Here is a 287463-nt window from a genome sequence, read left to right as displayed (position 1 = left end):
TAATAAATATGAACAAATTGTGTAAAAATTCAATTCCAGGCACTTTATGAGTTTTTATTGCTTTGGCTAGATCCTCATTTTGGCTTGCACATTCATCAAAATGTCAAGTATAAATTAATGCTGTATTTGTGCCTGATAATAGTTGTATAGAGTTTCCTTGCCTTTTCATTATTATCTACCTTCCAAGGACACCCATGGTAGTTAAATAATTTTCATGTACCCGAAGCGCTCCTGTTTGCCCTTCATCAATAATATTAATGTCTTGATTAGGCCTAAAGTGATAATTGACCAAATTGGGTAAATTGAAAAGGTACACTTTATTTAACATCAATGTCAACAGGGTTTGGAGGTTTTCACTGAATTGCATATTGGAGGTTTTCATCTCAAGTCTTGGTCTGGAGATAAGACTACCCCCAAAACTTTAATTGGTTGGCTCAATGTGGAGGGTGGGTGCTCTAATGGTTACGATGATGATATTTGACCAGGATTAGTTTGTCCCTACCTGAAACTCTAACCTTCTTCTCTTACCTTAACCCTCACCTACCTATCCCAAAATAAAAACCCTACTGTAAATGTTTGAAATAGAAAATTGAATTTGTTGACAAGAAACGGACAATTTGTTGACTGATCCATGACAAGAAAGGCTAAGCTGTGCCCAGCATGGTTGCACAAAGGAATATAGCAACCTCATTTTTCCTACACTTTCTGTCAATTGGTCGGGACAATACCCTTCGGTGACTCCTTCCACTCCTCTTTCCTGACACCCTCGCTCCTCCCGTTGTCCGTTGCTGCTCTCAGTGCTGCGGTTGAGCCTGATGTATATTGACGGGCCATCAGACCTCCACCGTGTGTGTTTCATGTACAGTAGACAGGTCAGCTACAGCTAGGACCACATGTCAGTTCAGAGCCCAGGGAGACCCTGTCCAGGCTTTACACTCTCTACCTCTTTATCTCTACACTTTGTATATCTATACTCTCTGTATGTACCCTTTATCTCTCTTTCTCCTCTCTACAGTACAATCTATCTTCCTCCCCTCTACACTCTTTCGCCTCCTCTACACTTTCTCTTCCTCCTCAATACACTCCCTTTCTCATCCTCTACGTTGTCTCCTCATCTCTCTTGTTAGTCCTGGTCTCTACTCTAATTCTCCTCCTTTATTTTCTCATTCTCCTCCTCTCTTTACACTCTGTCTTTCTCCTCATCTCCCTCTACACTCCAACTCTCCCTACTCTGGCCAATCTCTTATTACATTGTCTACTCTTTCCTCTCTCTCGCTCTAAATTCTCCAATCTCAATTTTCACTTCAATATCAATATTAACTTAATGAGCTTTCTTTATTGCAAACATTTCTTCACATTGCCAAAGCAAGTTAAAAAAGAAAAAGAAACATATAATACACAACAGTATTACTGAAAACTGAAAATGTGAACAGGCTCTCCTCTGTCCATACACTATCTTTCCTCTTCTTTATCTATCCCTCTGTCAACATTTCCAGGTACTTCAGTGATGCTGCTGTGCCATTTCTCCCTTCCACATCACCATTCTCCCTCTCACACCTCCATACCCTTCTTCTTGTCTAGCTTTCTAGGGACCGTGGTGAGACCATTCTGTCGCTCTGTGCTTTCCAGGCCCCTTTTTATGAAGATTCATAAGTCTACTGTATCCAATCAGATCTCAGATTTATTGTATGATCAGATGATCTATTCACAATGCCTAATGATAGTTTTGGTTATATTAGGCTGTATTCTGTGGGCCTCAGAAGATTGGCCTGGCAACAGAAATTAAGTGCATTAACTTGGGACACAAATTGTTTACTTGCAGCTGGAATTAACATCATTAAAAACATGTAAACTTTTCCAGTAAACACTAACAGAGACACTTAGTTCCTCAAGGAGAGTCTCTCTCTTCTTAATAAACCCCTACTCATTGTTTGTGTTCAACCATGATTTCCCCTGGTTTGCTGACAGTTATTTGGTCTGCTTTCCACAGAACTCTCTGAGCTCCTAATTTTGTATTTTGTATTCTCTTTTTCTGTTCTTTAGTACTGCTAAATGTTAAGGAGAAAAGTTAAAGCATCTGACCGGTTACTGAAAGGTTGCAAGATCAAAAGTAAACAAATTGTTTTTCTGTCCATAAGCAAGGCAGGTAAACATCAACGGCCCCAGGTCATTGTTGTAAACGAGGATGTGTTCTCAGTCAACTTTCCTGTTAAGTTAAAGAAACATCTCAGTTTAGCAGCATAACAAATATAAGCGAAGAACTTTCTATTTTATTTAAAACTAAACAGAAAAATGCTTTTAAAACGCTTCTATGTGATTCAACTACTGAGGGCCTGTTTTGCTTTCGGTCTGTGGCAGCAAGGGGAGCACAGAAAGGTAAGCCCATGACAGAATACCCATGACCTTACATTCTGCACCGTTGGCAGATTTCCCTCCTGCATGCCACGCAAGACAATTTACCTCCTCCGTGGCGGGGGCTGCCATCGCCTGGGTGATTGACGAACCAGCTGCGGCCGCTGTGCATTTTAACGAGTGTGCCAGACATGCACAAAGCAATTTCAGCATTGGGAGGTTTAACTTATCTCCACCTTACAGTACGCGGTTCTGAAATGCCGGAGAATGGAGGGGCACGGGGGAAGGCTCTCGTCCTTTCATCCACCCAGGGACAACCTTTTGAGACCATCTTATGGCATATTCCTAAAAAGCACTACACAGACGGCACATGGTGTTTAAATGAGTGTGTGTATTTACTGTTTGTGTGTGTGTGTGTGTGTGTGTGTGAGGAGGGAGGGGTTGTATTGCCATTTATTTGTACAGTTTTTTAAACCTCTTTAAAAGTATAACCATTATTGAGAGAATTCCAGTGCTCTGGCTTCTCTCTGATTGGAGCAATAACAACTGATCCCCTGATACCTTGGTCCCCCTTATCATTCTACTGTTACATATGTCCCAGTTTTCCCATAGGATTTCAATGCCATCCATTAGGTGAACTGAAAGGAACAGCAGGAGAAAGGTGTGAACCAGCCAACCCATAAACGTTGTCACCTCTCGGCAGAGTTTCCTAAATCTACGAACGGAGAATGCCAACGTTCTATCTGGAGGTTGGGGCGCGACGTGGTTAGAACATCACCGATGAAGACAGTTAACCACCCTGACAGGTTAGCAACAATACAAGCAATTTAGAAGACACCGCGGCAATCGTCTGTCTGCTGGAGAGCTCTGTTGGGTCTACATCATCTGCGGTGCACCCCAACATTAATCTCACTCCCTGACATGCTCATTGTTCTCCTCTCTCGTGCTTGGTGTAACATGCAACCCAAGGGAACCGCGCTCACAGACTCATTTATCAAACACCTAGTTGTCTCATGAAACAAAGGGATATAGCCCTGTGCCTGGACAGGCTTATGCAAATGGGAACATTCTGGTGAGCGCTCTTGTGTTACAGCCATTAACATGGTAGTAACATAGATGAATTAGCTAACGATAGTTGAATACAGTAGCTTGCAAGTTTATCTGTTGACCGTTCATTTCACCAGCTAGCTAGCAATTTTTTTTTTGACAATGTTAATTCTTGCATGCCACTTAAAGGCTTGTCATCCACTGTAAGATGACGGAATAGCAGAAATACTCAGCCAAAAATAATGTTGTTTGGAATTACAGGTTCCCTGTTATTACATCAATACATTAAGTTCAAAGAATTGAAACCGATAGTTGGGGTTATTTAACTCCAGTTTAATAAGTGGAGCAAAGCCCCATCGAGTAGTCCTGCTCCTGTTGGTTTATCCCTGCTGCGTATGTGCTGCTCAGCTGGGAGCTGTGAGGGCCTATTGGAGACGAGGACCTGGAGAGAAAAGTTTAATTTAAGTTTAATTTATTTTAAACTTATTTTTTACAAAGAAATCCAACAAATTTTATTTTGGGAGCTATTTAGTTCATTATTTTATCTAGAGTAAACTTCTGTTAGGTTCGAATGAAATGCGGCTAGGAGCTTAAACCTTTAAATGTTCTGTTTTCTAGTATTTAATTAAACATATGTTTCAGCTCATTTAAAGGAAGTTATGTGTATTTTTCCCCCTCAAAGATTTCAATTTGTTTTTCAATCGAATTGTTCACGTTATAAGTCACATTAAAGGTGAAAAAAGTTCTAACATGAGTTATCTTCGTCTCATTCTTTTACATCACAAGAACCTAGCATTTTAACAGGTGTGTCTAGACTTTTTATATCCACTGTATGTATATCGGCCCCCAAGTATTGGCCACTGGTCTTGATCACTAATAATCGGTATTGGCCCTGTAAAACCCATATCAGTTGACCCCTAATGTGGTGTTTCTTTTCTCCCATTCTCTTTATCTTGATTGATGTGTGTGTATGTTGATATCTCAATTGCACGTGCACTCTAACACATGCACAGACACTCACACGCTCACTACACTGTACACCAAAAAAAGTGTAAAAACAAAACATGTATTTGCAAGTAAAAAGTGGAGGGCTATTTTCACCGGAATGAAGAATCAATTTCACTCAAAGAAAGTGTGTTTGTAAGCCTGTGTGTGTGTGTGTGTGTGTGTATGTGTGTAGAGCTGTTGGCTGTGTGCAGTACCAGTGAATTGTTGTTTTATTTGAGTCAGGGATATCATTAAGGAAAATAGAGGATATCTCTCACAATCTCAACCACTTTCGTAGTAAAAAACAAAGTTCTCTCCCACACAGACAGACACGCACACACACACACACACACACACACACACACACACACACACACACACACACACACACACATGCACATTAACACAATGAAGCAGCTAAACAAAATGAGAGAGTTAAATCAAAGTTTTTTGGGAAACATTAATTATTTGAATCTCCTATAAGTACTTCCGATCAAGCTTTCCTTCATTTTTCTCTCTCTGTGTCTATCATTGACTCCTTGTTTTAGTCTTATCCTGTCCCAAAGTTTTATAGGTAATAATTTGTAGAACACCTCCATTTCCAAAATATAAATAAAAGGAGGTGGAAAGCAGTGAATAAAATATGAGGGCGATAGCAGGTGGACAGAATGGTGCATAAACCGACAGGATGGGTTTGTCTGGTGATCATTAAATATGGATGGGCTTCAGCAGCCAAAGCCAAATAACAAGTTCCACACAGATGTGTGAGCCATCGCTAAACACACAAATCGTCATCAAAACACAGCGCTCACCCTCTGCCATCTATTCCCCCACAAACACTGTGATCACACAGCGGTGTGTACAGTGACACCCCCGGACAAACACAGTCCGAACATTGGCCCATCTCCGCTTGTGCGCAGCGTCTCAAGTTAAACACACAGATCCACTGAGTTAGATGTTAAAAATGGACCTGCTCAGTGCCTCTACGGGTTGACAGATGAAGAAGAAAAAGAGAAACAGCTGCCCCCTCTGGATTACTTTTGTTTTAATATGTTCTGGCAGCAGACGTATATGTCTACAGAGGTTTCTGTCTTTAGCCTTCGTCACCGGAAACTCATCATGTTTGTTTGACTGCTGCCGCTAAACTCAATTGCAGTAACAATATTCCAGAGACTGCAGGTTTTTCTTTTCGCTGAGTTGAACGTGCTGTACCGCACACACACACACACACACATGCAGACCCACACACTTACACACACACACACACCTACACACCCAAAGACCCACACACTTACACCCACACACACACACCCACAGACCCACATACTTACACACACGCGCACACACTCGCACGCACACACGCGCACACACACACTTACACGCACGCACTTGCACTCACACACGACACTTACACACACACACACAGGTGCGCGCACACACACACACACACACACACACATCCCTGCCAACCCCTTACATTTCCTCTGTCTATGAGGCCAGTCAGCCTCCTGAAAGCTGGTGAGCCCACAACAGGTGTGTCAATGAAACCCAACACCAAAACACACACACATAGAGCTCCATACCTTCATTCCGCCCATGTCACTACAGAGACATGACCACACGTTGCTTTTACCTTAGGTGAACCGTAGCAGCAAGCTACAAAAGACACGCAATGTCATTGAACACAATGGAGAAAAAACATTTAGGTTGCGTGACAGGAAGTTGTATTCAGCGTGTTTACGCATTCAGCCCTTGGACCCTCTTTGTGTGTTTGTTTGTTTCAAGTTTCGGTGGTCATATTTATACAATACATGAAATACACTCTATGCATACATAGTGCATGTGTGTGTGTGTGTCTGTGTGAGAGAGCATGTGTGTGTCCATTAGAATAGTAATCCATTGCAAATCTGGCAAAGTCAGGACTTTTGCTAGTCCTCAGTTGTTAGGGTTTTAGAAATAGGGATAGGGTTAGGATCAAGAGTTAAGATTAGGTTTAGATTTAGGGTTAGGACTGAAGTTTTGGGTTAATGTGAGGGTTATGGTTTGGGTTAGGGTTAGGGTTAAGGCTGGGGTTATACAGGATTTTGAATGGGAATACATTTCCTTGCAACATTCCCGTAAGCATTCATAGGCACTATTACACTTCTATTTATATTAATTCATATTCCTATCCATCTTGTCCATATTCCCAATTTCCACACTCTTTGGAATTGCTGCTATTTCTAATTGTTATGTATATTCTTTCTATATTTCTTAATTCTTTCTGCGTAGATGTCGCGCATCATGTCACAAGAATGTAATTGTTCAGAAGGACGCTGTGTTATTCGGTGCATTTGACAAACAAAAATACTCTGACTTTTTGCGTAGTGTGTGTGTGTGTGTGTGTGTGTCGGTGTTTGTGTGTGTGTGTGCGTTCCACTTCACAAAAAACTAAAGTTGACTGACATAACAGTCATATTTGTCATTTATTAGCCTACAAGGTTTTTAATCTAATAACCATTATAAATATCAAAATCAAAAGACAAAAAAGTTCATTTGATTACAGTACATTCCTTCTGCAGAGAGGCCAAGCGGCTGGCAAACGTAAGAACTAGGAGAGAATACAAGAGCCATTGGAACAGAAATGACCAGAGCGTCATTGCATTTTCTGGTGCAGTACCATACTTAATAGGAAAGTGTGATATGTTTCTCATTCATTTCAATGGAAACTGTCAGTTTCTTGACTACATATTGTTCAGAAAAAAGACACCCTCAGATGGGCTGCTATCCATAGCTCAGTGTGTGTTTGTGGTAAACATTCTTTGTGCTCCTGCCCATAAAAGGCATTTATGTATTGCATAGAATGCGCTGTTGTCAGTGTCTTTTCACATTAAAACGCTACATCAAATACAAAGGTCACAACACAATTCTCTGAGTGTTTGAGCTGAAACTAAGCAAATGGTTCTTGGCTGTGACTTTCACAGCTGGAGTTACATCAGCAGTTGTCAGAGCCTGTAGTCTGATGGAGTGAAAACAGAATGTTTTGAAGTAATGGTTAGAAGTGTAAATACAGTGTAGACTCAGCAGTCTGTGGAACAAAATGGTGTTCTTGGTTATGCTGTAAAGTTCTCACAGGTTTCTCCATGTAAAGGTAAACTGGGTACTGTTTCTGTATACATTGGTAATAATGTATATTGACACCCATTACTGTCTTACCGTGTTTTTTTATCTTCTAGAAAGTAAAATGTCACAGGAAGGAAAACTCAATATCAAAGTCCTAAATGATCCATGGCATGTCCATGCCTCCAATGTTTGCAAATCACATCTGGATATGGATATATTTCTAATGGTTTTTAAAACATTAAACTTCACTATGTTAGTTTATCTCAAAATGTGTTCCATTGAAATGAATGGTTCTGGAACTAGACCCGCGGAGCTTGAAGTGATCAGAATCTGTTCCCCCTATTTCCTGTTTGCCCAACATAATAAGCAATCACTTCTACAACCCTCCCCACCAACAATGAGCAACCCTTACCCCTGCAGTTCACAAGGTACAAAAATACATATTTAGTATCGATACATTCATATAAATATAAAAACGTGTTTCTTCCTGTGCTTTGAAACGTGGACATACTGCCTTTTATTCAGATTTCTCAAGGATATGGAACTCAGAGGCAGCCTGTAACCAAAAAACATTCCGGGAAAACCTGCCCATCGGGCCTAATGAATCATAAACCTATATTGGTATAGTGCTCCTGGCCTTTCATTACAGGGGTGTCTCTTGCTACATATGTTTAAAAAAAACTCCCTGTTTGTTTTATATAAATAGACCCCGTCCCTATTAATGTGTCAATAAATGTCAAGTTCAGTAATTAAAGAATGAAACTTGTTTCCTTTAAATAGATAAATGGCAAGCTGGATTTCCATAGAGTGACATGCAGCATGTTAATGTATGTCTACAGGCACTACTCAGAGGGCTTGGAGAGGCATGCATGCAGAGAGAGAGAGAGAGAGAGAGAGAGGGACATAGATGTCGTGATTACAAAAGAGAGAGAAAGACAGCGATTTGTGTTGAGAAATAGAGAAAGAGTTGCCTCGCTGTGAACAGTAGGACAGACGACAGCATGGGCTGTGTTACTCCAGGCGCAACCCCCCCCCCCCCAGGACCACCTCTAAAGAGCATCTCACGCCACCGCTTCAGTCCATCCTATGCCCATTCAACCAACACCTTCTATCCCACCCGCCAGCCCCCAAACACCAGCCACCGGCCCAGACCTTGGCTAGACGAGCAGGGTTTTAGGAGGCAGGGGTGGATGACAAACTGGAGTTTGAAAACACACATCCCATCACTCTCCCGAACCTCCCCCACCACTCTCCCCATCCTCCCCCACCACTCTCCCCATCCTCCCCCTTCATTCTCCCCATCCTCCCCCACCACTCTCCCCATCCTTCCCCATCATTCTCCCCATCCTCCCCCACCACTCTCCCCTTCCTCCCCCATCATTCTCCCCATCCTCCCCCACCACTCTACCCATCCTCCCCAATCACTCTCCCAAACCTCACCCATCACTCTCCCCATCCTCCCCAACACTCTCCCGAACCTCCCCCATCACTCTCCCCATCCTCCCCAATCACTCTCCCGAACCTCACCCATCACTCTCCCCATCCTCCCCCATCACTTTCCACACCCTCCACCATCACTATCCCCATTCTACCCCACCACTCTTTCTATTCTCTCCTCTTCTTCTCCAAGTCATTCAACCTGAAACCCCGCCAGCAAGGAGCAAAAGAGCACGACCCTCCCTCCTACAGCCCCCTCATCCCTTTCTCTCTTTATCCGTACAGTCTCCAATATTTTCTTCACGCCTGACGCGACTCAGCCCCCCCCCCCTTATTTCTTGTCCCTGTGTAGCCCTGCTGTTCTCCTCTCCTCCAGACCCCCAGGGTCTTCTCCAGAGACTTAAAGACAAAGTCACAGCAGCCTTTATGCTTCTATACCCCTCTACAACACTACAGGAACGTCTGCTAACGTCTAAACAACGTGTCGTTACCTCTAGGACACTTACTGCCCCTCTGCTTTTTGTCATGCTATTTAAAAAGAAAAAAACGTGCCTTAGAAACGGAGATAGAAAAAATGCAAGGATATCATCATAAGTGTATACCCCTGATATAGAGACCATGTCAAAGTCCAGAACCCCTTTAGTTCAGTATTCCTGTATGTCTTTAGTCCAGTCTCTAAGTGAGAGCCCACTTCATTCCGCTACAGATCCATGTGCTGGTTGCTCCGTCCTGTGCGGGGCAGGCTCCCAGAGATATATAGGGGTACTTCTATGGTCCCCCCAACGTCATGCAGCCGCTGTGGGGGGGTCTCCAAACTGTGTGCCCGTAACCTGGTAGACCCGGGGTGTCCCCCTCCTCCCTGGTGGGGGGGCGTCCCGGGCGAGATGAGGGGCGAGGGGGGCGGCGGGGGCATCGTGGACACGTCCGCAGGGCAGCAGGAGGAAGGGCAGGGGGAGGAGACGGGGGAAGTGTCCGGCCCGCGGCAGGAGGGGTAGACCGGGTGATGGTCTTGGGGTCTGAGTGTACCGGTGGCGACGGCAGGGTCCACGTGGAATAAAGTCCCAGGATGCCGCTGGGCCAGGCTAACGTGCGGCGGAGGAGTGCGAGTTGAAGGGGTGGTGAGGGACATGTCGGCCCAGAGAGGTCCGGTCTGAGGGTGGGCGGACTGGTGGGGCGAGGGCATCGGCTGGGAAAGGCAGGCTGGGTGGTCGGGTACGCGGTGTGCAGAATACAGGGTCTGGGGGTGGTGTCCGGATATGAGGGACTCCATCAGGTGAGCCATATTCCTCATGAGTCGGCCCATCTCTGACACCTCCTTTCCCAGAGAACTCACCTGCGGAGAAAACCAAACCATCTCTGTCAGTCACACCTATGTGGGTTTAAATTAGGCACTTTTGGATCGGTGATTTTCTCCGCGGCTCTACCACGGAGAAAGGCCAACAGGACTAACTCAACAGTCTGTGTGGATGGTTATGCACATTTCGGACTCGACATGGATACATACCCACACCCTCTCTCTACCCACTCTCAACCAATTACTGTACCGCCAATCTGTCCAACTACTAAACGACTCTGGTAAGCGTCATAACTGACAGCCAGGAATGTATATTCCGTGGCGAGATTAATGACTAGCGGTGTGGCCTAGTCAAAATCACACAGACAAAACCATGGAGGTGGTGGTGGACTACAGGAGGACACTGAGATTGGGCACTCAGCTGTCAGTTTGGCAGACTCATTCAAATTTCTTAAAGACAATCATCTCCCACAATCTCAGGCGCGCGCCAACCTCACAGCAATCACCCAGGCCACGCGCCAGAGCACAGGTGTGCCGGTTGAGGGAGCGGGAAAAAAAGAATATCTTCCAGTAAATGATGATGATCCTGTAAAGGCTTTACACATTATCATTTGAATCGTTCAGCAGACACTCCTATCCAGAATAACGCACCGCAGCGCAGTGCATTCGGATGAATTCTATTTTTATTGGTCCCCAGTGGGAAGCGAATACGCCACCGTGGATTAGCCAGAGCCCTGAGCTAGAGGTCTGTCCCCGCCCCCCTTCCGCACCGTCTGGTTTTGGCTGGCATCTGTCGCTGCGGAGGTTAACTGCAATGCCATGTACGGTCCGTAAATAGTGTAAGCGGCTGCCAACGACCACCACCCAAATCCTGTAGCACATCTGCCCTCCGTCAAGGTCCTACGTGACTCCGTGGGCGAAGGCCTGCAGGCTGGATCCCCGCTGACCTGTTCCTCACCCGTCAGCCACTGTTCCCCAAAAGATCCTACAGCAGGCAAGTGGTACACGTCAATTATGACCAAATAATCCACCTGAACGGATTATCTCCCAGTGCTGTGACACCCAGCTACCAGCCATCTCTCCCATGGAGACTAACAAGACTATGCTGATCACATCGAGACACCTATAAACAGTTACCAAAAGAGCAGCACAACAAAGTGCACTGAAACATGCTAATCTCCCTCCAACCACATATACTTTACTGATATGAGGTCTGCACATATACGTCCACCGCAAATCAGTGTATTTTAGCAATACTCTCACCGCTCATATTTCATTGTCTTATGCTTAACTGTATGCCAACTTTCGGATTTCACACCCGCTGTGAAACTACCATTATTACATCAATTCGGGGTCATCAATATTAATTTGGTCATTTCCAGCCAGCCATTTTGGGTTGCTATTCTGGACCAGCTTCATGATGCTCTTCTAATTGGCCATTAAAATGATGGTTTGGACGTGATTAGTCCTATTCAGCTGGCAGTGGCTTTACAGAGACAGGGCACAGTGAGGGCACCCTGCCAGCGTGCCAGTCGTCCGTGTCACTCAAAACGCACACGACCCTTCATCACGTTAGGTAACCCATTAATAGGACGCAGGTGACCAAGACCAGACCTGTCCACATGCATGTAACACACAGTTGCAGAAGAGAATCACGCCGCAAACATGTAAAACAAGAGGCCATTTAAGACGAGTTGACACTTTTCACGTGGCACTTAACATTACAGTGCTGAATGTAAAGATGTCCACACAAGCTATAACTGACTGTGACCCAATGGCGCCAGACAGCACCAGCTATGGTCGTATCTGGGAGATTGATGAACTTGAGGAAAAATCATTCTCAGGTGTAATTGAAGAGACACCATTGGCCTCTCTCTCTCCCTTACAAAAGTCTTTGTGTAAACGATGGATAAATATAGAGGATCTGAGGGAAGGAGGACAGTCCAATCTGCAACGCTGTCAACACAATTTCAGCCTCAGAGACAGAGATGGCGGAGAGGGTTGAGGGGGAGACAGAGATAGAGACAGATTGAGCGGGAGAAAGAGTGAGGCGGAAAAAGAGTGAAGAGAAGGTGTGACAGAGAGTAGAGTGAGACAAACAGAGGAGCAAGTGGGAGAGGAGAGTGAAACAGAGAAGAAAAGGAGAGTGAGACAGATCTTTATCTTCCCTTTAAATATGACATTTACCATACCCAGTTACTTTCCCTTTTTACTAAACATTAACCACAACAGATGACCTTGTTCAAACCTAACCATAAGAGATTACCTTACTTTCAAACTAACCTTAACCAAAGAACACAATATTAAATAAGCACATGTAGAGTTGCAGTATATTAGTAAAGGTACATGTTCATTTCTACACTAATAGTGAAATCATATTTATTTACCTATAAATTATTTTGGGAACATACAGAACAGTGGACAGGCTGCTGGAGTAAAATCAAACAATTGCACACTCCCTCTATTCCATCAGCCTCTCTTATAGAGATTATTGTCTCCTCAAACACATTGGCAGACACGGCAAGGAAAATCCCACCTGAAATTTACTGGTTGAAAAAAATCTACACAGTTCACTGTCAGTTCATAAAAAATGAGCTCAACAGTGTAGGGAATAATATTGCTCTCTAAACTGCTTTTTTCTGTTTACAGGCTTTTTTAAGCTGGTTGACTAAAAAGGATTGTACAGCACTAAGCTGAGTACAGCACCAAGAAGAGTGGCCAGCTAACAGGGATCCTTATAAAATCCACTCTGTGGATTACAGTCAACCCTGAATGGGTTATGGATGTACGTGAACAGCGGCTTAATGTGTTCCCATCGGAAACAAACCAACGGAATCATCAGGAGTTTCTTGCTCGCTGTGTGTGCTTGAGAGCGTGTATCGTGTGTGCTTGAGTGTGTGGATGTGTGTGCGTATGAGTGTGTGGATGTGTTGTATCGTTCTTATGTCTCTTGCGTGATTAAGTGCTGTTGGGATGTTCCTTATAGGCTGCAATGGTTCCAGATCTCCGGGGCGGGTGTTGATTATGTTCTCAGGAACCAGGGGTCAGAATTTGGCCCCTGTCCATCAGACGTAATGCGTCATCCAAATCCCGCAGGAGCACACGACTTCAGGATCACAGGTCACAGGTCGTCTGAGAGTTCATTGGTCAAGGGGGAACGTAACTATTGGTCAAGGGGGAACGTAACTATTGGTCAAGGGGGAACGTAACTATTGGTCAAGGGGGAACGTAACTATTGGTCAAGGGGGAACGTAACTATTGGTCAAGGGGGAACGTAACTATTGGTCAAGGGGGAAGCGTTTGGAGATAATAGAGGGAAGTGAAAAACTGAAGAACCATCAGGAGGCTTGTGAGGGTTGAACTAGAGATCAGCAGGACATAATGCATCTCAATCTCATTAGTTTATTATTCAACGTTTATCAGGTTGTTTTCATTTATCTTCAGTAACGGGTGCTTAATGATTATGATGGGCCATTATTGTGTTTATTAATGACATCATTGTTTAAGTCTAAACCAGGTGGAGTTAAGCCCTGAAACAGTCAATGACTCCACGTGTTTTCATGAAAGGTGTATGGTACCAGTGCCTCAAGTCTGTAACTGACAGGACCTGGTATAGACTCTATACCATTAAACTACTTAACCAAACTGACAAATTACTATTAAATGACTACTAAACAACTATTAAATGAGGGTGATGTTGGGTTACTCTTTTGTATCTTTATATTTAAGTTTAAATCTAAAGCTGCCTTTAAGGAAGTATTTGACAAATTATTGTCAAATTATATTTGATTTGATTTTAATATTTTTTATCAGTATGATTTCACCATTTAATTCAGATTAATGCACTAACAGACAATTTCTAATGTATATGCAGTGTTATGAAAAGACACTTATTATTATTATTTACAGTGGTCTCTAACATTCCCTCTACTTCCAGAAAACTATAATAAAAATCTTGGCAAATTGTTTAATTGTTGCATTTTAATTATAATCACTGTATAATTAAGTGCCTGATTAAATGTTTTCTATAGCAGTACATGTTGTTAGCCAAATATCCACAATAAAACAGCTGAATTTTATTTTTCAAGAATCAAGCTGACATTTAACAGATGTTCTTATCTACAGTTACAGAAAAAGCTAAAAACTGCTGATATCATTTTTAGCTACTCACAAATAATATATAGTGTAGCCCTAGTGGTGCAACATATTTGGACCAAAATGCACAGTATTGGTTTATTTTGAAACAAACATTCAGGGTTAATCTCTGCCCCTCTCCCATCTCCCGTGGCGACCAGCGAGGACTGGCTCTGGTAATGGTGAGGATCACAAACACCCCCAGTTACCACACTGAGAGACAACCTGTCAAACACAGTCCTCCCAGAGAGAGCGATAGAGGGAAAAAGGAGGAGGGACAGAGAGGAGGAGACAGGAGGGAGAGATGATAGGAAGGGGGCGACAGGTGCAGCCCGTTCCTCTTCCCCTTTTAGTCATTTGTCCTTCTCCCCCAACCCCTTCCATTTCACTCACCCCCATCTCTGTTTTGTATTCTCCACATGTCCCAAATCTCTCCTCACTGTTTCTCCCTCCTTTCCTCCTCTCCTCCTCCGACCAGCTCAGGCCAGGTGATGAAGTGAGGCACCACAGGGAGGACCGACACCTGCCATGAGCTTAATGTCAATTTAGCCACCTGCCAATCAAAACCATGGGATACAGTACCACAGGCCTATCACAGACTCCGCGTGCATAGAGAGTGAAGCTGAGTTTATGTCCCTGTTATATTTAAGCAATAAGGCACAAGGGGATGTGGTATGTGGCCAATACACCAAAGCTAAGAGCTGTTTCTAAGGCACGACTCATGGCAGGGTAAATGTTTCCAAGGCTAAAACGAATGTCCTGGTCCTACAAATGTTAAGCAACATTGTAGAACGTTCTCCGTGACACCATTTGGTGAGTTTTTAATTCCGTTTTAATCTTTGCCCTCTGGAGGAGTTTGAAGAGCACTCCCTTCCTGTTCCATATCTGTCTCTCTATCCCTCGTTCTCTGGCTCCCTACATCTTACATCTACCACCTGAGCAAGCCATATGGATGGTGTGTACCTGAGCCCCAGGAGCTCACCTGACTAATGCTGCTGCCTTCAGCCAAATACCTTTCACATAAACACACAGACACACACAGACAAAAACACACACACACAGAAACACACACACACAACATAATATACCTCTTTGTCAAGGTGTTGTAGTTTTTCTCTGGTCTCCTCAGTTTTAGCTGTTAACTCTGCCCTGCTGATCTGGATCAAATCTGCAACACACGTTAAAAAGTATCCCCAAAAAGAACTGTTAATACAGTACTGTTACTTAGATCTCCGAACACCTTGGTATTCAGCGGCGATATAATAACACGTCATATTGAAAGAGTACATTGGAAAAACAGCATGTCAGAGGTAGAGGTGGTCGTTTTAGTGGGGATGATGGAGGTGGCGATGTTGCTGCCGGGGGTGGTATTAGTAGTAGTAGTAGTAGTAGTAGTAGTAGTAGTATTAGTAGTGGTAGTGGCATTGGTAGTAGAAGAATTAGCGATGGTAGAAGTGATGGTAGTAGTAGCAGCAGTAGTAGTTTTAGTAATAGTGGTAATAGTAGTAGGGGTGGTGGCAGTAGTAGCAGTAGTAGGGCTGGGGGTAGTAGTGGTAGTAGGGCTGGTGGTAGTAGTGGTAGGAGTAATAGTAGTAATAGTATTGGGACTGATAGTAGTAGTAGTAGGGCTGGTGGTAGTTGTAGTAGTAATAGTAGTAGTATGGCTGCTGGTAGTAGTAGTAGTACTAGGAGCAGTGCTGGGAATAATAGTGGGGCTGGTAGTAGTAGTAGTAGGGGTGCTGGTAGTAATAGTGGGGCTGGTAGTAGTTGTAGTAAGGGTGCTATTAATAATAGCAGTAGTAGGGCTGGTAGTAGTAGTAGTATTAGTAGTAGTAGGGGTACTGGTTGTAACAGTGGGGATGGTAGTAGTAGTAGGTCTGATAGTAGTAGTAGTAGGGGTGCTGGTACTAATTGTAGTAAGGGTGCTAGTAATAATAGTAGTAGTAGGGCTTGTAGTAGTAGTAGTAGTAGGGGTACTGGTTGTAACAGTGGGGATGGTAGTAGTAGTAGGTCTGGTAGTAGTGGTAGGTCTGGTAGTAGTAGTAGGGCTGGTAGCAAGCAAGTTTAATTATATAGCACAATTCATACATCGAAGTAATTCAATGTGCTTTACAAAGAAAAAAATACATATATATATATATATATATATGTAAAAATACAACAACATAAAAACAAATACTCAAATGAAAACATCAAAACAAATGAAAACATCATAATAAGAAAAAAGACAATAAGAAAACCTATAAAGATTAAGAATGGGATAAAAACATAGGAAGCCAATGCAAAGATTTAAGAACTGGAGTGATGTTCTCTGTTCTCTTTGTCCTGGTTAACATTCTAGCAGTAGCATTCTGAATGAGCTGCAGCTGTTTTACAGTCTTTTTCGGGGGTCCAGTTAGGAGGCCATTACAGTAGTCAACTCTTCTAGAGATAAAATTATGGATGAGCTTCTCTTGGTCTTTTTGGGACACCAAGCCTTTGATTCTGGCTATATTGTTTAGATGATAGAATGCTGTTTTGGTGACCGCTTTGATATGACTGTTAAATGTGAGGTCTGAGTCTATCAGAACACCAAGATTACGCACTTGATCCCTGGTTTTAAGGGCCCGAGAATCCAGCTCTTTACTAATACTTGTTCTTTTATTTTTATTGCCAAACACAATAATCTCAGTTTTATCTTGGTTTAATTGTAGACAATTTTGGTTTATCCAGGTATTTATGTGCTCTATACAGTGACAAAGAGAGTCTATTGAACTGTTGTCATACGGTTTGAGAGCCATATATATTTGAGTATCATCAGCATAGCTGTGGTAGTTAATGTTGTTGTTCTGTAGAATTTGGCCCAGAGGTAGCATAAAGAGATTGAACAGAAGCGATCAGAGAACTGATCCCTGTGGAACTCTGCATGTCATTGCCACCCTATCAGATTCATGATTACCAATGGTGACAAAGTAACTCCAGCCATCTAGATAAGAGCTGAACCAATCAAGGACTGTCCTGGAAAATGTCCAGCCTATTTCTAAGTGTTCTATGATCTACAGTTTCAAATGCTACACTGGGATCTAATAGAACCAGAACTGTTAGTAGTAGTAGGGGTCCTGGTAGTAGTTGTAGGACTGGTAGTAGAAGTAGCAAGGTTGCTGGTAGAAGTTGTAGGGCTGGTAGTAGTAGTAGGGGTGCTGGAAGTAATGTTAGGGGTGCTGGTAGTAGTAGTAGTAGGGGTGCTGGAAGTAGTAGGGGTGCTGGTAGTAGTAGTAGTAAGGGTGCTGGTAGTAGTAGTAGTAGTAGTAGGGTAGGTAGTAATAGTAGGGGTGTTGGTAGTAGTAGTAGGACTGGTAGTAGTAGTAGTAAGGGTGCTGGTAGTAGTAGTAGGGCTGGTAGTAATAGTAGGGGTGCTGGTAGTATTAGTAGTAATGCAGGTAGTAGTAGTAGTAGAGGTGCTGGTAGTAGTAGTAGGGCTGGTAGTAGTAGTAGGGGTGCTGGTAGTAGTAGGGGTGCTGGTAGTAGAAGTATTAGGAGTGCTGGTAGTAGTAGTAGTAGGGTGCTGGTAGTCGTAGTAGTAGGGCTGGTAGTAGTAGTAGTAGTAGGGTAGGTAGTAATAGTAGGGGTGCTGGTAGTAGTAGTAGGGCTGGTAGTAGTAGTAGGGCTGGTAGTAATAGTAGGGGTGCTGGTAGTATTAGTAGTAGTGCAGGTAGTAGTAGTAGTAGGGGTGCTGGTAGTAGTATTAGTAGGGCTGGTAGTAGTAGTAGTAGTGGTGGTAGGGCAGGAGGTAGTAGAAGTAGGGGTGCAGGTAGTAGTAGTAGTGCAGGTAGTAGTAGTAGTAGGGGTGCTGCTAGTAGTGCAGGTAGTAGTAGTAGGGGTGCTGGTAGTAGTAGTAGTAGGGCTGGTAGTAGTAGCAGTAGTAGGGGTGCTGATAGTAGTAGTAGGGCTAGTTGTAGTAGTAGTAGTTGTAGTGATTTTGGTGGTGGTTGACTTTAATGGTGATCATGGCTGTGGAGGTGGTGGACGGTTGGAGACCTGTATCTGTGGCTGGGATGCTGCCCGGGGTGCTGACTGGACACCCTCGACTGGGTGAGAAGGAAAACAGTGGAGACGTCTCTGTATCTTCACAGTCCTCTGTGCCGTCCACAATCCTATAGACATAGAGAGACAGACGGAGAGACACAAAGACAGACAGACAGAAAGTAAAGAGAAGGAAGGGGGAGAGAGCCAAGTCAATCAGAAATATTTGGAGAAATGTAATGTTAATTTGTTAGACAAAAAAACATTTGTGAACACAAAGAAACTTCTTGGGTTTCTAAAAGAATCCAGAATTTTGTGTGACTTCTCTTCGGTTCGGTTTAGTAGACTGACATTTATATTAAGTAGTCCTGTGTTAAATTATTCCAAGATTCTTGCAAGATTTACATATTGCTTTTACAAGAAAGTAAATACTTACTGGCATAAAAAATAGGTGTACAATGTTAGTGTACCACTTTTGCAGGGTACTGTACATGTGTTCCCCAAGGTTCTATTTTAGGACCTGTTCTGTTTTCATTATAAATTCTGCCACTTGGTGATGCTATTTGGAAACATATTTTATAATTTTACTGCTGTGGAGATGGCACACAGCTGCACATTTTGATGAAGCCCCAATGTTGGTTACCCAAGGAGCTAGTGTTTCAGCTAAGGATCTGAAATGGCCCGAATGGCTTTTCCATTAAAACTTGGATAAAACAGAGACACCAGTTCTAGGTCAGAAGGAACGGAGAGATCTAATGTCAGATCTGACAATGAATCGTGATGGTTGTCATCTCAAACAAAACCGTGAAGGACCTCTGGACCATGATCTCTTTCCTACTCTATCACACTGCAAAACCAGAAATGTATTCTATTACACTGCTACTCTCTTTGACTTCCCTTATGAGACTAAAACTACACTAACGCTAAATTCTGTAAGTCCAATAAACTTGTTCTTACTCCTCTCTGAATTGGTTCTGCCAGACATTTCTATATATACGCTATGGTCACAAGATACAGGCCTCCTTATTGTTCTTTGAATTTCATAAAAAACAGCTGGAAGCGGGGCTTTCTCCCATTAGACGTCAATTCTGGTGCAACAACCTGTCAACTCCTGCGAGAGATCTTTGTTTTAACCTTTAATTCTTTACCTTTAAATCTTCTGTAAACTGGCCAAGTGGCCTGAAGCTGAACACCGGGACACTCTGCCACTGACCCTATTATGGAATCTGAGTCACTGGCTCACTCCCACTCTCCCACGCAGTCCCTAATAGGGATGTGTCACGTCATGCCCGTCTTTTTGTCGTACTCCACATGAGTGGGTTGAATCGCTGGCCACAAAATCATTCTGTCTGGTTTAGTGGTCCCAGGATTCATGGGGTGGGAGAGAACCACTCTGTGGGCTGTATTATGTCTTGTCTCTGGGTAGTCCCTTTGGTGGTCTGGGGCTATACTTAGCAAAGTGGGTGGGGCTATGCCTTGCCCGTGTGCCCCCATTTTTATCCTGCACATACAGTACCGTGCAAGGGTCTTATCCCTGTTTTGTGTGGCCACCGTTCAGGCAAATGGCTTTAAATCTTTTTTTTGGGTGGCCCAAGCCTTTTGAACAGTACTATGAATGAACTGCACGATGGCTTAAAGAAAGCATTTTTCTCCCTTCTTTATTACTCAGTTTGGAAATGTTCTGGTGTTGTATAGGAGACAACTGACTGGGCCTAATACTGTACATAACATCAGTCATATTCACATACAGATATATGGCCTTGAAATGTGTAGGTAATGATTTATCTTTTGTTCAACTTGCATTACATTTTCACTCCCTGTTGCACAGATAGGTTTCCATTCCCTGTAACGAGGGGCTAGTGTACGATGAAATCGCCAACACTGGTACCGTAACCCGGTAACCCTACTCTTTTATTTGGCACTTAACAGGGACTCATGATAGTACGTTCTTGAACATCTAGAGATGAGAAAACCTTTTAGGGGTGAATGTGAGGTGGAATATATTAAAATATATTTATATTTTACAAGTCAAATTTTTCAAGAGACATTGATTAAACTGTTAACAAGTGATTGTCTACAAATTATTCCAAACATTGCCCCGTGATATTAGTTGTTACCTGGGGCTGAGGTTGGAGGGGTCTAGGGTGGTGAGAGATGTCTGCTGGATCTTGATCTTCTTCCTGGGTTTCCCACTGGTTTGATGTATAACTTTTTTGCTGCTTTGAAACTCTCTCTCCATGCCGACTCCACCCGGTGGACACCTACCAGAAGACAACACCTCACTGGGGTACAGGATGCTGTTCCGCTCCGATTCCGGAGACAAAGACTCCAGCTCACCTTCCTCTTCCTCTTCTTCGTCCAGCCCCTGGCTCTCAATTATGGATGGGCAGCACTGGATAACCTGTCCATTGCCTCTTCCCTCTGTCTGTAGAGATGAGAGGGAGAGATAGAAGAAAGATAACCTAATAGAAAATGAAAGCAGAAACGTGGACGTTCAAAGAACATTCACTGTGCATTCATATCATTTCACGGACAGACAGACAGCATCAATTGCCACACAATGACCTGAATGAAGGGGGCAGCTTGACATACCGATGGATCTGTGTGCTAAAGAATGGAGGTAGCAAGGGATTGGTGAAGGTAAAGAAAATCTCTGAAACACACAACACCATAAAAACCAGTGGTATGTCCCAAATGACACCCTATTCCCTATATAGTAGTTCACTGCTTTTGATCTGAGGGCATTACAAGTGTGTTAGTTAATATACATTGAATAAAACATATTAATTGTTTAATATAATTAGTGGTACTTAGGCACAATCCATCAAAGAGTGTCTTAGCACTTAACCATGGTATACTGGCAATAAACCACAGACAAGAGATAAGGAAGGAGGGGAGAATAAGAGGAAAAGATAGAGAAAGAGCTCTTAATTCAGTCCCCATGAATGACGTCTGGGCTGTCTAGGAGACCTGGCAACATAAGGCAGGAGTATTCAACTCTTGTCCTATGATGGCTGGAGCCTGCTGATTTTCTGTTGTACCTCATTATTCATTGAACCCACCTGGCATCCAAAGTCTAAATAAGTCCTTGATTAGGGGGCTGGAATGACTGAGTGGAAGTGGAACTGGCTTTGAGATCCAGATCTGCATACCACTGCACTAATGCTTTCCTGTAACAAGCCAAATGAACCATATGAGCTAACACTGTGTCTCGGGAAATAACGAAGGCTGCAGCCGCCCTGGTTGACCTTTGATCTTGACTGTAATGAACAGCATGACTCCTGACCTCAGTGATTCTAATGACCCCCCGTAAGCCTACTCCAGAATGCTGACCACCGGCGACACGAGTTGCTGATGGAGTAAAATACTGAAGCAGAGAATTGAAGTGCAACAGCATCTATATGATTACTGTCTATATGCACGCAAACACACACCAAAGAGCACACACACTGTAGCCTCCATACCTTGCTTTGATTAATCACCTGCTCTACTGTCACCTGGTCGACAGTCACCTGGTCTACTGTCTCCAGATTTCCAGTCATAATTCTATCAGTTCTGTGTTGTAAATTATGAATGGCGCTTACACTCTCCCCTGTAATTCAATGGCCTGCCAACATTTTCCTCTTCAGTCTGTCACTCAAACCAGCTCATAAAATCCAACGTAGTTACTATCCCTCCATACACCATTCCCTCCAACCGTCCAGCACCACAACCCTCCTCCCAACCCTCCATCACCATCAATTTATTTTCTTCTCAGGTTAAAATGCATCTCATCTCTCCATCACTGTAAAAACAGTTTGAGAATTTTTTATACGGTACTGTTTTATAAATTACCAGAAAGGGAGAGTGGGAGAGTTTTAACATTTTGGTTGGGTTGTTAAATGGGATCTAGGCAGTCAATTAAACACTCAATACACCTGCCTTAAATATATATATATATCTTCAATAATCTGTGGTTTACACAAGAAAAACCCAACTTTGCCAGAGGAATATTTGAGGGCATTATCAGATAACAGGGATTTTAGCCTTTCCATATCAAAGTACCTGTTTGTCAAACGGTTTGGAGGACATTCTGGATATAACCTGTAAGAAAGATGGAAAATAACATTTTATAAAATTAACATAAATTATCTATATTTTTCTTAGCCCATCCAAACCTCTACACAAACCTTTATTCTGCTATACAGTACACCCTACTTCTGCTATACAGTACACCCTCCTTCTGCTATACAGTACACCCTCCTTCTGCTGTACAGTACACCCTCCTTCTGCTGTACAGTACACCTTCCTTCTGCTATACAGTACACCCTACTTCTGCTATACAGTACACCTTCCTTCTGCTATACAGTACACCCTCCTTCTGCTGTACAGTACACCTTCCTTCTGCTGTACAGTACACCCTCCTTCTGCTGTACAGTACACCCTCCTTCTGCTATACAGTACACCCTCCTTCTGCAATACAGTACACCCTCCTTCTGCTGTACAGTACACCCTCCTTCTGCTGTACAGTACACCCTCCTTCTGCTGTACAGTACACCCTCCTTCAAAGCTTTCACCAAGACTCTGCCCTTTCTTGGGCTGCTTCTCAGTATGACAGCGGTGGTGGGTGTGTGTTTATGTGTGTCTGTGTTTGAAAGTGGGCCAGCATTATTTGGGCAGGAACAGACACACCTGACTGTAATTATAGCAGCACTACTAGTCTAGAAGCCCAGAGTGTCTCTCTCTCTCTCTCTCTCTCCCTCTCTCTTCTCTTTGTCTCTCTCTATTTCCTTCTCTTGCTTTAAAGAAATAGATTTTGGTTTTCTCCTCACTCATTCTCTCAGTTTCTCCTCATTCTCTCCTTGTTCTTCGTCTCTCTCCTCACTTTCGCTCTGCCTCTTTCTCTCTTCTCACTGTTTCTTTTCAATGTTCAACATTTTCAGTGTTCAGTTGAAAGGGCTTTATTGGCAAGCAAACCTAGCCAAAGCAAATACAGTGTAAGGATATTATAAATAACAAACGTAAAATCAAAACTAGAACAAAAGACATGAAATTCTAATTAAATATTGAATAAGTTTCATAAAGGAGAAATGCATATTTAAGTTTATTTTATACAAACATTGTATAGTGTTGTAAAAATGACTGAATTAGTATATATGAGAAAGACAAATTATAGATACATGTTAACAATGTTGCCTGTGCCCACTAGTTACCCTTTTCTGATGACAGTCAGTCACAAACCGTGCTGAACATGATTACACATAACGGTATTTTGCTTAACAAGTACTGGAGTTTATCCATGTGTTGTTTTATTTCATTTTTTTGTGGTTCTTTCCAGTTTGTAATGAATTAAATGCCTGTTCCTTTAATGATGGCTCTGTGGGTTCTGGTTGTGTTTGTGAATAGGGGCCCAAAGACCAACTCACTTAGATGAGGCCTTTGTTATGGAAGATTTGACAATTGCTTTCTTTTAGCTGGTTGGGAAATTAAACAACTCTTTTTTGGATCTTGATAATTACTGGGTATTGTCCCAATTCAGCTGGGTATGGATTATTTGGGCTTTTGGTTTCTACCCTGCATTTTAAGGCAGATTCTGGTTGAGTTGGGTTTTATGTTCTTTTCGATGGCATAGAAGGCGATTCTTGCCTTGTCTCAGGTCCTTCACAGCCTTGTTAAAGTCACCTGTGTTGTTGATCTTCAAGCCAGGGTGTAATCCCTTGTCTGTTCTAGGGTAATAGTGTCTAGGTAGAATGTATGTTTGTGGTTTTGGCATCTGGACTGGAAGCATCAGATTGTCTGCAAAAAAAGACCTTTGAGATCTGAGTCCAGCAGAGTGAGGCAAGACACTGCACACTTCTATTTTGCCCCTTGGCAAATAATTTATTTAAATGTTGAAGAGTGGGGCTGTCACACTATATTTGCTCTCGCTCCTCATTCTCGTATCGCTCTTTTGGCTTCCACCTCTCCTCACTCTCTATTCCCTCTGCCTCTCTCTCTCTCTTTCTCGCCTCACTCTCTCTCTCTGTCCCCCTGTCACTGTCTTCTCTCATTCTCTGTCTTTCTTTACTCTCTCCTATCCCTCTTCCATCACTCTCTCACTATTCTTTTTCTCTCTATTTTTCTGTAATCACTCAAATGTAAATCATTTCTACCACTTTCTGAACAACTAAACTATTTTAATGGAAGTAATTTTTGTTGCTTCCATCCTGTGTACTTCCATCCTGTACCAAGAAAAGGATAAATAACACTGTTAAAAGGCAGAAGTATTTACTAGCAGTAGTGCTGTAATACTACTGTGTGTGTGTGTGTGTGTGTGTGCGTGTGTGTGCGTTTGTCTTACGTGGCACTCATGTCCCTCCCTCAGGTTGTATGTAAGGTCCATCTGTATGTCCTGGACGAAGCGGCTGGAGTACTCTGGGTAGAGGTCCAGGACTTCATACAGGCCGGACAGGTTAATACACTGCAGGTCACAATAGGTTAGGGCCTTCACGTCCGCATTGGTCTTTATCACCCGGTCATCTACAGACATGTTCGCGCCAATCAGGTCGCCCTTACCTGGGGAGGCACAGGGACAAATACAGGGTGGGGTGGAGAAGGTTTCAGACAGACAGCTACAAACATAGAAATACAAATACTAGAACAGACAAAGCATCCGACCACATCGTTGCTAGGGCTATAACATGGGCGAGGTCATTCACAAAGACAAAACAAAATCTTGGACCAGTCATAGATCCTAGTTAGATGACATTAACTACACTATGGACATGTAACACCTGATTAGGAATATCTGCACTCAGTTTACTGTTCCCCGTGCATTCTGAGTGGTAATGTGATGGTTGTCTGGACCAAATGTGTGCTAATGGCTGCTGCTTACTGCTGATAGTGCTGTCTGTCGTGACTGCTCTCATACCCCTCTCTCCTCTATCCACCCCTTCTTTTCTCCTTTTCAGCTTCTATCTCTTCCTTTCCTCTCTCTCTCTCTCTCTCTCTCTCTTTCACACACACACCCCGTCTCTGTTCCCCACCCTGGGTTAACCCCCTCCCTCCCACCCCTGCCTCTTTCCTGCATGGTGTAACACAAGCTCCCTCAGAAGGTTTTAGCTGTGAAAAGGCCTGTAAGGAATAAGTGTGACAACCCTTTAGAGAGCGTTCCCCAGACACTCGATGTCAGCCCAACCTTCTGCCCAGTCAGCAGAACAGAGCTCTGAAAGAGTCCCACAACCTAACTGGACCACACACACATACATACACACGCACACACAACCTCTACCACCAGGACAAGAGTAGTATGTGAAAATGCTGTTCATCTACAGTTGAGTATTGACCCCTGAATACCCTCCAAACTCATCACTTAGTTCAGGACCCTGGGACTGAACACCTCCCTCTGCAACTGGATCCTGGACCTCCCGACATGCAGCGCCAAGGTCAAGGTCCCTGTCATCCACAAAGACCTGCACACCACACAGTGTCAGAGTAAGAACCTATAAATAGTCAATGATCCAGCCCTCTGGCTGTTCCCTACACAAACACATGGCAGGTGTGTCAGGGAGAACCAGCGCCTCATGTCCAACTGACAGGACTCACACAGCTTCAACCCCAGGCCAGAAGACCGTTAAACAGGGCTGCAAACGGACTGTCGCGTCTGCCTCTCATTGATCAGTATCCCACTCTTCCTACACACTCACACATACACTCACACGTACACTATAAACACACACATACTCACAATAACACGTCACACGAACAAACGTGCACACTGTCATCACACACACTTCGCACTTCATCACATACTATTGACACTGTTTGTTATCTATCCTCAGCTACCTGTATGTAAATACAGAGACAAAAAGACACAGAGATACACAGACACAGGAGAGACAGACAGAAACACAGAAAGACAGAAAGAGAGACACACAAAAAGACAGAGAGAGAGAGAGAGAGAGAGAGAGAGAGACAGAGAGATACACAGAAAGATAGAGACAGAGAGACAGAAATACACGGAGAGACAGAGATACACAGTGAGACACAGAGAGACAGAGAAGCGTGGGAGTTACAGACATGTGACAGGGGACCAGTCCCCATTGCCTCACCCAGTATAGCCAACACCATCCCATCCTTCAGAACCTCCATGGACCCGGAGCAAACAAAGAAGATGGCCTGCAGGGCGTCCCCCTGGCGAAGCAGGTACTCCCCGGGGGCACAGAACGTGGTCTTGATATGCAGAGACAGGGATCGCAGGCACCCCCTACTGGCAGAGGCAAAAAGCGACAGCTCCAGGATCTCCTTGTTCAGGTGCATGGTGATGTCAGAACGCAGCTCATCTGGGAAGTCCTTCAACAGCTAAGAGGGTGAAGGAGGAGGAAGAGGGAGGGAAAGAGGGGGACAGAGGAAGGTAGAGATTGTCAGCCCAGGCCTGTGTGCAGTATATTGTAAGTTCCCTTGAGAAAATAACGTATTCATCTCAAGGGACCCCCCGGGTTAAAAGGTCAGCTAAGTATAAATAAGTAATGACGTCACCGCATATCTAATGAAGTCACTTTCTATTGCATGTTTGCTGTTATCTATAAGTTGCGCTGACTTTTATCTGTCCTACATGGGACGGGATGAACTGACACAGCTGCACTGGGGGCCTGATCATCAACCAGCTAATCTGAGAGGAGGCCGAATGATAAAGCCTTACACTAGGACCATGTCTATAATGATACACCAGTAGGACCATGTCTATAATGATACACCAGTAGGACCATGTCTATAATGATACATCAGTAGGACCATGTCTATAATGATACACCAGTAGGACCATGTCTATAATGATACACCAGTAGGACCATGTCTATAATGATACACCAGTAGGACCATGTCTATAATGATACACCAGTAGGACCATGTCTATAATGATACACCAGTAGGACCATGTCTACAATAAGAAACCAGCAGGACCATGTCTATAATGATACATCAGTAGGACCATGTCTATAATAATAAACCAGTAAGACCATGTCTATAATGATACACCAGTAAGACCATGTCTATAATAATAAACCAGTAAGACCATGTCTATAATGATACACCAGTAGGACCATGTCTATAATAATAAACCAGCAGGACCATGTCTATGATGATACACCAGTCGGACCATGTCTATAATAATAAACCAGTAAGACCATGCCTATAATGATACACCAGTAGGACCATGTCTATAATAATAAACCAGTATGACCATGTCTATAATGATACACCAATAGGACCATGTCTATAATAATAAACCAGTATGACCATGTATATAATGATACACCAGTAGGACCATGTCTATAATGATACACCAGTAGGACCATGTCTATAATGATACACAAGTAGGACCATTTCTATAATGATCTGCTGTTCTAGGACCAAAGTTTTCCTTACAGATTATATTAAATGTATAGTGATACCTGTTCCTAGATCCAGCTCTAAAACACTTGGGATTACAGACCCAGTTCCTAAATGAAGAACTCAGCCTCTGGCACACACTATTATTGCCACAACAGAGAACCAGCTACACTTCTATCAGAACAATCACTCTCCCCAACATCTAATAATTTCTGACATACAACGCCTGTCAGTCTCTGTTTCAGAGAAAAAAAAGCTAAACAGAATAGATCAATGAGTCCTTATGGCCACGGAGTCCCACTTTAATCAACAGGCCTATCTATAATTCATGCATCTATGATTCATCTCCTTATCCTACCTCAACAGTCTTGTCTCATCTCGACTGTGTCTGTCTCTGTCACATGCAGCAACTCCTGCGACACGATAGGCCGCAGTCTCCCAGTCACCTCCTCTGTCTACCATAACTCAGTCTCTTTGTCCACCGCTCTCGTTCTCTCCATCCGAAATGTTTCTATCCCTAACTCTTTCCGCAAAATATCTGCCGAAACCTATTTGTTGTCACCCTCGAAGGCAATCACAAAGCCACTGAATGAGTTCCTTTCGCAAAACGAACTCAACAGTTGCGCTTGGGTCGGGCTGGCAACAAAAACACCTACGTCAGTGACAATCACCCACATCTGTCCACTCACCTCATTGGCGTCAATGCCGTTGTTGACGGACCACGTGGTCTGGAAGTACTCCAGCATGCGCTGTTTGAGGCCCTGGGGCAGGTGGTGGACCCGGATGAAATCCTTCAGGTCCTTGGTGCGCGTGTGGTACTGGGACCAGCGCGAGTACATCCGCTGGATGATGGCCGTCACATTGCCGAACACGAGGGCATGCATCAGGGCTGGGGTGGGGGGGGGGGGGGGACGGTTTTAGCGGGGGTCAGTGAGAAGTTGGAGGGGCATGACATTGGTTTGTAGTTGGTGGTGGTAGTAAAATGGAGGTTGGGAGGTTGGTTTTGGGGAGTAACAATGGGCTTTGTAATAAGTGTCAGAGCTCAAGGTTGACTGAAGATTAGAATAGGGAGCATTTACTGGAGGCTAGTAATTCATTTTCCCTCAATGCACACACGGGCTGACCTACGACCCTCTGGACTGGCTAGGTGTTTGTTTTCATCACACTCGCAGTGGGAGGAGACGGGGGACGGGGCTGGGGAGGGGCCACATTACTAATGTGTGGGTGTGTGTGTGTGTGTGTGTGTGTGTGTGGGACGAGTGTTTGCATGTGTTATTGCCCCCGGGCAGTCAGGGACATTTAACACTGCCAAGCTCATGAGCATGCAGAGGCAGAACACTTCCTACATGGAAAGGCCGACTTTGGGCAAAACAGCAAAAACAACATCTATAAACTGCATAATTGATCGGGGCACCATCATACCACGACACTTAATGCTAATTAAATGGAATAATGGATAGGTGCCATTTCTCACCAGTCTCCACAGCTTTCATCCAAACATAAGCCCTGTGAGATTATGTCAACAAACACTGAAGAAATGAACAGCAGATTCTGAAACGGATCTGACATTTCACTCCCTCTTTAACAGCAGCTGTTGCATCAGCTCCATTTAACTCACATCTTGGTGGTACTAATTAACATTAGTAAATACGCCACGCAAGGTGTTTTTAACTTGAATCAAGATTATGATTAAATTAGAAAAAAATCATTTGTGGTAATTAATCATGTGAAACCAGCAATGGTAAAAAACATTATAAATGTAACTGCAGCTTCTGCAGCCTAGTTTAAGACTGTAGGGCTTTTTTAATAAATGTTCCCAGATGGAACCTCTGAAAGTGCAAAACAAAAAGTTGACAGTTGTGTATATAGTTAGTAACAGTGGTAAGATGTTGGCCTTGTTTTTCTTCATAGTTGCCAAATACATTCAAAACTGGCCTAATGATAATCAAATTAACCCAAAGACTGCATCTGAATATATATTAGATGACTGAATTTTCATTTATTTGACAATGCTAATTTAAAGCTCATATCCAGCAAGGATCGAAAGGGCTAACGTTGGCTAACTGACATTGTCCTATAGCTTGCTAATCTAACACATTAACCACTCTGGCCCTATCAGCTGGCCCATTCAACTGGCCCTTTCAGCAGGCCCTTTCACCTGGCCCTTTCAGCTGGCCCTTTCAGCTGGCCCTTTCACCTGGCCCATACAGCTTGCCCTTTCAGCTGGCCCTTTCTTAGTTTCATACTTCTCACCTCATCAAAACGCACTGGAGGAGAAAGTCAGAGGCCAGATACCTCTCAGTTTTTCATCCAAAAAGTATTGCTGGGAGAGAATAATAAAAATGAGAAAAGGCTTTTCCTTTTTCTGGCAGGCGAGATTAGTTTATCCGTGCCATCGAAAAACCCACCAAGGCTCACCCAATATCTTTGAGAGAGGGGGCAGCGTTTCACTAGTTGTCAGAGACCACAGTTGGGTGTGTGTGAATGTGTGTGCCTGTCATGTGCCTTACCTCCAATGAGCATGGTACAGATGGAGAAGATCTTCTCAGCGTCCGTGTTGGCTGACACGTTGCCAAAGCCCACACTGGTGAGGCTGGACAGGGTGAAGTAGAGAGAGGCGATGTAGACACTCCTCAAAGACGGCCCGCTCAGTCCCGTCCCATTTACACCTCCCAGAGCATCATATGGAGACTCCAGCCGCTTGCCCAACTCATGAAGCCAGCCTCGAGGCAGAGAGGAAACCATGTGTGGTTTAGTTCGTACCTTTCTCTTAAAATGTACACTTGTCCACTCGCTCCCATGAAAACTGAACCAAATGCCTCCCAATTCTCAGTCCGTAGCGAACATACACTTTACCAGCTATACCGTGTACTAAAGTGCTATACTAGAATAAGACATATAGAGGATTTATACAGATATAAAAGCTAATGGCAGATTGGTATTTGTTTTGCTGGCTATGGAGCTGCACTATACTACACTGAGACTAAGATGGCTTAGCTGATGAAGAAAATGAAAAAACACAAAATACATCAAACCTGTAGCCCATTATCGGAGTCAAAACTTTAGCTTGTCTCAGTGTTGATCAATACATCCAGAACATTGGGTGCCTTGTATACAAGCAGAAATATTAGGAAATGTCTAAAATGTTAGGTTTCTCACAAAAGGATAATTATATGAATTATAATTGGAGGAAAAGAGGCAGATATGCTAGAAGTGTCTGTGCTGATGGCCCTAATAGCCTGAGGACCAAAACTGATCTTAGGTCAGCTCCTATCTGCGCTGTGTGTATTGAGACTGACAGTCAGCATGCCCCAGAGACTTCCACCAGAGACTGAACATTGGCTGTACTGTAGCTCTCACAGAGCTGCTGACGCTGACTTCAGATCAGTGGTGGAATACAGTAATTGGGATGTGGCGCGTTCATCCTGCAACCCCCGATATACCGACCTAAGATATGTAATGACACTGAGGCTGAGTTAGTTTAAGCTCTGGGTTCCATCAATACTGACTGTGGATCAGTAGGGTGACGTCAGAGAACTGCAATGGACAATATAGAGTCTGCCTCATCAATACTGACTGTGGATCAGTTAGGAGACGTCAGGGAATGGTAATGGAGAATACAGACCCTGGCTCATCGATACTGACTGGGGGTCAGCCCTAGGGGCCTCATTATGTGTTGGCCTGGAAGAGTTCAGGGGATGCCTGGGGCTGCTGGAAAGTCATTACTGTGGGAGTTTGCCACTCCGTCAATCAAAATCCCCAGATACAAATAAAAGCGGGGACCTGTTTACTGAGGGGACACATTCAATTCATCCTCCATGTATGAATATTTTATAGTGTAAATAATGAGGGTCTCATTAGAAATCACTTAAATCTATGAAATAATCAGCATAGCCATTAAAACTGCAGCGAGAGAGAGAAGCTAAAAGAGACTATCCTACAACAACCACATGTAAGCCGTGATCTGATGCCAGAACTAGCTGAGAACCAGCTGCCCATGTCCTGCTCCGCCCCTGAGCCCCGAAAACAGAACTAGATGTTCATCCATTGATGTTCACGGTCCCTAAAATATTTTCTAGTTCCTTACCCTTGATATTGAATATTTCATTACTGAGGGAGCGCTTGTAGTATTTCAATACTATTGCTATGAGAAAACGCTTCACAAATGAAATGAAGCGTGGTTATAACTGTTTCTCTCACGCCTTTTGTATGTGCGCACGAGAAATTACTTTGATTTGGTTTGGATGACCCCATTCTTGAATCCCTTCGGACAGAACCAGCTGCCCGCCAATATTCCTGCCAAACCCCTGATCTGTTATAAGAAATGTTCAACCTCTCATCCACGCCTCTCATCCACGCCCCTCATCCATGACTTACACTATCTCCATCTCAATTAGTCTCATACCTGCTCCCCACTCGGGCCGAGTCAGCCACCTCAGAACTCACCGATGTCCCAGGAGTAGGCGTTAGCCTCCATCTCCTTCTTGCCAATGACGTACCAGATGCAGGCCATCCAGTGGGCCAGCAGGGCAAACATGGACATGAGCAGGGTCAGGACCACAGTACTGTGCTGGGAGTACCGGTCCATCTTCTGGAGGAGTCGCAGCAGACGCAGCAGACGCACGGTCTTCAGCAGGTGGACGACTGACACCTGGGAGGGGGAGGGTGATACAGCTGATGGCAGGTACGCTGTTACAGTAATGTCAGAGGTATTACGGTAACACCCGGAGTGGTATTACGGTAATGTCAGAGGTGGTATTACAGTAACACCCAAGGTGGTATTACGGTAACACCCGGCGTGGTATTACGGTAATGTCAGAGGTGGTATTACGGTAACACCCGGAGTGGTATTACGGTAAAGTCAGAGGTGGTATTATGGCAACACCCGGAGTGGTATTACGGTAATGTCAGAAGTGGTGTTACGATTACACCCGAGGTGCTATTGCAGTAACAATCGAGATGGTATTATGGTAACACCCGAGGTGGTATTATGGTAACACCCGAGGTGCTATTGCAGTTACAATTGAGGTGGTATTACGGTAACAACAGAGGCATTATTACGGTAACACCCGAGGCGGTATTATGGTAACACCCGAGGTGCTATTGCGGTAACAATCGAGGTGGAATTACAGTAACACCAGAGGTGGTATTACTGTAACACTCGAGTTGGCATTACGGTTACATCAGAGCTGGTGTTAGGGTAACAGCAGAGGTCATATTATGGTATCATATTTTTTTTTCAGAATTTCATTATTACCTTTCTTAATCACTTCATCACTACCTATCAATCAATGACATCTTCCCACTCCTCCTCTTCCTCCTCCTCCTCCATCATCATATCAAACCACCAACAAAACTAAAGCCATCACTGTCACTATTACCCTCATTGTCACGTTCATCATTATCACTGACACTATTACCATCAGTCTTGATCATCATTTTAACTGTCATTACCCTCACTGTCATTGTTCATCATTATCACTGACACTATTACCATCAGTCTTGATCATCACTGTCACTATTACCCTCATTATCGTGTTCATCATTATTACTTTCACTATTATCATGAGGCTTGATCACCATTATTACTGCCACTACTACATCCAGTTTTACCCATCATTATCACCGTCACTATTGCCATCATTGTCTTGATCATCATTATCTCTGTCACTAGTACTATCATTGTCTTGATCATCATTATCAATTTCAGCATCATCACTGTCATTAGTGTTATTTTTCAGAGCAAATCAACAGTATGTAATTGTTTAAAATGACACAACCAACATCATGAAGGCATCATCATCTTCAGTCTTTTATTCTCACAGTACTTCCTCCTGCTTTGATTCAATACAGCGCTGCAGGTTCTCTCATGTCTTTCATTTATTTGACACTTGAGTGCTTAGTGCTGAAGGCAATGTCAGTGAGTAAGAACTGTGGGAGTGATTTCTTGTGAACAGGAACACAAGGTGTATTTGTGTGTGTGTCCCAAACGGACCTCTATTCCATATATTGTGCACTACATCTGATCAGAGCCCTACAAGCCCATAAAAAATAGTCCATATTAGAGATAATTGGGTGCAGTTTGGTACATATAGTTTTTAAGGCGATAAAAGGGATCAGCAATCATCATTCCTCACCCAGGCAGACAGTAGAGCTATAGTATACTCTGCATTCATGTTACAAATTCTAAAATACACACACCACACACACACATACAAAATCAGTCCTGAGCAATAAAAGCAATGAAAGAAGAAAACCCTCTTCACAGTCAAATTAAGCACTCCCACCAAACCCTGTTTAATCTGTATATTCCCCTAGCAGGGATTCAAGTGTTGTTAAACTGTTAAACTTATATTACATCAGTGAAGTGTGTTTGTAACTGACAGGGAACTTGTGAAAAGGACAACTATGCACTCAGATATCAGAAGGGATTCATGTGTGAAATGTATATTTTGACCAAAATAAATAAATAAATATTTAATTTCATACCTTGATTACATTAATACAAAATACATTTATTCATTGACATTCGTTTACTTTCTAGAGAAAAAAGTTGTTATAGTTCTTTGTTATCAAATAGACAAACAGTTTTTTATTGAAACTAAAATCGTACATTTATACAGGTGCATCTCAAAACATTTGAGTATCGTGGAAAAATTCAAATCAAAAAGTAACACCATATATTCTAGATTCATTACACATAAAGTAAAACAATTCAAGCATTTTTGTTTACAGCTTACAGCTCAAGGAAATACAACTTCTCAAACTATTACAATAGAAAATGTATAATAAAGAAATGTCAACCTGAGAAGAGTTTTAATTAGCAAATTAACTCAAAACACCTGCAAAGTTTCCTAAGTATGTTAATTTATGCATTCCATACTTTGTCGGGGCTCCTTTTTCATGAATTGGTGATTCAATGTGTTGTGGCATGGAGGCAATCAGCCTGTGGCACTCATGAAGTGTTATGGAAGCCCAGGTTACTGCTGAGGTGTTATGGAAACCCAGGTTACTGCTGAGGTGTTATGGAAGCCCAGGTTACTGCTGAGGTGTTATGGAAGCCCAGGTTACTGCTGAGGTGTTATGGAAGCCCAGGTTACTGCTGAGGTGTTATGGAAACCCAGGTTACTGCTGAGGTGTTATGGAAGCCCAGGTTACTGCTGAGGTGTTATGGAAGCCCAGGTTACTGCTGAGGTGTTATGGAAGCCCAGGTTACTGCTGAGGTGTTATGGATGCCCAGGTTACTACTGAGGTGTTATGGAAGCCCAGGTTACTGCTGAGGTGTTATGGAAGCCCAGGTTACTGCTGAGGTGTTATGGAAGCCCAGGTTACTGCTGAGGTGTTATGGAAGCCCAGGTTACTGCTGAAGTGTTATGGAAGCCCAGGTTACTGCTGAGGTGTTATGGATGCCCAGGTTACTGCTGAGGTGTTATGGAAGCCCAGGTTACTTTGATAGTTGTTGATGTTGTTGGGCCTGGTGTATCTCATTTTCCTCTTGACAATACCCAATAGATTCCCTATGGGGTTCAAGTCAGGCGAATTGCCTGGCCAATCAACCACAGTAATACCAAGGGCAGCAAACCAGTTCCCAATTGTTTTGGCACTGGGTGCAGGTGCCAAGTGCTGCAGGAAAAGGAAATCAGCATCTCCATAAAGTCAGCAGACTCTGCATTGACTCTTGATAAAACACAGTGGACCAACACCAACAGATGACATGGCACCCCAAATCATCCCTGACTCTGGAAACTACACACAGGGACTTCAAGCACTTGGATTCTGTGCCTCTCCACTTTTCCTCCAGTCTCTGGGACCTTGATTTCCAAATGAAATGCAAAATGTAGTTTCATCTGAAGAGATGATTTTTGACCACATTCCACTATTTTTCTCCTTTGCCCTGGTAAGACGCTTCTGACATTGTTTCTGGTTCAGGAGTGGCTTGACACAAGGAATGCAACATTTGTAGCCAATTTCCTGGACACGTCTGTGCGTGTTGGCTCTTGATGCACTGACTCCAGCCTTAGTTCACTCTTTGTGAAGCTCCCCCAAGTTCTTGAATCGGCCTTGCTTAACAATCCTCTCAAGGCTGCGGTTATCCCTGTTGCCTTTGCACCTTTTCCTACCACACTTCCCTTCCAGTCAAGATTACATGAATATGCTTTGATACAGCACTCTGCAAACAGCCAGCCCTTTCAGCAGTGACCTTCTGTGGCTTACCCTCCTCGTGGAGGGTGTCAATTAGTGTCTTCTGGACAACTGTCAAGTCAGCAGTCTTCCCCATGATTGTGGTTATGCATTCTGAAGGCTCAGGGAGTTAATTAGCTGATTAGAGCTCTTCTCAGGTTGACATTTCTGTATTGTAAATTTTTTATTCTAATATTTTGAGGTACTGGATTTTATGGTGTCACTTTTTGATTTGAATTACGGGGAAAAATGAACTTTTCCACAATATTCTAATTTATTTAGTTACAGCTCCGGAAAAAGTTAAGAGACCACTGCAACTGTTTCATTCCTTTAAAAAAAATTGGAAAAGGAAAGTTTTGAGTGAGGAACAGAAGAGTTCAATTTGCAGTGGCCTCTTAAATTTAACCCCTTCTTTTCCTCACTCAAAAATTTTGGAAAGGAAAGAAAAAGGTTTCCGGAGCTGTATACATACAAATAAACATACAGTGTGAACTGTATAGATATACATAAAAAACATATTTAGATTTGCAGAAAACAGATATTTTTATAACAAAGAACTATATAGCAGTTTCTACTTAGCTAGAAAGGTGTTATGAATGTCAGCCAGCATCACCTGGTCCTGAGGCAATCTGCATCAGCTGTCCTTCATAGCACACCACACAACTCCTTAGAGTATGCTAACACACATACATACAGCACACACACACACACACACACACACACAAACACCGCCACCAATACACACACAGTAATTGTGTCTCTTTAAGAGAAATGAGGCTATGTGAACAGAGGCCACAAAATAAAATGGATACAACTACTCTTCCTTACCTCCTGCCAAGAGTATGACAACATTACAGAGAAATATTTACCAGAGATTAAACAGAATGCAAAACCAATCACTGATTAACTCCTGCATGTCATCTAGCAAAATATAGCAATGTGCAATCACAGCAGCAAGATTTGTGATTGGAGAAAAGGGCTACCAGTGGAGCTGTAAAAAACTGTAAGTTACAAATATGTATTTATTCCCGCCTTGTCGTTGTTACAACAATTTATATAGCAAATATTTACTTACAAGCATCGAAAAATACAGAAGTTACAGTAACAAAACTCTTCACACAGTCAGCAAAACGGAAGTGTATGTGAACCAAACTGTGAATAATTCCTCATTGCTTTCACACAAAATGCATTCAATGAACACATCCCCCAAAACCCATGAACTCTTTTCTCATTCAAACTCAACCACCTACAAAACAATATATTCACAGCACGTCTTCTCAAATGCTTACACACTGTTCTCAAAACGGTCAAAAACACATTCAAAACAGAATGATGGCAACTGGTGTGCATTTCTGCAGTAACCAGATTGAAATATAAAGAAAATGTTTGATATTTGTTAGAACATTTTAATTATGTTAGAATATTTAGTCAATCCAAACACAGTTGATTGCAGTTTCAACGGAAAACCGACCCAAGTGTTGTACACTGTACCCTTTGAGAGAAACAGCGAATGTGTGAAAGAACTCCGGTATCAATATATCCATGTAAGATGTCTGTTTGATAACCAAACAGGGTATTTACACATTTACACATAATGTAAAGCACTGTAAAACTATGGATTTGCTGTTTTTTTTTAGAGAGTAATGCAGATGGAAGCCAGTCAAACTGCACATAAATATATCTTTGTGGATGAAGCTGGATTCAACCTGGCAAAAACACGCCACAGGGGAAGAAATGTGATTGGATAGAGAGCCACCACGGATGTCCCAGGCCAAAGAGGTGCTAACATCACAATGTGTGCAGCACTGTCCAATGATGGTTTGCTGTTACCACTAATTGGGCCCTACAATACACAGAAGCTAGTGATTATACTATACTTGTTGATATTGCTTTGTTTTTGTTGCAGCCCTGGAATTTTAGGTAGATTTGTTTCTTGTTTGAACATATTATTTTTCAAAAGTAAAATTTACTATATGCAAAGATGTGGAAAAAATAAAGGATATTCCTTCAAATTGCTGCACTTGTGATTCATTCTTGTTCCATAACTTTAGTACAGTCATTAAAGTGAGGTGTTTTTCTTTTTCTATGATCAAATACTGATTTATGTGAACATTTATTGTACAAACCTACAAGATAAAACTTCGTCATTTATGTAATGATTCCTGTTGTTAGTGTTTTCTAGGTCAGTGTGTTATGAGTGACAGTGTGTGTTTCTGAGTGAGAATTGTTTCCAGTGTTTTGGGGGAACAAGCTTGTTTTGAGACATGTATAAAGTGTTTTGGTGGTTTTAATAAGTTTTGGGGGTGAGTTTAACTGTTTTGCAATGATGCATGGTGGTAATGCACACTGTGTGAAGAGTTTTGTTATTGTAGTTTCAGTATTGACCGATGCTTGCAAGCAATCGAGAAAAACTGTAACATTCGAAACGCCTTTATCCTTTAATACCTCTGTGATTTTTATTAACAATTTCTATATTTTTCTCCCCACTTCTGTAATTTATTGTTGATATTGTATATTTTATTCACTTGCTTAGGAAAGGTAAACACATATTTCACATTCCAACAAATACATGTATATTTTGTATATATTGGTGTCCCATTTTCCACGTTGCTTTCCATTTCTTTTTCTCATCCAGTGAAACATCATTTCAGAACTAAGGCTTTGCCCACCACTGTTTCCAAAGTAGTGATATTTCCAATGACCTCCTTCCCTCCAGGCGTACCCCCAGCTCTACGAGCCAATCAGAGAAGGCTATCATGCCAAAGATTCCGTACCGTATTTCTTTTGAATAAGCCACAGAAGATTAAGACAATAATGAGGAAGCAGGCAGCGTTCAACTGGGACGTTCCCATATATCTACCATCCCTCCAGGGTCTGCTGGGACATAATTCATGAGAGCCATAATCCTCCCAGCCATAAAGTATTAATAAAGAGGTGAAGTGCCTGTGGCCGCTGTAGAACGATGGCCTTCTAACACCATGTATTTTGATCATTTGAGCTTTGTACTGTAGGATGTGTTGGATAGAAGTCATTTTTGTTTATAGTTGGGAATCAGGTGAAATCAACTGAAGACAGGGAATCACTGTTTCCAAATGTGATTCCCTGTCTTGGAGAGATCTTGGAGAGATGCACCTGGCTCCCACACGTTTTAGTCACAAAGACATGGAAATGGAGAACAGAGTTCTGGTAATACCTATGCACGGATCAAGAGAAAGAAAGAGAGGTACGGCCAGATACAGAAAAATAGGGAGGGAAAGAAAGTGTGAGAGTGACAGAGGCAAACAGAGAGACAGAGAGACTTGAGCGTTTATTTAGACTTTATATTGTTATGTTAATGTTATTGTTATTTCTTATTTTCTATTTGCTTTTGCAACACAAACATTTCCCATGGCAATCAAGTTGAATTTCAATCGAATTAACGGAGACATGGACAGAGAGAGAGAAACATAAAGACAGAGGGGGGTACAGGGAATAGATTTGGAAAGGAAGGAAGAAGACAGCAATGTGACAGATGTAAAACAAAGAATAAAAAAAGAAGAGAGTGACCAAGGAAAGAGACAACACTAAGACACAGCAAGACTGAATGAAAAAGAGTGAGATAGCACAGGGACCCCTAGTCTCATTCTGGTGAAAGTTGGCCTACAGCTTTAGCAGGGACATCACTCCAAAAGCCCGGCAATTACCCCGCACAGCCGGACTCCCCTGGCGTTGCCCACACACCCAAACCTACCTCCTCTGGGACACCATGGTATTTCCACTAATAGAGTCTGGAACCAAGCAGGTCTTTTGCCTGGAGCACCCTGTCATTCTTTGTTTTGCTCTCTCTCTCTCTCTCTCTCTCTCTCTCTCTCTCTCTCTCTCTCTGCATATTCTTTCTCTCTCAATTTCAATTTCAAATTGCTTCATCGGCAGGACATCAAAATATTTATGTTGCCAAAGTGTGCATTGGAGATGATTGTCATTAAAGGGACTCTCCGTAACTTTGGTGACAACGTAGCTTGTTTTCTCTGCTTTGGGGCGGATGTCTCGATGTGTATTTCATGCATGCATAACCTATGAGCGGAAATACTGTCATACCTCAATTGCCCGGTGGACATTGTCAGAAGAAAAAGACAAGAACGTTGGTCTGCCCGGCGTTAGCGAATGAGGTTTTGGGGCGAGACCAACAACTCTGTGGCTCCGCAGAGAGAAAGAGAGTAATCACAGTGCCACCATCTCCTTGTATTATGGGATGTAGTGCTCATTATCTGGGACTCCTCTGGCTCATGAGATATGCACAAAAACATACAGTACTCTGGATTATAAAAAAATATACTAAAGAGCCGTCTTGCATGATCAATAACACCAATAATTACTGTGGAAGAGGGACCAGTACCTTGACCATATGCAAAACACACAGTTGTGAATACAGAGCCCCCAGGCCCACACCATCACGAGTCCGGTCCCGGGGGCTCGATTTTCACGGCTGTGGGCTAGGCATGACGGGTTGTTGTTACACATGAAAAATAAGTACGGAACTCTGTTTCATTATATCATTGACCCAGATACCTCCCAATAAAACAGGTCTACAAACGAGGGAGACAAAGCGTGTTGTATGTAAGCACAACATGTCTCTACTACATGCATCTCTCTCTGACTCTATTTTCTCTTTGTGTGCTTCCTCTGCCGCTGATATCGCTCTCTTTCCTTGTGTTTTTAATTGTTAGCCTCACACACGCCTTTACGATCCCTCTCTTAACCTCAGTTATCTCTCCCTCTGCTGCTGGCTGCCACCTCAACACAAAGCCTGGCGCTAGACCTGTCTGTGTCGCTTCTGGACTCATGTCCAGTCTCCATGGACCTACCGTATAGAGGCCCCAAATGGCACCATATTCCTCATCACAATATCACTCATCTACCTCTGGACAGACTATACACAGAGTACACGATACATGTACCAACACAACACACACACACACACACACACGCACACACTAGTACTAGTGAAGTGCATTTAAACCAAACAACAACAAATATCTCATTCATTGTGGTAAACCACCACTGTACACATGCTTGTGCCTTGATTTAGTAAAAAACAACTTTGCTCATACGTCACTTTTTTCCTGGAAATGCAGTGTTTCACATTCCTGGTCCTGGGGTCCAAAAAGGGTGCACTTCTTTATGTTGCTCTAGCCATAACCTACTTGATTCAACTAATCAACTAATCATTTAAAATACATTTTATTTGAATAGGTGTTGTAGATGTCGGCTTATGTAAACACAGAAATGGAATTCCCATTGGGTCACCCGGATCAGGATTCAGAAACACAGCAGTAAGAGATAAGGTTGTTTCACTGCAAGAAGTGGTACACCTCACAGTAGTTCTATTTCACTCTGTCAATCTGCCCGTCTCTCTGTCTGTCTGTTTGTCTCTGGCTCTTGCCTCTCTTTCTGGCTGTCTCTTGTGAGTTCACTATTTTCTTTGTCATTATGCAATTTTACCCGGTCTTCTCCCTCTTACCTTCTGTCCCACTCTCCCTCTCACTTTCCACAGGCACTGTATCTATCTCTCGCCATCCTGAACCAGTCTAAATTAGTCCCGGTGGAATTCCAGGGTCAATATTCAGTTGTTATATGATGGGAGAAGGGGAAACACATGCCCTATGTCTCTGTCCTCACTAAAGGGGTGTGGGTGTGATATTTTAGATCCTATTAGGAAGCAATAGAAAATGCTCGACCGATCCAATGACTAGATGCTCCATCAAACAAAATGATCCCTTTGGAGCTGCAATTTGTTTTCATTAGTGAGTGGGGAACAAACATTACCCAGGTTTCCTAAAATGTGTAACTTTCCTTCTAAAATAATGACAATAAGCCATACAGCATCACAGTGATTTCAATTAGAGCATAATCGGACGACCAGATCAGAAAGTCTCACTCACCACACTGACTTTGAATGCGTAGAGGAGGTCAAAGGGCAGTGCAGCAACCAGGTCGATGATAAACCATGTGGTCATATAGTGTATGCAGATCAACCGTGCATCGAAGATCACCTGACCAGACTTACTCACATATGTGGTACGGAAACTGAACACAATATCTGTGAGGGAGACAGTGAGAAAGACAAAGACAGAGAAGGGAGTAAGAGAGATGAAGTGAGAGGAGAGAGAGAAGGGGAGAGGGAATGAGAAAAGTGAGAGGGAAAGAGAAGAAAAAAAAGGGAGAGAAGGAGGGAGGGAGAGAAGGAAGGGGAAAGGTTGCAAATCTATTATTTACTGTGAAATTATGTAATAAACACATACACTCCACAAATGTAAAGGTCATAGGTCAAGATCTACCTCTTACCAAACCCCAACTTTACTCTGACCCTAACTAAAGCCTAACCCTCATTAAACCGTAACCCCAACTAAAGCCTAATCCGAACTAAACCTTAACCCTAATTAAACCTTCACCATAACTAAAGCCTAACCCTAACTAAAGCCTGTCTGTAACAGTAAGCCTCCAACCCCCTTCCAGACATCAGTAGGACCCGATACCTATAATAAAGAGTATCTCCACAGCGATGTCGCTGACTGTTGTGCTTCTGGTCAGGTCGTCGTCTCCAATGAAGCAGACATTGTATGGCACCGTCACGGCAACGTAAAAGGTAGCCAGCAGGATCAGCCAATCCCAGCCCGCCTTGAATGTACTGAAGTGAAGCAGGATAAACTTGGACTTTTTGGCATCCGCCACTTTGTACTCAGGCAAAGCTGGTGGGTCCCCAAAGACATTCTGATTGGGTGAAAGGAGAGGGGTACACATTCTGATTGGATGAAAGCGGAGGGAAACACCTTCTGGTTGATTAATAGGAGAAAGAAAAACATTCGGAAAACAATGACATGTGTATTGGCGTATAAGGGTTGAAGTTGGTGAAAGTGGGAGGATTTGGGGACAATGCTGGGAGGGGTGGAGGAGTGAATGGGTGAGGGGTTTGGAGGAGTAGAAATCAAGTTCACAAATTAGAAGGGTATCCAAAACACACTCATAAAAAAATTATATACATCTCAACAGGAGGGCAGTTCTATTTGTAAGGAATAAATGCATACATTCTGTATGCCTTGGAAATAATGAGTGATGCATTAGCACAATTTGTAGCCTTGTCCCCTTGGCAAGTTACATTTTCCAAAGTAATTTACAGAACAGAGGCATTTATTCCACTTATGCCATTAGAATAAAGTAGTCTGTTATTTGTTTGTTGAATCTGGGTTTAGTAAGCTGTGTTCTGTTATTTGTTGCTTGGTGTCTAGTAAAGTTGTTGTAAGTTATGTGTTTGTTGCTGGGGGTTGAGTGCACTGGGTTCTGTTATTTGTTGCTTGTTGTTTAGTAAAGTTGTTGTTTGATGCTAGAAGTTCAGTACATTGTTGACTGTAGTTTATTTATTGATGGTGTTAAGTCAAGTTTTTGTCTGTTATTTTCTGGGTGTTTCATGAAGTCATGCTGCTTGTTGTTGAGAAAACTTGTGGTCTGTTATTTGTTTGTTACTGTGTGTTTAGTAAAGTTAGTTTGCTGGGTGTGCAACCTTGTTGAGTTTTATGTTGCTCTTCTTCTTCCTTTTGTCTTTGTTGTGGATGTGACCAGAGATGTGGTAGAGGACAGTACTGCTCCGCAGGCGAGTTGACCTTAAGGGAGAGCCGGTCTTCAACCTCCCACGTCGACGCTCTACACACACACACACACACAAAGACAGCATATATGCATAAATACACAAACATTATTACTGTTCAAACAGACTACATTGCCCTCTGAGAAAACAATGTGAATGACGAATGGAAAAATTATATTGCTTTGAAGAACTGTTTAGCATCCTATGCTGATTACAGGAAAATCTCGTATGCAAATGAAGGGGTAATTCATTTGCATACAAGAGTATCCTGACTCCTCCTACTACTAGTAGTCTCTGTCCAAAATCAGTTCAGGCATTAGCGCAAACCATTTTCTCCATAATTTTTTAATTTTTTATATCTTAGCAGGGTAGAATACTTGTGTGTGTGTGATTGAGGGTATCTGTGTGTTTACATGTGTTTTGGTCTTGTGAGTGTTAGTACTGTACTAAATTCATGTTTTTGTCCTAAAATGGATGCAGATCAAGAGCTTAGGCACTTCATTACTACCACACACATAAACACACACACATGCTACACAAACACGAACACACACGGGTGTTCAGAGAAAAACCACCAGTGAAGGGGAGACTTGAATGACAGCGATAAGTAGCGTGTGTACGTGTGTGTGTGTGTGTGTGTGTCCATCTGGCATATGCGCATGCCTTCTTTTGTTGTGCACCACAGATGTCATCCATAACAGACAGAAGTCATCCATAACCGACAGAAGTCATCCACAGAGCCATGGAGCCGTGGAGGACAGGATGTGGCAGTAGCCAAGAGGGATGGTGGTTGATGACAGTGAGATTTTGCTCCGCCGCTCAGAAATGTGTGTCCGTGTGTGTTTGTGCGCGTGCGCATGTGTTATGATGGGTTTCCTCTGCCCAGACTGAGTTGTGTTGTTCTGGCAATGACAAAAACCCACACTTCCACAGCTGTGTTTTATAAGTGCTGACGCTGACAACATTCAACATGCACATTTTTGAGGAATTACCATGCAGATTTCATTTAGATTAATACGTCAAATGTATTAAATGAAATGCTCCAGTCTGGTTTCAGACCCCATCATAGCACTGAGACTGCACTCGTGAAGGTAACAAATGACCTTCTAATGGCCTCAGACAAAGGTTCCGCATCCCTCCTGTTGCTTCTTGATCTTAGTGCTGCTTTTGACACTATAGATTACTCCCTTCTCTTAGAGAGACTGGAAACCCATATTGGGCTACGTGGACATGTCCTAGCCTGGTTTAAATCTTATTTATCTGAAAGATATCAGTTTGTTAGTGTGGATGTCATATCCTCTGAAAAGTCAAAGGTAGGGCCCATTATTGTTCTCACTATATATGTTGCTTCTGGGTGATGTAATCCGAAATCACAATGTCAATTTTCACTGTTATGCTGATGACACACAGTTATATATTTCAATGAAGCATGGAGAAGCCTCAAAATTAGCTACTTTGGAAGCATGCGTTTCAGATATTAGGAAGTGGATGATAGATAACTTCTTGCTTTTAAACTCAAGAAAAACAGAAATGCTCGTTTTAGGACCCAAGAAACAAAGATCTTTGTTGGCTGATCTCACTGTGAACCTTGATGACTGCATGGTCGTATCCCAAAAAACTGTAGGAAACCTCTGCTTTACCCTTGACCCTGACCTCTCCTTTGTTGAACATATAAAATATGTCTCAAGAGTTGCATCTTCGAAACATTGCAAAAATCTGAAACTTTCTATCGAAAACTGATGCAGAAAAACCAATCCAAGATTTTGTTACTTCTAGATTAGATTACTGCAATACTCTTCTTTCCGGTTACCCTGATAAATCAATAAATAAACTTCAATTGCTGCTAGAATCCTAACTAGAACTACAAAATGTGAACACATTACTCCACTACTAGCCTCTTTACACAGGCTGCCTGTTAGGGTTAAGGCTAATTTTAAGGTTTTATTGTTAACCTAAAAAGCAATATATGGACTTGCTCCAACTTAACTCGCTGAAATGATCCAGCCATACATATCTACACGTAACCTTAGATTGCAAGATGCAGGCCTTTTAATTGTACCTAGAATTTCTAAATAAACAGTCGGAGGCAGGGCCTTCTCTAATAGAGCTCCACTACTGTGGAATGGTCTGCCAATAAAGGTTAGAAAGGCAAACTCAGTGCAAACTTCCAAGTGTCTACTAAAGACTCATCTCTACAGCATGGTCTATGATTAAGTGTAGTCTGGCCCAGGGGTGTAAAGGTGACCAGAAAGGCTTGTTACTGTCCACCCTTGTTATCTTGCCAGGTGGGCCCTCATCGCCACTGGGATGCCCTCCCTCCAATGCTATTCGGGGGCAGAGTCACTGGCTTGTTGTTGTCTCTTTGTTGCGCACTTGTGCAATTGGGCTGTACTCTGCTGGCAATAGTCCACATTCATGGTGGTTGCAGTTGGTGGGTGTCCCTTTGGTTGATGCTTGGCAATGTGGGTGGTTTGATTTCCTGCCTGTTGGGCCCAGACTGGGGCCTCCCCCAGATAGGGCTACAGTGTCACCGAATCCCCCTGTCTCAGCTCGAAGGTCTTACGCTGCTATATTACTGTGCTGGGGGAGTAGGGTCAGTTCTCTTTCCCCACTATAAATCCTTGGAGATATAAGGAATGCATTTTCTAAATTTTCCCTGTCTCCTGCCATTTTAAACTTAGGAGGACATGAGGTCCTGGCCCACACCTGAGGAGTACCTGGCTTGAAAGACCTGTTGCTGTCCCTGTCCAAAGTCCTCCTGGTTATGTTGCAGATCAAAATTAACCTGACGATTTCAGCTGCCACTGTGCTGACACCTCCCCCTACCCTGTGTTGTCCCTGTCCTTGTTCATGTGGTCATGCTTTGGACCTGGACTAAGTTTAAATAGACTCTGGACTCAGCCCACATGCATTTATTAATTATTACAATTTGTACTCTTAATATGTTCACCCGGCAAAGCCAGAAGTGGACTGGTCACCCCTCTGAGCCTGGATCCTCTCTAGGTTTCTTCCTGTATTTTGGCCTTCTTAGGGAGTTTTTCCTAGCCACTGAAATTCAACACTACTATTGTTTGCTCCTTGGGGTTTAAAGCTTTTTGTAAAAGCACTTTGTGACAACTGCTGATGTAAAAAGGGCTTTACAAATACATTTGATTGATTGAAATCCACAGCCATTACTCCTCGCTTTAATCTCTCTCTAAAAGCAAATGCAGCATCAGCCCTTTCCTCTGTGTGGAAAGTACTTCAGTATTTTAGTAAAACGGAAGTATGTATTTTGTTTGCTGTTATTTACAAGAATTAAGGTAATTAGACATTAATACAGGAAGAGAGATTAGTCATTAGTCATTGGAGAATACACACATATGACATGCACATCAGTAAAATCAACACTCGTACACACACATGCGAACGTATACACACAAACACACACACACAGACACACACAAACACATTCCCACTGACCTTCCCTCTTGTCCTCTGGGGCGGTCTTGGCCTTGGTGTCAGTGATGTCTTTAAATGAAGCCAGAAAGAGGACCACGTCTCCCTTCTCATTCTTAATGGGGACAATTTCCAGAAGGCACCAGAACACTGAAGCTACAGGAAACATGCACACACATTAAAGGTATGATATATCCCATACAGAGGAGCAGGGTGCCCCTAGAGACCCATCCTGGATTCATTAAGGTTACAAATTCAGCCACACTAAAGAGACGCTCCAGACTGGTTGATTTCCTGTTAAAGGCAGGTTGTGTGAAGAGCAGCTCACTCACTAGTGCCCAATCACAATTTAACTGGACCTTTAAATGAACCTCGACTTAAATATCTGCATCAACAATGGGATGTTGCTAAAAATATGGTCAGATTTGAGCAATAGCTGTGAAATACTTTTAATTTGTGTAGTCCAGTCAGTTGATGGCTGTCTATCCAGGTTAGAAACTGTGTTAGTCAATTGCTTCCACTTTCAATTCTTATTTTTCTTCCTTGTAGCACTGACAGCTTATAGCTAGTTAATTAAGGGGGGGGGGGGTAATATTACTGGGTTGTGTGGTTGTCCCACCTATCTATCTTAAGATGAATGCACTGTTAGTTATTCTGATTAAGAGTGTTTGCTAAATGACTAAAATGTAAATGTAATTTTCCGGAGCATGAATAAATGTACTGAAATGTACTGAAACCATGAGGAGAAGAAGACTACTGTGGAGTTCTCTGATTCTTCTTCCTCTATCCATCTCTCACTCTTTCTCTAGCCATCTCTCTTTCTCTAGCAATCTCTCTTTCTCTAGCCATCCCTCTTTCTCTGGCCATCTCTCTTTCTTTAGCCATCTCTCTTTTTCTAGCTATCTCTCTTTCTCTAGCAATCTCTCTTTCTCTAGCCATCTCTCTTTCTCTGGCCATCTCTCTTTCTTTAGCCATCGCTCTTTTTCTAGCTATTTCTCTTTCTCTAGCATTCTCTCTTTCTCTAGCCATCTCTCTTTCTCTAGCCATCTCTCTTTCTCTAGCAATCTTTCTTTCTCTGCCAATCTCCCTCTATCCATCTCTCTCTATCCATCTCTCTCTCCTCTATCCATCTCTCTCCTTCTTTATCCATCTCTTTCTCCATGTATCTATATCTGTCATGTCTCTTTATCAATCTCTATCGACATCCATCTTGCTTGCTATCCATGTGCCATTGTCCTTTTATCTTTTCTCTAGACCTCACTGCTGCTCTCAATCACAGCTCTTTCTGGTCCTCTCTGCACAAAAGGTAGATTATCATCATCACATACACAGAGATCAGTCACAACACTCCCACTCCCAGCACATCACTGCTACATCTTTTATTAGTCTACTTAGATAGAACAAGAAAAAAAGGGACATAATTAGGAAATGAGATAATGAGAAGAGACAGAACGCTTGTAAAAGAGATATAGAGATTGAGACAGAGAGAGTGAGCATTTAAAACATGGAGACAGAGGGAGACAGAGAGAACAAGAGAGGGAGGCAGACTGAGAGAGAAAGACAAAGAGAGACAGGGATGGAGACAGCCAGAGGAAGGGAGAGACAGACAACCAGACAGAGCGAGAGCCACCATTAGAGCTGGAGGTTTGTTAAAGTTTAATGTGTGTGTTGAAGAATGACTGTTAAGTAATGATTGCAGGGTTTGTCACACTGATGGTTGTGTTTAATAGGCCTATAATGAGACCTGACCACAGCCATTCACATTCTTCCACTCATCCATGAATCTGTACTAACCTATATGAGAATACCATTGAAATATCAACACAGAACAGCCCATGCCCATAAATGAAAGGTCCATTCTTTAAGTATCTATATTACAGAAAACCGACCCGATACCGGATGAAGATGAGATGATATTACAGAATAGGGCGGCAGGCTATGTGCAAATCTAACTGGGATTTTTCTAAAAAACGTTGTCATTGCGATTTTTAAAGGGGCACCATTTATGGTATTACCAGCATAAGTACAAGCAAAAATGACCAGTAGATTGCTTTAAGTTAATGTTTCAAATAATCTTTTTTACAAAATGAATCAGAGTGCCTGAGATATATTTTCCATTTAAACATTGTTGCCGGTCCGTCAATCAGTTTGCACTGATTTGTAATCTCCTAATACTGGCTTTAGACACACTATTCTTCATACCCTAAACCACCCTAAACTAGATAATACTCATTCGGTAATGGAAGACAAGGAGGAGGCATGTCGTGTTATTGTTTAAGAGGCAGGAGTCTACACTGTGCCCCTTGAAGCGATATACAGATCAAAACACTTGTGTGAACTCTTTGAATCACAGCAATCAAATGACTTACGTGAAACAAAATGACAAGCATAATTGTTGTTGTTTGAACAATGGGTTGATTGTTTTTGACTTAACACAACAGCATGAAAACATATAGTGAATAGAAAAGAAAAGAGAGAAAAAGGGCAGGGCTTGGTGTGTGTGAGGAATAGAGGAAAGAATACCTGGAGTAAACTATAAAATGGACATTACATGTGCCTGAGTTGTTTCAATATATTACATTGCCATATAAATATTCCTCATGTCAATATTGCGATTTTGATGTGAATTATTATTTTCTATTTACTGTATTATGAATATTTTCTGATATTACAATGCAAAAATATTTATGTAAAGCCCCATTAAGATCTAAACAATATAGAGATGTGAAAGAACTGATCACCATTTTATTTCTAACTATCTTGACTTTTGTGCAGAGGTTGGAAAGGAGAGTGTGTAGGCAGTGTGTAGTGAGGAGAAAGTGTGTAGGCAGCGTGTAGTGAGAAGAAAGTGTGTAGATCATGTGTATTAAGTGGAGAGAGTGTAGACAGTGCGTTGTGAGAACAGAGTGTGTGGACAGTGTGCAGTGAGACGGAGAGTGTGTAGGCAGTGTGTAGTGAGAAGAAAGTGCGTCGACCGTGCGTAGTGAGAGCAGAGTGCATGTTGGGGTCCTTAAACGTAACCCCCACACCACTTTCCTTACCTGTCTTTCTGTAGAATTTGATCTCATCCTTAAACTCCTTGCGTTCCTCCAGTGCATTGTCAATGCTGAGAATGATGGTCTCGCTGCTCTCTGGCCCGTACAGGAACTTACAGGCACAGCTCTTCTGCATGACTTCGGCCCGGGAAAAGCCGGTGAGCTCACAGAAGCCATCGGAACAGTAGACGATGGGAAAGCCTTGGGACACTTGGGCATTGGCCAGGATGAAGTTGCTGTCTGGTGGAATCAAAGGTAAGTACATTAGATTACAGCATTGTTTCCAGAACTAGGGCTCACGGCCCCATGTCGGGGTGGTCTGATCTGAAAATGGTGCTGAAAGGGAAACTTTGTGAAAACTCAGTGTTTGGTTGATGAAACCAGGAATTATGTGAGTAAACGAAAGTAATTTCTGCAAGATTATGTATTTTGTTTACCTATTTCTGAAGGATGAGACTTTCAAGAGTCTCAGTACTCTCTTTCCCTTAGAACCACATAAAACAGTGTGGACAGGACTAAGCAGTTAATCCGACAATAATCATCAATTACATTCACACTATCATCAACAGAGAATTATGGTAGAGCTCCCTGTCAACCAGGACCTCCACACCAGGCAGTGTTGGAGGAAACTCCCTGTCATTCAGGACCTCCACACCAGGTAGTGTCAGAGGAAACTCCCTGTCATCCAGGACTTCCACACCAGGCAGTGTCAGAGGAAACTCCCTGTCAACCTGGACCTCCACACCAGGCAGTGTCAGAGGAAGACACTGACCCCAGCCACCCAAGCCCTGTAGGGCACAAATGGTGTACGGTACCAGGGCCTCTAGTCTGAAACCATTAGAACCTTACATAGTTTCCACCACCAGGCCAAAAGAATGTTAAACTAGGCAGACAAATGAAAAATCATCAGCATACAAATCACTTTTAGAACTGTCCCTCCAATACTGAATATATTCACAGCCAGTAGGCACAGACCTATAGTCACACACACTCATGTATGCATAATGTGAACTACTGATACTGCTCATTACCCACCCTCTGCTCCCTCTACCTATAGGTACATAAACGTCTGCTGCATACCTACTCCTTGGAATTGTTACTGAGGAAGTCATCATGTTTATATTCCTTGAGTTAATGCCGTCTATCTTCGTTTTCTATTTACTATTTCTATGTACTAATTTTGTAATATTTTTGGGGGAAAATGCACATAAGTAAACATTTCACTGTTAGCCAAGCCCTGTTGTTAATGAAAGACTGTTGTTAATGAAGCATGTGTTAAAATACAGTAACACTTTATACAAAGTAGGAAAACAATTTGCAAAGGAAATTGCAAGTCAACAAAGACACAAGTTCTTTATTGGACAACTTCAGTCAGATCCCATCTCATTTCAGTCGATGGCATTCTGTGTGATTTTAAGTTAATGAGTGCTGGTTTAGAAAAAACTGTTTAAGCCTAGCTGAGATTTGGTTAATAACCCAGCTCACTTGACAGCTGGCAATTTGGCCTTTGACTATTAGAATAAACTTTTAACAACACCCTAGCCTCAGACTATTACAATAAACAAATAATGATGGGAATTGAGGCTAGACTGAAGGTCAGAAAAAGGAACTTACAACACAGAGGTGATTTCTACCGATAACAGTGAGGAAGGGTTGTTTATGCCATTGGACTGAGGGGTCGGGACTAATGGAACAGACTATTACTCAGGGTCCTAAGGGCCCAGTGGACTGAGGGGTCAGGAGTAATGGAACAGACTATTACTCAGGGTCCTAAGGGCCCAGTGGACTGAGGGGTCAGGAGTAATGGGACAGACTATTACTCAGGGTCCTCAGGGCCCAGTGGACTGAGGGGTCAGGAGTAATGGGACAGACTATTACTCAGGGTCCTCAGGGCCCAGTGGACTGAGGGGTCAGGAGTAATGGGACAGACTATTACTCAGGGTCCTCAGGGCCCAGTGGACTGAGGGGTCAGGAGTAATGGGACAGACTATTACTCAGGGTCCTCAGGGCCCAGTGGACTGAGGGGTCAGGAGTAATGGGACAGACTATTACTCAGGGTCTTCAGGGGCCAGAGGGCTGTAGGGTTGGGACCAACAGGGGACAGACTATTACTCAAGGTCTTCATGGGCCAGAGGACTGTGGGGTCGGGACTAATATGGGACAGGCTATTACTCAGGGTCTTCAGGGGCCAGAGGACTGTGGGGTTGGGACTAACAGGGGACCGACTATTACTCAGGGTCTTCAGGGGCCAGAGGACTGTGGGGTTGGGACTAACAGGGGACCGACTATTACTCAGGGTCTTCAGGGGCCAGAGGACTGTGGGGTTGGGACTAACAGGGGACCGACTATTACTCAGGGTCTTCAGGGGCCAGAGGACTGTGGGGTTGGGACCAACAGGGGACAGACTATTACTCAGGGTCTTCAGGGGCCAGAGGACTGTGCTGACTTGGGGGAGGCCAGGATGTAGCTTGTATGTTCTGACACTTGAAAGACTGAGGAAGGCCATATGTTAAACAGAGAGTTACTGGGGAGTGAAGCGAGGAGGGAGGTTGGGTGCGATTAGAGCGAGAAGCTGCTTTCTTCTGGTATCTTATTGAACTCACTTTCCTCTGGTATTGTAGGGTCTTAATATGAACTAGTTGGCTACAGTGGGAAAATAATCCTTCAGCAACAGGAATTATGAAGTGGGCATTTGTTACATGAACATTTTATAAGCTTTTTTACCTTTAAATACAGAAACATTTTTTCTAAAATACGACAATCAAATTAATCAAAATATACTCCCGGATCTGTTACTGTTATCTAAATATGTATATTTCATTATTTATTAAGACCCAGGCGCTTTTCAATACAACTGAAGTTGTTCCCATTTGGGTTAATTCCAAAAACAATTTTCTGCTTCAGTAATCTCTCTTGTCACCAACGACTGATATTTAATTGTTTCATGTCTTGTGTCAACCTTCTCAAACAAAATAATGATAATTCTGTGTTTAACCAGAATGTTTGTACATGTCCTTCAACTGGAAGGATTTTCATAATTCCTATAAGCACACAGAATTTCAACTCCACGCTCTCTGAATCTGAAGTGATTTGTGAATCAGAAGAGAAACATACTGAATGTTTTTATATACATCAGCAGAAAAGGCTTTCTGCATTATAGGCCAGACTGCAGTATGTCTTGGGACTGTCTGGAGGCTGCACGCATGCATGCACGCATGCACACACACACACACACACACACACACATACATACAGTTAAGTGAAAAACAGACAGGAGGTGACAGACAGTTGAAGACTCACCAAAACAAAAAGACAGGATCAGACAGACAGCTAAAGACAGACCGGAGCAGACAGACAGGAGCAGACAGACAGCTGAAGACAGACTGGGCAAACAGACATAAACAGACAAACAGATGAAACAGACAGGTGCACACAGACAAGGACAGACAGGTGCAGAGAGACAGGAACAGACAGACAGGTGCAGACAGACAGTTCAAGACAGACCGGAGCAGACAGACAGTTGCAGACAGACAGTTCAAGACAGACTGGAGCAGACAGACAGGTGCAGACAGACATCCTGAACTCCTTTCCCTTGTGTTCTGCCCGTCCAGGAGAGGCTCTCAGTCTGAAGATGTTCCAGGGTGTGTGTCTGCTCCCAGAGTGTGTGTCTGCTCCCAGAGTGTGTGTCTGCTCCCAGAGTGTGTGTCTGCTCCCAGGGTGTGTGTCTGCTCCCAGAGTGTGTGTCTGCTCCCAGAGTGTGTGTCTGCTCCCAGGGTGTGTGTCTGCTCCCAGGGTGTGTGTCTGTTCCCAGAGTGTGTGTCTGCTCCCAGAGTGTGTGTCTGCTCCCAGGGTGTGTGTCTGCTCCCAGAGTGTGTGTCTGCTCCCAGGGTGTGTGTCTGCTCCCAGAGTGTGTGTCTGCTCCCAGGGTGTGTGTCTGCTCCCAGAGTGTGTGTCTGCTCCCAGAGTGTGTGTCTGCTCCCAGGGTGTGTGTCTGCTCCCAGAGTGTGTGTCTGCTCCCAGAGTGTGTGTCTGCTCCTAGGGTGTTTGTCTGCTCCCAGGGTGTGTGTCTTCTCCCAGAGTGTGTCTGCTCCCAGAGTGTGTGTCTTCTCCCAGAGTGTACAGGGTTTACAATTTTTGTGGGATATTTTCCATCGCAATAAGAAAAAAAATCTACTTCTGTCTTAGGTTAGTTGAGTTTAAACATTACAGTTGGGTTTAAGGGTTAGGCGTTTTTGAGTGGGGTTTATGTAAAAGAGGATTTTGAATGTGAATTATGCTTTGGGTGCCCACAAGCATAGTAGCATAAAATATGTGCGTATGTTTGTGTGTGTGCGTGTGTGTGTACTATAAAGATCTGTGTTTACTGGGGTGCAGTGAAAAAACACATTATCAAAATACTTTCTGTTATTTCTCTCTTACAATTCTCTCGCAGTCTCTCCATATCTCTCTCTCTCTCTCACACACACACACATATAAACACAGGTGTCCCCATGTGGCTGGGTTGCTCTTTAATAGCACAGATTGAATCAAGGCTGGGTGTGATTTGGGGCAGTGGGGGGTACAGACACTTCTGAATAATCACAAGTAACTTGTAATGTCAACTTGTGGTCTCTCCCCACCAAGCCTCTCCAGTCACCAGTCCTCTCCACTTCTCCTACTGATCCATTGCTCATGTTTTCTTTGAATCTCCTTTCATTCCCCGCTTCTACTTCTGTCCTTTTCCATCTCCAACATCTCCTCTCACCCTACGTTTTCTCATCTCATATAGTCCCTTCAATCTTTCTTCTACTCCCCTCTTCCCCTCCATCCCTCTCTCTCCTGCCATCCTTTCTTCTCTCCATCCCTCCCAACCTGGCCTCCATCGCTCTCCCTCCCCTTCTTCCTTTCTCCCTCCTTTAACTCTCTCTCCTCCCTCCCTTTCTCCATCCCTCCTCCCAGCTGCTTTCTGTCTCCCTCCTACTGTTTTTAGTCTCACTATCTAATTACTCTTCCTCTCCTTGCCCACAAAAGCCTCAATTCATCCCTGTTTTCCACCCACCCATCGTTCTTCTTTCGGGAACTTCTGTTCTACTTTTCCCTTCATCCATCTATGTCCATCATTCTCCTTCTCTCTCTCTCTCTCTCTCTCCTCTAACCTTGACACCATCTCCCCCTCTAGCCCTTTCCATCCTTTATCCCCATCTACAGTATCTCCAGCCGTACTTCCATATTCACATTTCATTCATGTTTCCTGCTTCCTCTCCCACTAATCAACTCCATCTCCTCAACATTCCATCTCAGATCCCCATCTCTCCTCATATCCCTCAACCTCCCTCACTAAATCCTCACCTTCTCTCTCCCCCACTCTTTCCATTTTCCTGTCACTCCATTCATACCCCTCTCTCCCGCTGCTCCCGTTCCTCATGTCTCTCTCTCCCCCCCTACTCTCTCTCTCACCGTCTCTTTCTCTCTTCTGAATCTCTTTGCCTAATTGCTCCAGTATAGCAGCCCATAGATCATCTCCCCCCTGTACTCCCACTGCTCTCTGACAGCTGTGTGGAGTCCCCACAGGGAAAGGGAGAGGGAGCCAGGGAGCGAGAGAGAGGGGGACGGAGAGGGGGGAGGGATAGAAGGTAAGGATATACACAGAAGAAGGATGGGAACGGTAGAGAGGGATGAAAGGCAAGAAGAAAGGGAATGCTGGGTCAAGCAGATTGAAAGAGGGATAGAAAGATTGTGGGAGGAGAAGAACAGAGAAGGAGAGGGAAGGTTGAGGCAGGTTAGAGGAGAGAGAAGTTTGAAAAAGATACAGAATATTAGAAAAGGAGAGAGAACAATAGAGAATGTTAAATTGGGTTTATTAAAGGATAGAGTTGAAGGAGTTGAATGAGATGAGATCATGGGGGAATCCCCAACAGAATTTCTGAAGCCCTGTTGAAATGCAATACCCAGAGAATAGGGGTTATTCAGGCAACAGTAACCCCTTCTTACTGCGACCTGACTGTGGTTGATTGGTCATACCGTATGTAAATATTGTATATATGAAACACATGTTGCTATTCCATTCTCCTGGAAAACAGTGTGATAATGAATATGTATTCTCACCAACATGGAGCCCAGTAGCAACTCTGTGATAATTCATTCAAAGGTGTAGGAAAGTAGGACAGAGCTCCAACTGATCCCATCCCAACTGATCCCAAACAATTTTTTCTTTCTACTTGCTGAGTCAGGACAGGAGAATCTCAACTGGCCGAACCATGAGAGCTTGGCCAGGTTTTCAGTGTTCACAGGACTCTTGTGGAAACCATCTGAAATGCTCAACCAGAGGGATTATCCTTTAGCAACAGCTGTGATAAAGTATCTTTCTGTCTTGGATTTTCCAATGCGTTTGGTCAAACTGTCTGCACATTGTTGGATTGCATCCTACCTGGCAGACATCTTATAATGGCTGATGAATCTGTGTCTCCCCGATGGTCTCTCACTACCCACGTCCCCAGGGCTCAGTTCTAGGTCATTTTCTCTCTATACACCATGTAGTTTAGCTTAATCATATCCTCTCATGGACTCTCCTATTATTGTGATGCCAATAATGACACTGGACTTTTTCTCTCCTTCCCCTCTCTCTGAGGTCGCGAAATGCATTTCTGTGTTCCATACTTGGATGTCAGCCCACCACTTCAAGCTCAACCTTGACAAGACTGAGCTCCTCTTCCTCCAGTGGAAGACCCATCTGCACCAAAACCTCTCCATCATCCTCCCAGAGTTCAAAGAACCTTTGTTCCCTGGATAAACCCCTGGAGGCGGAGAAGGTACGAATCTAGGCAGTGATCATCTCACATCTGAATTATTGGCCTCTATGCCAGTGTCGTTTGATTAATTTCTGTAATCGTATCCATTTGATCCCGCCTGATACTCAAAAAACAATTGAAAACCCAGAATTGCACTTAATATTTTAGTAACACCTATTACTCAAGTATGCATTATCCGTCACTCAGAACACATTGCAAAGCCTCTGTGCACAAACATCGCCGCGGAAACGTGTTTTGATCAGGGGCCGCTGATTGAGTGTGTGACATACAATCATAAACAGACAAACGATGCTTGCCCACAGTGATTGTAGAATATCGTCGGGGGGGGGGGCTGAGGCCATGACATGGTGGCTGCTGTCTCCGCCCCCCTACTCCACCCGGCCGTGCGTCTCACTGTCTCTTCGTGCAATTACAAACAGTTCAGGGCAAATTAAGGATACAGATATCTTAACTGCACAAGATATGAGCCTGAATAATGCAGGAATGCCACAATTTCTGTACAATCTTATGTACTGATGGCTCTACTCATATGCCTGGGCAAGCATAAATAATACATTACACTGGCAAACAAGCAAGGGCTCAACTCACAATATAACCACAAGACTCTAGCAGTGGAATAACGACCGAGAAATGAGGCTACAAAGTACAGCGTCACAAACAGGAAATGCAATTAAATATTTTCTGTCAAGAAAGTTGGCATAGTTGGTAGGCTCACGCTTCAGGAAGGCAGCAACCGCTCAGCACACTCAAAATGTTTCTCTTTCCTTGCATCCCAATGGTGGAACCAGCTTAACCTTGAAGCTATGACATAATCCCTGCCCTTTTTCAGAACAATGCTTACAATCTTTTATTATTATCAACTGTTTTTTTTCTTGCTTCTAGTGCTGACTTCGCTGATAGTTTTTTCACTGAGTAAGGTGTATTTACTGTTATTAGGTTGTGTGGTTGGTCTCACCTAGTTATCTCATTCTATGGACAAGAGTGCCAGCTAAATACTTACAATTCTACATTTCAGAAATGTAAGATATCCAATGTTATGGAGAAATGGCCAAATTAATCATAGTTATAGTCAATTAAAAATAAGCATACTGTCAGAAATACCTGTACAACCCACTACAGGCACACCTGGCCAAGCAGGAAGCCACTGAGACTCTGAAGGGCAGCCAACTCCTTCACCCCACCACCCTTTAGAACCATTTCACTGCTCCAAACTAATACAAAATACACACACAATACATAACCTATCGTCAGGAGAGTGTGAAGACAAGATCCAAACACACACAGACACCTTTTAGAAATCTCTCTCCTTGTGGGGACAGCCCCCCCCCCTCACTCTTCTTGTCAAGATTATCACTAGACTAGTAAAACACACATGCACATATGTAAAAAATCCACGCACACACACACACACACACACCAACAAAAACTCTTTCAACTTTTCTCCTCTCAGGCTGACTAATTGAAGATTTCAAATCATTAGACAAACCCTCAACTTTAATCGTAGCTGGAGCTTTTGTTAGCTCTCAAACATCACATCCCATTGGCTCATGCTACTAGGAAGATTACTGCAGTCATTACATTTCATACATTCCTGTGAATTGTACGGAGGTCGCTTGCCTCTCTCTCCCTCTTTACAGTACTCCTCACCCGCTGATGCTTACCTCTCCCTGTACGAACGTCTGACTCCCTACAGTAGACCTCTCACCGCCCAGATCCATCCTCTCTTATTCCTCCTTCTCTCCTCCCTCTCTCCTCCTTCTCACCCCATTCCTCTCTCAAACAATTAAGTATGAAAATGGCTAATTGGGGCCCTCACCAAGAATTGGTTTATCTCAACCCTGATTGACGATCATTTTTGACAGTCCATTAGAGATTATAATTAGCATTCTCACTAACAGACATTGCGGAGCTCTCTGTTGCCATACAGCATTGAGACCTTAGAATCTGGCCGATAGACGGGTGTTGATGTTGTCTCCTACTGTGGTTTCCAAACATGCCTTCTTCAACCCATGATGGCTCTCGGTGAAAATGCACTGAGTGCCCTTGTTGCGTCGCCATTCTGTAATGGAATAAAAGTGTCTTTCATATAAAATATGAGAGCAAAATTAATGGGAAATAAATGCACGACCACCTTATATCCTTTAACCCTATCTTAAAAGGTGTGACTTATCAATCCAAGCAAAGTGGTACGACTGCCACTCAGATTGCTTTGAAAGGTTTCCAACGTAATGATTACTTCACAGAGATTCATGAGAGGTCAATTGCTAGAGACAGAGGTGGCATTTTAAAAAGGTGGCGCAGACATAACATCACTCTGTTCCTTTTCACAGAGAGGTGAACCGCTGTGATCTCTATGAGAAGGTTCTGTCTGTCAACGAGACCTGAGCCAAACCTGAGTCAGCTTTAAACACTCATTTACTGTCCATCTCTAATCATTGCAATCCTCTGGCGAATCTTCCAACAGCTTAATTACAGACGCTTCTTTAAAGAAATGTTAATCACCGGATGGAAATTGTCTGCTCTGGTCTCATAATACACACATCCACATACACTTACAGGAACAGTCGCTACAGCCATATCCCAGCACCCCCCCCCCCCACCACCACCACCCCACCCCCACCCCTCTGAGAAAGCGTGTCAGTACGTAACTATAATTACCTGGCTGTTGGTGGAATTACTCGCTCAGAGTGGAAAAATAGCAATCTGCAGAACGGCCGTGACAGAGGAGCCCTTTGGGAACTATTACACAGCGTTTTACTGGGAGTTTAGATAAAGACTTTAGGCATTAACTCTCAACCAATGTTAACCGTTGAGGTTCATGAAACGTTGAAGTGATGCTATACAGTCCCCAGTGTGTGCGTCCGCTGTGCAGTCTCTCCATGGTATACGCTTGGCCTAAATGTGAGTCAGTGTAATGACTTCTAATGGGTGTCACATAAGACATCCAAAATCCCAAATGAATGATGATGATGTAACATGACTGTAAGTATATATTTTTTTTTAGCATGAACCAAATTCAACAGTTTGACTCAGAGTCAACTGGAACTCTCATGAACAATGTTGTTTTACCATTAGTCCTCGGCTCTGAGGACACATATACAGTCTAAACAAGGACAGATATGCCATCTAACTAAGGACACTTGCAGTCTAACTAAGGACACGTGCAGTCTAACTAAGGACATGTGCCGTCTAACTAAGGACGCGTGCAGTCTAACTAAGGACACGTGCCGTGTTACTAAGGACACGTGCAGTCTAACTAAGGACACGTGCAGTCTAACTAAGGACACGTGCCGTCTAACTAAGGACAGGTATATAGTTCTACTAAGGACACGTGCAGTCTAACTAAGGACACGTGCAGTCTAACTAAGGACACGTGCCGTGTAACTAAGGACACATGCAGTCTAACTAAGGACATGTGCAGTCTAACTAAGGACATGTGCAGTCTAACTAAGGACACGTGCAGTCTAACTAAGGACATGTGCAGTCTAACTAAGGACACGTGCAGTCTAACTAAGGACATGTGCCGTCTAACTAAGGACACATATATAGTTCTACTAAGGACACGTGCAGTCTAACTAAGGACATGTGCAGTCTTACTAAGGACACATGCCGTCTAACTAAGGATACGTATATAGTTCTACTAAGGACACGTGCAGTCTAACTAAGGACACGTGCGCAGTAGAAATGTATGGGACACATATCGTAACACAGCTGAGTCCATTCTTTTCAATGAGGACATGTCTATAGGACACAATCGGAACGATGTTGTCAGCCAGTTGACAGCTCTTTCCTTCCTGTCGATCTGGGCCTACCGAACCATGACGTCAGCTGGCCCATGAGGCAGGCCCCTCTGTTTGGTTCCTCCCTCTGGGCCCCTGGTCAGACCAGGGCACCAGCCACCGAGCACAATTTATCTGGTCAGGCTTCACTGCTTCCATTTTGTTTGCTCATTCAGTTCATCCCAGGTTTCTGTCTGATGCAGCTCAAGGACAGCAGTGTGTTCATTGTGATGTAGTGTTGTAGAGGTAACTGCATTCACAGCAGTACTCTATAGAGACCTATTTCTTAGTGGGACATTAATATTTAGGATTGTGCGCACCCTAAATGGCATCTTATTTGCTGTATAGTGGAATACTTTTTACCAGAGCAGGTCTGACCAACCCTATTCTTGGAGATTAACCCTGCTTTTGATTATGGAGATTTTGCATTTCATCTAGGTAATTATTTAGAATCAGGTGAACAGAATTAGGGTTGAAGTGAAAACCTACAGGATGGTGAGTGGGTTTTCCAGGAACATGATTGGACAGCCCTGTACCAGAGCATTGTGGGCCCTAGTCATATGCAGAGCTCTTTAAAGGGAATAGATAATGGAGACATTTGGGATGGAGGTGGCTACCTTCCTATGTCTGAACAGCTGGAGTAATGACTGTATGCACACATATACACACCAAACTCTGCCCACACACACACACACAAACATGTTTTACATGTTTATTGACACATGATTATTGACGCAACAAATGCATACAGTACTCATAAAATACAATATGTTGCTGCTGCTGCTGCCACTGTTTATTACGTGTCCGCTGCTACCCCGATATTACTCATACACTGAAGCCCCTACTTTTTTTTGGTATTCCATGTAAATAGACACGTTATTGTTCATGAAATATGAATTCATCAATTTGTTTTGCATTCATGGTTGTTGTTATTTGTGTTATTCGTTTAAATCTTTCCTATCCATTGCTGCATGGTTTTTCGCATTCAATCTCCTGGCAAATGTGTTTATGAAGTCTTGAATAAAGTAGTAGGCCTATGGACTATAGTTAGTCTGTGGTGACGTCACTGAGTTTAGAATCATCTATCAACTCACACGGCAGAATTAGAGCAGTGAAATACAGTATGTTCTAGAATGTAACAGCGTAGCCGTATCCAGGCCTGCCTGGTCCTGCCCATTACCGTAAAGAAAAGTGCGCCGCTACTGAAGATTAATCAAGAGTGCGTGTAAATATTTAGTTTTTTATGGTCCAATAATTATGCAAAATGAGCATTGCTGAGACACATTAAGTAATAAGAAGCATAGACACACAAGCTAAAACATATTAGGCATAATATCTGTGACCTGTTAAAGATTCTGAAACGGTTCCTCTTTTTCTCTGGAGGGAATCCTGCTTCGGGTCCCAGATCTGTTTGTGCTCTTGGCTATAATCTAATAGGCTATCATTGTCAAAACACATTTGAAATGGCATTACAATTCCATAAAGAGTTCGCAAAAGAGCAGAAACAGATTAGCAACCAGGCTAATACCCAGATGTAGAAAAAAAACAATTGCCTAATTTTGGAGTTAATGTAGCAGAACAAGTAACACTAAACTGCATTCTAAACTTCTAAAATGACCGACTTCTTATAAACATAGGACGGTTATATCACCACCCTGACTGCAAATGGATATCTTTTTCGGACTGTGGCAGAAAGGAAGAATAAGAAGAAAACTGTCCTTTAAAAGATGCCCGGGTGTGCCTCTGCCTTGGGAAGTAAACCCACCTGCTGTAATGGTGCCGCCGACCAATTAATTTTGATAGATGCAACTGCTACTGTCAGATCCGCGGGAGGAAAATCGCATTCACCGCGGGACTTGGCGGTCATAGAACGGAATTAATACATGTTCATTTCACGGAATGTGTTTGTCTGAATGTCGTCTGAAAAACTCATAACAATTTTTGTGTCAGGTCTAAGAACTATGAGTAACATCTGTCAGACATAGTGGCATATGTATTTATTTAACTAACCGAGTAGAATATTCTAGAGGTTTAGAATGTGTGTAAGCATTATTATCAAGTTAAGTATATGGTTTGAGTAGGCGCGCGTCGAAGGGAACCCCCGCGATAAATTGATTCGCTATCCGTGGTGCTGAACGTTGCTGTCCCCGGTAGCCATCTCATTCAAGTTATAAAGTAATGTTCTTAATGCGCTGACAAATTGAACAATAATTTTAACAGTAGCTTCTAGTCCACACCAAAGTAGCATACCCTACCTCACACATATGTAGCCTACCTCTTTTACATTCATAAGGGGAAAAAAACTTTCTAAAATGTATCCTTTCACTTACATTAACTTGACCACCTGCTAGGTTTGTGCTTTTGTTTCATTGGCTGTTTGTGGAGGAAGTATACATTACTCCTAAATTTGTCTTACTAATTGACTAGAATGCAAGTGCAATTAACGGGTGGGACGGATGTTACAACTGAGGCTATTGATTAAGGTCTAATTTAAGTATTAAAAAGGCTACTAGAAAGAAAACAAACTTACGTGTGCCGTCAAAACGTGTGGCTATAGTGTCCAGAAACGTGTTCTGCGGCGCAAGTAATCCTTTCATCACAGGCATTTTCCCTCAGTGTTGTCCAAGTCCCCATTAAAGTTACGGAGGGGAAGGTGTGAACCGACCGAATGTGTTAACACCATCCACCAGGAGATCATGGAGTCATCCGCGGTAGATCGGTGGAATCCAATTGCTATCGAGTGGAGTTTGTCAGATATATGCGCGCTCCCTGGTACCATGTGTGTATGTGTCTGTGCGTGTGTGTCTGTGTGTGTGTGACAAGTGGATGTGACGCCAGCAGGTGTAATTCAGGTAACAGCTACTCGGGGACGTCCGCGAGAAACCCAGACGGAACGGGCTTTCTGTCAGCAGTTTCATTATTATGTCGGTGGATTTTAATTATCATCATTTCTCACCGTGCGATGACAGAGGTGATCAATCCAATAGACTACAACACTTTGCGATCAAGCCAAGTATTTTTAACTTGCTCTTAAGGTAACTGCGTTGTAGCCATCTAGGCATCATGTTTCTCTTTTCAATAGTCTGCTTTTATAATAGTAGGTTCGGAAAGTATTCAGACCCTTTCAAATGCTCCACGTTGTGTTATGTTATTAACTTAAATGATTGCCAAAGCAAGAACACGTTTTTACAAAATTGATGCCAAATTATTTACAATGTTCAACTGAACATGAACATAAGCATTCAGAATATTTGTCCAGCCACATTGAGGTCAGTTGCATCTCATGTCTTTTGATCATCATTGCTAGGTCTGCACAAACGAATTGGAGTCCATCTGAGGCAAAGTTATTTGATTGGACATGATTTGTAAAGGCACAACCCTGGTAAATAAGTTCCCACACTTCACAGTGTATATCAGAGTGAACACCAAGCCATGAACTCCAAGGAACTCGCTTTATCTGGGGACGGTTTGAAAAACATTGCTGAAGCATTAAAAGTTTTCAGGACCACAGTGAACTCTATCATTGAAATGGAAGACGTTTGGAACAATCACAATTATTCTGTTCAGCCAAACTAAATAACCGGGCAAAAATGATCTTAGCCAAGAACCATGCCAGGTGAACCATAACAAATGATCCCAGGGAAACCTAACAGAAGCATGGATTCCTGCCATACCACGTCCATACACTCCCCTCTGGCAGAGGCGGTTATAGAGATTTGGGGGTCCAAGGCATAGACTGGTTGAGGCCCTTAAATATTGTATTTCTTTACCTTCTGAGCCGTACCGATAATGGTTGATTGGAAATGCCGCTTCCTAAGACACTTGTACTGCTGCCCCTTTCTGAAGAGAGTAAATAAACAAGCTGAAAAAATATTTAATTAAGGATATATGCTGCCATATCAGCAATGACTACAGTAAGTCATGTTGTTTAACTACAGTGAAGCACCTAGTCATTTTGTTTAACTACAGTGAATCACCTAGTCATGTTGTTTAACTACAGTAAAGCACCTAGTCATGTTGTTTAACTACAGTGAAGCACCTAATCATGTTGTTTAACTACAGTGAATCACCTAGTCATGTTGTTTAACTACAGTGAATCACCTAGTCATGTTGTTTAACTACAGTGAAGCACCTAGTCATGTTGCTTAAATACAGTGAAGCACCTAGTCATGTTGTTTAACTACAGTGAATCACATAATCATGTTGTTTAACTACAGTGAATCACCTAGTCATTTTGTATAAATACAGTGAAGCACCTAGTCATGTTGCTTAAATACAGTGAAGCACCTAGTCATGTTGCTTAAATACAGTGAAGCACCTAGTCATGTTGTTTAACTACAGTGAATCACCTAGTCATGTTGTTTAAATACAGTGAAGCACCTAGTCATGTTGCTTAAATACAGTGAAGCACCTAGTCATGTTGCTTAAATACAGTGAAGCACCTAGTCATGTTGTTTAACTACAGTGAATCACATAATCATGTTGTTTAACTACAGTGAAGCACCTAATCATGTTCTTTAACTACAGTGAATCACCTAGTCATGTTGTTTAACTTAAGTGAATCACCTAGTCATGTTGTTTAACTTAAGTGAATCACCTAGTCATATTGTTTAACTACAGTGAAGCACCTAGTCATGTTGTTCAGTGTAATGTTTCTAAATTATGATGAATGCATATACCTTGCTCTCTTGTAGATTTTTCTACCTCTTTAATGTCCTTTTCTGGTTGTGCTTATTACTTTCTCTCCCTCCCTCATTAATGTCCTGGTCCTGATTCTGATGCTTTCTCTCTCCCTCTTTAATGTCTGGTGGTGTCCATTTGTGATGATGGTGCATAGTGCTTTCTTCATGGCCTGTCAATGGCAAATCGTCTTCAGGAATTGCTGCAGCAGCTAAGCTATTCAATGAAGTAGTACCAGCCGCAGCCGCTAAACTAATACTACAATTGCTAACATTGATGGCAGAAGAAAAAAAATTGGTCTCATTTGGGAGGGTGGCAATAAAAATGTTGTTTTCCTCCTTCTTCTGTCTTTTTGCTGCACCACTAACATATAATTGTTTCATAATTGCCCAAGTTTCCTATCTTTCTCTCTTACTGTAGACTAACAGATTAAGCTACCTCACGTATTTTGCGCTGCCGGCTGAGAAACAATATGGGACAAACCATTTGAGTAAGATAGGGGGGATCGGCTTCGTCTCGCACATGAATAATGTAATGGAAGGCAGGATATAATTGGTTTACATATTTGGGAGAAACATAAATATGAAAAATAACATACTGTAGTATATTTAATATTTTTGTAAATTTCATTTAGAATTTTCACCAGGGCCCCAGTCATTCTGGGGCCCTAGGCAGCTGTTTACTTTGCCTAATGGTAGCTCTGCCTCTGCCCACCAGGCAAGTACACCACTGCAGCATTTTGTAATTTGGGTGAGTTATCCCTTTAATGGATCTTTTCTAAGGTGAAATATTTTAGCATATCATAAGATGATGCATCACAAGTCTTGCGACATAAGGAGCAGATAGATGTATGGGTAAATGTTTGACCAAGAACCAAATGGCCAATCTAATAGAGCTTCAGATTTTCTCTGCAGGGATGGGAGAACCTGTTAGAACAGTGTTTCTCAACCCTGCTCCTGAATGCCCCCCTACCCTGCATGTTTTAGATCACTCCCTGCCGTAACATACCTGATGTTCCTCATGAAGGACTGGATAATGAGCTGAAATCTGGTTTGACAGAGCAAGGAGAGATCTAAAACATTCAGGGCAGGGGGGCCAGGAGCAGTGTCGAGAAACACTGTGTTAGAAGAACAACCAACCCTACAGCACTCCATCAATCAGGACTTTTGGTAAAGTGGCTAAACAGAAGATGTTTAGTCACTTTAAATATGATGCTTGCATAAGTATTCATCACAGATGAAAGAAGTTGTCCTAATGAGAACTAAAAACACTCTGTTTAAGGATCATTGATCAGTCTGAAGGGCATTCTATAGTTGGAACTTAAGTTGGATGTGAATTAAAACATATCCAACTATTTTACAATGTGGAGGACATGTCAAACAACTCAACCATTTACACAGTATGAAACAATAGATGAAGAGGCACAGACTAAAGTTACCCTATTAAAACACACGCATAGACAGACAGGCACAGGAACAGTGATGAGTGATGAGTCTTTGGTTCCAATCAGCTGGCTCAAACATATAGGGCCTCGTTGATATGAAGGTGAATAAGGAATGAGGGAGCAAACAAATGTTGTAACATATAAGTCTGTTACAACAGTCCAGTCAAATTCTTCTGATATTGATTTGTCTCTCTCTCTCTTTCTCTCTCGCTCTCTCTTTCTTACTCTCATATATATATATATATATATGTGTGTGTGTGTGTGTGACAGCACCTGTCTGGCCACAAATGTAATTGTCAAGGCAATGGGAGAAGTTTAGCAGGACACTCTGCCGCCGCCTGGTGGTGACAGAGACGTGGTCGGTCACCCACAGCAGCTTAGTGCATTTAGTAACACAAGGTTGCCCCCTAGTGGTCGACACTGCTTTGTTTCGGCCACACAAAGCCTGACACAATCCACCAGACAGCCCACGTCTTTTATATCTTTTTTCCTTTTCCTCTCTGTGTGTAGCTCTCTCCCTTTCTCTCTGTCTCTCTCTCTCCCCCTCTCTCTCTCTCTCTCTCTCTCTCTCTTTCATACACACACAGTATCTGACTCACTCAAGCCTAAGGCCACTGTGCCAGCTCTGACAGTCGACTGATACTTCAATAAATGTCCATGGTAATTAAACCAAAATAGACAGCAAACACAAAGTATAGGCAACACTCTCATACTTACTCCTCCATTTCTTATACACTCCGCTTGGCACACAGCAAATTATTTAAAGATTGTCGTGTCAGGTAGATTTTGTGTATAATGTCCCAGATGCTGTTTATCACTAGCAGCACACTGATATCAAGAACAATGTATACCTGGTTATAAAGATAAAGGCTTAATTTGGACTGGGAATTGAATGAGCTATGAAGAGCCCCTCTCCCTTTGAATCTTCCTTCTAACATTGAAGGAATGTGTTGCATCGTGGGAGATGTAGTATGAAGTGTGCTTACGGTGCTGTCATCTCTAAGAACTGTAGGCTATGGACATGTCTTAGCCTGGGTAAAAATTTCTCCACTATACAAATACACATGAGGATTAGACTCCATACAATCTATTATGTTTTCCTGGAAGATTATTCCTACTGAGACACCACGAGCTTATTTTGGCTACAGAATATACACTGTATATTAGTTATGGCTTTCTTGCAGTGTATGGATCCCAAAATTGTCCTTGTTGGCATTTTAGTCACAGGGCTGTACCAGTGTTCCAGCATAGCCATGGTAACAGCGAGGTTCAGTATTCCTTCTGGTGCCATGCGGTGAGCGGGCATGGCTCTCCAGGGGCAGTGATGGGCACTTGACTTGCATATGCTGGCAGAGCCAGCCAAGAGCCATTACACAGTCTGAATATTTCTGTGTGTATGTGGCCAAAGACACGATGCATGTTGTTCAACCTTTGATACCAGCACAGAAATACACAGAAAACAAACACACAGACATACATACATTCATATAGCACATGCACAACAGATCCTCACGCCGGGTAATAACAACAGCTGTGGCATACAAACGTACTGGACAATCATCAGTGTCGGAATGGTGATCTGCAGAACCTTAGAACCTCGAGTTGCAGATCTGTGAATGTAATCTGCTGAGATCTTCAATAGTCACAGTAATCTGGAAGATCACTTTCACCTGGGGCCGTGACTGTCCCACCTAATACCTCATCTCTGGAAGTTAAGCTATTATAAGAGGACTCCCATCCACACCCATATATTAGGGGTGACACGATATAGTAGGAATAAGAAGAAAATCAAATACAGGTATTGTGATTTTTGAAGAGGATAATATATGTTTTGTTATGGGGAGAATCTTGCCTTTATATGACACCTAAGTACGACCAGCAACACCCCAAGTAAATGTTGTACTGTCCCTAAGGGATTGTTACCTGCATCTGGATATATGGTTTAATGTGTTTTCTAGATTGCGGACCTAATACAAAATTAACAGAAGTATTAGCATGGGGGATGATAGCAGGACATCCGTATGTGTGTGTGTGTTTGTTTGTTTGTCTGTGTGCTGTGTCAAAGTTCATAGTTTTTTTATTTTGAATTGTGGGCTCAAATAACATATTTAAAAAAAAATGTATTCCCAACAAAAATAAAATTTACATAATATAATAATATAAATAATACAACCACAACTACAACTTATTGTCTATAATTGAAGCTAACCTAATTTGGGGAAAGAAAGTAATGCGTCACATTTACAATAAGGAAACCGTTGGGATCAACAGCAGATTGAGAAACGCTAACTTGCTCTGTGACCGTGTAATAGTCTAAATGAGTATTTACCATCAGCCTCATTGACGAGGAATTTAAGCATATAAGTGATAAAAAATGACATAAATACATACACACACACATGCATGCACACACACAAACACACACCTCTGAGGCGCATGTCTTTCTTTAACTTAGTCACACTGAATTGAGTGTAACCAGGCTTGACTCACTCTGGCTATAGGGAGATAGATAATTCAGTTTGTCTAATTAACCAAGTGTAATGAGCACTCTCTCCTCCTCTCTCCTCTCTCTTTCTTTCTCCCTCTTCTTTTCCCTAGTGCACCTCCATCACTTTCCTCTACTCGTTTTGTCTTTCTATAAATTTCCTAACATCTCTAATTTTCCACGTAGCATTCCTATATGCTTTCATACCTTATTCATGTTAGATAGTCAAGTTGAAACTGTAGCTTGTCAATGAGTTCATTTTCCCTGCCTCACAGTTAGGGGGTGTATTTTATTCCACTGTGGGTAGAAAGATTCTGACCACATGTTGCCCATGTCTTTGCAGATACAGCCAAAATGTGCACTCGCATACAAACATACCCGCCCTCTTCCGCTCTCTCTCTCTCTTCTCGTTTTTCTTTCTCTCACTCCACCCATTTTGCAAGAATTAAAAGAAAACGTAACGATCCCTCCTCTACACCTTGAAATATACTTGAGGCGCACAGGTGTTCGTCACTCACCAGGTTCAGTAGGTTACCGGAATCTTTCACCCCTACATCATTGTATGGGACTTTTTTTCACAATGGATAACCAACGATTCAGCAGCTCTTAAGTAAGGTAATTATAATTCTCTCAAAATGGCTTATTTTATTATGCTTATTTTCGAAATTGTATTCAACAACTTTTTCCTAATATCTTATGTTTATTTTCTTGAAATGAAATTACTCTGTACTTTTCTTAATATAACCTCTACCATAATATTATGGCAATATAATTAGCATATAGGACCGGGGTAATTAAGTTATTGCGTTTATTGCAACTGTAAGGTAAAGTAAATATGTATACTTTTAACCCGATGACAAAATCAAGCTGCAATATTTTTTTCCCCCCACTACTTCAACAGCTATAACGCCAGGGGGGAGAGGAATGCAAATAGACTATAAATTGAAGATGATTGCTTGTATGGAGGTGTGGACGGGAATAATTTGAATAACACATACATAAGAAAAGTTGATAAGAGGACTGTCACATCCAGCGTTTTCTTTGAGAGTTATTATATAAAGGAGATAAAAACAAGCCAAGTATAGAACAGCACAAGGCACAAAATGATAAATAGCCTACATTTATGCGCGATTGTCACATTTAATACACTTACCGGACCATAGTGGTGAATTCATTATTACACCTTATGTTAATGCAGCTGCCTCCCTTCTTGGGAAATAAGTGCTTGCACGCGTGCGTGTTTCATCTTAATTTGAACTTGGACAATGTTCAAAAGAAATGACTAGTCAATAATCCATTATTTTTTGGCAGACAGACTATTCATCATCATGCAGTGTCTCTGGTAAAATTAATTATGTTGAAAGTAACATAGTCGAGACATTACGGTCCATTTCTGTGCCATAGTATTCTGTTCATATAATAATAAACACACACATGCACGCGCATGCACACACATTGTGAACCGGTGGAAACATCACATTCTCATACGGTTAGGCTTAATTAGGATTTCATAATAGTATATGATAAACGTGTAATATTTTCAAGTTCAAGTGTATTCTTAAACTCATATGAAAAAGATATGCAAGGCAAATTACACAATGAAACTCTTATTTGCAGGTCTCTGCTCAACAATGGGAGAAATAAAACAGTGAGGCAACGAGAGAGAGCGCGTGCGCATGTTAGTCTGCGCGTGTTTGTTGCAGCCAATAGCATAGCGTAACTGCAAAAGAGCGAGCGGCTTCACGTCGTTGAACGACACACGGTTGCCTTCAATGGACAAGCGCACAACTGTGCTCACCGTGTATTTTTCGCTTCACCAGTTTCAAAACAGAAACCCTGTAGCATACCAGCTGGTCTGTAGCCTAATTTCGTGAACAGTCTCTACTGTAGATTGCTTTGACAGAGATTCCGCTTACACCACCGATACAGATTCGGGTTTTTTCCCCATTGAAAGCGCGTAGCCAGCCAGAGATGATGGGGTATTTGCTACGCAGCTGATAAATAAGATATAGACGCAATTAGACAGATACATACTGTGGAGAAGAAAGTGATCTGATGTTCACTCACTGATACTGCGTTGACAGAAATCAAGAAGAGGAACTAGCCAGAGTATTTCTGGGGTAGCCTACTAACTACAGCATCTCGGAGTCTCACGAAACCGGCGCTGGATGTCAGGTTAGTTGATTGAAAATGATAAAACAATGTTTTTAGTGCATATAGCGGTACCTAAGGTCACCTGGAAGATGAGATGCTTATTTTAGAGGTTTTATTGTTGTTTTTTATATAAACTGTTAATCACTCTACAAAATTGGACAGCGGTAAAAATGACAATAACATTTGACTCAAACTTTTCCCTTATGACAGTAGCTTACGATTTTTTAGAGCAATTTCTTAAAAGCTGCTTTTTGTCTTGATAACCAAAAGTTAATGTTCGAAAAGGAAATCTATTACCTTACTCATTCAACACCCGTCCTTCCAGGCTTTTCTTAGCTGTAACATTAGTGTTGGGACCACTCCTATATGTTATGGACCTTCAGCAGTGTGAAGGGGACCAGGTGTCAGAGGGCTGTGACTCACCATGTAACGGGGACTCCCGGCCCCCACCTGCCAAACTGGCCCGCCTGGAGCTGAATGGCACTGGGGGCCACCTAGGGCCACAACACGGCCGGACTAGACAGGAGATCTCAGAAGCCAGAGCCCACACACTGGCACCTAAACCCACCACCCCCACATCACAACCCAAAAACTGGCAAAAGACAGGTAGGCTGAAATAATGAGGTAAGCAGCAAGGGAAAGAAGAAATTATAAAGGGATGGAGGAAGATGATCTTTATCTTTTCCTTTGCCCTCTGCTTCTCCCTGGATGCCGTGATGTGATTGGATGTTCTGTGTGTCCGTCATCCAAGGGACCCTGCTTCCTGTGCTGTGTGTGGTTGAGCACAGGGAGAACCCGGTAGCTGCAATGGAGGCTGACAACAGAGAGGAGCATGCTGAGTTTGTACTGGTCAGGAGAGACCTGCTGTTTAACCAGCTCATAGAGAGGGCTCTACTGTCTCTGGGTTACTCCCACACCTCTGCAGCACAGGCCAAAGGTGCACACCAACAAACACACTTCCTTTCTTCCTCCATTTTCATTATTCGTAACAATCTGTCTGTTGGTTTGTCTGTCTGTTTGTGTCTCTGTCTGTCTGTTAGGGATGTGCATTGGACATTACTTTATTATATAAGTAGTATTTTATTCCCTGAAATACATTTATTTATTTTTTCCACTACCGATACAACGTGGGCACTAATATATATCGCCCAGAAGAGTGTGTTGTTCTAATCGTTGGCTTAATGGCCACTTTGAGAAAAGAGCAAGCGTGGGTATGGAGGAAGAATTGCCGTACGCTCGCAAAACCTGGCTACAGAACTAGAAGCCAAAATCTATCAGCCCGTAACATTGAGTTTATTGGATGGAGAAGTCTAGATAAGCTAGTTAGCTAAGCTAGCCAGTTATAAGCTTTTTCCTTAACTCACTGTTTTCTGCACTCCCAACAGCCTTTAGATTCCACAGGCTGACTTTATATAGCGTTTTGTGGCCAAATCATTTTCGTAGGTAACAATGAATTCCAATAATATGTGACATCTTCCCTTGAATTCACTTTCATCCACATACTAATAGTCGACAACGCATATACTGACTAGACCACCACACCCGCAATGGACCTTTTGAGGGGCAAAAATATAATAAACACTGGAATACTGACTTAATTTCGGTTATTCGAATATTCAACTAACCGTGCCTATCCCTACTGTCTGTCTGTATTGCTGTCAGTGTCTGTCTGTCTGTCGGTGTCACTGTCTGTCTGTCGTTGTCTCTGTCAGTGTCTCTGTCCGTCTGTCCGTCTGTCTTTTCTTTCTCCGTCTGCGTCTCTGTATGCCTGCCTGTGTATCTGTGTGTCGGCCTCTCTATCTTCCTGTCTAACTGCCTGTCCATTGACTTTCAGGTCTGATCCAGGTGGGTCAGTGGAAACCCGTCCCGCTGTCATGTGTGACTGATTCTCCTGATGCCACAGTGTCTGACATGCTCCAGGACCTCTACCACGTCATCACCCTGAAGATCCAGCTGACCAGGTGCAACAGGAGAGCAGAACGCACACATCAAAACATCTGGCAACCAACCTGTGACAGGAAGCAAATAACCGGGAACAGTGTTCCTGTGCACTGGTTTATATCCTGTTATGTGGGGCACATGTAGAGTTTTGGGACACGTGCGAGGCTTGCTGAGCAAGAGGTTCTGGCGCTTTCACTAGTTAAAGATGCCGTACCTCTCTTGCCAAAGCCTAATCAGATCAAGATTTTTGGATCTGTGTTGCTGAGATTAGGTAGACTAGAGGAACTGCTCCTGATGCGCCATTGATCTGCTTCGAAGTGTGTCAGAAATGGTTTGCATTGACGTCGTGGTTGTTGTTGTATTCCTGGGTCGCAATTCCCTGTTCTGAAACACGGCAGATGTGTTAGTGTCGAGTGACCACCAGGACACAGACACACGTTGGGGCTAAACGCACGGTCAGCCAATGTGGAAATCTTCTCCACGGGGCCCCATAATTCCACACTGCATATTTATTATTTCCTGCTTTTCTTCTCCCCCTCTATCACCCCTGTGCTTTTGCCTAAACCCCTTCTCTGTGTCCCTTATCTTTCTGTCTAATCCCCCCCCCTCTCTCTCTTCTCCCTCCCTCTTCTAAACCCCCCCCCCCTCTCTTTAACCCTCTCCCTTCCTAGTTGTCCAAGGCTGGAGGACCTTCCTCCAGATCAGTGGACTCACTCTACGGTGAGAAATGCCTTGAAGGAACTGCTGAGAGACATGAACCAGAGCTCCCTGGCTAGAGAGTGCCCCCTGTCCCAGGTACACACACACACATTCTGTCACAAATATAAGGGACATGCGCGCAAACACACATTTTATGTTTTGCTCTCCTTGTGCAGACCTAAAACGTCATTTCCATTCAGCCTACCTTTGCAAACCTATAACCCAGACAACAAACCTCATGAACTCCGTTGTAAAGTTTAACCTCGATCTCACACCAAAAAAAATGCCTTTTTAGTCATAGGGACCAGGGAAATGTCCTCACAAGGTCAAAATATCCTTTTCCACCATCTTTGTAGAGATGATTTTTTCCCCCACCAGAATAACAAAACCTATACATACACATACTCTATAGAGATAGCTCAGACATATAAGCTTAGAGGGCATCGCAAGATAAGGGATCGATGAATATCATTAAAAGAATAGGCTGTCCTGGCAACTCTGATCTGCTACTGTCTATCCCTTTCTAGTTTCTCTCTCTCTTTATTACACACTCAGGTTTTAACTCATGGTATCCATGTTTAAACCCTATTCAGCGAAAACACTCACAAACAGAAAAACAGGAAAACAGATGGATGTATCTTGTGAATATTTACAACAATCAAAATATAGTTATTTACCCTCAGGGCAGAAACTACAGCCTCTGTCTAATCAACAGCCTCTGTCTAATCTCTCTATATAGTATCTCTCTGTCTCCCTTTATGTATATGTTAATAGCTGGTCCCATTCCTCTCTCTCTCTCTCTCCCTCTTTTTCTCCCTCTCTCTCTGCCTGTCTGTCTGTTGTTGAGAGGAGATCATAATAAATATGAAGAGATGAAAGATGTAAAGATGGTACAGGATTGTCTTTGGGGGGGAAACAGTGTGTGTGATCTGTTATTATTACCTTAGGCTTCTGATTCTTCAATGAAATATAACACCTAGTCAGCTGTGGTGGCACATACACACTCACTCATCCGTCTTTATTACGGACTTTACCTTGGGGTGTATTTTAATAACACAGATTTGAGTTCATTATTATCATGCATTCTGTATTCAGATGAGACACACCCAGAGGACAGAAATAGACTGTTAGGATGGAGACAGAAGGAAACGCAACGGTTATTTAAAACACAAACCATTGCTTCTTTGTCTCTTTTAATTCTGTTGTTGTGTATTTCTTTATTTTATTCTGTCGTCCACGTATTTCACAGCGACTCCAAATCACCAGAAGGACAACGTGCCCCCCCCCCCCCCCACACACACACACACACACACACACACACAAGCCCATGTATATAGCCAGTTCTCGATGCATTATTAGCAAATGTCTTATTCCTAGTTTGGCTCCATCTGATTATTGTGGATACATATTCATAATGGACTTCCTGGCAGCATTATGATTCCGTGTTTTTCTATTTATTCCCTTTCTCTCAGAGTATGATCTCATCCATTGTAAACAGCACCTACTATGCAAATGTGTCGGCCAGCAAGTGCCACGAGTTTGGCAGCTGGTACAAGCACTTCAAAAAGACCAAAGGCATCATGGGTAACACTGCAGTTTGCCTTAAATGGATATTTCACCTGTATTTATCTTTAAATCATTACTAATTATGTTGGTGCGTAGAATTAGTGGTTGACACTAACTCTGCTCCTTTTCCATCCCTTTCCACATCTCCCTTCCTCACTTTAGAGGTGGAAAGCTTCTCTGAGCAATCCCAACTGTTCTCCAGCCACCTGACCTTCACCCATCAACCAATCCCGGGCAGTACAGCCGAGCAGGCCAGTTCCTCGCCTCTCCCCTTCCCTCATGGGTGCGCAGCAGCCCACGTTTCTGGGCGTGGATGTCTGGCCCCAAGTCTTCGCCCCTCAGGGCTGGTGAATGCCCCTCTTAGCCCCAAGCTAATCACCTCTCAGCAGATGGCCATGTCCCAGTTCCTCAACCAACAGTATGCTGTTAGCCGTATGCTGGCCCAGCAGAGCATATCTGTCGCCGCCGCACCCCAGAAGTTCCTCAACCACCCCCCCGTGGGGAGGCCTCCCCCCTCCCTGGCCAAGGTGCCTGACCCCCAGACCCCGCCCGGCCCGCCAGGATCCGGGTCGAGCTCCCAGAGCCAGGCGTGTGGGCCGGCTGACATCACCGCCGACATCTACCTGTGGGTGAGAGAGGAACTGAAGAGAGCAGGCATCTCCCAGGCTGTGTTTGCCCGCGTGGCCTTCAACAGGACCCAGGTAGGGCAGGGACAGCCAGGCAGGCAGGGAGGGAGGAAGGAGGGGTGCTGGATCATATGGGTGAAACTGTGGTGATACCGTAGACTAGGGGTCAGGGGTCCATGGGGGGTTTATGGTGTGAAAACTCTGCTGGTGATTGGCTCTTGGCATGGCCTTTGCCGCAGTGTGTGCTTGTGTGTGTGTGTGTGTGTGTGTGTGTGTGTGTCTGTGCGCGCCAGCTCCTCTCTGCAGTAGGAACTCATGCCAGCGGTGGAGCAGCTGCTGTGCTAGCTAATCACACTCCCTCAGAGAGTCTTTACCTCTCCTATTCTCTCCATCCATCCATCTCTCTGTCCGTATCACACCATCTTTCACTCTTTTTAGATTTGGTACTCTGTTTCACCCTTTCCCTGGATCCATTAGGATTTGTCTCCGTGTGTGATGGCTCCATCCCTGGTGTTGCTGCTCTGTTTCCAACCTCTCCCCCTCTCCTTTGTCCTGCCTGCTCCTGCCATTAGAAGGCACTTACATGAATAGCTTGTAGACAGACCTGGGCCACTGTTATTATTGCCGTCATTATCGTCAGCATCACCACAGCTGTCATTAGACTCACCGACGGCTGCCAATAAAGTGCTGTTGCATTCCTCTGTCGCTGTGACAACAGGGCTCTGCCGCCGGATGAAAAGGGGTGGGGCAGAGGGTGGAGTTTCTCACCTGGGCAAGGTGCCTAGTGATGGTGGGTGGGTGGGGCTAAAGTTACGAAGTGAACATGTGACATTTTTGGGGAGGAAGGTCAGAGATGCGCTCTTTACGAGCCCCAGAAGGGTGACTGCTGTAAGAACTACCGGGTGGAGACAGACTCCTTCATAAGGGGCTAATCCGTTTAATAGCAGAGCTTTACAATGTGTCTGGAGTTGGCAGGCTCCGCGGTTCACTGTAGCGCTACCTGCGTGGGGGTGTGCCGTCTGGCTGACTGTCGGCGTAGAATTAGTAAACGGAATGGGTGCACTTTAGTAATTATATATGATCTCCATGGGTGTGAGTCTCAGGTCTACTGTAGTATAATGACCCCTAAGACCTGTTGTTCTGGTACACTTTCCATCGGGGGTCTGTTTGTAGGTGTTGATCGTTCATTTCCTTATCAGAAATGGTCGGTCTGAGCTGGCCTGTTGATGCCTAACCACCCTGAAGACTCTCCCATTCATTTCAATCAGGGGTGGTCCTCCACTGCCCAGAAACCCTCCCCCAGGGTGATAAAACCGATCACTGCTCGGGTCATAAAAGTTAGTAAGTAACATCCATTGTAACACCTATAAAACGACTGTATTGGCAATGCCCCTGTGTAGCCTCTCTCAGGGCTTGTGTGCGTGTCCTAATGTTCTCTTCTTCCTGATGCATGTTCTTTTTAGCTTACTGAAAAGCATTGTTTTGGTGTTATCATGGGTTACTGGGTGTTTCCATTTACAAGTCGTGCACCCTTTAGGAGAGGAGACATTCATTGTTCCTAGTTCTGTGGTGTCAGTCTGTATCATAGATCTAGTTCTGTGGTGTCAGTCTGTATCATAGATCTAGTTCTGTGGGGTCAGTCTGTATCATAGATCTAGTTCTCTGGGGTCAGTCTGTATCATAGATCTAGTTCTCTGGGGTCAGTCTGTATCATAGATCTAGTTCTGTGGGGTCAGTCTGTATCATAGATCTAGTTCTGTGGGGTCAGTCTGTATCATAGATCTAGTTCTGTGGTGTCAGTCTGTATCATAGATCTAGTTCTGTGGTGTCAGTCTGTATCATAGATCTAGTTCTGTGGTGTCAGTCTGTATCATAGATCTAGTTCTGTGGGGTCAGTCTGTATCATAGATCTAGTTCTGTGGGGTCAGTCTGTATCATAGATCTAGTTCTGTGGGGTCAGTCTGTATCATAGATCTAGTTCTGTGGGGTCAGTCTGTATCATAGATCTAGTTCTGTGGGGTCAGTCTGTATCATAGATCTAGTTCTGTGGGGTCAGTCTGTATCATAGATCTAGTTCTCTGGGGTCAGTCTGTATCATAGATCTAGTTCTCTGGGGTCAGTCTGTATCATAGATCTAGTTCTCTGGGGTCAGTCTGTATCATAGATCTAGTTCTCTGGGGTCAGTCTGTATCATAGATCTAGTTCCGTGGGGTCAGTCTGTATCATAGATCTAGTTCCGTGGGGTCAGTCTGTATCATAGATCTAGTTCCGTGGGGTCAGTCTGTATCATAGATCTAGTTCCGTGGGGTCAGTCTGTATCATAGATCTAGTTCTGTGGGATCAGTCTGTATCATAGATCTAGTTCTGTGGTGTCAGTCTGTATCATAGATCTAGTTCTGTGGTGTCAGTCTGTATCATAGATCTAGTTCTGTGGGGTCAGTCTGTATCATAGATCTAGTTCTGTGGGGTCAGTCTGTATCATAGATCTAGTTCTGTGGGGTCAGTCTGTATCATAGTGTGTTTATGTATGTGTGTGTGTGTGTGTGTGTCAGGGCCTGTTGTCTGAGATCCTGCGTAAGGAAGAGGATCCAAAGAATGCATCCCAGTCTCTTCTGGTTAACCTGCGGTCTATGCAGAGTTTCCTACAGCTTCCTGAAAGCGACCGTGACCGCATCTACCAGGAGGAGAGGGAGAGGAGTCTGACCGCATTGACCACACTCAGCCATTCACCCAACAACAATACCTCACCACGCCACACACAGGTCAGACCGTCTGTCTGTCTGTCTGTCTGTCTGTCTGTGTGTGTGTGTGTGTGTTCCTGTTTTACTATTTTAGTAAAATAAGGATAATCATGTGAAGTGAAGAATTTTTTTCAAATAAGCTATCAGGGTTAGGGTTGAATTTAGGCATAAAGGTTTATGAGTTAGAGTTAGGTTAAGCATAGGCATTAGATTAGGTTATTTTGATAAAAGTTAGTTTAAGGTTATGGAAAATGTATTTGTAACAATACTAAATTGCAGTTCCTCACTGGTAATAAAAATATAATGTGTATGAGTTGACATAGTCTTTCATGCCAGTCTATAGATATATTCCTCTAATGTTTCAGACCAGAAAGGAAGAGGGAAACTTTGCCATGGCTGAAGATTGGCACTCCCGGGTTTCCATAGGCAATCCTACAGTAAAAAACATTTTCTTTCTCTGTCTCTCTTTGTCCTTTTTCCTGTCTCTGTTGTCCGTCTTTGTCCCCTCCACCAAACAAATTTGAAATAATAATTGTAAATTAAAATTAAATCAATCCAGTTTTAGTAACCAGATAACTCCCACCCCATCTCTCCCACAAACTCCCTCGCTCTCTCCCTGCAGACGAAGCTGTCTCCAGCAGTAGTTGACAGAGGATTGAAAAGCGAGGGATGTGTTCTGAACATCAACAGTTCAATCTATGAGGAGATCACACAGGAGATGAAGAGGGCCAAGGTATCACAGGCCCTGTTCGCCAAGGTGGCAGCCTCCAAGAGCCAGGTGCACACACACACACACACACACACATTCATGTTAGATTTCCTGTGATTTGGAATCTGATGTGTTCACACAGCGTCACCAGTCAGATGAAGGCTCTGGTGGATTGGCCTCATTATCAACTGGCTAGCAGCTGCAGTCCATGGAAAGCTCTGATCACTGCCACCGTTATTGTTCTATAAACCACCAGTTTCCACACACACACTCGCACGCGCGCACAAACGCAGACACACACAAACACAAGACACTGGTGGTTTTATTGTGCTGGTTTTCAAAGCAGAACCGTAATCTCGTTATTGCCTTTTGTTTTGGGGATCATTTCCCTTCTCTGTGGAATGGAGGGATTTTCCATTTCTCTCTGCTTGTCCTTCTTGCTGTCTGCTATACCTCTGTCTGTCTTTCTCTCAGTTCAGTCTGTAAGCTTTTTCTGTCGGCTCTTACCTCTCTAATAAACACCCATCTTTCCCTTTGTCTCTCTCTCCATGTCCTGCTCTAGGGCCACTATAAAGGTCATGTAGAGGTCAATACCAGTTCCTGGACAGGTGTTACTCAACCTTGCTCTCTCCCTCTTTCCCTCTCTGCCTCCCCTCTCTCTCTCTCCCTGTGCCTCTCAAACTTCACCTTATATGGGCTCATTTACATGAAGATAAAGACAATATAACGCTAGAAAGACTTATCTTAGTTTGAATGTTCATTTCCATAGCATTTGAATTTAAACCGGCATGTTTGAGATGCACCACGCAGGATTGTGGCCTTCAATCGAGGGAAGCTTGAGCGATATGCGTGCACACTGCCAGGAACTTTATACAGTTACGACACAACTGTCTTCTCACTTTCAAACCTCCGGAGGGGCTCTATCAAAAATGGGGCGCACGCTGCTGTACCTCGGAAGGTGGCGTCTCGAGCTATCGGTATCTGCCAGTTTACACAACAAAATATTCTACCATCTTTGTCTTCTTTGATATGTCTTGGGAAAAATGTTGATAGGGCATACATATTCTATTTACGTTATCTCTCCCTCTGTCCCTCCATATTCTGTCATATCGCCAGCTCCACTGGTGTCAGGCTGTTTAGTATGCAGCACCATGTTGGACTTCTTTGTTCTATCTGTCTACCGCATCTGGATGTCTTTGTTTGCTAGTGCTGGGCTATGGCCAGGTGTGTGTGTGTGTGTGTGTGTGTGCGCGCTTGTTTCTGTAATTGGGTAGAGGACAGAAAATCTGGCACTGTGGCTGTTCTCCCTCTTTGGCTCTTTCTGTTAGCTAGCTCCTGTTGTACTAAAGGGTTCTGTTTGAGGTCTACAGTGAGTTGGAACTATGGTAGATGTAGTGTGTTTTATTCTGTGTGAATGGGTTCTGAAAATATTCATTTTCTGTGGGTTCTCTGACTGGGTTCTGCAGGGCTGGCTGTGCGAGCTGCTGCGCTGGAAGGAGGATCCGTCCCCAGAAAACCGGACACTGTGGGAGAACCTCTGTATGATCAGGCGGTTCCTTAGTCTGTCTCAGACGGAACGAGACAACATCTATGATCAGGAGAGCAACGGTCTGCATCATCACTGTCCTGACAGGCTCACACAGCTAATCAATGCCAACACACTGGTTAGTCAACGCTGGTGCCTACAGACGCGCGCGCGCACACACTTTTTTAGGATGACAGTTGATTTCAATTAAACGTTATATATTTTCCAACCCCTAACCTTAACCTTTACTACTAAAAGTCCTTTGTAACCCTAATCCTAATCTTAACCCCAAGACTAAAAAAAGTGATTTATGTACATGTGGATTAGCGCAATGTCATGATTAGTCAAGATTTGCCTTGGTTTACTTTACTCGTTTACTTTTACACATCTATTCGCAAGATTAGTAGCACACACACAATCATAAGTTCAAATATAGTATTTTTTGTAATATAGTATATTTTGTATTATGTAAATGTACACGCAATCTGAGATTCTGCATTCGCTGGAAAAAGAGCAAATTCAAAAATGTCCTTCAGTTTGTGAAAGCACTTCCATAATGGTGCATTAGGTGCCTTACAACTGCATGAAGCAGTTCAATTATTACAATAGTATTATCACTTCAAACTGACCTATTGCTAAAGTACATGGGAGGGAAATTTAAGACGGATCGCAATTTCAGCCAATCTCTGCACACTCAACCCCATAATATGTTTCATTGAGGGAGTTTGCCCAGGACTACAGAGATTTTGTTATATTTCGCAAACAATTCATTTGTAGCATACTGGAGGGACTGGTTAAGCCACTCACTAACAAAACGTTCAAATTTTTGCGACCAGTTGGACAAAATTATGACATTGCCATTGAAAATGTAATAATTGCCTCAGCCAAATTGATCATTTTTAACCCGCAGACATCATAAAAGATCTGTGGAATCCAAGAGCCTGATGCTATATGTACGTACGCACTCAAATTTGGAAGAGTTTTGCTGAGTAGTAGTGTTCACTTCTGGTTTCATGACTCCTCCTTCTCTGCCTCCCGTTGTTTCTAACTTCTCCTTTACCTGTCTCCACCAGCTCCAACGCCACCTCCCATTACCACAGCAGCACCACCAGCGACCCCTCACCCCTCTGTCCCAGCAACCCCAAGGGGGGCCTCGTCTGCCGCCGCGACAACCATCCACAGCATCGCCGGCCGAAACCGAGGGTGGGGGGCCTCTGAGGGCCTGGTGGGTGGGCAGTAAGGGGGACGGGACGGGAGAGGACCTCCCAGGCAGGAGCAGCGAGGGGAGTTGCTGCGAGGGCACGGTTAGGGGTGTGTGTTGTGATGACGTGAAGGGAGACAGCAGGCATGAGGATGAGGGGATCAGAGGTTTTCGGGTGTCCCGGGAGGCGCTGGGGATCCTGCAGAGCTTCATCCAAGACGTGGGGCTGAACCCCGACGAGGAAGCCGTACACACGCTGTCAGCCCAGCTTGGCCTGCCCAAACACGCCATCCTAAACTTCTTCCGCAGCTACACTCACAACCATAGACAGGACTACAGTGAGAGTCACCACAACCAACATCCCGGCCTGAACCACCTCCAGTATCCCAGCCAGAACCACCTCCAGTATCCTAGCCTGAACCACCTCCAGTATCCCAGCCAGAACCACTACCAGTATCACAGCCAACACCACAGGGACCCAGACCAGCTGTTGGTTACTGGAACAGGCCCAACCCAGCCTGAGAGAACTCCAGGGCAGAGGGAGGAGGAAGGCAGTGTTGGCTCTGCAGGTGTGTTGGAGGAAAAGAAGGAGAATCTGGAAGGGGAAGAGGAAATGGAAATGGAGAGGAAGAGGGAGGGCGGTGCCATTTTGAAAGATTTGGATGTAAGCGCTGAGACCAATGCCAGTTTCATACTAAAAGAGGAGGAGATACAGGACTCTAACCAATCACAGCCTGAGACCCTCCCACTGCATGATGAATAACCCCACCCATTAGTTTCCCTCTTGCGAATGAGATGGCTTCAATACGACAGACCTGAACTCTTTTCACAGTGCTACTCCAGAAACATTGTCTTTTACTGAGGAACTGTACGCAGTAGGGTATGGTATTATAAGTGCTTCCCTCGTTGGTAACGAAATGTTGAAATTAAAGACTCACTCTGGGATTATTGTGTAAGGAATTGTGTAGTTAAACATGTATGAAGAGATACAGTATTTTAACTGTTGAGGATTCCATTTTAAAGACATTACAACCAACAAATGCCTTCTAGTATGTAGCTCTAGCCATTGTTGCTAATGCTAGACTGTCCTCTCTGGATTTTGATGATGTTGAAATATGAATATTGATATTGATCAACTGGTTTGGCTGTATTTTTTACCCATTTTGTAGTGTTTTGTTTCTTTCTCTTTCAAAATTCTTGACACCTAAATGCTTTCCTAGGTCTTTCTATCTTAATGCCCTCTTTTAGGTGTCTCTAAACAATTCTAAAGTGTCTTAAAGTCTTTGTAGTCAACATACTTGAGGTACTTTGTATGCACTTCTTTCACTCGTACAATTGCCTAATTGTAGATGAAAAGGCTAAATATGCAAAGGGTGTGTGTCTTTTTGTGTGTGCGCATGTGTTAGTTTCTGCCTTATGTCATCCTTTGATTTACTCTAGCATCTTGACATTTGTGTGTTCATTCCATTGATGCATGAGTTACTTATTAAAAGTGGTTGTTTTAAAGAGAAATGCAATGGATGCAGAATGACATTTATGACATGCTCAAACCTGTGATTTACAATTTTCTTCATTACAAATATAAATACTTTATACACTATGAAATGTTTTTTGGGTGGTATTGTATAAATGGTATGTTAAATCTATCAGGTGTCTGTGCTGAACCTCAAAGTCAGCAAAGTTGAGTTTTCCCAGACAGACACTTTGATAAATATCTTGTTTCTAGCATGTTCACCACTAAATGGGGAAAAAAGGTTGCTAGTTGTTTTGATCATAAAGTATGTCAATATTGTAACATATGGACCTGTTTTGTTGACCTCTGCTCCTGTGTTTTATGGGTAAATATTCTTTCACACACAGCCTGGTAATGAATGGCATCTTACTTTCTGTAATTAATAGAAAAAGTTTTCCTTGCCATTCATCATAAAACAGACAGACACAAAGACTCTTCTAGTTGCTTATCAAACATATTTCAAAACGGAAAAAAATCCCCATGTATCTAAATTAGGACTGACCTATTGGATGAACTAGATCCAGCACGTTACTGATGAACTGACAAATCAGTGCTTGTTTATATGTAACGTGATGTTTAGTGGAATGTGTATAAACAAGACAGAAAAAATGAGAGGAAGGGGAGAAAAACAGTAGCATGTTACTGCTTAAACAGTAGCAAAAGTAATACCACACAGACATGTCGCCTACAGCACAGCAGGATTTTGGACGGAGAAACTGGATCAGATATTTCTGTGCTGTGGCGTCTTTGGTGAGATGAAGAGCCTCCGGGTTGTGAAGGTGTGTGGGTGCCCTTCAAACAGCTGCTGAGGGTCTGGTGTCTGAGTGCTTCACTGAAGAAACAGGACCACGTAGCACTACAAAACTAAAATACAAATGTGGCATACAAAAATATTACAAATTTTGGTTGTGTTACAGCAGATCTTTTGGTATGTTATGCTATGTCTGGTAACTTTTGCTGATATTTTTTTAACTTTTTTTAAACAATCTGGTTTACAAAGAGGCAATTAACTTCTGTGTTTGTGTTGTTGAGTTTGCTAAACTCAACTTTTATATATTTTTGGGTGGTATTGTATAAATGGTATCTTAAATCTATCAGGTGTCTTGCTAAACTCGACTTTCAGCACCAGTTTTCAAACTAGTAGTAACAAGCCAAAATTGTGTCCCATTTATTGTTGCGGTATTATATACGCCAAGGAAATATATACTACATTATATATTTCTTAATATGTTACAGTCTGCAATTTTTTAATTAGTTTTTACCCTAACCCAGTTGTTACATTTAATAAATTCCTGTTGCAAATTCTATTTTACAAATACAAATTCGTATGATATCTTGTAATTCATTATATTTTTGGCACTACAAACACATTGATCAATGTTTGTATGTGTGTGTTTTTGTGCATGTGTGTACTTGTGAAATGTTTTCACTTATGTGTTTCAGTGTGCATACTGTATTCTGGTGTCTGTATATGTTCAGGGATATTCACAACTCCAGTGAGATCTATTTCACTTTCTTCAGAAATGCAGGGGGTGGGACAACCACACAACTCAGTAGTAGTAGTAAGCACAACCTTAAGTAGCTATCAGCAATACATCCATGATGAGCCAAAATACTTCACAGGCTTCCTGCTTCTCACTGTATGAGTTTCTTAATTTCTTTAATGCAAATTGAATGATACGTTATAATATATTGTCATACTGCATGTTGTGCTTTTTTATGGTCTCTGAAATACAGCAGCTTAAATCCACAAATGAACAGTCTCATCTGTGGGATTAGCACATTATGCCCAGGAATGATATAACGTGCAAAACTACTGTCAGAGCTCATCAGCACCGTAACACATCCCCTAAACACAGGTCCTAACATAGTCCGTGAACACAAATCCTAAACACTGGCTCTTTAAATCCCGCTCCACACTTCACTGCAATACCAAATATCTGCATATGCATACAAGGTGATGTTGTTCAAGGCAAAGATTATTTAATCAACCGCATATATTCTCTTTTTGGATTATTTTTATAGTATTTTAATAAACCTTTCTCTCCTGGGAATGAGTTATTTTCAAAGATAATATCTCCCATTTTATGCAATGATGGGAGTTATGTGCAGAGAGACTAAAACCTAAGACAAACTGCCTCTAATTCCTTAATTTAAACTGTCCTGTACAAGAGCGAGAAGAAGAACACAGGCAAATGACAGTTAATAGATCAAATGACTTTCATTAGTCACACATTAGCATATAGTTTAGTTCATTTATATATATATATATATATATATATATATATATATATATAAATATAGATACAGTGGGGAAAACAAGTATTTGATACACTGCCGATTTGGCAAGTTTTTCCCACTTACAAAGCATGTCTGTAATTTTTATCATAGAAAATCACATTGTATGATTTTTAAGTAAATAATTTGCATTTTATCACATGACATAAATATTTGATACATCAGAAAAGCAGAACTTAATATTTGGTACAGAAACCTTTGTTTGCAATTACAGAGATCATATGTTTCCTGTAGTTCTTGACCAGGTTTGCACACATTGCAGCAGGGATTTTGGCCCACTCCTCCATACAGACCTTCTCCAGATCCTTCAGGTTTCGGGGCTGTCGCTGGGTAATACAGACTTTCAGCTCCCTCCAAAGATTTTCTATTGGGTTCAGGTTCCGGGGAGACTGGCTAGGCCACTCCAGGACCTTGAGATGCTTCTTACAGAGCCACTCCTTAGTTGCCCTGGCTGTGTGTTTCGAGTCGTTGTCATGTTGGAAGACCCAGCCATGACCCATCTTCAATGCTCTTACTGAGGGAAGGAGGTTGTTGACCAAGATCTCGCGATACATGGCCCCATCCATCCTCCCCTCAATACGGTGCAGTCGTCCTGGCCCCTTTGCAGAAAAGCATCCCCAAAGAATGATGTTTCCACCTCCATGCTTCACGGTTGGGATGGTGTTCTTGGGTTGTACTCATCCTTCTTCTTCCTCCAAACACGGCGAGTGGAGTTCAGACCAAAAAGCTAAATGTTTGTCTCATCAGACCACATGACCTTCTCCCATTCCTCCTCTGGATCATCCAGATGGTCATTGGCAAACTTCAGACGGCCCTGGATATGCACTGACTTGAGCAGGGGGAACTTGCGTGCGCTGCAGGATTTTAATCCATGACGGCGTAGTGTGTTACTAATGGTTTTCTTTGAGACTGTGGTCCCAGCTCTCTTCAGGTCATTGACCAGGTCCTGCCGTGTAGTTCTGGGCTGATCCCTCACCTTCCTCATGATCATTGATGCCCCACGAGGTAAGATCTTGCATGGAGCCCCAGAACGAGGGAGATTGACCGTCATCATTGCACCAACAGTTGTTGCCTTCTCACCAAGCTGCTTGCCTATTGTCCTGTAGCCCATCCCAGCCTTGTGCAGGTCTACTATTTCATCCCTGATGTCCTAACACAGCTCTCTGGTCTTGGCCATTGTGGAGAGGTTGGAGTCTGTTTGATTGAGTGTGTGGACAGATGTCTTTTATATAGGTAACGAGTTCAAACAGGTGCAGGTGCACTCCATTATAGACAGAATACCAGCTGACTGCTTCTTTCCGAAATAGTTCTTATACAGTTTGGAGTTGTGCTTTGGGTCGTTGTCCTGTTGTAGGAGGAAATTGGCTCCAACCAAACACCGTCCCCAGGGTATGGCATGGCATTGTAAAATGGAGCGGTAGCCTTCCCTCTTCCTTTTACCCTGTACAAATCTCCCTCCTTACCACCACCAAAGCACCCCCAGACCATCACATTGCCTCGACCATCAAGCACTTCTCCAGCATCTTTTCATTTGGTCTGCATATCACTAATGTTATTCTTTGTGATCCAAACACCTCAAGATTTGTCTATCCATAACAGTGTTTTCCTATTTTCCTCTGTCCAGTGTCTGTGTTCTTTTGTCCATCTTAATCCAGTTTTACTGCATCTCTAATTAGCACAACAGTTTTCGGCTGTGCTCACATAATTGCTAAAGGGTGTTCTAATGATCAGTTAGCCTTTTAATATGATAAACTTGGATTAGCAAACACAACGTGCCATTGGAACACAGGACTGATGGATGCTGATAATGGGCCTTTGTACGGCTATGTAGATATTCCATAAAAAATCAGCCGTTTCCAGCTACATTAGTCGTTGACAAAATTAATAATGTCTATACTGTATTTCTGATCAATTTTATGTTATTTTAATGGACAAAAAAATGTCCTATTATTTTGGAAACATGGACAATTCTAAGTGACCCCGAACTTTTTAACAATAGCGTGGGTGACATGAGTGATGGCCAGCATGTAATTAAGCATTGATGTAGCAGTGCTGTATGTGGTTCATTATCTACAAACTAAAACATCACCAGCACTTTCTTATCTACTATTTCCAAAGTCACACACACAGTGTCCTTATTTGACTTGGTCACATACATTTACACCTGCCACCACAGTTCAGTTGGCATGTTAAGCATCAGCATTGCGGGCAGGCTTGCATTTGTATATCACAGAAAACGTGTTATCGGTCCTTATATCTGTTCTTAGAAAAATTACAATTTCTGAACGATGTATGAAGCCCTTAAAATGAATACAGTGGGTATAGAAATTCATCACCCCTCTTCAAAATGTTTATCTTATGTTGCCTTACAGCCTGCAATGAAAACACATAAATCTGGAAAATACTTGTTCCTGCCACATTCACACACATAACCCACAATATCCAAGTTAAAATAAAATTATATAAAATTGAAGATTCATCAAAATTAAAACAGTATTAGGATTATCAAAATATCCTATTTAGAAAGGTGAAGCCCCCCATCCCTTTTGAATTGGAATTCAAACTTGCTGAGGTATAACCAATCACCTTCTAGATCACAAATGAAGATAATTGGCATCCATATATGATAAATTGTAGTTATTTTGATTTGTTTAGAATAAAATAAGTTATTTATAGAGGACTCCACTGATAAGTAGTGCAATTCAAAGCAAAGAATCCACAATGGGCAGAAAGGTAATTTCCAAAGGTCTATGCAATAAAGTTGTGGAAAGTCACAAGTCAGGGTATTGATATAAAAAGGAAGAATGGGCAAATATTGCATAGTCTTGGTGTGCAAATTTATTAGAGACATATTCAAATGGCTGATATTCAAGCAAAAGATGGTTCCACCATTACTAACTCAGTGGGGGTGTTCAATTATCCAAATAATAATCCAAATTTCATTGTTTTTGGAATTGTATTTTCACTTGGATATTGGGAGTCACTAATGTCAGGAAAAGTCACAACAGAAGGTGAATCTTTTAATACACACTGTATTCAAGTTAAGGGCTTCACCCAACTCTCCGAAATATTTTGAAAGGGGGTGGTGACTTACACACACGGTCTATACACACTGTACTTAACAGAAAAAAAAGTATGTTACAGTGGGGAGAACAAGTATTTGATACACTGCCGATGTTGCAGGTTTTCCCACTTACAAAGCATGTAGAAGTCTGTAATTTTTTGTCATAGGTACTCTTCAACTGTGAGTGACGGAATCTAAAACAAAAATCCAGAAAATCACATTGTATAATTTTTAAGTAATTAATTTGCATTTTATTGCATGATATAAGTATTTGATACATCAGAAAAGCAGAACTTAATATTTGGTACAGAAACCTTTGTTTGCAATTATAGAGATCATACGTTTCCTGTAGTTCTTGACCAGGTTTGCACACACTTCAGAAGGGATTTTGGCCCACTCTTCCATACAGACCTTCTCCAGATCCATCAGGTTTCGGGGCTGTTGCTGGGCAATACGGACTTTCAGCTCCCTCCAAAGATTTTCCATTGGGTTCAGGTCTGGAGACTGGCTAGGCCACACCAGGACCTTGAGATGCTTCTTACAGAGCCACTCCTTAGTTGCCCTGGCTGTGTGTTTCGGGTCATTGTCATGCTGGAAGACCCAACCACGACCCATCTTCAATGCTCTTACTGAGGGAAGGAGGTTGTTGGCCAAGATCTCGCGATACATGGCCCCATCCATCCTCCCCTCAATATGGTGCAGTCGTCCTGGCCCCTTTGCAGAAAAGCATCCCCAAAGAATGATGTTTCCACCTCCATGCTTCACGGTTGAGATGGTGTTCTTGGGTTGTACTCATCCTTCTTCTTCTTCCATACACGGCGAGTAAAGTTTAGATCAAAAAGCTCTATTTTTGTCTCATCAAACCACATGACCTTCTCCCATTCCTCCTCTGGATCATCCAGATGGTCATTGGCAAACTTCAGACGGCCCTGAACATGCACTGACTTGAGCAGGGGGACCTTGAGTGCGCTGCAGGATTTTAATCCATGACGGCGTAGTGTGTTACTAATGGTTTTCTTTGAGACTGTGGTCCCAGCTCTCTTCAGGTCATTGACCAGGTCCTGCCGTGTAGTTCTGGGCTGATCCCTCACCTTCCTCATGATCATTGATGCCCCACGAGGTGAGATCTTGCATGGAGCCCCAGACTAAGGGAGATTGAACGTCATCTTGAACTTCTTCCATTTTCTAATAATTGCGCCAACAGTTGTTGCCTTCTCACCAAGCTGCTTGCCTATTGTCCTGTAGCCCATTCCAGCCTTGTGCAGGTCTACAATTTCATCCCTGATGTCCTTACACAGCTCTCTGGTCTTGGCCATTGTGGAGAGGTTGAAGTCTATTTGATTGAGTGTGTGGACAGGTGTCTTTTATGCAGGTAACGAGTTCAAACAGGTGCCGTTAATACAGGTAATGAGTGGAGAACAGGAGGGCTTCTTAAAGAAAAACTAACAGGTCTGTGAGAGCCTGAATTCTTATTGGTTGGTAGGTGATCAAATACTTATGTCATGCAATAAAAAGCAAATTAATTATTTAAAAATCATACAATGTGATTTCTTCTAACCCTAACTTTTAGATTCCATCTCTCACAGTTTAAGTGTACCTATGATAAAAATGTATAGACCTCTACATTCTTTGTAAGATCGGCAGTGTAGCAAATACTTGTTCTCCCCACAGTATATACAGGTGCTGGTCATAAAATTTTAATATCATCAAAAAGTTGATTTATTTCAGTAATTCCATTCAAAAAGTGAAACTTGTATGATGTATACATTCATTCCACACAGACTGATATGTTTCAAGTGTTTATTTCTTTTAATTTTGATTATTATAACTGACAACTAATGAAAACCCCAAATTCAGTATCTCAGAAAATTTTTATATTGTGAAAAGGTTCAATATTGAAGACAACTGGTGCCACACTCTAATCAGCTAATTAACACAAATCACCTGCAAAGGCCTTTAAATGGTCTCTCGGTCTAGTTCTGTAGGCAACACAATCATGGGGATGACTGCTGACTTGACAGCTGTCCAAAAGACGACCATTCACACCTTGCACAAGGAGGGCAAGACACAAAAGGTCATAGCTAAAGAGGCTGGCTGTTCACAGAGCTCTGTGTCCAAGCACATTAATAGAGTGGCGAAGGGAAAGAAAAGATGTGGTAGAAAAAAGTGTACAAGCAATAGGGATAACCGCACCCTGGAGAGGATCGTGAAACAAAACCCATTCAAAAATGTGGGGGAGATTCACAAAGAGTGGACTGCAGCTGGAGTCAGTGCTTCAAGAACCAAAACGCACAGACATATGCAAGATATGGGTTTCAGCTGTCGCATTCCTTGTGTCAAGCCACTCTTGAACAAGACACAGCATCAGAAGCGTCTCGCCTGGGCTAAAGACATAAAGGACTGGACTGCTGCTGAGTTATGTTCTCTGATGAAAGTACATTTTGCATTTCCTTTGGAAATCAAGGTCCCAGCGTCTGGAGGAAGAGAGGAGAGGCACAGAATCCACGTTGCTTGAAGTCCTGTGTAAAGTTTCCACAGTCAGTGATGGTTTGGGGTGCCATGTCATCTGCTGGTATTGGTCCACTGTGTTTTCTGAGGTCCAAGTTTAACGCAGCCGTCTACCAGGAAGATTTAGAGCACTTCATGCTTCCTGCTGCTGACCAACTTTATGGAGATGCAGATGTCATTTTCCAACAGGACTTGGCACCTGCACACAGTGCCAAAGCTATCAGTACCTGGTTTAAGGACCATGGTATCCCTATTCTTAATTGGCCAGCAAACTGGCATGACCTTAACCCTATAGAAAATCTATGGGGTATTGTGAAGAGGAAGATGCGATACGCCAGACCCAACAATGCAGAAGAGCTGAAGGCCACTATCAGAGCAACCTGGGCTCTCATAACCATGGATGTAGCACAAAATTCTGGGCCCTGTACATAGGCGGTCTCTGAGGGCCCCTCCCCACTTTATTCAAGATTCAAACATTTTTGAGGGCCCCCCTACACATTAGGGCCCTATATACTTAGTACCCCTTTTCCCCCCAGTCCAACGCCCCTGCTCATAACACCTGAGCAGTGCCACAGACTGATTGACTCCATGCCACGCCGCATTGCTGTAGTAATTCAGGCAAAAGGAGCCCCAACTAAGTATTGAGTGCTGTACATGCTCATACTGTTCATGTTCATACTTTTCAGTTGGCCAACATTTAAAAAAAAAAAAATGTATTGGTCTTAAGTAATATGAAAATTTTCGGAGATACTGAATTTGGGATTTTCATTAGTTGTCAGTTATAATCATCACAAGTAAAATAAATAAACATTTTAAATATATCAGTCTGTGTGTAATGATATATAAGTATGATATATAAGTTTCACTTTTTGAATGGATTTACTGAAATAAATCAACTTTTTGATGATTTTATGACCAGCACCTGTATATATAAAAACCTGAACTGAAAAATCTAAATATCTTTTGTTCAAGGACTTTTATGTAGTAATTTCAGCTAGGCTAGCTTATGTAAAATATGTCACAAAGTTAATACTATTTATGTCTTCTATATGGCATGTTATCAAATTGTACAGCTTGTAACCTCACTCCATCGTAATGCTTGTTGTAGTTTTAAAATAAAAAACATTTGTGATTACCGCCAAACACTTTGGAGAAAATTTTACCTAGCTTTCCAACTTACAGAATGTATAGACAGACTGTTTTTACAGTCTGACATATTCGAAACATGATCTGTACTCAATTTGTTTAGGTAAAATGTAATAAACAAATATGCTAGTAAAGATTGGGCCTTAGCTCTTCCCCCCAAAGCACATAAGAAAAGTTATAAAGTGGCTATACACACTACAAATGTGGCTGTACACAACTATGCTGCTGAGACCATAGGTTAGGTTTATAAAATGTAAGGACAACATCATCTTAGTCATCAGTTTGATTCAAGGTGTAACCAAAATGTACTGTATCTTCCGCTTTTAACCCAATCCTTCTAAAATGGAGAGTTGACACATTGGGGCACCAGTTTGCTTAAGAACCGACCAGCATGACTGATTGGGGATATGATCTAGCAACCTTTCGGTTACTGGTTAGATGCTTTAATCGCTAGGCTATCTTCTGCACCTAGAGAGATAGCTGTGAAGGGATGAAGTGGAAACCAGCCACAAAAACTTCCTGACTGATATCTTTCCCACAATGTCTGTCTGCTGAGATAGACTTGAGGAGATAGCTCAGAAGTGCTGATGTATGATGTTAGATAACAGATAAACGTGCCTTTTCCATTCTGCACTGTTTTCAACTTGGTTTCATGCTCAACCAGCCTGTAACTCTGAGATGAACATAATTGAGGGACATATGTTTTACAGTAGCTTTAAAAGTCTTAAAGAGGGTAACATGCATTTGTATGCAACCAGGTTATTGTAAGGTTTTTATTTTTTATTTTTCCCCCTCAAAGATTTCAGTTTGTTTTTCAATTGAATTGTTCACATTATAGGTCACATTAAATGTTGAAAAATTTCTGACATGATTTATCTTTGTCTCATTCTTTTACATCACAAGAACCTGGCATTTTAAAAGGGGTGTAGACTTTTTATATCCACTGTAGATCAGATGTATGTCGTAACAAATATGTTGGTGACTGAATCAGTGTTTTGTAAGAAATAGGCTAGAGCCTCGCTTTGCCAAGGATTCCACTGTCTTTCTCTCTTGCTATCTGTCACTCACTCTTCTCTCTCTCTCTCTCTGTCTCAGCTCGATGATGTTACCCATTGCTACTCTTCATCAGATGGTGAAGTGTTCAAGCCCCATTTACTCAGAATGGCTTTTAGTGTAATTCAATAAAGCTTTGCGCATTCTGTCATCTGTTACCATGACGACAACTCTGCTGGGGCCAATCAGGGCGCGCAGAATCCTCGTCATCTGTAATATTAGCGATAATAACGATAATGGTGTTTCTCAAAATGCAGTGCATCTGATTATTATTATTATTATGATGGTAATGATGATGATGATTACATATTATTTTTTGTTTCATTATTCTGCCCCCCTAACCTCTGTCCCACCCCATCCCGACCCCCTCCCATATAAACATCATTCTGTAATACTCATTAATGTAGGACAGGTTAATGATCCCCCCCACCACAAAAAGGTTGCCCACCCCAACCCCACAGTAAATACAAACAAGAAGCACCCCCCATAAAAAAATAAGATAATAATCAGACATTACTGAGGTTCTTAAAGGCCCCCCAATCAAACATTACTGAGGTTCTTAAAGGGCTAGAGACTCATTACTTTTAAGTGTGATTACCTTCATTGCGGTGATCAAGCAGTCAAATCTGAGAAGTGCGAAGTACTATCTATACCAAAGTGTCATCAACCCTTGGTCAAAAACAATCTTAAAAAACACACACACCCTCGATGTTCTCAACTTATCAACTTGAACTTCTCTTGCACTTTGTATGTTACAAATATTTTATCTGTTACTCTACCTATTCCCATCAATTTTGTCGAATTATCTCATTAAGCATATCTTAATCAGCACTAATGAGTTTGATTGTTCTTCTGAGAGCCGCCTCGTTGCTCTTGATTATCAGTGTCTGTTTCTCTATCCATTTCTTAGATGCTCATGAGAACCTCTTGAAGGCTCTTAGCAAAGTTTAGCGCACAAACTGACACATTACAAAAGTGCGTGCGCCCGTGAATGGGCCCTAACACTTATTACCAAAAAAACTGTCTGTTTCCCTCTACCGGTCTGTCTGCTGCTGTAATGTTTACACATATGCCATGAATATTTTCATGAAATATATAACTTGCGCTTCTCACAATGCATGTCATATATTTTAACGTTGAATATTATGTGTTAAAATAATGAAATATATGAATATGCAGAACTTTAAGCATCTCTCATCAACACATCATGGAATTAACCTTCAATACATTATTTTCCAGAGAATCTCCTTGTTATAGTGAGTTTAACAAATTATCGTTGGCAAAATGGGGAGCAAACCAACATAACCACCAATCTAGGCCTTATAGCATTACATTAATGACTGGAAAAGACAATTATTATCTTTTACAAACAAGATCCGATTGATAAATTGTGCAGTGTGTATTTACCATAATTTCTATTAAATACACAGTATCATACAACTGCCATAGTGTCACAATATAATGATAAATGTTCAGTAAATACACCAACATTTTGACTTTAGTCATTGTCAAGCAGCATATAGCACCTATTTTAGTTCAATATAATGAACCACTTTGTACTCCAAGTTTACATTTAAAAAAAGACATATTGTCATTTAAAAAAAGACAATATGCATACATTTTAACACAGTATCATGAATGCCATTCCTCTCTTTTCGAAAGAAAACATATATGTTTTTGAAATATATGTCAATATACAGTGGATATAAAATGTCTAAAATCATGTCAGAACTTTTTTCACTTTTAATGTGACCTAGAATGTGAACAATTCAATTAAAAAACAAACTGAAATCTTTGAGGGGGAACATTTTTAAATAAAAACCTTACAATAACCTGGTTGCATAAGTGTGCAAAAGAACTGTCAATCTCCCTCGGTCTGGGGTTTCATGCAAGATCTCCCCTCGTGGAATTGCAATGATCATGAGAACGGTGAGGAATCAGCCCAGAACTACACTGGAGGATCTTCTCAATAATCTCAAGGCAGTTGGGACCATAGTCACCAAGAAAACAATTGGTAACACACTACGCCGTGAAGGACTGAAATCCTGCAGCACATCCGTCCCTCACTGCATGTTCACAATGTTGTTTTGGCTTTCCCTTTTCTCATGGCAGCAGGTCACATATCTTGCTGCTGTGCACATTCTTTATAGCTGTGGATGACCTGAGGAAAATATGTGCCTCATATGTAGTCATAAATATGGCAAGAGATTACAAGGTTTTGCTCTGTTTCTTCCTTATTTTGTGGGCATTGTGCAATTAGTCTCTTCTTTTGGGTTTGTGGTGGCTTCTATCGATTAACAGGTATTTTGTCACTATGAACTTGGTTTGTCACTTGGTTAAGGAAGCAATACAATGTGAACATTTTGGGGGGTTTATTCTTTCCTGTATGTCAAATAGTTTTCTTGTTTTTTCTTAATTTGGCTTGGTCTGTAAAACTATAAAACTTTGATGCGCACTCCTCCCCGTACTGCATTGTACAATGCACATCCTCTTTCCCATCTTCCAAAAGTGAAGTGATACATTTACAAAATGTATGAGACACTCCTATCCTGAGCAATTTACATTAGTGAATGCATCTGTACATCCCCCTATGAAACTTGAACCCACCATATTGGTGTTAAAGCACGATGGTCTACCAACTAAGCTATAAAGGACCTGGACAGACAGCAAATTGACGTAAATGCATCTTTATGGTAACTACTCATTTGTGTTACTTGTCCTATGTCCTATGGCCCTTTTCTCTCTGTTGATCGGCCAGTCTGTTCCCCCTTGTCTAACTCTTCACCTCCTCTCTACTCCTCTCCTTTAATCAATTAATTTCTAATTCCCTAACCCCTCTGCTGGTTCTCCTTCTGTGGCTTATGAAGGGAAGCCTTGATTGTGAAACAAATGACGATGCTCAAGACATTTTTATTGGCATTTTACAATCTGGATTATAATGACGCAGTTGTTCATTTTTGCTCTATTGCAACTCATTCCTTTATTCCATAAACTGTGATGTCACATCCAAAACATATCCCGTTGCATTGCATTGCTCACTGATTGCCTGATTGATAGTGGCTAATATAGCAAAGGCACCTGTCATTGCAGGTTTCCTTGGAAAGGTTATTTGTGCTGTTGGATTGGATTTAATGCTCTATATCCAGACCTTGGTGCTTTTCAAAAATGATAACTTGGAGTCGTCACCCATCCCTTTCCCAAAATAACTAAGCGGACCTGCCGTCTAGCTTCATCTGTATCCACATTTTTCAATGCTTTTTCCATGGGAGACATTCAGTGCTGGACAGAAAAAATATCCATTTTACTTTTATCCAAACTTTTATCCATTTTACTTTTATATTATTAATTTGCCAGGGTTCTGGATAGGAGAATACGGCCGATAGTAGAACCTCGGATTCAGGAGGAACAGTGTGGTTTTCGTCCAGGCCGTGGAACACTGGACCAGCTCTATACCCTCTACAGGGTGATGGAGGGTTCATGGGAGTTTGCCCAACCAATCCACATGTGTTTTGTGGATTTGGAGAAGGCATTCGACTGTGTCCCTCATGGCATCCTGTGGAGGGTGCTTCGAGAATATGGGGTCCTGGGTCCTTTGCTAAGGGCTGTCAGGTCCCTGTACGACCGAAGAAGGAGCTTGGTCTGCATTGCCGGCAGTAAGTCAGACTTGTTCCCTGTGCATGTTGGACTCCGGCAGGGCTGCCCTTTGTCGCCGGTTCTGTTCGTAATTTTTATGGACAGAATTTCTAGGCACAGCCAGGGGCCGGAGGGTGTCAGGTTTGGGGACCACACGATTTCATCTCTGCTCTTTGCGGATGATGTTGTCGTGTTGGCCCCTTCAAGCCAGGACCTTCAGCATGCACTTGGACGGTTTGCAGCAGAGTGTGAAGCAGTGGGGATGAAAATCAGTACCTCCAAATCCGAGGCCATGGTCCTCAGTCGGAAAAGGGTGGCTTGCCCACTTCAGGTTGGTGGAGAGTACCTGCCTCAAGTGGAGGAGTTTAAGTATCTAGGGGTCTTGTTCACGAGTGAGGGAAGGATGGAACGGGAGATTGACAGACGGATCGGTGCAGCTTCTGCAGTAATGCGGTCGATGTCGTGTCGTCTGTCGTGGTGAAGAAAGAGCTGAGCCGCAAGGCGAAGCTCTCGATTTACCGGTCAAACTACGTTCCTACTCTCACCTATGGTCATGAGCTTTGGGTCATGACCGAAAGGACAAGATCCCGGATACAGCTTTCTCCGCAGGGTGGCTGGGCGATCCCTTAGAGATAGGGTGAGAAGCTCGGTCACCCGGGAGGAGCTCAGAGTAGAGCCGCTGCTCCTCCACATCGAGAGGGGTCAGCTGAGGTGGCTTGGGCATCTGTTTCGGATGCCTCCGGAACGCCTTCCTGGGAAGGTGTTCCGGTCCCGTCCCACCGGGAGGAGACCCCGGGGAAGACCTAGGACACACTGGAGGGACTATGTCTCCCGGCTGGCCTGGGAACGCCTCGGTGTCCCCCTGGAAGAGCTGGAGGAAGTGTCTGGGGAGAGGGAGGTCTGGGCATCCCTGCTTAGACTGCTGCCCCCGCGACCCGGCCCCGGATAAGCGGTAGATGATGCCATGCCATGCCATTATTAATTTGATATATTCTTACTTTGGCAGGTGGAGGCAGGGATTGGATGAAAGAGCCAGTTGGAAACTAGGGATGATTAGGCGGCCATGTTGATATAACAGCTAGATTGGACATTTTAACCAGTAGTCCTAGGTTAACATCCCTAATCTTACAGAAAGGGGGGGCCGTGGGACCTTCAGTGACCATAGAACGTCAGGCCTGTTTCACTGAAAGATCTGAAAGATGGCAGCTCCCAACTTGTGTCAATCAATCAATCAAATGTATTTATAAAGCCCTTTTTACAACAGCAGTTGTCACAAAATGCTTTTACAAAAACACCCCGCCTAAAACAACAGTAGTGTTGAATTTCAGTGGCTAGGAAAAACTCCCTAAGAAGGCAGAAATTTGAAACCTAGAGCGGAAAAGAAACCTAGAGCGGACCCAGGCTCAGAGGGTGGACCAGTCCTCTTCTGGCTGTGCCGGGTAAAATATTAAGAGTCCAATTGGAATAATTAATAAATGCATGTGGGCTAAATCCAGAGTCTATTTAAATTTAGACCAGGTCAGAAGCATCACCAGATGGACAAGGACAGGGACAACATGGGGGAGGGAGGAGGTGTCAGTACAGTGGCAGCTGAAATCGTCAGGTATCGTCTTGATCTGCAACACAACCAGGAGGACTTTGGACAGGGACAGCAACGGGCCCCTCATACCAGATACTCCGCAGGTGTGGACCAGGACCTCATGCCCCCCTAAAGTTTAAAACGGGAGGAGACTGGGAAAATTCTGAAAATGCATTCCTCATATCAATAACAATTTATAGTGGAGAAGGAGAACTTAGTGGGGAAGGAGAACTGACCCTACTCCCCCAGCACAATAATATAGCAGCGTAAAATCTTGGGACTGAGACAAGGGGTCCGGCGACACTGTGGCCCTACCCGGGGGAAGCCCCGGACAGGGCCCAACAGGCAGGAAATCAATCCACCCACATTGCCAAGCATCAACCAAAGGGACACCCACCAACCGCAACCACCCTGAATGAGGGCTGAGTGTTGCCAGCAGAGTACAGCCCAAATGCACAAGTGCGCAACAGAGAGACAACAACAAGAGAGACAACAACTCCCCCGAAAGGCATTGGAGAGAGGCCATCCCAGTGGCGATGAGAGCCCACCTGGCAAGAAAGCAAGGGTGGACAGTATCAAGCCTTCTGGTCACCTTCACACCCCTGGGCCAGGCTACACCTAATCACAAACTGTGCTGTAGAGATGAGTTTTTAGTAGACACTTGAAAGTTTGCACTGAGTTTGTATTTCTAGATCAATCCACAGTAGCGGAGCTCTATGAGAAAAGGCCCTGCCTCCGGCTGTTTGTTTAGAAATTCTAGGTACAATTAAAAGGCCTGCATCTTGTGATCGTAGGTTACATGTAGGTATGTATGGCAAGATCATTTCAGCAAGGTAAGTAGGAGCAAGTCCATGTATTGATTTATAGGTTAACAATAAAACCTTTAAATTACCCCTAAACATAACAGGCAGCCAGTGTAAGGATGCTAGTACAGGAGTAATGTGTTCAAATTTTTTTGTTCTAGTTAGGATTCTAGCACTTGTCTGTGAAATTTAATGGGAATTTTCTGGATAGGGACACACAAACATTTGTGCTCTTCAACAACGTGTGGCTCCCACAGAGAAATCATTGGGACTCACAGATAAAATCAATGACTCAGTGCTGCAACTGCCTGATGCTCAGTGTAGAAAAATCCCCACTCATTCTCCTACCTATCCACATCATTATGAATCAATCCTACATGAAGAGAGGCGGGGCTACCACTTTAAATGCACTCATCTGCACCCCAAAATGCTTGGCTAAGGTAATACAGAACTGGAGCAGGTGAAAGGTTTGTGGAAGTGGTTCATAGTCTAAGTTCATCATATCACAAGGATGCATAAATTAAAGTGAATGGTATTGTCATATTTGTTTATTCATATTTGAGTTTGATGTCCTGTGTAAGTTATCTCATGTACTTGACTTCTAACTCTTGTACAGAATCAGAATCATCTTTAATCGCAAATACATTTCCATTTCCTCCAAATTATTTTACTAGATGAAATGATGCTGCTTGATAGATATATCGGGACAGAATACATTTAATCTATGCAAAACTGTCATGTAACATAATGGATGATGCACTGTTAGATAATGGGATGTAAGTGGTGGGTATATATTCTCTACACTGTCAATATTATTATCTAGATGCAGTGAGATGAGCAAGGTTCTGAGTGCAGGAGAGTGCTGCCAGTTAGTTAATAGTTCACAGTTTGGTGGTGTATTGATGTGATGAGCATTGCACAAATAATAAGAAAAATACATGAGGTTTAAAGCAATTTTCAAGAACAACCCATGAACAATATACAGCAATAGGAAATGACAATAACATGACAAAAAAAAATTATGTAGCTTAGCAAAAGGACCAAGCTATGCTGAGAGGAACAAGTCAGTTTTGAGTCTATTTTTGAAGTCAAAGTTGCATGTTACTGGAGGGAGAGTTTGGTTAACACCCCATAACCAAAACTCTCCCTCCAGGGGGGCTGCAGCCCTGAATTATCTGTCCCCCCCCAGAGGAACACTGGAGAAGTATGAGGTTGCAAGGCAATAAAGGGCCCTTGTAGGTGAGGAGCAGGTTCGTACAGTTAATGCCGAACTTGACAGGGAACCAGTGAAGTTTAGGATTGATGTGTTCCTAGGCTTTGGTGCATGTGTGAACCCTGGCAGTCTTGTGAGTCTCAGTGGGACAAAAACCTGGGGAAGAAATTGTTCAGGTGGTATGACAAATATTTTGTTGTCATGACTGACCAATACTGCCTGCCTGCCCTTGCTGAGGTTAGTGTGGACTATAATTGACGTGTGAAGCCCATTTACACCTAGTCTTTATTTCCGCTGCCGTGGTACTTCTGATGGTGTGCCTTGTAGGTAATGATGGGATGTTCTCCTCTCACCTGAAATTGTGGGAGACAATGGCCCACAAGGATTTGGTTTGATTAATGTGAAGTAATAGTTGAATGGTCAATCTCAAAGGGAGGGATGGAGGAGAGGGGGAGGACGAGGGTGTTAACTGAAGTGAACCACCAACTCCAGGCATATGGACCCATCAGCATTAGTTATGAGATCGACCAGAATGGAGACATCTGAAAACTTGAGCAGAAAGATGCATTGGTGTGGTGGTGTTAACTGCATTCATTGGTGTAGATGGAGTGGAGAAAGGGTGACCGCGCAGGCATCCTTGCACCACTCCAGTGTTGAAGTCTGAAGAGACTGTATTTGCTTCCCCTTCTTTATGTGTTACGTCCTGTTGGTCAGGAAGTCAGCGATGCACTGACAGATAGACCTGGACACTTTCAGCTGGGGAGAATTTGTCTTAGTTGAGGTTCTGGGATGATGGTGTACAGCGTAGCACTTAAGTATGTCTTTGGGTGGTTCAGCGTTCGAGCCTTGTAGAATATAGTGGAGGCCCATCTTTATAGAGTTGTCTACAGACCTGTTGGCTCTTAAGGCAAAATTTAGTGGGCCGAGGGAGGCATCAGTGAGGATTTGAGATGAGACAGGACGTCGGCAATGTCATTTTTTTTATGACGGGTTAAGTGCTACAGTACTGTAATCGTTCGGGCAGGACACCGGTTCTTTTTCAGGATTGAAAGAGTGATGGAGGATTTAAAACAGGCAGGGGGTGCCGGGTGCAAAGTGGCTTTAGAACCCTGGAGCTAACCATGGAAACATTGTTCGTCGTTCAGTCTGGGAATAATCAATGGCAATGAGTTTGTTAATTGTAGCCCTGATGAACATTTCACTATTTACATATATTTCTTCTACAGATATACCATTTGAATGTATAGGCTTTTGTTTACCGTACACTTAATTGGCCTTGTCATTAGCCGACGACATAGAAAATACAGTTATGTACAGCAAATGCTAGTCCATTCTATATAATTTGATGATGTAGGATTATTATGCTTCGATCCCGGAGGCACTGACATCACTTCACCTCCTTGGTCACATGTTATCAGCTGTGCCTCAGCATATCCGCATAACTTGGGACTGTTTACAATCAGAACACAGAATGGGGAGCCCTGAATGAGCAGAACAGGTAAAACATACACCCAGAAAACGACAGAAAATAAAATGAACTTTTTAAATAACTGTCAATGAATATGGAGTTTGTATGATGTTGTCGCCATTTGTTTTGTCTTAGTGAGCTAGCGTGTCGGAAGTGTACATATACGGCCTGTGTGCAATCTCGTGCAGAAAGCCTGAATGCTAACCTGATAAAAGCTCGTTATTAATGTCTAAATAATATCGCCAGCTACAACAGTGGCATGATTGGTTATTGAAAATGTGTGGTGTTAGTTACTACTAGTTACCTTAGGTGGTTTGGTAGCTGTTTGTCTATCATGTTGGAGAACTTTAGCTGGCTAGCGCAGCTGCTATATGTAAATTACTGTATAACACAACATTGCGGTGAAAAAATGCTTAGAAGCCTGTACTGAAAAACGTGACGTGCGTGGTTTACTTGTCGTTTAGATATTGCTGTGACTACTGTAGTTACTATATTGAAATGCGATACATTAATTTACTTGCTAGCGCTGTCTGTTATGGTTTTAAACAATATAAAACAGGGCTGGCCAAATTATTTGTATGAAGTCCAAGTTACATTTGCCGAAAAAAGCGTAATCGTGAACAAGAAGGATAAAGCTTTGATTGGAACATTGCAAAGTGCAGTCAGGTTGCTATGGTCTGTAGTTTACCTAACTCCACAGCGATTAGAGTGTCTGCGGACTGCAGTTCCGGTGTCACGTAACGTGTAGTTTTTAATTAAGTAACGACTGATGTCAGCATCAAAATAATAGTCTGCATTTTCACAGTATTATGGTTTATTCTTTGAATAATTGTTGGGTATTCTTTTGATAAATGCTTTCGATTTCCGTCGCAGTCCGCATACACTGATCTCTGATGGTAGTTGTATTTGAGTGTTGTATTGTTTAGACCAGAGCAGGCCGAACATAAGAAGTCGGTCCGGTGAAAGAATCGCTCTGTCAGTGCCCTTTGATCGGCACGGACAGAGGTACACTAGTAAAGGGAATACATTGAGCAGGGTCGCAGTGATCAGAACCTACCCCACCACACTAAACCCCACACTGGAGACGACCAGCTGCTGTAGTGTGGCAGAGGCGAAAGCACATCAAATCCTTAATTTTAATAACGATGTATTTGAGCTCACCAACAATAGCCCGCATGTTCGCATGCGAATGACCTGTGTAACAGCGCACTATTCATTTGGTAAAAACGAATAGAGCGTATCTGAGATGTGATGTTACAATCAGCCTTTACTCATGATGCCGTCCATGTGAAACATGTCCGCTGCTGTATATTGTTCAGGCTGTTCTGGAGGCAAAAGGCGTCTGACACGTGTACCTTATAAACTGTTGACTGTCTTTTAGTACCCACCAAAGGATTATTACTGTTTTCTGTCTTACTGCTTATACAGTTCTGTCACAAATGGAGTACTCAGTGATATTGTTGCATAGCACCTTTCACCAATACATTTGTGTTGAACAAAGTAGTCATGGAACTACTCGCCAAGCCTTGGACTAATTTAATCAGTTGTCAGTTTATGGGCCTTTACCAGAACAGGTCTGCTTTTCAGCTTTAGCAGAAGTGACAATGCATGACAGAAACTCCCTGACTGGTGGACAGGAAAAAACAATTTGGTTGTTTTGTGACTTTGATTGGTCCATTGGAAGGTGTTCAGATCTAGCCTCCTGGCATAGTGTTTGGCTGGAGCAAGGTGTAGCCAGGCAAGACTAGTTCTGTACATGTACCAGTCTATGCTAGACTAGCGGCAGTATGTTTATTGTCTTTATATTTCAAGAGTTGTTCTTTGTGTTATTTCCTTATGAGTGTTTCCTCACATGCAATTGATGCGCATGGTTTTCATGTCTCATACAAAAACAGACACAGTTTCAGGATCCCCTTTGGTGTTTGTCGGCCAGTAATGTTGTTTCTTAGACTTCTCACTCAGCGCCCTGCTTTGTTCAGAATCAGATGTTGCTTGTAGCCTTGGGCAGCAGATGGCTAGCAGTGAAAGCATCCAACCAGTAAGCAAAAGGTTGCCAGATTGAATCCCAGTGGCAGCAACGTGAAAAATCAAATATTTGGTCCTTGGGCAAGATAGCTACCGCAAATGTAGCTCAATGTGGCATCCCTCAGTGTAGGAGTTTGGTAAAACTGAAGGCAAATTTCAATTTAGTACTAAATTAACCTAATCCTATAACTGAATTCGAGGTTGTTATCAAAATGTCACCCTGTCATGTCATATGATGGTGCACTACCCCTGACCAGGACCTTCCGATCCCTGGGGAGGACTACTGCGCTCTGTAGGGTATAGTGCTGTTTCGGCTGTTGTTTTACCCTGCATGTTGGTCTGGGAACGCTCTTGGGTCATGTGACTAGAGGCCTGTGCAGCAATAATTTCATGCTGAAGTCGAGGCATGTGAGTCTCCTAAAATGGAGCTGGGCCATTAACTCTTCCTGTCATCTCCACCCGGGAACAGCTCCTCTCACTAGCCTGTCTTTGAATGGAGGAATAGGTCCCTCATGTCCTTCACTGTGGGATGAGATGACAGTAGTCTGTGTGTTGCTGGTGTTAGACAGGCTAGTGCTGTCAACAGAACAGCCAGTGGCTCTCGGTGTAAGCCAGTGAGACATCGCTAGGCCGATTGCCAGGAAGGCTTACTGTTGTCGCTGAATATTTATTTTTGGCATGTGTGGAAAGTTATTGACCACTGGCTGGACTGATAGCAGGGGTCCTAGACCTGAATTGGGGTTGTGCTGCGGGGCTTTGTGTGATTGGATCACAGGCTCTCGGAGCAAAGGATAGATGTGTCCCAATTTCCTTGACCTCCTAAGCAAAACCATTTGATTGGTTAATTTGGTCCATTTCTTCACAGCAGTCTTTATCCACTAAGACAAACTTTAAATCACGAGGAGGCTGTAGGCTACTCCTCTTCCCTGCACTGGAGTGCCCTTTCCTAGTACGTGTTAAACCCTTTCTTTTTATTCTTTTACATTTTTGTAATTTCACAGACGCAGTGACTTAAAGAGGCTATTTGGGTTAACTGTCTTGCTCGAGGACGGAACGACATGCCTTTCACTTCGCAAACCCAGTGGTTGATCTGGCAACCTTTTGCTGGTCCGATGCTCTGTTAGGCTCCCGCCGCATGTTATTCCTCATTCCTCGCTGCTGTTCATCACTGCTGTTGTCTCCAGTTTTGTCATCATAACCCATAATGCCATGGGCCTCTCAGCTGATCTGTTGTTCTACATAATCAGGCTCAGAGAGCAGTGGCAGATGGCTCTGGGCTGATGCTACACTCTCTCTCTTTCAAGCTCAGTTTTTACCCAGTTGGTTTTCTGTGTTAGTTAGAATTCCTGTGTGGTACTCTAGAATAGATAGACCTATACTCTAGTATTCCTGTGTGGTATTCTACAATAGATAGGCAGTTATAAGACCCAACCCTGTAGGTGAAACAACATGGGTACTAATGGAGCCTAAATCATGGTTGGCCGGAGCTAACCCCAGTATAAACTTAGCCTATGTCTCACTCTATCGCACTCGCGTACACACACGCACAGTTCATATCTTCACAGCAGACGTGAAGCGATGTGCTCGGCCTGTTTACAGTAAAGGAGAAGTGAGTTGTTATAGTTTTCCTTTTAACTCCCTGAGGGTTTGGTTGACATGTAACTTCATGTATTTAACTAGCATTTTTCATTTTATTTTTTGCAAGGAATTTCTGTCTAATTTACCCCTCGGTTCTTTCTTTTAATTTGTCAGTCAACCCTCTTTAAACAACTAGGTTAACTGTTTCTGGCCTACTGGCTCGTGTGATGTGCAGGTCATGACAGACTGTTTTCCGAGTGCTTGTGATGAGCAGTGGAAAGCTATTTACTGCTTTCTACTCTGCACGTCATAAAAGATGAATGCTCTGAATTATTGGACCGATCTCCCAGTGAAATGTAGTAAATTATGCAGTTGTTAATTTGCCTTGATTGTTGCACTCAGAAGTTTGCGCCTGTTACAGAGTAGGAGATTATACTTTGTATTGCAACTTGAATGGGACAAAAGTGTGTGTGTGTGTGTGTGTGTGTGTGTACACATTTTATTAGCTATTTAAATGGGTCCTTAAAAAAAAATCCTAAATCTAACTTTAATAACCTTAAATGCAGTTGGTTAACTTAACCTCACGCTAGTACCTAAAACAAACGGTAAATGCCTATGTTTCAGTCCAACCATACCCCCAATTTTAACTTCTAAACTTAATAAAAAATTCAGAATTGGAAAAAAAGTCCCAATTAGAGAAACGTTTCTGATTTTACCACTGTCTGAAAAGGAATGCTATGCTGGGCCTTCCCTTCCCTAGCCCACAGCGATTAGGGTTAGGCAGACAGTACAGAAAATGTCGTGGAGAAAAATCTTAGTTCCAGTCTGGGACTTTTGTCAGTAATGTTGTTTCTATGTGGATAATCTGTTAGCAGAATTGTCACGCCGTTACATTCCCAGTTTGAAAGCGAGTGGTTTTGTTGACACGGGGAACCAAATGGCTCCAGAGATTCTCAAATGTAGTTTGCCCGTGTGATGATGACCTGTTAGCGACTTGAAAAACCTGTGGAACTGCTTTCACAGCCAATCTTAGTACCAAGTGAGAAAAATCAGCACACTATTCCTACCTATTCGCAGCATCTGTCTCTCGTTTTCTATGGCTGGAGATTAGTTAGTTCTAATTATTTAATGGTATAACGTCTTTCATAAGGGAAAAAAAAAAAAACACGACTTAAAGAAAGCATTAGTCTGTGTGAGGAGCAGATGTTGCAGAGGCAAACAAGCACATACATTATGCATATAAAATAATTTATAGTTTGATAGCGCGCGCGTGGCTGATTTATCGAAGCCGGGTTCCATGCGCCTCGTTAATAGGTTTAAAGGAGATGCCTTTGTTGTGTTATTTCCATAATTAATAATGGAGAATAAGTAAGGCTTTCTTGCTGCAGTGGAAGGGGCCATGTGTTATGTAGGCCTATAGGCCTATGTTTTTTACACACACACACACACACACACACACACACACACACACACACATACACACACATTCATAATTCACCATGTAAAAGGCCTAGCCAGGATACAGAATAGAGAGGATGAGTTTTAACCTAAAAGACAGCATAAAGGTTTAATTAAAAAGAGGACAATATGAAACACTGAGTGTCTTTTGGTGAGGATGGAGAAACATACCAAGCTTTTATTTCTTTCTGTCCTGAATTTCTTTCATGTTTTTTGTCCTGAATGTCTTTGTTTCTCTCAGATAAGCCTGCATACTTCCTGTGTCCCGGGAAAGGAGAAACACAACATTGTGACTGTGAGTATGGACATGAAACAATGACAAAAAGCTTGAAATGTTTGTATCGGAGTATTGGCCTTTCATAATGAAAGTCAGTATGTTCTTGAATTTCTCTATCAAGTCCCCTGTTATATTCTACCTTTTTTGCTCTGGGATGTTTTGTTTGGCTCTTACTCTGGGGTGGTTCACTGTGGCAGTCCCCCTGTTCTTGTTCTGCTGTGACGGAAAACCACGCTCATTCTGGTTTCTGGTTCTTACTGGCATTTTGTGTCCTCTCAGGTCCTGTTGGGTGGGGGTCATGCAGCACCCTAACTTTGAGACACGCCACCCTCTCCAGGTTGAGGGAGAACAAGAGACTGGCTTTGACCCTCTCAACAACTACAACAGGAACCGCAGCCGTGGTTGGTCAACATTCACAACGTGTTCATGCAGGCTTTCTGTACTTCCTAAACTTTTTGTATCTGTTCTGATGTGTAATGAAACTCTCATTAACATTTGATATTCATTACCATTCAATGGGGCTGGTACAATTACTGTGTTATGGATAAAGGCTGTCATGAAAATAAATTGATCTGTCTAAGCCATAGAATTATAAATACTAATAATAGTTGAACGGACAACTGACTGAAGACATGATGGCCGGTCTGTGTACTAAAAACCAGTCAGAGCTAACCTTACATATGGGCTAACGAGTACAGCCCTGCTAGATATTGAGGACAACACTTGAAAATGTGTCTTTATTGAAAATCATAGTCTTGATGTAGTTAGTTTTGCTATTCAAACGGTTGGCGGGCCTACAACAGTCATCCAAAATTGAATATGGAGAGGCTGAAAGGCCGTTGTAGAGAGAAAGGAGCCTTGGTTAGGGAGGCTGACGGGGGTAAAGGTACAGGGAGCGTTGGGAGCACGGGGTGGCTTGTAAACCTGTGACTCAACTCCAGCTGATGACGCCTCCGGGCAGAAGGAGAATGTGCGTTTGCATGTTGTTTAGCTGATGAATATTCATAGTGAGGGTCCCCAGAGCAGCTGCACACAACACATTCCTGTTATATGTTATAATGTTGATTGACAGCTCCCAGAAGTGTGTTCATCTGCGGGGTAAATTAATGATTATTTATGACAATGATTTAGGTTTCCAACTTTCCGTTCTCTTACTCACTCTCGAGGACCTTTCGAAATGCATCTTCTATCCTTTTCCTCACGGCATGACTGGGGGTTGAATGAAATGCGTTCTAATGAATTGTATGGCAGTCGAACTAATGTATTGAAATGCATCAGAGAAAAATGATGCATCGATCAAAAACCCAAACATTCATTACCGTGAACCTCCTTGGTCCATATTGTTGGTGTGTTTAACGCCACCTAGTGTTTGCTTGTTGGATTTTCTCAAGTGTTTGTGTTTATCACAGGAGGATCCCTGGACAGCAACACTCTGTCCTATTCCGAATCAGAGTCCATCCTCCTCTCATACAGGTGTGTCTCTATGAATTTTTCATTCTTCAGCCAGATCTAATTCACTGAGATTAAACAAAAAATAGATTTGACAAAAACCGGGAACAGTTAACTCACTAAATCTTTACCGTTTGCCCTTTTCTCTGTTGCTCGCTCTACATTCCTCCCTCTCTACAGGAAAGAATGGGATGACCTGTTTCTGAACAGTAATTACCTGGCCAGGATCCGGCAGACGGGCATCAATGGTCGATTGCGGAGCAGCCGATTCCGTAGTGTTTGCTGGAAGGTAAACTGGTTTCAGAATCCGGTCTGGGGCCGGGTGCACTGACCGCCCAGACGCCGTGAACGCTGGCGTTAGGGATATTTCTAGTACGTGACTGTAGTCTGCTGTGTGACTGGCCTCGCTGGGATGTTATACCTGGTTCTGTGCCCCTTGGTGGTAAGTGAAGCTTCTTGTCCCCCCCCAGTTGTACCTGGAGGTCCTTCCTGAGGATAAGAGCCAATGGATCAACAAGACGAAGGAGCTCCGAGCCCAGTACGAGAGGATCAAAGAGACGGTGAGTGGCTGCGCGCCTGTTGTGTCTGCTTCTGTCTCTTTCTGTCTGTGTGTCTCATTCGAATGATATTTAGCAGGCGTTTTAATTGTGACTGTCACTCCTCTCCTCTCAGCACATCACCAACCCCCGCAAAGCTGCAGGCCAGCAGGACCTGGTGGTCAACAACCCACTCTCCCAGGATGAGGGGGTGAGTGTCAGCTAAACGACTTCTGAGTGACCCACATAATAAGGGGCCATCTCTGTTATACAGCACGAAGGTCACTTCGTATGAAACCTTAATTCTTCCTTTGTTTAGACATGCATTGTTGAACTGTGTATATTCTGGTCCATGTTTCACCGCTGTCCTCTGCCTCACCTTCTCAGAGCCTGTGGAATAAGTTCTTCCAGGACAAAGAGCTCAGAGGAATGATCAAACAGGATGTGATGAGAACGTGAGCCTTAACATGTTATCTGCTGCACTTAACATTCAGCCCTGCGCTCTAATGGCTCGTGACCAGCTCATGGAAACACTACCTCTTCACTCACCCTCTCTCTCTTTGTGTGTAGCTTTCCTGAGATGCGTTACTTCCAGGAAGAGGACGTGAGGACCAAGCTGACGGACATCTTGTTCTGTTACGCCCGGGAGAATGAACAGTTACTGTACAAACAGGTAGCGCTACACCACCAGTGTCAGCCTCTCCTGGCCCAGACTGTCAGATGTGCAGAGCAACACAGGCCCACCCGGCTTGCTGTTACTCCCTGTAGACTACTAGATGCTATGTGGTCCATTCAGTTCTCCACAGGGAGACGTATGGTTGACCTGGCAGAGTTCTAAGTGGACGTGACACGCGGCTGGCCACCGGGTAATGGTGTTTAATCATGTCCTGTCAATACTGATAACACACCTCATGCATCACCCTGAGAGGGATAAGGCCTGATGTTTGGTTTTTCTTTTTAGGCCTAATCATGTAAAGCACTGTGAACTGGCCCCGTGAATGAAATGTACAAATAAACCTGCCTGTCTGTCTCTCTCTCTCCCTCTCTGTCCGTCTCTCCGGTCTGTCTCTCTCTTTCTGTCTGTCCCTCTGGTCTGTCTGTCTCTTTTCATAGGGAATGCATGAGTTGTTGGCGCCTATCGTGTTTGTCCTACACTGTGACCATCAGGCCTTTCAGCATGCTAGTGAGACAGCCCACCCCAGGTCAGTCCCACCTGCAGCCCTGCTGAACCACCGCGACGCCCCCGGTTAGCCACCCTTCTCCTCTCCTGGTCCAAATCTGTTCCATCTAATGCTCTGTGTTTGTCCTACAGTGAGGAGATGCTGTGTCTGCTGAATCCTACGTTCCACGAACACGATGCATAGTGAGTGAAATATCCCTTCTACCTTCACCTTGTCCCAGGTGCTGGCTATAGTAAGGCCGGGTCCGATGTATTAGTTGAGATCCGGTCCATATGTTCTCACCCGCGTGTCTCTGGCCTACAGTGCGATGTTCTCCCAGCTTATGGATACAGCGGAACCCTGGTTCTCCAGCTTCGAGAGGGAAGTCAGAAGGGTCAGTACTGTTGTTCTTAATGTTCTCTTCACACTGGAAAATGGAAGCGCTCGCCGACTGCTGACCGGCACGCTTCTTCTAAGGCGCCTAACGTATGCCGCTGTTTTGTTGATGTCATTTCAACACCGCTTTGACGTTTTTTCGAAAGGTGATTTCCACCCCGTCGCCCTTATCTATGTTTTGCGCGACTGTTCAGGGTAAAGAGGAGATGATGACCAGCATGCCGTTCGCCCGGCCGCAGGACTCCGGGCCGTCTGTTGCCATAGTGACCAAAGTGAACCGCATCCAGGACCAGCTGGTGAAGAAACATGACGTTGAGCTGCACATGCACCTAAACCGCCTGGAGATCGCCCCGCAGATATACGGCATGTGAGTTGTGTGTGTGTGTGTGTGTGTGTGTGCGTGTGTTAAATATGTTTGCATGTGTTGTAATGCGTGTACGATTGCTCCTACAGTCGGTGGGTGCGCCTGCTGTTCGGCCGGGAGTTTCCCCTGCAGGACCTCCTGGTGGTGTGGGACGCCCTGTTCGCTGACAGCATCACTCTTGACCTGGTGGACTACGTCTTTGTAGCTATGCTGCTTTACATCAGAGACGCATGTAAGGTCCTAACTGGCCAGGAGTACATGTGTCTATCGGTTACAGGATCTACACACACATCCTACAATGTCTTCCAGTTGATGACATGATATGGTCACAAAATACCTTGGGTCTCAGTTTGTTTTTAAAGGTCGCACTGATGCGACCAATTAACCCTAAAAAGCCAGTTGAAAAGGTCACAATATTAGTCACGAGCCAGAGACTTTGAATTAGGCCGTCACGTAGAATGTGAGTCAGTCAGTCAGCTGGCCAGTGGGATTGGCTAGCTCCCTGTCAGTCAGTCAGCTGGCCAGTGGGATTGGCTAGCTCCCTGTCAGTCAGTCAGCTGGCTGGTGGGATTGGCTAGCTCCCAGTCAGTCAGTCAGCTGGCCAGTGGGATTGGCTAGCTCCCAGTCAGTCAGTCAGCTGGCCAGTGGGATTGGCTAACTCCCTGTTCTTCCATGTGTCTCAGTGATAGCAAGTAACTTCCAGACCTGCCTGGGCCTTCTGATGCACTACCCAACTATAGGAGACATCCACTCTCTACTACACAAGGCTCTGTTCCTCCGAGATCCCAAGGTAAGATTACACACACACACATCTCTGGAAGACCCACACACACACAACTGTCCTGGCTCCAACAGACGTCCTGTCCCGTCTACTCCATGCAACCAGTGATCCGTGTGACCAGTTGTTCCATCACGTTGTGGTGTCCGTGACAGACAGGGGGGTCTGATTCGGTGTGACAGAACCACTTCAGGGTGGGCTGGGTTGTCCTGACGTGTCCCAGTCACTGTCATCCCTGGGGGGGGGTCTTCAAGGGTTAAAGGATGGATGGATGGAGATGATCATGGAGAGCGAACGTTAGGGCTGGAAAAGGTTAGGGAGAGGTTGAGGAGAGGGAAAAGGTGGAGGTTAAGCAAAGGGAGACAGTCCAAGCCGAATAGTTGGGGTGGAATGAGGGATATTGACATCGGGGCTGGAGGACCATGTTAGTCAGATTTGATGACTAATACATTGGAGCTGTATTCTCTATGGTTGCCTTCTCCTTTAGAACAATCCTCGGCCCGTCAACTACCAGTTCCAACAAAATCTAGAATACTACAAGACCAGAGGGGCTGACCTGGTCAACAAGACCTGGTACGTACGCACGCACGCACGCACAAACGCGCCCAAACTCTGCTGTTCCACCATGTCTTGTTGAAGTACGTCTTTCCCTCTCCCCCAGTGCCAGTGCAAGTGCCAAGAGTGTTCCTCTGAACATCAACAAGGTGTCCAGCAGTCTACTCAGCTTCGGGAGGAAGCTCATCCCTGCCATGTCCGGAGGTGGCTCCTCTGGCATCTCTCCAATCAACAGCGAGGTCCTGTCTGCCACCTCCCCCATCACTGTAGCCCCCCGCCCCCAGGCTGACCCCCTGTCTGGCCACGCCCCGCTGCAGACGAAGACGCACCTTCAGGCCCAGCAGCATCGCCTTCTCAAGTCCGAGAGCATGCCTGTCCACCTGAGCAAAGGTGAGACGTGGGCGCGTGTGCGCGCACCTTTCTATGCATGTACACGCACTTAAACTGCTACATTATGACGTTTAAGCCTACACATCTGTACAAAGCCGGGACTCCATTACACTGCAAGAGGAGAATAATGGCCTCATAAGCATTACTGCAGTGTTGTGTGTTGCTGACTTCACTATATAACGGGGCCAAAAATGTGTTGCTGTTAGTTGTAGGGTTAAATGGAGTTATGGTTCGGCATTGCTGGTTGGGTTTGGTTTAGCCGTAAATGTTAGGGTTTTGAGGTTAGGATTAATGTGTGTGTGTTTGTGATACTAGCGACAGCTTTACTCTCCTGTGTTGTTAGATGTAGTTTCAGCTGGAGGCTCTCAGGTCTCTCTCCCCACCCAGATTTTCTCTGACACACAAGGTAACTGCTACCATAGCGACCGCTTCTGTGTGCTTATGTTTGTGCGTGTGTGTGTTTTCTGGGCGTGTTTTTGCATCCCCCGTCAACCAATTCGCTTCAAGGCCAAGCTCTGAGCGTCACCGGTCTGTTGGTTTTCTAGATCCTTTTCCTCCTGGTTAATCAATGAATGAATGAATCAATCAATGGCATTGATTAGACCTATGGTCCACATTCACCCATTCAACATTGTCTTGATCAATCATTTGCGAGCCAGCAGAACCGTGGCATTCCAGAGATCAATGTTAGACTGCTAGAGAATATGTTTTTTGATTCAACCTTACTCAGTTGGTCGAACCTGAATAGTTCTTGTTGGGAGGTTAGAAACATGACATGCTCATGTATTAGAGACACTGGTGTTTTGCCTTTGTGTGCTTTGCTCATGTCATGCTTTTTATGTGAGGTCCCTTGTTTTATGTAATATATTGCTTTTCTGCACTGTTGTTGTGGTTGTCTTATTTTGTTGACTGCATTTCGTTTACTTGCACTTGTTCAATTACAAAGTTTACTCTAATCTTATGTTGTAGTAGTAAAAAGCAAAAAAAGTTGAAACTGCTAAAAAGTTAGAACGTGTTTCAATGTCTCAGGTTTTCTAGCATGTTGTATCTAGCTGGTTGAGATAAACAATGAATAATGTAGCTCTCCAGGAGCAAGGTTTATTGGAGCTGGTACCTCTTATCGCCTTTATTTATTGAATACAAGCCCATCCATTTCTCTTTTTCAGGCCAATCCTCCAGGACAGTTAGCTCCTCCCCCAGCATAGAGAGCCTCTCTGGGGGGCGGGGTCATGCCACAGCATCCCCACCTCTTCCGGTCTCAAGGGGAAGTGACATAAGCGCCTCGTCCCCACCCCTCTCGGCCACCAAGAAGGACTCTTTCTTCAGCATCAGTCGCTCACGCTCCCACAGCAAGACCATGGGCAAGAAGGAAGCAGTGAGTAGCTGTCCCTCTCCTCTTTCTTTTTCTCTGTCTCTCCTCCTTTCTTTCTAACTGTCTCCCCTTTCGGTGTTGTCAGGAGGAGGAGTTGGAGGCTCAGGTGTCTTTCCTACAGGGTCAAATCAATGACCTGGAGGCCATGAGCAAGTACTGTGCCAAGATGATGAGCACTCACATCGGTACGTATTCCCAGCAACACATTATGAACATTAGTGCTCATGTGTATAATCATTTACATTGTGTATAATCTGTCAGTTGACTGTATATACAGCTTTTATGTTTTGGAATTAAAACGGAATTCTTTTAAAATGTTGTTTATTTATTTTAGAAAATTGTAATGTTGAAAATGTAGTACTTTTTGAGAGCCCCCTGTAAGGTTACATGTTTTTCATCCAGACCTAGACAGTTGTTTCTTCTGAACTATTTAAATGCTAAATTTACCGAAGGAAACGAGGTAGAGTGCAGGGGCAAGAGAGTAATGTGAGGTAGGCTACAGGATTTCTGTGTTAGGACTCACAGTACCTCTGGGTATATCAGGGACACCCATGCTTCAGATTATTTATGGAAAGCGGATATTCCTCATCTGTTGCCCTGAGAGCATGAACAGCTACCCACCGCTGGAGAAATAAATCCAAGGGGAAACACTGCAGTGAGCTGCTCTGTAAGCTATATCAGGGATTCCCAAACCTTTATGGGCCTCCCCATTGTGAAAAGTCTTGGGAGGCGCAATCTGAATTTTCATTGTCACAAACAAATTCTTCAAATGTCTCCAATCCCCCGTTATGCTCGCCTTATTCCAAAAACCTCCACAGCAGATTTGCCAGTTGAAGATGTATCTGATACACATCCTGCGAAGCCATCAAACCACCCGCTCAACCGGTGAGGAACGCGCATTCCCCTTCCAATAACTGCCATTAAGGCTGCAGGCGCCTGGCCTGACTGACCGAGTCGCCTGAACGCGCGGAGACAAGGCGACCGTGTCACATTCGCACCCCTCCCTGCAGGAACCCCAGGCACCGATTGGTGTGTCTGTGACTCCTGGCCGCTATGACGTAGCTGTACTGAGACGGTGACCCAGACCACCGGGCCTCTGGGGGGGACCCAGTGTAGATGTTCTGTCTTGGTGGAGTGGCGTTGTGTTACTGCTGAGTCACTGTGCCGTTGTCTCCTCAGGTAAGATCCAGGAGGTGATTCTGCAGGAGCACCTGGAGAAGGAGGACGAGGTGCTGGTTTCACTGGCCGGGCTCAAACAGGTACTGCGCCAACACAGGCGTGCAGGTGTGGGTTCCAGGCGGGCCCAAACCGAGAGTGTATGTGCGCGTCATGACTTGAAGGTGTTTAACGTGTCTCCGTCCCGCCTGTCAGATTAAGGACATCCTCAAGGGGGCGCTGCGTTTCAACCAGAGCCAGCTGGAGGCCGAGGAAAACGAGGAGATCACTATCGCCGACGACCACTATGACCAGGCCTCCAACGCCGCCGCTGCTGTCGCCCGGCAGAACCAAACCGGCAGTCAGGTGGACGACCACCCGTACCTGGCTGCTCCACAGCGCGGCGACGGTGATGGAGAACAGGATGACAGAGGAGAAGAGGAGGTGGAGGAAGAGGATGAGCACGCCCCAGCAGAGCAACAGGTGAACACACGCACTCGCACACGGTTGCATTGATCATCACTTAGGTGTGTAGCAGTGCACACTACCTGAAAATAGGCCATTCTGTCCTTCCCACTCTCCAACACATATCCTATGCATTAAATCTGTGGTGCATTGTGGGGAAACTGACTCGTTGAATGGCGCTCAAAATACCAACTACTGGTTGGGTGAGTGGGAGGCGACGTTAAACACGCCCTTATCCTCCCCCAGGAGTCCCCCCCTCAGTCGTCTGCCGGCTCGGAGGGGAAGAACTGGGACGACTACATCCTGGTCTCGCAGGACGGAGAGCTGCAGCCCAGTGAGGGTGGGGCCGAGACGACCCCTCCAATCAGACGGCTCCGCGGCTCCGTCAGGGTAGAGCCGGAGGGTGTGGGGACATTCCAGGACCCCCTGATTGGTGCGGCGTCAGGCTCCTCCAGCCCAGATGAGGGCAGCACTCACAGCAAAGACTCCGACTTCACCATGGTCAACCCCCAAGACCTGTGAGGGACCTGTGTACGGGGCGGGCGTTTAACCTAACCGCAGGTCTGGGGTCAGTTTACCCTCCTCTAATCCTCACCTTAACCATTAGGGGTGAGAAATGCACATCTGACCTTAGAGCAGTGTCTAGCGCGTAACCTCAGCCCAGCCTGGATTGGGTCGGGTCCTAAAGGGGAACCCAGCGGGACACACCAGCCACCGCTGGATCAAACAGAAGACGAGTGGACCGAAATAATACGGCTGTCAGCAGAAACCAATAACTAATCGGTTCTCTCATAGTCTCTGACAACGCGACCTCTTTAACCGGCTCTGTATTCCTTCCGGAATACCCTCTACTCTCCCCTGAAGTATGTACCCTTATGCTTGGGCGGTTATTTAACCCTACCTCTGACTTTGTGGCGATACACATTTTTGCCACAAGAGGGCGCCGCTAGACAGCTCACCACCGGTAAGCCCTCGAGCTGAATTTCATAATGCATTTATCATTGTGGACTACGCTTTTGCCTTCTCAATGTACTATGGGAGGGAAGGGTAGCACTCATGGCAGAACCCAGAGCTGTCTCACCCCACACCTGTCTTTCTGTCTGGGTCTGTCTACCCCCCAAACTTCTCATTGTCCTTTAACTGTTCCGAGACTGAAATTGCTCTTAACCGCAGATTTAGGATCTGATTCCCAAATTAGTCCTACACCTTTCGGGGTAGGGGGTCAAACAATCTGATCCTACATCAGCAGTTATAAATATAACTCCTTCAACTTTAACCAGTGCCTGGAAACCATTATGACATTTACTCTTCTTTTGATCTTTATGTTTTGTTTTAAAGATACAATTTTAACCTAATGAAGCTGCATTACATGGTGAAAATTAAATTATGGCAAACAGATTATTTTTTTTCTTTTTTAAATCAATTCAATGTGAACATTTTTATGTATGTAGTAATAACAGATTTTCATTATTTCAGATGTCCTTCTATTTAGTTCTCTTGCTTCCTGTGGTAGCCAAGTATAGCATTGCACACAAGGGATTTCCCTCTTGCAAAGATGTTATTAACTGTAGACCAATAAAAGCATTGCTCTTGCTTCAGTATGCCTGTGTCATGTTGTCTTTGTTTGACGAAAAGGAAAATCGCTGTAAGTAAAAACATTTTAAATATAAAAATGTCTAAAACACAAACCGTTCTGACTGAAAGTATTAATAAAGGATCACTAGTTGTTTATTCCATTAGACATTTGAAAATGCCAGTGGATATTGAATACTCTGGATTAAAGAAGGTTGAGCCCTGGTTTTATGTGACTGATTGATGTGCGGCAGGCTATTGGAGTAAAGCAAAGGGCAAGCAGAAAGTAGGTGTGGTGAATGCAAACAGTGTTTTATGATTAGATAGCTATGTCAGCAGTCAGTTTAGAAATTACTTCACTGGTTTATTTACTGGTTGGTTCTGGTAATGAAAATGCTATGGTTACGGTTTAGAAGAGCTTCAGTGTTAGATGTAAAACACGTAGAAGGGTGTGAGGCCAGTTTCTCTCTCTTCAGACAGCCAACATCCATGATGTGCTTCTCCGTCATAGCAGGCAGATTTACCTGGGATGTTCTGAATGATTGTTATGCAGCAAAGAAGCCAAAATCAGATATTAAAATAATACTTTTTGACATGAAAAAACTGAAAAATATTGGTCAAAGTGCTATGTACGCACAACTCTGAACACTGTTAAATGCTTTTTGATCATGCAATTGAGTAATTAACACTTGTTGAGTTCCATTATTAACCTGTGCCATCCATGCACAGAAAATGTACATAGAAAATGAGTTGAACAGGCTTGGAACAATAGTTTTAGGAATCAGAATTTGTGAAAGTAAGAATAAATGGCATTTCTGCCCATGTCCATTTTTGTGATGACACTCAGAATGAAAGCCAGTCCATCCATTATGCCACAACTGACCTGAATGAGGATGCCCTGTTCTACTCATTCTCTGTACACTTCTACATTCTTTTGTGTCACTAGCCAGTGTGCCTAAAAAATAAAAATACATGGCTCTGTGTAAAGCATGGCATTGGCAAAATCAGGATGATCTGTTGGGTTCTTGCTGGTGGCCACCCATACAAAAAGTATATGTGCACAACTAAAGCCTCTGCTAAATATGTACTAACAGCCACTATCAGCTGTTTCCCACACTATATCAGACTCATGACACGCACACTTCCCTGTTTCAGTTTCACAGTGTTCTATCGTTTCAAAAACGTGGAATCCTGTTATTTACAGCTGCATACAGTGTAAAGGACAGGGCAGTCTTATGTCCATCTTTCCCAGACTTCATTCTTTCACTTCATTTTCTTTCAAGTCTCTAGGGTGTTTGACATCACTTTGTCCTCCTGGCCGTGCTATAAAACCCTTTTTCTGTTCTTCAGTTGATTTCATCTTCCTACCACTCTTTGTCGTTGTGTGGAGAAAATGCCAGACTGGGCAGGCCACGGACAGATGCAGAAGGGGCATATTGCTCAGTTTACAGCAAGCTGATCCTAGACCTGTGCCTAAGGGGTCAAAGCTTTGTTGTGAACGGCATCCAAGCTGCATCGGGGGCGGGTCGTCTGTCCAGTCCTTCCCTTACTTAGGTCAGAGGTCAGCGCAGCGTAGTGGACCTGCTTCAGGTTCTCTTGCACCTCTGTCTTGGCCCGTTTCAGCAGGTCCACCTGCCCCTGACGTAGAGAGGAGATTATCTGTCAGCTGATGCTATGGGCTTGTCTTCCATACATATGGGTTATGACATGTATTTCTAACTGTGCGTGACCCTGGATAGAAGTGTCTGCTGAATGACTAGAATGGAAACTCACCTTCAGTATGGTGATGTTCCAGCTGAAACTCTCCACAGCTCTTGTGACCTTACGACCTTTAAGCCCCTCCTTCACTGCCATGGTCTGCAGCTTTTCGTGGAATTCCATGGCTAGGAGAAATACAAACACACGTTTGTTTTTTCTATACTTGTGGGGACCAGAAAAACTGAAATCTATGTTCCCTAACTGTAACCTCAATAACTTTTATGCCTAAACTTAACCAAACCCTAATGCCTGAACCTAAAAGTAACCTGAATTCTAATACTAAAGCCAGTCTTTACCTAAACCTTACCCCCAGCCATAATTCAGATTTTCTCTAGTCAAGACCTGCCAGTCGCCTTGTGGGGCCCAATTTTTCAGGGTTCACTTTCTTTGTGGATACTTCAGGTCCCCATAATGCACACTGACATGGATCACACATACACCTCCATTTGTCAACCTTTTCATGGCTAAACCCAGGCGTAAGGATGGTCTGGTCAGTGGTTTTGGGGGGATTGTATGTCACCAGTCATTGGAATGTAAGAATGAAGAGACTAAGACCAGGTCTGTTTAAGACGTGCATTCCTTCTGATTTGAAAAGGTAGTTTACAGTTGAGCTGCTATCTGCCTGCAGTGTGAGTGTGATCGTCACAAACACTAGGAATAATGCCTTCAAATGATTATCAGCAGCTGAATATACTTTTCTACAACATACCTTTGGTTAAGTCCTGGCCTGAATTAAAGAGGTAAAAAAAGTAAGACAGAGAAGGCGAAAGGCAGCATCCACAGACGGATCATCATCTCGTCTCTGGCCAGACTGAGCGTGTGCGGTACTTCGTGTGCTACGTCTGGCTTCCTCTGTTCGCACAGACCACTGTCACAATCTGTCACTGTCTCCATGGATACCAGGAAGTGGGTTAAACAGGGTACACTACTGCCTACACAAGCCAGAAAAGACATACTTTGTGGGATGCCTATCCAGGGCACGAAGCTCCCGTTCCACCACATCCCAAAGATGCTCTATTGGGTTGAGATCTGGTGACTGTGGGGGCCATTTCAGTACAGTGAACTCATTGTCATGTTCAAGAAACCAATTTGAAATGATCTGAGCTTTGTGACATGGTGCATTATCCTGCTGGAAGTAGCCATCAGAGGATGGGTACATGGTGTTCATGAAGGGATGGACATGGTCAGAAACAATGCTCAGGTAGGCTGTGTTATTTAAACGATGCCCAATTCGATCTAAGGGGCCTAAAGTATGCCAAGAAAACACCCTCCACACCATTACACCACCACCACCAGCCTGCACAGTGGTAACAAGGCATGATGGATCCATGTTCTCATTCTGTTTACGCCAAATTCTGACTCTACCATCTGAATGTCTCAACAGAAATCGAGACTCATCAGACTAGGCAACATTCTTCCAGTCTTCAACTGTCCAATTTTGGTGAGCTCGTGCAAATTGTAGCCTCTTTTTTCCTATTTGTAGTGGAGATGAGTGGTACCCGGTGAGGTCTTCTGCTGTTGTAGCCCATCCGCCTCAAGGTTGTGCGTGTTGTGGCTTCACAAATGCTTTGATGCATACCTCGGTTGTAACGAGTGGTTATTTCTGTCAAAGTTGCTCTTCTATCAGGTCTCCTCTGACCTCTAGCATCAACAAGGCATCAACAAGATGTTTTTCCCTTTTCACACCATTCTTTGTAAACCCTAGAAATGGTTGTGCGTGAAAATCCCAGTAACTGAGCAGATTGTGAAATACTCAGACCGGCCCGTCTGGCACCAACAACCATGCCACACTCAAAATTGCTTAAATCACCTTTCTTTCCCATTCTGATATTCAGTTTGGAGTTCAGGAGATTGTCTTGACCAGGACCACACCCCTAAATGCATTGAAGCAACTGCCATGTGATTGGTTGATTAGATAATTGCATTAATGAGAAACTGAACAGGTGTTCCTAATAATCCTTTAGGTGAGTGTATATATACAGTGGATATAAAAAGTCTACACACCCCTGTTAAAATGCCAGGTTCTTGTGATGTAAAAGAATGAGACAAAGATAAATCATGGCAGAACTCTTTCCACTTAATGTGACCTTTAACGTGAACAATTCAGTTAAAAAACTAACTGAAATCTTTGAGGGGGAAAAATAAAAGACTCACAATAACCTGGTTGCATAAGTGTGCACACCCTTAAACTAATACTTTGTTGAAGCACCTTTTGATTTTATTACAGCACTCAGTCTTTTTGGGTAGGAGTCTATTGGCATGGCACATCTTTACGTGGCAATATTTGCCCACTCTTCTTTGCAAAAGCGCTCCAAATCTGTCAGATTACGAGGACATCTCATGTGCACAGCCCTCTTCAGATCAACCCACAGATGTTCAATTGGATTCAGGTCTAGGCTCTGGCCGGGCTATTCCAAAATGTCAATGTTCTACTTTATTCCAAAATTGCCTGGTATTTGGAACTGTTCATAATTCCCTCCACCCTGACTAAGGCCCCGGTTCCAGCTGAAGAAAATAGCCCAATTGAACAGCCCCATTTCAGTTAGGTATTCAATTGAATTGTTCACATTTTAGGTCACATTGAAAGTGGAAAACGTCACAAAGACATGGAATTTTCACAGGGGTGTATAGAGAGAGAGGGGGGGGGGGGTGTCTTTTCGGACTTGGGTAGGCAGTGTACAGTACCCTGTGTTAACCCACTTCCTGGTATCCTTGCAGACACTGACAGATTGTGACATATGTAAGTGCACTAAAATGCTTTTTCCAATCATGTATTTTAAGTACACTAACAAATAGACGGGTCAGTTTTAACACTCTTAAATATACTTTTTGATAAGTTCTACTAACCTGCCTAACCTATATACTTTTTGATCAAAACCAGCAAGAACGTTAGAGAACAACATTCCAAAACCCCCACAACACAAACCTGAATATAACTAATTACATTTTACCCCTAGCCTTCACCCTAGCCTTTCTCACCTTCTCAACCACTCAGACACCCAATCTTTCTTCCTCTTTCTTTCAATCTCTTTCTTTTCCATGTACCTGAATAACATTCACTAATATACAGAATTACACATCTCAAATACAATGACCAGATCCAACCTCCCTCCAAACACAGTCACAGACACACTTTGCATTGCAAGCATGACATGGGGTGTTGGTATTTGATGAGCCCAAAAACGTTGTTCCACGTGGAAATCAAATAAGAAGCCCACTTCCAGAACCAGCATCTTAACACCTCCTTCAGCAACTCCCTAAGGCCCCCCCTCAACACCTCCCCCAGGACCTCGTAAACACCTCTCTTGGGTTCTCCTCAACACCTCTCACTGGTTTTCCTCGACACCTCCTTTGGGCCCTCCTCAACACCTCCCTCAGGTCTTCCTCAACATGCTAGAACCACACAGACACACACTTGCTGCCTGCTTGCCTGCCAGTGCAGTTGCTAGGCAACACATGATTGCCAGGGCATTCCGTAGAGTCTGTGAATGGGGGAACGTTCCAGGAGGAAAACACCTGCATGGCTCAGAAAGTCATAGATCCTCACTTCAGTCCTCCTTGACTACCTGACCTCACCATAACCCTGTAGCTTAATGACAGTGCATGTCTTTACGAAGAGCTCTAATGACCTGTGTCATAAATGGCATCCTACTCCCTAGTGTACTTGCCTGTTGGGGGTCTCTGCACCACACAGCCATGCCAACAATGTATTTTAAAAGCATTTCCCACAACATTTGTGGAGATCATGTTCACAGTAATTGATCTATTCCAGAGCTGCCTGTGGGTTGCTGGGATCTAAGAGCTACACAATGTTGGCGCCACTACACCCCAGGTTAATTCCCAAAGTGTGTCATATCCAGACAGGACCGGGAGGATGAAAAGGTGTTGTGTATTTTAGCGTCCCATTACAAAGGGCTAGAGGAGGGAGTACCAACTCAACATTACTTGTCTTATTGAGCTCTTGGTACTCCCTTAGGCTATTCAGGCGCCAGCAACTGAGGTTGTTGATCCATTTCCTTTGACCCGCTGATTCTGCTAACTCCCGGGTTGTGAGAGTAGTGTGAAAAGAAAAGAGAACGGCTCTGCAGGGCATGTATCAGAGGATGCGGGTCCCGATCTTCAACTCTCCCAAGCCCATTAGGCGTTGCTGTGATGAGACAATGTCGTAACTACACTGGAATACCGTGACACTTGAGAGAAAAAAGGAGGATAAACCAAACCAGGAAAAGTATGTCACAGTGCACGGTGCTACACAGCTCCTTGCAGTGAATCCTGCCTAAAATCAGCTGCTCCCCCTCCCACCCCCCCCTTCAATCCATTACAGTAACCTCCAATAACCTCAGTGTACCCCCTTCAAACTAAAGCCACACCCAGCCTCCACCACTACTGTCGCCGAGGCAGTCAGCTCCTGATATCTCCTGATAGTCAGTCATAAAAGAGGCTTTGTTGTCCACAAGCACAGGCTGCAGGGAAAATTCTAGCATTTCTCAATACAGTGGACTTCCTCCACCGACACAAACACACACATTCTCCTGTTTGCTCTTTATCCAGGGATGGGCCGTGAACTCAGGTGAACTGACATAACATCTGAGAGGAAACTAGGGGCCATCTTGGGAGTGTCTAGCCAATAACAACCTCAGTGCCAAAATGCATAACTCCTAAGTCTCTTATAAACCTTATCTTATCTCCCTCATCACTTTAAATACATTGATTTATCGAGATAACCATCTCTCCACCATCTTTCCATGTTTCTCTTTGTCTCACCATTTACATCATCTTAACTTTTTAACTGCCAATCAATCAATATCTCCTGACAACTGCGGAACACTCACTGTTTATTACCGTGGCAACAACAGCTTGGCCAAGTTGTCAGCATTCCCATGATGCCAAGCAACCAGAGTCACTACAAACCCTGTTCGGCCAAGTTCCCCCTACAAATTCATCTAAAGTTTGTTTTGCCTTGCCATCTAGATTGGTTAATGACAGAGTTTAGGGAAAGTAATCTGATTCCAGATCTGTGCCTAAGGCCATTTGACCTGTAAACAAAGCTTGTGACAACACTAGAAGTTGCTCGTATAAATCTAGGGTTCATTCAATGAACTTGAATAGCAAGAAATCGACATTTGTGCCTCTGTGAAGTAATGAAGCGGTTGTTATTGATGAGGTTGAGACATGGGATGACTCCCCAATAGGCCCATGCCTTCTGAGCAAAGGAAGTGCACTTTATAGGGAACAGGATGCCATCTAGGGTTCAGCCATGGAAGTCTGAGCAGCCTGGAGGCTTTGATGTCTCAGCTGGACAGGCTGTTGGCAGAGCCTGTAGACAAGGCTTTGTCTCAACTACAACCATGGAGACAGACCCCTGGAGAACATCACCCAGCCTCCTCACTAACCACAAATCTAGCCAACTCAACTGTCCTTCCTCCTCTCCAACATGTTTGTTCCTCAGTCACTTGCTTTGTCTCTGTCTCTCGCTGTCTTTCTCTTGGTGTCTCTGTCTCTCAATGTCTTTCTCTTGGTGTCTCTGTCTCTCAATGTCTTTCTCTTGGTGTCTCTGTCTCTCGCTGTCTTTCTCTTGGTGTCTCTGTCTCTCGCTGTCTTTCTCTTGGTGTCTCTGTCTCTCGCTGTCTTTCTCTTGGTGTTTCTGTTTCTCGCTGCCTTTCTCTTGGTGTCTCTGTCTCTCGCTGTCTTTCTCTTGGTATCTCTGTCTCTCGCTGTCTTTCTCTTGGTGTTTCTGTCTCTCGCTATCTTTCTCTTGGTGTCTCTGTCTCTCAATGTCTTTCTCTTGGTGTCTCTGTCTCTTGCTGTCTTTCTCTTGGTGTTTCTGTCTCTCGCTGTCTTTCTCTTGGTGTTTCTGTCTCTCGCTGTCTTTCTCTTGGTGTCTTTTTTCTTGCTCTCTCTCACGCGGTGTCTCTCTCTCTCCATCTCACCTGTTGTCTGTATCTGAAGGATCCTGTTGTAGACTCCGTCTGACAGATCAATCACAGCTCTGCTGGCCTGGATCATCTGTAGGCAGAGTAAACAAGAGCCCTCTATTACACAAATAACATAAGTGTCAGTAATGCGTAACAAATGGGCTAAAAATAACAATCACTTCATTAATAACCCAAGAGAGATTAAGAAAGCTCCTCTGATTAACTTAACACTTCCAGCTGCAATGTCCGCTGGGACGTGACCCCACTTTGTGAGTCTGATGTTTGACAAATGAGGATGAACAAATGAGTGCTCCTATAGGTCGGTCCAGATCTACCACACACACACACACATACACACATACACACACTTCTCCCCAGGCATCCAAATCAAGCGTGAGATCCGCTTAGCAAATTGATATTCAAATGTATGCTAATGTAATTCATGGCCAGGATGAGCTCCCCTCACCCTGATCCATCATGGATGAGGATGCATTCTTAAGTGCGCACAGACACACACACGCAGGCATGTGCACACATACACACACACACATGCGCGCTCATGTACATATACACACACACACACACATATATACATGCAAACATGCTCACACATGCACTGACATGTACACACATTTAGACATGCATATAAGTAAACACATTCAGACTCATTTCTCACCTGGTCCGCTCTTCTTGTTTGGCATTGAAAAATGACCTACACCTATCACAGGGCCACATTTTCGAAAGAAGCAGTTATCTGCTGTGTTCCGAAGTTTTCACTGAAAGCAACTAAGTGATAGTGTGTCATTGGCAAATCTCTCTCACACACACACACACTCACACACTCACACACACACACTATTCAATCTGGTTTGTGGGCGTTTGCAATCACTTATTTTCTTTACTTTAACTGTGTTTTTCTCCTTCATTTCCTGATATCCAATTCATGACTATGGCCCTGCTTCATCATAGCAACATCCCAATGCACTCAGGACAGGTAATGTTGAGATGTGTCATCCGAAGCACATCCAATGCAGTTCTGGTTCTTATGTTGCTCGCCAAACATGCAAATATATCCTGTCATCTTTTGCCTGCTGATAAGGAATGCTCTCATTGGCCATCTACCACGACATTGGACATCTACCAGCCCCCCCCTCCGAAGCAATCACTTTTTAATCAATCAGTAATCAATTTAAAACCTTCGTGGATTTCCTCTGGGGCACAGCTAAAGGTGACAGCTATGGAACACGGGAGAACAGAACATAACAGAGATGTAATGTCATCGAACATCTTACATAACAGCAACACTGTTACACAATGACCTAGAAAAAGCTCTGAACATAAATCACCGCTCTGTAGATTGTAAAATTAAAACCACAGCCATCTGAACAGCTGCCGAAGCATGATCAATTACACTGGAATGGATGAACCAGATAGGCTGGGAGACTCAGAGAGAGAGGGACAAACACACACACACAGAAAGACAGACACTGAGAGACACAGACAGTGAGTACCAAATAGCTCAAATGGTACAACACGGCTATTAAAACACTAGGGTTGGTTCTTTGAATTTCCACAGGGGGCTTCTGTGGAAACGTTCTCTAACCACTGTATTCTCTTTGATTAAAGGACTGTTTTATTGACACAGGACGCATGGGCAACAACTGACCACACCCCTTCTTCACTGTAATGAATACTGTTGAATGACCTGTATCGAGTCAGAGACTCCTCGGACGATTATGTTTGTAAGCGTTTGACGCGTCTCTCTTATTTGCAAATAATTCATAAAACTGTTAAATTGTGCCAAGAGAATTTCGTCTCTGTACTTCCTCATTAAAAGAGTTCTGATCGATGGAATTGCCATCACAACGTATGCGAATATTACTGTAAGTCACTCTGGATATTAGCATCTTCTAAATGACAAACTTTTTTATGTACAGTATATATAGAGAGAGAGATACCGAGAAAGGCGCACAGGGAAAAAGAGACAGACACAGTGAGAGAGAGTGAGAGAGAGAGAGACAGACAGTAACACACGACGAGTTAAGAAAGCTATTCATCAAGCTGGTCCTGGGGCTGACTTCACAAACCTGTTCTAGTAACACTGAATCATCAGGTCCAAAACAGCTCTAAACCAAATTCTATCCCAAAAGCAAAACGCAGCACTATCCCTCCCTAAATCAACAGTACACCATGGCAAACTATTTCACTATGGTTGTTGATCAAAACCTACAAAATACCTTGACTATGTACAGGCTCAGTGGGCACAGCCTTGCCATGCAGAAGGGTAGACACCACAGAACCTGGCTCTCTGCTGAGGAAAGGCTATGCGATCAACTGTGCCACAACAGAAACTGAAAGAGAGCTGCTTCCTCAGGTGTAGACAGCACAATATATGACAGCCTATGTGTTACAAGATGAGAAACAGTGATTCAATGTTGTAGTGTCAACCACCCCCACCAGCTTTCTATAGTTAGACACGTGATCTGTGGTAACGCTTTGCTTTGGCCATATGTTTACAAATGCTTAATAGAAATTGAATTGCGAGGGGACAGAGAGAGAAAAGGTGAAAGCGTGAGGGAGGGACAGAGAGAACAGGAGGTTCGGAAAAGGGCAAAGACATTTGTTTTTACCATTTCGTAGGTGGAGACCACCTTGCGTAGGACTTCTGGCAGGGGCCCCTGGGGCTCCATGGTTGGGTACTGATCCCTCAGCTCAAACAGTAGCAGGGGGGCCCCATCGGCCCCCGCCACGCGGGAGCCCAGGGCCAACACACACTGCATGAGGTTGGCCGCCGCTGACACGCCACACAGCTCTCGGAAGACATCCACTGAGCTCTACAGGGACAGAGAAGGGGCGGGGTTCATGTATCATACACATTAATGTACACTGTATAAAACACGCATGACCACACACATGCCTAACTCTAACCGTAGTCCAAAAAACCTAACCCTATCCCCTAAAAAAAATTACATCCGCAAACCTATTAAAAAGCTTACCCTAAAGCTAACGTTTAAGCCCATGGTAGCCTTTTTTCCCAAAATGGATGCACAGAAATGGTTGAACCACAGTTCGGGGGCATTTATATTGTGAAACCATTTCACACACACTCATTATTAAGTACAGTGTTCTCAGCAGCATGCTGTAATCATTTAGTGATTGGAGCTACTGAGAGCATAATCATGGACTGTGTGACTTGGTTTCCTGGGATACCGTCACTGAGAGAACATCTGATTGAATTAGAGAAGCTTTATTAGGAGATATGGAAAGAGACAACCACAAATCGACCGTATCACTGCCATACTATTAAATGAATGGATATCACGGGCATTCAACAGCCAAACTCTAAATCAAACAGCTGTATTTAACGAGTGACATTTACAACGAGGCTGATCCAATCTCCTCGTGATTTTATTGTGCTCTCAGCATTTACCTGTTTAGGAGTCTACGAGCGTGGTGTGTGTGTGTGTGTGTATGTTTGTGCCTGTGAGTGTGTATCTGAGAGTGTGCTCATGTCTGTACCGTCTGTTTGAATTAGTGCCTTAGTCTTCTAAATCAGTGCCACATCATGGCCTGCCTGTGAGGCTGGGATGACTCATGGCTTGAATCCCAGTCACCTAGCCTAAACAGATCACAAGAACTTAACATCTGTTAAAAAGCCAGACTAAATCCTTACAGAGACCATAAACACAACCTGCCGGTCTAAAGCAGACCTTTGCTGAGGCTAATTAGCCAGCAGAGAAAGCAATAAACCTTCTCTCCCAGGACCCTTCAGTCCAAACCTGCTGATGAGGGCCTGATGACCACGTCGGACTTCTTCATTTCGGAGTCATAACTTTGTGATCACTGGAATTGGACACTGGGCCGTTATGAGTTAAACATGATCCGCTGTGAATGCTGGAATCCAGCTTGGCCTTTAGTGTGAAAATAGCGTATTATCTGCGTATTCTTCCCATCTCCTCACCTGCATGTTCTCCCTCAGATCCGTGGCTTCCTTCAGTGGAAGGGTGGCCATTTTGAAAACCTCATCCACTGCTTTGACCCCGAGGTCCCTGAGCGCAGCGTACTGCCTCCCTCGCTTCCCCTTCCGTACAGACAGCCCACGCTTGTGAGGCTTTCCCCCTCCTCTACGGTTGGTGATGGCCACATGGACAAAGAGCTGGGCATGCAGGAGGTCCTCCCCCGTCATAGACTGTAATGGTAGGTGCCGGTAGCCTGGCTGTAGGCACTCCAAGGGAATAGTGTACTGACCTGTGGTAAAACGGGGGAGATTACAAATGACATTTATATTAATGACCATGACAAGACTGAAGTGTCCTTTTTCTTAATTAATGAGCAATGACCTTCAATTGACTGATAGATTGTGTTAATATCATGAGTCGGCTCGTACAACCACCTAAACAAAAAGCCGACCGGACTATGGACTAACAATCAGTGCAGGGCTGACCTTTGACCTCCTCCCACTACTGACCTATGAACTCGTCCCCTATGAAGTCGTCATCCAGCACGACGAAGCGCACCATGGCCAGCTCGGGCAGGTTGACCTGGAACTCAAAGCTCTCGTCGAAAATGGGGTTGTCACCGTTGTGCATCACGGTGCGTGTGCGGCGCTCAGCGCAGTCAGCAGGGATACCGTGGACCTCCACGTAAACGTATGGGTCCACCACGTCACCTTTAGCTCCAGAACCCCTGGGACGGGGCAAGTTCTGACCACTGATCACCTGCGTGGACGTATGGATTTGTTGACTGACTGATTTTGATGTTCACGTCACTTATTTTAATTCAGAGAGAGGAGAACTGTCCTGGACAACTGAAAGAATAGCATTCAACATAAAAAACGAGTTTAGAGGGCCTATAGAAACTCTACACTCCTTGGACCTTTTTCAGATTTTGTGGTGTCGATATTGCCTGGATTTAAATGAAAGTGTCCCCCTCATCTTCGCCCCAAAGCTCCACACATTGAGCATAAATTCCTCGTTGTTGCTTGATTGAGATTTCAATTCTGAGTTGACTATGTATTCCAAAACTAAACTACTATATATTAAAAATACAAAATGATTACCTCAGGTGTAACCAATCAAAACCACACACCAAGTTAATGGCCCTCCGTCTGTGTTAAACTGTAATGCTTTACATATTTTCAGGATGAATGAAGCAATTTCTGTAGTTTCCGCTGTTAAGCAATGAATTGCAAAGCAAATGCTCAATCATGAGCACCAACAAGCTTTAAAAGAACCAAGACACCAAGGTGGGTATAAAACCTTTATAAGCCCTTGAATAGCCCTTGAACTGTCGCAGAGCAGGCTGTCACTCCAAACGTGATGACTGAGCAAAAGTTTGAGACTGACGAGAAAGGTTACCAGGAGGCCAATGGCTCTTGTGTGAAAGTGTGTGGAACTGGGAAGTTCCCCTTTCAACAACCCAACGCTATAGTTGAGTGATTGGGGAATAAAAAGGTAAATATCCTTGAGTGGCCCGGACCCAGCCTTGACATGAATCCTAACTAATGTTTTTGGCAACACTCCCCAAGGTACACGAAAGAGCTTGAACAGTTTTAGAAAGAAGGATGGTCAAATATTGCCTAATCTACGTGTTTCAATGTGCCCAAGGTGCTTCGATTAAGTATTAACTAATGGGGGTGAAGACCTATGATATGAAAAAGTTTTGTATTTTTCACACAAAAAAAAAGCCCCTTAAAGATGTGGTATATGGTGTGTGAAGAAGTGGGGGGAATCCTAATTTAAACGCTTTAAACTCTTGAGGCAATGACACAACAACGTGAAAAAGTTTCAAGAGGGTGTAGACTTTCTATAGACACTGTATTTTTCACCAGCACTTCTTCACCTTAACATGGAGCAGCTGAGGTGACACACCCGGCACAGAGTCTCTTGTATCGGCGCTGAAATACGACACCTCCTGTCGCATGATGGCTGGCCTCAACACGTAACCACAATTCCCATTCTGCCGGAACCAAGCCATGTTTAGATCCATCATTAGCCCCGGGGTCTGGTAGTTCATAGCTACAATCTGGCAACCACACTTCCACAGATACTGCGGGTTCATGTTGCTAGAGTCGACGCGCATTGGGTCGGGGTAGACCCGTGACAGAAAGCGCTTGTTGTAGTTCACAAAGTCTCCCGGGCTCTCGCTGGTGCAGCACAAGGCCACCACCTCGTTGAACGAGCAGAGCTCCCAGGGCTTCTGGGTCGAAAAAGACACCTGGAAGTCTTTGAAGCGCACCGACTTGCACAAAGTTACCAAGTCCGAGAGCTCCTTCAAGAGCTGAAACCGTTTAGGAGCGGCAGGAGGGGTGGCTGGTTTCACAGCACCGGTACCAGCCCCAGCACCTTTCTGACCACCTTCACCCCCTCCTACTCCTCCACTGAAACTGGCTTTCATCTCTGCCCCCTCATCTTCATCGGTCACATCCCCCTCCGTTCCTCCGCATGCTTCCTTCAGCTTCTGCCCCTTCAACAGGATCTTGCCTCGCAAGTCAAAGGGCGATGGCAGGTAGCCTTCCCCTCCGCTGACAGGCTCTGTGTACAACCTGTCGCCCAGTATTGTCCTGAGGTGCTGCAGCATGACTCTCTGCTGGCCGAGGGAGCAATGATTCTCCACGCACAGTATTAGCGGATACTCTGACGCCACGAACGCGAAACGCTCTATCACGTCCAGGACACAGCGAAATACGACCGACGAGGTGAGGCTGTGACCGGTGTGAACCACGGGTTCGTCGTCAGGGCCATCCCACACGTCAACCTCCACGCACCTGCAGCCCATCTTTAAAGCTCGGACGTAGCCATTGACGTCGGAGGGCCCGTTGACCTGGTCCTCGATGAGGTAGGTGTTGTGGGAGGAGTTGATGAAGTAGTGGGATAATGGCTGGTTCATGTCCTGGCACACCTGGTTGTGCTCGGGGTCAAACAGGTGACACCTCAGGGAAGTGAGGTAGCTGGTGAAACCGTCCAATGAGAGACAGCCTTGGCGACGGCCCTCCTCCGATGGCTCGTGGGATTGGATGAGCTCCAGACTCATGTCTTCTGTCACCTAAATACGGAAGGTGAAAGAGAACAGAGAGATCGGCATCTCTTGAAGAGTAAGTAAAAACCTTCCACTAGTATAAATTAAACATTAAAGACAGGGTTTTCCCTCTCCCATCCTTACCTGAGCCACACCCTGTTCAGCCTCCAGAAACCTCATCAGATCCTTGGTATCAAGAAACTCCTTGTTGCTAGAGAACTGCACCAGCAGGAAATAGATCTCTGGACGGGTGCAAAGGTCATGGAAAACCTCAACAAATTCCTCTTTGGTGACCCTGATCTCTCGTCCTCCTCTTCGGATGTCTTTGTTGCCATGTCCCACCACCTCAGTTCTAGTACCAGCCCCATCTCCAGTTTCAGCTTCATGTCCAGCACTAACACTATTCCCCATCATATTCCCATCCCCAACCTTCTCCTCATCCCCAGAGCCGATCCCAGCTCCAGTTACATGTGAAGCCCCAGCCTCTGCTTCTGGTCCAGCCATGGCCACGTCAGTTCCTGCCCCAGTCGTCCTCTCCTTGTTCCGATGGAGCTCCTTAAACCTCTGTTCCACTTTCCCATTTTTCACACCAGGGTTAACCTTCCTGATCAGCCCCACAGCTGACCGCAAACATATCCCCTCCTCTTCTCCACACGGTCCATCTGAAACATCCACCGAGGAGAACATCTCTGTGAGCCAGGCGAGCCGAAGGCTGTCGTGACTGCTGGCAATCATATCCAAGGCATGTTTCCCATACAGCATCATGTACCTAGAAGAGACAAAGAAGTCAAACAGAAAGACTGTCATCGTTCGAGAGGATAAAAACGCAAAGCATTACCGTTAAATGGTGAATTAATGAAAATGTTATAATGAAAAACGAAACAGTAATTTATAAGGTGATTTGGATATATTCGTTGGACAGCTTGCAGTCATTTCAGTTTTGACCAGAGTAACATAGATATTAATGTTGGGGTTGTACATTTTGGTAGATAATCACAGTAATGACAGTCAGTGCCTCAGTGGTCACCCAGATATTAGCTACACTAGCATCTGTTAGCTAGTGGCAGTGCAGCATACAGGAGTTGAACACACGACCTGGATGTTGACCCACTCCCTTTATTTATTTGTTCCTTATTATTTAATCCAACAGTGTCTTAAAGCATCAAACAACTTTGGTTTATTAAAATGCATAGGGTGTGCATTCGGTAACTAACAAAAAGTTGTTAGTAACGTTGCCATCGTAGTAAAACAGCTGCCCATCAAAGATCTTGTGTTGCCCCGTGAAAGGAGACAAACAACTTTGGCTCGTCATCATGCATCCCTAAGGCAGGAACACCAGCTAATTGGCACATCACTCTGACATCCAGATGGTAACCAATTTTCACCCCTCACCCATCAAAACAAAAACCGCTTATTTAAATTTGCACCTGGTTGGTGTCGCCAGTTACACAGCGATATTTGTCCTATTTCACACATAATTATGCCTGTGTAATTTGGAAATGTGTTGACTGCATATCCCAATCTCCCTGGGGCGGGGTCGCAACCAGGAGATCAGCCCTTATTGACGGCAACCCTGGAGCAATTACGGTTAACTGATTTTCTCAAGGCCTGAACAAAAGATTTTGTCTGGCCCAATGTTCTTGACCACTAAGATACCTGTCGCCCAGCTAATTACGTAGTTAGCTTAGCAATCGGGTGGGAAGTCTGTATTCAGAGAGAGACAATAGCTTTATCTCTTTCACCTTTCACTTCCATTGTCTAACTAAGAGTTCCGATTGGTTGTCAGTCCTGATCTACATGCCAGCAATACATGGAGGACATCCTGGTATCCTACCTCAGGCCGGTGACCCAGATATTTGCGACCTCTGCAGAATTCGCCACCAGATCCAGAGATTCATAGGTCTCTCCATAGATGATAGAGAAGGCACAGTCTTCAGAGATCTGGTCGTAGACACCATTGGTCCTAAAGGTCTCTGTGTTTCGGCCAGTGCGGACCTAAATCGACACAATGAAACATCCAATCAAAAGACTTAAAGAGTCAATTGTTTACGATTGTTTTTTATTGCCGTTTCATTCAATAACTGAATGTTCCATTTGGCTCCAAGACATTCAGGTATTCCAACTGAAAAATATAGTACAGCATTTAAAGTATAGCAGACCATCCAATTACATGTTCTAGTTTAGTGCATATACTTTTATGGCATCCCCCAGCCAGGGCACTTATCAACTCTAACATCCCTGTCTGTTCCTACCTCTTTGATGGAAGGGATGGCAATGCAGGCTTTGCCCAACTCCTTCTTAGACGGCTCCCATCGCAGGGCCTGCAAATCAGACTCTAGCAGGAAGTAGCGTTGGTAGACCCGCGAGTTGGAGCGCACCTTTCTCAGCTCAGTACCCTCCACCTGGAGGCAGCCAGCTCAGGTCAAACATTCACAAACCTCCATCATATTCACTAGGAAGCATTACGTGATGAATTGCATCCAGTGAAAACAAACACTCCTTTTGTTAATCCATTTCGAAACATTTTGCTAGTGCGCAATAATGGACATGACACAGGTCTATTTCAGTTAGTTATTTTAATGTAAAGAACTGAAACCAGAACATGGCTGCAAGCATGAGACTGGTGTAGTAACTTGTTCCTAACTAGTGAGTGACTATTGTAATAGCTACAGTGTGACTAGTTGTTTTAATTAATTTAGAAGTAGTGTGTAAACGGAGATATTTCTCACCATAGAGCTGATGCAGTCAGCAGCACTGCTGATCTTCCTCTCTGTGAGACTGCTACTGAAGGAGACCGTCTTCTTCCTCTCACGACCAGCACGAGAACCATCCTACACAGAGTTAGGGAGGGAAAGAGGAAAGAGGGACCGAGGGAGGGAGAGACAGAGGACGAGGAATGGAGAACAAGAGGGAGTGATGACGGAGGGAGGAAGAAAGATGGACAGAGACAGAAGGACAGTGGAAGGGTAAAAGGGAGGAAGAGAGGAAAAGATGGAGGGAGAGGATGACAAACAATAGGTGATAATTGGAAAAGTAAGAAGTAGAGTAGAGAAGATGGAAAAGGAGAGGGGGAGAAAGACATATTTATTATTGCAGATTAACCTTTCCACCCAAACCACCACAAGCTCATTTTACTCATATCATGTAAATTGCAGTGTGACTTTGACCTTCACCAATAACCCATTAATCAAACACTGATGGATTTTGTGAATTCTAATTATGTTCTTCCTTGATAACTGGCCACTGAATCAGGCCGGAGTTTTAAATCAATGCTTCACTCTATCGACCAATCAAAAGGGGAGAGAGAGAGAGAGAGAGACAGAGCTAGTGGGATAGAGGGATACAGGGGTGGTAAAGAGAGTGAATGAGTGGGAGAGGGAATGAGAGAATAAAAAACAGACAGAGGGAAGAGGGGCGGTAGAGAATATGAGAGAGAAGGTAATCCAATCAAATTAGCAAACATTAAAAGGTGCCTTTGACGTGACCAATTAGAATCTTGGCGCTCTTATCATGCAGCCTAGACAATACCCAAATGAAATATAGAATCAATGTAGAATCAATCAAAACCCACAAACACCAATGAATAAAAGCCCCATCAATGGATCTCCCTCCACATCAACCTTGTTCAAAAGCTCTAGATAAAAGTGTGTGCTAAATGAGTGTGTCATATCGTCAAGGTTGACTGCACGGATCAAAGAAAAAATTTCATTGGTTAGTCAAGCATGATTAAGAAACTCTCATTTCACTGTTCAACTGTTAACAGCAGGACAGTTAGGTAAAGAGAAAAAATTGAGGACAACAAGATGGAAGAAGAGAAATACATTCTTAGTATGCTAACAACTGTAAAACTGCAAAGGGCCGCAGTGTTTTCTCAGGGGAATATGAATAAATGTGTGAACAAAAAATACCACAAATTACTAAATGGTTTCCCTTAGCGAAGAGGAGACCAGTCCGGGGATAGTCGCTGTTATCAATGGCCTGTTCTTCACTAAAGCTGCCCCAGAAATGCTCCTGATTAGCCATCATTAAGAAAAAGACTGTCACATCAGTCATAATGTTGTCTGACCCTGCCTGCACCAGTCTTGTTTGTCCCACACCATGCCCATTGCACAGGAACAGAAAGGGTTACATCCAACAACCAAGAGTCAAAGAGGGTAAGGGCCTGGTGAGGGTAAGGGGCTGGAGAGGGTAAGGGGCTGGTGAGGGTAAGGGGCTGGTGAGGGTAAGGGGCTGGTGAGGGTAAGGGGCTGGAGAGGGTAAGGGGATGGTGAGGGAAATATACAAAATATGATGTTGGTGTGTTTTAAATGTATTTTCCTTCAAACAACGTTCTCCCAACCGGTATCAATATGAACAACAGATCCTCATTCCTCCTATGTTCATTACCTTAGTCTCATCTCCTATCTTCAAAATGTTCTAGATCTTTTCGGTATTCCATCTTCCATCTTTTTCAATTTTTTCTGGTTCTTGGAAGAGAAAGGGTGGGTTTCCCTTTCCTCTATTGTTTCTTTTAGAATACAATAGTTGTAAACTGGTTACACGTGAAAACACAAACACGCTGTGATAGCAATTCCCATTACAACACACACACACACACACAAGCAAACAAGCTTGGGAGCATACACACACAGGTAAACACAAACAAACATTTCAGACATTTCGCTGCCAAAATGTGGCACTAAATCCAAAACAAGCTGAAACGTGTCTGTCTGAACTCTCTGGGCCCATCACTCCCATTTGCACATAAAGGGTTTGTGTGAAAATCCCACGACATAGTATATATGCCCTCCAAATGCAGTCAATTACTGACTGGGAGGACCTTTATATTCAATGAAAGTCTGCATAAGGCAGTAAAAACCTCTCATCTTAGCTCTGAAGCCAAAAAACAGGAAGCTGTTGGAATGGGTTGTCAGACAAAGAACAACTTCCTGTGTTTGGCAGGGGCAACACAGGAAGATCTGAATTGAAGAGACAAGCTCCAAACTCAAAAAAATTTATCCCAAATTGCACCCTATTCCATACCTAGTGCAATGATCTTCACCAGAGACCAGGGAGCAAACACATATTGTGATAAATAATAACAGAGGGACTCATAGAAAAACAGAGGTTAAGGTTCCAATGGAAAGGGGAGCGATGAGGAAGAAGTAGACAGTGTTGTAAAAACTCAAATGAGTACTCAAATGAATACTCAAATGAAAAGTTGGGAAGCTGCGTAAAATGCAAATTAAAACAGAATTCAATGATATGCAAATCATTTATCCCTATATTTTATTGAGAACAGTACAAAGACAACATATCAAGTGTTGAAACTGAGAAATGTTATTGTTTTTGAAAACATACATGCCCACTTTAAATTTGATGCCAGCAACACTTTAAAAAAAATTGGGACGGGAATGTTTACCACTGTGTTGCATCACCTCATCTTTCAATAACACTCTGTGAGCGTTTGGGAACTGAGGAGCTCAAGCGCTGTAGTTTTGAACGTGAAATGTTTTCCCATTCTTGCTTGATACAGGACTTCAGCTGCTCAACAGTTCAGGGTCTCCTTTGACGCATTTCTCATTTGCACCAAATGTTTTCAATGGGTGACAGGTCTGGACTACAGGCAGCCCAGTTTAGCACCCAGACTATTTTACGATGGAGCCATGCTGTTGTAATACGTGCAAAATGTGTTTTGGCGTTTTCTTGCTGAAATAAGCAATGCCTTCCCTGAAAAAGATGTTGTCTGGACGGCGGCATATGTTGTTATTTTATGCAGCATTAATGGTGCCTTCAAAGATGTGCAAGTCATCCATACCATGTGGACTAATGCACCCCCATACCATAACCAATGCTGGGTTTTGAACTGTGCACTGATAAGAATGTCCAGTGGTGGGGTTTCCTTAAAAGTAGGGAAGTAGTAGAAGAATTTCCCATGCTGGAGCTGTTACCAGTCAGGATTCTAACTGTCCTTGACTGTTGATAGTTCCTTTGCGGTTCTTCTTCAAGAAAAGTTTCGACATAAAGCAGCTTTGGAGTGTTGAGTAATTAAAGACTGTAGTCTTTAACATTCATAAGAGGTGTAAAGATAACTAGGCCTATGAAACAGGGGTATTTGGCGCAGAGGAAGCTGTATGGTCCCCTCTCCTCTTTAGTCCGGAGAAGACGGTGTCCACAAGTCCCAAAAATAATTTCACATGTTGATTCGTCAGACCACAGGACAGTTTTCCATTTCGTAGGCAAATGTTCCACTATTTGCCAACGCAGTCTTTTCCAGAGGGGTGAACCACTCCCCTTCCTCAGTTCTGACAGACCCATCTTCTCTGGAATGATCTTTCAATACCCAGTTACTGACCTGTTGCCAATTGACATAATTAGTTGTGTTATATTCCACCAGGTTTAGTTTTTTAACATTAAAACACTTTTCCAGTCTTTTGTTGTCCCTACTTTTTCTGAAAGGAGTTGCCAGCATCAAATTTAAAGTGGGCATTACAACGAAAGTTTTGGCACACAGACAGATTTGCATACTGTTGAACAGTCAATGGACTTCGGATGCGCTCAGAGAGGGAACTGGAAAAAAGCAGTCAAACTGGTTTCTAGGAAATCTCTGACGTCCAACTTCAGTGCTTTCAAGAAAATCTCGGATCTTCAGGTCAAAGATGTCAAGTCTCTAGGATGATGACCAAGTTTCTGACTTGTAATTCCAAACTGGAAGATGAGTTCCCAGTCTTCACTGACGTCAAAGATTGGAGATTTCCCTGAAGCCAGTTCGTTGGCATTTTTTCAGTACTTGCCCTCTAATCAGGGACTGATTTAGATCTAGGACACCAGGTTGGTGACATTAATTATCAGGCAGATGACAAAGTGTCGAGGACTCGGTAGGATAAGATATGAATACCGCTGCTCTAAAAGCAACCATTCTGAATCCTTCCAGCAGCATTCCTAAAAACAGGTTGTCTGCATACATGCCGGTGTGTGACGGATATATGCCTGCATCCAGGAGATATGCTGTCCCTCACCCCGTCATATGACTACAATATGTTCAATATGCTGTCCCTCACCCTGTCATATGACTACAATATGTTCAATATGCTGTCCCTCACCCCGTCATATGACTACAATATGTTCAATATGCTGTCCCTCACCCCGTCATATGACTACAATATGTTCAATATGCTGTCCCTCAACCCCGTCATATGTCTACACAGTGTTCAATATGCTGTCCCTCACCCCGTCATATGTCTACACAGTGTTCAATATGCTGTCCCTCACCCCGTCATATGTCTACACAGTGTTCAATATGCTGTCCCTCAACCCATCATATGACTACAATATGTTCAATATGCTGTCCCTCACCCCATCATATGACTACAATATGTTCAATATGCTGTCCCTCAACCCCGTCATATGTCTACACAGTGTTCAATATGCTGTCCCTCACCCCGTCATATGTCTACACAGTGTTCAATATGCTGTCCCACACCCCGTCATATGACTACAATATGTTCAATATGCTGTCCCTCACCCCGTCATATGACTACAATATGTTCAATATGCTGTCCCTCAACCCCGTCATATGTCTACACAGTGTTCAATATGCTGTCCCTCACCCCGTCATATGACTACAATATGTTCAATATGCTGTCCCTCACCCTGTCGTGTGACTACAATATGTTCAATATGCTGTCCCTCAACCCCGTCATATGTCTACACAGTGTTCAATATGCTTTCCCTCAACCCCATCATATGTATATATACATGGTGTTCAAGCTGTGGTCTCTGAACAAGAGTGTGTAATCAACACCCAGCCAGAAAGAGTCTAATTACAGATCACTCCAGTCAGCAGAATTAAGATGTAGGTCAGCTGCTTTGATACACTCCCAATTAAGAAATAGAGAAAAGAGATTGGGAGATGGATTGGGAGAGTTGAAACTCTCAATTGGGTTACGGCTCCTAACTTCAAAGAGACTTTGCTTAACATACCAGCAGGTCCCACAGGTAAAAACAAACGGTCCTCCGTGATCACTGGGTTAAAAACCCCAACTCACACATATGACTAGACCAATAGACAGGGTGGCTAACAAAAAGACAGGGGATTCTACAGAACCAACTCTGATCATGTTGTCCCACTTGTGTGTGTGTGTGTGTGTGTGTGTGTATGTGTGTGTCCTGCATGTGTTTATGCATCCACGTGTATTTTATGTGTGTGGGACAGGAAGTCACCGTTACAACAGGGAGGAGAAACAGGAAGTACGAATTGGTCATGCCATTCCTGTAGCAACAATATAATTTAACGCCCACACAAATCTACAGCCACTTGTCAATTAAAGTCAATGCAAGCCACTCTCCAAGTGGTTACCAGAAGAGTATCTCGTTCTCTACAAGTCTGAGAGGTATAGGATGACATGCTGGTTCGGTATGAGAATAATTTGCATTTTAAAAGGCGGACATGAAAAGGTCATTGCAAGGAAAAAGAATAAGATATCTAAGCACAGTTCAAGCAGAAAAACGTCACAGGCCTAACCCCCATGCAGGCCATCAAACCCACTGAAACCATCCAGAGGCCCATGTGTGCAGGCCCAGGGAATCTCTTTTTTTATTTAGGCGTGATCAAAGTATTAAAATGTAGTGAGTTCATGGATGAGGAGGCTGTTGATTGTTCTCACGCACGTATCTGCGCACACACACAACACACTAAATGTTTTACATTTTTGTCCTTTAGCTGATGTTCTTATTCAGAGCAATGTACAGTGCCTTTTAGTTCCCCACATTTTATTGTGCTTTTTATCATCAATCTACACACAGTACCCCAGAATGAAAAAGCAGAAACGTGTTTTAGACATTTGTGCCAATTCATTGAAAATGAAAAACTGAATTATCTAATCTAAATAAGTATTCAAACCATTAATTCCGTACTTTGTAGAAGCGCCTTTGGCAGCGATCACAGCTTAAAGTCTTCTTAGGTATGTCTCTACCAGCTTAACACACCCGGATTTGGGCAGTTTCTCCCATTCTTCCTTGTGGATCCTCTCAAGCTCTGTCAGATCGAATGAGGCGCATCATCAAAGACACACTAGCATTGTCTTGGCTGTGTGCTTCAGGTCGTTGTCATGTTGAAAGATGTTTGTTCACCTCACTCTCAGGTCATGTGCACTCTGGATCATGTTTTCTTCAAGAACATCTATGTTTTTACTCGGTTCATCCTTCCCTCAATCCTGACTAGACTGCCAGTACCTGCTGCTGAGAAGCAGCCCCATAGCATGATACTCCCACCAGAATGCTTCACTGCAGGGAAGGTATTAGCCAGGTGACCAGTAGTACATTGTTTTCATCAGAGGTTGACATTCAGGCCTAATAGTTCGATTTTGGTGTCATCAAACAAGACAATCGTTTTCCTGATGCTCTGAGTCCTTTAAGTGCTGTTTTGCAAACTCCAGGTGGCATGTCATATGCCTTTTCCTCAGGAGTGACAGTGAGGTTTGTGACCTAATACAGACAGCTGTGTGCCTTTCTAAATCATGTCCAATCAATTGAATTTGCAACAAGTAAACTTAAAGTTCTACAGACACCTCAACGATGATCATAGGACACACGACGCATCTGTTTTCAATTTGGAGCTTGATGGCAATGGGTCTGAATACTTATGTACATGAGACCTTTCAGTTTTTCATTGTCAATAAATTGGCACAGATTTTTACAAAAAAAAATTTGCAATTATATTATTTAATAAATTAGTCTTTAACACAACAAAATGTGGAGAAAGTGAAGGGGTCTGAATACTTTCCGAATGCACCGTAACTAAATGAATTATGTCATTTTAGTTACACAGGAAGTAGAATAGATGACTGAGCCATTTAGAAACTGGGGATGATTAGGCGGGCATAATGGCCAGATTGAAATGGTAGCCAATGATACTTGGGTTAACAACCCTATTCTTGCGATAAGTGCCAGTGACCACGTAGTCAACAGAGAGAGACACCAGTTTAAAATCCCCTCTGACAGATGATACCCTACAACACCTTGAGGCAAAGAGTCCAGACACTGGGCCTATCCCATGGTGCAGTGGTCTAAGGTCAAGGAGCCACTACATCTTGGGTTCATACTCCCTCAGGCAAGTCAAGCATCGGCAAGCTTCACCGAGGTTTTCAGTCAAAGTAATATTGATTCGGCCAACCACCTGTTTCACACAATCAGTGTGAAAAGAAGCAGTCAAGTGGACATTAAATAGTGAGAAGAAGGAGGTATGTGTACGTAGATTTACCTTCAGTGAGGCCATGCTCCAGCTGACACTCTCCACACAGCCTGCATTGGAGCCTATTTGTGTCTCTTGCAGAGAACTGGATTAGCTGTGTGATTCAGACTGTGGAAATGTAACTTGTCTCACTACCACCACGGGTGTGGAAAAGATCGAGAGAGATTTAAAGATGTGCGTCGCAGTGGGTACTGGTGGCCTAAAGTAGTACAAGCAGGCTAAAGTCGGCTAAAAGTGTCAGAGGTGGCACAAATCAAATCATCATAACTGTCGCCAGCTGCCGAACACCCGGGTAGAATACCCGACTGGGCGGCTAACTGTCATTGTGTCCCTGGGCAAGGCACTTTACCCTATGTTGCTCCTGGGAACAATGTCCCTGTACTTCCTGGAAGTCACTTTGAATAAAAGTGTCTGCTATCTGACTAAAATGTAAAAGTCTCCCACATAACCAGAGTAATTAGCATGCCTGAGACACACTCATAATGAGGGGCTCATGAATAATCACATTCACCCTTTTCAACCGTCTACAATATACGAGTGAAATGACGAAACAGGGGTGGGGGAGGAGAACAATGGTTTAAAGGAAGAAAAAGTACTGAGTAGTGCTGTCTTATCGTTATCTCAATCAAGCCGTCACAGAGGTGCTGCTCAGAGGTAACTAGAGCACCCATTACTCTGTCACTCACCGTGTGGTCACGAGACAGGTGGAGCGGAGGCTGGCTGTCCCAGACAACAGCACTAAGGAACAGGGCTTTGCACACAACCCAGGACAGGCCGAGGTTGGAAAGGGAATGATGAGGGAGAGAGGAGCGAGATAGGAATTTGAAGAAGAGGGGAAAGAAAAGAGAAAGAGAAGAAAATTAAAGGAAGACAGGAGGGAAGATGAGCAGACAAACAAAATGAAAAGCGATATGGATAGAAAAGGAGATGAGAGCTGACCTCAAGGCATATGAGGAAGGGAATGTTTTCAGCTCTCCTGTCCAAACACACACAAATCTCCTGACTTACTTTTAATAAGCTGGGTTTGATCCCATTCCAATATTATTATTTTTTTAGATGAGCAGTGGTGTGAGTTAAACCTGTATTTGGCAGTGAGGCTGTGCACATGTCACTGAGTAGAGCATGGCAGAGCGTGAATTGTGGGTTCAATTCTCACTGGAGCCATCCATATGAAAGAGCATGTGAAACACAACTGTTCAAAAGTTTGGGGTCACTTAGAAATGGAAATCAAATAAATCCAAAATGCATTGTAGACATTGTTAATGTTGTAAATGACTATTGTCGCTGGAAATGGCAGATTTTTTATGAAATATCTACATAGGCAGACAGAGGCCCATTATCAGCAACCACTGGCTGTGTTCCAATGGCACAATGTGTTTGCTAATCCAAGTGTATCATTTTAAAAGAATAATTGATCTTTAGAAACCCCTTTTACAATTATGTTAGCACAGCTGAAAACGGTTGTGCTGATTATAGAAGCAATAAAAAATGGTTTTATTTCTAATTATTATTTCTAACCTTGTCTACTTTACTTCCGATTCATTTAGCTATATTTCCTATTGAAACACATTTAACGTTTTCCTGGAAAACAAGGACATTTCTAAGTGACCCCAAACGTTTGAACGGTAGCGTATGTATTTACGTATGTGTGGTGTTCTGTGTTGAGTTGTCTCATGCTTTGTCCTTTGAAGATGCACGGCTTGTGTGCTGGAACAAAGACGTGCTAACCACTACATCAAACAAACGTGAGCGGTAGAAAGCAGAGCCAGTTCTGCTCAGCCGAGCATAATGTCGAGAAGCCCCGCGCTCTGAGTGACGTCATTTAATGCCACTTACAGCCCAACACGGGATGGCTCGGCCTATTTCAGACACCACACAACTTTCCTGAAGCATGACAGAAAGCGAGACAAATTCCTTTCCTGGCAACGCAGGAACAAATAATATAACATAATAAACGAGTAGAGAGAAGTAGACTATGAAAAAGGGATACAGAGAGTTAGAGAAAGGGACAGTGAGAGACAAAACATAAGAGAATTAGAAACATGGGAGTAAGTGAAGTGTCATTTCTACTGTATCTCTAACCACTTGTTACTCAAAACACAACATTGCAACATTAACTGTGAGGAAATTGGCTAACTTCCTGCCCTGTCAAGCATTGGAATCAAATCAGACAGGCCCAGAGCTGATGTTGATGACACCGCCAACCAACTCATTCCTCTGTAGGGAGCAGCATCATCCAAAACAGGAAATGACAATATAAGATCAATATAACTCCTAATAAAACATTCAGCAACCATATATATGCACAAGCCCACAGAATGCCATTAAAGACCCATAAAGAAACACAAGTATTGCTGTGATCAAAGATCAAACTAACTCAGATAGGTGCAAGCAAATCAACCACATACTAGAAGAGTTCTTTGCCTGTTTTCAAATCCAAAAATGACCTAGGGAAGTGAAGAGAAATAACTCATCTCAAAGTTTTCCAACAAGGATGAGGTATGTCTAAAGTATGAGAAGAGAGAGGATCAAGGGTAATATGTCATTCCAAGTTCAGGGATTAAGTAATCAATCATTGTCTTTCGGTCCTGATAAGTAAAGCAAGGCTAGTAGCAGGCCTAGAAATAGGCATTTAAAACACTGCAATTGAAGAAACTCAACAAAACACATTATCCTGTTATATTTATTGCAAGCTGGAGCTTGAGGGTCTACTGGTGCTTCTCGAAATGCTAAAGCAGAAATAATGTAACCTGAGAACTGCTAGTTTTCATTGTAACCATTGGGATTCATGTAGACCTGCAGCATTAGGTGACTGTAATTATCAACACGTTAGAGAAAACAAGCAGTTCCCCAGGTCTTCAGTGAGTGTATTACAGTGAGTTGTATGCTTATGCTTTCACTATATAAAAAGAGAAACAAATGCCTCAGAACAGGGGTTAAACCTGGGAAATGCAAAAACAGCCAGGTATATTTTCACAGCCTGCATCTGACAAATTTATATTTTTGTCTTAACTGGCAACATGAGGGCAGAGTTAGGATTAGGTTTTAAGGTTTAGTGTTAGAAGATATTGGTTCAGGATTCGGTTAGGAGTTACGCTCAGGGTTAGGTTGACAGATAGTTAGCTTCGTGTGTGTGTTATTGAACACTTACAGAACACATTACGATGTCCGTTCAGTGTGTTTTATTTACCTTGATAATACTGCTACGTCGAGGGATTCCTCTAACGTCTGTAGTTTTTCCCGCCTTTTGGTTGTCAGTCATGGGAGATTGTGGAGCAGTGTCCTTTTGGACAGCTGTCACGCTTTCTGACATACCGCAGCCTCCGTTGGACAACAATTCCTCGAGGCTCACCCCGTTGGCCGGCGAATGTTTCATCCCAGCAACCGGTGGGCGCGCACCCTACCGGTGTTGTCGAAGTCCGCTACAAATCTGGATTATCTTTAACCGTAGCTGCGTCTTGTTCGGTGTTCTCCTCGCTACGTGAAATAACTGACAAGCATTCTATCCACAGTGGTTCAACGCGCCAGAGCGAGTCGAGGCTTTGATATACAAAGCGACACACAGTGTGCTCTTGCTCCGGGAAACTACCCAAAGATATCTACTACAAATCATAATTGTTCATCGGTAGATAATGTTTTAAGCGTCGAAAATGCATGTAACGTTGCATATAACTTACAGCATCCCTTCCAACTGGTGAGGTGCGTTCGTTACGTTGCCCGCGACTCCACAGAAAAGAATGTCAAAAAGAGATTATCGTTAGTGACCCGGATGGCACACCTCAAGTGCGCAGCAGTGAGCACTACTGCCGGCGCTAGTGCAATCTTCGTAATGGGGAAGTGAAGGCAATGTGCTTGACTTGACAGTTTTCAATGCGTTCTGACACATAGCCCTTCACCTACGTACTGCCCACATTCGTGGAGCTGTGGCTTCAGGTAGCCCACCAGTGAACGTCGTGTTTCTAGCAGTTGTTGAGTCATGTAATAGAATTGCTGATGCATAACCACATGTCCGTATTAAACCTGTTGGGTTCTAATTTTGTTACTCTCATTAGTAAGTTGAAACCCCGCCTATGTTTTTTTTTAAAGATTCTGTATTTTGGTATTTTATTATTTTTATATTTGAAATAATTTATACAGCCTATGTATATTTACCAGTGGATACCAGTGAACCTTAAACTTAATTGAGGAGAATGGGCTCAAATTAATGTCTGGATTGGAGTAAATTGAATGGAGTTACACAGAATAAACACAGTGTGAAATACCATTCCATGTCCTACATTTCAACCATTTATATGAGTCTATTCTCCTCAACAAAGAGAAACGTATCTTTTTCAATACTCCTTCAAAGTTTTTTTTTTTAATCACTTATCTATTTGCTCAAGTTTATAATGAAGTTTGAAACTCTAAATTCAATAAAAACAATGTCAGCCAGGCGGTCTTACTTTCCAAACCGTAAACTGCACATTCATTTTCTTTCACCACCCAACCATTATTTCAAAAAGTTTATTGAAATATATGTTTAACTTGAAATAAAATTAGTACATTGGTTAAATCGCCAAAATTGTCTAAATGTAACTATTTTAACAACCAGAATCTAAAACGAAATATACCAGGTACATGTTTCAAACATACTCTTCATATGCAAGAATACAGCAGGCTACTTACATAATTTTTTGCCTTTCACCCAGAGCAATTGACAAATTGCACTTTTTCTTTATAAAGGTAATTCCATATTTCAATTGGGAATTCACCATCAATTCTAATGATGAAGCATACGAGACTGCTGATGAAGGTTCTGTAGAGCATGCTGGGAAGATTGTTGTTATGCAGGCATCAATTCAAAATCAGTAATCATCTTAACAAAAAATCTATCATGTTGTTATTGGATTTAATTCCTACTCTACTATTTGATGTCTGGGTTTTCAAATAAATGGGCTGATATTTCAGTGTGTGTGTGTGCGTGTGTATTCATTCTGATCTACACACTCCTTAATGTCTCTGTATTGTCATTGGGGGAGGGAAGTCTCAGGGGGACAATGAATACACTGGTTGGAAATACATTGGAGGATATCCATTCACAGTGTGATGTTTTATTGGATGTGTCCTGACCTCCACCTTATTTTTTATATAATTCAATACTTTTGATCAGGGCCCAATTTCACTTTATTCACTATACCATGCAATACTTCTAACCAGGACCTTGGGCTCTAGCATTCATGCAATATTTGACTTTAGTTTGCAGCAATTATGCATGTACCAGTCCAACAGTTTTAGGATTGTGGATAGGAAGTAAAAATGATAGGACTGATGGATGCCAGCAATTGGTAGAACAGAGAAGGACATTTGACTTTGTCTGGCAAACTTAGCTGCAGTTAGTTAAGCTATGTGCTGTGAATTCTAAGTAGATATCATAAATAAAAGTAGTTTCTGGCTGGGAACCAAGCTATGAACTCTCCATCCACTTCCCGTTTCTCTCTCTATCTATCTATCTATCTATCTCTCTCTCTCTCTCTCTCTCTCTCTCTCTCTCTCTCTCTCTCTCTCTCTCTCTCTCTCTCTCTCTCTCTCTCTCACACACACACACACACACACACATACACAAACACAGAAACTGCACGGTCATTAGTGAGACTCAGTGACCATAATGTTCGGAGCTATGATTTAAACTCAACAGTACAGAATGAAGCCACAAGGGGGCGGCATATGTGTTGGGGAAGTTACCACATCTGTCCTTAAATTCCCCATTCGTATATGTGTAATCGATACATAAACTTTCTCCAAACCTCCTAGTACCTAAGTCCTGCTTTGGCACAGCCCCTTTCTGCACGGAAGGCAGGTGAATGAACAGCGCGTGGCAGAGTGTCAAAGGTCCTTGATAATGCTGCAAGCTTTCATCAAGAATAGTTTGTGATATAAGCCCTATATGGGTGGCAGTTACTCACTGCGCCCAAGTTATGTCTTGCGGGGTCTTTAACCACCTGTAGGACCGAAGTCGCTCTTCCCTTGTGTGCGAAGCAGTTCCCATCCCTGGCGGTGATGGAGGCAAGGATGCTCTCGGTGCATGGATAGTACTTGGAGAGGATCCAGGGTGGCATGCTGGTTTATGCCTCTATAATTGATGGATTTGATTGCTTTGTCAGCTAAATTGTGTTTATTTGTTATAATGCAACTGTAATCAATCTCAACAAATAAAGTTATATTCTCTTCAACTATACTTTTACTTTCCGAAAATGTCTGTAATGTTTTAGATTTCTAAAAGGCATATTTTATTAACTCATGTCACAAAAAATTCTGACGTTGAAAGTAAACTAGACGGTGAATATGATGACTATTATAAATAAATATTTAAACCCCTACATATTTTAGATATTTGCAGAGTAGCCTAGTGTTTTAAAAGAAAGTTGTAACAAAATTACAAGTAACCAGGACAAAAATAAAACACTGGAAAAACACCCCTGCTGTTTTTGGAACGACCCAATTAGCTTCAACTAGTGTGTAGGGTGTGACTTCTGACAACTAGATTCATCTTTTTTCGCGCACCTTGTTCTGGGGAGTTGGCGCGACAGCCAGTGTGCTTAATTTATTCTGTTTTAACGATTTTAGAAATGGTGAGTTGTTACATCTGTTTGAGAAGGATCTATTCACAGTATGCATAGCTTTAGAAAGCTTATTATTTAGACTAGCGAATTGTTAATTATTTTTCTAAGACCGCAGCTAACTAGCTAGCTAGTTTTTCACAGTACCACGTTTACTAACCGTCCGACCGTAGTTAGCTTAAGTGAAGTTACATAGCTATAATATTTCTTGGTTTTACTCATCTGTCAACAGTTTATTAAAACAATCAGTTAGCAAGTTAGTGTAAATTAGCTCGTTTTTTGAAGTCCGAAGCTTACTAACAGTCCTTAGTTTGCTTGGAAATTACACATGGTCACTATCATTATCACCAGTTGGTAAATTTGAGTAACCAGATCAGGTCATAGGCCAGTTGGGCTAAACACCTATCTAGTTAGACATTGCTAATGTTCCCTGTTCGATCTGGCGGTTGCCTCGTGGCTCCTGTAGGCGTTAGCTAGCAGTTTGCACTGAGCGTTATGAACCTTACTACAGCTAGCTACAACTAACTGCCTATAGTTAATTTGCCAAAGGTAGTACATAATAACAATGTAATTGGTATCTAGTAAATGTTTCTATAGGTATTTGGGAACCAGTTAGCTTGCTAGTGGGGGACTGGTGGACATTCACAATGTCCTGGTTGCTGAAAAATAGCTTTGATAGCGCTCAGGATTGTTTTGATTTCCCGCTTACCTTTTTGATTATATAATCCTGGATCAAATGATTAAGCACATGATACTTAATTGCAACTAACTCATAGGTAGGTAACTAACTCACTTAATTTGTGACTGAGCTCTTAAGATGGCTCAGTAGTTCAGATGTCCACAGATTGCTACAATACTTCTGTCAGCTACATCTTGTTGTTTGAATTACACCTTGGCACCTAGTTGTCAGTTACTGTAAGTATTCATGCACTTCTTTACACAAGGATTTTCAGAAGCCGAAAAACGGATGTCCGACGGCCACATCATCTAAGCTGTCAAATGGTTATATTTTACCTGAAGGTAAAATGACACCAAACACCCTTTTTGTTGGAGGAATCGACATGAAGGTGAGTAGCCAGCTAAACAGCTGGTACGGAATGTAACTAGAGTGCTGGATCATTTCTACACTGCAGATTTACCGCTAAGACCAAAACAGTGTATTTGAAAATAATTCCTCCCTTGAAATAATTGAAACATTACAAAATAATCACCTATGTGGTAGTTTTAGCCTGTCTGTCACAATGTATTTTGTGTACTTTACTTGCTATTGAACATTTGACTTAATTTACACTGGCTGGTATCCTGTGTTAGTGATGAGTACTTGGATTTTGACTGGTTATTGTATGTTGTCCAAGTAAACCAAAAATAATGCCCTAAGGAATGCTATTTCACATCTGACTCGGCCATATGTCTCTTTAGGTGGAGGAGAACGAAATCCGTGACTTCTTTGCGAGATTTGGTGCTGTTAAGGAAGTTAAAATAATCACTTACCGTGGAGGCATCTGCAAAGGGTGAGTGTGATTAGTATGCTGTAGTCGGGACACTTGGAACCGTCCACGTAAACACTTGCAACATTTGGTGTAATGCCCTTCTCTGAATTTGCGTAGATATGGATTTGTTTACTTCAGTGAAGATGTCGACATCCAAAACATCGTTGAAGTAAGTGGACTTTATTTAACATGGTCACGTCTTTAGGAGTATTTAAACCTTGGGCTTCACACTAAGCACTAGCTAATGTTTTGGCTTCCCTATTTTTTACTGTAAAGCAACAGATCAGTTTTAAAGGGAGGAGACTGAAGCTGGGTCCAGCAATCATGAAGGAAAGGAGCTCGCGTGAGTCTGTGTTGCTTGTTTAATTTGGCATTCAAAATGCATTCTGGAATTTTTGGACACTGCTGTTGGTAATGTCAAGAAAAGAGGGTTACTGGAAAATTGTGTATGTTTGTTCTAGATTTTATCAAACCACTTGCTTTCAAACTTGGAATTACATGATTTACTGAATTATTCTAGAGATTTTACTCATAGATTATGTACATATAAATGCCCCAAACCAGTCCCAGACTGCATTGTTAAAGTGGCTTTGTGTAGAATCCTGCCTCTTTTATTGCAAGGCTGAATTTTAAACAATCTCACGTCTTGTCTCCTCCTTTTACCAAATGTGAACAGATTAGTATTAGCTAGAAAATTAGTGGCATTATGGTGGGGGTAGTTCTGCGAACAAACCGAGACAGACCGGTAAGAAAGTTTGACTGTGGAATATCTCAGGCACTTGAAACTAATTTGTAGAATAAAATCTAAAACATTAACTTAAAAACATTCCTTGCCGAGGCCTTATTCTGTTTATGGCAGTAGTAAAAACCTTACAGATGTCCTCTATTAGTCTTTTTTTGTGCTACAATTCCACAGCAGAAGTCTCTTGTAACAAAAGCAAGTTTACATACACTTTTGCAGATCAATTTGACTGAGTTACAAAATATTTTTGTGATATTGCCATGCGTCTGTTTATAGCCAGCTAGAAATGTGGCTAGAGGTTGGTTTGTTTGCTCCGCCCAGGTTCCATGCAGTCTCACTTGGTTGGTCCAGCCCCTTGGATCAGCCCCTCCCAGTATGTCTACTGCACCTGCTGCTCTCCTGTGGGAGGGGGCATGGCACAGCCAGCACCTATAGTCAGTGGAGGAAACCCTTACATTCAGGTACAGACTTGTCATTGGCTCAAGTGGCATCTTCGCTCACCAATGTAATGTCTGTCCCAGTAAGACATTGCAGTATTTTCCAAATAGTTTGTTTTGGTGTGTCCTCCCCCATCACTTTGACTCTTTACATTGATGTTATAGATCATTATTTGGGCCGTGGGAATTCAATCAAGACCTCAGTGGCGGGTCTTTCACCGGGTAGCCTTTTTGTTTAATCTGATTTAAAGCCAAATTAAATTCCTGTTTATTCTGATAGAATTTGGCCTTGTGAAACCCTAACAGACCTAATTCTGTAAACAATCCATGTGATGGGAAATGTCTTTCCCTCATTGGGCTGATAATTGGCGTGAAAATAAACGCAATCCCCTAAACAGTAACAACTCAAGTATATTCCCAGAGTCCCCCATGCATGTATATACCCTAACCTCTGATTTTAGGCTGCGTGGCACCAATGATTTTGTCAAGGTCATCATACCTGAACTTGTCTTTCATCTCCGGAGCTGACACTGTAGTGCAGTGCATTAGCGCACTCATGTATTGGTACAATTTCAATGCACTGTTTTCAGGTCAGTTGCTGTATTTGGGTCAGGAGTCGTTCTCACTTGAAATGAGCCAAACCATGGTTAATTTGGAAGTAGTTAATTTAGACCAGGATGCTGTTATTTGGTGCCTTCTCTGGTGCAATTTGTGTTCATGAATAGGTCTGCTGATATATAGAACAAGCAATCACATAAAGTCATGTTTTGTCTGTAAGGCTCTGCTATGTACTCCCCAAGCCAGCTAAACGAGTGTCACTAAAATGAAACAGATTATCTTAGTTGATATGCTGAGGGAAGAACCTACACTGGTATTCATTTCTCCTCCTTCAGCCGTACTCTTACAACAGCCTTCAAGGTCTCATGATCCCACAGATGCCCATGAGCTACTCCCAAACAGCCTACGCATACCAGGTAGTGTTCTTTCTCACCCTGCCTACATGCATTGCATAAATCACTTGCACATGACAATGTTTTCCACACAAAAAAACACTTAAACTTGTTACTTAAAACATTACTTCACACTGAGTTAATGAGTGACTCCAACTGTACAAGATGTTTCATGAAACCCCTGCGTGTGATAATACAGAAACGCACTGAAGTTACACTTACTGATCCTCCGAACCGTTGAATTCCCGTAAGATGCAGTTGCGTTGCGGTCAGGATGTCTTCATCCCTACTTCACTGACCATGGGGTAACTTTCTAACCCTGCTCTCTCTCTCAGTACGCCTCACCACACTGGAGCGGCGAGCAGAGGACACGTCTCGTCAACCAGGTGGGACTTTCTTTCTCTGAGTGACTGGCCGCATTTAGCCAACAGTTAAGAATGCATTGCCAGTATGTTAATTCAAGTTGAACTGAATTGGGCTAGCAGCAATGCCTCAGTAGGTGTTTTCACTATGTATTGGGTCAACTCTCCAAATGGCCACTGGGTGGCAGTGTTAGGCTTCCGTTGCTGCGATGAGTGCCTTGAGACATTCTGTAGGTAATCTGCTAGTGTGAGTCAGCTTTTGTAGTGATTTGTTTGTTGTCTAAGGGTAACTCGTGTTAAGGTTAACTGTGGTTGTTTCAGCCGGCTCATTATGTGATGTGATGCCCCGTTTCCAGACCTTTGTGGACTGTGGAGTCCAGACTCTGCTGACCCTACTCTAGTCCACAGTCCAGTGACCCTCATGCGTTACCAGGCAAGTGTACAAACACACACACTTACCATATTGCTATACTAGGCAAGTGTACTCCATTCCCTTTAGTATTTGTCTTTAGTCTTCTCTTGGTCCCTTTTGGCTCTTCAGCCCTTTCTGTCCATTATTTCTTTCCCCCCCCCCTGCGGTCTTCTATCATGGGCTTGCAGACTGCCTAGAGCTCATTGTTCATGACGCAATGGTTGTGTGAATTAGAATCAGTTTGTCTTAAGAAATATTCTCTGTGCTCTTTCCTAGTTGTCAGGTTGTGGAGTTCTTAGTATCTGTCTAACTCATGTTATCTCCCTGCCACCACCTCAACTATATTCAGGCCTTTAAATCACCAATGCTATTTGAAGAGGTGAGAGAGAATGTGAAGGATTTGAGGATAAGCTCATTTGAAAAGGAAACCCTCCCATTTTCCAATTCCCAAATTCCTGATATTTTCATTTATCAACCCTTAATGCCATACTTGTTTTCATTAGTCATAGGCTTAATTGGTTAACAGGTGTGATCTTTTAAAATGTGAATTCTGCGGCCTGAGAGGTTTGGGAAACCTGATAGAGGTTGACTTAAGGATTGCTTTTCTGTTCTCCACAGGCGGCGACCTGGCCCAGTCTGCACAAAAAAAAGGCGTTTGGAGAGCTAGAAGAAACGCAGACTTTAAAAATGAACATTTCCAGGATGCTTTCTCTTGGACATCCGTCGCTAGCTTTGAGACGTGTTTTAACACAAGACCGCAGCGGCTAAACACTGATGGGCGTGGTCACTGGCAGATGCTCTATGATTGGCTAGGACCACGGCCCTGGTGCTTTGACCTGCTTTTAAACTAACTCAACCACTCTCACACAGGGAGGAGAGGCTGTCATTTTGGAGTTCAAGGCACATGGCAATTTATGGTGTCACCATTTGTTTGTTTTTGTGAATTTATTTCTATTGTTAGTTTTTTTTTTTCGTTGTCTATAGCCAAAATTATTTTAAGCTTACCTGTTCCTATTTATATTGTTTGACTACTTATGTAAAAAAAATATATGTTGGTTTGTTTGGTTTTTAAGTTTTGTTTGGACCTCTGCACATTTGTGTTACAAGAAATGTATCTTTAGAACAGAGTTTCCCGATGATTAAGTTCTACTTTAACTTCCATCCCCATATTCAGATTAGGATAATCTGGTGCATATAATTATGAGGCGGAATTGGGCACAGAATTCGCTCATCTTTTCGGGGACGGCTTTTTTCTTGGGGCTCTAATTCTTGGCCTTTTTGTTTGTTTTCTGCTGTCTTGGTCACCTTTTTTTTATTTCTATATACATCACAGAAATACAAGCCAAGTGCCTACATTTATTTCTGTTTAGTGGTTTATTGGATGGATGTTAGTGTGTTCAGAATTGAGATATGCTGATGTTATCTTGAGTGTAGCCATTTCCGGAGTTATTGATCTTTTTATGGCTAATGTTTTTCTGTTCAAAATGGCACCCTTTTTAATGCAGTACATGTAATAAGGACCCTGGGAAAAAGTAGTGCACTGAATTGGCAATGCTGTGCTTTTTGTGTGGGCCTTGAGTATTGCAGTTTCCAACTTAAGGGAATATTTGACTGGCCAACGTTTCTTAGTTCAGCTCTTGCAGTACGCTGTGGCCGAGAGGAGAATCATTGCATCAATTTCCCCTGAAGGTGTTGATAAAGAACTTGTATAATGCAGCCCAGCAGCCTACCCTGTTCTGGAAACCTGTTTTAAATCACTCACAAATTAAGGACTTAACTAAAAGCAAATTGTTGTATTATTACTGTTCAAGTTCACTGTATTATTTGCACTGATTTGTTGTGGATGTTCTGTAGTGTGTATTTTTTTATTTTTTGAGGTGGAGGATTTTATTTATGAAACTCTAATGCACTGACGCCATCTTTTCTTTTTGATTATAATCACTTTTCAGACCAAAGGGTTACCTGGGTTCATGTAAAAGACATCAGTTATTTCGGTACAGCAGAACATCAAATTGGGGTCCCAAGTCAGATTTTTGTTAATCGTCCAGTGTTTTCTCCAGCCTAAGGATTGACTTGGACTTGCAGACCCATTTTGAATGCGGCCATACTGCCAATTATTTGGTTGTATCACTTTCCTGCTGCTACCTGCAGATTAGTAACGTTTTAGCCACATGGCATTTTCTCAGTTTTACAGCTTTTCTGGTCAGCTATGGTACATTAGTTTATCAGCTATAGGTTACCTCCTATGACACTATTTATTGATTGGAATCAGCCCAGATTGAAGTGTTGTGTTTATGGGGAGCCGTGGGTCGGTCGCTGTTGAAGTTCGGTTCTTGTTGGAAGTGTTCATGTTGACTATTTAAGGTTTGGATTCGTTTTGTTAAAAATAAAATTGAATTTCTCATGATGTTGTACTTCTATTTTAGCTTAGTTTTTATAGTTTTTCACAGATCAATATTATACAAGTCAAACAGTCCTCTTCTGATCAGGAGCTTTATTTCCTAAATGACAGCACTTTCTGCAGGATCTCTCCACAGTTGGATAGATGTTCTCCAGTCTCCACTGGTGGCCATCAGACCTAAGTCATTGGTCAAAGACACGAAGATTGGATACACATTCCTACTGTTATACACTCAGGTATATTGTAATATGAAGCTGCCCTTGGATCCTTCACTAAATTCAGTGTTGTACTTGAAGGATTGGGGGAATGTATCTGATCTATGCCACAATTTGATTTCTTGTTTACGTTTGTCTTATTGTTGTGTCTCTGTGCACCCCCTAGCAGAACGTTTTGCAACCAAAACAAAAGCTGTAATTGCAAAATGTCAGTTTAGTTCTCAGTTGTTTCTGCATATTTCCAAGAAGTAGCTGCTGGTTGGTCGCAGCTGCTTTTCTGTCATGGCAACAGAACAGACCGTTATCTTTTGGCTACAGACTTATGTTTTTGTTGCTGCATCAGATACAGTGATAATGTATGATGGTGTGACGGCTCTGGGGGTGCCCCACACAGACATACTGCTATGAATTATGGATATGTCTGGATAGGCCAAATGAATTTTCAATGGAGCCCCTTGCCAAACCATGCTCTCGTAGATGGGAGGGTACAATTGGGAAAACATGGATGTTGGTACTGAAGGGATTTTTTTCTAGTTAGCTGGGTTGCATTTGAACTTAATTGATGATAATCCCTTTTGATGACCACTTCGATCATGTCATCCTAACCCGGTCAATAGGAGGGATCAGCGAATGAATTCTACAGAAATTGACTCAATTGCTAGATAAGACACTATAATGGAAGGGATGTGCAGATTACTATTTTATTTTTGTAATTTCACAGATGCTCTTATCCAGAAGGATTTTTGACAGATGTCTTACCACATCTGCCCTAAGACAAACCTCTTGACAAGCTTACAGAGAGAATTTGAGTAAGATGGCCCAGGTGGGTTGTGTGCGTGAAGGGAAAATGATTTTTCCAATGTATTGTCTTTAATCATATGTGCATCAAGTATGGAACGGTTTTATAATCAGGCTACCTCTAGGTCTAAGCCAGGTGTCTCACTCTGGCCGATGGCAAAGTTAGGCTTTTTACTTTGTCTTGCCAATGAAAAGTTGAAAAATTACATGTTTTAGTATATAACATATCTCGTACGTATCTGAACGGGTCATCATGCTAAATTGTTGACATAATGAAAGCCTTGAAGGTTTTGGTTGGAGCTTTGCTGCTTGGCCCGGTCACGTGATGGATCGTAGCACGATGCAACCCGGGCCATCGTAACCAAACCCTCTTTTATAACGCATTGATAACCCGCACTTTAATAATCCATCTGTCAATAAATGCATTGTACTGAAAAGTGAGCTAAATCAACCGGCAGCGAAAGGGCAGAACGCCCAGACGCTCTCACAAACAGAATAGTGGAAGATGGACACAGAGAGGAAGATAGTGAGTAGGGAGGAGAAAACTGAGTGAGGAGGAGTTGTTATCACGCGCACCAGGCTGCAGGAGAGTAACAGATTACGGTACAGTTGTCAGAGGGAGGACTCTGCTTTGCCGTTACCAGATCAACATGACCATACCGGGTGTTTGTGCCTCTTCAACCGGAGTGATCACACGGAAGACAGTGGATTGACAGACAAGCGCACAGTGGACAATCCAGAGGACAGTTTTACTTAAAGTTCAGTGCGTTACTATTTTTTATATGGGTGGAACCCACATGAGTTGATTGCTTGCCCATGCGTCCTGACTAGCGATTGGCTTCAGCGCGTGATTCCAACCGGGTAGGCTACCTTTTGTTGTCTCCTTTCTAAAAGCAAATGAGTTGGGTTTATGAAAATGAGATATAGAAATGCAGGGCAGAGCTCGCTGTGTTGTGAGGTTCCTAGTTAAACGAAAAAAGGAAGTCTCCTCAGTCTGAACTTATGTTGATCTGGCAAAATCTTTCTGGGGCCTCAGAGAAAATAAACTATTTGAAGATATTGTTTACGAGATGTGTTAAGGGTAACTAGGCCTACAGTGTACTCTTTTTGGAGAGGGAGTGGGCACGTTATGAATGATGATTATATTCAGAGAAAACGTAACACTTGATCAAGGCTCTCCAGCTGGCTATAGGGATGCCATGTAACCAAAACATCTGAGGGGGTACATGGGACGTGATGATTGGTGAGGGGTTGTCAGGTGGGGGCTGTGAAAGATTTTGATGGGTAATTTATTGCAAGCACCTAAAACGTATTCCTCAATCTAGAAAAATAAACAGGGAAACTCGCACCGGGGATATCAGTTATATTCTTATAATTTGTATTCATTTACAATTAATTTACAGCCACCGCAAATACCCCGTTTTGACTCGTTCTTTCAAGGGTGTCCTACAATATAGGACCATAATCATTGAATCTAAATAAACATTAATGGCTCATTCAATCAAAACTGGATAGGTATTTATACTGGTGGTTTCAAATCCTCTTCTTTAACCACAAATACAAACCTGAGAGGTGTTGTTTCACAACCTTATGACACTGCAGTCTGGAACTTTTGAGAAAGAAAAAAAAAACTTTCCATTTTGGTCTGGGTGTATTGTCATTTATATGTACATTATCTATATAATCACTGTCATACCTCATTTAGCGGTGAAATTCCAACCTGTAAAGTTATTTTTAATGACATGGGACACGTCGCCACATGCAATTGATGACAGTACACCATTTTCGGGGACCGGTTTCAGCTTAGCAGGGACAGTTTTACAACCAGCTGCCGAAAATCCAGGAGAGCGTCTTTATTCAATAAGCTGTGGTCCAGCCATTTGCCACACATTTGATAAAAATGCGGAAATAGAGTATAGGACAACTACTACTCTGCCTAAAGCAAGCAATGAGATCAGTGGTCAGAGAAGCTACCAAGAGGTCAAAAGTAACTGAGGACATTCTTCCAAGGACAGGATTAAAGAAACTTTTTGGCTTTGTGCCACACAGAGTTTTGCTTGTTTCCCTGAAAACACCATGAACACAGGGAAGCATGGTGGCAGCATTGTTGTGTTATGGGGATGGTTGTCACTGGCAAGAACCTGGGACACTTGTCAGGGTTGAGGGCAAGCTGGATTGAGCCAAATATTTAAAAATACTAGAATAACTTGAATCAGTCTGTCAGAGACCATGGACTTGGGCAGCAAGAAAATCCTTAACAAACATCTTAAGATACACTGGAGTTCAGTAGAACAAGAGTCTTAGAATTGCACGGTCAAAGCCCAGAACTCAATCCAACTGAGGTGCCCAAACTGTGATAGGTTGATAGATTTTTTTATAGGTTATAACACAGTTTGATCCCCTATAGTTCTGAACCTTTATGAAGGGGGCAACATTGTCTTTTAATTTAGGATGTAGCAGGAGCAGTAGGATGCAGTCTTCACACATGGCATTGTGGCACAGCGTGTTGTAACCAAACGTATAGAACACAGCTTTGCTTGCTACCGCCGGTAACATTGGGTAGGCAGTGGATATGCTCATTTCGCATGGCCCTTACACCCATGATCTGCTAACCCAGCAAATGGTTGCAATATTAAAAGTATAATGAAGCTGTGATTTAGACTGCCTGTCCAGGGAGGACTGAGCATGTTGTCTCGTCTGAGGTGGCGATGTGAAGCGGAGACCCAAGACGAACACGTGCAGAATGTACTCCACACAAGTGCAGAAGTTTCCAGATACGTAACGCCGGAGATACTTCGGAGTCAATGTCAGAGAAAAGACAGATCTGCTGAGATAAAATAAAAAATATTTAAGACAGAATTCAACGGGTCATGTGCCCCTTTGCTCCCTATGGGCATGAAGCCTCTGTTTCAGTTCTGGCAAAATCAACAAGAGTATTCTCCATTTTATGATATTGATTTTGATGTGTGTGACAGGGACTATGTATGTTTAGTATTCCAATCGTACCTGCTCTCTGGCGGAGGTTCAAGCCCAGATATGCGTGACAGAGTAAATTGTGTCAAGCTCAGCTGGAGAGATGGAAACGGAGAGATGGAGTGATTCGGTGCATAAGCGACCTGTCATGTATCATTTCCTGTAAGCTAAACTGCCGTTATTATAACGGGCGCCAGCAGTTGGCCATGTGCCTGTGCGGATTTGAAAAGGTTCACCCAGGGAGTGTTCGCCCAAGAAAACATCTGCTATTTTACTTTGTTGATTTGTTATTTTTAATCACCCCTGCAAAAAATTGATGTCATGGGGGTATCAAAATATTTCAGGTTACCCATTGAAATCCACTGAATTATAATGAAACTTTTTCATGGAGCCTTGTAGCCTCTTCGGGGCTCTGTGACTGCCTCTGCCCAATGTTTCATATTTCCTATGTCTGCTTTATTCCCAAGAATAGATCCTCCTTAAATTCTTCATTTGTAAATAGAGGTAAAATTGTACTTCAACTCTTTACCCAGGGCCGATAGCTAGTCAAGTGGTTAATTAAAGCACCTGAACAGTAACAGAAAGGTTTTTACAGTAGATCGAATCCCTGAACGAGTAAGGTGAAAATCGGTCTCTGTCCATTAGCAAGACAGTTACCCCTAGTGGATTGCCACACACTCATCATGGCCGCTCACCACACCTCTTCAATTAACTGTTAAAGACAAACCTTGGTTGGAACTTACATACGAATAGACAGATATCCCTTTTCCTGACCCTAAACTGGGTCCATATCCTATCTGCTAACCTGCAGCCTTGACATTTACCCTAAACCAGGTTTGTACTGAATCCCTCCCTCTTTGAATCTTTCCTTTTGTCTTTTGATTTCAAGTTGCCCTTTAATGCACTTAATTTAAAGATATTATGTACTGAACACGATGGTATGTTTGAAAACTTTCAAGATGTAATCTAGTTCCCTGAAAGCCACCTACCATGTAAAATATTATTGCAGTTATTATTATGCAGGTAATTAATCAATGTAAGTTTGGGCTTAAGGGCAGAATCCTGTAAATGTAGTTCATTTTAGGTTTACTGTATTTCTTCAGGGACCACTCTTCCCCTTGCACACTTTCTTTCTGATCCCCCTCTCTCTTCCACCCTCTCTTTTCTTCCTCTCATCCCCCTTCTATATTTAGTGCAGTTCTTCTCATCCGCGTGCCTGTATCACAGTCTCCCTCCGTGGCAGATGAATGGCGCCGGTGCTTCTCTGCGCGCTTGCACTCCCCGGTGACGACAGAGGAGCGGCGCGGTGGCACAGCGCAGATGGATTATCCTGGCGTGTAATCCGCGCTTGGTTGCGCTGTCATTTAAAAAACTCTCTGTTACAGGAGCAGCTCTAATGAGATGCCCTTCGCACTTCTCAATCTCTCTCTATCCGTCTCTCCTCTCCTATTTCCTCCTGCCTTCGCTCATTTACTGCCACGTTGTGTTCGCGCGCGCGCTCGTGTGTGCGTACCTCCCCAAGCCCTGACATGAGGCCTCAATAAAACGACACAATAGCCCCAAACACCTCTCATAGCTACCATGGTTTCTGTGTTTCAGTGGCATTTTAGTTGCCTCAACTTAACCATGATGTAAGTATGATGATGATGCCAAAGGATACATCATCTCCACAACATTATCTCCACAAGGCTAAGGATACATTATCTCCACACATGCAAAGCAATTATTAGGACTGCAGTTTATCATCTTACAATCCAAACTGTTCATAACACACACAAAGAAAAGTTGTTAAAAGTGTCAGCATTATCAGAGTACACCGCAGTACCATTTAAATGCATTACCTGTATAAACCAGTGAAAATGTTCAGCGGGAGAACCAGTTTAAAGTTTCAACAGTGAACCAGTTTAAAGCTTCAACAGCCTACCAGTTTGAAGCGTTAACGGTAGAACCAGTTAAAAGTGTCTTCTCCTGCCTTATTTTAACTTCATGTTTTCCCTGTGAGTTAGCAGACTAACAATTTGTTTAACACAGGCCTAAGGGAGAGGGTATGGTTGTAGTTTATCGTACTCTAATAACGGAAGCCGTCTCTTTTACTGGCTTAGTGGGGAATGTGGTCAGATTGCTTCATGGGAATAGCATTCTCGGCAGGGGAGCATCTGCTGTTAAAGCCATAGGAGATGTAAACCAAAAGCCTCAGCTACTGTCCACAGGAGAGATGGGGTTGACCGATGAGAAACAGACGAAGAGAATCGTTTTTTAACCTTTATTCTAGCACGGTTCTCTCCACTGCACACATGCACACTGCATCACCACCAGTGAGTCAAGAGATTCAATGTTAATCTGATGACTATTCGGTCTATTTGGCTCATTAGTTGAGTTAATGTCTGAGTCTTGGTTGCTTTGGGTCTTAAGGGACTTGGTTTCATTAAACACACTAAACTCACGCACACTTGCATGTCCTGTCAGTTTGCCTGGCTGCATACGTTTTCCCATTCCCCTAACACGCGTGCACACACACACACACACCTTTCCATGTCAGTTCAACATGACTCAAACACACACGCAGACACATCCTTGAACGCTCTTCGACAAAAACACACACATTTTGGTGTCATGCACCATGCTGGCTCAGTGTGACTTCAACCTCACACACAGAGTTCTCACAGCGCCTCTGTGTTATTTTGAACTCGCATGCACGCACACACACACACACACACACACACGGTGTGTCTCTAACTAGCCTTGTCTGACGGGGATATTAATGGTAACCTCAGAGACGGTCTGGGTGTAGCCATGCTGTCGAAACGGATTAGCTTGATGATCCTCCGCTCTGCCCAACTGAATTCAAAAGCCTCCTCTTCTCTTCTTCTCCTCTCCTCTTTTCATCTCTCTTCCTGTACTTGTCCTTTTTAAACCCTCCAACTCTGCCCCTCGACATTTTCTCTCTGACCCACAGCTCTCACCTTTCCTTCCTTACCTCCTTTTCTTAACCCATCTCCGTTTACTTTCAACTCCCTACATGCCTCACTTGTCAATCAATCAGTTAATAAACGTATTTCATAAAGCCCCTTTTTACATCGGTCTAATGTATGCTTGTGGCAATGTGTTTGTCCCAAGAGATGTCAACTATGGCTTCAATGTGAATACTGAAGTAGCCATAGCTTTCATGACTAAAATCGCAAAAGTAGTCTCATTTTGAGGTACAGGTTACTATTACATTTTTGTTCATGACCCAAAAGAAAGAAGGCTTTATTCTTGTAACATTGCTGTTTCCCTTTGCCTGACCTATATCCAGTCACTGTTTCAATGGGGGGGAAACTACTCTGCTAACTACTCTGACTGTGCAATCAACAGACTCCACTATGCTAGCAGGCTGGTTAACAGCCTGCTGCCTGACCTGCACCCTATCTCATGGTAAAGCTACAGGAGTGAGGCTTCTGTCTATGTTACTACATACAAGAAGAGGAGAGAAAAGTACTCTACCCTTTATCACCTTGTCTGCTCCTTCACTTGTCTCTCCTTTCCCCACCTCCTCCTTCTACCGCTTTCTAGTTCTAATCATGCCTTGGTCTACAGGGCAGGAAATCACAGTCTCATTTCTGCTTTAATTCATTCTGATCAAACATGTCGCTCCCAATCGCCCAGATTTGATTAGCGGACACCCGTATCCGAGGCAACCAGGCATGTAATGGTGACACGTTCATAGTCCCGTATTATCGGTGTGCGTGCGCGGAGGATTTGGATGTGTGAAGGGTTGCGCGGGCCTGCCTGACTGCTGTGTATTTGGTAATGTCTGCATGGGTGTGTGTGTTCAGTTGTGTCTACGTCCCTGTGTGTGTTTTGACACGTTATCCCCCGTGCGTGTCTCACAGTAGACGGAGGTAGGCTTTAACGCTTTAATGCAACACCTCGTCTCTGACAAGTGTATATTTAGAAACACTTTAATTTGTCTTTCGCTCTCTCTCTTTCGTACCCTTTCCTCTCCTCCATTAAATCCATAATCACAGTTTCTTTTTCTCTTCGTCTCGCTCTCCCTGCAGGGTGATGGGCTGCAGGCTTCCGAAGCCGCGGAGGGCTGGGGAGGAGAGGAGTCCTGGGAAGATCTACTCCACCCTCAGGCGGCCGCAGGTGGAGACCAAGGTGGGCGTGGCCTATACCTACCACTTCCTGGACTTCCTGCTGGGGAAGGAAGGTACAGAATTTGAGATGCACACAACAATCTGTTATTAACAGCTCCAGTAGTCATTCCGATTCAACCCTAGTCAAATTGGGCGGTTGTTGACTTTTAAGGCCTTTTCTCACCAATGCTGTCTCATTTTTACCTCAACTTTTCAGAAATGTACTCATACTCTCACTGGCGCTGCTCTGGTCATTCTCCACGGCAATATGTTGTTCAGAATGGCTAGAGAGGACACTAAGAGGAAAAAAATTGTTTACAATACCAGGAAAGTTTTATGCTAGGCTTACTGACAATGTTACAAATTAATCATGACAGAAGCTTGGCTTGGTTTAATTCAGTTGCATCTTGTATCTAATAAGGAAGTAAAAACAAAACTGGCCCCTTTCAACATTCCTGGCAGATGTGCTGACCATAAAGATGATGCAAGCTGGATTTTCTTTGTCTGATTCGAGCGATGCGGTCCAGACAGCTGGATCTATATTAGGAAACATTTGGAAAGGACATAGAGAATAAGCAGAGTCATACACACACCTAAAATCCCCCATCAATCAAAACTCCCTGCAGCACATTTCACTAAGGCAGATATACAAATAACTTTTGACTTACAACTGACTTACCCAAAAACACAAAAAACGTCTTATCTTGAATCCTTTCTTGATCAGCCTATCAAACTCCTATTAATATAGGATCAAGCCAAAGCATGGTGTGAATGGATGTATATTTGTATTCTAATGGTCAGCAGTTGATTGATAGGCTGCATTTTAGTGTAGCAGTGAGTGATTATGCTGAAACTATCCTACATGTTTATAAGAGTGGGTGTTTAATGTAAGTGGAATGCATAAATATTGACTCTCCTTTGGGTCTTTTCACATTTTGTTGCATTTTAGAGTGCAATTGAAATGGATTTGTTCTTTTAGTTTTTGCAACTGAACAAACTATTGTATAATGTCAAAGTGAAAATGGGATTCTACAAATGTTTACTAGTTAATGCATAAATGAATTACTTAAACATAGTTGTTACGTATGTTTTCACCTCCTGTGTATAGGCAAGTCTATTGCGAGTCGATTGCTTATTAATAAATGAATAAATAAATGACACTTTCTGTGTGAATGATAGGAATGTATTTTTTAAATGACTACCCTGTCTTCTGTCCCTCGTACTTTCATCATATAATGGAGAGGAATGTTAAGCACAGACTCTATAGAGACATAATAGCTTTTTTTTCCCTTATTTAAAATGTTTTACTTTTATGTTTTTTATTTACAGTTATGATTATCGGTAGACAGATGGTGAGGAGAGATAGGGGAGTCGGGAGCCAGAAGTGTTAGGACTGGAGCACTGCTCCGCACGGTCTTAGCCTCTGGGTCTGTGTACGGGAGTTCTCCAATGTTACGTTCTTGGGGCCACTGCTCACTTTCATTAAAAACCCATATTACCCACCTTCAGTTGGAAGCGGGGATGTCGCCTGAGTTCCAGAACTTTCTGGGCCCAGCCCTGATGACCAGAGGCTAACTTTGCATTGCAAATGTAAAAAATATGTAATAAATTCCTTCACACAATGAGAATCTCAGTAGCAGCGAAACAGTCAATCAGTGGCGGCATTACAAAAACCATTAAAACAAACTTTTTGTGAAAGCCTTTACACTATGATTTTTATTTAATCTGTGTGGGCAAAGGCTTCTTAGAAAAGTTAACGTTCAGCAGAACAGATGAGATTTTCCACACCCTGTCCCTCACTTACCAGAGGAAGAGCAGAGTACAGTAAATGAAGTACAGGGTTTAGGCAATGGTGTGTGTATGTGTGTTCAGGAAATTGTGTGTCTTTGGGTTTGTGTTCTGTGCAGCAGCTTTTTGGGAGTGTTTGATGAGAAGCCCCAGGAGGCTTCTGGGTTCTAAATATACAAACGTCTTCTATTGTCACAGAAGAATCGGGAATGTGAAAAGAGAGAGTTGGCGGGAGAGAGGAGGGTGTGAGAGCATTGAGGGAGAAGTTTCTGGATTGGGAAACCTTAGAATTGTTGAATATGCGACATGGTATTCAGACTGGTACAATTTATAGTGAACTACGAAGGGACTAGGGTGTCATTTATAGTGAACTATCAAGGGACTAGGGTGTCATTTATAGTGAACTATCAAGGGACTAGGGTGTCATTCATAGTCAACTACGAAGGGACTAGGGTGTCATTTATAGTGAACTATCAAGGGACTAGGGTGTCATTCATAGTGAACTATCAAAGGACTAGGGTGTCATTTATAGTGAACTATCAAGGGACTAGGGTGTCATTTATAGTGAACTACGAAGGGACTAGGGTGTCATTTATAGTGAACTATCAAAGGACTAGGGTGTCATTTATAGTGAACTATGGAGGGACTAGGGTGTCATTTATAGTGAACTACGAAGGGACTAGGGTGTCATTTATAGTGAACTATGAAGGGACTAGGGTGTCATTTATAGGGAACTATGGAGGGACTAGGGAGTCATTTATAGTGAACTATCAAGGGACTAGGGTGTCATTTATTTTGAACTACGAAGGGACAAGGGTGTCATCTATAGTGAACTATCAAGGGACTAGGGTGTTATTTATAGTGAACTATGGAGGGACTAGGGTGTCATTTATAGTGAACTGTCAATGGACTAGGGTGTCATTTATTTTGGACTACGAAGGGACTAGGGTGTCATTTATAGTGACCTGTCAAGGGACTAGGGTGTCATTTATAGTGAACTACGAAGGGACTAGGGTGTCATTTATAGTGAACTATGAAGGGACTAGGGTGTCATTTATAGGGAACTATGGAGGGACTAGGGTGTCATTTATAGTGAACTATCAAGGGACTAGGGTGTCATTTATTTTGAACTACGAAGGGACAAGGGTGTCATCTATAGTGAACTATCAAGGGACTAGGGTGTCATTTATAGTGAACTGTCAAGGGACTAGGGTGTCATTTATTTTGGACTACGAAGGGACTAGGGTGTCATTTATAGTGACCTGTCAAGGGACTAGGGTGTCATTTATAGTGAACTGTCAAGGGACTAGGGTGTCATTTATAGTGAACTGTGAAGGCACTAGGGTGTCATGGCCAACCAGATAACAGCACAAACTTCGGCCTCCTCCATTTCTGATAAGCATTTTATCAGATAGATCTGCTTAGAGCTACTTGCATGCATACACTGTACTGTAGACACCCACACACATAACCACACTGTAATAAATCACTCAAAACTTCAGTTGAGTGTGCACATACACAAACAAACCTAAAGACACCATAGGTTTCAGTCTTGAGAGTTATCTTATCTGCAGACAGGCAGGCAGGTCATTTATATGGTAAATGCAATGATGCCACCTGAGCTCTTTACGTCTGCATAGCGATGTTCGGCTGAGGGGATAAGGGAAGCTATTCTCAATATGGGTTTGTTTGTGTATACATTGGTGTGTGTGCATATTGGTGTGTGTGTGTGTGTGTGTGTGTGTGTGTAGGTATTTGTCATGGAGAGAGACCAAGAGAGCAATTGAAGGATTATCTGATTGTTTGTGTAGATTGAGACATTGCCAGCCAGGGCCTGTGTGTGTGTGTGCGTGTGTGTGTGTGCGTGCTTGTGCACATGAGCCATGTGAGGAATCAACCTATCTCTCAGTCTGACATTGAAGAGAACCCACGGTCAAATGTGCGGTGTAATTTAATTTAGTTTCCATTAATAATATTATTTCTCTCTCTGTGACTCCATGACTCCCACACAGTAATCAGAAAATAACCATACTAGTGTACTCATATTCATTCAGAGACTATCAATGCCTACATACGGTACATTTATTTTATAGCTTGGCTGGGGATTCAATGTTTTCTTATTGACTTTGTGCGTCCGAAAAGACATCATACTTTATGGTTCTGAATGTGGCCTCAAGTAGGGCTGCAACTAACAGCTATTTTGATAATCGATTAATCTGTTGATTTCTACTTTGATTAATCGAATAGAAAAAATACAGAAATTCCAGAATCGTAATTATTAAAAAAATTATAATTACGATTATTAGTGTTTTTCTTATCCTTTTACGAGGCCTTCATTAAAAATAACTGTAGGCAAAACTGTAGGCAAAGTAGAAACATGGGCAAAAACGAAAGGGTTATCATAAAATTATAACTTCATGTAGTGCATTCCAGGGCACTACATGAAGCTGGTTGAGACTTATGACTGATACTATAAATGTTAATCCAATTGCTAAGAATTTCAATACCAACACATTTCTATTGTGGAGAAATATAGAACTCACCAAGTTTGACGCTATTGGATTAATTCTTCAGTGACATCATGAATGGTTAGCTAGCCGGAGCTACTGAACTATACACAAACTCAACATGATCAGGTAGATCACTGTCATGGTGGCGAAAAAACTGACATTAATTTCAACTGAGCCATGCTTTCAAGATCAATTTCTCCATTAAAATGTGACTCCATGAATACAAACTAAAATGAATTTGTTTCATTCTTCAGCGTAAAGCGGACCTATACTTTGGACATTTCTGCTCGTAAGCGACTTCCCTTCGCTGTAGCCTCCACCATCTCAGCCTCGGCTATCTCTTTTTGCTGCGTCTCATGTAGACCCAACTAATCAATAGTGACGTTCATTGCCAACTATTTTTATTATCAACGTCATCTATATTTATCGATTTGTTTCAGCCCTAGTCACAAGTATTTGAATGATCACCTGGCATGGGTTTGGCGCCATGCGTCTTCAGCTTCCACAAGCCTTTCAGGCCAGCAGTCGCCCTAAAGGAAAGACATAAAGTATTTATTTAAGGTCATTCTGATGTAGCCAAGGTTATGTCAGAGCTCCTTCCCAGCCTGGGATTTCTTTCAGAGGACTCGCATTTCAGTCTGTCAACCCTGTTTATATGAATTATGCATAACATAAAGGATTCTTTCCGTATGAAAATGTGGTTGTTATCAGCTATGCTGCGGCTGGGCCGAGGTGACAGGGAACATCCCTACTTTAGTAACTGCGCCTGCGCCCACAATGGCACACTCTCCCTAGTGCTTTTGATTGGAGCTGTTGTCAAATGTAGTGCACTCTGAAGGGAACAGGATGCCATTAAGGGTTGCCTTGACATCACACAAAAGGTTGATTCGGTTTGTTAGGACATCGTCTCCTCTGGTTGTTGGACAGTCGTCACCACATTGGGATGTTTTCGCCTTGCTAGAAAGTAGACGAGGAGGAGGGTGAGGATGAAGGAAGAGATGGAGGAAGAGTGAGGGGAGGTAGAGGGGGATAGAGGAAGATAAAGGAGTGGGAGCGAGGTGTGGGAGAAGGGGAGAGAGAGGCAGGATAATGAGTCAGGTGTGATCAAACTGGGACTAAAGCTACTCTCCTCAGCTGACAGGCTTGAGTCTCTGAAGTCATCTGATGAGTTTTAGACCTGAAGAGAAACACACTTCTAATTCTGACATGGAGACTTTAAAGCAGATTATTCATAATAGGCGCTTCAGGCGCCGTGTGTGTGTATGTGTATGTGTCTGTCCGTCCCATCCATGCCCGCGGGTGACAGAGAGCAACATGGATCTAGCAGCATGGATCAGGCTGCCAGCATATGGGATACATTCAGCTATTTAGAATGTCTGATTCGTTTTGCTATCAAAACACTATGTATTAGAACGGGAGTGATATATGAGAGGACACATTTTTCCAAATGTGTGAGCTGGTTGTATTCAGCTGTGTAAGTTAGGCTATGGAAATTCATGAAGAGGTTTAATATGCACTGTATTTAATATGTTACTTGGATGGGAAAGCTCATGTAGTTTGTCAGTGTTCCTCTAGATTACAGAAGTGCCTTGCTGCTTTTAGTCAGGTCAACGGAAACCTCAAAATGTTTGACTAAAGCTTAGTCAAACATTCATAGAAAATGTTGAACATTCATAGAACATTTTGAACATTCATAGAACATTTTGTGTTCTATGAATGCAACAGGACTCACACCTCCTCAGCCCCAATGGCTCCCTATTTCCACCAGATGTGCATTTCGGGGCCTTCTAGTGTGTTTATAACCCTGACCAACCCTAACCAACAGGCTCCTACCTCATACCTCAGCAGTGTCTGTCTATCTATCTCATACCTCACTGGTGTCTGTCTATTCCATACCTCACTGGTGTCTGTTTGTCTGTCTCATACCTCAACGGTGTCTGTCTGTCTACCTTGTACCTCAACGGTGTCTGTCTGTCTACCTCGTACCTCAACGGTGTCTGTCTGTCTACCTCGTACCTAAACGGTGTCTGTCTGTCTCTCTCATACCTCAACGGTGTCTGTCTGTCTAATACCTCAACGGTGTCTGTCTGTCTACCTCATACCTCAACGGTGTCTGTCTGTCTACCTCGTACCTCAACGGTGTCTGTCTGTCTCTCTCATACCTCAACGGTGTCTGTCTGTCTAATACCTCAACAGTATCTGTCTGTCTACCTCATACTTCAGCTGTGTCTGTCTGTCTACTTCATATTTCAGCAGTATCTGTCTGTCTGCCTCATACTTCAGCGTTATCTCTCTGTCTGTATATCTGTCTGTCTGCCTCATACTTCAGCGGTATCTGTCTGTCTGTCTCATAACTCAGCAGTGTCTTTCTGTCAATCTGTCTGATTGTCTGTCTGTCTGTTTGTCTTATAGCTTAGCGGTGTCTGTCTGTCTGTCTACCTCATACCTCAGGGCTTTAAAAAGTGTATTTTTATATAGTCAGTGTTTGGCACATCCATCCCTGCTCTACTCTGCTAGTCATTACTAGATGCCATTAGAACAAATGTCAAGTAGGTATAATAATTCCTGGGGGGACTGAGTTATTAGACCTACCACCCACTTACAGTTGTCACAAACACATACATACATACATACATATATACACACGCACACGCACACACACATACACACACACACACACACACACACCCTTACCAGGATAACAGGAGCGTTGGGAATGTACAGAGAACCTTGGGGACTGATTCAACAACTGATTGTAAAACAGAATTTTGATATTCCCATTCTAAAGGGGCGTAGTTCTCAATCTGGTTCTTCAACAGTTTTTTCCCAGTAAAGTGCCTGTTGGGAAACAGTAAAGTGCTGATTAACAGCAGAACAGTCATTCCCTCTTTCCACCATCCGCCTCACCGGTCAACAACAACAAAAACAACAATAACAACTCAGAACCTGGCGTTGTGAACTTCAAAACAGTGATGCCCTCAAGCGGTTGCCATGGCAGAGCAGAGTGATCGTCCTCTTTAAACCACAGTATTGAGCATATAGATAAAATGAACCGGTCTTCTCCCTCCCTCTGTGCCTACATGTCCATTCAGCGACCAAATCATATTGTTTCTTTCTCCAGCCGTTTTGACTGGAGGGAGGGATTACGGTGGGTCTGTGGAAGAAGGGATGGTTGGGGGGGGGTGGGGTGGGGGGGATCTCCGCACGTTCTGCTTGTTGTGTCTGAGACATTAATGTGTGGTATCTTTCTGTGTGGTAAAATGAGGTGCATGTGAGTCAGTGAACAGGCCAGGTGATGATTGAGGAAACAGATTGAAAATGAGATGTGTAACACATCTCTCAGTGTGCCTCGGTTGAATGTATTCTGCCTGTTTTCTCCCAGGCCCATGCAAATGAGAACGGAGTTGGAGAGAGTGACGAGCATACAGACACACAAACAGTCACAAACTCCACACAAACACACACGGATTCACTCTCTATATACACACACACACACACACACACACAAAATCACCGTACACTCACACACACCCAGACTCCACATGCATCCAAACTCCACACAAATCCAAACTTCACACACACACACACACACACGCAGCCACACAAACTCCATACAGATACACACACATACACGATGTCCACATACACACAACTTCCATAAATACACATCTCATAGGGTAATAGCTTTTGATTAATAGTATATTTCCCCTGGAGGTAACCAGGATGATTAGAGCCTATGTGATAAGCTCTCCTCCCGTCTCATGGAGGCCGACAGCTCCTCTCTCCATTGTGTTCTCTAATGGGACAAACCAAGAGCTCATCCTGGTAGCTGCAACCAATAATACTGCACACCCATTCAGGAATCATCACAGATAAGCCCTGCTACCGTAATGCCAGAGGGGAGAAAGAGAACGTTGCCTCGCATTGCACACACAAACATACACACTCACAGAAAAAAACAAGAACAAACTCACCAGCTGAACAGAGGGGGAGATATTGTAGAGAGCCTCAGAAAGAGGAAGCAGATGTGATTTACTCGTGTGTGCGTGTGTGTGTGTGTGTGTCGGCCCTTAACAAAGGCCAGACAGTATTAAGCTGTAGGTTGAGTCCATGAGTTGCTGTTTAATCAGCAGCACTTATTATTCCATTCAAACTACAATATCTAAACATAATGCACTCTCTCTTTGTCTCTCTCACTGCAAAATATTGGTGATTTGTTTATTTTTTTCTGATGCTCACACACTGACCTCTTAACACACTCTCCCACACACAACACTGACCTCTTAACACTCTCTCCCACACCACATTGCTTTCTCACACAAATTCCCCTCTTTCTCTTCTGTTCTTTTTCTCCCCCACACACACACACGCTATCTCTCTTTCCCACACCCAATCACTCTCTCGGACACACACATGCACATTCTGTTTCACGGGCACTGTTTCTCTCTCGATCATCCACCCACACACACCTTTTCTCTCTCTCTTTCACATGATCATTCCATTCGAATTGCCAAGTCCCTCCAAAAGTGACCTCACCCGGACATACAGTATTAACACTTTCTGTGTTCTAAACCAATTATTTTTAATCATTTTACTCAGCACACACACACACACACACATACACGCAGGACATTACTACTTAGGAACTTTTGGGAAGCAACATTTTAGATTGGATATCCTATTTTTCCTTTATCTAACCCCGAAATCTCTAACTCTAAAGGTAAACCTAAACCCTATGCCAAACCTTTGTAAAAGTCTCTCCCTGCTCCTCCGCTCATTCCACCGGCTTACAGTTGAAGCTCGAATCCACAACAAGAGCAAGTGCCTGTCTACCAAGCAGCAAGGGGAACTGCCCCTCCCTATGTTCAAGCTACGCTCAAACAATACACCCCTTCCAAAGCTCATTGTTCTGCCGCCTCTAGTCTGTTGACTCCACCAGCAGGTGCTGTTCTCTATTCGGTCACTCCAGTTGTGGAATCAATTTCCAGCACCAATGCTGTTTGTGAACTAATGCTGGCACCCCCCCCCCCCCCCCCCCCCCAATCACTGACTTTGCTGTTGGCTACTTCAGTGAGTAAGTTGTGCGGTTCTCACACCTTGCTATATTAAGATAACCCAATTATCTTGCTTTGGATTAGAGTGCTCCTTAAATGACAAAAAAGTTAACATGCAGACGCAGTTTGTTTTTGTGTTTCACACACACTCACACACACTGTCTCTTTCTGTCTCCAGAGGTGTCTGTGTCGTCGGTGCTGTGTCTGTCTTCAGTGAGGGAGTTACCCGTCCAGGTGAGGGAGCTGTATGGTCAGGGCTTTGTCCTGGTGGCTGTCCATCCCTTCGTCCACCCTTGTGGTCCCCGGCCCGCACGCATCCAGCGCCAGCTACACAGAGCTGTCCTCATTAAAGAGACGCAGAGGTATGGAAACGAACTAACTTTTCTTTCGTATTCCGGCTTCAGCAAGGTCCAAGTGTGGCACACGACAAAATGTGATATTGCCACACCGTCAACGTTTTCCTCTATCCATCATTTGAGATCTGATTGTATTCTACTTAACAATCCTCTTAACAATCCACCACAACAAGCTTTCCATTCTGACACTGCTGCCCAGCCCTGTGTTCCTCTCACCAGTGTCTTTGTGGAAAATGGCCATTGTTCTCCAGCGAGAGACGGTGAAGTTGGACTGTATCAAAGGCCTTCTTTTCTCACCTGCAGGAGTCTCATCAGAATTCAATTCTCACCCACACAATCTGTGAAATCTAAGCAGAAACAGTTGTTTTCACCACATTCTCAGAGATCTGTTCTAATACAGGGAATTCCTGAAGCATAGGTGCCAAATATATAGACATCCATGCAGTTTTCTTAAATAGTTTGTTTGACATTAATTAGTTAAGTAAAGCTGTTTAATAAATGCAAATGGTTAGTACCTAATTGGTCACCATGTTTTTGTTATTAAATTTTCAACAAGACTAAAGTTTACAATTATAATTACAAATACACATATATACAGTATCTCACAAAAGTGAGTACACCCCTCACATTTTTGCAAATATTTGATTATATATTTTCATGTGACAACACTGAAGAAATGACACGTTGCTAAAGTGTTAAGTAGTGAGTGTAAAGCTTGTATAACAGGGTAAATTTGCTGTCCCCTCAAAATAACACAACAAACACCCATTAATGTCTGAACTACTGTCAACAAAAGTGCGTACACCCCTAAGTGAAAATGTCCAAATTGGGCCCAAAGTGTCAATATTTTGTGTGGCCACCATTATTTTCCAGCACTGCCTTAATCCTCTTGGGCATGGAGTTCACCAGAGCTTCACAGGTTGCCACTGGAGTCCTCTTCCACTCCTCCATGACGACATCACAGAGCTGGTGGATGTTAGAGACCTTGCGCTCCTCCACCCTCCGTTTGAGGATGCCCCACAGATGCTCAATGGAGTTTAGGTCTGGGGTATACCCTCAGCTTCTTTAGCAAAGCAGTGGTCGTCTTGGAGGTGTGTTTGGGTCGTTATTATGTTGGAATACTGCCCTGCGGCACAGTCTCCGAAGGGAGGGGATCATGCTCTGCTTCAGTATCTCACAGTACATGGTGGCATTCATGGTTCCCTCAATGAACTCCACAGTGCCGGCAGCACTCATGCAGCCCCAGACCATGCCACTCCCACCACCATGTTTGACTGTAGGCAAGACACACTTGTCTTTTACTCCTCACCTGGTTGCCGCCACACACACTTGACACCATCTGAACTAAATAGGTTTATCTTGGTCTCATCAGACCACAGGACATGGTTCCAGTAATCCATGTCCTTGGTCTGCTTGTCTTCAGCAAACTGTTTGCAGGCTTTCTTGTGCATCATCTTTAGAAGAGGCTTCCTTCTGGGACGACAACCATGCAGACCAATTTGATGCAGTGTGCGGCATATGGTCTGAGCACTGACAGACTGACCCCCCACCCCTTCAACCTCTGCAGCAATGCTGGCAGCACTCATACGTCTATTTCCCAAAGACAACCTCTGGATATGACGCTGAGCACGTGCACTCGACCATGGTGAAGCCTGTTCTGAGTGGAATCTGTCCTGTTAAACCGCTGTATGGTCTTAGCCACCATGCTGAAGCTCAGTTTCAGGGTCTTGGCAATCTTCTTATAGCCTAAGCCATCTTTATGTAGAGCAACATAAATCTTTTTCAGATCCTCAGAGAGTTCTTTGCCATGAGGTGCCATGTTGAACTTTCAGTGACCAGTATGGGGAGGGAAAAAGGCTAATTGGGCCCAATTTGGACCTTTTCACTTAGGGGTGTACTCACTTTTGTTGCCAGCGGTTTAGACGTGAATGGCTGCGTGTTGAGTTATTTTGAGGGGACAGCAAATTTTCACTGTTATACAAGCTGTACACTCACTACTTTATATTGCAGCAAAGTGTCATTTCTTCAGTGTTGTCACATGAAAAGATATAATCAAATATTAGCAAAAATGTGAGGGTTGTACTCACTTTTGTGAGATACTGTATATATCTGTATATTTAAATAACACGGACAGAATTATAGACACCCAGAACCTTGTACTTGCCAGTCTTTGAGCTTGGCACAGCCTTTGGGAATATAACTGCAGGTGAACATTTCTTTTACCATTGCTGAGCTTGCTGCACCTTTCAACTGGAAAATTGACCTACTTGTCAGAACAAAACAAATTCAAATTCTTCATCTTGGGGGTTGCCCGCACAACCTGCTATTTTTAATATTGAAACGTACAATAACAAAAATAAAATTGTTTCTGCAGTGTTAAAAATTTTAACAGGGTTGGGTTAGTTGGAGACTAGATTGCCTTCTCCAGTATCAACTGAAACAAAAGGAGTTATTTAAGAACATACAACGGCGTGTATGTATGTCGCTTTATCTTTATAGAGTATGTGGTAAGCCTAGGCCTATACATTGCCTTGCAAAAGTATTCGAACCACTGACAGATTCTATCATTTTATTGTATTAAATATTATACATTTTGTACTGTTTAATATTTTATTTTTACACACTGACTCAAAATCAACTGTCCTATGGTTTTAGGTTGGGAAGTATTTGTAAGAAAATAAAGCATTTGAAATATGTTGCTTGCATATTCAACCCCTGTGCTGTGGAATCTTCTAGTTTACAGAGATGAAAGATATTTCCTTAACAGGGACACAATTACCTTACCATTGGCCTCAACTTGTGAACAATTACATTTGCTGTCACATTCTCTGGATATCCCACTGTTGAATGCTTTGAATATGAAGGAAAATGCAAACCGAAAATTATTTTACATAAGATAGAAATAAAGTCATGTAGAGTAATGGTGCACCAATCAATGATATCAAGAGGTCTGCATAACCCTGGCCTGTATCGGAGGGTGGCAAGATAGAAGCTGTTACTCAAAAAGTTCCATCTACTAGCATTAGAGTGACCCAGCTGTGGAAAAAGGTTTTGTGGTTAGATCATACCAAGATATACACTGTATAGTCAAAAGTATGTGGACATCCTTACTAATTATTGAGTTCAGGTGTTTCAGACACACCCATTGCTCACAGGTGCTTAACATCCAGCACATAGCCATGAAATCTCCATAGACAAACATTAGCAGAACAATGGGTCATACTGAAGAGCTCAGTGACTTTAAACGTGACAAACGTGACACTGTCATAGGATGCCACCATTTGCCACAGGTCACAAAATTGTGCCCAATTAGATCTGTCCTAGTCATGTGTAAGTGCTATAATTGTGAAGTAGAAGCATCTGAGATCAACAACAGCCCAGCCATGAAGTGGTAGACCACGCAAACTCACAGGCTGAGGCTGGCGAGTGCAGAAGTGCGTAGCGCGTAAAAATCACCTATAATTTCTTTGCATCACTCACAACAGAGTTCCAAACCACCTATGGAAGTAACATCAGCAAAAGAACATTGTGTTGGAACCTTCACGAAATGGGCTTCCATAGCCGAGCAGCTGTATGAAAGCCTCACATCAACATAATGGTCTGGGGATGTGTTTCAGGGTTTGGGCTAGGCCCCTTGGTTCCAGTGAAGGGTCATCTTAATGCTACAAAGACATTTTGGACAATTGGGTACTTCCAATTTTCTGGCAACCTTTTGGGGAAGGCCCTCTCCTGTTCCAACACGACAGTACCCCTGTGCACAATGCGGGGTCCATAAAGACATGGATCAATGAGGCTGGGGTGGAGTGACCTGCACAGAGCCCTGACCTCCACCCAACCAAAGACCTTTGGGATTAATTGGGAAAATGATTGCGAGCCAGGTCTTCTCATCCAGTATCAGTACTTGACCTCACAAATGCTATTTTGGTTGAATGGGCACAAATTCCCACAGAGACACTCCAATATCTTGTGAAAAGCCTTCCCAGAAGTGTGGCATCGATTATAGTTGCAAATGGGGGGACAACTCCAAATTAATGCCTATGGTTTTGGAACAGGATATTCAACAAGCTCATATAGGTATGATGGTCAGGTGTCCAAATACTTTGGCCATATAATGTAGCTTTTTGAACAAAATTCAAAGTGGTATGTGTGTACACCTTAAAGTGCCATGACTCAATACTCAACATCCCTACAGTGAAGTATGGTGTTGGCAGTATCATGCTGTGGGGATGCTTTTCATCAGCAGGGACTGTGCATCTTATTTAGTAAAAATACTGCTAGAGAACCTTCATTATTCAGTTTAAACTTCAACAAGACAATTATTCTAAGCACAAAGCCAAAGCAGTGTTGTGTGAGGCTGGCCAACTCTATGCCATGTGGTACATATCACAATAACTAAATTAGAGCATAAAGTGGCATTACCAAATATTCATGTTTGGAAGTTGAATACTTACGCAACTATCGTATTTCAGTTTTTTTCTCTTACCAATATTTCCCAACATTAAACCAGTGTTTGTGTTTTAAAATAAAATATAAATCAGAATTAAATTTCAATTTACCATTTGTTATTGAGTAAAGTGAGATAATTGGTCAGGGGTTTCAACATTTTGTTCATATCAATGTATTCATGGTCATAGAAATACATATTTTCTCGCATACTCCCACACATGTATGCTTACATATTCAAATATTTCACACATTGTAAAACATGCATGTACACACACGCACACACACATGCACACACAGATAGTTGGGTGCTATGCTTCTTTTTTGATGCCCCTCCTACAAAGTTTTCCTAGTGCTTCGCGCCACCTGTCGCCGTGGAGACTGCTTATTGCATCATCAGCACCCACCGGAGGGGAACAGTGCTCCATTGAGGGCGTCCTCTCTTCCACCTCTCATCTCCCCTTCCCTACGTCTCTACCTAGTTCCAAACCTCTATCCTCATTTGTGTTCCAAATCTCTATCCTCATTTGTGTTCCAAACCTCTATCCTCATTTGTGTTCCAAACCTCTATCCTCATTTGTGTTCCAAACCTCTCTCCTCATTTGTGTTCCAAACCTCTTTCCTCATTTGTGTTCCAAACCTCTATCCTCATTTGTGTTCCAAACCTCTATCCTCATTTGTGTTCCAAACCTCTCTCCTCATTTGTGTTCTTTCATCTCATTATTGTCTTCAGCATTCTCCATCCTCTCCTTTCCCCCTCTTCTCTTTTGATGTCTTCATTGCGCCCAGGTTTGCACCATCATCGTTTTATCTCTCTGCTTTCTTCCAGCATATATTCTCTTATTCTCTCTACTCTGTTCATCACTCCATTACTGCCTCAATCTCTCCTACTCTTCCATCCCTCTCTTTCTGCTCTGCTTCAATCCCCAAGGGGGCTGTCTTTAAAAACCTATTTTGTTAAAAAAAAAAGCCCTAAAGCACATGAGGTCACTAAACATGATTGTGCATAGTTTTATTTAGACATTCATCAGTAATGTCTACATGTCTTTCATTGAGATAATTTGCTGTCATTGTAATGGGTTTTTCTGTTGAATTTGTTTTTATGGAAAAAGCAGATTTCTAGCTTTTTTTTTCATGTATGCCCGTTAGTCCTGGCATGGGAGCAGGAACAGATTACAATTTCAAAATCATTTTTGTAGAGTCACTTAGTTGCATATAAACATGGGTAGAGTTGCAGAAAATTGCAACTGTTCCAACGAGAGGTTGGGACAGTTGCGTGACATTGTGGGGGTTTGTTACATCGTGATGAATGACTGAGTGGCCCCAGCTGGACCTTGTTCATGCTGGAAAGATGTGTGATTCCATCTCCAGCAGTGGTTACCCCTGAAATAGAGGACAGGGTGACATTTAAGAAATAACCAACATTTCCTCAGCTGTCTTCCCTCATTTCCTTTCTCTCTCCTCAGTTCAGAGAAGAGCCAGCTAAAGTGGGTGGGGCGCCTGGAAACAGACGTGTGTGTGGCAGGTCACCAGGCCCCCGACCCAGAAATCATCCAGAACTACGTGAAAAAGGTCAGCCTCACCCAGTCCTACAACACAGATCTAGTGGCAACATTGTATTCCTACCCACCACACTGGTACCATAAGTAACATATCTGGGACCAACATATTTCTTCTCCTTAAAGCAGTGTTTCCCATTCCTGGTCCCAAGGAACCCAAGGGGGTTCAAATGTTGCCCTGCCACTAACACACTTGATTGACATAATTTACAAATCATCAAGATTTTACTTTTAAATAGGTTTGTGTGTGCTAGGGCAAAAACAATAATGTGCACCCCTTTGGGTCCAGGATGGGAAAACACTGCCTTAAAGGGACAGTACACTCAGCCCCCCCCCCCCCCCGAATTTGAATCTTAATATTCACATACATTTATTCACAACGTGTCAACTCACTTGTGATATGCCGGTTATTCATGTATTTCTTTGCCTTAGTACAACAAAAACAAAAAAACAAACATAGTAGTTATTGGAACTACAAACTACAACGCCCACCATGCATGTCGGTCCTTCCTGACTGTTACTGGTTTCTACCATCCTAGCGAGACCTACAACATGTTCATACAAGCTAAACTAGACTGCCGAAGTTCTACTTCAATTGAGACTTTCTAACTTCCACGATACCAGCCTATTACTTGAGTGTGAAACACATGAATTCTAAAATCTAATCTTGAATCCCATTCAAAGGGAAATGGTAATGGACATGGAAGTATGATGTAAGACACCTCACTTTCAGAGGGTACTGAGAAGCCCCCTAACGTCATGATCTGCTGTGACATTATCATTTAACAACCACAAACTCCCTTGTATGCACTTCCACTATAGTTGGGAATTAATCTCATTCTACAGCAACCATGAGGAGTGAACGTGGCCCTATTGAATACATTTGCATGTGAACAGACGAAGCACAAAAGGGAGCGCTGATTGGATTGAAATGCACGGAGCTCAGTATAATGTGATATGGTCAGGCAGCGTGACATGAATAGGCAATCAGATAGCGAGCTGACACCCAGGGAATCACTGATAAGAACCACAGACAGGACACAACAGAAGAATGAGGGACAGAGACAGACCTTATCAACCGCAAAGGTGGTCATTAATTTCCCTACGACACATACACACACAGTCACTTACACACACACACACACTAAATCTAAATAAGTAAATGTCACAGAGGTATAATCAGCTTTTGGATGAGAGTGTAATCCCCCTACCACCCACTTACCTGTGTGTGTGTGTCTCACACACACACACACACAATCACACACACTCACACACACACACTCACACACACACACATTTTGTATTTCCACTTAAATCTTGACAGACTGGAGGTACACAGCTGGAGGTATCTGTTCACTGTTTCCGCTCTTCATCTGCTCTCATAAAAATGTGTGTGTGCGTGTGTGTGTGTGTGTGTGTTTATGTAGCTTGATTGTTATTGGTAGAGGGATGGTAATGGGGAAAGAAGTCTCATTATTGTAGTGTGATTTCTCAGTGACAAGCCCCTCTCAAACAGCATAAATATCAACTGACAATTAACCAGAGCAGCTCTGTGGGAGGGAGGAACACACGCAATATTGACAAACAGACACAATGGATAATGAAAAACATATACACACATTGGATAATGAGGTTCCATTGTCATTAGAATATTTGATCTTTAGGGCTGATCATGTTGGCTGTTATTTTGCAGAATGCTTTGCAGAATGTCTAGAGTGTGTGAACACGCATTTATTTTGGCGAGTGTGTAAATGAGCATTTGTGTCACTGTATAAGTCTGAGTCTGTCTCTGTCACGCGTCAGTGTGCTGGAGTTTACGGACACTGTGTATGGTAAGCTGTACCACTACCTGCATGTCTGTCTGTTTGTGGATTCAGATCCAGGACATGGCGGAGCAGGGTGTGCTGTTTGTGGGCTTCGTCCAGCAGCCTGGAGGGGGACCTTGTTTCCTAGGGCATTGGGAACCCGAGGATCTATCCTCCCTGCACTCGAGCCCCTCTCCCACACACAGACCTCCCTGCAGCACCACCATCAGCTCATTGGAACCTACTGTTCTGGACCTCAGCCCCACAGACACCAAACCCAGCCAAAACCCCTTTGAATCAGAAAATGACCACAACACAGTTCTAAAAGCACAAGAGCACTCCTCGATAGAACTCAGAAGAGTTGGGCAGAATGCTACTGATCACCATCAAGTCAAGCTAGACTTCAGCTCTATAGAACCTATTGAAAAGAAACAGCAGTTTATTCCAATAGAAGCAGCTGACAGAAGCAGTAACGGCACTCCCTCCGTAACTGTCAGATTACCTTTAACAGTGCACCAACCAAACCTATCGCCAAATGACTCACCAGAAAAACAGGCTGATAGCCCAAAAGACCTAGCCAGTGACCAGCCGAACCGGGCCCAGGCCCTTGGCCCATCAGAACACCTTGGTGACCAGGAGCAACAGCAGTGCAGCAGCCCAGTGGAGACCATATGTATGGACAGACAACAGAATGAAAACCCAGAAGACTTTATCAGGACTCTACTGCCAAATTACAGCCCACCCGAGTTAACACACGGACAGGGAGGTCCCGACATTGACGAACAGAGCCAGGCCGACAGGCAGAGTCTGGGCCTGGACTACAGCTCAGATGACCTGCTCTGGTCACCAGAACACAGGTCGAAGTCTGTGTCTGAGAGGAGATGTAGCTGTGGAAACAGGGGTACTGGCAGTGACCCGGATGATCATCAGAGGAAAAGCAGTTTGTTAACCCACAACAACAATCACATCCAGGTCAAGAGTTCAGACAGAGACAAACGGACCCCGGGGTCTCTTCCAGTTCCAAGCAGTGAGTGTTGACTGTAATACTGTTACCACTGGATTATTGACAGTGAGGTTTGACTGTAATACTCTTACCCCTGGATTGTTGACAGTGAGTGTTGACTGTAATACTGTTACCACTGGATTATTGACAGTGAGTGTTGACTGTAATACTGTTTCCACTGGATTATTGACAGTGAGGGTTGACTGTAATACTGGTACCACTGGATTACTGACAGGGGTTGTTTATACCAAATACAACAATTGATTCAACAGTCTTGTGTATTTCATGAAAACAGGTCAAATTAATGCTATGTGCCTCTGTGCATGTGTGTCTTTGTATAGGGATGCAGCTGTTTGCCCTTTACAACCAGACTGGGGAATTGTCAAATTCTATGAGGTTCTACTCTCTCAGGGTTCCACTGCAGCTACAGAGAGAGGCGGGGCTAGTGACTGAGGTCGATGCCCACTGGCTAGATCACATGACACAGCATTTCACTAGTGGAGCTCGCCTCATCGATGGCTTCTTTCACCTTGGAGATGACAATGGTGGGATATAACAACAGCTTGAGCACCAGCATATTTGTGCTATCAGGCCAATTCCTAGTAATTTGTCAAACCAAATATTGTGTTCTTCTCAAGTTAATTAGTGATATAATATCCCCATTGTGAGGACTGCAATGAGACTAGACAGTTTGGTGGAGTTAGCAAGCGCACCAACATCTGGGACAATACTATTAGTGTTTACCATTGCAATATACTGTACATTTTGACCTTAAAGGCTTACTTTAAAGCATATAGGCTTTGGCTTATCCATGTTCATTCATCAAGACAAGACAGGACTGACTCTCAGTCTTTTCCAAATCTATGGAAGACATTCAACTGTAACAGAAGTTAAAATACTCTCTCTAATCTGTATCTTTATTCTTCTCTCTCTTCCAGACAGTGTGGTCTCCTCTGTGGATAGTGTGTTCATCTTCCAGAACTCCCCAGAAGAAAACACACCTGTTTCATATGACGCTATTGTGGTGGAGCAGTGGACAATTGTCGATGTGTGTGTTACTTTCTGCCTTTCTCTGTTGGTTTCCGTCAGTGTGGGTTACTTTCGGTTTTTCTGGGTTAGTTTCTGTCCATCTGGTTCAGTTTCATTGTGTGTTTAGTGTGCGTCTGTCCGTCCATCCATTGTTGTTGTGTGTGTGCAGATACAGCTCTGGAAAAAATTTAAAGACCACTGCACCTTTTTCTTTCCTTTCCAAAAAGGTCTAAAAGGAAGGTTTTGAGTGAGGAACAGAAGGGTTAAAATAAGAGACCACTGCAAATTGAATGCTTCTGTTCCTCACTTAAAACTTTCAAAACTTTTTTGGAAAGGAAAGAAAAAGGTGCAGTGGTCAAAATTGTTTCCAGAGCTGTATAATACTGTGTTTATCCTCTCCAGGGTGTCGTGGTGAGGACGGACTACATCCCCCTGCTCCAGTCTCTGGCCCCCTTTGGCTGGAGACTGATGTGTGTACTGCCTACTCCAATTGTACGGACCAACAGGTAGTGTCTCAACAGTAGCACCGGTACCAGCCCAATCTGTACTCATGTAGTCTTTATGAAAACCCTACTGAAAACTAAAACACTACACATTCCCTGAAAACACTAATGGTTAGGACGTTCCTGGAACGTCAGGAGGCTGTCATGGTTCCGTTGATGTCCTTAGGATATCTTCTGTTTGCTGGGTAATTTAAAAACACAATTACCTTTTTGATTTTCTTTCATGTGACGAGACTTTGTAAAAGTGTATGACAGCACAAAACACAGTATTAGACACAAAGACTGTTCTAATATCAAGGTACATGCTGTAAGGCCAGTGCTGATGTAATGTACATGGTATTAATAGTGCTGTTTTCTCCTCAGTGATGGCAGCTTGTCCACCAAGCAGATTCTCTTCCTCCAGAGACCTGCCTTGCAACGCAAAAGGAAAGACTTCAAGGTTACTCTCTCTCTCTCTTTCTCTCTCTCTCTCTCTCCGTCCCCCAGGTTATTGTTCACAATGCTGTGTCAGAGTTAGTGTTATTAAAAAGTTGTAGTTCCAAATATAGTGTAGATAACCCAGCTTATATAGGCCTACTCTGGTACTGTTAACTCTCTGAATGTTTGATGTCCTAATAATAGTTATTTGTTAGTACATTACAGTAGAAATATAACTTATTTCCATCAGTTGTTTGCTATCCAAGAGATAGGTATCACAGAGATGTACTTTGTAGTATTCTGTCAGGTGTCTGAGGAGAGTTTAGAAAATAAAAGGAAAAAAACTATTTAAAATCTCTCTTTTAGAAGTTGAACCTCAGGGGTCGGAACAAGGCGAAAAAAAACTCAGCCGAAGAAACACTTGACAAGAAAGAGGAGAGAGAGAACGTGTTCCCATTGACAGAGAGAGGGATGGATGGACAGAAGAGGAACACAGAAGAGAGAAGGGACTGGGAGACAAGAAATGAGAATGAGAGCATTATAGAGAGGAAAGGGGAGACAACATCTCAAGAAGACTTCCCCCTGGGGACAAAAGGCAGGGCCGAAGACCTCAACCAGGAAGTAAGCCAAGAGAATGGTGACGTTCCATTGGGTGTACAGGAGATGCCTGTCAGTGATGCAAATGTCAGCCTACAGAGTGATGAAGTGAAGTTAGAGGTGAAGATCCTACCACAGCTGAGTGAGAGAGCCCTGTTTTCTGGAGTATGTTAATTAAGAACTGACCAATAGACCAGGGCATGTTTTCAAGTGTTTCAGAGTAAGGGTTTGCCTTGTAAACCCTAATGAATAAGAAAAGAGATGCTTTTTAAATATATGTGCTCACTTGGTGTCTTTCCTGGTTGGAATCAATGGAATAGTCCCAAAAGTGCCAATTCAGCCCTTCTGGGCAGGACCAAGCATGATCTAAGTTTTCAAACAGTCTACCATTTTAACCCAGGACTAAATCTAATAAATATACAGAATGACCATGATGGAGTAGTAGCACAGTAGTTGTCATCGATGGAAACCCAAGGCCTCTTACTAGAATGGTGATTTGGTTAAACGTCTTTATATTCCTGGGACAGTATAAAATAATAGATCTTCTATATGGATATTGTGTACATATGTTATTTGTATGGATATGGAATGCTGCCAATGTGTAATGGCTCCAATCAGCCTTGTAGGCACACATTTGACCTTGTGACCTTTTTAACCTCAGATGTTATGTAGAGCAGGGTAAAGCTGATCTTCATTTTGCATTTTCCCAACCAATGGCTACGGTTAGGATGGGAGGAACTGATCCAGAAACTGGACTGAAGGGCCATCTTCATCCATGAGCGGTGAAATGCAACAGCCTTGTAGGTGTTCATTGGCTGTAGATGGGTGTGTTTGAAAATGTACCGGCCAATGAGGACACACAGAGACAGGATTTGGAGTCTTAATTGCTATTGTAACATCAATGTTTCACCCCTACCCATGGACCACTGTCTACATTTTACATGGATCATAGTTATACTGTACAGACAATCCACACCCCTCTTCAAACCATCATGGACCATGGTCCTGTGGGAATATTTAGAACATGTATTCTTCTATCACCCCATTACTTATCCGCATAATAATCTGCTTACTGTTGTTTGAGCGGGAAATCTTACCTGACTAGCTTCCACCCGTCATGTTGTGTCAGGTCCGTAATAGTACTAAACACAAGGAAGAGTTTACTGCTCCTTAGTCCCTGTTCTGGAAGTGTGTTGTGAGTGGTGTGGCAAGGAAAAGTATCCCAACATGCAAACTATTCCCATAGCACTCTGGTCAATGTAGTGCACTATGTAGGGAATAGGGTGCTATTTGGGATTTTTACTCTACAGATAAACAGTGGGAATAAACAGTCCTTAAAACAAAATGTATTCACTATTTTCGGTTATTTCAACTAGCATCCAAATGATGCCAAAGTCTGTAAATGCACACACACACAAAAAACAACCCTGAAAGATGGCTTAGTTCATGGTGACCTCCACCGAGAAACACAAGAAACTCGGCGGGACGTATCATGATATGGACCAATCAGATACCCCCTGGGGGTTCAATTACAGTGCTCCATGGGAGATTCCCTCTGCCCCCGTGTGTAAACTCATTTGTGTATGGAAGCGTGGGATTTGAGGCCTGCAGGGGAGTGTACGAGTGTGTGAAAATTGGACAATATAATGATGTGTAAGTGAGCGGAAGAGAAAGATTAGATAAAGGACACTTGCATGGATGTGTGGGAGGTGTTTGTGTTTAGGTAGTGTTGTTTCCATAAACACACACACTGTTGTGTTCTCTTGTTTGCCGTTCTTGTCCACATTCTGATCAGATCACAAAAATCGTATTTAAAAAAAAGTCCTAACCTGGTGAACTTGCTGGTGGTAACCCGTGTTTAATGCATCACACGCAGCTTGAGAGAATGCAGACAATCACCTGGACAACGTCAAAACTCATGTTGGTCAGGTCCACAGATTCACAACTCAACAGCTGCTGTTCTGCTTCCAATCACACTGCCCGATCAACAAGAAAGGGCTTGCTGAAGTGTGCTGGAGGAGAACCATGTGCGCTGGAGGAGAACCATGATTCAAGTAAGAAATAAAAATATTTATTTATAAATATTTTCAGAATAATTAAAAAACTAGGCATGAGAGATCAAGGGTTAAGTTTCTAACTGTCACTGTTGAGGTGAGAACAGACTGGTAAGCTACTCTCAGGTAACCTAAATATAAATGACATACTGTAAACGCATCCAAAATCAATCAGGCTCAATCAACGGCCCTGAACCCACTCCAGTTGTACTGTTCACTGGACACGATGAACACCTGCCAGGTGGGAGTTAAATATTCAGGTAGATATAACAAAGCAAAGTTGTGCGTTCAAGTTGTATCCACGTTGCTCAAAAGGTTCAAGTAAGTACTAGGAGAAAATGGATGTTCAATCAAACATTTTCAGGTGGGCTTCGAATAAATTAAATTAAACGATGCGTGACAAGATATGGTCCATTAGTGGGATGTGTTGCCATGGTCTTGTGGACCGGGCATCTATGTGATGTCCACTGGGGCTTTTTCAAGAACACAAGGCCCGGCACGGTCCGGGTGTCTGATAAGTCAGGGGTCCGTCTGGGAACACTACCACCACTTCTCAAACAGTATCCGGTCCTGGGACAGGCCAGAGTCCAACAAGGTCTGGACCAAGCTCTCAATCATAGGTGGAGGTCCACACAGGTAGCAAAGAGTGGTGTCTGGATCCACATGTCCACGCAGCTTCTCCTTTGAGACCCTCCCACCTGAGGAAGACCAACGGTTATTTCAGAAACAACACATGAAATACATGAACCTACTGTTATAAGGTGTTGTCATTTTGTGCACAAGCATTCATTTCAATTTAATAGGAAAACTATGGCCAGTAAAACTGAATGCCACAAATAAATGTATATTAACTAAGTAGATCATAAGGGGAAAATGTGGTTGTGTGTCATTATGTGGTACTCACGGTTTACATATGGTTGAAGTTGCGGATCGAATTCTGTGGTCTGTGCCGTGACGTGAAAGTCACACGAGAATTTATCTGGGAATTCCTGACATATGTCTATAATGTTTTTCTGTCAGCAGAGGGAAGGAAGGAACCATAATTAGTTGTATTCACTCAGAAATACTGTACATGCTGATTCAAATACATTTGACAACCACCCTCACTCACAGCAGCAACACTAGCAGGTAAAAACAGACACCATCTGTTTCTCATGTTTTACACATGCAGTGTATACATAATAATGGTTAGCAATTTTTTTAATCTAATAGTACACACACACACACACACACACACACACACACACCTTGAAGAGCAGTTCCTGTGTGTTCTTGGCGCTGTAGCAGAGGTGGGTGGAGCCTATGTTGTAGCCACCCTCTGTGTTATGAGGGTTCTGTCGTAGCAGGTCGGCGGCGTGGGTCAGGATGGAATACAGGGGATTAATCCCCACGCCCCCCGCCACCAACAACAGATCAACAGAGGGGTCAGAGGGCAGCGGATCATAGAAGAAGTCACCACCTACGCGCATCTCTACAAGGGAGTCCACAACGCACTGGAAGGGGAAGATGCGAGAGATGGTAGGGGAGATGGGAAGGGGGGTGGGGGGAATTACACGGAAAAAGAAATGCAACATGTACAGTTACTCCCATTTTTCAAAAGCTGAAATAAAACTCCCAGAAAACCTTTTTCTCTCAAAGTTTCGATTCCTGTTAGTGAGCATTTCTCCCTAACAACGATACTCTATCCAACTGACCGGTGTGGCATATTAAGAAGCTAATAAAACAGCATGATCATTAGACAGGTGTACCTTATGCTGGTGACAATAAAAGGCCACTCACACGTGGCTTTGTCACACGACCCAACTGTCTCTGGTTATGAGGGAGTTGAACCGGCAGGTGACAGCAATGTCCACCAGAGCCAATGCCAGAATGTAATGTTAATTTGGCTCCAGCCTCAGTCACTTCCAACACTGTTTTAGAGAATTTGGCAGTATGCCCCATTAACGACCACAGGTAACCATGACATCCAAGGAACACCACGTGGCACCAGCGGGATCGGCTGAGACCAGCCACACTGAAAATGTGAACCCTGTGGGTTTGGAAAACCAGAGAAGTTCTGAAGCTCCTCTGTCTGCAGGTCATCTTCTCCGGTTCTGCACTGTAATCTACCGGAGTGGGCCAACGCTCACCTTCAATGTAATCTACCGGAGTGGGCCAACGCTCACCTTCACTGTAATCTACCAGAGTGGGCCAACGCTCACCTTCACTGTAATCTACCAGAGTGGGCCAACGCTCACCTTCAATGGCCAGCAGCGCACTGGGGAAGTGAGCTCTTTATGGAACAGTCCCGGCTTCAACTGTATCGGGGCACATGGCCGACAGATTGTGTGGTGTCACGCGGCATGGGAGAGGTATGCTGACGTCAATGTTGGGAATAACGTCCCATGGTGGCGGTAGAGTTATGGTACAGACAGCGGAATTCGTCCACCGCCATCACACCGTGTTTCGGCATGACAGCACAAGGCCCCCGTGTCACAACAATCTGTACACTTTAACCGGAAGATGAAAATGTCCCAAAAAGGCCTTCATACCCTCCAGCCATGTCTCCCACTGGGGATCGACGTGTATGACGGCATGTTCCAGTTTCCGACAATATCCAGCAATTTCGCAGTCTTCGAAGACACACTGAGTGGGGCCACATATCACAGGCTACAATCAAGCACCTGATCACCTCTATGTGAAGGAGATGGGGGTCACACCAGACACTGACAGGTCTTCTGAACCATGCACCCACCCTTTCTTTAGGCTATTTGAGACCAAAAGATGCACAATCATGTGAAAATCGAAAGATTAGGGCCAAGTTAATTTATTAAAACTACTGATTTCCTGATCCATATGAATTGTGAGTGTAAAACCTTCAAAATCGTTGCATGTTGTGTTTGTACATTTGTTTTTTGGTTATGATACATTGTTGAGGCATGAGATGTGTCCACATTCTAGAAGTCTCTACTGAATATTTCTGTATTGGAGAAAAGAAAACACTTCCAACGCGGCATCGCTTTAGCTACCTCTGAGAGGAGTCTCATGGGATGGCACTGAACAGACGCTTTTAAACACACATAGATGTTATTGCTGCCAGTAGGGGGGTTTGTTTGAAGACAACAGCAGCAAATTCCCTCCCCTTTGCCTAAAAATACAAGCTCTCTCACAAACACAGACACACACACACACACACCCTTCATCTGTTAAAGCTGTGGTCCCCACACTCTTAACCTGCAGAGACCAGAGGGACAACCATCAAACAACAGGCTCGTCAAACCATCCCTGAGTGCATCTCCAACCACTTTACTGTGAAATATCAGAGAGCTTTATGGAGACAACCGCCTCAGATCACTGATCACAGAGGAAAATGCCTACTGGATGAGATCATTTATACAATACACACAAAGACACACAAAGACACACACACACACACACACACACAATGACACATTGAGAGAAAAATCAACCTAGACAAACTGAAAGATAGAGAGATAAGCAAAAAGGCTAAGAACGTTATTGATTTTGATGCACAAACTACAACACCCACCTACAAATCTGAATGTACATGCAGACTCACCCTGGTGTGTATCCAGTGTGCGGGGGGGTGTTGGGTGTATTTCACAGCAAGCTCTATAACTCCCTCCCTCTGCAGCAGACCTGGACTGGAACAGATGGAGAAACCCCCTGCCTTCTCAACCCCCGGGATGAAGAAATCCACCCTGTACGTACACACGCGCACACAAATGGACACAGTAATACAATTTAATTAAAAGTACTAAATCATAGTACTAATGCAAATGTGTCCCCAATGTTTCTCCCACTCATCTTACCCCCCCTGTATGAATAGGGCCAGCATCTTTCCCCTGTCTGCTGGATGTGGTGGTACTGAAGTATTTACATGTGTTCACATTAATTACTGGTTGCTGGGGGGGGGCAACACATTAACTCCTATTGTTTATACACCAACACCCAAACGCCATGGCCCCCCCCCCAGAGTGGACAGAGATATTTACCATTGCAAAACTGAATGTCAGTGGGTAAAAAATGAATTTGCAAGTTCAACTGCTTAGGTCGGTCATCACATCAATTAATCTACTAAATTATCAACATGTAATTTACCTTTGTTTTAACCAGGTAAGTTGATTGAGAACACATTCTCTTTTACCACAATGACCTGAGGAGAAGTGGCAGGAAAGATGAACTGTGTAAAAAATGCATAGTGCAACTTCATTGCCCCCCTGTGCCGATTTAAGGTACTGCAGCCCATAGGAAGGGTTGAGCTAATGCATGACCAACAGCAACATGTCATTTATCTCAGCGTCCGTGATAATTGAAAGCAGTGTCAGAGAATAATCTCATTAACATCCACGCGCTTGTGTGGACCTTAACATACCATAACCCTAATGATGTGATATACAAGTAAAATGTGACACCAGCTCCCACTACAACCCCTTATATAGGAGTACTTCACCCCACTCTTAGGCATTTGTGCTGACCAAAATAATGGATGGGTGTAATCTTCCTCCACCCAATGGCATGAGTGTAAAAGCTGTATTCAGACTGCTTGAACAAAAAAAAGGTAGCCAGACAAATGACTCACCACTGTCCAGCTCTAAATGTGAAGTCTGCATGGACGGCTAGCCGCAAGCGTTTCACCGTCTCCGACTCTTCCATAATTCCACATACCCGTGCCGAATATACTCCCTGGAGAGACGGAGACACACACACAGACACACACACACGTTACAGATAACATACGTCAATCAATTGTGAACATGTTCACTCCGTGGTCATAGTTGAGGCCTGAAATAAAAGGCTGGTTGTTCTAGTTGAATTGAGGGGGTACAAACAAAATAGTCTGCTATTGTGCCCATAGAAAGTCTTGGAATAACATAAAATATAGCCTTAAAAAGGTTTGCATCACTACTGTATGAATACAGGATGGTCACTCACACTCTGTCTGTAGTTGCTGGCTGTCCTCTCTAGATGGTCCATTTTAGATGTAATTTTCCTGAAAATACAACAGAAATGCCTACTTTATTTAAACACTTCTGTGAATCAGAAAATAACGCACCCAATATGATGATTACCACGAAATAAGTTACATGTTCGACCTTAATAGCCAGCTCTAAGCAAACGTCAAAACACAAACAGCAAATGAGCATTCTGTCAGCTGGGACCAGGAAACTTAAGTAAATCATAATCTAAAAACAGGCAAGTAGTTCCGGTTGTTGCACAAACAGTCGCAAGCCATCTCCTAACCTTGCAATAATGCCTGGCGAGCGGCCTTCTAACGACAACAATACTTGACATATTCGAGAAGCAACTCAACTAACCTTGTGATCGCAGTCCGGCACAGTACACTCGACCGGCGTAACAGACCGCCGGATGCCCCCAGCAATGTGAAGCTTCGAGCAACCCTGAACAGTACACAAGGGACGCTCATTGCGGTTTTGTGCGATGTCACTTCACCTTTACTTCTGTAGAAAACGGAAAAAGAAAAAGTTGGTATTTTAGCTAACTGTACCTACATAGGGGGGTTTAAACCAGCATATGAAGGTGAAATGTGATTGTCATAGCAAGCTAGCTAGCTAACGTCATCTATTGACGTTATGAATGAATGGATAACAACCTGGGTCTCATAATATATTAACTCTCCCCACAACAGTATTCACGTTTGATGTAGTAGACGTGTTAAATATCTATAAAGAAATGTATATAGTATTGCGAGCTAGTAGCTACTGACTGTTATAGCAGGCAGCCCAGTAAGTTACATCATGACTTTCCACTTAGCTAACTTAACAACTTAATTGCATTCCCTAATATTCCTATTAAGTATGAAAACGAGATCTTACCAATGTGATAAGAATATGTTTTATATCATCTTCATTACGCAAAACAAGACAGATAACCTTCCTGAAACGTGCAGCGCAATCTTCGTAGTAAGATTTATTGACCCCGGAAGTGATTAACTACATGCTCTTTACTGTGTTCATATTTGCGTTGAAACTGCGCAGAATTTAAGTCTGCAATTGATGAGCTGGACTGTTCTCCATTGTTCCACCGAGTTGATGGAGCCATGAATTAATCACGTATGTATCATCAGTAAGTTCGGCTTCTATATGTAGTATTTTAGATCATTCAGCAATTATGTTCAATACATGATTCTGCAGAATAGTTTTGATAATACAGCCTAATGTTAACTTTGTTGTGTTGGATAGGCCGTTATGATGACCTGGTCTCCCGCAGTCTCGAGCTTCTTCTACACGATTTACACGTAATTCAAAGGAAGACGAGGAATATGTCGACTTATTACCAGTTGAAGCCTTCAAGCCAACAAGATAAATAACAAACATGGGGACAAACAACGCAACACGGGGGAAATGAGGTTACCTCCATCCGTTTAAAAAAGAAAAAAGATACTTTCAACGGCAATAATGAGTGACCATTACAAACGTTCTTTGCTGGAGAAGCAAATGGCCATGAAGCAACATCAAACTATTTCCACACAATTGGCCTGTTTTAGCATGACATTGAGGAGTCCTGTGGTGATACTTCGAAGATTATCGAATGTAAGGCTTGTTTGTTGTCTCTAACAACATGGGAAAGTAATTTTTTCAGTTAAGTTTACTGTGGTTTGTTCTTTCCAATCCAAGGCGGTGGAAAAAACTCTTCTGAGTGAAACTAAAGTGCGTCTGGTCAAGGTGGACGCTGATGCCGGGACAGATGAAGACAACAATGGAGGTATAATACCAATACAGCAGTTTAAATGGGTGATGATTTGCTGAAGATTCACATTTGTTTCTTTTGTCTCCTCCCATCACATCTATCTTGTCTTTTTCTGCATTTTCTCCAACCTCACTGTCCCTCAGTCTCTTCTCCGCAATTCTTTCCATGTCCACACTGCACCATCTCCTTCACTGACTGTTACTTCCTGGAGAATCACATCAAGACCAAACACAAGAAGGAGTACCTGGCTGTGCTGAAAAGCCACATTTCAAAGAGTAAAACAGTGCACGCGCCAACACATCGGTGCTCTCACTGCAGCTGCACATTCTATACCTCACTGCAACTTAACATCCACACCCGTCAGGTCCATCCCTCAACCCTTCCCCAGAAACCCCCTCGCCTCCCCAGGGTTCCAGGGAAACTCCACCCCTGCCCGCAGTGTGCTCGTAGATTCCCGTACTTGGGCACGTTGTTGAAGCACTGCAAGAATTTGCACCAAATGTCAGTTTTTCGCACCAACGGACACATCAGTTGCACCGATTGTGGGAAGAGCTTTGAGAATTGCTGGGGACAAGGGCCACACCGATGTAATGAACCTGAGGGCTCCGCAGCTATGGACACTAAGCCTGTGGTATGTCTGGAAGTGGGCTACCACTGCTCAGAGTGTGGCAAGATCCTCAGTACTCCTACGGGCCTGAAAACGCACATGCGCATTCACACTGGAGAGAAGCCTTACGAGTGCAAAGAGTGTGGCAAACGCTTCTCGGAGAACAGCGGCTACCGTTATCACATGTTAATACACTCTGGACTCAAGCCCTTCCAATGCCAGGACTGCGGGAAGGCTTTTAAACAGATTTCCCTCCTCTGGACTCACCTGACTGTTCACACTGGTGAGAGAAAGTTCTCCTGCACCCAGTGCGACAAGCGCTATGCAAGCAAGTCATATCTAAAGCTTCACCTGCGTACACATTCAGGGGAGAGACCTTTCAAATGCACCGTGTGTGGTAAAGACTTTGCCGACAAAGTGTATCTGAAAACGCACTTGAAAATCCACAGCAACGAGAAAAACTATCACTGTGGGGTTTGTGGGCGGATGTTCATGAGGCTTGGGTTGTTAAAATTACACATGCGCTCTCATACTGGGGAGAGGCCCTACCACTGCACAGTTTGCGACAATACATTTTTCCGGCTCTCGCATCTGAGGAACCATCACCGGACCCACACAGGTGAGAAACCGTACACCTGCACAGAGTGCGGTAAAAGCTATACTCAGTCTGGAGATCTGGCCAAACACAAGCTCCTCCACACAGGGGAGAAGCCATTTCAATGTCCCGAATGCCCCAGCCGGTTCAACCGTTCTGGTTCACTGACCAGTCACATGAGGACTCACACTCACCGGGATCTGAGGCCGTACTCCTGCCAAGAATGTGGGAAGAGCTTTTATGAACCGAGTCACGTCAAAGTCCACATGAAGATCCACATGGGGGAGCGACCGTATCCCTGCCCCCACTGCCTTTTTGGCTTCACTCGGAAAGCACACCTCACCAAACACCTGCCTAGATGTCCAAAATTGAGTATTACATAGTTATAGAACACATTATTGAACATCATTAATAGATCATAGTAAACAAATGTATTTAATGAAACACGACTGCATGCCTGCTCCTGGTAATAACTGACAATAAAGATGTAACATTGTATATCAATGAGCATATTGACCTGTGCTGTCTGAACTGGGTGGGCCTAGTTTACTACAGAGCAAGCTACATTTATTTATTGAAACATTAATTACCCATAATACTGAAACGTTAGATGTTTTATTCATAATGACAAATGTGGATTATTTACACTAACAAAATAGTTCATAAGTCATCCAAAATGTCATTTTCATAAAAGCAATTTCATGACAATATTTCTTTGTGTAGCATTGTAAAAATGCATTGTAAAAATAATACAGCTTACATACAGCTTTTTATATTTTTATTTATGGTTAAATATATATATTTATATCTACATCAGGGCTGCTTAATCATGTCCCTGGAGAGGTACCATCCTGTATACTGTTTTCATAATTGAGCCCATCTGATTTGAATAATCAGCTGTATGAAACCCTGTGTGAATTTAGTCATAACTGGGGTTCAAGAGAAAACCAACAGGATAGTAGCTTTCCAAGAGCAGGATTGAGCAGCCCTCTCCTAAAACATTTTCAATAAACCATGTTTTTACAACAACAACAGAATACTTTAAATGCAGGAATCAATGAAACCAAGATGCAGATTCCAAAATGCCTTGCTAAGAGCATACAGACATACTTACACAAGCATTGTTTTTGGTTGATTTAATTTAGCCCTAGATCTCTTTCCCACAGAGGCCCACTTTTGAACGTGTTCTCTTCAATAATATTGTGTTTCTATAATTTGGCGATGTATTGTAAACCTCACTTTAATGACAGTCTCAGGCCCATTTAGGGGACGACCAGTTGCTCGAAATGCCACTGTTGCCGGGGGTGATGGGCACAGGGGCGTAGGAACAAACCGGCCTGGGGAGCCCCTCTTTGGTGATCCCCTGTGTCCTTCTGTTCATCCTTCTCGTCATTCACAGCTTCTAGACATCTCTGTGTCTGCAAGTGAATGACCTGGCCAGTCAGCTTAAGAAAAAACAACCATATTATTTTCAAGTTACCATACACATACTCCATTTTCATATACATCAATCTTAAAAAAAAAGAAAAATGTAAGCTTGCACTGCATATCAGTGTGCACTGATATTTTCTTATGACCTTTGCCCCTTCACTGACCTTGATGATCCTCCACTGTGGTTTGTTTGGTGGTGATTGGTTTGCCAAACAAGGTGTTACTACCACCCTTTCCTCCTGGGCATTGAAACACAAATGCCCTGCTGGCCCCCAACGCACCTCTCCCAAGGAGTTCAGCTCACAGTGCTGGAGAGGAAACCCATGAGGAATTAAAACTGTCGTAAGTATCATCACTTTGATATATTAAAAATATAGCAGCAAAGTAATAATACTGTATAGTATTGTCAGTGTGTTTATTTATGCCCTTTAAATAAGCAATGGGCTAGAACTCTTAAAAACATCTTTTCTGTCCCAAATTGCATCAGTAATTCACTCTGGGCCCAAAAATCTGCTAAATAACTAATACATTCATGGGAAAAAGTACACAACCTGGAATTTTGTATTTTATAAACATATTTAGGACATGGATAATTGAACTAAAATCCAACCACATTTATTGATAAAGAACAATTTTTGCTAAAATATATATTTCCTTCTGCAGAGAGAATATGTACCTTCACTACCACATAACATGGCTAACATGTGTCTGGGTAGGGTTACAAAGCCATCCCCAAGCACATCATTACACTGTTCAATGGATAATACACGAATGGCAATCTACAAAGGACTAGTCGTCTGACCGAATTCAGGCCAAGAGCTGACCAGAATGTGTCCTCAGACGTCTCTAAGCCCCTAGGGTAACATTGATGGCCTCTCTTTGTCAAAGGGCATGAATTAACTGTCATAGAGGGAATACACAGAGCTCTGCCTGCATGGGAGGTAAGGAAGAAGAAGCCTCTACTCTCAAAAAAGACAATCAAGACATGAATGACATTTGCTACACAACACCTGGGTATATACCACAACTACTGGAACAATGTACTCTGGACAGAGTCAAAGGTGGGGTTTGTTTGGTCACAATGCAAAAAAGGGACAACTTTCCAGGGGGTGTACTTTTCACTTGACTATATATAATAGGATACATTCAGAATTATCATTATCTTTAAAAGTGAAATTGTCGTCAGGGCATATGAAGCACTATCGTGATCTTTGTAAGTGCCACCATCATCACTAGATGTCATCCTCATTTTTATTTTCAGCATCGTCTTTATTCAACATAATTGTTGCTGTCATGGTTACCTGATAGCCGTTGCCACTGCACGGTGCTACGCTCATAGCCCCGCCCTCTGGACCCCGCCCTCTGGGGTAATCTGCACAATAGCCAGTGCCAACATTGTACAGCTTCAAACATACAGGCACAGTATGTTACACAACCCATTCGTGTTCAACATACAGTTCAAGAATAACTCAACACAATAATTATCAATTATTTGGACTTATATAGTGTTTTTCTAAGCCCCCAAAGCGCTTTACATAGTAAGGGGGGAAAACTCACCTATTATACACAGTAGAAATACTGTGTATAATAGAAACCAGTGTGTGGGTTTGAGACTCCTACCTCCCCTGAGAGGGTAGGTCTGTCCTGGGGTACATGGAGTTCAGGGTATATGTTAGAGAGGAACCAGCGGAAGCTTCTGCAGCCCAGGCTTTTTTTCAGCCTTACACGCTCTGTAATGTTAGGACTCTCAGACTGCGCCGGGGAGAGGACACACAGATCAATGCTAATCTCTCACACACAGACATTCACACATCATACAGATACAGACACACACACACCCTACCTGCCTGATGAAATGAGCCAGCGTGTCTCTTTTGTAGTAGATCTTTCTGTAGGCTTCTAGCCAGATGTCTGCAATACGTATCTTGTTCCTCTGCAAGATTTCCTGGTCGGGGAGGAGGTAGGGCGGGTGGTGGCGCCCCAGGTGCGCCACCCTAGAGCAGGGGACCACCTCCATGGAGCCCCCACACAACCACACCTTTACCAGAAAACGGGCAGGTCTTAAATTGCATGGGGCGCAAAAGCTTTTGCATTTACTGACACCCAACCCGTCTCCATACGAACCAACAGAAACGGTGCAATCCTATTCCTCTTTTAAAGAGCTTGTTATTGGTTGTCAACTACAGAATCCAGATTGATTGTCAATTGGAAATCATATGTAAATAATTGAAAGCATTTACATATATTTTTTAGGACTTCCCAATAAACAGAAATGTCAGACATTTATTTTAAAAGTTGTTCCATGGTTAATTCTAGAATTGCCATATTACCTACATGGTGCCAACGGAACAGCCTTGTAGGTAATACATTATTTGCTACATCACAATTCTAGTTACCCATTCCCTTATCAGTCTACCATATATAATCTAAGTGGTTAATACCCTAATGGAAAGCTCTGTATGCTCTGCGCCCCAGAGTAGCATGCCTGGATCATAGCCTCCCACGCTCTGGAAGAAGTGTCTGTCAATTGCAAGAACACTGCCAGCCAATGCCGGACTCCTGTAGGACAGTGAAAGGAGAATAGTCAGGGATGGGTTCAAAGGGGTACATTTTGACCTGAAAATCTAAAGTAATCTAGACTTTTAACTGTTGTGATCCTTATCAGTTAACTAGAGTTTATATTTACCGGACAGGTTCCACTGGTGAATGCTGGCGTTTCTGTTCGGACAAAGTTTCCCAGTAGAAGTCCAGTCTCCAGTCAAACACTCCTCTCTGTGGCCACTGGGTGGCGTTGTACTGGAACGTCTGCCAGTCTATTATGTCTATAATGGGGGACACCACTCTGGTCCTGGGAATGGGAAGAGATGGACACAGGGCATCATGGAAATCAATGTAACTCCTAAAACTATATTGACCCACAAATAATAAGCACCAGGATGTGGACCCTCTATTAAAACTATTATTGTAAGCCCCTGGAGACCCTTTATTAAAACTATTACTCTACGCCCCTGGGGACCCTCTACTTAAACTATTACTGTAAGCCCCTAGGGACCTTTTACTAAAACTATTACTGTAAACCCCTGGGGACCCTCTACTAAAACTATTACTGTAATCCCCTGGGGATCCTCTACTAAAAGCATTACTGTAAGCCCCTAGGGACCATCTACCAAAACTATTACTGTATGCCCCTGGGTACTCTCTACTAAAGCTATTAAAGTAAGCCCCTGGGGACCCTCTACTAAAAGTATTACTGTAAGCCCCTGGGGACCCTCTACTAAAAGTATTACTGTAAGCCCCTGGGGAGCCTCTACTAAAAGTATTACTGTAAGCCCCTGGGGAGCCTCTACTAAAAGTATTACTGTAAGCCCCTGGGGAGCCTCTACTAAAAGTATTGTTTTAGCAAACCTGCAAAACCGTTCCTGAGAGCCCAATGCAGCTTGTGACCTTGGGTTGGAGCACTGTGCCCTGCATCACTGTCAGCAAAGGCCCTGATAACCACAGTGAAGCAGGCGTAATGCTACTTGCATTTTTGTGAAGGAAAATGTTTCCATCCAGGGTGAACTGGAAAGGCAGGAAAACAAATCAAGCCCCCTAGTGGCCCCCAGTTTGAGCCCTGTGTTATGTCACTTACACTTACTCTCAAAGTAGATTAAAACAAAGACCTAAAGTTTAATTAGACGGACCATGAGTGTGTGTGCGGGTGTGTGTATTGGGGGGATTTGTATAATAGCAGCTTGAGAGACAGACATGCAGAGAGAGAAAGAGACAGAGAGCGAGAAAGAGATGGAGTATTGCCAGACTGCAGGGCAACAGTTGTATTTAATCACCTGTTCTAAAAGCCCAGTTCCCTGCTGAACAGAACTCGGCCAGGTCACAAGTCAGCCACATAGGTCCAGAGACAATTAAGGATTTGGTATAGCACACAGAGGCAGATGGACAGACATGCTTTTTTGCATGCATGTGTCCTAATGTGAGTACCTGTCCAGTGCCACTCTCTCCAGTAGGGGTTGCAGCCACCCACTGTGGCACTCACAGTGTGAGTCCATGAAGACCAGCACCTCCCCTAACGCCCGGGCTGCACCCAGAGAGCGACACCCTGCCACGCCCAGGCGCCTCGTGCTTCGGATCAGACGAACCACCCTCAGCCTTGACACGTATTCACTCAGCACACTCTTCAGGTGACCTACAGATGGAGGACAGAGGGCAGCTCAGATCGACTGCAAGCAGATGTGCTATATGCTTAGCCTTTCAGACAAGTGCCACAGTTGGGGTCAATCAGAGTGTGACACCTTAGTTTACTAAGGTGGGAATAGAGAAAACAAGTTAACCTTTCGTTTGGTCTGCATGCATGTTCTTTCGTAGCACTGTAGACTATTAGGGTTTACCTCAGTTCATGTGTTTGAGAACTTTACGCACCGTGTTGACTAAGGTCGTCCACGAGGAGGACCTCCTTTAGGTGCTCTTTGGGCGCTGTGTCAAGCACGCTATGCACGGTGCGCAGTAGTGTGGACCATGCTTCGTCATGGAAACAGATCACCACGCTTGCGGACGGCAGGGACTGGCTGTAACGCTCCTCAAGACACCTGCCAAAGTATTCCCATTTATTGACAGTGAAATAGTGACCGGGTTTGCAATTACGCACGAGAAGTCATATGTTGTGGTTATTAAATTATTTATTAGGCCTATACATTTCAATATGATAGTTCTGGCTGACTGTACTCATTTGGACACATTGGTTTGGAAGAATCAATTGGAGTGGTGCGCAGTTTCGGCACATGCTGGACACTTACTTCTTATCACGAGTCTCGGGAAGTCTGCGCCGCAGGGAAATCCGCTCGCTCACCACCTCATTGAAGCCGTATTTCTGCAATGCAGACTTCTCCATGTCACTCTCTAGCCCACCCAGCGTCAGCCGTACTGGTCTCCCCATATACCCGTGTGTCGGTAGCACCGGGACCGCGGATTCCTTCTTTGCGCTTGATATTATCACCCGGTAACTTCCCGTCCTCGGCGGCGAAGCAGAGTTCCTCACCTGAGTCGAGGGCACGAAAAGAAGCTGGTCCTCCTGCAGCGAGCTCAGCGGTGTTAGACCGAAATCATGGTTCGATTTGGCACGGTCTCGGGAGTCCAATATCACCTCCAACTCTGGTGGACCGGAGAGACGCGGATGGTGCAGACGCCGGGGCGAGCTGGGCGATGTCTGTGTTTCATCCCAAAACAATATATCCATAAGTGTGGCCACAGAGAGAGCAAGAATAAGCAACCACAAACAGAGTATCATCCGCCGGTAAGGTCTGGGTCTGCTCCAAAGCATCATGGTGAGCCGGGGATGGGATAGGGACGGGTTTACTTGTAGAGAAATCAGCGTTGAATCATCTTCATTTTTATTTAATGCGCGGACAACTGGGTCGAATGTTGCACCATTAAGTAACAACGATTTAACCCCAAAGCTTCAGGCTTGCAAAGGATGTAGTCTGGAATCGTGTCCAACAGCTGTTACGCACAGATGTTTTTATTCAATTTAAAGTTCGTCATGGTCATTAAATCTTCCAGCTTCTCTAACCTCAGTTATTTAGATTCAGCGTATGGTTTCAGGCGCTCACGCACCTCCTCCCATGGTGCTCATTGCTGTGGAAGTGATGGGTTCTTAATTATGTTCTTGCAGGTTGGTTCTTCCACAGGACCCCGTGGTCCTAACACGAGATTTAACACTTGCAGGAATCGCGAGATTAAAACGCTTGCCCGTTCAAACCAAGAAGGTATCAGCAGGTCTAATGCAATAGTTAGCATTCTTTAAGATAAAATCGCCTCAAATACTGATCACTAGGAGCGACAGTGGCCATTACCATCAGCTAGGTTTGGCATACAAAGGCTCCGTATAGTTTGTAAACCTTGAGTTCTTGCTTCGTTGGTCAGGGATTTCATCCCAGCTGGCACTGATGTTTAAACCCTGTCGCAAACATGTCTGATGTCTTCTTACTCCTTGCCAATTCTTGTCATTGCCATTGTTTGAAACTAATGTTTGGAATTTCAGTAAGCTATGTAGGCTTTGGTAATTGATAGCCTACAGATTTCAACATTTAACAGACATTTTTATAGATTTTACCTTTTTAAAAATGTTCCAATTTCTTACGCCAGTAGGTTAAATTATGCACAACCATAACTTAAACTACCATTAACCGTGGGCTAAATGTTATTCGTTATGAGGCATTTTTCGTATTCAGTCGATTACGTTAAGGAGAAATGTAACAGCCAGTCATTAAGGACCAATAGCACTGCTATGTTGATAGCAACCGTAACTGCACCGATATTATTTTAATGCTGAACGTTATCACATTCGCCAGGTTTAAGCCAAATAATAGATGAAACTCAATCTGGCTTCATGGCCAAAAGGCACGTTAGTGACAATGTAATGCTTGTTCTAGACCTCAGGTTATGCACACCACATAGATTCAGAAGTTCTCGTTGTGGTTCTGGACTTCTGCAAGGCATTTGACACCATTGCACACTCCTTAATGCATGCCCTGAAGGTGAAAAAGTTCTAAGTACAGTCAGAAAGTTTTAAGGAGATATCCTACATCCCAATTTCTCTGATAGATTTTCACTACATAGAAGGATGAGACAGGGGTGTCCTCTGGCATCTTTTTAAAAAAAAGACAAATTAATTAAGAACAATTGGTTACAAAGGGACTTGTCTAATAAAGGGAGAGTTCTCCTGGTTAAGGCTGAAGGTCTTTCACGGTTTATATTTGTCCATGACTTTATCTGTTTGTAATTGACCTACCTGTAAAGACAGAAACAATGCCTTTGTTAAATTCTTTTGGAAAAAGGGTCACTAGCATCTTAAAAAGTCAGCCTTTGCGGGTAGGAAATCTGAGGGAGGTTTTGATGTTAGACCTCAGAGGAATTAATAACACATTTGAAGTTAATTGGATTAAGAAATGTATGAAGGCACCTGATTCAATTTGGTTTTTAATCCCTCACAATGTTTTTAGAAAAGTAGGTGGTCTGTCATTTTTACTCTCATTCATGTACTGTCCTTCTAGGCTAGCCATTAAACTCTCCAATGTCAATAAGCAGGCATGGATGTTTTTGATATTAAAGATTATATGTTAATATTTCCAGAATGATAAGAAGATGGAAGTTGTTGTATTCAATGTATTGTATTAATTAGTGTTGCCAAATGCTTTATTCACAAACAGAAACCCATTCCAAAATTACAAATATTTTTAATTGAATTGAAATGACTGATTAAATGCTTATCCCAACAATTACAATTTTGTTTACAGGTTAAGTTGTATAATGAAATATTCTGCAAAAGAAATGCTATTATATATATTTTATTTGTATTTATTTAGTATTCTATTTTAAGGATACTTCAGAAAATAATGATTTTATTTAGTATTTTATTATCATTTACATATAATAATGTTTTACTCACATTCATGTATAAACAGTTTTTTTATAATTGTATTGTTTTTTATGCTGCAACTGAATACTTGCTGTCTGATAATAAAAAATTAAGAAATGCTAACATTGTGTCAGGGAATTTGTGCTAGTGCTAACTCTAAGCAATAACCAGCCCAGCGTTGTGGCTTCAAACAGTCAATCCTGGTATGGGCTGATTAACAACTACGCTATCAAGCATATGAAGTAGCTAACTAGCTATTAACTGGCATCTGGGATGCACATTGGAACACAACTGCCCAGGGATAGATTAAAACAAAAGTTAGCTGGCTGTTATTATTTGCTTATTACATAAGCAAACTAATTAATTTGCTCATGAACCATATACTTCAGGTAAATTAAAAAAACACTTGTGTCTGCACGGCTTTTTTCAAGTTTATATTGAATAGTTCCTAACCCTGAAAGTAGTTTATGGAACAAGAGAATATATAATGCACAGTTCAGTTGTCTTTGAAAAGCTATTGCGAACATCAGTTGACTTTACCCAAAGTTAACTTAAAGGAAGTATAAGAGGGATGCAAGCATGTTTCATTTTTCAATAGGTAAATCATTTTTCACTTTTTACATAAAACATAATATGAATAATTTATAGATTTTTATTTTACACACACCCAGACCCTGATAACTTCTATTCATTTACTTATATTACTTTAATTATTCAAGTTTCTTCCAGCCTATAGACTTCTTTCGGAGTGATGACCCGTCCAACAAGTACAAAAAAAGTGAGATTCTCCTTTTACCCGTTGAATATTGTCATAATGAAAACAGAATATTGGGAGATCTTGTTGTTTCACCTGCTGAAGCTCTTCATCACTTTAATAAAAAGTCTGTATGACATCAACAGTTGTAAAAACGTAGGATATACCTATGCCACTAAAGGCTTTGGTTTGAGGCAGTAATGGAAAAACATCTTCCAAATCAGGAAATAATTCTCTCATAAGAAAATACATCATATCTAAAGTTAAAATCTGTAATCATTATATCAGAAGTCTGTAAAAGGGCAACTTAAATAATAAACACACTGCTCAGTAATCAACAAGGTTTATTTGTGTACCCAGCACAGACATCCTCGCCCACAAGCTCCAGTCAGCATCTCTCCCCTGTGCCTCGCACATCAAAGTTCCTCCCCGGGCCAGCTGGCCAGCGTTCTCCAGGTCCCATGACTGTCTGTTTGCACTGCAGAGGCTGGGAGGCCGCAGACATAGTCTCTCCGGTTCTCACATTGATTCTTGGCAGCAACCACAACTGTTTTCATCCCCACGGTTGGAAACAAGACGCTGTGCTCCACTCATGTCTCCGCCCCTACTTTTAGGTTAACTCTCAGTTAGAGAACCGGCCTACTTTAACCCTTGCAGTGTGCTGAAATCGGCCACAGAATGCTGATGACAGGACAAGAACCAAAAACGGTCAGTAAACAGTCTATATTGTTCTCGCCTCTGTCTCTCATGGGTCGTATCTTGGCTTGTTTTGGCATTCCTGTTTTTCAGTGTTGGCCAGTGTTTACGGTGTTTGAGTTCACTGTCTTTAGAATTGGTTGTCTCTGTAATTACATTGAGTGACACAGGGTGGAACGCTATGTCCTCCTCAGTAAACAGTCCCCAACTAGATCAAAGCACTGTGTCCCTGTCTAAAGCTTCCCCCTGGTCCAGATGACAGGGCAGAGACACCAGTCCCCATGAGGCACCTGGGAAATGATGGAATCAACCATCATGATTAAATGTGAGTGAAGTCTCCCGTAGGTAAAATCTAGAATTAGCTTCCCCTCCTGACATTAACCATTACAAGGGATAATGCAAACTGACCACAAATCCGTATCAATATTACGAAGCAGAAGGAGAATTCACCTGAGGAGAGAAGGGAAAGAGGGAAGGAAAGAGAGATGGGGAAAGAGATAGCTGAGTACGGTTAAAGAGGATGTGGAAAATGGAAGTGAAGAATGTGAGTAAGAAAAGAGAGAGCAGAAGTTCCAAGGCAAAAATGGCTGAGACACAGTCTGCACAATCCTTTCAGCTGGACGGTTAAACAGCACAGAAGCTGTTCAGCATGTTTCTTGTATGCAGCCCCTCCCCCTATTGGTGATTGACGTGGTACAGGACCGGTCGTTGACTTTCCTCAGTCTTTATTCAATCTAATAGGATGAAACACATAAGTTACTGTCCAATAAGGGAACCGCACATTTCCATCTTCACACAGACTGTTTCAAAATGATTCACTGCTCTTGCCAAGAGACCTGTCTAAATTTCCAGACAACCACGCATGCCGACATACAAGAGTGTAGACTCCACACAATACCCATCCCACAGATCATCACTGGGAATGTTCTCGCATTCCATCCTGCTCTAGATGCAAGCGCTGTTAGTTGGAAGAGGGCAAGTGCTGGCATGTACCCCCCCCCCTCCCCTCCACACACACACACACACACACATTCATACACACACAAACATACAAACACAACCAGTTTGTGTCTCACCTCTCCTTCAGATGTGTCAATTCTTCCTCCCCATTCTCTTTGCTCCCTGACTGTGATCTCAGCAGACTCGCGGTCATAACATGGCCAGACACTTCTTTTCCCTTTACAGCCCCTCTGAGATCGTCATGACTCATACTTCCTTTTGATTCCAGGTAGCCAACTCTTTGTGCACAGAAATCAATGTGAGTTTCTTGTGTAAATACACATGTGATGAATTGTATTGGTTTTGGGTGAGATTCAGGATGCCATTCCTGCGTTGCTGGCCTGAAATCGTTCGTTTTGTTTTTGACATGCGGAGTCTGGGCTCTTGTTATGTCTGGATGGAGTGGGTCTCAATTATATGGAGTGGTGCTGCCCTCCGCTGGTGGCTTAGCAGTACCTCACAATAAGTGCTTGGCTTTAATTATGGCAAAATCATTCACATTTCTAGGATCCATCGCCAATCTAATGTGCTTCCTATCATATTCTCAAATGGGAGGAAAACATTCTAGTGGTTAGAAGAACAACACTGGATGTACAACATCAATTTTAGTGTCCTTCCTCACCTTCTCCATGTCTGGTTTTGGTCTGCGTCTGCCTGCTGTAGAGGTAAACTACGACTCCTGGGCAAGAAAGTCTGCAGGAAAAGGAATATCTGACCCCACCCAACCTGGTCACCTCAGTTCCAAAATGCTATTTTGTAAAATAAAATATAAAAATAAAAGTCTATCAGGAACAAAGAAATCCTGCCACCTGAACAGTTTCTCTTCCCACTACGGACCTCAGTACTTGGCCTCCTGCCCCGCAAAGAACTACAGCCACATCAAGATACCTACCGTTAAATGCAAATTAAATAGCTGCACACAAGATGTGTTGACGTTTGGGCGGAAGTGAGTTGAAATGATTCGTTTGTTCGAGGTCAGCAGTGTTTCTGTCTTTCAATTTGTTGTTAGCGTTGCGTTTTCTTCCTCTCCTTCCCACCTCTCCTCTCACTGTCTTCTTTGCACACACACACACACACAAGTACACACTCACACACACACACAAGTACATGCTCACACACACACACAAGTACACACACACACACACACACACAAGTACACGCTCACACACAAGTACACAGTCACACACACACACAAGTACACACTCACACACACACACACACACACACACACATCTATTTCTTTTTCTATCCATGTGGGGACCTGAAACCCAAAAAGCTACAGTGGGGAGAACAAGTCCTACTTTTTCCCCCCCTACTTACAAAGCATGTAGAGGTCTGTAATTTGTATCATAGGTACTCTTCAATTGTGAGATACGGAATCTAAAACAAAAATCCAGAAAATCACATTGTATGATTTTTTTTATAATGAATTTGCATTTTATTGCATGTGTCAGGGAATTTATACATGAAATAAGTATTTAATCACCTACCAACCAGTAAGAATTCCAGCTCTCACAGACCTGTTAGTTTTTCTTTAAGAAGCCCTCCTGTTCTCCACCCATTACCTGTATTAACTGCACCTGTTTGAACTCGTTATCTGTATAAAAGACGCCTGTCCACACACTCAATCAAACAGACTCCAACCTCTCCACAATGGCCAAGACCAGAGAGCTGTGTAAGGACATCAGGGATAAAACTGTAGACCTGCACAAGGCTGGGCTACAGGACAATAGGCAAGCAGCTTGGTGAGAAGTCAACAACTGTTGGCGCAATTATTAGAAAATGTTCATGTTCAAGATGACGGTCAATCTCCCTCGGTCTGGGGCTCCATGCAAGATCTCACCTCGTGGGGCATCAATGATCATGAGGAAGATGAGGGATAAGCCTAGAACTACACGGCAGGATCTGGTCAATGACCTGAAGAGAGCTGGGACCACAGTCTCAAAGAAAACCATTAATAACACACTACGCCGTCATGGATTAAAATCTCCTGCAGTGCACGCAAGGTCCCCCTGCTCAAGCCAGTGCATGTCCAGGGGCGTCTGAAGTTTGCCAGTGACCATCTGGATGATCCAGAGGAGGAATGGGAGAAGGTCATGTGGTCTGAAGAGACAAAAATAGATCATTTTGGTCTAAACTCCACTCGCCGTGTTTGGAGGAAGAAGAAGGATGAGTACAACCCCAAGAACACCATCCCAACCATGATGCATGGAGGTGGAAACATCATTCTTTGGGGATGCTTTTCTGTAAAGGGGACAGGAAGACTGCACCATATTGTGGGGAGGATGGATGAGGCCAAGTATCGCGAGATCTTGACCAACAACCTCCTTCCCTCAGTAAGAGCATTGAAGATGGGTCGTGGCTGTGTCTTCCAGCATGACAACGATCCGAAACACATAGCCAGGGCAACTAAGGAGTGGCTCCATAAGAAGCATCTCAAGGTCCTGGAGTGGCCTAGCCAGTCTCCAGACCTGAACCAAATAGAAAATCTTTGGAGAGAGCTGAAAGTCCGTATTGCCCAGCGACAGCCCCGAAACCTGAAGGATCTGGAGAAGGTCTGTATGGAGGAGTGGGCCAAAATCCCTGCTGCAGTGTGTGCAAACCTGGTCAAGAACTACAGGAAACGTATGATCTCTGTAATTGCAAACAAAGGTTTCTGTACCAAATATTAAGTTCTGCTTTTCTGATGTATCAAATACTTATGTCATGTAATAAAATGTAAATTCATTACTTAAAAATCACCCAATGTGATTTTTGTTTTAGATTCCGTCACTCCGTACCTATGATAAAAATGACAGACATGCTTTTTAAGTGGAAAAACCAGTAAAATCGGCAGTGTATCAAATATTTGTTCTCCCCACTGTATGTACCCTATCCCCTAGCCCTAAAGCTAACCCTAACTTTAAACTAATCCTTGCCTTAACCTCAATAGTCAAATCTTTATGCCGAAACCCTAACATCAAACCCATAATCACCAACCTTAAAAGTAACACCAGTTCTAAAACTACACTCTATTGTATGTCTTTACCTAATCTAACCCCTTAGTTGGAAATCATATTTTCCCTTGTGGGGACCTGTCCAAAAATCTTGTGGGGTAGCCGAGGAGGGAATTACACAAATGTGTCATGAGTAATTAAACATTTACGAGTTAGATAAAAAAACAGGACAAAGAGGTCAAGGTGAGGATGGACTTTTCCCGAATTGATTTGCTTGTGTTTACTGTGGCTTCCTGACTAATATGGCAGATTATAAGTCTGGCCAGCAGATGGCAGGAGTGGTCTTATTATCTGGAGATTGTTCTAATGGTAAAGGTATCACGGGCATTCCCATTGTCCCTGTCCCATTTAGAAAAATACACTTTTTGGGCTTTTTTCCAAGAATAACAAATCAATTTTAAACCTCCCATTTTGGTCTGGACGTTAATAATGTATAAGTAGAATCCCTAAAACACCTCACTTAGCCGTGAAAATGAAAGCAGGTGGTTTAGATAATATGAGGCACCTATCAGCACATACATGGCATAATACATTTTGGGAAACCATTTTTGCTCCTCATCACCACTCTGATAATCACTGACCAAAAATACCTTAAAAAAGTGTTGCCTTACAATTGGGACCAGGGGGAGAATTTGGGTTAGAATATTTGGTGTTAGGTTTATGGTTTCTGTCACATTGGTTAATGTTATAATTTTTTAAGGGGAATCCATTTTAATATCCCCATTTATAAAACTAAGTTAAATGTATGAATGTGTGTATGTGTGTGTGTTGTGAATGTTTGAATGTTTGCGACTGTGTGTTTCCTTTGGTCACACAGAGAGGGGTCAGAGATGGCCTGGAGTAAGAAGTTTGGAGTGATTTGGGGTGACAAGAGGAATGCTGGATAGAGAGATGGGGTCTGTCAATGGCTTTGTCAAGGCTTTTCAAGCTTTGTATAATATGGAAGGGACTCTTCCCTTAACTATTGAATAAGAGAAAGTAAATTAACATAGACTGTTCTTTCTGAAATTAATAGCATTAGATTTTTGTTAACTAAATGAATTAATGAGACAATTGTAAACATGTAGTCCCAATGAGAGATACAGCACCCCCATTTGGCCATTCAATGTAAGTTTGGAAATTGCATATCTTTATGCCAAGATGTGTTATTCACCCTAGTTTAGGCAAAAATGTATTATGTAGACTTACTTATGTCCTTGAGTATGTGCTCCAAGCTATCCTACAAATCTAAATTCTCAAATTTTGCGTATTGCCACAACCCTTCCCCGACCCAAATATACCCAGCACCGAAGCCCCTTTTTGATCCAGATAAAAACATGGTAATTTGTATGCATTTTGGGTGCCAGACCATGTGCATGTGAATGTGACATTTGAAGTTAGAATTCAAGAAAAAAAAAGATTTAATTTTTGTCAATCAGTGGTCTTATCTTGTGTCTCTTGTTAAATTTTTTAATTACGTTTTTAACATCATAAGACGGGTCATGTGCTCATTTGGTGCATACACAACACATACAGTATTACATACGTAGACCTATAATTTACAGACAAGAGTAGATGTTCAGTAAATGTAGAATAAGATCATTTGGAGTTACAAATTGTAGCCTATCACTCAAGACCAAATCTCATTGTTATTACAACACTATTTTTAAGTTCTCCGTGTAATAATAATGTCTTCTTTTTTATTGGTTGTTTTAAAGGTTGATTTGGCTTTCGCTAAGCTTGTCTAAAACTTTCATTGCATTATTATCATTTGATCCATCATACACCACCAGGTGGTGATTGACAGTACTGACCAGATCATGCACAGCTATCCAAGCCCGGAAGCATATAGGAAATTCAGGGGACCTACTGTTTAGAGGTACCATTGAATTGCAAACCATCTTGGGGTCCCCAGAACAGGTTTGAGAACCGCCATCTTCATCACTGATTGTTTTCCTCCACATATTATATTTCTAAAAATAAGCAACACGATCAATGTTATGACTAACAGAAGGAATCTCACCTTCATTCAAAAAAAGGGGTCCTTCCTAATAGAAACAAGTAACACCATAAAAAATTGCAACTGCATTGTTAAACAAAAATATGTATTTATTAGATAATGCCAACAGTAAATCAAATCAACCAATGTTACTTATGAACCGAATAATTTAATTTAGGCCAGGAAGGAAAAGGCTATAGAAAGGCTAGCCGTTAGAAAGTCTTTGGGGCACTGAACTGAACAGGGTCATAATTGCATGATTTTTTGCTGTCAGTGGATGGAGCTGTTCTCGTGACAGCAGACCGTCTTCCGGTCACTAAAATCGTCACAGGTTGGACTGTAATAATATAACATATCGCTCATCAAATGATACCCCGACATTCACTTTGCTGTTTTTAAGGGAAATGTTTTTTTTGCTGTGCGTTCCCTGTGTTGGTATGATTTTATGGGAAGGAACGGTTTCTAATTTTGTGACGGCAATTTGTTTATAGATATCGGTTTAAATAATGTTTAAGTGTAATAATAACAACATTTGAGAGCACAATTTTAAAATAACCTGTTAACAGGGAATAGGTCTATATGCCTGTAAAAAAGTATTTTTCCATAAAGGATTTGAACAACATAAACACATTAAACAAAAACATTCCCATGTGGTTACGTCAAAGCCTACAAAACGGTTCACTGAAATTAAATGAATAAAAAATAATTACTTCTTCAGTAAAAACGAGGTCAAATCTTTATCAAAAATTGTATTTCATTTTATGAATCAAACTTCGACCAATGTCTATTTTACAGATGAGCCCTGACAAAATAACACAAAACGCATATAGCCCCATGTTATATATGAATACAGGTTCCCAATCAATGTTCTGAATTGCACCAGAGGAACCAACACATCCAGTTTGATGAAAATAATTTGCACAATTTTAAAACGAATAGCTGATTTTCTAGTGTTAACCGTTCCTAAAACCCGGTTGCTTAACGGGTAAATAAATTTCATTGGTTTACATGCACTATGACAATTTAAAATAGGCTATGTGGAATATATAAATAAACGAATTAATTAGGCTACACTAATTAAACGCACAGTTTCATCATACAACTCAGGGAATTTGTAGAGCCTACCTGTAAGACTGTAAGGCTTAATTTTATTAACGAGACTAGAACTTGCGTACTCCAAAATCTTGTCTGACGTCTTCTGAACACTACTGCTCATCAGTCTCTAAACTCATCATTGATCATCCTGGGTAAAGTTCATTTCAGTTTCAAGTATTCCTGGATATCTTATTGAAAAAATTTAGCTATATTTATGTAGATCTTTTTTGGCTAAGAGATAACTTTTTAATGTGTTTTGGATGTAAGGGACCAGCTAGAACAGACTGGGTGGGGACTGAGACGTTCCATGTGAGGCGCGCGACCTAATTAAGTATGAGATGCATCTTGTTATCAACATCACATGTTTGCGCGTGCATGCACCGTTTATTAAATTACGGAATTCCGGGCTCGCGGTCGAAAAAAGAGAGAATACGTGCGCGTGGGAACAGTTCTGTGTAAAGTTGGGTCTGTGTGAGAAGCCACTACCTTTGGGTTGTGTGTCGCATTTGGTGCTTTTTCTTCAAGTCGAAATGGGAGATTTAAATGTTTTGTGTTTTCTAGCTTGGACTTGTTTTGTTACTCAAACAAATGGAGTAAAAAGTAAGTAGGCTAATTGTTTTTGATGTTTCTGGGTCTCAGCTTTACCCATCAGTCTGGTTTATGGTAGATTATATTCTTGGATGCAGATGAAGCATTAGGCTGCTATTTGGTAACTGTAGAAAAAAAATATTGATAAATGTTACATTATTTTGGATTACATTAGTTATGTAGTTCGTTTTGTATTTTTCATCTATAAAGATACATTAACGAATAAAAGTATTTCAAATAAGAATTTTATCACATAACATAGTGCATGGTACTGACATTTACTGTTCTTTTGTGCGTTTACCTCTATGGAACACAAATTATGTTTACACGGAAAGGTAAACTATCCTTTAATTGTGTCGGTTGCTGGTCATCTCTAAATAGTTTTAGGGACTGTTTGTCCCTGTCCGCGCGCTTGGCCTGTCAGTCACCGTCCCATGAGCCCAATTATGTTTTTTTATGTACGTGCACTGGATAGCCTGTACGTTTTGTGAATTTGGTTTCCTTTATGTTTGCCAAAGGTAATCTATTGTGTCAGTATACAAAACAAAATATGTTCGTGTAGATGTCCATAATATTCGTTTATTTCGCGGCAATGGAAAACGGTATATTTAACAATATATATGCGGCGGTAAGCTTACTTTAATTACTCTCTTACCCCCACAGCCTACCGGGACATGTTCCCTCACAAGCATTCGATGTCGACGAAGTTCCCACCGATCCCGGGTTGGAACCCAGACAGCAATCCATGGGATGACTCTCTATATCCTCCCTTTGGTCCTAAGGAACTAATGCGCAGAAAAGGTGAACACTGACTGCGACTGACTTCCTTAATAAAATATACAGATAACCCATATACAGTTTTTCGATTTGAGAATGACATCATTAAAACGTGTACGATTAATTTCACCCGACAAATAACCAGGGAAGCCGGTCAAAGTGCGCCTTACCAGCGACAGTCCAGCGATCAGTGGCTCAATGGTATCTTTCACTTCCAAGCTGGAGTACCCGCCCTGTCAGAAGGAGGACGTCAACGGAGAGCTGGTGTGGGATGGGCACTGTCTGGACGGTATGGAGCTGGAGGCCTCTGGTGCTTCCTACAAACTACTCAAAACCTATATACACAGGCAGACGTAAACGCACACACACACACTCAGATGCACTTTTTATGCCATTCAGTGCCTTTAGTGAGTATTCTGACCCCTTCACTTTCTTCACATGTTGTGGTGTTATACACTGAATTTGTAATTGATTAAATGTGTAATGTAATTTGCCATCAATCTACACACAATACCTCCTAATAACAAAGTGAAAACACATTTTTAGAAACTGTGTGCCAATTTCTTTAGAAAAAAAAAGAATATTTCATATTCAAAGATATTCAGACCTTTCAGACAGAATTATGTAATGTACATACATTACCAGTCAAAGTGATTGAGTGTGTCCAAACCTTTGGCTGCCTTTGGCAGCAATCACAGCTTCAAGTTTTCTTAGGTGTGCCTCTACCAGCTTTGCACACCTGGATTTGGATAATTTCTCTCTTTCTTCCTTGCTGATCCTCCCCAAACTGATATTGAAAAATGAATCTTCACCCCAGTCTGAGGTAATGTGTGCTCTGGATCAGGTTTTCTTCAAGACCTCTATGTATTTTTCTCTGTTCATTCTTAACTCAATCCTGACCAGTCTGCCAGTACCTGCCGCATTGAAGCAGCAGCATAGCATGATATGCCCACCATCATGCTTCACCATAGATATGTCATTAGCCAGTTGATAAGTGTTACCTTATTTTCACCAGATACTGCCCTTTGCCTTCTGGCCTAATATTTGATTTTGGTCTGATTAGACCAGGTCATTTTTTTCTCATGCACTCAGAGTCCTTCAGACCGCATGTCATATACCTTTCACTCAGGAGTGGTTTCCATCGTGCCACTCTACCATTCATTTCAGATTGATTGAAGGTTGCAGAGAGGGTTGTTCTTCTGGCAGGTTCTCCCATCACTGTAAAGAAACTCTGAAGATCTGTTAGAGTGACCATGGAGTTCGTAGTCTCCTCCCTTACCAAAGTCCTTCTTGCTCAGTTATTTAGTTTGACCAGACAACCAGCTCTAGGAAGAGTATTGTTTGTTTCAAATTACTTCCATTTTACAATGGTGGAGCCCACTGTGCTCTTGGACCTTGAAACAGTTCTATCTTGGAGGTCTGTGGAGAGTTCCTTGGACTTCAAGGAAGGTCTGTGGAGAGTTCCTGTGGAGAGTTCCTTGCTCTGACATGCACCATGAAGTTTTTGCTTTTCTAAATCATACTCACTCTCCAAAATGATTCTCTTTTTAAAGATGAGCAAAAAATAATGTATGAATTTAACAACACAGAGTAAAATGTGCTCTATTGTGATTCTCCATCTTGTGGAAGGCATTATACTTCATTAATGATAAAAGGCATTTAACCAAAATTAGGTAAAATATAAACAGATTTCCCCAAATATTAAGTGTCAGATTTATTTGCAACCTTATTTTCAGTATTTTGTGCACTGTTTAAAGAGTTATGAAATGAGAAAACAAATAGATCTTTGACCATACAGAATATTTCCAGATCCTTAAAATCCTTTGGTCTGTGCTAACTCACTGCCCTTTTCAAATGTATTTGATGGCATTTACATCCAGAGACTGAGATAAACAATTCAACATTTTAATATTTTGACAGTTCACCATTTCTATGTGGATTTTGATGTGCTTCGGGGCATTGTCTTGATGTAAGATCAACCTCCAGCCAAGATCTGTCTCCTCACAGTGGCAACCAGGTTGCTGGCTAAATTGTCCTGGTACATGCTGGAGTTTATGTTGTCATTAAGGGCTCCAGGCCCCTGTAACATTACAGATGAACTACCATAGTTTACATTAGGTTACAGTCATTTTCTGCATTTGCTTTGACAGTAAAACCCATCTCTGGTGCACAAGCTCCATGTTTTCTTTTCATTTGTCCATTTCAATCCAAACTCCAGGTCCTTACAGTTTCTAAAGACAATGAAAAAAAAGATATAACTGAAATAGTACAATGTTAATGCAGATTTATTCATATGTTTTTTTAACTGTCTTTAGAGTAAACATTTAATATACCTCTTTAACCTATTTTACCATAGGTGCCAAACATTTTGAAGGTAAATGTATATAAACTGTGATGCATTTTCCTCCATTTTCCATCCACTCTTGTATTTAATGAATAAGGTGCTCAATTTCCTTCTGTTGATTCTCAACTAACTGGATGTTAGAAGAATACTAAGTGGCATTGAAAGACAAACTTAAAGGTGTTCAATTAAAACAATGTTAGGCTAGGCTAGGTATCTGTTTAAAAACGTTGGCGCAGCAGTTGATGTAAAAATCCAATTTGACTGATGTGGAAAGATTTGATTGGACTTCGTAAGTGGGTCAACTAAATCCTTTTTGTACATGAAAACGTCTGTTTCATCTGAATTATAAAAAAAATATACTTTCAATGAACACTGATAACATTTCTAATCTCCCCTTCCTTCTACAGTCTGTCATAATCTTATTATCTTATCTATGTGAATATGAGAAAATGATCTTAATGGATGCCACGAAAGTGTTGGTTAAGACGTTTTCTTCAAGTGTCTTACATGTTCTGGGATTTTTTAGCCTCCAAATCTGTCACTTCCAAGTATTTGTAATATTTGTGCCCATTCTGTACCCAGGATGTACCCTGTAGTCACCCTGTACCCTATATCAACCTGGTACCCAAGATGTACCCTGTAGTCACCCTGTACCCTATATCAACCTGGTACCCAAGATGTACCCTGTAGTCACCCTGTACCCTATATCAACCTGGTACCCAAGATGTACCCTGTATCCACCCTGTACCCTGTAGCCAATCTGTACCCATTATCTGCCCACCATGTAGCATGTACCCACCCTGAACCTACAGTAAACTCACCCTGTGCCCACCTTGTATCCAGTACCCACCAGATACCCGGTACCTACCCTGTGCCATGTACCCTCCCTGTACCATGTACCCACTTATAGATCACACCTAAACAAATTACTCACACAAAATACATTTGCAACACAAGCTCCCTTCTTTAATTAGTTCTCCAGCAGACGAGACCTCTACATATTTTCTAGATACAACATGGATATAATGACATGATGCACCTTCATCCTCAAATACACACATGCCTCCAATGGATTTTTCCCGGTGCTTTCTGAAGTCCATGCACACAACATAAGTCACTGTGATAACCTTTATCCTCCATCTCTATTAGATACGTGCTTCTTTACACTGCCGAGACATCATCATAACACAAAAGAACTCAGAAGTACAATATTCATCCATAATAATCCCCAATAATTTAATAATTTAATATTTAGACCTTGTAGACTTTAGGCTACTACCTACTGAGTTCTGTAAATTAACCCTCCCTTTGTCTCACTGGTCAGCTAACGGTCATCTGAAGTCTGGGTATGTGTTTAACTGGACCTCCTGGCTGGATGACTATGGCTTCGGAAAGTGTAAGGACCTGAACAGATGTAACGTCTTCCCAGACGGAAAACCTTTCCCTCAGAACAATGACTGGAGACGCAAGGGCTATGTCTACGTATGGCACACTATGGGTAAGAGTGTCCCTTAGACCAAATCAGTATTGTAGAGACATAGACCCAGTCACAAACATGCTCCACACCCTGGTCTCAATTAGAACATTGGACGCTGTGCACAGGTGACAAGAGGTGAGAAAGCGGTTGAGGAAACACTGCACTGACTCTCTCTGCACCCCCACCCCCCACCCCCCCTCCCCCCATTAGGTCAGTATTATGAGACATGCGATGGCTCCTCCTCCACACTGACAGTGAACACCAGTGGCATCACTTTGGGGGCGGAGCTGATGGAAGTTATGGTGTACAGGAAACGCGAACGGAGGAAGTACAGCCCCCTGGCCACTGATAAGAATGTCTTCTTTGTCACAGGTCAGTCTAATGTATAATGTTCTTCCGTCTACTCCACAAGAATCAATGGGATCTCTCAACCTGCAAGCTTTCTTGCTCTCATCCTCCTCTGCTACATCTTATCAGACACCAAGCCCTTCATTAATCAATCAAATCATCCAAGTTTAATCATGAAGCCCATTTCATATGATAGTGTCATGATTATATTATGACAGTAGCAGGTTATGCAAAGTTACTTTTTTAAAACTTTTTTTAAATGTTAATTAATTGGTTGTCAGTTACAATGTGAATGTGTTAGAGCATCATTGTCTTCAGTTCCTTTGCAAATAACTCCACTTCCAGTTTATCTGATCTCACCTTTAAATCAATGTTAAACAATAAAAATGTGCACTCAACACCAAGATTGTTGTGAACTTTATACATCATAAGCAGCTTCTCAACTACATTAAAAAAAGTTTTTTTTCATGCCCAACGGAAGCAACAAAGAAAGCTCATGTCTCGTGTCCTTAAACTAATTGAAAACACTGCTATAGGTTTTGATGTTGTTGTTGCTGTGTGGTTTGGTGCTTGTTTGGTGTGGTGTTTTTGTTGGAGTGCTTCATATTATTGTTATGTGCTAAATTTACATTATTATATAAACAGGGCACTCCTATATTTTCAGGGAAAACACATTCTGTTTTAAAGAATGTAGTGTTACCCACATCTTAGAAATACATTTCAAGATGCCCAAACCTGTTAAACAATAATCATAATATTTGAAAAAGATAAAGTTAGACGACTCAAGACAGTGAAAGTAGACCAGGACTAATGTAGATGAAGGCAGCGTAAACAAACATCAGTCTGAAGTTCAGCAGATTCTCTCTGTAGTGATTGTTACACATCCCTCTAGGTTCTCATCAGAGGGGTGCAGTGTACAGGAGAGAATATATACATGAACAAATGGATTATGTCTGCCCTTTTCCAATAACCTGTACCCCTTCGCAGACAAAATCCCAGTGGCAGTGAATATGTCCCAGAAGACAGGAACCAACCTGTCAGAGAACGTGTTTGTGCGTGGCACTGACGTGGTGTTCAGTGTGTCCGTTCACGACCCCAGCAACTACCTGAAGACCGCCGACGCTGTCAACTACATGTGGGACTTCAAGGACGGCAACCAGCTGGTCACGCATAGCAGTGTGGCCACGCACGCCTACAGCATGGTGGGCAACGTCAACGTGAAGCTGACCGTGGAAGCGGCGTTCAAGATCCCATGCCCCCCGCCCACAACCCCACCCAAAACTGTGAACACGCCTCAAAGTACAGGTAAACACTCCAGACCCACATAACGGAAGACAATACTACAGTTACACAAGCCTGGCAGGTAACTTCAGATGGTCTCTCTCTCACACACACACACACACACACAAATACACTTCTCCTTGCACTGTAATACTGTAGCATGTTTTATGGATTGCTTCAGCTGCAGTATTCAGTTAATCTACTGCATGATGTGTCGTACCATATCTCTCTGTCTCTTTTTTTAGCAGAACCCACGCCTTTCCTTAGTACCACAGGCAGTACTAGAATAATGGAGACAACTCATGGTTCTGGTAAGAAACAGTGGGATTATGACGTGGGTTAGAAAGGAAGAGTCCGTGTGAGTGTATAAGGAAGTGTACTATTTATTTTATTCAGCTGGCGTAAACAACAGTGTCTTTGTTCCAGTGCCAGTAATCACCACCAGACCCGCCTCCAAGGGTCCCAACACTGTTCCCGGGACAACTGGTGTTCCGACAACAGAGCCCCTCCCTCCCACAGTGTCAGACATAACCCAGGGCCCGATGCTGAACCCGATACAGCTGTTTGCCCTCTTCTTGTTGGCTGGCCCCAGCGCGATAGGACTGCCTCCCAGCCCTAGCCCCATTGCCCAGATCCACCACAGGCACCTGCCCGCCACGGACTGCTTCCGTTTTCTCTATGGAACCTTCCAGTCTAATATCACCATCATCGGTAAGATCATGAGAATGTCCAAGTCTCCAATGCTATTCCCTTTATAGTGCATTACTTTAGACCCGGATCCAGTGACCCGTCAGTGCTTGACTTGGCCCATTCCGGTACTTCTAATTTTAGGCAAACAGCATTCCGGTAGCTTTTTTAAGCGGGCCTTATTAACACATACATTTTGATGAACATAGTCTAATGTGCGATTTGTCAGTTCCTGCACTTATTTTATCCCAAGTCAGGTTCCATTTGAGATGGAAACACCCTTATATGGTCTAATCCTAAATTCCTCTCCCGTTTATTTTGCCTTTATGTATTAATGTCAGTGGTTGCGTAAATTTTAGGATTTCTTCAACTGTAAATGTGATTTTTTTTTAATCAAAGCTTGCTTTATTCACTCCATTTATGCTTTACCCAATCAAAGAATCCAAGCATTTAATCAAAAGTCTGCCAACCAATCGGATCGTGGAGGTGTCTGCAGCCAAGGTGACCAACACTGAATTCAGCTTCCTGGTCAAATACCTGGGCAGGTAAGTGAGACATGTCTTTCTTTTGGACATGAGCCACTCCACAGTTGTCCCCATAAATGTAACCACCCTCATCCTTTCCCTCATCCATAGCAGTCCCACCTCGGCGTGCACCATCGTGTCGGACCCCTCCTGCCACCAGGTGAGGAACATTGTGTGTGACGACGTGCCCCTGTCTTCAGGGAGCGAGGTGCACCTGCGGAGGACCTTCCTGGAGCCAGGGACCTACTGCGTCAACATCACCCTGGAGGACGCCAGCAGTCTGGCACTCGCCACCACCACCGTCACCATCGGCAACACAGACCCGGACACGCCCGGTAGGTCACAGGGCGCCACGCCTGAGGTCTTACATTCCAGGTTGACTGCTGTGCACACGTATGCCAGATCTCAAGCATCTCAGTACGCCATTACCATAATCAGCTTACAACACTGTTTGGCATAGCAATCTGATGGCCGTCTGAACAGTCGATGACGTGGCACCCAACCATTGGTTTATTCCATGCAATGTCTGCAATGAAGGCAGTGGTGACTGTGTTTTAATCTAAGTCTTGGCTGTAAATGAATATTTTTATTTAGAGATTTTTTGTGATACCGAATTTTTTTATTTATCCTATAACGTCATCCTCATTTGTATTTCTTTACGCAGTTTCTCCCCATTCTGATTTTTGTTTATCCATCCCACCTTTCAATCCTTGTCATTGTCTTTTGTTTTCCCCTCTCTTCACTCTGTCTGTAGTGTCTAAGACATCACATACTCCTGAGGTGGTCCTGTCTTCCAGTGCTATCCTGGTAGCAATATTTGCATTCATTGCCTTGATGGTATATAAGTAAGTGAAGCTTCACCCACACATTTCTCTTTCTATCCTTGTGGGAACCCGACCTCAGCACTAACCCTAATGTGTTTAACCTAACCCTGCCCTTAGTCGTAATAACCCAACTCTTCTGTATAAACTTCACTGAGACCTAGCGGGTAATGATAAAACCTCCCTCCACTACTGTCCTCTTCTCTCCCAGGCGCCATAAGGTCTACAGGCCTGTAAGGAGATCTCTGGTGGAAGAAGCAGACGGTAGCGGCCATGTTGGGTTTGGGGGCCGTATGGGGCGCCTGAAGGAGCGAATATTCCCCGTGAATGAGGAGAGTCGTCGTCTGCTGACTGACAGACGCCCCCTGTAGACCAGCTGTCAGTACTGCAAACCTGGGGTATTTTCAGTGATGTGCTCTGAACAGGACAGAAACAGAATGAATAGAGCTTAATTGATTCCTTTTCTTGAGTCGCATATGAGCGTATCAGTTCAACATTATACATTTCTATATATAATTTTTATATAACCCTTAACAGGCACCAGGGTGTTTAATCAGTGTCTTTGGTACCAAACTTTATATTTAGCATGCTTATAAATACAGCAAAAAGATGTGTGTGCGTACAAATATATATACACACACCAATAACAAAGCTTCCTCACATTTTAGTGTACGTCAGTAACTTGTTTACCTTTTACCTGTGTTGAAAATACTAATAGCTTGTTGTAGAAAAGCACATTAAAGAAATGTTTCCAATAAACTTAAGAACATCTTGAAGCTGGGGTGGGGCAATGTTTTGGCTGGTGTGGCGTTTACTAATTTTGCCAAATTTATGTTTTTCCTTCCTTTATCCTCCTTGATCGGTAAACCAATAAGTAGTTGAGGTGCTGTAAATTAGTTACTGGAGTAAGTGTTCTTCCTTCTCCACAGCCTCCTTATATCAAAGACACTCATGTGTATCCCACCACAGAAGAATTGGCACATCATCCCCCTTCAGTTGAATCAGCTTTCATTTTTTCTGAGAAAAACATGACACAGTTAAAAGCAATATTCTTTGGCTATGCATGGCCCTGTCTGTGGTCTAAGCCACTGCCTCCAAAGCACACATATCAATGCAGAACTGGTTATATTGCAGCCCACAGCTATTGAAGTACAGTTCTCTGCAGTCTTTCCAACATCCTCACCTCTTATAAAAACATTTTTAAAAAGCATCAAATGCCCTAAAATAAATCTTTGTAATAACATTTGTGATGACGCTTATTTTATGAAATGTCATGCATAATAAACTACTTCAGAGATTTATTTTAGGATCCATCCACTTCGGTTGATAAGACATTAGTGGGAGGGCCTCCACAAGACAAAGGAATGCAAGCCGTAATGCAACGGTGTACACATCAAGGGCCCGCACAGACAGCCACCAGGGGCCATCTGCGGCTGGCGGGCCATGCGATGAAGAACAACTGCTCAGTCCCCAGAATGGGTTAGAGGCCTCTAGTGGCCAAAACAGTGGGAGATTCAAAAATCCTGCCTAGGAAAAAAACCTAAGAAACAAAAAGGAAATGGGCAAGTAGTAGTTGATTGTATAAATGATAAATGCATTGAAGTTCTTCATTCGATGCTCCAACCCCAGCACTGGATAACATTTAACATTTCACTTGAATTTGATACCTATGCAACTGAAAACTAGGTAGCACTGTCCAGTCTATGCAATATGCATACCCGTTCCATTTCTTACATGAACATAAGTGTTTTAGTTGCTGAAGTTTAATTTATAAAAATGTAATATTTGAAATGAATTAAAGAGTTGCAACTAACCAGTGTGTGAATGTTCCTGGAATGTGGGTGGCATTACCTCTCTACACATTTAATGCAATTGGAATGGACACTTGCCACAGTAACTACACACGCAACAATTCTGACAATGGCACACATGGCCTTACCACCCCACAGAGGTTAAGCTGGTAATGGCAAATCAACCGTTTATCCCACAGCGAAAAAGGGTTAACAACTCAAACTTCACATAGCAGAATCCAGGGCTTCTGTTTAAAAATGTTAGAAAAACAAGCATATTACAGAGCATCAGTGGAAGAAGGAAAAATGGAGGACATGGGTGCCAATTTCCATTTTTTATTTATTCAGAGGCATTTGACAAGTGGAGCAGTGTGGGGGGGGGGGGGGGTGAAGGGGCACAAGCATGGCCACAGGGAGGGAGGGGGGTATCATGCTTAAACCAGACCACTTTTCCAAAAACTGACTCCCAAACCAAAGTCCCTCCTCTTTCCCACACAAACATGATTTTCCATGTTACACAACCAAGAAATGTTAACAGAACAAATCGCTATCAAATCAGCAGGTCAATGTAGCATCCGTGAAGACAAAAAGGTAAAAAAGAAGATTGAGTATTTATTTTGTCTCATACATGAGAAACAAAGGCAGTTTTATAAACGTTATTTTTCCTTTTTCACTTATCCATGAATTGAATCCTCCCTCCCACCAAAAATAATCTAGTATGAATTTGATCTTTTCACAAAAAACCCAAGCAATAAAGTTCAATACATGGAAGCCACACCACCAAAAAAAAAAAAGCAGAAAGAAAAGCAAATGTTTCAGGATTTCTTTTTTTAATTAAGCTAGAAGAGTATATCATATATAAACGCTGGCAATGGAAATATTTCTGATCACTGATTATTCATTCAAATTCTAAAGAGTATAACATGATTTATTTATTTTAATTAACATCGGGGGGGGGGGGGGGGGCAGAAGGGAGGACAGCAGGAGGGAAACCCTAAATCTAACAGAACAGAAGTACGCCTCTAATTCAAATACATGTCTAAAGAGGTAGATCAAAAAAACGGGGGTGGGGGGGGGTGGGAGTAGGTATAATAAACGTCACTTGTGCCCCTCGTGTACATAAGCGCGAGGTTGGATCGCGTGAGCGCTCATGCGCCCATGCAGAGAAGTGTTCCGGGGGGACTGAGGTATCGCAGCGAGCGCGTGGGGGCTAGGTGGGGCGAGGGCACCCACGCCACCAACCCCCCTCAGCTGAGGTAGACAGCGTTCTACTGTGGAAGCATGGATACACTTGAGCACTTTTACCACAATCAAAACATATTTACATTCTGCATGAAAATGAAAAACGTATAGTATTTTGTCATCATTGGATTTTCTTAAAACTAATTTTTTTTTTTTGTCCCAATCAATCAAGGTTCATTTTGTATTTTTTTGTTTGCCTTCTGGCTTTTTGTAATGAATAAGGATTGTAACTTCTCACTTCAATTAAAGTTGCAGCGACTGCTGGTTAAACAAACTCATTCTTTAGTTATCGTAGTTTCTATAGCAAAAAAAGCATCTATCAGTGTGACTCCCCCTACCTTCACCATGCAGTTAATGACACTATTGTTGACTTGGTGGCTACAGGGGCCATAAAACCTGGCCAAGCTTGCTCGTCTGAAGAAAAAAAAAATATATAACAAAGAAGGCTGTGGATCGCACTTTAGCCTGTCAGAAACCTGGGGTGACTTTCGAATAGCACACCATTCCCATTGTAGTGCATGACTTCAGCCACTATGAGGGAAACGGTGCCAACTGAGACAGATGAAGCAGATGGTTTATAGCCCAAGCAGGTAACAGAAATGCAACAAAGAGAACAAACAGCAATGCTGTGTCTTCTCTATTTCTATGGAGGCTACAGAGGGAAAAACTCAGTGCTCAGGCTCCTCCATTGCGTGCTATCCATTTGGCCTTACAGGAAGGCAAATCATAACATTACGTGTGAATTAAACGTACCGTTAACCATGACAATGTCAGAATCCCAAAACTAAATGGCATTGCTGCAGTATGTATGGTTGGCATTATTCGGCATTACTCTAATAGTCAGTTTTTTGTAGTTTTCAGAAGATGGTGGATTCCTCAGGAAAACTGAGGCAAATTATTTTCTCTCGATACTCCCATCAGCAGTCAACTGAGTTGGGCGCCAACTCTGCCCTGGGCTCTATGTACAGATAGACTATGTACAGGGTCACCGTCGTCACACACAGACAAACACATTTGACACGTTGCCGCCGTCGGAGAGCGCTAGAGTTGAAGGCAAGGTCAGTTGGCAGCCGACCAAATTTTTAATTTTCTTAAAAAAATAAAAATGTTCAAGAACTATTAGCTTTATAAAGTATACAAAATACCACAAAGCAAAATAAAAAAAGGATTTTTTTCTCCATATATATAATATTCTTTTTTTTTTTTTCTTCGTCTTGAGGTACTAGATCCTGAGGTAGTTCAGTAAAATGCATATTAAATTGGTTTTCATGGACAACATCATTTAACACGTCCCTTAAGTGTTAACGACAGTGTTGTCCTCGCCTCTCTAAATATATATTTATATAGGTATATCTATAAAATGCATCCGAATTTATAAAATGCCACTATCAATATCAGGAGAGGGGCACCCCGTTAGACCACTGCCGGGGCCCCTGTCCAATGAAACAAGAGTTTGACCCTTATCCCTACCCCTCCCCGTCTAAAGCCCATCCCACTAACCATTCTCATCATCCTACCAGGACTCTGAGAGCAATGCCTTTTTCTTTCCACAGAAAACTCAGGAGAGAAAGCTTCATCAACCAATTAAACAAACACTTCATCCAGGGCAAAAAACAAAAAACTAAACAAAAAAAAAAGTACAAATAAAAAGATAAAATCTAAAACTAGTGTCAAGATGAACAGCTGTCATCAACATGTGACTGAGTGTCACCACACCAGGGAGGTGACAGGAGGGGGTTAATTATTATAACTTCGTGTTTTCCAAAAAAAAAAAAAAAAAGGAAACAAATGAGGAACCAATCAGGACCCATCAGTGTGCGCGAGGCGAGGGGGGCAAGGGTGAGAGGGTGTGTGACAACGTTGGAACCCTCTGAAGTACATTCTCACAGACGCAGAGGTGAGGCGATGGGGCAGGTCTCGTATCCACAGCGTGGTGTCAGTCGAGGAGCTTGTTGGGGGGTGGGGTGGGGGGGGGGGGGGGTGTGTGAGTGTACAGTGGGGTTCCCTTGACCCTTAACCCCTGAGATGAACGCGTTGTCGCCCTGCCCGCGTTTCCCCTCTGGTCTCTGATCTGTCTTCGGGGGGAGTTTTATCACCTGGCCCCTCAGCCCAATGGGACGCCCACATCTACTTCCGTGAAGGGCGGGCAAGAGGGGGTCGATCCCCGTGGGGTGGTCCCTCCCCACGGGGCGAGGGTTTGGACTGTTGTTGCCGTCTCACCTGGGAGAGTATTTCCTGGATCTTTCTCTGGGCCAGCTGGGAGGGGGGTCAAAGAGCAAAGGTCAGTACACTTCATCCATCATCGGCATGGAGACATTATTTTGAGGGTAATAAGATGGAAGAATTAATCAAGAAGAAACATCTCATTTCTGGATCTGAAAATTGCACCATATTCTTTATAGAGGGTATTACTGGCCAATCCCACGCTATTTCCCCCCAATGCACACAGTCCACAGCTGAGCATCAGGTTGTCCATAGCATGACCCCATTGTTTCAGCCTACTAACCAGAGCCAAGTGGGATAAATACGGACTCATTCCTCTACCTCTCAGAGGAGTCAATGCCACTAGCAGACAGTGCTTTGCTCGGCGAGTGGGGTGGAGGACAACCCTATTAATAATAGCTCAACCCATCTGATCCACATCAAGGGCCTCGGGGTAGATCGGAAATTGGCCAACAGTAAAGACGTTTCCACTGAGCCGGGTTTATGACAAAAGCAAGCAAATGTAAAAAAATAAATAATAGCAAAACATTTTATGGAAACAGCGGATTTAGCAGAACATTCTTTCAGAAATATTTTCCAGAAAAATGGTTGATCATTTCGACGGTAATATGCAGGCCTTGTGACCAGGTATGGTGATTGAGAATTATTGCATATTTTCAACGACAACCTGGCCAAAACAGATCATTTAAAGACCGTACACAGATCACTGAGCTCTAATCCAAACTGATTGGTCAACATTTTAAAACGTTTTCTATGCAATAAAATGAGCGGCAAAGCTTGAATGGCTGTGTAGCACCAATACAATGGGCCCAAAACATTGGATTTGGAAAAGAAAGAAGCAGGTTAAAAACCTACTGTGATTATTTTTTTTTTGTGTAGAATCCATTTAGTAGAAAATATACATTAAGGCATTAAGACAAGGTAAAATGCACACTAACTGGGATATCATTTCTTGGATAATTTATATCTGCTCAAAACTTAACTTTAAATACTTGGCGAAAGGTATTAAAAGGCAATTTGATTTGCCCATGTTCGATGTTGCCAATCAGGTAGCGACGACAATTTTAACGACCAGTTAAGGTGCGACTCCAGTTTTAACTTGCACGTATGGAAGGGAACCCTTAAGCCCGGCCCCAACATTTTACTGAAAACAACTTAACGCACAGAGCTTCTCTGATCATTTCAAAGCACACGGAATGATAAAAATCACAAATTACTCAATCATATTAACCATATAATTACTAAAATTAGGAGCCAAAGATTAATAAGAACAAATCCTTTAAAGATTCTGCATTGTCACAGGCTAATAGTGTTTGTGAGCATAGTTGCGCTGTGGGTCCCGCTCATTATGCTAAACATGTTCTGTTGGAAGTCATACTTTAGACTACAATGAACAGTTCTAAATGTTGCCTATGAACAATTCCTTTTAAACATGAAAAGGTGACCGTATAAGCAATTTAAAACGGTCTACATTTTGTAAGCTATGCCTTTTAAATAAAAAGGTATACAAATTAATAGGTTAGGCAATATTATTAGCTTATTATTCAAAACACATTCTGAATGTAGCCTGTAAAAAAAGAAGGTCATGCATTTGTGACACCCTCTAGACCGTCTGAGCATTTACACATTCTGCACCTAGGCTGTAGAAAATACAATTTTATAAAAAAAAATTAAATTAAACTACACAAAATAGTAAGCAGTGTTTTTTTTATTACCAACACAGCAGAGAGAATCGTGCCTAGTATCCCCAATACTTATTATCCATTACACTGTAGCCGATGCACCCCGTTCAGGGTGAGTTTCGCCTCCCTTTCCCTTTCCCTGCCCCACCACCCACTCAGATATCACGCCACCTCAACCTGACGCGAACACACTTCAAACGTAACCTCCATGTGACTTTGTAGAGAATTTAAATAAAGCCGTCCAAACCTGATTGACAGGTGTAATGTTTTTAATGAAAACCCAGGAAGTCATCACTGCATGGTCGTACTGTAACATACCTGACTTGCATAAAAGTGTCCAGTGATTTTAACGATGACCTGGTCGTTCTCATCAGGCGTCTGGTCTCTAGGGACCACCACCTCAGCACTGGTCAGGTTCTGCAGCTCGTTGACCTGGGAGGGAGACGGGAGGGAGACGGGAGGGAGACGGGAGGGAGACGGGAGGGAGACGGGAGGGAGACGGGAGGGAGACGGGAGGGAGGGAAAGGGAGTGAGTTGGGTCAAGTAAACAACTGAACAGAAATAAAAAAAAACATAACATTCAAAGGCTTTTCAAATATTCTGTCGAAGAACATCTAGTAATTGACAGGCCTTGGTCGTACCGTTTTACCACCCTTGCCGATAACGCGTCCAGCAGCGAAGGAAGGCACCTTGATGTGAGCCTCTAGTTTCACCTCTTCCTTTGGCCCGAAAAAGTTCTCCTCCTTTAGTTTCCCAAAGATACGACCCTGAGCCTGTAAAATGGCAAAGGTCACATTATACATGGGACTTAGTATAATTTTGCCCCTTGATTAAAATGACAGATGTATCTTTATTGCAATATTTCGAGAGCAAAAAGGAACATTACCATGCTGTGGGCACTTAAACCGGGCATGGCTGGTCGATAGGCGTGCTGAGGGCTCCTACCTTGAACTGAGCTTCTGGCGGTCCAGCGATGATCACCATTCTCTGCTTGGTGTCAATGCTGTCTGGAGGGGCAATCTGAGGGGAGGAGAAATGCATGTTACAGACACACACACAAACACACCCCCCGCCCCCTCATGGGGACCAGAAAATTGAAATTGCATGATCCCTTGCCCTAATCTTAACCCTAACCCTTACCCTAACCTAACCCTCATCACAATAAAGTAACATTAGTCTAAACTTTACCTAGATGTAATGCCTAACCTTAACCAACAACGTCAGGACCTTAAAGAAACCCCAATTCTAACTATAAAATCAATTGTAAGTTTGACCCTAAACCCTGAGCCGGAAATTAATTTTTGCCTCACGGGGACCGGCAAAAGGTCCCAATGAGGCCAATATTTTCTGGTTTTACTAAGTTCAGTAAGACCTAACACCCACACACGCACGCACAGGCACGCACAGGCACACGCGACGCAAAATACCTGGTTTGCATCCACGACATTGACCTCATCAGCACTTATCTGAAATGGAGGGGGAGGGGGGAGGGGGCAATGAGATGAGAAGCTTGTTCAGATGCACCTTCAATACCTGCCATGAGATTCAGGGTTTCTCACCTTGATGGAGGCGCCGGCGAAGCGTGACAGCTGTTTGATGTGTTGACCCTGTTTCCCGATGATGGCCCCAACCGCTAGCGCCGGGATGAACAGATGAACGGTCTCGGACTCTGGCTGCCCCTGGCCCTGTGGAACAGCAGGGAACATTGTCACAGTGAGAACGCAACAGACCTGACCACAAGGAGACCACACCAGGCACGGGGCAGTAGCAGCCCAGTCGACTGCAGCCATGCAGCTGATGGAGCGGCAAGGAGCCCCAGATTTAGACCAGAGGTCTACAAGAACCAGTCAAGAGTAGTCCACTACTATCAGGAATAAGTTTTCATTTGGGACACGTACCCAGGAACAGCTGTAGGGAGTTTCTGAAGGGCTTCATTAACAAGTGCACCTTAGTGAGCCACTCAGATCAAGCCCAAATCAACAGAATTTAGTCAGGAGCAGAGGGAATCACAGTAACACCGCTCAACCATGAAAAAACTGCAAATGCCTCATCTCAGCTCCTGAGCTTGATGCGTGTCCCAGACTCGAGAAAGACGAGGAAATTGATCATATGCCGCCTAGAATCAGACAGCCTTCCAAGAGGGTTGACCAATTTCCTGCAGCAACTCTGCATCCAAATGATTCACACACTGATGTACCATGCAAATAATCCCATTCAGACAGAGGTCTGAGCAGATATTGTAGAGGTTAGGAAACGCTCGGTCACTTCCCAGCGCTTCGACAGTTACATTAGAACAGATTATGTTTGTATTAAAGAGGTCCAGTAGTCAAAACGAGTGGGCTTAAGTACACATTGCTGGCATTCGAGGGAAGCGGGGGAGATCTTTTAGATATGGGGGCAGGGAGGAATAGTTCTGGAGGGATTAGTATTCCCGATTTAAGGCTGTGGTCAAATGTAGTGCACCATGTAAGGAACACAGGGACATTGGGACTCAGCGGCTGGGACTGCTAGCATTAATCTAGATGCCATCAAATCACATCAGGTGACCCCAATGTCATCCAACCCAGAGCCACATTCAAAACATCCAAAATGAGCCAACGGAAATGGAATATATTCCACATCAAACTGCAATAGAAAAAGGTTTGGAAACAATTCTGCCTGTTATTAACCTAAGCATGCCAAGGAGTTCAACAGCCATAGTAACTGTCAGATAATGATGAGGCCAAACTAAATCCAGCAGACACTACAGCTCCAAAGGTACAGGAACCCCACCCCCAAAGGTATAGGAAACCCACACAGCAGACGGCATGTCTCCAAATATATAGGGGCTCCACCCATCAGACACTAGAGGCCTGGAGGACAAGGGACCCGAACCCAGCAGGTTTGACAGAAAAAAACAGGCCCTTCCAAGGGGGTCACAGGTTATTGGGAGGAGCTTAGGTTTGGCAAGCCTTGCCTAGTTACCCTATCCCGCAGAAGGCAGCCAGAAGCCGTGCAAAGCACCATGGGAAGGGAGACTTACAGAGAGGGGCTGGCTGCTCGCCGACAGCACAGACGCCCAAATTGGCCCTTCGCCCCCGAAGAGACTGCTCTATAGGAGAGAGAATAACATTAAACTAAGACACTGTCATGCCCCCAAATGACTGCTCCATTACAAGAGGAACACGGACAGGGTCAGTGAAAGATCCCAAATTGCTTCTGTCAGAGATTGGTCTGTTTAAGGTTTTTCATTTTGCAGAACAGCTCTGTGGGGTGGGGGGCTACTGTCACACATTACCAAGTGGCACTGCAAACCCAGGGAGGTAAAAGGGGAGGGAGCAGGTCCATACACTCACCCCAAACGAGGAGTAGCCAGCCTGGGCGCCGGGTGGTGGGGCATTGGCCATCGAGGGACCCATGCCTGGAGCACCACCAGGGAACAACCCTAGAGCGTTCAGATTCAGCCCTGGAATCAGGTTCGACTGGAGCTATGGAGAGAGAGACGGAAACATCAACTACCAGACATAACGAGACAATCAGACAGGGGGCTTCTCTGGAACAAACCACTCACATACCAAGTGAAGGCTGAGGGAAGGGGAAATGCAGCTCTACAGTAGATATACTTGTCAGTTTGATAGCTTAGCTATCATTTCTGTAATAAGATGGAGAAAATTGCCATGTTTATATAAATGTCGCTAACTGCACAGCCTAAGTCGTCTCCCAAGGTGTGATCCAAATCTCACCCTCATCTCTATGCAGGGCACTCGGAGAACAGCGCCAATTGTAACCATTTGGGACACTCAGCATTCTTTGGTTCTAGAGTCCCATGCCAGGGGGATAGCTAGCATTTGATAGTTATATCAGGAGATTCTTTGACAACATCACATTGCAACTGACAACATCACAATATAAATTGTTTCAATTACTGGCTTTGTTGGCACCAAAATGTGCAGTAGTTTCTCCCCCCCCCCCCCCCCACCAAATCGTAGCTGGTTCTCAATCATTCTAAACAGGCAGCCAATTTGTTTTCAGCTCTTTTTCCAATGACTGATCAAAACCCTTTCTCACAACTCTGCAGCAGACAGGTTCTTGTCTGCACACAGTCCTGAGACCTTGAGCATCAAACAGCCCCTAACCATACGAGTAGTGAGGGGTACACAGTTCAGAGTAGGAAAATCCTCAGACAACTTTGTTTTATGGGGCAGCAATTGCAGATAGAACCACACAGTTGTGAAACATCGATCTGGGTTTAGCAATAAAGTCTTGACAGAATGTTAATCATTTCATTATGAAAGTAGATATATTTCAGGATCATTTTGTGGTTAGAGTAAACCTTCAAGTGACTTCCTGAAGTACACATATGTATTAATATAGAATGCCAATTCGTAAGTTCACTGAACCTCTGCATCCTAAAGAGAAGAGTTAAAGAACATACATTCATAGCAGCCACGTCGTTCTCATACGACTCCCTGATCTTCTTCATAACCTCCTCCTCAGCCCGGGAGCACGCCTCGATGGAGCCCTTCACCGTGATGGTCCTCTCTGGGTTGTACAGTGTCAGGTCCTGGAGACTGCAGAAGGACATCCATTACCACAGTGTTCTCCAGTGTGTGTGTGTGTGTAAGTAGTACCTTGGACACGTGGTATACATAGTTTTCCCTTCTACAGGCATTTGTTAAAGCATTGTATCCTTCAGTTTGATAGAAACAATGGGGAAAGATTTTACAGAAGCAATACAGGGCTGGATTTGAAGTCATGTTGCAGTGTCAGACCCAGAACCTCCCAAGGTTACAGAGGTGATTTATTTTGATGTGATCAAAATGTTTGCCTGACAATACATAATGCAATGACAAAGGCTCGCATGCATGACCTTTTGGGTGCATAATTCAGAGGTACTAAAACATTTGAAACGCAATTGGTCCTCTTACGGGGAGATGGTGATCTTGGTCTCAGTGTCCACTTCAATCTTTTTTAGATTCCGTCCCTCCTTCCCGATCAGTCGGCCCACAAAGTTATTGTGAGCCAGAATCTTCAATGGAATCTCTTCAGTACTACGGATAGAGAAGAGGCACAAAGCCGGAGAGCGAGAAAACAGGTTAGTGGGCGAAATAGAAGAATACAGGAAGAAGTGTCATAAATCAGACACAGCTGACCAACATGGGGTTTCAGTCGGGGTGTTTGGTAAAAGCACTTTGACAACCGCTGATGTAAAAAGGGCTTTAGAAATTTGAACTGACTCCGGAGACATTCCGGCTGGGGTGTGCATGAGTGTACACTCGAGCTGAACTCACAACTTTGTGTCCAGGGCCTCCTTCTGCATGATCTCCATGATTGTTCTGCAGGCACTGGAGCAGCCCTCTGGGGTGGAATGCACAGTGATGGGCTTCTCTGCTGCTCCCGCATTCTCCTTCCTGTGGATGTCAATCCTGGATGGGGGCAACAGGGAGGAAGGCAGTGTTTTTTTCTCCCTCTTAACAGCTGGCGTACATGCCCGATATCGGCTGGTCACACGCCCCATCAGAGAAACTTTGGTTGTGTCCCTGTGCCCAACCTGCCCACTGTCTGTCCCTAAAACCACAGGCACCTCAGTCACTGAAGATGAAACTGTCAAAGCCCATTGCTTTCAACTCGAGATGCCCCGAGGTGTCGCATATGTAAGCTGGAGCCAAAACACACTTTCCTTGAGTTTCTGCAGCAGAGAGCTTTGTGTGTAAGGAAATCAGATCTTATTCATGATAACAAATCAGGGTACTTCAGTGGACAAGACGTGTTGGAACGTTGCAGATAGAGATGTGGCACTTCCTCATTGTACGTGAGGGGGATGTTGGCGGAACACGCAACATCTCTACATCAACGTTGCTTAACACCACCCTGCTGAACACACCGTAGCGGACTGTTGCGTGTTACATTATCACAGACGTGGTCCTACTTTGAATGGGTCTGTTTGGTGATGTTGCGAATGGTGGCTCCCTCCTTGCCAATGATGGCGCCTACGAACTGGGTGGGGACAAGGATGCGCAGGGGGACGTCCGACTGCAACTTGGGCCGCGCCCCCAGGCCAGGGGAACCTGAACGGGGCGGGCCACGTGGGGCAAAGCCCCGCCTACCCCCTCCCAGGGGCGGCGCGTCAGTGGTGACCGTCTCGTCCGGGATGTACGAGACCTTCAGGGCAAAGTTCTCCATAAGGAAGCCGTTCAGCTTCTCCATCGCCCTGGCAACCACACAGAAAGATAGCTGTCAGTCACTGGTTAGAAAGCTGTCAACCACTGGTAATATGCATCTGTCGGTCACAAAAAAGGAGCCCGCGTGACCCCTCTAGACACAGATTCAAGGTCAGTTTGGTTTTCCAAGGGATTAGGATAGTTTCCTTTTCACTCACACTGCTCAAACTATCTTGACGATTAAAGCATTAGGGGTCTTCATGCAGAGCTGAATCAAAACCACACAGAACCCCTTTTCACTAAAGGCCAAGACTATCTATGCTGAATCAAAGCTTGCAATTCATTATCATAGACCAGGGGGTTTTCAACTCTCACCCTGAGGTCCAGAGCCTGCTGGTTTTCTATTCTGCCTCATCATTAATTGTACCCAGCTGGTTGTTCCAGGTCTAAATCGGTCCCCGATTAGAGGGCTGCAATGAAAAACAACCCTAGTGGAACTGGGTTTGAGGTCCAGAGTTGAGTTTGAGGGTCTTAGACCACCCACACCCACTTCTACCCAGAAAGGCCAGCGCTTTAAGCACACCAGAGGGCAGCAGTGAGCCAGCATTTCTCAGCCAGGAGTTACACCCATTGTAACAAATGAAAAGCGATTGCTTTAAGGGTAAAATCAGGTGCACGAACAAGTCAAAGGAGACCGATTCAGTTAATAAACAAATAGTGCGGGCAGACAATTTAGACCATCATTCAGAGAAATTGTGGAACCAAAAGGAGAGGTGTGGGAAATCCTTACTGTCTGGCCTGGTCCTTCGCAGCGTATCGGACGTTGACCACAGCAGTGTCCGTGTCTGTATTTACTGTGAGAACACAAAGAACAGACTTATCCACTATTTTTTTTTAATCAAAGTACATACACGACACATGAAATGTAGCAAAGAAAACGGACAACCAAATGGACAGTGCGAGTGTGCATGAACATACCTTGCTCGCAGATCTCCACGGTGCCATACTGGGCCAATAAGCCGTCTAAAACCTGAACCAGAGAAGGCAATTAGAAGACAATGGAGTGAAGACGCCACCATATCCTGTTGATTTAATCTGCAATTCACAAGGCTTTTTCAATAAAGTCATACACTGACATGCACCTTCCCTGTGTATCCACTGACAAAACATTCAGATGAGCTGAACTTCAGGGCCTGACTGATTCGTTAGCCGAGGAGACCATCCACACAGGCAAGCACCAAAATGGATCCATTCTAGTCTCAACATTACACTGACACATGGTCTTCCACATGATCATGGGGACTGGTTTACTAAAGGATCCTGCAGCGTTAAGAGCTTGCTGTAAGTGAACAAGACACTAGTCTGTAGCAGGACTGCATGGTTCAGTGGGAGAGAGAAATCATCAAAAGATGATATCAGCACCAAACCTGACCCAAGCCTTCCTATTTGCTTCGGACCTGAACAGGAGCCACCAACATGAGCTCCCGTTCTACACAACGCTGTTTGCCAGCACCCAGCCGACGATCAAACACACGCATAGCTACAGATGTAGAATCAGATTCCCGTTCCCAAAACCTAAATGTGAACCATTAAACAGGTCAATGTAATACTGACCCCAAGACCAGCATCTTGGGGGCAACTGCAGTCTATACTTTAAACCGCCGCAACATCCCGATGGCAAGCCTGTGTGGCTATCACGATAGGACCATTCACCAGAGTTTTATCTAAAGCCACTTACGGTTAATACATTAATCAGTATGCAGCTAACGCCCTGCGTTCTCAGCTCTAAGATCTAACCGGCTAGTTGTTCAATACCACCTATAGACCACGTATATGGGGCCTTGTGCGCCAGGCCCCTGAGCGGTCTGCTTTTTAGATGAGAATTAAATGATTCATCACATGGTCACAGGGCACCCTCACGGTGGGGAGAGGCGGACTACATGTAGGCAAACTAGTCATTGGGAGTTTTTCCCCCTAAGTTCAGGGTAGTCTAAACTTAAGTTTAAAATCAATGCACTGTGTGTGTGATTACTCTTAACATACACATTTAAATGGGGAATCATACACTGGAGCGGTCACAATGAGTAACTCAAGAATTTCTATGGCAAAAAATGCTTTGGGCCTTGCACTGTCCCAGAAAAAAGGCAGATGCACCAAGTTAGGGAGGATTACACTTAAAAGGTTTCAAATAACCTGGTTGTGGGTCACCACCTCACGACTGAAATTGCATTTCAAAACAGCACTGCAATAATTGAAGGGGAAGCATTAATTCACAGATTAATCAGAATCAAACATGCCTAGGTTAGGTTTCCATTTAGCTACATCAGTGATCAGTGTTGCTAGGTAGCTAGCTGCAGCATATGTGCAGAGCCTTGACTATGCATTGTCCATTGACAGAGGGTAGGGAATGCATGTTAGCTTGGGGGGAAACAAAAAATGTCTAGCGGTTTAGTAGTTAGTGCTGTAATGATCGCTAATGTCAAGGTTTTTAAATTGGGAAGCGACATTCGCATCTGCAATCTAACAAGATGCGTTTTTATAAAGGGTAAAGTTTTCCAGAGACATGTCTATAAATCCCATCAAAATCTGCTCATTCCCTACTCGAATAATGAACATTGTTATCGCAAAAGTTTCTGCTAAGTACAGGGATTTCATTAAGGAAATAAATGAAACTGCAATTCAGTCAAATCGCAAAAGGAGGTATTTACTTCGTAGGTAAAAAGTATTGCAATATCATTAATACCGTGCATAGTTCTACCAAAATATCAAACAGTCTTTCATCTCAATAACGTTAATCGTCAGAATAAATCAACAGAATACTTCATTATAACAAAGCATTTGACAGCCCTAGAATACTTTTCTGAGGGGGAAAACGTCCAAGTCAATACTTTCTATTTTGGCATCAGACCTCCCTATTATCTCTTGAGACATTGTGTGTATATGGAAAAATAACATTCTGCTAGCATATGACCCCACTGACTTTTTTTTACACTAAAGCTAAAATCAATGTCAGAGCCACATCAACCTGACAACCTACCTAAATAAGATAACCACAGGATTCAAATTTTACAACTAGATATTCTCTTGAAGTGCGGTCATGTGTGCGAGAGAGGGGGAAGATAATGGGTGAGAGAAAGAAGGGGGAGTGAGTCCAAATGCAGCCTACAGCCAGGGGACCTCCAATCATGCAAAAGCTTACTGAAAGCCACACCCACAAGAGCTCAACCCCCCTTTCTGACCAATCAGCTTCCCTCCCAGCCCTCCTCCTCTCCCAACCCACCAATCCACTTCCCTCCTACCCCCGAGCCTTCTCACAGTCCTGCCATTGGCTGTTTCAAGCACTGATACAACATTCCCTGCGGCGAGGAGCCTCTCCAAGCTCAGCGGCAGCCGTATCTGTCCGTCTCCAAGGCCCAGCCAATTAGAATCCAGTCCACTCAGGAAAGGGTGGAGTGCATTCCTGCAGGAAGTGGTGGTTGGGTTGGGGGAGGGTCAGGAGTAATGCTACATATTCTGAGTGTCTGTCCACAGCACATGGAAGCAACACAGTGCGGGCCCACCCACAGCATGTTACAGCTAGCTAACATACAAGCACAGCTCGCTGCCAGCATGGCGGTGTGCTGTATCACCATGTTATCTACCTGATTAGATACAAGGTCTTATTTACATCACTGTTACATGTCCTTACCTCCCCCTCCATGCCAACCCTACAACAAGCACCCCATTCCTGGGAAAGAAAAAAAGCCAACAACTAGACATGCTATAGGTTACCCCCTATTTAAGGCAAACCACAGCAAAAAAAAAAAAATCTACAAAAAGCTGTTTCAATTTAGCACAGAAACATCAGAGGCAGAGAGGATCAAATCAGTCACATTTCAACCCATGTAATGGACGAGGAAACCCGTTGTCCAACTATTTTCTATTAAGTCAAAATAAGTCCCGAAACAGCCCTTTGCTAAAGAAAATGATCCCTCTTATACAGATCCACTTAACTATTCCATTATTTAGACAATGAGATGAAAGATTAATTTATTAGGAGTGTCAGCTTTTTCTTGGACTTTTGTCCAAGCTAAACCACTGACCACTTTTTTTTTTTAAAGTCACATTTATGACCCAACAGATCACCCGGTAATATCCATGTTACACAGAGAATGCACAGTACTGTGTTGTATATAAACCACCAAGTATCTGGACATCTACACAAGGTATGTTCACCCAGAACAGCTTTTGTGTCCCTTTCATATTGCACAACACCTTGCTGTACACCTGAAGTTCACTGGCCTGAGAGTCAATTCTCTGGAGTGCCCCTTTGGGAGATTACTGATTTCATACAATAAAGAATTCATGCATTATCCTTTGAACAGATACTACTTGAATGTTGGCAGACATCAACTGTCCCTTCAACAGTCACAGAGAACAGAAACATTACATCTAAAGAGATCACACTCTCTGTAAAAGGTGCTCGGTATATGGATACGTTTCGGGTCATCAGCCTAGCTTTAACCCTGTCTTATGCATGCGAAACCAGTACAGAACCACCCAAAGGTTTACCAATGGAACAAATGCCACTCACCTCCCACTGCATATGAGGCGGGATGTTCCTGATCTGCAGCTTACAGCTCCTACAGGAGAGAGGGGGAGAGTTCTGTTAGACTCATGGATCGGTCGGGCTAAAGTTAAATAAAAAAGTGGAACCACAGTAAAAATCCCAGCAGGCTAGCGGGCACCTCCTTCCATCACAAAACTCCCTGAGAAAGGGGTGTTCACACTCCAGACACGACTAATGTGTTAATGACACTCCCAAATGTGGTGGAACAGGTAGATATAATGTGGATACCTTCTGAAGGGGGGGGGGCGACGACATGACAAAAAAGGACAAACAGAAGAGCACAGGGGAAGAACACGGGTGGACAGGAGGAGGACAGAGGGAGACGAGAACAGGTGAACGGCAGAGGAAAGGGCAAGGAGGGGAAACCTCCACCAGCGACGTCAGAGCCAAGAGCAAAAAGGGGATTCAGAAAGGAAATAGTGCTGGCATCCCAGGCAACAGGAAGGCAGACTCCCAACCTACCAACCACTACACTGACCCTGGGTTTAGTCCTCAATGTCTGGGGTTTAAAACTCCTGCCCACCAACATTCTGAACACTTTCAGCTCCATAATAAAGCACTGAATACCAAGACCCCAAATGTTTTAGAGGTCAGAGATGCTTAGCTAGAGCTGCGGATCACAAGTGGACACACTAATTTGGTGTACTTCCGACACATTTCATAAAAGGTGTTTGTTTAGACCTGGAAGATTATAAAAAATGTGGTGAAGTGTCCCGGCAGCTCCAAAGTCCACAACCTGTGTACGCACACCTTAAAGGAACAAAATGTACATGTTGCTGGAAGTCCCAATGCAAAACGGACACCTACACGCACAGCCCCAACCCAATTCTGCAAAAGACAATACATACACGCGTGCGCACGCCTTACATCTACAATCCTAATGGAAACTTCTCACACAGGTGTGTACATGTCTAAATAAACCAAAAACCAATCCGTTCCCCTAGATCAGAATAGTTTTTTCACCTTGATTTATTTCTTTGGCTATAAGCACAGCTGACCTGGAAATAAAGACTTCGGTGATGTCGACAAAATGTCACAGATCCTTTTGTCACCTGACGAAGACTTCTGATGAAGTGGAAGCATCTGAGGTGTGTGCGTGTGTGTGAAAAAGCAGTGGGGCGCAGCGATAGCTCATGTGCAGGCATCTTTCCTTAATCCGGAATATTTCAGGCCGGGCACCAAAAATTTATTAAGAATGGGCACATAACCCTCCTTTACCATCATATTGTTTTTTTTTTATCAATTGACTTTACAATTGCAATATAATTAATTGCGTTCCAATTGAGCACATGCTTTCCAACAACTACAGTTGAACGGTGACTGGCAGCCATTTTTAACCTGTGCAAATCAGAGTGACTTAAGAGGGAGTGTTTCTGAACAGGCTGGTGGGTCTTCTCTGGTCGTGGACAACATCCTTAAAGAATCTTTTTTTTTTTAACTTTTTTATTTTTTTTAAAAGCTTACCACCCACACGCGGACATGGACCGGCTCACAGCAAGGCCAGCACACATGCCTCATTGTGCAAACATGCCCATGAGTCAAAGCACTCTTTAAGAAATGTCTGATATCAAATACAGTGTATACCAGAAACACAGACATTCACATCTGCAGGCTAGTAGTGTGCACACATGCAGCACTAGGCCACGGTGAAAAGGCGGATAAACGGGAGAAACTTCAACGACATTTAAACATTCTCTAACACGCACGCTATATCTGGGGGACCTTTCTGCGTGGCCACGCCAACCAAGCCTCAAATTAATTGTGTTCGTTTATTTGGGCCGTGAAGATATTAACACATTCCAAACGGGAAAATTGTATTAAGAAAAATTCCCAACAAGCTTCCGAGAGGAATTCCAGCTCTTTCCGGTATACTGTGCCATTCCTGGCTGATCCGACCCCCCTTTTCCCGTGTGCTTCGCTCTGCATTGCAGTGGGAACGTCGTGCGAAATGTGCAAATGCACCAAGCACTTCCAGCCAGATTAACCTATAGCTCCACACACAGAGGAAGTCAGCCGGGATGGGGGGGGGTGCATTCCCCAGTCCAAGCCTTTGATTTGGGAAAAAGGGGGTGGGGGTGGGGGAAGGGCGAGAATATGCATGTGTGTAGGGGGAGGGGGGTGGCTCTGTTATAGGGGAAGGGTAACAAGGGCCCTCTGCCCTGTGGGGGTGGGGCCCCCGTTGCCATGGACACGGACAAGTCCACTAACAGAAACATGGAAGAGGACGGGATCATGAGGGCTGGGTTGGCTTGTCATGTGACGACAACCAGGGTCCTTATTTACTTTTAAATTCAGTGAACATTCTACACATTCAACGGTCCCGCCCTCACCGACCAACCACGTCTCAGCTGAGATCTGTAGGCCTCTGCCACGCCGTACAGTCCTTACCTCTACTTTATCAACCATTCACACAATTCTCCAACTCTAACATCCACAGTAACACACATCTGTGCTCAGTGCTGATCCATCCACACTCATTGACTATTCAGTATACAGGGGCTCTGAATGACTCAACTCAAAACGGCGTAGTCTCCGCTGCACTCCTATATAGGCCTTGACACAACTGTTCATTCTGCTGCAGAAATTGCTCAAATTGACTGTTTGAAAGCTTGAAACACTACACTGGTTTGAGCATTACATTTTTAATCCGTAATATCTCTTACATGCATAAAGATCAAAAATCCCAATTTCTCTGTAGCATGCTATGGAATTGTTCTCAAACAAAATAAGTCAACACTATCAGTGCCCCCCTCTAAGCATGAGTGAGTTTGGGGACCTGTTGTCCCAGCTAGCTAAATGAGACAAGGGGCCACATTGAAAATTCCATGCACCCCTGTGCTTCCATCTAAAATCCCTCCTTTGCAGGTTGGGCCCCACAATGACCCTCTGACCCCAAATTCTTTAATAAGAGCTGGGAAGCCACAGTTAGGGGTTTACAAGAGAGATGGAAGTGGGATTTGCATTTACAATTATGGGGATTATTTTTTTTTTTACTATTAGAAGAGAGCAATGGGTGTATTTTTTTTATTACAGTGCTCAGGATATCTTGACCCTGTTTAATGATTCAAAAATATATTTTTAAATCTATTAATTTATTTTGAGGAAGAAAGTTAAGGACAATATTACTTCAGTCATCTGCTTTTGTTTTTGGACATTTTAATGTCCAAAAACAAATAATATGCTAGGTTCAAGATAACTCACATTTTGTTGGATCATCACACAAATGTAATAACCTTGATGTATCAAATACAAACTTACAACATGGCACTCAATTTGCCTGATCGCCCCCCGACACACAGTTCCACCCCCCCATGCACATACACAGCCATTTTCTTTTTTTCTTCCTTTTTTTTTCTCCCCTGATGTAGATGAAAGGGACGCAGTTTTATTTCCAGTTTACGCAAACATACAGCTTTATTCAGAGGCAGCTTTGTATGAACAAGTTAGGTTATGCATGTGTCCTGCAGACACTTCGGCAGCTAATTGGCCATGAGAGATTACATGAATAAAAAAATTCTAAATAAAAAGACCAGTAAATAAACTCTTAAGGTGACTCTTCACCATTACAACAACGACTGGCACCTCTCACTTTATTAAACCCCTCAAGACCAAGCGATTACAATATACAGGCCACAAGTGAAGCAATATATGGGAAATGCTACAGGCAGCAGTGTGAATACACTTGCACCAAAGCATATCCCTCCACCCACCAAGACACACACCCACCCACCCCCATGTGCCCATCCCAGCCTGGAATCCTTTGAAAGACTTTGGGAGCCTCCCTACTCAAACTTCCCCATGCCCACCAGTTCAAAGGTTAAGTCAGTGATTGGCCAAGACTTCAGCTGATATTCAGTGGGCTGGAATGCAAAGAGGGGCCCCCAGAGTGTGTCATGGTCAAAATACTGTTCCAGTCATTCCTATAAGCAAAAGGAAGACATTACCTTGGAGTTACAAGAGTGTAAACCTGCTTCCTGTTGACCTCTTACAAAAAGATGAGAACATTTTAGGTAATGTAGTCAATAGTGTTTCTAAACTTCAGACTAATAATTCAGCGAAGAATAACTAGTTTTACATCCTTTTAGGTGAAAGATCAGAAGGATTTTAGATTTTTATAAATAGGTCCAACATCCAGGATTCCACCAAAACTACAAGAAGTCGAAAATGCATTCAGGCGAACACCATAAGAAAACGTAATTTAGGGTTGACCACGAAAATTCAATACATTCTTTACACGTCTTAGCACGTTAATTAAATAATGTCAAAAATCCTTGCGCCATTTTTTTCAGAACGTCAATTAACATATTATTCAACGTAATAGGTCTAAAATGATCGTAGCCCATCTGCATTTAAAAAATGTATATTTAAGACAAACTTAACTTCCAGAATAATTGTATAACGTGCAGAACACATGCTTAATTCAACGTCATTGCCCACAAAGCCGTTACCTACATTTACACACTGCATGTAGCCTACATTATTTAAAACAATTTAAACGACTACATTTAGGGGATTTCTAGATCATCCTAAAAAATAATCACACATATTACTAATTTCAATAATTGCAATTCAAATCCATGAAATGTTTAGTAACGGACAAAGTGTATCATGTGGCCGGGCGGAACCCCTACATGACAAGCCAAATTGTTGCATTTCTGTCCCCCTTCTTCGTAAACAAGACATATCGCCCCAGACTAAGTTCTATAACTCAGTAGGCTTTAATCTTGTTCTATGTGTACATGGTCTTTAGCAGACCAAGGATGTTTTGCGTCTAGGCCCCAAACCGCCCATTCCAGTAGCGTTTGGGAGTCCATCTCGTGCACCACGACAATGAAACCGGGAAAGGAGGGCGGAAGCGTGGGGCAGGCAGAATGAAGGGAAGATCCTTCTCAAATGGACGACTTCGGAGTGCTTACGCCTCAACACACATTCGTATAAGCACACAGCCACCTAAGCAGGCCCAGTAGGCTATTGCTGCATAAATAGCCTCTAGTTTGCACTGTGTAAAATCCTATTTAGTACCACAGATTTTAGGAGATTTGCACATAGTAAACTAATCATTGCCGCAGATACATGAAGTGTAGAATAAGCTACATTATAATTAAGTGAAATCGCTCGCGCCCTTATCATTCGACCCCTACAATCAAAGCCTATGAATTTCTGCTTGTCCCAAATTCTGTCCCATCACTTCCTGCTGACGTACCAAAATCCAATGATGACAAAGACTCAGACAAGTCAAATCAAGTAAGGTTGCAACCGTAGGCCTACCCTACAATTTGTAAGAGGACAGTGGTAGCGTTAATGGACCAGTTGGCCAAAATCTGATTAGTAATCTCAATTTACCTTTGACGTTTAGGGACCGAGTGCTCCACTTCTAGGAGTTTTCCATGTAGTTCAACTTTACCTACAATGAGGAGAACAAATGCAATTTTAGTTCACAATTTATTTAGTGTCAGTCAAATGTTCTTACAGACACCAAAAGTAGGCCTCGACTTGTTTATGATTACCCTTACACGAAATTAAGCCTACGTTAAATTGAATCTGTGACAATTCTATTAAAAAGTCAAATTATCACAAAGTTATGTCAGCCCAAGTGAACGTCAAAATCCGAAAGCAAAACGTTAAATGTTAGTGCTATCGATGACAAGTCTAAGACTCCTAACACCTGTGTAAATACGAGAATACATCGTAAAATGATTTTCTAGATTGTGGCCTGCAGAACACCACTTTTTGTCCGACCTTACGTACAGATGTTGTTCGTGTGTATACATTAGAAATAAAAAGTAATTTGTCAAAGATCTTGCTTTTCGTTGGCCTACATATGACCAATACACAATTAAGCCACCTGGTGTGTCAGTATAAGCAAATACACTGTCCTGTGTGTTCCCTTTCGTTGTGTTACAATTTAACAAGTCAATGTATAAAATACTTTAAATGCTACTGTTATTTCGTTTGTCTTCGGAGAGCGTGCAGCCTCAAAAGGTGGCAACTAAAGCAGCAAAACGACACCATTACATTTAGTTCATTTAATCGAAGTGAATCCATGCTACATGCAAGACTACAATGAGCGGCCACTGCCTGTGCGCCCCTTGGCTCTGAATGGCGCTCAATGGATAGGCGTTCTCTTCCTCCCTTCGTTCTGAAACAAGTTTCTTCGTTTTTGTATTCGATTACATTTGTGTTCGCACTGAATTTATAAGACTTGGACTAAATGTTATGGTGTCAGGGGGCAAGTGAGAGGCAAGAACGCAAGCCTGGATACACCCCTAGCTTTTTGGACTTCATGCATTCATTTAAAAGAGGTGGAAGTAAACCGTAGTAGCATTTTCCAGAATTAAAACACAGCGTACACACCGTGCTCGAACGCTTTTTTTTGTCTCACCTGAAAGAATGTCGATTGCCTTCATTGCAACCTTTTCATCTGGGCAATCCACGAACGCATAACCAGTTTTGACGAGAAACGGACCACTGTGCGGAATCTTCCACTGCTCAAAGATAGTTTCCAAGTCCTCCGCACTCGCCTCTTCACTCACGTTTCCAATGTACAGCTTATTCATGTTCTGCGTTGAAATGTACAATATTTACGCAGAAGGAAACCGTTATTTACTCAATCGAGTGTACAGTGTTTGGAGTCGCCAAAATCGCCTTACTACTAAACGGAGTGGCGGTGGCGTGGTTCCCCCGGTCGTTCAAGCCACAGATCTATTTGACGGGTAAACTCGTCGCGTTTGCGCTCCCTCGCCCCTCTCAGTCGCGCACAAAAAACTAATTATCTTAATTATTTATTCAGTTTTTCCACAACGATGGCGAACAGGGTAAAAAACGAGGAGAAACTACTTTTTGTCTTCCTCCAAAACCCCTTGGCAAAGAGACAGATAATGTCACACACGTTAAGGCTCGCGCCCGCCTCCGAATAAAACCAAGAAGAAGGGGGAAGGAAAAAATCGGATATTCCGGCTTTTTTCAATGAGCCACGTGTTCAAACTACAAATCAACCCCGCACGTGAGGAATCCCAGTTGCTCAATTAAGTGTTGGATTGGGAAAATGGCACGGGAATCCGGGGTGGGGACCGTAGACAGAAAAGGAGGGGAAGAGTGGATTGGTATATGGGAAAAATCCTGGTTAACTACGTGTGTTAAGGGATTCCGTGAGAACCCCGTGTATCTTTTACTAGAATCACATTTGGGTGCCTTTCTCTGCAATGCCTCGCTTCCCATTGGTTGCTGGTCGAAATAGTAAAACGACAGTACAATCACGCACGCCCATTGTAGGGGGACAGCAGTGTAACGTTCAGTTGCAAAACGTTTTCGACCGTTGCAAATGGAAATTAAATGAATAGAGTCAATTTCATCCCCAAACTCTACCGGTCGAAGAAGGTTTCTTCTACAGCGCATATTTCTACCTGAACGTTCCCGAAAGTAAACACTTAACGAACACAGCTCAGAAATTAGGGGGCTTGTACACGCAAACGTGTAGGCCTCGGCTACTATTAGGCTACTTACTGTGAGATGGGAGATTTTATGAGGTGCCATTCATAAATGTACCTCATTTATGAATGGCACCTCATAAATTCATTGTTATAATTGATGCTTATGAAACACATTGGATTAGTTTAATCAATACCAGTCTATTTTGCATCCTCCCGTATAGGCGATATGACCCGGTCAACATGAGAATGACACGTTCACTACATGACGGCATCCATCTTCTCTAACAAGACTACCGGTTCACAGCTCTACAATACAAAGTCCAGCAGCATGCCAGATTTGTTCATTTCCAAACTGACGGGCAGGGAGGGCTATAATGCCAACAGCGTGTCTTGGAGTGAGGCTACTTGTTTGTCTTCGAAAACACTTATTTTGAATAAGAAAAACGATTATAGGCCTGGAACCAAACATACAATTGAGTTTGTTGCTACTCCATATGGCGAACAACACTTACTACATTTCCGGTGGGTATACAGAAAGGGCGGGGTCTCTTCAGAGAAATTGCCCCTAGCGAACCGTCGACAAATGCAAAGAAAGAGCATGCATGCTTAATTCAAAGGCTGCATGGCTTGGCCTACGTCTATTCCGACAATAGCACATGCCAATATAAATCATGTGTACAGTCATTGTATTAACAGATAGCCTATATTAAAATCACAAGTTAAACCATGGACATTAATTCACTAGGCTACTAAAGTATAAGTCTATTTAGCTTATACACCAAACCTACGCAAGTCGTCTCAGTCCGTTGGATATTCATTTTTATATGGGTTCTACTTAAATTATAAAGCTTTACGGAGTAAAAGAGGAACTACAACCTGTAATTACTAATTAATGTTATTCATGGATTTCTGTATATTCAAATTCAAAACGCATGGCTAGCACTGAATTGTATTTTTCGCAGTAAGCAACACGTCATATTGATACAATGTTTTTCAAATGTTTTACTGAAGACAAAGTTAGTGCCTTATAACCTAACAACATAAGAATTATTTATTATTTAGATTTCATGGCCATGTTCATGTTAGGCACAAGGAAATAAGTTAAGAATTTTCAAAGCCTGAAACGGTAGGCCCTCCACTACCGCACTGGCAGCACTTCAGTTGTAGCAGTTCTCTGTACTGGCCAAACATAGAGCGCATTCCTATTGGTTTAAAAGACTGACCAACCAGAGAGCACATTTTCGCTCTCCTCACTACTCTCGCTGGCTCAACCTCGGCGTATTCATTCATTGGCTCTTCTGCACCGCTATTCTATATGAATCAGCGCGCGAAAAAATAATACTTTCTACACTGTTAATGAATTTATGACTGTTTAAGTGATAATGACTTCTTAATCTAACGAAATAATTGAGATACAATTAGATACATGTTAGGCTACCCCTCAAAAGCATTAACACTATTTGTGTTGAAAATAGAAATTATCTTATTAATAATAATTGTATAATATAATTACAGAACCTAAATGACATGGTTTCAATCACCTATCTATATTACCTTCACGTTTACCTGCTTTTCAACTATACTTAATTTAGTAAATGGTGAAAATAGTCTGTCTTCTTTCCCTGATCCTAAACGTCAACTAAACTTCAACAATCAAAATCACTATCTACTGCGTATATAGTTAATGAACTATTCGTTAATTAAACCTGCATGACTTGTTCTATTTTTCAGTTAGCTTAACTCATTCCATGTGTTACGAAATGTTTCTGTGGGACACTTTTAGGGAAATATGAAATAGGACGTGTGTAGAGAAATATAATAGATTATACTATCAGTGAGATTGTCTATACACTTTGTTTACATCCAACCAATGTGCGTATTCATTCACTTGTTTACAATTCCAGGCTTGAACAAGGCACTCAGCAACTGCAGAAGGGTGAATATATCGGTGAGGAATGTACAGAAAAAGTCCCCGCCCCCATTCTTTGGAAGAAAACTTCGCTATGGCTGTATTCCATAGGCTATGGGTAAACAGGATTACAGAAAGAAAGTTTAATAAAAGAACGCATCTTGTTTTGAATAATTAGATGTTTTATGAAAGGAAACCACACGGGAAACATCGGTGAGATTTTAAGACCAAATATGACATTTTTAAGGTGTAATGTTTACGTTTAAACTATATGTAGGCTATGGCTATTAAGTTTTATATCTTGTTGTGGTGGGTCAATATCTCAAACTTTTCCGTCGTTTAGTGAACCCGTTTGGGGTGACATACCCTTATTTATTAATTCCTACTTCCGTCGAATATGCTATTTCTAATGTCTCTAGATGGTCTCTCAATGCATTCCACTGGTTGACTGCTTGAGCTACAATGTATGGAACATTCTTGTCTTGAACGCCATGTTGTAGTGAATGTTGAAAAAACGTGTCTGAGGAGACTTATTCAACATTTTTGTTATTATCGATATGTTATTAGATCAACCTTTCAGACCGGTCACCATGTACTATATTAAATGTTACTTAAAATATCATCCTGTTAAAATATTTGATTGGCATTTTCCTCCTATAAAATCCCTATAGAATTATCTTCTGCACAGAAAATGGCGGTTTTCTGCCTTGGCCTAGCTCAATAATCATTGTAAAAACAATGTCTATTATTTTCAATGAAACATGACACAATATGGAATACTTTACATAAAGATACAGAGCAATGTGTTTCGCTTCGGATTCTATCCATTCAAATTATTGTTTAACACTCTTTTAGTCAGCCTCCTGTATAGATAGGTGTAATATTACGTGAATGTGTGATCTTTTCATTTACCGTGATGAAGTTGTAATGTTTATCATGAATGTTTTTCATTAACTTACATACAGCTTAGAAAATGTGACTTAAGGACATTTTTATTATTGTTTTGATAATACAATGTGTTTGATAACAGCAATAAACTTACTGTCAAGTTGATGAACGTTTTTTCAGACTGTACAATTACAGATAAAAAAAAACATCTTATCGTAAATGGTGTTTGTCAGATGGTTGTTTGGTTGATATATATTAATTATTAAGTTGTAGTTCATCGTTACATGCAACATATCATTACCTCCTTCGATATAGAACATATTCATGAATGATAACATCAGGAGATTAATATTTAGTACAATTCAATTTCAGTAATCTAATGATTTGGAAATTAATTAAAATAATAATGTATTAAATTATATCAACTTAGTTTCCTGAGTGGAATTCTGGTGAAATGAAGATGAGATGAGCTCAGATGCAAACTACCCTTCAGTTAACGTCACTTATTTGAACACCTACAAGCATCCATTGTAGCCTGTTAATTCCACTAATTTACTATTTGTTTTAGAATTTACATGTACCCCACTTTGAGGATGTCTGATGATGATGTTATAAAATCTATTTTATTTACTGGTGTTGTATTGATGGAAGTGTACCTATGCCTCTTGAAAAATGTTCTAGATACTATTACTTACTCTCACACACACACACACACACACACACACACACTCACTCACACACACACTCACACACACACACTCACAAAAAAAAACTTGACATAGAACATTTTCTGAAACTCAGACCAAGCCTCTGCATGCTAAATTTGAAAAACAAACAGATAACAACAATCATAAAACCAATCCTGCCAGCCTGTAGGTGTAAGATTTGATTTGACAAAAAAGAAACACATTTAACCATCTTTTGGAGTTATCACCATGTAAAACCATAATAGAATGTTGCATATAGTAAATATATGATGTCTCAATGTAAAAGAGATATTTCTTGATTTATTTATACCAAATTAATATTATAAAGTATCGCTCCAGGTGACAGTTTGCTAGATCATTGATGAAGAGACCCATAGCAGTTCAGAACCTGCCCATACCAATTCCTTCAGTTTATGCAGATCTCAGACAGGTTTGGGCTACATCTTCTCAATAAATATCTTAGAGGACCAGGTTTTACCATCACCATTTGTTTACACCTTTTTGACCTTTTGAGATTTGGGAACACAGAAGCTGTACCAGCCATTGTTTCGGACCCGGGTGGATCTAGTCATTCATAATGCACTGTAGGGAATGACCAACAAGTGTCTAGCAGATGGTGATCCTGATAAAGCCGGTCAAAGAAAGGTCAAAATGGTCTAATGACGTGTTTACCCTCTTTCTATCATGTGCAACTATACTGTAAATCAGTCCTAACTTCTCAAAGTTAACCTGGAAGTATGGAAGTATGTAGCCATTCCCATCATGCTAGGAACATGAAATTATTGGGCACCATGAACTACAAGGACAGGTACATTTCATCTAGTAACTGGATCTTGGAATAACAATTGCATTCTCTTGGGTCAGACATGACATTTCAAAATAACGTTTCCTAAGCATCGTCCTCAGTGTCATCAACAGTGGGTTAGCAACAATCAACCCACTTCAGTGGTCCTGATTAAATTAGGGCCAAGGTTCCAGATACTGTTATTGTCCTCCCTTTCATCACCTCTCAGATTCACTGCTTTTGATCAGTCACTTGAGTCCATTCTCTTCATTTGCACTTCTTGACTCCCGTTCATACCAGTCTGTGTTAATTAGATTGACCCCCCCCACTCCCATCTGATCAAACCACTGAAGGTATAGATCACAAATCTTGAGTAATTTTCAGCCTTTACTTTACAGTGATAACATTTGTCAATATTGCACATTTAGCATTGCAAGACCGCAACGCGTAAAGTCATACTAAGTGGAGATGACATGACACAATCCACCTATTTTACATGGCGGCGCAATAATCTGTTCTGAATCCCTATCTGAACGTTGGGATCTTTCTACGTAGCATATTGCCATCTACTGTTTAATAGTTCCTGATTCTGCTAACACCCAATGGAAAGACCTACTATTACAAATACTGAAAAACATTGTAGAGAACTGGCAAATTAGTGAGCTTTACCCATTTGATCAGTAATGGCTAGTTAACTATCAAAATCAGGAAAGCAGAGATCAGGAGGTATGGGGAGATTACACTGAAGCAACCGATTCTAATCGGTCATGAGCAGCACAAATGTATCAACACACCAGCAACAAATGGTGATCCGGAAAACAAATGGTAATAAACAGGCAAGTCGACAAATCTGTCAGTTTTCAATTTTTTAAATAAGTGGATATTAATTATTAAGTCGATTAAGACTAGCTGTGTGTTTTTGAAGTTATTCAAATCAAAACCTGTGTGTTGCTTATGCTGATGTGCAAACAATCCGAATAACTGTCACAGCATAACTCTCAGTTCAGTATTAAAAAAAACAATCACACACTTAGACATTTTTAAATGTGTTTTATTTTCATAAAAAGAAACAAAATAAAACAAAATAAAAATCTCAGGAGGGATCTCAACAACATCCTCTACTCAAAGAAGTGACCCAGGAATGAAAACCCTCTTTCAACCACTGATAAATTTAATGTCTTCCCACTGCTAAAACCAGTGACTCTGTTTGAATATATCCTTTTCTTCAAGGAACCAGTGAGCTCAAAAAAAGCTGAATTGCTGAAATTAATCCAATGGATAGCACTTATCCAGTCACTTTTAAATCAGTGATTAGGGACAAAAAAAGTGCATAAAAAAGGTATTCAAACAGGGCCAATAAGTTTCATTACCACTTAAGTTTTCTGGAGCTGATTTTATCTAAAAAGTTATCTACCTGGACTTCGTCTATCATAGGGGATTAACGGGATGGAAATACAATGAATAGAACAGTTATTTAAGTCAACGACAACACCAATTTGAGTAAATGCTTTGTCTATTCTATTTCTCATATTTCTATGGATTGAATCCAATAAGCTAAATCCAGGTAGACATCTTCAAAAAATAAAAAAATTAACTGGCCCAGCACACTCAATATGGAGGCATTGTAGTCTAAAAATTGAGACATCCACAGCACGTAAACAAAAGACTCTCCCACCAAACAGACTTCCGTGCCAAGTTGCAGAGGAGGTTCGTCTGTTGATATACACTTTAGCGTGACAACTTTCCCCGAACAGCTTCGTTCCACTGTGGGAAACGAAGAAAAGCAAAGCTGGATCTTGACTGCAGTTTGTTAATATCGTCCTGCGAAGAGACAACGAACAATCTTAGCTTGCTGTAACTGTAACACAGACATCCTCAGTACTATGTACATTTTGGAGGACCACAGCGGCACACAGTGGAGCTGTCCGTGCTAACGGCTCCCACCAACCCAAAGAAAATACATTTGGTCATTGAGTAGCACCTCAATTTGGAAAGCAGTGACCGAACAGCAATGTTTCCCTAACTAGGAGTTGCATGTGGGTTGCCTGATTTGAAAATGGGGTTGTGTTATAAAACTGAATTTTGTTCCCCTAAGCCCCACAATCTATTTAATAGGACATATAGGCAACTTTATGTCCTAAGAAATAAAAATGAGTTAAAATCCACCTGTCCAAACAAGTGTTTCCTCACACGCAAGGCACAGATATATGGCATGCCGTTTACTGCGCGTTGATTACTGACTAGCCGATAAGGTGCGACCCAATTGTCAATCCTTTTACCCTTTGCCGTAAGTCATACAATGTTCAAGGCATCACATCAGGACAAGGTAAGCAAAGATATAATTTGTATTTCTCTAGGATAGGAAGCACACGTCTGGACTTGTCACACACTAGGATGCTAAAGTGAGCAACACGTCATTGTAGCCTACTGATCAGCATCATTATTTTATTTTTTGACTCCCTAATGTAAGTACTGGTGGAAAATCCTTTGGTTAAATATTATAAATATATATTTTACACAAACATAAATAAAATTGGGTCAATACATATCTTACATAAAACAGTTGAGACAGAAGAGATGTATCATTTATAAGCTTTAATGGCCCCCTGGGAAAATAGTCCTGATCAGAGGCCTAGGTGATATCCAAAATAACTAAGTATACCTAGAATGTGTATTTGCAGCAACCTAAATTTATGAACTTGTATATTTCCACAAGTCCAGACCAGCCCCTTAACCCCAACAAGGAGAAGGCTTGGCTGGAACCTACTCTTGCTAGCTACTATATGAATACACTGGAAACTAGACAAATCCTACTCACACTTGGTACATAGAGCGTTGGTTACATGTGTAATCACTATATCATACCCTACTGCCTGACCTTTCATGCTTGTTTACACCTTCTAAGAAAAAAAAAATATTACAAATCAGCCAAAACAATTGCTTTGTTAACAGCTCAAATTAAAAGGTCTCTTTACAGTCATATGCTATACAAACATTTTAACAACATCTAGGCAAGATATATTTATTTTGACATATTGCGAAGTATTGCGCCAACAAAGCTTGGCGATAGAGCACATCGCATGTGAACTGCTTTACCAAAATAGGACTATTATAATTTTATAAACACAGCAAGCATGCTTTGATGACAAATTGCAACATTTCACATATAGCCATGTTGTTTAATGAGCAAACAGGCAGCATTTCATTAAAACTAAGGTGGCTAACTTCAGCAGCTAGAGACCGATCCTTCAGCAGCTACGTCTACATAAGAAAAGCTACTGCAGAGAAAAAATTGTGAATCTCAAAGTAACATTCGTAGTGTGAATGATTCAAGCAGTTGCAAATATATTTCCCCACGTTGCATTGTCTGATTCACACCAGACTTCTGGACTTTTAATGTGCAGGCTAAACCACAACATTCATTTTATGTTCCAAATTTGAGTATTTCAAAAACTACATTTGAAATAAAACAGTTTTTTTATTTATTTTTTAACCACGGTCATTTATCCACCTCGAACATATAGGGTTAATTTGAGCCTTGAACTGTTAAGTTATTTCAGTTAGTTAACCACTGGTGTGCAGTGTAGAGTAAATCCAAAACTCAAATGAAACCTTCAATGTTGGGATTCTGTAATCAGATCTTGTCTGATGGTTGTCAACTGCTAGCATGGTCATGCATATGCTACACAATAATCCTCTGTAACAAACAGGTCAGTCTAGTCTAGGGCTGCACAATTAATCAAAATAGAATCTAAATTGCGAAGTGCAATATCCAAAGTGCCAACTTATCCCATTTTCCGCATACATTTTTAGTAGATTACTTAAATACCTGGACAAATTTAGTAAAAAAAACTTGGTTTTTCAACATTAGTTGGAATCAACACTGAAACTGCTAGCGAAGATGTCTGCTTCAAGTTAGCGAGTGGAACCAAGATATTGTCCCACATACACAACAGCATGGTTACTAAACGTTTTGGCTTCAATGTCAACGCCTACAAACAAACTTCATATGGGAGAAAATATACCTCAAAGGCTGAGACATTCTACCTAACTAGCTATGGTAACGGCACAAATGCCATCGCATTAAACGAGCAGTTAACAAATAGTTCGACACAGGCTGCACCGTCACATTGGTAATAAGTATAAAATAGAAAACACTGAACTTTAACTCGGTTTGTATTCAGTTCAACAGCACACTATGAAAGCTATTATCTCCATTTTTAAGTGAGATTATCTACGCTGTTCACACCCAGAAAATCATAACCGTAATTGCAAAATTTGTCAAAGAAATCGAGCGATTCTAGATTTTCTCCAAATCGTGCAGCCCTAGTCTGGTCCCATGCATAAAGCCAATCTCCACATGGTTCTGTTATGTACTTACGTGGGCTGTATGAGCGGGACCTGGAGCGGGACCTGTACCGACTGTAATAGGGTGAAGGAGAACGCCTGCGACTGTAGGAGAAACACAGTCAAGTCAGTGGGAGCACCGGCCAGGTCACTTCCTCCATTCCCTTTTAACTGGAACAAATCTATCCTTGTAAAAGCATTACATCTGTACCAAACGCCTGACAGCGTGAACTTCAACGGGAAGCTACTCGCCTGTACTTGTCGTAGTCGTCATATCGGTCGTATCCCCGGTCGTATCCGCGGTCGTATCCTCGATCATATCCTCGATCGTAACCGCCGCCGCCGCCGCCACCACCACGACGATCGTCGTATCGATCATACGAGTCCCGGCCCCTCCTACCCCCGCCTCCACCACCGCTCCGCTCTCCGCCGCCACCACCACCATTACTGAGGAAATGGAAAACAAGTCGTGGTCAGCCCCAGCTGGAGTCTACCTGAAACACCATCCCCGTCTGTGTCAGAAACCACACCCGAGGCAATGTATGGGAGGCGGCATGCCTTTTCAGACACCACCCACAACATTCAATGAACTACGTAATACAATCCCCGGTATCACAAGATCAAGGACTCCAATGAGGTTCAACAGACATACACAAAAGGACAGAAACAGAGGGCCATTAACACAGGTGGACTTCAGCATAGTTCACGGAGGTTCCCCCTCCTATACTCACTGCGTGGGTCGGCCCATGTAGATGCCAGGCGTGGGGGTGTGGGCTCTCTTGGTAATGGAGAAGTCCACCCGGATACGTCTCCCGTCCAGCTCCATGCCGTTGGCTCGCTCCATCGCCTGGGGAAAACATGGGGAAGACGGCAGTTTGGAATCAGTCACTCTGAAAACCCCCCAAGACAGGGGTCTCCTTGTAAATGTGCACACCGTGAACAACCTTGCACTACAATTACAGTAAAAAGCTCCTAGTGTGACTTGTACTATGTGTGACTATGAGGTTTACACTGACACCTGGTGGTGTTTTTGAGAAATCGCCAAACAACCGTCACAATCATTCAAATAAGTTGCAACAGCAAAGTAACCATTGGTTATTTTTAATATTATAGCGTGACCTAATGAACAAAAACCAACACTCATGACAAACTACTTATTAATACAGGGTTTTCCAACTGAGACGCTGCCTTAATTAACCAATGAATTCCCTTGATTTATCACCGCTCCTTCACAAAACCCATGGGGGGGGTCTGACTGAGTGACTTAGATGTCACCCTCCTAACCAAGTTGAAAATATAAAGAGAGAACAACTAAATGCACACAATCTGAAAACGAGGTAAAGGCAGCGCTTTCTGTCCAGTACCTCCTTGGAGTCGGCGATCCTCTCAAAGTAGACAAAGGCGAAGCCACGGGAGCGCCCAGTGCGCTGGTCATACACCACGTTGACACCGGCCAGCGGGCCATACTGGCCAAACACCTCCCGCAGGTCCCTCTCCGTGGTGTACAGGCTCAGCCCAAACACCCCCAGACATGTGTTTGGATCAGGGTTGGCCTGGAGGTCAAAAGGGTCAGAGTTCACAGCAGCTAATAGACATTACCACTAGGCGATACATGCAAGCAAGGCATCACCATCGCAGCTCTTTAAGACACACACACACGCATTGTTTTTACTATCCAAGTGAGGACTGGTGATTAAACCAAATCGTCAGCCTGATCATAAACTCTTCCTCACTAAAACCCCAAACTTAACCACAAGCCTAAAAACTATAGACATTTTAACAAGCATGGATGGGCACAATGTCCCCACTATTAATGATCTGCCATGTTTCCTATACTAGTGAAGACATCTGGTTCAAACAAGTATAGTAGTACACCCACCCCTCCCCCCTACACCTCCACACCCGTTTAAAGTGGTTGAGCAGTAAGCAGAGGCTGGACTCCATTTTCTCAAATTAGATGGCCCCTAAGCAATGACCCAGCCACTCTCCCCTCAGGGAATCCCCAACTAAATGTTATGCAGTTTTCATTGCCATCTTAAGTGCCGGTCCAATTTGCTAAAGATGCCCCGCTGCACTTGTTTAGCGTCAGGGTCGATATCACCTACAATTCAATGCAAACTGAATTCACGTGTCTAATGTTGGGGACCGGGAAGTGTCAAATGAAATTTATACCACTACAATTTTTGTGTCTGACTCAAACCCGGGTTGGTGAGACTCCTTGTGAGATGCTTGGGGAAATTTAAAATTGTAAATGTACCAGTATTTCAAGGACTGAGGGTTTAGGGGCGGTCTACTTTGCGATTGGAGTAGAGGGACAGTTGTCAACTTGTCATGCCGACGGAGCAACCTGATGTTTATAGTCACACTATGATGCGCTTTAGAGTGCACTAATTCAGTGCCTCTTTCCACGACTACCCCAACGTGTTTGACGGTTCACCAAGCTGGGTTACACCGCAAGCATGTTTACCACTTTTTGATAAGCTGACGTTGGCAATCTTGGCAAACTGTATGACAGTTTAATAACCCCTTTTGAAGCAGGTTTTAAAGCCAGTTGTAACAGCTTGATCTTTAGAGGGACAACATATCCTCCCATTCAAGGCAAGCCTGGACTGGTTCCACACACCACCTTCCTCTCAATATATCCCACTCACCACGGTGTCCATGTAGACTGTATCAAGGTAAGAAGGTCTACATACCCTAGCATCATCACCACCACCTCCTGCTCCCTGACTGAATGTATCTTTTTTGAAGTCGTGGCTCTGTTGACATAAAGGGAGGGAGGGTTAATATAAAGGGGTTATTAAAGAAGTCACATCATACCGTTTCCTGTAACAAAATACAGGAGGGTTCAGGACAGGCACAGGACAGGAATACTACCTGGTATCACGCTATATTTTTTCCATCAAACTATCTGTATACACACACCCAAAATAAACCCAGTAGCAGCTGCAAGCAAATATCTTTTGTATCTTCTATCAGGGTATTGGTTAATCAGAATTGAAGACAGTCAGGAACAAGTTTTTAAATATCTATCTACCATGCCACTGGAGAAGTCATTGACATTTTCACATTTTTTAATAGGATGAAGCAAACTCAATTCAAATTCCAAAACTGTTTGAGTTCAACCATTCCGAAGCAACTGTTAAGGGAGGGTCTCCCGGCCACCACCGTAACTCTGATGTTTGAAATATATACTATTAAATAGTGAACTAAATCACCCCAACTATATGAATGATGCGTGCCAGCAAAGGGCTACAAGAAATACATGAAAGGAGTTGGAGAGTCACATCCTGACTGTGGACATGTGACACTCACTCTGCTGCTGGTGTGGCGACGTCGGTTGGGGGACACACTCGGGCTCTTCTTCTTCCGGTACTCCGGGCTGTATGACCGGGAACGAGACTTCTTCCGGTTGGAGGGGGAGCGAGAGCGGCTGTAATGCCGGTTAGAGTGCCTCCGAGAGTGAGACCTGGATAGTGGATAGGAACATGGGGGGGGGGGGGGTCTTTATTTCAAAGTTAATCTATAGCACGATAATTTCCCCTAAATATAAAAATTACATATTTTTTATTTTTACTCTTAGTTAAGTATCATTGTGGGTTCTGATGCTAATAACAGCAGTACAGACGTACCTGGATTTTGAGCGTGAGCGGGATCGAGACTCTGAGTGTTTGGAGGCCCGGGATGGACTTGGGGAGCCAGATCTGCTCGGAGACTTCACCCGAACCGGACTGCCACGATCCGATTTGGATGGGGAGCGAGAATCCTAATGTTACAGTAGTAGTGTGTTAGAGGCCGCTTCTTTAACATACACACACTACTCAAAAAGAGACACAAACACGCAGGCAACTTTTCAACATCAAGATATACGGTAAAGAACTAGAGATTATACTCTGTGGAGGGGAAAAGGTTAGTGCTCCACCATGTCTTTTACATGTGATAGAGAAACAGACTTAAACGACTCCTTTACTTGGCTTAGTAATATTCTAGAACCCTGTAAGCTCATGTTAACATGTCTAATTCTTTTCTACCGGAGTAACCAAGAGGAAAAAAAAAAACATGCATTTTTAAACTACAGAAAGGGAGCAAAGTTGTGTAGAGACACTTGGAACATAAACCATACATTTACTTAACCTAGGGACACATTCATGCTTTCTTCCAGATTCTTTATACGCTCTACCCCCTTTTCTCAGGAATTCTACTGTTCTTCGTCATTCTTCTTTTTTCAGTTTTCTGATTCCAGGTTTTTTTTTTCTCTTCCCCAAATAGAAATCATTTTCACCTTTAGCCATACACACTGCAAGTGCTTCTATATCTGACCACCAATCTTCCAGTTTCATTCCCCTTCCCACTTCTATGTTCTGCTCTGTAACTGTTTTTCATAAGCCTTCGTTTATTCTTGGATATTGTCTTCCACATTCTTGGATAAAACTCTTCAAATCCTTCACGATCAATAACCTTAATGAAAAAAGAACATTCAATACAATTAAAGATCATGAATTTATAGAAAAATAAAGATCTTGTAAAAAAAAATATGTTTACATTGTATCTATTGTGGAACAAGTATTTGACTTGTATAAATAGTGTTAAACCTTTCATCTCAGAAGGGTAATGGAGAGGTCAGTGATAATGAGTGGAACAGTTTAGCTATACTGTACATGGTTGCATAAAACTGGGTACATTTACACAGTGGGAACTTTAACTACCGGATTTTTATAAAATATAATTGACAAAGGGAAAGGAAGGGTGGGTCGAAGCACAGATGTTCACGGTAGCTAACAACTGTAATACGACAAAACTTACCTGATATCTATCAGACGGTACATGATTCATGTCTCGGTGTTGTCGAATCAATACTAGCTAATCAAGTCAAACCCATACATTGATAAACGCGAGCAAACGTAAGAGTTGGCAAACTACTGATGGGTGCTAGCGTCGGGGCAGAATTGCTAGCAGTAGCATAAACCTCGTTGAGATATATCATAATGGACGATGATAGACACTTAGCTTACAACACGCTAGTTAGCTAGTGGTTGTATTGTTCGCCACAGTCCGGATGGACAACAGCGAAAGACCGCTAGTTAGCTAGCTACAGGTGTAAATTCGATTTTTGAGTACATTTGATTTTTCTTACGGAACATGATAGATTGCACGCTAGTGTTAGTTAACTAAAAAGCCAGCTTCTAGGTAGCTACATTATAAAATAGCGATTTTTCTTGATTGCAGTTAGTTAGCTAGCTGTTCAATGTGCTAATTAACATGCGAAGCTAGCTAGTTATTCAACCTATCATCAGTCATTCAGATTAGAAAAAGATAAAGATAAGCATTAAGAATTACGTTCCATTGCAACGCTAATACTTACTCGTCCATCAAAGTTCCCATCTTCAATGTCACTCATTTTGCAATAATATGAACAATATGTCTAACGTTAGCTACGAGTTTGAACAAGCGAGTGTCCTCCTTTGTGCCACTGCTCTTTTTCGTGTTGAAGCCTGGAAGTGGTGGAAAATGGCGGAGGACAGCAGTCTCTGTTTATCATCTGCACCGAGACCAAGCAGGAAACAACAGGCCACTCGAAGACACGCCCCATATATTTTTTTATCAAGGCAGGGCTAGACGTCTCACTGGTTGTTCTTTTTAGGTCAAACACAGTTTTGCCAATAAGACGTCTCACTCTTTCGAGGGGCGGGTACAATAAGCAGACCAGAGACTGCAGCCGGGTTAAACACAATAGCGATTTGCTTTGAGCAGTCTATCTCGGATCCTGTGATGTCTCTGCTCTGCAGATTTTGATGCAACGCGTCAACCAATCGCGAATTTCTGCCGGTTCACGTAGAGCGCATCTGTCCCTTCACTCGCATAGCATCCATGTTTATTCAAAGAATAAACACGCCGAACAAAGCAACCAGTATTGCAGTCACATTGATCACATATTTAGAATGTTGTATTAATATCAGCACCTATAAACATATACCTATAGGGAGAGAGAGAGAGAGTGTGGGTGGGAAATCACATTTCAAACTATTCACCCCAAAGCACTGGAGTGCTGCGTGCCCTAAACCGTTCCTTGTCGGTGCAATTAATGATTAGGTAGAACAGAAAACCAGCAGACTCTGTACCTTGTAGGGTAAGAGTTGAATACCCCAGCTTGAAAACTTCTCTAATCAAGACACAACTCTGGTGGGTCGTATGACTGATGGCAATAAGAATTGGGCCAACAACCCACAGAGAACCCATGGCTGCAAAACGGGGCTATTCAACACATCCCAGCTGCTACCCCTTGAGGAGACACACCTGCCCCAATCAGATCTTGTTGGGAGGATAAAAGGGCCACAGAAATGCAGCTCTGGGCAGCAGAGGAAGAAAAGGGTGATGCCACCAGCTGGTGCCACCTCACCACATCCTCCAGTGGTTTAGTTTAAACTTCTTTCTTATAAAAGGCCTGCCAGGGCACTGCACACTGGTACTGTTTTCCATTTCCTATGTCTCTCCCTGTTAAAAAGCATACAGGAAATATAATTGATTGTCCCCTGGCTGATGGAGGCAGGCAGGGAGTAAAGGTCAATCATTACCAAAAAACCTTCCATGTGAAAACAGTTTATTTTCCCTTCTGGCTTTCAGCAGCAAGTAATCTGTCCTACAGAGACAAATGAGATCATACTCACTGCATTAAGCCACTGCAAATGCTGTGACTGTCAATCCTTGTATTTTAAATACACACTGCTCATCCCATCATCTTACATGAAAATTTGCAAATCTACCTATAGGATCATTAGATATTTTACACCCAAACAATCTTTTAGTATTTCGTTTAGCAGTATACTGATAATGGTAGACAGCACAGCCATGGATTTCTATATCTTAGGTCATCCCCAACTTTGGGAATAAAAAACCCTGAAAAAGGTAAAGAGTACATTATTCCAAGTATCCAATAAGAACACCTTTCTCCATTCCGCTCATCCATGCTCAGAGTAAAAAATGGAAGAAGTAATCTCCAGTGGTAAGAACTGTACAGAGCTGGTCTGATCATTCTGAATGCATGCCATCAGACCAGAAGGTAAGGGAGGCCTCACGGGAGAACATCAATACGTGCTATTACAAAAAACACCAACTCAAGATTAATGGCAGCATCTGCCCATGGCATAAAGCACATGCCACTGCATATCTTAACCACATTTGAAATACCCAAATCCAAGAAAACTGGATGATTTTTGTGGGACAGTTGCAGACAAATATGTAGCTTACCGACACAGAAATATGAACATGTTTGACTGAAATACAGGGCAAAAATCAATGTTTTGTAAATTTGTTTTTATTTGTTGTTAATAAAATGCAGGACAATATGGTTCAGTTGTAGAACAAAATGCTGACATGTTACACTTTATGTGGGTCTCCCTACGAACAATTAAAGCAATGGAAGACATGGCTGAGTTCAAACATGCCAGCTAAAACCTTGACAAAGCTATGAGGCAAAAGGTCAATACAAGTACAAATTTCTCAAAACTCAATGGGTCTGACAAAAGAAGCAGGGACTTTTGACAAATAACAGAAAAAAATTGCAGAAACTAGCATCACTTCTAGCAGATGGCATGATGATGAGCATGATGATGATCAACTAGCTGGACTGTTCAGGGTCATATTCCCAGTCAGGTGTCGCCATATCCTTTACCATCAGTTGGTACTTGAGTTGACAATTTGTTACTTTAACCAACTGCATTGTTTTAGGACCCGGGGCAAAAGCTCTATACCTGCAGGAACAGGCTCCAATCTGTATGTATTTTTCACTTTTTCAAACTTGAAAATGTCACCCACAATTTCAGCTAATGCATAATTAAAATTATTTGAAAACTGGCATTTAATCAAATGGTGGCATAAGGTAGAAAATAGTTGATAGAAAATGATGTAAATAAATACAATTTAAAATATAATTTGAGATATTATCATGTAAGTCTTGGCTTTGGTCAACAGTGTATTACAGTGTACAGTGTAATGTGATGTTGTTCTTCAGTAGGTCAGTTACATGTTATCACCTCAAGGACAAATGCAAGGTGTAAATCAAGATCTTTGAGAGGAAGGAAGAAAAGCATAACATCTACTCTGACATCAATAACATTTGGACCACTGACAGGTGAAATTCCAAACCAATCCTTAACCCTTAATTGATTGTCTAGTATCACAGATCCAACAGCATGGACAGCACCCAAATTCTCCACCTATCTTAAGCGAACATATGCACACATACTGAGGGTGTAAGGGTGAGCTGAACCGCAGCGTACTGGACTACGGTAACATTTATGGGTAAAAACAGTGAGGGAGGAGCACAATTTTTAAATCAAAGTGTATTCTGTGCCACTTGGTTGATGCACGGTTTAGCATTTTTAGTATTTAACAGTCACTGTGTAATGTGATATCAAAAGATCACATTACACAGTGATCACATAACAAAGTGTAAGCAGTTGGCAATCAACTTATTCAGAGGGTAAAATTAAGACATAAAACTGTCTGTAAATCCCTATTAATAGGTGTTTTTCTTGGTCAGGTTAAGAAACAATCCAGGCCTTGTTGAGTCCCTGCAACGAGGAACCAACTTGGACCAAGTGTCTGGGTGGAGTTGTAAAAGAGAATAGAGACTGAGCAGGAATTGGAAAAATAGCAATTATTTGATAATCACCATCTAGTTGAGATTCAAATTATACAGACATACTATAAAATAATAATCTGGTTGAAGTAAAAAATTATTTCTAAAGCCTTCAAGGAGAGTGCAAATAACATTCTTTGGATTATCATTTTATCCTTTTAAAGGTCTGCTGTACAACAGGTAAATTATTTCTCATATATATATATATATATATATATATATATATATATATATATATCCAAAAAGGGACTCTCCAAATCTGTATATTAAGCACCAGAGCTCAGTTTTTCCCAATGTATTTATCTGGATTTCAGCTATTGGATAAGATTCATTGCTAGAAATCAAAAGAACGGTGTCCCTATTCAAGTCAATGATTTCTCTGTTCTATTTATTCTACCATTTTAATTGTATGCAGACAACCTCCAGAAAGCTAACTTTAGGAAAAACTGGGCCTAGATGCTGCAGCAAATTCAAATATATTTCCAAACCACCACAACTGCACTGTTTAGTTCAGCATCTTGATGTGGATGAGATTAGAAGCAGTATTGCAAATGTGTATGTCTATGTCTGAGGTAAATCATATCTGGGTGTGAGTGCCATCATCAGTTTGCTTAAAAATACTACAGAGACAGTCCATTTCCTACAATGTTGATGTTGAGCACAAAGACATCCTGAGAGACATCCGTTGTTTGTAGAACCGACCATGAGGAAACCCTTAACAAGGGAAGCTAAAATTCAAGCATAAGAGAGTACATGACTGAAAGTATTAAAAAAGGTGCTCAAAATGTCTTTGTAAAAAAATAGAATTCTACCATTAAGTATATTGGAAACGAACCGGTAGCCAGTCATTTCACAGGGTTCAGTTAAGTTCAATGACCTAGTTAATTATTTTTTTTACATTTTCCCTCCCTTACTTCCTTTGAGAAAATTACTGATCTGTAAATGTGAGGATATATGAGGGAGTTCTATGAATCAAAGCCTGGATAAAACAGCCATGGCCCATTAAGTCATAACTTATCTAACTGAACAGTAATCCGTGCGAAGTGGTCATGTTGTCAACCAGGCAGCATGGTGCATCATCTCTTTTCAATCCTACTCATTACAACACATGCTTTATTACACGGTCATCTGGAAACCATGTACCATGGCCATCTTAAATATCAAGTAGCCAACACTAACTTCCTTCAGCCTGGGTAACCCTGGTCAGTAATAGAACTCCCTCACTGAAAATTACCATAGAGATGGAAATAAAGAATATCTGGGGAAATTCTATCTTGCAAGGACATTGCCATTGATTTATTTTTCCATTTTAATGCAGTGAACAGTACGGGACGGGAACTTCGACTGATACTTTGTGATGATCCAGTTGGTGTCATGTCATGGATTAGCCAATCATGAAAAAGGAAATGTACTACTTGAAAAATGGATATAGCCTCAACGGCATTGTCCATGCTGGCCATAAAGCACAGACACACAGATTAAAGTTCTCCATCTCTATGGTTTTCACATTACCAAGCACCTTATTAGATCAGTGACTACCCTTAGGCAAAAAAAAAAAGAATACTCTTCTAACATAGACACGCAATGTACACAAGGCCTAAATCACCAGCCACACTACTACACACCATGGCGAGGTCTATTGGGTGTGTGTGGAGGGAGGCCAAGGGTTTCCAGGCGGCGGTTTCCTGGCGTGTCCTTCTTAGTGGCTTTGTTCAAGGCCCCCGTGGCAGAGGCAAGGGCCCCTCCCGCAGAATGGGAAGAGTTAATGGCTGACGTGTTGGCCACCAGCTCTAGCTTCCCCTCCAGCTTGACTAGGCGTGTCAGGATGTCGTCCAGCAACACTGCTATGGTCCTTTTAAGATCAGCTGTGGATGTGTGAGAGAAAGAGGGGGATACAAAAGAAGTTCTGTTTAAGTGGAATGCAAATGAGGTTTTCCTTTTCAATCATTAGGATCACCTTTTCAAGCATTAGGATCTCCTATTAAGCACATGTCAAGCACTACGATGACACGCTTCAGGACTTGGGCAACCCTTACCGTAACCGGCAATTGAAGTGCCCTGTGGTCCTCCTGGTACATTCTGATTCTCCTCAGTGAGCGCCTTGACATAGCGTCGACTCAGTTCCAGAATCTGTTGGCGCAGCTCGGCGCTGCCCTGGTGGCGCGGCTGCTGGACGGTGTAGCGCAGCAACATGAGCCCCCACGCCAGCCCGAAGATGATCAGCAGCACGCTCAGCTTCTGGGACATGTTCCTCCCGAGCATGGTACTGGGGCTGGACGTGGGGCTGGAGATGGGTGGTGGTGGTGGGACAGGAGAGAGGGTTGGGGTAGAGGGTGGGTGCTGGGGGGTGGGCAGGTAAGGTGAGGCTGGTTTGAGGGAAGGTAGTTGTATTGGGCCTAAGCGTGTGTGAAGTTGGTGCTAGTCAGGCCAAAGACTGACATAGGTCTAAGGACTCCGGAAATGGTTTTAGAGGGGATGGGTTTAGGGGATATAGGGCTGGGGTTATGGTCCTGATGAGTATTAGGATAAAAACACTACACACACCTGGTAGTCAACTATGGTTTTCAAACACGTACATTGCTGCCTCAATTTAAGGTAAGATCTGAAAGAGAAAGAGACATAAGTAATCTGAACCACGTTTCACAGCGAATCCATGACACAGCCTTCTTTTTCTGCAGTGTCATGACTGTGGGAGTGGCACATCCTATTGAGGGAGCAAATAAAGAACAAGAGACATTGAGTGGAAGGGAATAAATTATGAAGAGGGGTAACGAAAGCCTGGGTTCAGTTTATTGTCACACCCACATGCCCCTCCTGTGACCTTTACGCTGCCCGGCCAGCTCCATTGACAGATGGAACACTTTCACAATCCATGGCACAGCTTTTCTAATGCAAGGCTTTTTTTTTGTCAAGAATAAATATGCGCTCGCTGTCATGAATGTAAAGCCATAAGAGATGTTTTGTTTGCCTAAGTAGCAGGTACTGCCTGTTTAGGTAACAATCTATTAACACTCCGGCACATGACATACAACCCAGAGAATGGGATGCAATTGAAAAAGACTGGCAAACACCTAGCCATCCTACATGCATAAGTCAAATATGACAATGGAATGGACCCAAGTCTACGGTCTTTTGTGATTATGCAGGTAATCAAAATTGTTCTTTACAAAAAGTACGTTAACAACGACTCATTTGCGGCTATCTTTTGTGCTGCAGGCATAATAATTGGATGCCCACACACCCATGTAAAGCAGTGTTAGTTAACGCCGAAGTTGAGGCCAAAAACTATTGAAACTTTGACCTACAGAGCTCACGTCAGGTGTCCCGTGCCTCAATCAACATCTACTACTAAGTAACCCAGCAAAGCTTGGCTCAGGCTAGAGCCTGGAAAGAAAAGTTAACGTTAGTGCATGACACGACAGTTGTTGGAGAAACAAAGAACGAAAGCTAACCATTAACGTTAGACAAATATAAAACTAGCTAGGTTAGAGACAACTTAGTTTGGATGGATTATTGATCGCGTGCATGACGTAAACATGGTACCAGCTAGCTCCAGTAGCTACGTAACGATTAACGTTGCTATTGGTCTTTACAGCTATCTACAGTACAGTAGTAAAACGGACGTGATAATGGCGTCTCACATGTCAAATATTATTCGACAACATTAGTCAGTCCATACTAGCTAGAAAGGAACACGTTATATTACCTGGATTTTTTCTATTGAATTATTATTCTGTTCGGACTGTCGGTCGGCGAATGCGATCCCATTCCAAAACGGTTCAGAGAGTGCAGAGCACACAGCAAAGACCGAAATGTAACTGTGGTGGGGAGATGTTTTTGTAATAGCTTGCTGTTAGCACTGTTCATAACAACTAAATAATAGAATACAAATCAATGAGATGTCCCGAAGTTAAAGTGGCATAATTACATAATCTTTTGCAAGCCTGTGTTGAGATTTGATCACAAATAAGTATCGAGTTCAACCAGAGACGGAAAAGGAAGTCGAGACATTCAGCTCTTCGTTCTTTTAGGGTTCAGACCTAAAGTAGACCGGAACTGATGGTTATGCTCATGTTATATTTTTAAGAGGTGAACCACCTAAGCCAAATATCTTAACAAAGAATACACCATCTTTGGTTCATCGGTTTCACAAAAAACCGGCTAGCGATTTTGTGTATATTTGCGTCATCGGTTTTTCCCGTATATATAATATATGGGAAATGCATAATATATTTAAAACTTTTTTTTGTAGAATCGAAACCTTGTTTATTAGAAGGTATCTATCTGAATTTTGCCTATACATGAAACTATTGATTTGTCTTGAGATTTGTATGCACATTTATTTATTTGATTTGTATGCATTTCATCTATGTCCTAAATCCAAAAAACAAATTAATGAATGGCTTACAAAGAAGCCTACCACCATTCCAAAAGCAAGGGAGGGAGAGAGTAGTGGGAAGAGGTGCAGATTGCTTAGCAACTTGGACGCCAAGTGCTGAACCGGATATGAGCGTTAGGTCATCTTGAACCTACAGTTTATGAAATAACATCAACTTTTGATATATAATGGAGAGGATACGTCTTGATAAAACTTTGTCAAAGGCAGTGGACGACTATCTGGAATACAGGAGGTTAGTCTTCTTTCATGTTTATTTAACTTTGAAAGAGAAGCAAATCTGGTTTACAATATACTATCAAAGGCATAACGATTGCAACACAATCCATTTTTAAAGGGAACAGGCAAGATATAAATAAAACCAAAGCATACCATATGAAGATGCATAACGTGCTTACCAGGTGCAGTAATCCGTTAGCAGCTAGTTTTTTATAATGTTTTGAAAGTGTCAAGTTTAAAGGTTTTGCCAGTAAACATTTCATCTAGAATTATAGTCAGCCTAGAGCACTGCTATAAAGTTCCTCGTCACCTGACTGTCTTCTGCTTATTTGCTTTGTGATATTTGCCTTCAGGCAACTTTTATGGAGTCTGTGTATTTTGCAGCAGTATATTGCTCAGCAAACTGGACTATATAAATTAAACAGATGTAATTATGAAGTTAAACATGTAACAAAAACCCGGTCCCCACACTGCTAGTTAGGAGAAAATGTATAATTTTCAGAAAACACATTTCCTGATACCCCTGTGCTGTGACACTCATTGTTATGTTTCAGAACTGTGGGTGAAGATGATGGAGGAAGGCTATTTTCCCCAGAGGAATATGAGGACTATAAGAGAGCAGTGTTTCCACAGAGACTACAGAACAGGCTGTATGTTAGCTTTGGAGTGCCAGGGGGAATAGACTGTAAACTCATCGGTCCAGAGACACCTTGTTTCTGCACGCACAGGTACAACATCGCCCATCTATAATACAACACTGTAATTAGATCATCTATTTAGTTGTGAACTCCACTAGTAGACTAATAGTGCACCATGACCCCTGCAAAGAGTCATCAAGCAACCTTCCAGCTACCCACCTTAATCCCACCACTGTCTCGGGTTAAACCCGGCCAGGTTCAAGCAACATCAGACAGACTTCGACGTGGTTCCCCCAGAGCGTCCAATAGTGCTACCTTGCCAGGTTCAAGGGTGTCGGTGTTCAGCTTACCGGTTCCTTCACTTGAATGGATCTCAGCCTGTACGCTGCAGGTGCAAACACTTTGCCCACGACCACAGCGAGACCGCAGAACACGTGTGTAGGAAATGTGAGTCTCCATTGTCCCCTCTTTAAAGAATTGTTTCAAGAAATGCACCTCTTTAGCGTCCTTACCTTCCAAATTTTGTATTGATATTTGCTTTACATGTGGTGTCTGGGTCCTATAGGCCAGGTAGAGTAAGGCTTGTGGGACCTCTTCAATCTCACTCCTTAGGTACTTCCTGCTCTGGGTTCTGGAGCCCCTACACCTGTGGTTGTGGCCAGCCTAGCTCCGACCATCAGACGCTGGTGGAGACAAGGACAGAGCGGGAGGCCCGGGGTCGGCCCGTGGGAAAGGATGTTCCGTATGCAGCCATGGGTGGTCTGACGGGGTTCAGCTCTCTGGCAGATGGGTACCTAAGACTGGATGACAGTGGGGCAGGTGAGACTACCTGGCACAAACAATGACACACTCATCACATTCTCTTTGACAAGAGACGGCCTCAAGTGGAATTATACCGTAGAAATGTATCTAATCCAATCTGAGCCTTAACGATATGCGATATCTAATGGTGTTTGTGTCTTTGTTTCACCATACCTGTTGGGAGCACCACAAAATTCTTCGCAGGAAAAATAATGTTGCAGTCCTCACAAGGATCGAAAAAGTCAAACGTGTGCATGTGTGTATGTATGCAGGAGCCTCACCTCTTTGTGTCCCGTTGTCTCACCGAGGCGAAGCATTCCAGGAGCATGTGTTTGAGAAAGCCTATGGAGCAGCACCAGCTTCAGGATTTACAGGTCAGAACCAAGCCTCGTTATAAGAGACTTTGTCTAAACAGCATTACAAATGTCTCCTTTGAATGCCGTGGAAGCACTGTCTGCTTTGTAGGAACATTCTAGTTTTAATGGAGGATGCGATTCATCATTCAGATGAAGGATTGCATTCACTGACGTCGGCCAACTAATAACGAAGTCTTTTGCCCAGTGGAATTAGATTTCTTCGTAACAGATTCACATTCACATCAGATTCACATTCAAAAAATGTCAGAGCTGATTGGCACAAAAAAGAACAGAAATTTGTGTAAACATTGCCATATGTATTGTATAGAAAAAAGGTAATCAACCCTATATCTGGAGTGTCGCACACCTGACCAAATTGATCCATTCCTGATTGACCACATTTAACACAGCTGGTGTTCCAGGTTGGTTATATAAAAAATATGAAGTGTCTGCTTTCCCCCGAAAGCAACGTTGTCTATCCCGACTTATGTGAAGATCCTAAAGAGACGTCTCATACAAAATTGCATTAAATGAATAGTGCATGTCTCCCTCTCTTGTGAAGAGGGAAGCTCAGTGATGTCTGTGACCAGGGCTGTGTCGGACCTCCGGACCAGAGAGGAGGAAGACATGGCATACTTTGAGAGACGCTACCAGGAGAGGGTGAGGACAATGCTCTAAAAAGGACACTAGAGGACAGCAAAGAGCAATACAACCTTTTTGTGGTGCGCAAGAGAAAAATATGTGAAGTGTGGGCTAGAGACAAATGAAGCAGTAGTAGAAAGAGCAGTGCAGGAAATAAACACAACAATCCTATTCAATGTAGACGTCACATTTTATTGTGCAACGGATATTTTCTGATTCTGGTTTACTCACTGTCTTCAAAAATATTGCTCTGAATGTGCAACTTAAATCAGCACATGACAAAAAAATGTCTGTTTTAGGTAAAGGCTGAAAATATGGCTGTCAAACAGACGTCATCATTTTCCAGAGGATGGCAATCTACCAAACCAGTCTGCAGAACATCAACCAAACCAACCACCTCCCTATCCAGGAGGCATCATACCAAACAGCCCTCCAAATTGGAGAAGAGGACTGATAGTTAATACCAAACATGCTTTGTTTGAGGCATTATTGCATTAAAGATCATAATAGAACTTCACTGTGTAAGTGATAATCAAAAACCATTATGATCAGTCTCTTCTCGGTTGATAAACATTACAGTTTTTGACTACACTATTTTTTACAGCTTCAAGTATATATTCAAAGTCCTCTTGAATCTTTAACAACCCCATTTTCTATTCTGACCTCAGTCTCTTTGTTGACTTCGTGTGTTGGTAATTTCACTTCATAAAACATTGGCTCTACTTTCATTTTATGATTAAATAGATGGATATGAGGAATACATTCATTTTATTGATCAGGATGCCCTTACTGTAATCTACTGCAGATAAAAACATGGAAAGCAGAGTGGCCTATCAGTGATGTACTGGTTATTTACAGTAACTCAAATAATGTCAAGAACTTAGAACTTACACTGTTCCATACAAAATGTATCACTAACTGTAAGTCTGTAGATAAGAGTATTTGCTAAATAACTCAAATGTGAATATCAAATATCTTAAGTACCTTCCCAGCTATGCTCCTTCTGTTAACAAAATGCAATTGGCTTATTCATGAACATAATGTGGAGTTGTCTACAGGTTTACTGCTCTTTAGGAAAACATGAGTGTCTTTGTTTTGAATACTTGTTCTTGGTGTTTTTTTCCAATGTCATTACAACAGCTAACTGAGGCTAACAATGCTTAATTTAGAGGTCTCTTCACACTTACATGGCTTTATGGATCTAAACTTTTTTGTTGATATTGTACTTTTGGAATGTACCATCTCTTATTCTCGCAGCATGAATAAATGAGCGTTTACAATGTGGTCTTACACAGTAGAAAGAGTAAAGTCTTTAGGGAATTCAACAAGCTACATAGATTTTATTTAATCCAACATTCAGATGGAAGGGTTAAATGGCATGGGTGGATGACTTTTTGGGTTTATGCTCATTCCCTTCTTATTCTTTTGGCAAAATTAATTAGCATAGCATTTATGATTGCATTTTAGGATGTAGCCTGATGGTAATGTATTGACCATTGAATAAGTAACATGTTTTGTGTACAATGATGGAGTTTAGAAATGTGATATAGTTTTACAATAAAATGAGAGTTTAAGTTTACAATAAAACAGTTTCTAAAAAGCTAAGGAGGGAAGCAGGCACACACAAAGGTAATTGGATAATTGACTCAAAAGCTGTTTCATGCACAGGTGTGGGGTATTCCTTTGTTATTTCTTTATCAGTTTAGCAGGTAAAAGGTCTGGAGTCGATTCCAGGTGTGGCATGTTCTCATTTGGAAGCTGTAGCTGTGAGGCCCAACATGCGGTCAAAGGAGCTCTCAATGCAAGTGAAACAGGCCATCCTTCAGCTGCAAAAAATAAAAACTATCAGAGAGAAAGCAGGAACATTAGGAGTGGCCAAATCAACAGTTTGATACATTCTGAGGAGAAAAAAACGCACTGGTGAGCTCTGCAACACAAAAAGGCCTGGACGTCTACAGAAGACAACAGTGGTGGATGATCGTAGGATCCTTTCCATGGTAAAGGAAAACCCCTTCACAACATCCAGCCAAGTAAAGAACACTCTCCAGGAGGTAGGCATATCATTATCCAAGTCTACCATGAAGATAAGACTTCACAAGAGCACATACAGAGGGTTCACCACAAAGTGCAAAGTATTCATAAGCCTCAAGAATAGAAAGGTCAGATTAGACTTTGCCAAAAAACATCTAAGAAAGTCAGCCCAGTCCTGGAACAGCATTCTTTGGACAGATGAAACTAAGATCAACCTGTACACGAATGATGGGAAGAAAAAAGGAGAAGGCTTGGAACGGCTCATGATCCGAAGCATACCACATCATGTGTAAAACACGGTGGAGGCAGTGTGATGGCATGGTCATGCATGGCTTCCAATGGTACTGGGTCACAAATGTTTGTTGATGATGTGACAGAAGACAGAACCAGCCGGATGAATTCTGAAGTGTATAGGGATATATAACATAAAATGTATTTAAAAATGATTTCAGTTTAGCAATGTATGTAAGTAGACCATATGCATACACACAAATCTGTTTGATGATACCACACACACCCAAGTGATGAGGATTGGACATAAATACGCACAAAGCTTTGAAAATTTGTGATGTAACAATTGTGATGAACAGAATAAAACGAAAAATGTATTTCTGAAGAGCTACCGTGAGACTAAATACTGTATCAGTATGCATTTAGATGTTAGGACGAATTAATCTAATTTTTCACGGCGGATCAGAGTTAATGAAAACAAGTTTAATCCAGAGTTCAAATGGAACAACAAGCAATGTTCTTTCACAGGCACACTTTAATGTTTTCATAGAGATTCAGATTAATGGGGAACTCATCAGCATACACGCCCACTCAAATGTTCTCTGCATGTTGGCCGTGGCGCCAAGTCACACTGGATCAGCCTTTGATTGGTGTAGTTGCATCACTGAACTCGGTCACATGTGTCAATGTGGCGTCATTCTGAGTCGTTGTCTTGTGCAAGTGCGTGCGTGCGTGCGTGCGTGCGTGCGTGCATGTGTCTTTGTTGGTGTGTGTGCACACTAAACAGGTGTTTGTGGAGTGTGCTGGTGCTGTTGGGGTGGGGTGGGGTGGGGTACATGGTTGATACGGGTGCACCTGTGTCCTCCTGGTCTGGAGCCCAAGAGGAAGCTAGTGGAAGCAATCATGTCTGAAAGCTGACACTCTGATTTCATGTGCATGTCACGACAGCAATATCAAGATACGCACAAATACCTCCATACCCACATTTGAAATACTTAATTTAGAACCACAAGCTGAATGTATATTTACGAAGGATTCATATATCTAAAAGGTCCCTGTTTATGATGAAGCTCAAGGCTATATACAGTTCCTCCACCAAATAGCTTGGCTTCCCACTGCAGCTGAAAAAGTACCGGAAATACCGCTTTACCTTTGTCTTTGGCAGGCCCGCAATCTGGGGGCAACGCGCTCTACGTTTTAAACTTGACATTTTTATTTCCGGTGCCATCGGAATTTCATATGATGAGACGGGGAGGGGAAATGGGGGAGGGTCATGCCTTTTTAATTTCAGTCATGGGGAGGGTTTACTGTTTTTATTAAGTCCAAGGGGGGGGGGCACATTTAATTTTATAATGGCTTACATTTCAGTAGCCTATCTATCAGACTTTCAGAATGTATGTATTGACTGGTGGAACATACCTTAGTTCTTAATCACCTTTCTATTAGCTATTCGATCAGTCCCTCTTTGAGCACACAATAATAGCTGGAAAAAGGCTGGAAAAAGCTGAAAAAACCAACCTTCATGACGATGCAGAATTCCAGATAGACCTCAGTTGTGAACTTAGTTCTCTACTCAAGAATTTAAAAGTTTCTTCGCAGTCTCTGTTCGCTGTTGATTGCCCCAAAATATTAAATGGATTTCAGAGTCAAAGGGAGATGTTTTTTCCGTTGAGGAAAACGTGAGTGGAACGAATTGTGTGTTGGAGGAGTTGCTGCTACCGAATGTAGAGAACATTCAATACGGATGGTTAGACTCTCAATATACCCGCGAGGTGTTTTGATTTGTTTTCCAACATGTAGAAAGGCAAATGTTTTCCGGATTGCTTGCTGAATGCAGATTATTGCATTCCTGTTTTAATACACCAACGATTATCAGGGACATGGCTTGTTCTCAACAGCGCCACTATGTCAGTGAAACACATATTGTAGCGACCTTGGTAAAGCCACAACTTGCCCATCCAAATGGGATATCCCTATACAGCTCTGGAAAAAATAAAGAGACCACTGCACCTTTTTCTTTCCTTTCCAAAAAAGTTGGAAAGTATTGAGTGAGGAACAGAAGTATTCAATTTGCAGTGGTCTCTTAATTTTAACCCTTCTGTTACTCACTGAAAACCTTCCTTTCCAATGATTTTGGAAAGGAAAGAAAAAGGTGCAGTGGTCTCTTAACTTTTTCCAGAGCTGTATTTGTAACAGTGGGTAGTGCGCCCGTCTTGGGGGCCAAAGGTCACGTGTATGAGACACTGCCCATCAAACACTACAATATTCCTGTCGTCCCCCTTTACACCTTCAAAAATCTGAGAATATGACCTTCTGACCTATATTTAACACAATATATATGGCCACATCACAAACTTAAAGGGACACTTCACCCTGGGGTACTCTTAGGTGATGTGTATCATGGCTGAAAGATTTCTAGGGCAGTGAGATTTGTTTCACACATGATTGGCCAGAAAAAGTGCAGAATCTTTTTTGTGTGCTAAGTAACCCACACAAATAGGTCACATTGTGGACTGAAGGTCAAGCGAGACTTGAACAATTTATACAGGTTGAAAAACAGATTGAAGAATGTATTTACTAACAGCATTAAGACATTTTTATCAGGACCAAATGAGTAGGTCCATGATATTAATTTATGCTTTGATTCAAGCTAAACAAACAGTGTCTGCGGGAATTAATGTACTGCTTATGTTAATTATTTTGTTTTCAAAATAATTAATTCATTCTACTAGTAAACATCTGTTAATGTTTGTGTTTTAGCCTAAATCTAGCATGATAACTGTGAAGGTATAACCTACATGACATGTACTAAACAGTGCTTTCATCACAGTTGCCTAAACACAGTTAACTAGGAAAATAGGGAAATTAGCATTGGAGAAAGTTCATTCTACGGGTAAATGTGTTTTGCTATTTTTTGTTGGCATGGTAAGCAGAATAAACGCAATCATGATTTTTGCTATGAATTATGAAACTTGTGTTCTTTTATTAGATTCTCCCGTAAAATGTACATTTGCTTGTCCTACATTGAGTAAAGGAGATATATTATATCATTAACACAAGTTATCATTGGTAACATTAGTAATTAGTACATTAAGTTATTGTTCTATGATGCAGTTCACCTTTAAGGAAGAGAGAGATGAAAAGTTATTTTCCATGAGAGAGGACCAAGGGAATTAGTCTGGCACGAGTAGGCCTATCCTGGTTAATGTAATTGCCTCGCCATAGCAACCCTGCTTGTGGCTGAAAGCTAATTAATGGAGTTGTGGCATCAAGTCAGGGGGATGATTCCTGCCTCAATTTCTCTATTGTCATGGCAACCACACCTTTCTAAATTGCCTCTTCACCAGGAATCTGATAGAAACAACAAGAGATTAACAGGGAAATTACTCAGATGGCAAAGATTCCATAGCGAAAACAACTTGAAGCGTCGAAACCCACTGGTATAATTGGAGAGCTATTAATGCCACACTGAGTGGACTAAGGCAAAAGCAGAAAGAAAATAATGTACAACACTTTTTGTTTTGAGAGTGTCACATCAGTGCTGCTTAGATTGTTCTGATTGTCCAAGATCTTTGGGATTCTTTTGAAAGTATAACATAACCTCTTCAGAGTGAATGGAGGCAGCACACCTACACCTAACCACCATCTCAATCATAAACTCCAAATGTCTACTGTTACAGAATAAAAGAACCTCAATGAGGTGACATACACAACCAATTAAGGCAATTCTGTAACAGTTGATCCATTTTCCGTCTTCCTACTTCTACTGAGGAAAAGAGCACCAACCTATTCTTCTATCTTTTCAAACTCCCTGTAGTCTTTACAGATGCTCTCCACCCTGCGGTTGAAACCCTTCTCATCTAGTGTGCCCTGCTCTCATAATCTTTGTAGAGTTCCTGCAGAGTTTGGAACTGTTGATCTGCCGTCAGCAAAGCAGAGTCCATATGCTGCCTCCAGGGTCTTGTCTCTTCGGTCCTGACAGAGACATGGATTACCCTGGGAAACACTACTCCTCCATCTGCTCTCATTCCATCCGACTGTGTTTTCCAATAGTCCAAGGGCCTCGTCATGTGGTTGTACAGCACATGGACCCGTAAATGACAAAATTCTACCTGTTGCACCAGCTCCTCTTAAGCCCTTAATGTGCTAGACCTGGTTGTAGATTTTACGCGTAGTAGCTAGAAGACGCAGCGTGGACACACTCCCAGCACAAATTTCTATATTTTAACACTTTTCTTAACGAACAACCACTAAAACAGCATGACACTTGTTCTACATCTATTTAATAAAACACGCTCTTTCTGCAGCTGGATAATGTGTTGGAGTAGCTTTGTTCACAACTAAGGAATTATCCCATTAGTGATGTTGATATTTAGTTGTACCTTAGTTGTACATTACCACATACTACGAAACATAAACCTACTGAAAGATATCCAGTGTAGGCAAAAAAAAAAGGTTTCCCGTCAACAAAGGGCAGGTGTACAATCTCTGGTCTCTTACATCTACACTTACCATTCTGGGGTTTGACTATTCATTACAGAAGATGGTGAGGGATATGATCAATGTCAGTACATCCACAGCACGAAGAACAATCCAACTTTGCTATAAAGCTATATGTCTGGAGAGGAAAAAAGCTTAATCTTCCTTTCCTTGGCCAAATATATCCCATGACCTGTTACTTGCTTTTAGAAATGGATTTTAATTGAGTGCTGCATAACACCATCACCAGGAATCTACTAATTTCATGATCACAAATTGCTTATGTAGGATTTAGCTAAGACTACTCTTATTTTTGTTTGGTTCAACGAGTGTAAATTCTAATCATAACATTTAGCATAGCTACACCTAGTGCTAAGTCTAGATTGGAGTAAGGCAGCCCCAAACAAGAGTGAGGAAAAAGTCATGCAGTGCAGAACGACGTCTTTGGAGCAGACCTTCGTAGTGGGGGGAACAATCAATTGTCATGTGGTTTTAAAACTCAGTCCCATCTGCAAAGTCATTTGAACAAATGGACAGTGCGTGCTGAGGTGGTCCAGCAGACTAAGCAGCTGTCTCTTGTGCAAATGTACCCATCCCTAATGGTTTAAATGTGTCCCTCAGCCCTTTGAGTAAAAGCTCTTTCCTCTGTCATTTCTTACTGTCACAATGTGTGAAGATATATCTTTAAAAAATAAATGACAGAAACGGACAGAGAAATGGAGGAAGGATACTTGCATTTCAAAAAAGCAAGATGCCCCAGAGGAAAGCCCCGCTAACAATGTCATCAATAGTTGTGTGATTCTACAACACTGAGTTACTTACAACAGAAGGTGCTCCTAAGCGAGTAAATCTCCTTATTTCCTTTCTGTTTCTTTTCCTTTTAATTATGATGTCAAACACACCATTGCACAGTGTGTACTTTTGGAACAGTGATTCCAAACCAATCTTTCTTTGAAAAGACTCCGCTGCTCTGTGTCACTGACAATCTTCACGCTGCCAAGCTTCTCACTCCCCATGGATCTATCCATTGACACTAACCTATTACAGCCTCATCTCCATCCCCTCGGGACAGGTAGTCAAAGGCTTTGAATATACTCTCCTGTCCCTCCCCACCCTCCCACACACTTCAGCACGTAGAGCTGTTCTTCCTACTGAGAAAGGCCTGTCCACTGCAAGACCTCTGTGGGGTCCTCTCCGTGGAGTGAAAAGAAAAGCTCTGCAACATTTGTTGATTAGGACCTTACCTCACACAGGATGCTGGTCCCTGTCATATCATGTCTTCTACAGCGACTGTTGGTTGAGCCCCCTGCTTGTACCACTAAACCCCTGCAAAGCACCCAGAATGCTGCAGCCTGCAGTCTTCAAAATTCCCAAGTTCTCAGGTTCTCTCATGATCCTCCACACTCCACTAGCTTCCAGCTGAAGGTCGACACCACTACAACACGCCTACAAGCTGCCTGCCCTGGGAGAAACGTGTAAGTTGTTCTGCTACAAGCTAAATGACTGAAATGCAAATATAAACTTTTCTTTTGAATTTTTTTTACATGGCATTAAATGCTCTCCAGTTAAACCAATGGGGTTTACTGCTTTAAATGACTGAAATGCAAATGTAAAGAAAAATGCATTTCTAAGCAACATAATATTTTTCTTAAATCTTTCTCAAACAAATCCAGTGATTTGTCCTACCATATAACACCATAAAGAAAACACATAATTATAATGGATTCTGCTCTGTGAAAGCACATAATCCAATAACTTCAAATCTTGGATTGTCTAATGGAGAAACAAGGAAATAGAAATGCTGTGATTTCATAGGGTCAGTCTAGTGCTACAATCACCACCTCTGTTTTGAGGATCTCTAAAGGTTGTAATGATGGACAGAGAAATGAGAAAGATGGGTGATGGTGGGGGTGGATTTGGGGATGATAGAGGAGAGAGGGAGAGGTATATGGGGGATGGATAGAAGGAGATTGTAGGGACCAAACCCTTTTGTAATCAAAGGGAAGGAGATGCTGTGTAGCTATGTAAAATCCCTAACAATGCCTGTGTGTGTGTGTGTGTGTGTGATTTCTTCACACACACACACACCAACATCAATGCACATGTAGGAAAATGTACACATGCACACAGGCATACACACATACACACACCCTTGAGTAATACTTAGACAATCAAGGTAGTTCCTCAACAAGTGAAAAACAAGGACCAGGTAGAAACTTTAACGCAATGGGTCTCTAATTATGCATGTTCTACATCTTCTGCAAGAGAAGTACTTTATACACCTCTGATTGGAGGAGAGTCTAAACTGTGTAGACTCAAAATCAAGTAATGGGATGCTCTCTGACCTGGAAAAGATGATAGAGAGAGTAGAAGGAGAGATGGAGAGAAGGTGGAGGAGGGAAGAGAAAGACAGACAGAGGGCCTTAATAGAGAGTAAAAATGGAGAGAGAAAAAGAAGACAACAACAACATATTGGGGGAAGGAATAGAAAGGGAGAGAGGGGTTTCCTTAGATTGGAAGGTAGTTCATTCCCTGCTGTCTTCGTCAATTATTGCTGTTATCGCCACACGTTGCGGCTGCATCTAAAATGGCACCCTCTTACCTGTTTAGCGCTCTATTCAACAGGGCATGTAGAACAGAATAAATGTTAGACACATGCTGTGCCCTTTCTCTACTTAAAACGTTTTGAAAACCCTCTCATTCAATTCACACAAGGGACAGAAAACAAGAGGAAGTTACTGTAAAGAAAAAAGATCGGCATGAGGAAGACAGGAAAATTAACAAATAAAAACAGGAATAGATTTCAACAGGAATAAATATAAACAGGAATTCAATGCCTTCGGGATGTATTTGGACCCTTCACTTACTTCACTTTTTGTTTCGTTATAGACTTAATTAATGATTGATTAAAATATATTTGCCCCATCAGTCATTTACACACTATACCCCACAATCCAAAGCAAAAATAAACAATTTGAAATTTGCAATAATTCATTTGAAATTAAAAACAATATGTACCTAAATATTTAGACCCTTTGACATGAGACTCCAAGTTCAGCTCAAATTCGTCTTGTGTCCTTTGAGGATACTTTTGATATCTCTACAATGTGGATTAGAATACACCTGTGGCAAATTCAATTAATTTGATCGATGATTCAGAAAGCCTCACACCTCCCTGTTTAAGTTTGCACAACTCACAGGACATGTCAGAGCTAAAACCAAGCCATAAAGTCCAAGGAACTCTCTGTAGAACTCAAAGAATTGTGTCAAGGCATAAAACTGGGAAAGGTTATAAGAAATTTGCTAAATCATTGACAGGTCCCAGGAGCACATTATTCATACTTTTCTGTTTAAGGGTCAAAAGTACTCCACAAAACAGCTATGGTGTTCTCCCCTGGGCAGACTGACCTGGTTTAAAAAATAAAAATAAATCTGATTTACTTTTAGACATTATTTCTAATGTTAGCTAACTATCAGTATTCCACCACAGCTGGTTAACACTTGCCCTTTTGACAGCCCTGTTGTCCCATACTGCCTATTGCATAGTCCCATTACGTGACTATGCAATAGGCAGTTTTGTTTTTTTATTAGATATATTTTACCGCTTTGTTAGTCAAATTATAATGTTTTACACTTATTAAGGCAGAAAACCTTATCCATCAAATAATGCCCAATACGTGATGGATAAGAGTTGCCATGTTCCATATCTAGATCCGGAGGTCCTGGATCCAGATCTTTCTGGATTTTGCACAAATTAAGCACTGGGCATGGGGGTTGGAGCATCATGCTATGGGGATGCTTCTCAGCATCAGCTACCAGGAGTGGTCAGGCTTGAGGAAAGGATGTATGGAGCAAAATACACAGAAAAAAACTTGATCCAGAGCGCATAGGACATCAGACTGGATAGATGATTAATCTTTCAGCACAATAGGAAACAAGAGATTGTGACAGGAAGAAAGATATACAGAAATATATATGGACAGGAAGAATTATGAATAGCAAGAGATATGGACAGGAAGATATAATAAAATATATAGACAGAAAGAAAGATGAACAGCAAGATCTATGAACAGAAAGAGTAATGAAAAAAGATACATGGACAGGAAGAAATTAATAGGAAGAGATATGATTATGAATAGGAAGAGATATGGGCATGAAGTGCTGTGGAAAAGAAATGACAGAAAGAGGTAAAAGCAGGAAAATATATAAACACGAGAGATGGACTGACAGATATTATATGGACAGAAGACAATATGAAAAGAAAGAAATCTGGACACAAATGTAGGACAGGAATGTGTGAATGAAACCAAGAAAAGAGAGTTCATAGTTTCATAAAGGTTGAGTCATGGCATAATGTTCTGTATGTTTCTGGATTCACATTTAGTAATGCCTTGGGTGTTTGTGCAGGGGATGATCTATGAGTTTAAAAAGAGGGGGGGCATAGGGGAGCAGTAATTATTACAAAGTGGCCCTGTTTTGCTAGTTCTCCAGCAGCAAGCATTTTTATGAGGAAAATGTGTTTGAATAAATTTCTTTAAGATAACAGATGAATTACAAAATATTTTCTTTTTTTTATTGACAGGTTGCAGGGGTCTCTTTTTTAATTGCATAACTTCTACAACTGAAGTCTTTGCTGATAGGATACTCCAGCCAGGGATTGTCTCTGTACCATGTGGCATTAAACACCCTCCTCCTTTCCCCATAATTTTTTATAGGGACATTCATGAGGTGAGGCTGGACCTTCTGCTTTTGATTGGGAAATGTCTGAAAAGTAGTAAAAGAAGACTCTAAATTAGTTTCCCTATCTCTCTCTCTCTCACAAACACACACACACACACACACACATGAAGGTGAATAGCTGCTTGGAGGAATTGGAAGAGTCTCAAGGCTGTTGGATTCCTCTTCCTCACTCTGACTGTCTTCTGTCAAAGTCTTCCTTGATGCAGCTTCAACATCAATACAGTACATTATTAAAACAAGCTCAGTTTGTTAGAGCTCCCCACTATAAACACCAAAATAATTTTAGACGGACAAGAGTTGCTCTGACCCTGACCTTCTTTTGCCTCAGTAATCTCTGGCGATATACGATCAAAACTCTTTGGGCTCTGACCACCACTATCTGGCTGATGGGGCTCCCTCTTTGCAAAGAAGCTCTTAATATTTCCCTGTCGTTTCATGTTTGATGTTTGACATCAGCTTGTTCACTAATGTAAGTAAACAAATACAATAGCATTACTTAACTTTACTAAGCTAGATAACCTTGTTAATTCAATTATGTTGGCATAACTGGAATAATGTTATCTAGCAAGCCAGCTGCCATAATGTAATGTACAAAAAACATGTAAATACCCATGGGCCAGGGCAAGAATCAATACGTATATTACTGCATTTCCCCAATAAAAATTTTTGGGGAATATGAACACAATGGAACATGTACTACTAGCTACAACTCTCCTTGAAATAGTTCTGCAATATTTACAGTACTTGTTAGCTACTGCTACCTTTTTTATGTAACCTACAGCAACACTGAGTGACGTAAGTTGAGTCAGCGTTAGCTAGCTTAGCTAGCTAGCTATACAAGCTAATTAAAATTAATTAACCACCCTTCTGCTGCACTGATACGCCTAGTCGTTAACTAATCACTAACAACACCATCAGTCGTTGTCGATGTCTTAGCAGAGCAATAATACAATTCAGCAAGAACAATTCAAATGTATCGACTTAGCATAAATCATTAATTTGGCTGTTCCGGCTTTAGTGGTTGTTGTCAATGGACGCGCACAAGTGGAGCGGAGACTGTGACAGGACAACACAGGTGCGTTACATTTATTTCCCTGCCTGGTCATCGAAAGTGAATGCACCTACAATCCAGAGAGTGCGCAGAAATGCTATGAAGTGGAGGGGCACTTAGAGTTGCCGATTAGACTTCAGCTGGGGCAAGAGCCCCGGTGGCCCACCCACTAAATCCACTAGTGTTTGTGTGTGTCTATCTCTCTATTTCTGTCCGACTATGACTTTATAGAAAGGTCACAGAGGTCCGTAACCTCAACATTATATCGTATCTTATGTTTTCACTCCAACACTAGCCTTCCATTTTCTTGTTAGGACACCGACTGGAACGTCTGTGTACTGTAGTTAAACCTCCAACACTACCCAAATGCAGTCACTTCTTTCATTTCCCATAAAAGCGTCGCACCCATGAGACGGACGCCTATAACAAAGTGCTTTTTAATGCATTTGACAGACCTTTAATACGTCTGTAAAATGATGCATTAACTTTAAAGTAAAAGCTGTTCATGCGTAATGTGATTGTCTTTGTTGGACCTATAGCTAGGAAATATGCTTCTAAAAGCTTTTTTATATAGGGATAGACTAGTGGGAATATGTGGCTCTCAAAGGTATTCAATCCCTTGAACTTTTCCACATTTTATCTTGCTTCTACATGAAAAAAATGTATTTAGTTTTCTCCAGGTCATTGACCTTTTTCTTTTTAAGCCAGTGTGGCTTTAGCTGTATGTTTGTGGTCATTGTCCTGCTGGAAGATTAATCTTCTTAATTCTCTTCCCAAGGACTTCAGCTGGTTTTCTTCAAAGATTCTTCTGTACTTTGTTTTGTCAGGTTCCAAACCCAAACGCAGACCCGGACAAGGTAGGTGGTAAAAAGTTGAGTATTTATTGAGCACAATCTTGTGATGAAGTAGGTTATGGCGGACGTGCAGAATAGTGAGAACAGGAGGCTTGTTGGAGCGGTAGCGTATTCCACCAGAGGTGGATGGTTCCGGTAGCCCGGCAGGAGTGAAGGGAATTCAAGGGCGAAGACACTGAGGGCAGAGGTAAACAAGAATCAGACGAGCATCCAGAGTAAGATGAACTAAGCAAACAGATACTAACGACATATACGGTCTGAAGCGCGAGCACAACTTACGAGTGTGACAAATGATCAGGTCTCAGCTTAAATAGGGTTGTAATGATGATCAGGACCAGGTGTGATGATTCCTGACGAGGAACAGGTGAGGGCAGACTCAGGCAATCCTGGAATTCTGCCTTACTGTCGTTGCCCGGCAATGGGAAAGTGGCACATTCAGAAACACGAAACAGACACAGACAGACAGGAAAACCATCTCACAGGGATGGGATCGCGACATTGTTAGTATCTACACAAGCTTTCCAGGCCCTGACACAGAGAAGCTTCCCCATAGCATAAAGCTGCCACCACCGCATTTCACGGTAGGGATGGTGTTTTCAGGATCTAGCGCTTAGCATTGAGGCCAAAACGCATCAGAGCATAGACACTTCTTCCGCTTGTTCTCAGAGTCTCCTACATGCCTTCTGGCAAACCTTTGCCGATATATGATGTGAGTTGTTTTCCTTTTGACACTCTCCCATAAACCTTACTTTTGTGAAGCACCTGGGCTATTGCTGTGGTATACAAAGTGTCTCCCAGCTCAGCCATGGAAGACTATACACTCACACATACTGTTTACATATATGTATACACCCACACATACTGTTTACATTCATGTAAATACTCTGTTATTAGTACTGATATTGTGTTTTGTTACTATTATATGTTATACTTACATTTTTACATTTTTATCTAACTTGTATTTGTTTTTCTAGGATTGGCAAGTAATTCAGAATTTATTTGATAAGTTTGCCTCATTAATCTTATGCATTATGACCAATGGTGGGGTTGTTATTCAGAATTACATGTTAAAAATAAATGAATTACATCTTAGTCATTACTTACCTCATTGGGGAAAGTATTTTTTTACTTTACTTTTAGATTACTTTCTGTTAAACACCCCGATATTTTGCATTCAATAGGCTAAACCAGGTGTGTCTCACCACAGAGGGGGCGACATTTTTTTTGGTGAAATTCAATGTTGTAGTTGGTATCATAAATTATGGTCTCAGGCATTTGGCAACACATCTGGCCAACCTGAATTAGCTTACCCACTAAATTGAATGGTTCAAGTTAACACACAAAGAAAGAAAAGAACACACAAATCAGAACCTCTGATAAGTGATTTGACCAATAGATGTTTGTGCTCTCATGGGGTAGGGGTGACATCAGTATTACCTCACTAGAAGGTATTGGGGTCAGATGCACCTAAAAGTTTTATTGGTCCTGCATTTTTGAATGACTTTCGATGGTTGAAGTGACAACTTTCATTAGATCGCTCAGTATCAGTAATACTGACAGCTATGACCCCTGATCCATCAGGTCAAAGCTCTGCTGGACACAGGTGGCGCATCATGATCAGCATCCTCCAACTTCGTCTGTTATAGTGAATTTCACAATGGTTGCCTTATATTTACAATACTCCAAAGGACCACAGAAAATCTGTATAAGCAGAGTGCACATGCAGCATGCAAGCATGGTTTATCACACGTATTCACTTACACACATACACGCAGAAACACACTCCCAAAAGCAAGTTATATACACACACACCGTTCTAATAATCATCAAGGTGAAAACTGTCCAATTGGAAGAAAATAATAAAAGACATTCATTTCCTGCAAGATAATTGCCTCAACTTTAAATAAAGCTGCTGGAACACTGTAATCTCAAAAGGTACAGTACCATTGTCCCCTGATAATACCAATTCAAGTTTAAGACTAACAGGTCTAAACATATTATCCCAACTGCTGTACGCTTCCTGAATAAGCTTTACGAGTGTTGTGTGTGCAGTACTAATATGGCTGTACATACTGTTTTTGAATTTAATGAATGCTATACCTTTTGTATATATTTAATGTGTGTTCATTGTTGTTAGTTTTGTTCTAACTTCAAAGAACCCCTTTTTGATGATTAGTCCAAGAACCTTTCGGGGTAGATTTTTGAGAAGTTTGGTTGATCATAAGGTTCTTTGAGTAATAACTATAAATATTGATTTAGATTACCATAAGGGGTCCCTCACAGTTTCAAAGTTAAGAAAACTCCAAGAACACCCCTACAACAATGAATAATGTAACAACTAGCCAACATAAATCACATTAGAAGACTGTTATTCGATGATAATGCCTGAACAGTGTAACCTCATGTCTAGGAAATGTTGCTGTCATCTATAAATAGGCTTAGTTAGTTTATAAGGTTTCTTTCTAGCATAGTTGTAATAATTCTATAAAAATGATCTTTATAGTTGATAAGTGAATCTTATTGCCCCATGTATTGACCTGACAAATAATATATTACAAAAAAGGTATTTTGATAGGTATGGGGAAAAAAAATCCTGTTGTAATTGTTCCATCTAACCATTTACTTAAAATTCCCATAATGATATTAACATTCAGCAACTTTGCCAGCACAACTAAGATTTTAAGTACAACACTCAAAATATCATAAGAAATAGGAACTCTACTTTGGGAACTCTGTTTTTGGTCAATGACAAAAAAAGACGATGTTTTGCTTTGTGCCCCGGTCTCTAGGTGATGAGAGTAGCAGAAGTAGCAGTAGCTGTCATATGAGGGTACTGTGGCCTTTGCTCCTTCTCTGTAG

At 42.7% G+C, this 287463-nt stretch overlaps 14 protein-coding genes and 1 long non-coding RNA gene across 30 annotated transcripts; 8 read left to right on the top strand and 7 right to left on the bottom strand.

Moving 5' to 3' along the window:
* Nucleotides 1–9272: 9272 nt before the first annotated feature.
* kcnh8 (potassium voltage-gated channel, subfamily H (eag-related), member 8) lies at nucleotides 9273–63203 on the bottom strand. The gene is made up of 16 exons (XM_013135493.4): nucleotides 63076–63203; nucleotides 49985–50218; nucleotides 46968–47099; nucleotides 43422–43561; nucleotides 42400–42634; nucleotides 41806–41963; nucleotides 32150–32354; nucleotides 30214–30426; nucleotides 28393–28592; nucleotides 26425–26674; nucleotides 24675–24889; nucleotides 22400–22438; nucleotides 20473–20780; nucleotides 18371–18486; nucleotides 15442–15521; nucleotides 9273–10258 (listed from the first exon to the last, which is right to left on the bottom strand). Exons 1-16 carry the CDS (start codon nucleotides 63149–63151, stop codon nucleotides 9626–9628), a joined length of 3234 nt encoding a protein of 1077 aa, XP_012990947.2. The 5' UTR covers nucleotides 63152–63203; the 3' UTR covers nucleotides 9273–9625.
* A 6432-nt stretch (nucleotides 63204–69635) lies between these two features.
* satb1a (SATB homeobox 1a) lies at nucleotides 69636–84997 on the top strand. 3 transcript variants are annotated; one of them, XM_020049990.2, is made up of 13 exons: nucleotides 69636–69764; nucleotides 71239–71329; nucleotides 71634–71914; nucleotides 72060–72245; nucleotides 73143–73269; nucleotides 73921–74044; nucleotides 75421–75532; nucleotides 75677–76215; nucleotides 78693–78902; nucleotides 79247–79318; nucleotides 79504–79659; nucleotides 81057–81254; nucleotides 82189–84996. In XM_020049990.2, the coding sequence occupies exons 3-13, from the start codon at nucleotides 71680–71682 to the stop codon at nucleotides 83077–83079; spliced, it is 2850 nt and encodes a 949-aa protein (XP_019905549.2). In that variant the 5' UTR covers nucleotides 69636–69764; nucleotides 71239–71329; nucleotides 71634–71679; the 3' UTR covers nucleotides 83080–84996. The 3 variants fall into 3 exon arrangements, with proteins under 3 accessions (XP_019905549.2, XP_010891282.2, XP_034150780.1); XM_010892980.3 differs by having other exon boundaries at nucleotides 69636–69769; XM_034294889.1 differs by lacking the exons at nucleotides 69636–69764; nucleotides 71239–71329 and having other exon boundaries at nucleotides 71863–71932; nucleotides 82189–84997.
* Nucleotides 84998–102519: 17522 nt separating this feature from the next.
* Nucleotides 102520–118153, top strand: tbc1d5 (TBC1 domain family, member 5). Of its 2 annotated transcripts, XM_010892983.5 has the most exons (23): nucleotides 102520–102624; nucleotides 107897–107950; nucleotides 108212–108333; nucleotides 109342–109405; nucleotides 109562–109670; nucleotides 109852–109941; nucleotides 110054–110128; nucleotides 110305–110372; nucleotides 110488–110590; nucleotides 111031–111119; nucleotides 111230–111280; nucleotides 111402–111471; nucleotides 111668–111840; nucleotides 111927–112069; nucleotides 112521–112627; nucleotides 113103–113188; nucleotides 113277–113560; nucleotides 113904–113966; nucleotides 114727–114935; nucleotides 115018–115117; nucleotides 116112–116191; nucleotides 116304–116570; nucleotides 116799–118153. In XM_010892983.5, exons 3-23 carry the CDS (start codon nucleotides 108231–108233, stop codon nucleotides 117072–117074), a joined length of 2610 nt encoding a protein of 869 aa, XP_010891285.1. In that variant the 5' UTR covers nucleotides 102520–102624; nucleotides 107897–107950; nucleotides 108212–108230; the 3' UTR covers nucleotides 117075–118153. The 2 variants fall into 2 exon arrangements, with proteins under 2 accessions (XP_010891285.1, XP_010891286.1); XM_010892984.5 differs by lacking the exon at nucleotides 113904–113966.
* On the bottom strand, nucleotides 117467–147034 carry LOC105023629 (inactive phospholipase C-like protein 2). Of its 2 annotated transcripts, none has more exons than XM_010892982.5 (12): nucleotides 146236–147034; nucleotides 135544–135645; nucleotides 135067–135216; nucleotides 134649–134809; nucleotides 132959–133583; nucleotides 131639–132841; nucleotides 130266–130515; nucleotides 129759–130045; nucleotides 128428–128631; nucleotides 125813–125888; nucleotides 119898–120007; nucleotides 117467–119756 (listed from the first exon to the last, which is right to left on the bottom strand). In XM_010892982.5, the coding sequence occupies exons 1-12, from the start codon at nucleotides 146419–146421 to the stop codon at nucleotides 119598–119600; spliced, it is 3513 nt and encodes a 1170-aa protein (XP_010891284.1). In that variant the 5' UTR covers nucleotides 146422–147034; the 3' UTR covers nucleotides 117467–119597. The 2 variants fall into 2 exon arrangements, with proteins under 2 accessions (XP_010891284.1, XP_010891283.1); XM_010892981.5 differs by having other exon boundaries at nucleotides 117467–119762; nucleotides 146236–147032.
* Nucleotides 147035–149553: 2519 nt separating this feature from the next.
* On the top strand, nucleotides 149554–155335 carry dazl (deleted in azoospermia-like). 2 transcript variants are annotated; one of them, XM_010892985.4, is made up of 10 exons: nucleotides 149554–149653; nucleotides 150586–150708; nucleotides 151061–151152; nucleotides 151249–151300; nucleotides 151408–151474; nucleotides 152195–152334; nucleotides 153204–153284; nucleotides 153596–153646; nucleotides 153979–154055; nucleotides 154653–155335. In XM_010892985.4, exons 1-9 carry the CDS (start codon nucleotides 149651–149653, stop codon nucleotides 154021–154023), a joined length of 654 nt encoding a protein of 217 aa, XP_010891287.2. In that variant the 5' UTR covers nucleotides 149554–149650; the 3' UTR covers nucleotides 154024–154055; nucleotides 154653–155335. The 2 variants fall into 2 exon arrangements, with proteins under 2 accessions (XP_010891287.2, XP_012990999.2); XM_013135545.3 differs by lacking the exon at nucleotides 154653–155335 and having other exon boundaries at nucleotides 153944–154051.
* Nucleotides 155336–157916: 2581 nt separating this feature from the next.
* rftn1a (raftlin, lipid raft linker 1a) lies at nucleotides 157917–186932 on the top strand. 4 transcript variants are annotated; one of them, XM_020050199.3, is made up of 11 exons: nucleotides 157917–158309; nucleotides 161620–161758; nucleotides 164462–164613; nucleotides 174070–174253; nucleotides 180157–180262; nucleotides 182127–183081; nucleotides 183399–183602; nucleotides 183996–184171; nucleotides 184489–184592; nucleotides 184953–185028; nucleotides 185373–186932. In XM_020050199.3, the coding sequence occupies exons 2-11, from the start codon at nucleotides 161742–161744 to the stop codon at nucleotides 185775–185777; spliced, it is 2379 nt and encodes a 792-aa protein (XP_019905758.2). In that variant the 5' UTR covers nucleotides 157917–158309; nucleotides 161620–161741; the 3' UTR covers nucleotides 185778–186932. The 4 variants fall into 4 exon arrangements, with proteins under 4 accessions (XP_019905758.2, XP_019905757.2, XP_019905759.2 ...); XM_020050198.3 differs by having other exon boundaries at nucleotides 161615–161758; XM_020050200.3 differs by lacking the exon at nucleotides 161620–161758 and having other exon boundaries at nucleotides 157918–158309.
* A 1-nt stretch (nucleotide 186933) lies between these two features.
* oxnad1 (oxidoreductase NAD-binding domain containing 1) lies at nucleotides 186934–193597 on the bottom strand. Of its 2 annotated transcripts, none has more exons than XM_010892986.5 (8): nucleotides 193495–193597; nucleotides 192976–193119; nucleotides 192593–192671; nucleotides 192240–192343; nucleotides 191217–191358; nucleotides 188905–189150; nucleotides 188562–188670; nucleotides 186934–188355 (listed from the first exon to the last, which is right to left on the bottom strand). In XM_010892986.5, the coding sequence occupies exons 2-8, from the start codon at nucleotides 193083–193085 to the stop codon at nucleotides 188198–188200; spliced, it is 948 nt and encodes a 315-aa protein (XP_010891288.1). In that variant the 5' UTR covers nucleotides 193086–193119; nucleotides 193495–193597; the 3' UTR covers nucleotides 186934–188197. The 2 variants fall into 2 exon arrangements, with proteins under 2 accessions (XP_010891288.1, XP_010891289.1); XM_010892987.5 differs by having other exon boundaries at nucleotides 192593–192650.
* On the top strand, nucleotides 193474–196074 carry LOC105023635 (gastrula zinc finger protein XlCGF57.1-like). Of its 2 annotated transcripts, none has more exons than XM_020050206.2 (4): nucleotides 193474–193731; nucleotides 193861–194211; nucleotides 194296–194383; nucleotides 194512–196074. In XM_020050206.2, exons 2-4 carry the CDS (start codon nucleotides 194077–194079, stop codon nucleotides 195951–195953), a joined length of 1665 nt encoding a protein of 554 aa, XP_019905765.2. In that variant the 5' UTR covers nucleotides 193474–193731; nucleotides 193861–194076; the 3' UTR covers nucleotides 195954–196074. The 2 variants fall into 2 exon arrangements, with proteins under 2 accessions (XP_019905765.2, XP_019905764.2); XM_020050205.2 differs by having other exon boundaries at nucleotides 193634–193744.
* LOC105023634 (polypeptide N-acetylgalactosaminyltransferase 15) lies at nucleotides 196034–202855 on the bottom strand. 3 transcript variants are annotated; one of them, XM_010892988.3, is made up of 10 exons: nucleotides 201792–202855; nucleotides 201418–201584; nucleotides 200980–201184; nucleotides 199688–199849; nucleotides 199443–199560; nucleotides 198845–199039; nucleotides 198622–198753; nucleotides 198303–198404; nucleotides 197166–197309; nucleotides 196034–197015 (listed from the first exon to the last, which is right to left on the bottom strand). In XM_010892988.3, exons 1-10 carry the CDS (start codon nucleotides 202316–202318, stop codon nucleotides 196833–196835), a joined length of 1935 nt encoding a protein of 644 aa, XP_010891290.2. In that variant the 5' UTR covers nucleotides 202319–202855; the 3' UTR covers nucleotides 196034–196832. The 3 variants fall into 3 exon arrangements, with proteins under 3 accessions (XP_010891290.2, XP_019905762.2, XP_019905763.2); XM_020050204.2 differs by lacking the exon at nucleotides 196034–197015 and having other exon boundaries at nucleotides 197215–197309; nucleotides 198303–198373; XM_020050203.2 differs by lacking the exons at nucleotides 198303–198404; nucleotides 198622–198753 and having other exon boundaries at nucleotides 196036–197015.
* Nucleotides 202856–213368: 10513 nt separating this feature from the next.
* gpnmb (glycoprotein (transmembrane) nmb) lies at nucleotides 213369–223565 on the top strand. Of its 2 annotated transcripts, none has more exons than XM_010892994.3 (12): nucleotides 213369–213530; nucleotides 214182–214319; nucleotides 214441–214584; nucleotides 217964–218137; nucleotides 218327–218488; nucleotides 219452–219769; nucleotides 219994–220056; nucleotides 220172–220456; nucleotides 220872–220977; nucleotides 221068–221291; nucleotides 221711–221801; nucleotides 221989–223565. In XM_010892994.3, exons 1-12 carry the CDS (start codon nucleotides 213461–213463, stop codon nucleotides 222146–222148), a joined length of 1935 nt encoding a protein of 644 aa, XP_010891296.2. In that variant the 5' UTR covers nucleotides 213369–213460; the 3' UTR covers nucleotides 222149–223565. The 2 variants fall into 2 exon arrangements, with proteins under 2 accessions (XP_010891296.2, XP_010891295.2); XM_010892993.4 differs by having other exon boundaries at nucleotides 219991–220056.
* Nucleotides 223566–224966: 1401 nt separating this feature from the next.
* igf2bp3 (insulin-like growth factor 2 mRNA binding protein 3) lies at nucleotides 224967–246603 on the bottom strand. 2 transcript variants are annotated; one of them, XM_010892995.5, is made up of 17 exons: nucleotides 245846–246603; nucleotides 244807–244867; nucleotides 239428–239476; nucleotides 235833–235884; nucleotides 235645–235708; nucleotides 234623–234904; nucleotides 233985–234119; nucleotides 233622–233744; nucleotides 233129–233264; nucleotides 232050–232181; nucleotides 231737–231805; nucleotides 230274–230399; nucleotides 230142–230180; nucleotides 229660–229734; nucleotides 229356–229487; nucleotides 229033–229146; nucleotides 224967–227065 (listed from the first exon to the last, which is right to left on the bottom strand). In XM_010892995.5, the coding sequence occupies exons 1-17, from the start codon at nucleotides 246018–246020 to the stop codon at nucleotides 226937–226939; spliced, it is 1893 nt and encodes a 630-aa protein (XP_010891297.1). In that variant the 5' UTR covers nucleotides 246021–246603; the 3' UTR covers nucleotides 224967–226936. The 2 variants fall into 2 exon arrangements, with proteins under 2 accessions (XP_010891297.1, XP_010891299.1); XM_010892997.5 differs by lacking the exon at nucleotides 231737–231805 and having other exon boundaries at nucleotides 245846–246601.
* Nucleotides 246604–247030: 427 nt separating this feature from the next.
* Nucleotides 247031–249554, top strand: LOC109616195. Its single transcript, XR_002197295.2, has 2 exons — nucleotides 247031–247415; nucleotides 248798–249554. It is a non-coding gene; the product is annotated as an uncharacterized LOC109616195 (long non-coding RNA).
* Nucleotides 249555–252214: 2660 nt separating this feature from the next.
* Nucleotides 252215–261070, bottom strand: tra2a (transformer 2 alpha homolog). The gene is made up of 9 exons (XM_010892998.5): nucleotides 260891–261070; nucleotides 259161–259294; nucleotides 258844–258997; nucleotides 258225–258287; nucleotides 256893–257081; nucleotides 256260–256375; nucleotides 255781–255975; nucleotides 255563–255633; nucleotides 252215–253002 (listed from the first exon to the last, which is right to left on the bottom strand). The coding sequence occupies exons 1-9, from the start codon at nucleotides 260924–260926 to the stop codon at nucleotides 252992–252994; spliced, it is 969 nt and encodes a 322-aa protein (XP_010891300.1). The 5' UTR covers nucleotides 260927–261070; the 3' UTR covers nucleotides 252215–252991.
* A 1752-nt stretch (nucleotides 261071–262822) lies between these two features.
* ccdc126 (coiled-coil domain containing 126) lies at nucleotides 262823–268181 on the bottom strand. 2 transcript variants are annotated; one of them, XM_010893001.5, is made up of 4 exons: nucleotides 268095–268174; nucleotides 267873–267984; nucleotides 266203–266768; nucleotides 262823–266031 (listed from the first exon to the last, which is right to left on the bottom strand). In XM_010893001.5, exons 3-4 carry the CDS (start codon nucleotides 266426–266428, stop codon nucleotides 265784–265786), a joined length of 474 nt encoding a protein of 157 aa, XP_010891303.1. In that variant the 5' UTR covers nucleotides 266429–266768; nucleotides 267873–267984; nucleotides 268095–268174; the 3' UTR covers nucleotides 262823–265783. The 2 variants fall into 2 exon arrangements, with proteins under 2 accessions (XP_010891303.1, XP_034150711.1); XM_034294820.1 differs by having other exon boundaries at nucleotides 267873–268181.
* Nucleotides 268182–268256: 75 nt separating this feature from the next.
* fam221a (family with sequence similarity 221 member A) lies at nucleotides 268257–272717 on the top strand. The gene is made up of 7 exons (XM_010893002.4): nucleotides 268257–268797; nucleotides 269336–269509; nucleotides 269676–269866; nucleotides 270032–270238; nucleotides 270493–270594; nucleotides 271139–271236; nucleotides 271518–272717. Exons 1-7 carry the CDS (start codon nucleotides 268733–268735, stop codon nucleotides 271677–271679), a joined length of 999 nt encoding a protein of 332 aa, XP_010891304.3. The 5' UTR covers nucleotides 268257–268732; the 3' UTR covers nucleotides 271680–272717.
* The last annotated feature ends 14746 nt before the right edge of the window (nucleotides 272718–287463 follow it).

This window comes from Esox lucius, chromosome 10, assembly GCF_011004845.1.
Source record: "Esox lucius isolate fEsoLuc1 chromosome 10, fEsoLuc1.pri, whole genome shotgun sequence".
NCBI classification, from domain to species: Eukaryota; Metazoa; Chordata; class Actinopteri; order Esociformes; family Esocidae; genus Esox; species Esox lucius.
The sequence above is the reverse complement of the archived record's forward strand: the minus strand, read 5'-3'. Positions and strand labels throughout refer to the sequence as shown.

What these genes read in the sequence shown, in the direction of transcription:
- fam221a (XM_010893002.4), top strand. Translation starts at nt 268,733, where the DNA reads ATGGAGAGGATACGTCTTGATAAAACTTTGTCAAAGGCAGTGGACGAC. An exon ending in GACTATCTGGAATACAGGAG is followed by an intron (nt 268,798 to 269,335) that starts GTTAGTCTTCTT and finishes GTTATGTTTCAG; the next exon opens with AACTGTGGGTGAAGATGATG. An exon ending in AGAACACGTGTGTAGGAAAT is followed by an intron (nt 269,867 to 270,031) that starts GTGAGTCTCCAT and finishes CTCACTCCTTAG; the next exon opens with GTACTTCCTGCTCTGGGTTC.
- tra2a (XM_010892998.5), bottom strand. Translation starts at nt 260,926, where the DNA reads ATGAGTGACATTGAAGATGGGAACTTTGATGGACGA. An exon ending in CGCTCACGCTCAAAATCCAG is followed by an intron (nt 258,998 to 259,160) that starts GTACGTCTGTAC and finishes TCCACTATCCAG; the next exon opens with GTCTCACTCTCGGAGGCACT. An exon ending in GGATCGCCGACTCCAAGGAG is followed by an intron (nt 256,376 to 256,892) that starts GTACTGGACAGA and finishes TGTTTTCCCCAG; the next exon opens with GCGATGGAGCGAGCCAACGG.
- oxnad1 (XM_010892986.5), bottom strand. Translation starts at nt 193,085, where the DNA reads ATGAGCGTCCCTTGTGTACTGTTCAGGGTTGCTCGAAGCTTCACATTG. An exon ending in CACACTGGATACACACCAGG is followed by an intron (nt 189,151 to 191,216) that starts GTGAGTCTGCAT and finishes TTCCCCTTCCAG; the next exon opens with TGCGTTGTGGACTCCCTTGT. An exon ending in ACTTCAACCATATGTAAACC is followed by an intron (nt 188,356 to 188,561) that starts GTGAGTACCACA and finishes GGTCTTCCTCAG; the next exon opens with GTGGGAGGGTCTCAAAGGAG.
- igf2bp3 (XM_010892995.5), bottom strand. Translation starts at nt 246,020, where the DNA reads ATGAATAAGCTGTACATTGGAAACGTGAGTGAAGAGGCGAGTGCGGAG. An exon ending in CGTGGAGATCTGCGAGCAAG is followed by an intron (nt 235,709 to 235,832) that starts GTATGTTCATGC and finishes GTGTTCTCACAG; the next exon opens with TAAATACAGACACGGACACT. An exon ending in CGAGCAGCCAGCCCCTCTCT is followed by an intron (nt 230,400 to 231,736) that starts GTAAGTCTCCCT and finishes GCTGTTCCACAG; the next exon opens with GGCCAGGGGCAGCCAGAGTC.
- LOC105023629 (XM_010892981.5), bottom strand. Translation starts at nt 146,421, where the DNA reads ATGAAACATTCGCCGGCCAACGGGGTGAGCCTCGAGGAATTGTTGTCC. An exon ending in GACGTAGCAGTATTATCAAG is followed by an intron (nt 135,646 to 146,235) that starts GTAAATAAAACA and finishes AACTCTGTGTAG; the next exon opens with GATGGTTCTCGTGCTGGTCG. An exon ending in GGAACATCACCATACTGAAG is followed by an intron (nt 119,763 to 119,897) that starts GTGAGTTTCCAT and finishes TCTCTACGTCAG; the next exon opens with GGGCAGGTGGACCTGCTGAA.
- kcnh8 (XM_013135493.4), bottom strand. Translation starts at nt 63,151, where the DNA reads ATGCCTGTGATGAAAGGATTACTTGCGCCGCAGAACACGTTTCTGGAC. An exon ending in CAAATTCTACAGAAAGACAG is followed by an intron (nt 47,100 to 49,984) that starts GTAAGGAAAGTG and finishes TGTTTCCTGTAG; the next exon opens with CTTCAGTGTTCTGGTGCCTT. An exon ending in TACAACACCTTGACAAAGAG is followed by an intron (nt 10,259 to 15,441) that starts GTATATTATGTT and finishes TTTTCTCCGCAG; the next exon opens with GTGAGTTCTCTGGGAAAGGA.
- gpnmb (XM_010892993.4), top strand. Translation starts at nt 213,461, where the DNA reads ATGGGAGATTTAAATGTTTTGTGTTTTCTAGCTTGGACTTGTTTTGTT. An exon ending in TCAAACAAATGGAGTAAAAA is followed by an intron (nt 213,531 to 214,181) that starts GTAAGTAGGCTA and finishes TTACCCCCACAG; the next exon opens with CCTACCGGGACATGTTCCCT. An exon ending in GAATGTCTTCTTTGTCACAG is followed by an intron (nt 218,489 to 219,451) that starts GTCAGTCTAATG and finishes ACCCCTTCGCAG; the next exon opens with ACAAAATCCCAGTGGCAGTG.
- LOC105023635 (XM_020050206.2), top strand. Translation starts at nt 194,077, where the DNA reads ATGAGTGACCATTACAAACGTTCTTTGCTGGAGAAGCAAATGGCCATG. An exon ending in TACTTCGAAGATTATCGAAT is followed by an intron (nt 194,212 to 194,295) that starts GTAAGGCTTGTT and finishes TTCCAATCCAAG; the next exon opens with GCGGTGGAAAAAACTCTTCT. An exon ending in AGATGAAGACAACAATGGAG is followed by an intron (nt 194,384 to 194,511) that starts GTATAATACCAA and finishes ACTGTCCCTCAG; the next exon opens with TCTCTTCTCCGCAATTCTTT.
- rftn1a (XM_020050199.3), top strand. An exon ending in GTTACTTTCGGTTTTTCTGG is followed by an intron (nt 184,172 to 184,488) that starts GTTAGTTTCTGT and finishes TATCCTCTCCAG; the next exon opens with GGTGTCGTGGTGAGGACGGA. An exon ending in GCAAAAGGAAAGACTTCAAG is followed by an intron (nt 185,029 to 185,372) that starts GTTACTCTCTCT and finishes TCTCTCTTTTAG; the next exon opens with AAGTTGAACCTCAGGGGTCG.
- satb1a (XM_020049990.2), top strand. Translation starts at nt 71,680, where the DNA reads ATGGACCTTCAGCAGTGTGAAGGGGACCAGGTGTCAGAGGGCTGTGAC. An exon ending in CTGAAGATCCAGCTGACCAG is followed by an intron (nt 73,270 to 73,920) that starts GTGCAACAGGAG and finishes CTCCCTTCCTAG; the next exon opens with TTGTCCAAGGCTGGAGGACC. An exon ending in AAAGACCAAAGGCATCATGG is followed by an intron (nt 75,533 to 75,676) that starts GTAACACTGCAG and finishes TCCTCACTTTAG; the next exon opens with AGGTGGAAAGCTTCTCTGAG.
- dazl (XM_010892985.4), top strand. An exon ending in CGTGGAGGCATCTGCAAAGG is followed by an intron (nt 151,153 to 151,248) that starts GTGAGTGTGATT and finishes GAATTTGCGTAG; the next exon opens with ATATGGATTTGTTTACTTCA. An exon ending in GAGGAAACCCTTACATTCAG is followed by an intron (nt 152,335 to 153,203) that starts GTACAGACTTGT and finishes CTCCTCCTTCAG; the next exon opens with CCGTACTCTTACAACAGCCT.
- ccdc126 (XM_034294820.1), bottom strand. Translation starts at nt 266,428, where the DNA reads ATGCTCGGGAGGAACATGTCCCAGAAGCTGAGCGTGCTGCTGATCATC. An exon ending in CACTTCAATTGCCGGTTACG is followed by an intron (nt 266,032 to 266,202) that starts GTAAGGGTTGCC and finishes ACACATCCACAG; the next exon opens with CTGATCTTAAAAGGACCATA.
- tbc1d5 (XM_010892983.5), top strand. Translation starts at nt 108,231, where the DNA reads ATGCAGCACCCTAACTTTGAGACACGCCACCCTCTCCAGGTTGAGGGA. An exon ending in ACGAGAGGATCAAAGAGACG is followed by an intron (nt 109,942 to 110,053) that starts GTGAGTGGCTGC and finishes CTCTCCTCTCAG; the next exon opens with CACATCACCAACCCCCGCAA. An exon ending in TTCCACGAACACGATGCATA is followed by an intron (nt 111,281 to 111,401) that starts GTGAGTGAAATA and finishes TCTGGCCTACAG; the next exon opens with TGCGATGTTCTCCCAGCTTA.
- LOC105023634 (XM_010892988.3), bottom strand. Translation starts at nt 202,318, where the DNA reads ATGATGCTTTGGAGCAGACCCAGACCTTACCGGCGGATGATACTCTGT. An exon ending in CCCGAGACTCGTGATAAGAA is followed by an intron (nt 201,585 to 201,791) that starts GTAAGTGTCCAG and finishes ATACTTTGGCAG; the next exon opens with GTGTCTTGAGGAGCGTTACA. An exon ending in GAGAGAGTGGCACTGGACAG is followed by an intron (nt 199,850 to 200,979) that starts GTACTCACATTA and finishes TCCCATTCCCAG; the next exon opens with GACCAGAGTGGTGTCCCCCA.